The sequence below is a fragment of the Homo sapiens genome, chromosome 16, assembly GCF_000001405.40.
Source record: "Homo sapiens chromosome 16, GRCh38.p14 Primary Assembly".
Taxonomy (NCBI): Eukaryota; Metazoa; Chordata; class Mammalia; order Primates; family Hominidae; genus Homo; species Homo sapiens.
This window is the reverse complement of record NC_000016.10, coordinates 46629055-46850497: the sequence shown is the minus strand read 5'-3', so window position 1 is coordinate 46850497 and position 221443 is coordinate 46629055. Positions and strand designations below refer to the sequence as shown.

At 43.2% G+C, this 221443-nt stretch overlaps 4 protein-coding genes and 2 pseudogenes across 15 annotated transcripts, besides 25 other annotated features; 4 read left to right on the top strand and 2 right to left on the bottom strand.

Annotated features, from left to right (window-relative positions):
• Positions 5640-6163: an enhancer, noted in NCBI's record as "H3K27ac-H3K4me1 hESC enhancer chr16:46878247-46878770 (GRCh37/hg19 assembly coordinates)". NCBI's record gives its function as "activates a minimal SCP1, AML or CMV promoter by ChIP-STARR-seq in primed H9 embryonic stem cells {active_cell/tissue: H9 hESC(primed)}" and the evidence as "EXISTENCE:reporter gene assay evidence [ECO:0000049][PMID:30033119]".
• CKBP1 (creatine kinase B pseudogene 1) lies at positions 5844-6767 on the top strand (annotated as a pseudogene).
• Positions 6164-6689: an enhancer, noted in NCBI's record as "H3K27ac-H3K4me1 hESC enhancer chr16:46877721-46878246 (GRCh37/hg19 assembly coordinates)". NCBI's record gives its function as "activates a minimal SCP1, AML or CMV promoter by ChIP-STARR-seq in primed H9 embryonic stem cells {active_cell/tissue: H9 hESC(primed)}" and the evidence as "EXISTENCE:reporter gene assay evidence [ECO:0000049][PMID:30033119]".
• Positions 10415-10615: a silencer, noted in NCBI's record as "peak2574 fragment used in MPRA reporter construct". NCBI's record gives its function as "represses an SCP1 promoter by STARR-seq MPRAs in K562 erythroleukemia cells {active_cell/tissue: K562}" and the evidence as "EXISTENCE:reporter gene assay evidence [ECO:0000049][PMID:32103011]".
• Positions 18972-19621: a silencer, noted in NCBI's record as "silent region_7435". NCBI's record gives its function as "represses an Ori minimal core promoter by ATAC-STARR-seq in GM12878 lymphoblastoid cells {active_cell/tissue: GM12878}" and the evidence as "EXISTENCE:reporter gene assay evidence [ECO:0000049][PMID:35858748]".
• C16orf87 (chromosome 16 open reading frame 87) lies at positions 19318-53895 on the top strand. Of its 7 annotated transcripts, NR_145835.2 has the most exons (5): positions 19450-19509; positions 26016-26112; positions 40713-40895; positions 42364-42529; positions 47428-53895. NR_145835.2 is itself a non-coding variant. In NM_001348661.2 (4 exons), exons 1-3 carry the CDS (start codon positions 19349-19351, stop codon positions 46120-46122), a joined length of 234 nt encoding a protein of 77 aa, NP_001335590.1. In that variant the 5' UTR covers positions 19318-19348; the 3' UTR covers positions 46123-46162; positions 47428-53895. The 7 variants fall into 7 exon arrangements, 3 of the variants coding, with proteins under 3 accessions (NP_001335590.1, NP_001001436.1, NP_001335589.1); NM_001348661.2 differs by lacking the exons at positions 19450-19509; positions 40713-40895; positions 42364-42529 and adding exons at positions 19318-19414; positions 46052-46162; NM_001001436.4 differs by lacking the exons at positions 19450-19509; positions 42364-42529 and adding an exon at positions 19318-19414.
• Positions 37212-37281: an enhancer, noted in NCBI's record as "active region_10777". NCBI's record gives its function as "activates an Ori minimal core promoter by ATAC-STARR-seq in GM12878 lymphoblastoid cells {active_cell/tissue: GM12878}" and the evidence as "EXISTENCE:reporter gene assay evidence [ECO:0000049][PMID:35858748]".
• Positions 58198-61041, bottom strand: LOC100130180 (NFE2 like bZIP transcription factor 3 pseudogene; annotated as a pseudogene).
• Positions 60032-60111: an enhancer, noted in NCBI's record as "active region_10776". NCBI's record gives its function as "activates an Ori minimal core promoter by ATAC-STARR-seq in GM12878 lymphoblastoid cells {active_cell/tissue: GM12878}" and the evidence as "EXISTENCE:reporter gene assay evidence [ECO:0000049][PMID:35858748]".
• Positions 60122-60171: an enhancer, noted in NCBI's record as "active region_10775". NCBI's record gives its function as "activates an Ori minimal core promoter by ATAC-STARR-seq in GM12878 lymphoblastoid cells {active_cell/tissue: GM12878}" and the evidence as "EXISTENCE:reporter gene assay evidence [ECO:0000049][PMID:35858748]".
• Positions 60322-60371: a silencer, noted in NCBI's record as "silent region_7434". NCBI's record gives its function as "represses an Ori minimal core promoter by ATAC-STARR-seq in GM12878 lymphoblastoid cells {active_cell/tissue: GM12878}" and the evidence as "EXISTENCE:reporter gene assay evidence [ECO:0000049][PMID:35858748]".
• Positions 62324-62373: an enhancer, noted in NCBI's record as "active region_10774". NCBI's record gives its function as "activates an Ori minimal core promoter by ATAC-STARR-seq in GM12878 lymphoblastoid cells {active_cell/tissue: GM12878}" and the evidence as "EXISTENCE:reporter gene assay evidence [ECO:0000049][PMID:35858748]".
• Positions 71844-72359: an enhancer, noted in NCBI's record as "H3K27ac-H3K4me1 hESC enhancer chr16:46812051-46812566 (GRCh37/hg19 assembly coordinates)". NCBI's record gives its function as "activates a minimal SCP1, AML or CMV promoter by ChIP-STARR-seq in primed H9 embryonic stem cells {active_cell/tissue: H9 hESC(primed)}" and the evidence as "EXISTENCE:reporter gene assay evidence [ECO:0000049][PMID:30033119]".
• Positions 72360-72875: an enhancer, noted in NCBI's record as "H3K27ac-H3K4me1 hESC enhancer chr16:46811535-46812050 (GRCh37/hg19 assembly coordinates)". NCBI's record gives its function as "activates a minimal SCP1, AML or CMV promoter by ChIP-STARR-seq in primed H9 embryonic stem cells {active_cell/tissue: H9 hESC(primed)}" and the evidence as "EXISTENCE:reporter gene assay evidence [ECO:0000049][PMID:30033119]".
• Positions 81093-81628: an enhancer, noted in NCBI's record as "NANOG hESC enhancer chr16:46802782-46803317 (GRCh37/hg19 assembly coordinates)". NCBI's record gives its function as "activates a minimal SCP1, AML or CMV promoter by ChIP-STARR-seq in naive H9 embryonic stem cells {active_cell/tissue: H9 hESC(naive)}" and the evidence as "EXISTENCE:reporter gene assay evidence [ECO:0000049][PMID:30033119]".
• MYLK3 (myosin light chain kinase 3) lies at positions 87252-148216 on the top strand. Of its 2 annotated transcripts, NM_182493.3 has the most exons (13): positions 102154-102781; positions 110351-110441; positions 112355-112787; positions 117830-118290; positions 119800-119905; positions 120811-120904; positions 121365-121474; positions 123121-123262; positions 129305-129375; positions 137722-137850; positions 139709-139861; positions 140827-140959; positions 142735-148216. In NM_182493.3, the coding sequence occupies exons 1-13, from the start codon at positions 102305-102307 to the stop codon at positions 142792-142794; spliced, it is 2460 nt and encodes an 819-aa protein (NP_872299.2). In that variant the 5' UTR covers positions 102154-102304; the 3' UTR covers positions 142795-148216. The 2 variants fall into 2 exon arrangements, with proteins under 2 accessions (NP_001295230.1, NP_872299.2); NM_001308301.1 differs by lacking the exons at positions 102154-102781; positions 112355-112787 and adding an exon at positions 87252-87458.
• Positions 92984-93519: an enhancer, noted in NCBI's record as "H3K4me1 hESC enhancer chr16:46790891-46791426 (GRCh37/hg19 assembly coordinates)". NCBI's record gives its function as "activates a minimal SCP1, AML or CMV promoter by ChIP-STARR-seq in primed H9 embryonic stem cells {active_cell/tissue: H9 hESC(primed)}" and the evidence as "EXISTENCE:reporter gene assay evidence [ECO:0000049][PMID:30033119]".
• Positions 102368-103217: an enhancer, noted in NCBI's record as "H3K27ac-H3K4me1 hESC enhancer chr16:46781193-46782042 (GRCh37/hg19 assembly coordinates)". NCBI's record gives its function as "activates a minimal SCP1, AML or CMV promoter by ChIP-STARR-seq in naive H9 embryonic stem cells {active_cell/tissue: H9 hESC(naive)}" and the evidence as "EXISTENCE:reporter gene assay evidence [ECO:0000049][PMID:30033119]".
• Positions 107114-107163: an enhancer, noted in NCBI's record as "active region_10773". NCBI's record gives its function as "activates an Ori minimal core promoter by ATAC-STARR-seq in GM12878 lymphoblastoid cells {active_cell/tissue: GM12878}" and the evidence as "EXISTENCE:reporter gene assay evidence [ECO:0000049][PMID:35858748]".
• Positions 114198-114897: an enhancer, noted in NCBI's record as "H3K27ac hESC enhancer chr16:46769513-46770212 (GRCh37/hg19 assembly coordinates)". NCBI's record gives its function as "activates a minimal SCP1, AML or CMV promoter by ChIP-STARR-seq in primed H9 embryonic stem cells {active_cell/tissue: H9 hESC(primed)}" and the evidence as "EXISTENCE:reporter gene assay evidence [ECO:0000049][PMID:30033119]".
• Positions 123050-123600: an enhancer, noted in NCBI's record as "H3K27ac-H3K4me1 hESC enhancer chr16:46760810-46761360 (GRCh37/hg19 assembly coordinates)". NCBI's record gives its function as "activates a minimal SCP1, AML or CMV promoter by ChIP-STARR-seq in primed H9 embryonic stem cells {active_cell/tissue: H9 hESC(primed)}" and the evidence as "EXISTENCE:reporter gene assay evidence [ECO:0000049][PMID:30033119]".
• On the bottom strand, positions 152104-160839 carry ORC6 (origin recognition complex subunit 6). Of its 3 annotated transcripts, none has more exons than NR_037620.2 (7): positions 160669-160839; positions 159378-159507; positions 157953-158116; positions 157316-157405; positions 154824-154936; positions 154413-154481; positions 152104-153040 (listed from the first exon to the last, which is right to left on the bottom strand). NR_037620.2 is itself a non-coding variant. In NM_014321.4 (7 exons), the coding sequence occupies exons 1-7, from the start codon at positions 160790-160792 to the stop codon at positions 152913-152915; spliced, it is 759 nt and encodes a 252-aa protein (NP_055136.1). In that variant the 5' UTR covers positions 160793-160839; the 3' UTR covers positions 152104-152912. The 3 variants fall into 3 exon arrangements, 2 of the variants coding, with proteins under 2 accessions (NP_055136.1, XP_011521280.1); NM_014321.4 differs by having other exon boundaries at positions 160728-160839; XM_011522978.4 differs by lacking the exons at positions 152104-153040; positions 154413-154481 and adding an exon at positions 155414-155559 and having other exon boundaries at positions 154861-154936; positions 160728-160839.
• Positions 160016-160085: an enhancer, noted in NCBI's record as "active region_10772". NCBI's record gives its function as "activates an Ori minimal core promoter by ATAC-STARR-seq in GM12878 lymphoblastoid cells {active_cell/tissue: GM12878}" and the evidence as "EXISTENCE:reporter gene assay evidence [ECO:0000049][PMID:35858748]".
• Positions 160136-160215: an enhancer, noted in NCBI's record as "active region_10771". NCBI's record gives its function as "activates an Ori minimal core promoter by ATAC-STARR-seq in GM12878 lymphoblastoid cells {active_cell/tissue: GM12878}" and the evidence as "EXISTENCE:reporter gene assay evidence [ECO:0000049][PMID:35858748]".
• Positions 160453-161151: an enhancer, noted in NCBI's record as "H3K27ac hESC enhancer chr16:46723259-46723957 (GRCh37/hg19 assembly coordinates)". NCBI's record gives its function as "activates a minimal SCP1, AML or CMV promoter by ChIP-STARR-seq in primed H9 embryonic stem cells {active_cell/tissue: H9 hESC(primed)}" and the evidence as "EXISTENCE:reporter gene assay evidence [ECO:0000049][PMID:30033119]".
• Positions 160556-160855: a silencer, noted in NCBI's record as "silent region_7433". NCBI's record gives its function as "represses an Ori minimal core promoter by ATAC-STARR-seq in GM12878 lymphoblastoid cells {active_cell/tissue: GM12878}" and the evidence as "EXISTENCE:reporter gene assay evidence [ECO:0000049][PMID:35858748]".
• Positions 161152-161849: an enhancer, noted in NCBI's record as "H3K27ac hESC enhancer chr16:46722561-46723258 (GRCh37/hg19 assembly coordinates)". NCBI's record gives its function as "activates a minimal SCP1, AML or CMV promoter by ChIP-STARR-seq in primed H9 embryonic stem cells {active_cell/tissue: H9 hESC(primed)}" and the evidence as "EXISTENCE:reporter gene assay evidence [ECO:0000049][PMID:30033119]".
• Positions 161176-161415: a silencer, noted in NCBI's record as "silent region_7432". NCBI's record gives its function as "represses an Ori minimal core promoter by ATAC-STARR-seq in GM12878 lymphoblastoid cells {active_cell/tissue: GM12878}" and the evidence as "EXISTENCE:reporter gene assay evidence [ECO:0000049][PMID:35858748]".
• VPS35 (VPS35 retromer complex component) lies at positions 161320-194366 on the top strand. Of its 3 annotated transcripts, none has more exons than NM_018206.6 (17): positions 161320-161367; positions 166892-166990; positions 168323-168419; positions 168998-169121; positions 169645-169827; positions 171342-171555; positions 173100-173183; positions 173806-173915; positions 175838-175934; positions 176036-176184; positions 178026-178233; positions 178638-178793; positions 181446-181568; positions 187336-187515; positions 188016-188255; positions 188637-188780; positions 189847-194366. In NM_018206.6, the coding sequence occupies exons 1-17, from the start codon at positions 161365-161367 to the stop codon at positions 190024-190026; spliced, it is 2391 nt and encodes a 796-aa protein (NP_060676.2). In that variant the 5' UTR covers positions 161320-161364; the 3' UTR covers positions 190027-194366. The 3 variants fall into 3 exon arrangements, with proteins under 3 accessions (NP_060676.2, XP_011521529.1, XP_005256102.1); XM_011523227.4 differs by having other exon boundaries at positions 161320-162184; XM_005256045.4 differs by lacking the exons at positions 161320-161367; positions 168323-168419 and having other exon boundaries at positions 166917-166990; positions 168978-169121.
• Positions 161566-161615: a silencer, noted in NCBI's record as "silent region_7431". NCBI's record gives its function as "represses an Ori minimal core promoter by ATAC-STARR-seq in GM12878 lymphoblastoid cells {active_cell/tissue: GM12878}" and the evidence as "EXISTENCE:reporter gene assay evidence [ECO:0000049][PMID:35858748]".
• Positions 176842-177011: a silencer, noted in NCBI's record as "silent region_7430". NCBI's record gives its function as "represses an Ori minimal core promoter by ATAC-STARR-seq in GM12878 lymphoblastoid cells {active_cell/tissue: GM12878}" and the evidence as "EXISTENCE:reporter gene assay evidence [ECO:0000049][PMID:35858748]".

Here is a 221443-nt window from a genome sequence, read left to right as displayed (position 1 = left end):
TCAAGTGATCCTCCTGCCTCAGCCTCCCAAGTAGGTGGGATTATAGGTGTGCAACATCATGCCTGCTCATTATTTTTTTTTTTTTACAGGGATGGCATCTTGCTATGTTGTTCAGGCTCTTCTCAAACTCCTGGCATCAAGTTGTCAGAGCCGTTTGAACTGGAGCAACTCCATCTTGAATAGGGGCTCAGTAAAATAAGGCTGAAACCTACTGGGCTGCATTCCCAGATGGTAAGGCATTCTAAGTCACAGGATGGAATAGGAGGTCAGCACAAGATACAGGTCATAAGGACCTTGCTGATAAAACAGGTTGCAGTAAAGAAGCCGGCTAAAACCCACCAAAACTGAGATAGCCACCAGAGTGACCTCTGGTCATCTTCACTGCTACACTCCCACCAGTGCCATGACAGTTTACAAATGCCATGGCAACATCAGGAAGCCACCCTATATGGTCTAAAAGTGGGAGGCATGAATAATCCACTCCTTGCTTAGTATATAATCAATAAATAACCATAAAAATGGGCAACCAGCAGCCCTCGGGGCTGCTTTGCCTATGGAGTAGCCATTCTTTTATTCCTTTACTTTCCTAATAAACTTGCTTTTACCTTATAGACTTGCTCTGAATTCTTTCTTGCGTGAGATCCAAGAACCTTCTATTGGGGTCTTGATCAGGACCCCCTTCCAGTAACAAAGTGATTCTTCCTCCTCAGCCTCCCAAAGTGCTGGGATGAAAGGTGTGAGTCACCATACCAGCCTGCAAGTTATTTTTGAAAAGAAATCCAAGTGGAGCATTTTCATGGCTGCCACACTTAATGAAATGTAGTGTATTTGGCTATTCCAGCCATCCCTCCAACACCAATAAGGAAGACCCTACCTGCAAGGGGTACAGAAACAAGGGGCAGAGAGAGAAATGGGGCCCTGATGGCTCACATGAGTGCATAGATCCAGCTGTGCCTGAAGCCCATCAGATTCTTGGCTCTTTTGGTTATGTGAGCCAGGAAATACTCTTTTTGCTTAAGCCATTTTGAGTTGAGTTTTTATTTCACAAAATTTCTGATTCCTGATTTATATACTCTCTGAGTTTCATGTTCCTTAACTGTAAGATGGGGCTCATGATTCCACTTTGCAGGGTTTGAGAGAAAGAACGACAAGTAATATAAAGGACAAGCTGCAAAGTAGATGCCCAATAAATAGTAAATAGCATGAAAGGGAAAAGCAAAGGAGGCAAAGCAAGGTGTGGGACTCCTGGAGACTCCTCTGTGCCCAGGGCAGGCAGCAGGCTGAGTTCAGTGCTCAGCGAGGGTGGTGGCTGGCTTGGGCTGTCTAGAGTTACCCAGCTACAAAGGAGGCTGCCTCCTGAGCTGCTTTGAGCCTGTGGCTTTTCAACAATGAATGTGCCCACCCAGTGTGTTATTAGCTCTGTAGGAGGAGAAGAAAAGCACTCTTTCTAGCCAAAAATAAGGCTTCTCATACTCTTTATCTTCATCTGGACAGTTTTGGGGGTTTTGTTTTATTTATTTATTTATTTATTTATTTATTTATTTATTTATTTTATTTTTTTTCGAGATGAAGTCTTGCTCTGTTGCCCAGAATGGAGTGCAGTGGCATGATCATAGCTCACTGCAGCCTCGATGTGCATGCCCGACTAATTTTATTATATTTTGTAGAGACAAAGTCTCATTATGTTTCCCAGGCTGGTCTCAAATTCCTGGGCTCAAGCAATTCTCCTGCCTTGGCCTCACAAACTGTTAGGATTACAGATGTGAGCCCACTGCTCCCAGCTGGACAATTATTTGTATTCATTTTTGTTACTGTTGTTATTTAAAGATGATTCCTTTGTGCAAATATATAAAATTTGTAGAAAAAAAATTAAAAGAATAAACAAGCGATGACCACATTTGTAGCATTGTGATGATTCCCAAAGCTTCTGGTGAAAAAACAAACAAGAAAGAACACAAACCCCTCTAATTTATATAATTTATAACTCAGGATCTATTTTCTTTTTCTTTTTTTTTTTTGAGATGGAGTCTTGCTCTGTCGCCCAGGCTGGCATGCAGTGGCGCAATCTCGGCTCACTGCAACCTCTGCCTCCCAGGTTCAAGTGATTCTCCTGCCTCAGCCTCCCGAGTAGCTGGGATTACAGGCATGCACCAGCATGCCTGGCTAATTTTTGTATTTTTAGTAGAGACGGGGTTTCACCATGTTGGCCAGGCTGGTCTCAAACTCCTGACCTCAGGTGATCCACCTGCCTCGGCCTCCCAAAGTGCTGGGATTACAGGTGTGAGCCACCACACCCGGCCTAGGATCTATTTTGTAAGATAAGTGGTTATGTTTATATTTTAAAGATTGCTAAGGCTCCTACTGTTCCTCTCCTCCCACTAAAAATGTAAAAGCCTTAAAAGGCTCATTGATAGGGGCTTTGTGTCCTGAATGTTAACAGTGACAGGTGTAGAGGTGGAGGCTACATCTCATTTCTCCCAATCTCTGGGGGAAGCTCAGGTCCTAATTACAAGAGAGAACAAAAAGTGGCTTTGAATATCCATTTTGGTTCATTCATCAAGTACTTATTATTAAAGAACCTCCTGCTAGGTCTAATTGCATAGTGTGAGATTAGAAGCACCTGCAGTCACTTTAATAGCAAGCATGAAAGATCTTGAGCAAAGTTAGAAACAGGATCAAAAACCAGTGAAAAGTGGACTCTTTGGCACCCAACCTGGTTCTTTCTTTCTGTCTTCAGGTCAAGGACAGATGACCTACACAGATCCTTCTCATTTTTCTCCAGGTCAGTGGGACCCCAAAGGCCCATCTCTCTGTCACTTCCTCTATGGACCTCTCCCCAGCATGCACTGATGGAATTATTGTTTCATTTGAGTACCCATGAAAGCCGGCATCCAAGACGATCCCTACTTCCTGGGATACATGCCCTTATTTAGTCCCCTCCCACACTGACTGGGGTGACCTGTGTAACTAATAGGATATTGCAAAAATGACAGAGTGTGAGTTTTGAAGTTCAGTTATAAAAGATGTTGTGGATTCCCTCCCGTTCTCTGATGGAAAATGTGCCCTGTAGAAGAACAGTTGCTATGTTAAAAGGATACTTAAGCAGTCCTATGGGGAAGCCCACGCTCTAAGTAACTGAGGCCACCTGACCTCAGCCAGTGTAGTGGTTTTAAAAGATGTCCACACATTCTTTGACGTGTCTCCCTTTAAGAAGTGTAGTTTAAACCACGCGCCTGTAATCCCAGCACTTTGGGAGGCTTAGGCACGTGGATTGCTTGAGCTTGAGTTCGAGACCAGTCTGGGCAACATGGCGAGAGCCCATCTCTACCAAAACCCAGCCAACCAAACAAAAAACAAAAATCAGCTGGGCATGGTGTCTCGGGCCTGTGGTCTCAGCTGGAGGGATGGGGTTGGGGCGGGGGCTGAGGTGGGAGGATCACTTGAGCCTGGGAGATTAAGGCTGCAGTGAGCTGAGATCATGTCACTGCACTCCAGCCATGGCAACAGAGTGAAATCCAGTCTCAAAAAAAAAAAAAAAAAAAAAGCCGGGCATGGCGGCTCACGCCTGTAATCCCAGAGGCCGTGGGGCGGGGGCGGGGGGGGGTGTGGATCACCTGAGGTCAAGAGTTCGAGACCAGCCTGGCCAACATGGTGAAACCCCGTCTCTACTAAAAATACAATAATTATCCAGGTGTGGTGGCAGGCACCTGTAATCCCAGTTACTCAGGAGGTTGAGACAGGAGAATCACTTGAACCTGTGAGGCAGAGGTTGCAGTGAGCTGAGACCGTGCCATTGCACTCCAGCCTGGGCGAAAGAGCAAGACTCCGTCTCAAAAAAAAAAAAAAAAAAAAAAGTGGAGTTTAATTTTCTCCTTTCCTTCAATGTGGACCGAACTTGTTGACTCACTTCTAATAAATAGAATATAGCAGACATGATGGTTTGTGACTTTTGAGACTTGGTTATGAAAGTATTGCAACCTTACTCTCAGCCTTTTTGTTGTTGTTGTTTGGTTGGGGGGGCCTGCGGACTGGGACAGGCTCTTGCTCTGTCACCCAGGCTGGAGTGAGTGGCACGATCACATCTCACTGCAGCCTCAACCTCCCAGGTTCAAGTGATCCTCCTGTCTCAGCCTCGCAAGTAGCTGGGGCTACAGGCATGCCCTACCATGCCCAGCTAATTTTTCTTGTCTTTTCTTTTCTTTTTTTTTTTTTTTTTTTGCAGAGAAAGGTTTTCACTGTGTTGCCCAGGGTGGTCTTCAACTCCTGGACTGAAACGATCCACCTTCCTGGGCCTCCCAAAGTGGGCCTCTCTCTTGAATCACTTCAGTTGGCAGGGAAGTCAGCTGACATGTCACAAGGACATTATGGCATCCCTATAGATAGGTCCATGAGGCAAGGGATGAGGCCACTTGCCAATAGCCAGGGGCTGGCGCCATCTTGGAAGCACATCCCCTAGTTCCTGTCAAGCCTTCAGATGCTCAGCCCTGGCCAACAGCGCGATTACAACTCCCTTCTGAGAGACTCTGGGCCAGAACCACCGAATTAAGATGCTCCTAATAATCATTTAATTTTTTTAATTAGGCCTTTAAAATATGTGTATATGGTTTAATCTCATTAGCTAAATTAAGGAATTAAAATTTGTTTCATTTATTTTTCACCCAAGTGTGGCAAAACAAACTTTATCATTTTTGTTTTTTTTTCAGTATTTTGTTGTTGTGTTGTTTTGATTAAGACAGGGTCTCACTCTGTCATCAAGGCTGGAGTGCCGTGGCACAGTCACAGCTCACTGTAGCCTCGACCTCCCTGGCTCAGGCGATTCTCCCACTTCAGCCTCCTGAGTAGCTGGGACTACAGGTGTGTGCCATCATGCCTGGCTAATTTTTGTTGAGACGGGATTTCCTCACGTTGCTCAGGCTGGTCTTGAGCTCCTGAGCTCAATCTGCCCACCTCGGTCTCCCAAAGTGCTGGGATTACAGGCATGAGCCACCGTGCCTGGCCACATTTTTGTTTTTTCGAGAAAGCCAAAAGGTACAGCCAAGAGCTCAGGGCCGGGCGCGGTGGCTCATGTCTGTAATCCCAGCACTTTGGGAGGCCAAGGCGGGTGGATCACCTAAGGTCAGGAGTTCGAGACCAGCCTGGCTAACATGGCGAAACCCTGTCTCTACTAAAAATACAGAAATTAGCCGGGTGTGGTGGCGGGTGCCTGTAGTCCCAGCTACTCGGGAGGCTGAGGCAGGAGAATGGCTTGAACCCGGGAGGCGGAGCTTGCAGTGAGCCGGGATTGCGCCACTGCACTCCAGTCTGGGTGACAGAGCCAGACTCCGTCTCAAAAAGAAAAAAAAAACCCAAAGAAATAAATTCAAAACCAAAATAATATTTTAAAACAAAGATTGCTATAGAGAAAACAGAAACATAGGGCAGCTCCTTTGGAAAACAGGCAGTTCTTTACAAATTTAAACATAGAACCTGGGTGGCTCACGCCTGTAATCCCAGCACTTTGTTAGGCCGAGGCGGGTGGATCACTTGAGGTCAGTGACTAGCCTGACAAACATGGTAAAACTTCGTCTCTGCCAAAATAACACAAACATTAGCCGGGTGTTGTGGCGGGCTCCTGTAATCCCAGCTACTCGAGAGGCTGAGGCAGGAGAATCGCTTGAACCCGGGAGGGGTAGTTTGCAGTGAGCCGAGATAGGGCCACTGCACTCCAGTCTGGAAAAAAACAAAAACAAAAACATAGTGTTACCATATGATCCCACAATTTCAATACTAAGAATATGCTCATAAGAAAAGTGTACATATGAATGTTGATAGCAGAATTATTTATAACAGTTAAAAAGTGGCCACGCTCAGAGCTGCGGACCCACCGAGCGCCCGCACATGCCCTTCTCCGACAGCCGCGGGGCGCTGAAGCTCGCCTCCCGGCGCAGGACGAGTTTCCCGACCTGAGCGGCCACCAAGACCCAGTGGCCGAGGCGCTGCCCCAGCTGAACGCGGAGCTGCGCGCCAGGGGTGGCTTCGCGCTGGAGGCGCCATCCAGACCCGCGTGGACAGCCCGGGCCACCCGTACTCAGGGCCGTGGGCCGCGTGGCGGCCGACGAGGAGTCCTACGACGTGTTCAAGGATCTCTTCGGCCCCATCCTTGAGGACCGGCACCGCACTACAAGCCCAGCGATGAGCACAAGACCCAGCTCAACCCCGACAACCTGCTGGGAGGCGGCCACCTGGCCCCCAACTGTGTTGAGCTCGCGGTGCGCACGGCCTCCACTTCTGCCTCCCGTGGGTCCCGCGATGGACGCCCTAGAGACTGGTCGGCGACCTGGCGGGCCTGGACGACGCGCGCAGGAGCAGGACCGACGCGGAACAGCAACAGCAGCTCCTCGACAGCCACTTCCTCTTCCACGAGCCTGTACCGCCCCTGCTCCTGGCCTCGGGCATGGCCCAACGCCCGCGGCATCTGGCACAAGGACAGTATAGACCTTCCTGGTGTGGGGCGGCGACGAGGACCACCTGCGGGCCATCTCCGTGCAACAGGGGGGCAAACGAAGGAGGCATTTACTGCTTCTGCCTCGGCCTCTCCCGGTTTGAAACTCTTCAAGTCTAGGAACGACGAGTTCATGTGGAATCCTCACCTGGGCTCCATCCTCACCTGCCCTCCCAACCTGGGCACAGGGCTGCAGGGGCAAGTGTGCACATCAGGCTGCCCCACCTGGGCAAGCACGAGTTCTCGGAGGTGCTTAAGAGGCTGTGGCTTCAGGCTGGGCGCGGTGGCTCATGCCTGTAATCCCAGCACTTTGGGAGGCCAAGGCGGGCGGATCACTTGAGGTCAAGGAGTTCGAGACCAGCCTGGCCAACATGGTGAAACCACCGTCTGTACTAAAAATACAAAAATTAGCCGGGCGTGGTGGTGGATGCCTGTAATCCCAGCTACTTGGGAGGGTGAGACACGAGAATCGCTTGAACCTGGGAGGCAGAGGTTGCAGTGAGCCAAGATCACGCCACTACACTCCAGCCTGGGCGATAGTGCGAGATTCAGTCTCAAAAAAAAAAAAAAAAGAGTCTGTGGCTGGGCGCGGTGGCTCACGCCTGTAATCCCAGCACTTTGGGAGGCTGAGGCAGGCGGATCACCTGAGGTCAGGAGTTCGAGACCAACCTGACCAACGTGGAGAAACCCCTATCTCTACTAAAGATACCAAAAATTAGCTGGGCATGGTGGCACATGCCTGTAATCCCAGCTACTCGGGAGGCTGAGGCAGAAGAACGGCTTGAACCTGGGAGGTGGAGGTTGTGGTGACTGGAGATCGCGCCATTGTATTCCATCCTGGGCGACCAGAGCGTAACTCCGTCTCAAAAACAAAAAACAAAAAACAGTCAGGCGTGGTGGCTCACGCCTGTAATCTCAAAACTTTGGGAGGCCGAGGCGGGCAGATCACGAGGTTAAGAGATCAAGACGATCCTGGCCAACATGGTGAAACTCCATCTCTACTAAAAACACAAAAATTAGCTGGGCGTGGTGGCACGCGCCTGTACTCCCAGCTACACCAGAGGCTGAGGCAGAAGAATAGCTTGAACCCAGGAGGCGGAGGTTGCAGTGAGCCGAGATAGTGCCACTGCACTCCAGCCTGGCGACAGAGAGAGACTCCGTCTCAAGAAAAGGAAAAAAAAAAAGAGGCTGTGACTTCAGAAGTGAGGGACAGACGGTGTGGACGTGGCCGCGGTGGGTGGGGTCTTTGACGTCTCCAACGCTGACCTCCGGGGCTTCTCAGAGGTGGTGCTGGTGCAGATGCGGGTGGGCGTCATAAAGCTGCTCATTGAGATGGAGCAGTGGCATCACCAGGGCCAGGCCACCTATGGCCTAATGCTTGCCCAGCCCGCACCCACCACCAGCCCTTGCTGCTTCCTAACTTATCGCCCGGCCAGTGCCTGCCATGCACCCCTGATGTCGGCCACCTGGCAAGCCCTTAGCCTCGCTGTAGAGACTTCCGTCACCTTGCTAGCATTTTTTTTTTTTAATGGTAAGATATTGCTGACGCTGAAATAAACTAGAATTTTGGCCTAAAAAAAAAAAAAGTAGAAACAATCCAAATGTACATCAACTGATGAATGGATAATAAAATGTGGTATATCCATACAATGGAATATTATTCAGCCATAAAAAGGAATCAAGTACTGATAGATGCTATAACATAGTAAACCTTGAAAACATTATGCTAAATGAAAGAAACCAAACACAAAAGGAATATACTGTAGAATTCCATTTATAGGAAATGACCAAAATAGGCAGATCCAAAGAGACAGAAAGTATTAATAGATTAGTGGTTGTCAGGGGCTGAGAACAGAGAATGGGAAGTGGCTGCTATTGGGTATAAGGTTTCATTTTGTAGGGATGACAATATCTGGGAATTAAATTGTGGTGATAGTTACATAACATCTGTGAATATACTAAAAACTGAATTGCACACTTTAAGTGGTATGTGAATTATATCTCTATAAAGCTACTGTTAAAGCCAGCAGAAGCAGACATTCAATACTTCCCACATAAACATTACTGCTTTTTGGCTTCTTATAAAGGTGCACTAAAACCATAAGATAGGCTGGGCGAGGTGGCTCACACCTGTAATCCCAACACTTTGGGAGGCCGAGGCGGGTGGATCACCTGAGGTCAGAAGTTCGAGACCAGCCTGGCCAACATGGTGAAACCCCGTCTCTACTAAAAATACAACAATTAGCCAGGCGTGGTGGCAGGCACCTATAATCCCAGCTACTCAGGAGGTTGAGATAGGAGAATCGCTTGAACCCGGAGAAGGAGGTTACAGTGAGCCAAGATTGCACCACTGCACTCTAGCCTGGGCAATAAGAGTGAAACTTCATCTCAAAATAAAAAATAAAATAAAATAAAATAAAATAAATAAATAAAACCATAAGATGACAAAGATATTTACTTGGAATGTGGGCCAGACTTGAGTTACTTCTAATAAATAGAATATAGCACATATGATGGTTTGTGACTTTTGAGACTTGGTCATGAAAGTAATTGCAACCTCAGTCTCTCTTTTTTTGGTGGGGAGTGGGGCTGGGAGAGGGGGACAGGCTCTCGCTCTGTCACCCAGGCTGGAGTGCAGTGGCACAACCACAGCTCACTGCGGCCTCAACCTCCTGGGTTCAAGTGATCCTCCGGTCACACAATATTGTGTGAATCTATGGCAAGAATAATAGAACAAGGGCTGGTCGTGGTGGCTCAAGCCTGTAATCCTAGAACTTTGGGAGGCCGAGGCGGGCGGATCACTTAAAGTCAGGAGTTCGAAACCAGCCTGGCCAACATGGTGAAATCCCATCTCTACTAAAAAATCAAAAAAATTAGCCGGGCCTGGTGGTGCACGCCTGTAGTCCCAGCTACTCCAGAGGCTGAGGCAAGAGAATCGCTTGAACCCAGGAGGCAGAGGTTGTAGTGAGCCGAGATTGTGCCGCTGCACTCCAGCCTGGGTGACAGAGCAAGATTTCGTCTCAAAAAAAAAAAAAAATAATAATAATAATAGAAAAATGGAAGCTAGCAAAGTATTTTTCATTGCAACATAATACATGCTGAGATATTGCTAAGATGTGCATTTTGAACATGAAGGTGATACAAAGAAAAAAATTGTTTTCCTGCTTCTTTGGTCACAAACACAGCTAGCTCTGATATTGTCAACAAATGTGGTGTGGAGCTTTAGAACTGTGGAGAAGTACGTTGGATGGCAGAGCTGCAACAAAAAAATACCCTGGAGTAGGTAGCCAGTTTAAGGAGCAAAGATCAAAATGAGAGTGAAAACAATGATTCTTTCCTTAAGAAAGTCATGCTATGAAAAAAAAGTCAGCTGAAATAAACAGTGCAGTTAGGCATATAGTAAAAATTGTGAATTATGTAAAAGTGAATGCATTAAATTTGAGATTATTCTTTTTGTTAGGTGATAATATGGAAGGTGATCATAAACAATTGTTATTGCATGCCATAGTAGCTTGTAGCAAGTCCTGATATCTTTATTATTTATGAATCGTTATTCATGGATGCTGTATTTGCAAATTAGCCTACTCACTAAAATTTATTTGTAATCCCAAAATCAATACTTGAAGTGCTTTTGCGGTCATTCGTGGACATGTTCAGAGTAGTAAAAACATTGAGTTGACTGACACTCCCATTCCCAGCAGTGGTCAAAGTCGACGCTTTGCTTCTTGTTTTGGCTCTCATACTGTAAACAAACGTCCCATTTTGTGGTCTATTTAGTGACACTTTGGGTGGGGGGGTGTTGTTAGTGATTTTGCTGTTTAAAATGGCCTCCAAGTAATCGCGATAACCCCAGAGGCGGAGGTTGCAGTGAGCAGAGATGGCACCGTTGCACTCCAGCCTGGGGAACAAGAGCAAGACTCCATTTCAAAAACAAACAAAAAACCCCTCCAAGCACAATGCTGAAGTGCTGCCTCGTGTTCCAAAGTGCGAGAAGTCTGATGTGCTTTACAGAAAAAATACATGTGTTGGAGAAGCTTCAGGCACAAATTGTTGTGCTGCTGGCCATGAGTTCAATGTTAATGAATGAACAATATGTATTAACTATCGTGTTTTTAAACAGAAGTACACATAGACTAAGGTTCTGGATTAATCTCTTGAGAAAAACGTGACCAGAGGCTTGCAGGAAACGAATCCTGCATATTCCCTGGGAGCAATGGTCAGAATTTGCTAATTCGGTGTTTGCAGTGACTTTCTAGAACATAACTACTGCAAATAACAAGAATCAACTGCATGTCTTTGTGTAGCTCTCTTCCACCAGGCCAGTGAATATGGCCTAACCCTGTGTTACTAATAGAACTCAGTGGGAGCAATTCTCCATGACTTTTTTTTTTTTTGAGGTGGAGTTTTGCTCTTGTTGCCCAGGCTGAAGTGCAGTGGTGTGATCTTGGCTCACTGCAACCTCCACCTCCTGAGTTCAAGCAATTCTCCTGCCTCAGCCTCCCAAGTAGCTGGGATTACAGGCACGCACCACCATGCCTGGTTAATTTTTTGTATTTTTAGTAAAGACGGGGTTTTGCCATGTTGGCCAGGCTGGTCTCAGCCTCCCGGCCTCCCGAAGTGCTGGGATTACAGGTGTGAGCCACCACACCTGGCCGATTCTCCATGACTTCTGAGCCCATAAAAGCCTTGCAGCTTCCACCTTGGTCTCTGGAATACTTGTTATTAGAGCCCTAAACTGCCACATAAGAGGTTTGACTGTGTAAAAGGAGAGACCATACGGCAAGGCTCTAAGTCTATGTGGAGAGGGAGAGGAGCCCAGTTGATTCCAGTCTGCCAAGATATTGGGTATGTGAGTGAAGTCAGTCTGGCCAGGAGATCAGAGGCTGCCTTCCTCCATGCATGCGGTTTGTTTCTGGACACTCAACTCTATTCCACTGATCTGTATGTCTATCCTTCTGCTAGTATTGCACTTGCTTGTTATGTAGGTTTTTAGGTTTAAAATCTGGAAGTGTGAGTCTTTCAGGTTTGCTCTTCTTTTTCAAGATTGTTTCATTATTCTTTTTCAAGCTTGTTTGGGGAAAAAATTCAGAGTCCCTGTAATTTCTATATGAATTTTAGGATCGTTTTGTCAATTTCTGCAGAGAAACCAGCTGGATTTTTATAGGGATTGTGTTCATCAGCAGATCAATTTGGGGAATATTGCCATTTTAATATTAAGACCTCCAATCCAGGAACATGGGATATCTTATTTTTTTAATACATTAAAAAAACAAAACAAAACAAAACTAGAGACAGAGTCTAGCTATGTTGCCCAGGCTGGTCTCAACCTTCTGGGCTCAAGCAGTCTGCCCACCTTAGCCTCCCAAAGTGCTGGGATTACAGGCGTGAGCCACCACACCCAGCCAGGATATCTTTTCATGTATTTAGACCTTTAATTCCTTTCAACAGTGTCTTGTAGTTTTCAGAGTATAAGTTTTACACGTTTTTGTTTTACTCCTAAGTATTTTATTCTTTTTGATGATATTATAAATGGAATTAATTTCATTATCATATTGTTGAGTCCAAGTGTATAGAAATAGATTTGATATTTATATATTGTGTCCTACAACTTTGCTGAACTCATTTATTCATTCTAATAATAGGTTGACTTCTTAGGATTTTCTACATATAAGACAATGTCATCTGCAAATAGAGATAGTTTTGCTTCTTCCTTTTCAATCTAGATGCCTTATTTCATTTTCTTGTCTAACTGCCCTGGCCAGAACTTCCAGTACAATTTTGAGAGATCAACTTTTTTTTTTTTTTTTTCTGAAATGGGGTCTCGCTGCATTGTGCAGGCTGGTCGGAAACTCCTGGGCTCAAGCGATCCTCCTGCCTCAGCCTCCTGAGTAGCTGGAATTATGAGCATGTACCCAGCTTAGTGCCAACTTTTTTTTTTTTTTTTTTAGATGGAATCTCGCTCTGTCGCCAGGCTGGGGTGCAGGGGCGTGATCTTGGCTCACTGCAACCTCCGTCTCCCAAGTTTAAGCGATTCTCCTGCCTCAGTCTCCCAAGTAGATGGGACTACAGGCACGTGCCACCATTCCCAGCTAATTTTTGTATTTTTGGTAGAGACAGGGTTTCACCATGTTGGCCAGGCTGGTCTTGATCTCTTGACCTCATGATCCGCCTGCCTCAGCCTCCTAAAGGGCTGGGATTACAGGTGTGAGCCACCGTGCCTGGCCAAGTGCCAACTTTTAAAGACAAGGATTGGTCAATCAGATGTGCTAATTTTTCTAATATCTTCAGTATTTTAATGATCCTAATATTTTACTTTTTTTTTTTTTCCTGAGACTGAGCATTGCTCTGTCACCCAGGCTAGAGTGCAATGGTGTGATCTCGGCTCACTGCAACCTCTGTTTCCCAGGTTCAAGTGATTATCCTGCCTCAGCCTCCTGAGTAGCTGGGATTACAGGCATGTGCCACCACACCTGGCTAATTTTCGTATTTTTAGTAGAGACGGAGTTTCACCATGTTGGCTAGGCTGTTCTTGAACTCCTGCCCACCTTGGCCTCCCAAAGTGTTGGGATTATAGGCGTGAGCCACTGCACCCAGCCTACTTCTTTTCTAATTTGGATGCCTCTGATTTCTTTTTCTTGCCTAATTTCCTCTGGCTAGAACTTCTAATACTATGTGGAATAGAAGTGAAACCAGGCAACCTTGTCTTGTTCCTGATCTTAAGGGAAAAGCTTTCAGCCTTTCACTATTGAATATGATGTTGGCTGTGGGTCTTTCATATATGGCCTTTAACATGTTGAGGAAGTTTCCTTGTATTCCTAGTTGATTGAATATTTTTTCTTTTTGATTGTGATAAAATATACATAACATAAAATTTACCATTTTAGCCATTTAAAAATGTATAGTTTAGTGTCATTAAGTACGTTGGCATTGTTGTGCAATCATCACCAGCATCCATTGCCAGAACATTTTCATCATCCCATACTGAAACTCCATACCCATTAAACAATAATGTCCCCTTCCCTCCTTCCTCTAGGCCCTGACAACCACTGTTCTACTTTCAGTTTCTATGAATTTCATGACGCTAGGTCTCTCATCTAAGTAGAATCATACAATATTTGGTATTTTGTGTCTGAATTATTTCACTTAGCATCCTGTCTTTGAGGTTCATCCATGTTGTGGTGTCAGAATTTCCTTTTTATGGCTAAATAATATTTTGTTGTATGCACAGTCATGAGTCACTTAACGATGGGGAAATGTTCTGAGAAAGGTGTCATTAGGTGAGTTCATCATTGTGTGAGCATCGTAGAGTGTACTTACACAAGCCTGGATGGTATGGCCTACTATACACCTAGGCTATGTGGTGTAGCCTATTGCTCCTAGGCTACAAACCTGCATAGCATGTTACTATATTAAATATTGTAGGTGATTGTAACACAATGGTATTTGTGTATCTAAATACAGTAAAAATATGGTATTATAATCTCATGGGACCACTGTCGAATGTGTAGTCTGGAATGATGTTATATGGTGCATGACTGTACGTAACATATTTTGTTTATTCACTCATCTGTGAATGGGCATTTGGGTTGTTTCTACCTTTTGGCTATTGTGAATAATGCTGCTGCAAACATTGGCATACAAATATTTGCTTGAGTATTGGCTTTCAATGCTTTTGTGTATATGCCTAGAAGTGGAATTGCTAGATCAAATGGTAATTCTTTTTTTTTTTTTTTTTTGAGATGGAGTCTTGCTGTGTCACCCAAGCTGGAGTGCAGTGGCACGATCTTGGCTCACTGCAACCTCTGCCTCCCGGTTAAAGTGATTCTCATGCCTCAGCCTCCCAAGTAGCTGGGATTACAGGCATATGCCACCATGCCTGGCTAATTTTTGTATTTTTAGTAGAGACGGGGTTTCACCGTGTTGGCCAGGCTTCTTTTTTTTTTTTTTTTTTTTTTTTGAGACAGAGTCTCGCTCTGTCGCCCAGGCTGGAGTGCAGTGGCGGGATCTCGGCTCACTGCAAGCTCCGCCTCCCGGGTTCACGCCATTCTCCTGCCTCAGCCTCCCAAGTAGCTGGGACTACAGACGCCCGCCACTACGCCCGGCTAATTTTTTGTATTTTTAGTAGAGATGGGGTTTCACCGTTTTAGCCGGGATGGTCTCGATCTCCTGACCTCGTGATCCGCCCGCCTCAGCCTCCCAAAGTGTTGGGATTACAGGCATGAGCCACCACACCAGGCCTCAAATAGTAATTCTATGTTTACTTTTTTTAGGAACCTCCAGGCTGCATTTCCACAACAACTGCACCATTTTACATTCTCACAAGGGTTGCATTTTCTCCATATCCATATCCATATCAACACTTGTTTTCTGCTATTGAGTGTTTTTATTATGAAAGGGTGTTGAATTTTGTCAAATGCTTTTTCTGCATCAATTAAAATAGTCATGTCATTAGCTGGTCGTGGTAGTGCACAGCTGTAATCCCAGCTACTTGGGAGTCTGAGGAAGGAGGATCACTTGAGCCCGAGAGGCAGAGGTTGCAGTGAACCGAGATCGAGCCACTGCACTCCAGCATGGGTGACAGAGTGAGACCCTGTCTCAAAAAGGTCATGTCGTTTTCCCTTTCATTCTATTAATGTGGTATATTACATTGATCGATTTTTGTATGTTTAATCATTCCTGAATTACAGAAATAAATCCTCCTTGATCATGATGTATAATCCCTTTAAACTGTGCTGAAGATGGTTTGCTAGTATTCTGTGCAGGATTTTTGGATCTTAAAATTTTAGTGCAAGTAAGGAAGGCAGCATATTTTTCCCTGGTAATTATGATTGAGGGATGCAAATTTAAGTTAGAAACTTGAAAGAACAGAGATTTTACATATTATTATAATATGTTCCATGTTTTCACAGTAATTATTAAAAAGGCAATGAACCTGACATTGCACCTCTGTGAATGGTATAATTAAACATTTTACAAATGTGATAGAACAGTTGGAAGTTTATTTTCCCTGAAAAGAAAATTCCTGCATAGAAAAATCAGAGATCTGAAATCCATTTTTCCACTGAAGATAGTTTAAATTTTAACTATTACACTATGGGCTAAATAGTTAACCAAGTTATGAATGCAAAGAAAAAGTCTTGAAGGAAATTAAATGTGCCACTCCAGTGAACATGCAAATGATGAGAATGAAAAACAGCAGTACTACTGATATGAAGAAAGTTTTAGTAGTCTGGATAAAAGATCATAATAGCCACAACAATCCCTTAAGTCAAAGCCTAATCCAGATCAAGTCCCTAACTCTCTTCAATTCTACAGAAGACTACAGGAGAAAAGTTTGAAGCTAGCAGAGGTTGGTTCTTGAGGTTTAAAGAAAGAAGGCAACTCGGCCAGGTGCAGTGGCTCACACCTGTAATCCTAGCACTTTGGGAGGCCAAGGAGGGCAGATCACCTGAGGTCAGGAGTTTGAGACCAGCCTGGCCAATATGGTGAAACCCCATCTCTACTAAAAACACAAAAATTAGCCAGGCATGGTGGTGGGTGCCTGTAATCCCAGCTACTGGGGAGGCTGAGGCAGGAGAATTGCTTGAACTCGTCCGGGAGGTGGGTGGAGGTTGCAGTGAGCTGAGATCATGCCACTTCACTCCAGCCTGGGTGAAAGAGCGAGACTCCGTCATAAAGAAAAAAAAGAAAAAGAAAAAAAAGAAAGAAGCCATTTCCATAATGTAAAAGTACAAGGTGGGAAGCAAGTGCTGATGTAGAAGCTGCAGCAAGTTATCCAAAAGATCTAGCTAATTCTACATTGAAGAACAAATTTTCATTGTAGGCAAAACAGCCTTTTACTGGAAGAATATGCTACCTAAGACTTTCATAGCTAGAGAGAAGAAGGCAATCAAGGCCTGGCTTCAAACCTTCAATGGAGAGGCTCACTGTCTTGTTAGGGGGCAAGTGCAGCTGATGACTTTAAGTTGAAGTCAGTGCTCATATACCATTCCCCAAATCCTAGGGCCCTTAAGGAACATATTAAACCTACTCTCCCTATACTCTATAAATGGAATAACAAAGTCTGGATGACAGCAAATCTGTCATGGTCTACTAAATATTTCAAGCCCCCTGTTGAGACCTACTGCTTGGAAAAAAAGATTCTTTTCAAAATATTATTACTCATTGACAATGCACCTGGTTACCTAAGGGCTCTGATGGAGGTTTAAGAAATTAATGTTATTTTCATGCCTGCTAATCCATTCTGTAACCTATGGATTAAGGAGTAATTTCGACTTTCAAGTCTTATTATTTCAGAAATACATTTTGTAAGGCTATTGCTGCCATAGATAGCAATTCCTCTGATGGATCTGGGCAAAGTCAATTGAAAACCTTCTGGAAATGATTTACCATTTTAGATAGTACTAAGAACATTCATGACTCATGGAAGCAAGTCAAAATATAAACATTAACAGGAGCTTGGGAGGAGTTGATTACAATCCTCATGGATGACTTTGAGGGGTTCAAGACTTCAGTGGAGGATGTAATTGCAAATGCGGGACACACAGCAGGGTCTCACTCTGTTGTCCAGGCTGGAGTGCAGTGGCACGATTGTGGTTCACTACAGCCTCGACCTGCTGGGCTCAAGCATTCCTCCCACCTCAGCCTCCCAAGTAGCTGGAACTACAGGTGCACATCATGCCCAGCTAAGATTTGTATTTTTTTGTGAAGATGAGGTTTCACTATGTTGCCCAGGTTGGTCTTGAACTCTTGAGCTCAAGCAATCCTCCTGTCTCAGCCTCCCAAAGTGCTGGGATTAATGTTGCAATCTCATGATAAAACTTGAACAGATGAGGAGTTACTTCTTACGAAGGAGCAAAGAAAGTGGTTTTTTGAGATGGAATCTCCTGGGGAAGATTCTGTGAACATAGTGGAATGGCAACAAAGGATTTAGAATATTACATAAATATTAGTTGATAAAGCAGTGGCAGGGTTTGTGAAGATTAACTCCTTTTTTTTTTTTTTTTTTTTTTTGAGACAGGGATTTTCTCTGTCACCCAGGCTGAAGTGCAATGGCGCAATCATGGTTCACTGCAGCCTTGACCTCCTGGGCTCAGTGGATCCTCCAACTCAACCTCTTGAGTAGCTGGGACTACAGGCATACGCTGTCACCACATGGCTATTTTTTAATTTTTTGTGGAGACGGGTTTCACCATTTTGCCCAGGATTTTTAGCCCAATTTTAACATCAACGTGTGTACACTGTTTTTTAGACATAATGCTATTGTACTTTTAATATATTACAGTATAGTGGAAACATGTTTATTATATACACTGGGAAACAACAACAAAAAATTGAGTGTGGCTCTCTTTTTTGCAATGGCCTGGAACTGAACCCCCAGTCCCTCCAAGGTATGCCTGTAAATGGACCAAACAGGAAGCAATTTCGTGGGTTTCATATTAAAAGCTTTAAACATTTATATAACTGTTATTTATACAAAGTGTGCTTACAGGCATTTACTATGTAAAATTGTAACTCATAACTTTGCTTTAGTTAACAATTGTTGAATAAAAAGTTATCAGTGGAATAGCCAGTCTCTGTAATAAATGCATATTGGTAAATTTTCTCTGAGCCAAGTGTACAGTTTGTAAATTTTCTTTCTGTTATGTTTGTTCTGATTGTTTATTAAGTATAACTTTGGGTCTGTCAAATTAAATATTTAAAAGTAAGCTTACGTTTTGCATAGTTGTTTTTAAATTTCACTTTTTCTTTCTTTTTCTTTTTTTTGAGACGGAGTCTCGCTCTGTCGCCCAGGCTGGAGTGCAGTGGCCACAATCTCGGCTCACTGAAGCCTCAATCTCATAGGCTCAAGCGATCCTCCCACCTCAGCCTCTCTACTAGCTAGGACTCCAGGCATGGGCCACCACGCTCAGCTAATTTTTAAAAATCTTTTACTTTTTGTAGAGATGGGGGTCTCGCTATGTTGCCCAGGGTGGTCTGGAACTCCTGGGCTCAAGAGATCCGCCCTCCTCGGCTTCCCAAAGTGCTGGGATTACAGGCGTGAGCCATTGCGCCCAGCCTCGAATAATTTAATTTTAATGTTAATTTAGTAAGTATCAGTCACGGACAGATTGGAAAAAGAAAAACATCTGATCCCTCATCTTGATAGTGAGTAGCACTGGTTTACACAGCTAGGCTGCTCCTTGAAGGCTGACACTGCATTTTATTCAAATTTTCCTGACAGTGGGACTTAGGCAATTATATATTGAATAAATAAATGAATTTTCACTCTGCTGCTGGGTCCAGTGGTCTCATAAAATGTCTATCATAATTTCTCAATGATTAGCCTTGGTAACATCTACTTAAGTTTATTAAATGCCAGGATCCACGCTACGCCCTTCACCATTCATTCCCCAGCCTTCGCTCCCACGGTCTCTGTGGGGATGGGGCGTGCCCAGCACTACGGCCCGCCCTACCTATGCATTCGTTGGTCGAACTCGACGCCCGTTACTGCCGAGTCCCGCCCAGGCCTTGCCCCCTCGTAGTCGGCCAGGCCGAGAGGAGGCGTGGCCACTGCCGCGCCGGGGCGGTCTGGCGGAGGGGGGGGAGGTCTCCCCTCGTCTCGTGATACTCTGGGCGAGCTCGCGGGCGGGCTGTGGGTCGCGAGCCGCCGTGGGAGCGCGTGTCGCGGTCCCCAGGAGCCGCCGGCCGACGCTCCGCCCCGCCCCCTTGGCGCCCAGGTCCCGCGCGAGCTCGCGCACGCGCGCGCGCGCACCCGCCAGAGGCTTGTTTGAGGCCCGCGGGGACTGGGCGGGCGGAGGCCGGGCTGCCGAAGTGTGAGGGGAGGAGCCCGAGCCGTCGCTGCTGCCGCCGCTAAGGGAGAGGAGCATGTCTGCAACTCGAGCCAAGAAAGTGAAGATGGCCACCAAATCATGCCCCGAGTGCGACCAACAGGTGGGTGCCGGGGGCCGGGCGCGCGGGCGGGCGGCAGTGGCTTGGCGGCCGTTGTCTGTGGAGGGGGGCCTCGCCGGGCTCCCGGAGGCCGAGCGGTGGGCAGATCCTGGGGCCCGCCGGCGGCGGCGGGGATCCGGGGCCGGTCGGGCTGCACCGAGGGGTTTCCCGGGAAAAGCCCGGGGCCGTGGCCCGCCAGCGTCCACCTGGCGGCGGCCAGACGGCCAAGCCCCTTCTTGCTGTGTCCCGGCCACTGGAGGAGCGCGCCTTTGGTGGGCTCACCGGGCGGCTGTCTGGAGCCCCAGACTCTCCTCGCCGGCGGCGGTGACAGCGGTGGGAGCCTGCGGGCCGCAGCCCCGGCGAGAGTGTGCCGCACGCCCGCCTCCGAGGCCAGGCCCTAGCTCCGAGAACCCCTCCTGCGGCCGGGGCGGCTTTGTTCCCGGTTCCGACGGGTGCGGGGCTTCCCCAAAACGGCCCCTCCGCGACCGGGGCGGGCGCCTGAGTGGGACAAAGGGGGCCGCGTGTAATGATTTTGAGTTTCGGCGAATTTGGAGATTTTTTCCCCTTCCTCATCTATTTATTATATTTTTGCTGTGCAATCGCGAATCCTGCCTTTACATCGTTTTTAATGGGTCATGATTGAATAAAGCCCCTGTTTAAGCCCTTCCTCCTTTTTGGGCGCTCCTAACTTCCCCACCCCTCGCAGTATCCACTGTTACAAATTTGGCCTGTCTGCTTCCAGATCTGTATCCCTGTCTGTCTGAATGTCTCTGTGTGTCTCTCTCTCTCTCTCTCTCTCTCTCTCTCTCTCTCTCTCTGTCTGTCTCTCTCTATCTCTCTATCTCTCTATCTCGTTTCTTGAATTTGAAACGATTCCTTTCTACATTGAGTTCATGGTGTAATAGTTGTAATTTAAAACATCTCATTTCAGTGATCGCTGTGTTGAAGCGTGTCTCAATTCTTTACTGGAATAATAGACATTCCTTTAAGCCTTAACATCTAATGAGTTAAAACTACTTCAGTTAAAACCATTCGTAAGGCCCTCGTTTGTTACCAACATGTAGATCTGGGTGTGTTTTTTCCTTTTCCACTGAGTGGATTTTTTCAAAATGACTACCTTTCTCTCCTCCCCTCCCCCCACCGCCTTTTTTTTTTTTTAAATCAAGAGTAATTTGAAATGGCTGGAGACTTTTTAATAAGCTGATTTTAGTGCATTTTTCAAGGAGAATTCTTGTAGGTTTTTCAAATCTTTTAACAGAAAACATGTTACATGTTTTATTAAGTATCCTTTATGGGCTGTAGTAAAAATGCTTATCAGAAAAAGGTTGTGCAAGAAATACAGTGTAGGAGCTATACCAGTATGCAGTATAAAAACAGTTTAGTCATGTTTTCCAAAGAGTTACTTTCATTCTTACTACTGAACTAAATTTGTTAAATTTTGACAAAACTGGACTTTGCAATATGACTCTTTGCGGGAGATTATTTCAGTGTTTAAATCATTTCCAATTATTCCAGTTAATTGTGTAGAAGTGTAAGGTTTACATGGTATGCGTTATGCATTCCAATTTCTGTAAGGCACAAGTATTTGCAAATCCTGACTTTGTTCTAATTGGCATAAAGCAACCTTTTGGGAAAAATAGCCACTTTTTATGGCTATTTTTATATAAAAGAGCAAAGGATAATAAACTTATAGGAGTTTCTGAAAAACTGTTCAACAAAACAAGATCAGCGTTTTATTTGGAAAGATCACATTCATTTTGTTATACACCCCCTCCCCCATATTTATTCTTTCATATAAAATCAGCTTACCCAGCTTTGGCTGCCATAACAAAAGCATGATTATGTTCTGGTGAGGGCTCTCTTCTTGGCTTGCAGATGGCTGTCTTCTTGGTGTCCTCACATGGCAGAAAGAGGGTCAAGCTCTCTCCCTTTTCTTAAAAGGTCCCTAATCACATCATGAGGGCCCCACCCTCATGACTTAATTTAAACCTAATTCTCTCTCAAATGGCCCATCTCCAAATACCATCACATTGCGGTTAAGGCTTCAATATATGAATTTGGATGTCGAGGGGTGCATAATTCCACCCAGAGCAAACTAGTACATAATTTAATGAGTTGGTTTGTTTTGTCCTTTATTCCAAATACTTAAGTGAATGTAACATACATAAGGACTAATTAAAACTTTTGGTGATATGAACCTGATGTGAAAAAATAATGGATGAATTTTAGCTTTCTCATTATTTAAAAGTACTAGCTTCTTTTAGTTATAAGCCAGAATATGATTATAATCCAGAAAGCCATTTTCTAAACATTAGAATACTGCTATGATTCTAAGTTGCCTAAAAAAAATTAAATTCGAATTTAGGTATAGTTTATAAACATAAATGTAAAATCTTTAAATTTGAGATTTCCCAGTTGACTAGATTTACTTATGTGGGTGTGTAAGTTTGAAAAATGGGTACAGAGATCAGCAAAGAAGAAAAAGCTAGATTTTCAACTGCTTTGTAACATCTCCTTTGCAGGCTTCTATTGAACATATCATTCTAAAACATCTTAAACCACAGTCCTTTTCATTTTCAAGGGGTTTCATATCCATCAATCACTCAAAATTACTGAGCCATTTTGTGTGCATCAGTGCTCAAGATTCTTGTCAGTTTTCTGGTATCTTTTGTGTATGCTTCTGTTTTTGCCTTCATTTTTAAAAAAAATAGAGCAGCTTTTTTTTAATTTAAAGGACATTTTATGTGATGTATATAAAATATGTCTGGTATAAGTTCCTTTGGTTCTTTCAGTAGTAAAGAATATAAATGAGTTTTCTGTAATGTAATTATTTTGGAGCTTTTAAAAAATCAGTTAAATGGCTGTGTGCAGTGGCTCACACCTGTAATCCCAGTACTTTGGGAGGCCGAGGCAGGTGGATCACGAGGTCAGAAGTTCCAGACCATCCTGGCTAACACGGTGAAACCCTGTCTCTACTAAAAAATTAGCTGGGTGTGGTGGCATGCACCTCTGTAGTTCCAGCTACTCGGGAGGCTGAGGCAGGAGAAGTGATTGAACCCGGGAGGCAGAGGTTGCAGTGAGCCGAGATCGCACCACTGTACTCCAGCCTGGGCGACAGAGACTCCGTCTCAAAAAAAAAAAGTAAAAAAATCAGTGAAACACTATAGGACCAGATTTTTTTTTTTTTCAGATTTAAAAAATCCAGGCTGGGCATGGTGGCTCACACCTGTAATCCCAGCACTTTGGAAGGCCGAGGTGGGTGGATCACCTGAGGTCAGGAGTTCGAGACCAGCCTGGCCAACATGGTGAAACCCCATCTCTACTAAAAATACAAAAATTATCCGGGCGTGGTGACAGGCACCTGTAATCCCAGCTACACAGGAGGCTAAGGAAGGAGAATCACTTGAATCTGGGAGGCAGAGGTTGCAGTGAGCCAAGATCGCGCCATTGCACTCCAGCCTGGGGGACAAGAGTGAGACTTCGTCTCAAAAAAAAAAGATAAATAAATAAATAAAAAATCTGTTTTACTTGTAAAACATACAAACAACCTAAATCTTTTTTTAAAAAAGTGAATTAATGCCCAGTAAACTATCAGTAAACAATACTTTGAATATTTTCTTTTTTTTAAAATCCTGAAAGTGTAATATTAGAATTTCAGTACTGTTAGGTTTAGTATTATCAACTGAAATTTAAAGAAACTTTAGTGTGTTTGTTTAAAATCTAAATTATACTATAATTAATGAAATGAGGTTAATATTACTGAAGTTGTCCAACCTATTTGATAATTCTTTTTACAGGATCTAGGGTGGTGATGGTGGTGGTGGTGTGTTTTTTGTTTTTTGTTTTCCAGGGCAGAGGTTGTGGGGAAGGAACTTTTTATTTTAAATAGGACTATAGAATGAATTAACTCAGACTATAGAATGAATTAACTCAAACTATAGAATGAATTAACTCAGGCACATGAGGGTTTATTGAGCATAAAACACTTTCATTTGTGGATGAAAATCAACCTGTTAATTCAGTTAGTCAGTGTTTGTGCATTCTGGGTCCCAAAGCCAAATGTATACTTCTCATCTAACTGCAACACTGTTAATTCTGGAGATGGATTGATATGAAGTTCTTTTGTATAAGACTGAAACCCAAATTCAAATTTATTGAGTTTCAGTAGCTGGAAGAAAATGCTTGCTGATTAGGAAAGGAGCTGTTGAGTAAGAACATGCATTTGCGTATTTTGGATAGCATTAATTTAAAACAATTTACATTACTGTGGATGCCCTTAATAATATGTTTAGGTGTAAAGGAAATGAGTCAGTGCCTTTGAGCTTGGTTTCTATGAAGATACGAAATTTGAAAAAATGTCAGACATCTATTTTAGACAGATTTTACACTATTTAAAAAATGTAGCATTTTTTTTGTCGTGATTTGAAGGGATCTCATTACATTCTTAACAAAGCAAGCTGTTAGACAAATCTGGAGTTTGATTATTTTTATTGATTTCTTTGTTATTTTTCTTAAATACAAATTGGAGATCCTTTGTTCAATGTTTTTATACAAAGAAAAGGAATTATTCTGCCAAAATTTCAATTTAGCTCAATTAGATCAAGTGTTTAGATTCTATAACATGAGGCATTCTGTACATACATAGATAAAAAGCTTCATAATTTTAACTCAGTTTTTACATAGCAGAACAACTGCCAAATGGGGGAATTTATCTTACAAAGGGAATTGCAGTTTTCTTACTGTAATTATTCTGTAAATACTTTTTCGTTGAGATTAGTTTCAGACTTTTGGTGAACATGTCTTGATTCCAAGGATCATTAACTTTGATATGGGTGAAATGATTATGGGGAAAACTAAAAAATTTTTTCAATGATTTTCAGTAGCACTTGGCTTAAAAAACAGTTATAAGTTTGGAGTAGAGAAAGGAAATTTACGTATTTTGCAGATTTGGAAACAGAAGCTTGAAGATCTTAAATATCTTGTCCGGAGTCATTCCTGGAACTAAGATATAAGATTCTGGATCTAAATTCCTACCTTCTCCTACATTCTCTTTTTTTATGTCAGCATACTTTTGCCCCTCAAACTGGTTGTTGTTAGAAAGAATAAGACCTAATATTTGATAGCACAACAGGGGGACTATAGTTAATAATAATTTTTTTTTTTTTTTTTTTTGAGACAGAGTCTTGCTCATGTTGCCCAGGCTAGAGTGCAATAGTGCACTCTTGGCTCACTGCAACCTCTGCCTTCCAGGTTCAAGCGATTCTCCTGCCTCAGCCACCCAAGTAGCTGGGATTACAGGCATGTGCCATGACGCCTGGCTAATTTTGTATTTTTTTTAGTAGGGACGGGGTTTCACCATGTTGGTCAGGCTGGTCTCAAACTCCTGACCTCAAGTGATCCACCTGCTTCGGCCTCCCAAAGTGCTGGGATTACAGGTGTGAGCCACTGCGCCCAGTCCTATAGTCAATAATAATTTAATTGTACATTTAAAAATAACTAAAAGAGTATAGATTGTTTGTAACAAAAAGGAAGAATGCTTGAGGGGTTGAATACCCAATTTTCCATGATGTGATTGTTACGCATTGCATGTCTATATTAGTGTACCCCATAAACATGTACACCTACTATCTACCCACAACAATTTAAGAATTTAAGAAAAATCTGGTTGCTATAAACTATTCTTTATTCTTTGTCAGTGGTAGTTGATATCTTCTCCTCTCATGTTAGAATCCTGAGTTATTTTCACTTCTTCCCACTTTATCACCAGTCATCAGTTTGGGCCTTTGTCTGTTTTTCTTGCCTTGGAAACTCTGGCAGATCTACCTTTTTCCATTTCCGTTCTCACTATTCCACTTGGTCCTTCATAATCTTTTACCAGGATTACTTTAATGACTTCCTACCCACTCACCCTTTTCAAATTTGTTCTATACCGTAAAAAGCTGTCAAACTAACATTTTAGGAAATGCTACCTTTTTTTCCACATACTTCCCCTTGCTCTGACCCTATTACAGTTTTCTATTGGTCACTCACATCAGTGCATATTTAATACATATTTATTTTTTATGGTATTGGTATGGTATAGTCTTCATGGTTTTGTTAAGCAGTAGAAGAATATGAGTATCAGGCCGGGTGTGGTGGCTCACTTCTGTTATCCTAGCACTTTGAGAGGCTGAGGTGGGCGGATCACGAGGTGAGGAGTTCAAGACCAACCTGGCCAATATAGTAAAACCCCATCTCTACTAAAAATACAAAAATTAGCTGGGCATGGTAGCGTGTGCCTGTAGTCCCAGCTACTTGGGAGGCTGAGGCAGAAGAATCACTTGAACTCAGGAGGTGGAGGTTGCAGTGAGCCTAGATCATGCCACTGCACTCCAGCCTGGGTGACAGAGTGAGACTCCGTCTCAAAAAAAAAAAAAAAAGAATGTGAATATCTATGTGATATGATACTCATCTCAGATAATTTGTTGTAAGGAGTTGAGGTTTAAATAAATACATGATTCCTCCTTCAAGTAATTTATCATTCATTTGAGGAGACCACATAGACACTGAGAAATTTAACAATAGAAAAATAGTAATAATATATATTTTTCTTTTTTTCCTACAGGTTCCTGTTGCATGTAAATCATGTCCTTGTGGTTACATATTTATTAGCAGAAAACTTTTAAATGCAAAACACTCAGAGAAATCACCACCTTCTACAGGTAACTGTGAGTTTAATACATTTTTAGCTTTTTGATGTAGAAATGTAAAGTTAATTTTTGTGAAGTTTCTATTTACATTTTTTGTTGAAGTTAAAAGTTTAAATCTATTCAAGTGTTTTTGGCTTTTATTAACTATTGGAATTAGTTTACGACGTTGGTTTCATGTGCATTCCATTTAAATGTTAAGTCCCTTACAATGCTGATAACGCTTGTAACAAATTTTTTATTTTTGAAGGTGGAGAACCATTGAAAGGTTTTAGCAAGGGAGTGACCTGATCTGATATAAAAACTTTTTAAAAAAATAGCTTTAGTAATAATTGACATTGAGTAAATTGGATGTATTTGAAGTGCACAGTTTGATAAGTTTTGACATATGTATATACCAATCAATCACCACAATCAATATTATGAACATTCATCAATTTCAAAAGTGTTCTAGTTCCCTTTGTAATCCCTCCTTCCTGCTACCTCCACCCCAGGTAACCACAGATCTGCTTTCTGTTACTGTTCGTATTTATGGAATCATATAGTATGTACTCTTTTTTGCCTGGCTTCTTTCACTGAGTGTAATTATTTAGGATTCAGCCATGTTGTATGTACCAATAAGAGTTCATTCCTTTTTATTGCTTAGTAGGAGTCTTTGTATGGAGATTTGTTTATCCATTCTCCTGTTGATGGACATTTGAATTTTTTCTCTCATAATGGTGGTAAAATTTGCAGCAACTTTTAAGTTTTGTTTTTTTTTTAAACTAGTGACCGTTGAAAAATATAGCTTGGTTTTGGTATGAAAAACGTTTTTAGACATGTTGACTATGTTTTACAGTTCCCTGACTGAGGATATCCAAATAATGATTTTGTTTGAACTTGTTGCTTTTCCATTAACGTAGACAAATTGGATTTATTCAATAGACATATTTATTAATATTAAAAGATACAATTTTGTTACTTATTCTTGGCTAAAAGCAGACCTTCATATGGTGGTGACCTCGAAATAAGAGTAGGTTCATTACAAATATATACTGAGCACCTGCTATATGCTAGACACTATTCCAAGCCTTGGGCACAAAGCACTGAATTCTACTGTTAAGGCAGATTTACTGGTGTCATGGAGCTTATATTCTTGTGGGTGGGAGATAGACAGTGAACAAATATACAGAGAAAATGTAACCTTGTGATAAATGCTTTATAGTCCTATGAAGTGACTGGAAGGCTACTTTTGATTGGGTGGTTAGAGAAGGCCCCTATGAGGAGGTGACATTTAAATGGAGTCTCAGTGGATAGAAGGGGCTAGCCATGATAAGATCAGGGAAAAGAACATTCTTGACAGATGGAAATAGCAAGTGCAAAAGTTCTAAGGTTGGAAAACATTTTTTATATTTTAGGAACAAAAAAGACCATTGCGATTGCAGTGTAGACAGTATGATTAGAAGAGTGGAAGATGAGTTCACAGGGCTAGGCAGAGGCTAGATTGTATAGGGCTTTGTAAACCAGAGTAAGAAGTTTGGATTTTGTTTGTAAACTGTGAGGAGAAACTGTCCCTGAGATGGGGTGGGATGAAGAGAGGAGAAGATGGCATCCTCTGATTTGAGTTTTAGAAAGATCATTCTAGCTGCTGTGTAGAGAATAGTTTGTAGGGGTACAAATATGGAAGTGGATTATTGCAGTAGGCTAACTAAGAATACTGAGTTAGACAAAGACTGATGATAGTAGCAGATGATTCAATAATAATTTTTATTTATGTCTGAGAGGTTTATTTATCTTAGGTCTATATAGAAGTGGCAGGAAACTTGTTTAGTTCCATTTCTGTCACTGTTTCAGTTCTCTTCTCATCATGAGAATGAACATAATTCACTGGTTCTTAAAGGCGGTTGCTGGGTTGGCTGTATAGGATTCATGCAGAGAACTTGTTAAAAATGCATTTCTGGATCTTACTCTCTGAGAGTTTGGTTTAGATAAAGGAACCCTGAAATGATGATTCACTCGGTAGCTATTTTGGGGTGGCGTGTCAGCTCAGTGCTGAGTTTCTAAAAATGAATAAGACATGGTCCTTGTTCTTAGGGAGACAAAGTGCTTATTTTTTTAATTCAAGTATTTTTGAGCTCCTTTTATGTACCAGTGATTCAGATGAGAAATGAGTTAAGAAAGTCAACAAAGATAAAAGAAGGAACAGGGCCAGGCATGATGGCTTATGCCCATAATTCCAGCATTTTGGGAGGCCGAGGCAGGAGGATCGCATCAGCCTGGGAAGTTGAGGCTGCAGTGAGCTGTGATTGTACCACTGTATTCTAGCCTGGGTGACAGAGTGAGACCTTGTCTAAAATAAAATGAAAAAAAGGAGGAACAGATGATACAAGTGTTAATGAGTTGTTAAGTTTAACCAGTTAAACCAGAGGGAAGAATTTAGAAGATTCCCAGATCTCTGACTTGGATTGCTAGTTAAAAGAGAATATAAGAGGGAAAACAAGCTGTGGGGGAAAGATGAAGAATTTAATTTTGGGTATAGAAACATCATCCGTGTAGATTTTTTTTTCAGTTGGACATATAGTCTGCAGCCTCAGCTGCAGGTAAAACTTTTGAGCCATCAGTGACTAGATGGTAGTTGTCATCATGGAAAATGGATGAGCTCGCGGTGCAGAGTTTGTAAGTTAGGAAGAGGAAGGCATTCAGGGACTAAACTGTGACAGACACCAATTTTACAGACAGGTCAGATCAACTAAGAAGAAATGTCAGCTGTAGGAGAAAAACCAACAGCACAATGTTATGTAAGTCATGGCGATGAGTTTTAAGAAGCAATTCATTATTATTTTGTATTTGGAGTTTCCTGAGATTTCCTTGTTTAGTAAGAGTGGTCTTTTGACTTTGAAGTGAAGATGAAACATTGAAGCCCAGAAATCCCTGCAGGAGGAGGAAGAACCAGCAACAAAACCAAACCAGAAAGGAAGGAGAAACATCAAGGATAGGCTGTGCCATAGAAACCACAGGAGGAAAAGATTTTAGGGAGAGGATTAAGAGTATTCAAAGCCTCAAAAACAGTTTGGTAGAGTACAGACGTGGGGGTCAGAAAACCTGGCTTCAGATTCAGATTCTGTCCCTTTCTAAGCAGCCTAGTTAACCTCCATGAGCAACTGTTGTTTGTTTATAAGATAGATTTATAGTACCAGTGTTAGAGGATTGAAGTACATATGAAAATGTCTAACATTTGCAAAGCATGGTAAGTTTTAGGTACTCAGTAATTCTCGTTTTTACAATTAAATTTCTTAGAAGTAAGATTTGCCTTGGATAATCCCATGGTATGTAGGGAATTGAGAAGAGTTTAAGGTCACTACAATTTATCAAGTGCTTAATGTCGTCAGTGAGATATAGAACATTTCAGTTTTAAGGAAAGTAGTGGAGAATTAATAGAAGAAATGAAAATATACACTATATATCTGAAAGATAACCAACTTCACTAATTATCAGGGAAATGCGGTTGAAACAAAATGCCATTCTTTTTGCCCACAGTTCACATAAATGTAAAGAATTTCTAAGTACTTTCATGAGTATGGCAAAATGGATAGTCTCATACTGTTGGTGGGAGCATTAGTTGGTACAGCCATTTTGGAGACCAGTCTTACCAGTAGTTGTTAAAAGGTTTAAATACACATAACCTAGAATGCAGAGCTCTTAATCAGTAGGTAGGTAGCCTAGAGAGCCTAATTGTTTATATACACAATGAAGCATTTACTAGGGTTTTCAAGGCAACACTTTATAATAGCAGAAGGTTGTTAGTAAGCCAGATGTAATCAGTAGGGGAATGGTTAAATTAAGTAGCTAAATTATCTTTTAGTTAATAGTATGTGCTAGTTTGAAAGAATGATACAGATTTTATGTACTGAAATGGAAAGATCTCTAAAACATTGTTAATTTAAGGAAAAACTGCAAAACAATACTTGGATATGAGCTTGTTTGTTTTTAAAACCCCACAAAATGATTTCTACATGTAGTATTAATAAGTAAATACATAAATGGATAGATAGGTAACTATATAACAAGTACAGAGTCAAGGAAGACTTGTTTGCATAAGTAAACATCTTTTTAAAAAAACTATAATTAAAGCTCATTGATTTTAAAAATAAAGCTGTAAAAGATATTTTTAAAATTTCACTAGGTTGAAAGCTCTTATTCAATTATTGTACACAGTTTGTGATGTGCAGGAAGAAAAGAATCTGTTAGGCTGAATAGATTTAGCTAGATATGAATTGTTTAAAAGTCATGTTTTTCATATATGCCAATCAATTATTTATACCTTCGTAACATGCAGAGAAATAGGGAGGTGGTAGAGTAAAACTATATAGAACTTAGCGTAGCTGAAAATATGTATATATAAAATCTATTACAGGAATTAATGAAATTTTTTTTTTTTGAGATGGAGTCTCGCTCTTGTTTCCCAGGCTGGAGTGCAATGGCACAATATTGGCTCACCACAACCTCTGCAACCTCTGCCTCCTGGATTCAACCCATTCTCCTGTCTCAGCCTCCCAAGTAGCTAGGATTACAAGAATGTGTCACCACACCCGGCTAATTTTGTATTTTTAGTAGAGGTGGGGTTTCTCCATGTTGGTCAGGCTGGTCTCAAACTCCCGACCTCAGGTAATCCGCCCGCCTCGGCCTCCCAGAGTGCTAGGATTACAGGCATGAGCCACTGCGCCCGGTGGAATTGAGTTTTTTAAAGTTTAAAATTAATTTGTGTGAGAGAAAGAGATGCGTGTTAGCAGTAACACTGTGTTAAGAAATGCTCAGCCGGCACGGTGGCTCACGCCTGTAATCCCAGCACTTTAGGAGACTGAGGCGGGCGGATCATCTGAGGTCAGGAGTTTGAGACCAGCCTGGCCAACATGGTGAAATCCCGTCTCTGCTAAAAATACAAAAATTAGTTGGGCGTGGTGGTGTGCACTTGTAATCTCAAATACTCGGGAGGCTGAGGCAGGAGAATCACTTGAACCAGTGAGGCGGAGGTTACAGGCTGGGCACAAGGTCTCACACCTGTAATCCCAGTGCTTTGGGAGGCCAAGGCGAGCAGTTCACTTTGAGCTCAAGAGTTCGAGACCAGGCTGGGCAACATGGCGAAACCCTGTCTGTAAAAAAGAAAAATAACAAAAAATTAGCCAGGCATGGTGATGTTAACTGTGGAGGGTGTCCAGGTTCTTGGTGTCTTGAACAAAGAATTGGACGAAACACACAAAGCAAGGAAGGAATGAAGGGATTTATTGAAAATGAAAGTACAGCGTGGGAGTGGGCTTGGAGCATAGGGGCTCAAAGGCCCTGTTAGTTACAGAGTTTTTGTGAGTTTAAATACCCTCTTTTTGGGGCACACCCTATGTAAAAGGAGAGGATGAAGTAAGGTTACAAAGTCATTTACTTGGCCTATGCCCTATGGAGAGGATGAAGTAAAGTTACGAAGTCATTTACCTGGCCTATGCCCTATGAAGAGGATATTTCCTGTTATAGCTGAAGTGTGAGATTGCCTTAGTTCCCTGCCTCCAGACCCTATTTTTCTGCCTCAGTGGTGTGTGCCTGTTGTCTCAGCTACTTGGGAGGCTGAGGTGGGAGGATTGCTTGAGCCTGGGAAGCAGAGGTTGCAGTGAGCGGTGATCTCACTACTGCACTCCAGCCTGAGTGACAGAGTGAGACTCTATCTCAAATTTAAAAAGAAGAAAATTTTAATTATAAAAACTATAGAAGAAAAAGTAAATTTCTAAATGGACACTAGTTCATAAAATTTAGAATTTAAAATTTAATAAAATTTAAGATTTAGAATTTCCTGTAAAGGAAAGAAAAAATAGTTGAGACAGTAGGAAATTATAATTGCTTATTAGTATTTTAACTATGAAATTTTCAGTGAGTAAAAGGTTTAGAGTAAGCATAGTCAAATAAATAACCTCCTCCTTTTTTCACTGGGAGAAAGAAAAAAGGGAAAAAAACCCTCAACTTAGTTTTCAAGTTATTCTTTAATATAAGTTAATAGGCTAAGGCTGATAAGCAAAGACGTTCATAAGTGACAAGTTCACTTTTAGTTAAGGGAAAAAAATGGAGAAATGATTATCACCTGTACCTTTTATAAATCCAAAGTGATTGAGTATTAATTCAGTAGTATAAGTGGTCCTCAACTCTGAATTACTTGACTGTGGAGGTTTGGTTCTGTTATTCAGAAAGTATTGTTCTTTACTTGCTGGCCAGGGGCGGTGACTCATGCCTATAATCCCAGCACTTTGAGAGGCTGAGGCAGATGGATCACTTGAGGTCAGGAGTTCAAGATCAACCTGGCCAACATGGTAAAAACCCATCTCTACTAAAAATACAAAAATTAGAAAAAAAGAAAAGGAAGCATCTTCCCTTACATGCTAATTGCATAAAAGTGCTGTACATTCCTGTATGGAACATGGCTTTTATATAGTTGATTTTTGTGGTTTTTTTTTTTTTTTTTTTTTTTGCTTTTTGATGAAAAAAATGCATACCTTTACCTCTGAGCCTGTACTTTTAGGTTCTTAATCATATAGTCTATGATATCTATATTCATCTTTAAAACACTTTTCATAGAGTTCTTTGACTTCTAATTAAGACTGATTGTTTTTAGGTCTGCCGTACAGCTATTGTACTAGGATTTCTTTCCATTGTACTCCCAGGATAATCCCACTCTTTCTTTCTTTCTTTATTTTTTTGAGACAGAGTCTTGCTCCATCACCCAGGCTGGAGTGCAGTGGCCTGATATCGGCTTACTGCAACCTCCACCTCCCGGGTTCAAATGATTCTTCTGCCTCAGCCTCCCTAGTAGTTGGGATTACAGGTGTGTGCCACCATGCCCAGCTAATTTTTTTATTTTTAGTAGAGACAGGGTTTCTCTATGTTGGTAAGGCTGGTCTTGAACTTCTGACCTCAGGTGGAGCTGCCCGCCTCTGCCTCCCAAAGTGCTGGAATTACAGGGGTGAGCCACTGCACCTGGTACCACTCTTTCTTACATACTATGTCTTTGTTCTTTTTTACCCATATGTTTTTACTTTTGGAATAAATTTCCCAGAAATTGTTTTATTTCTGGAAAAACTTTTCCAGAAAAGACATAATGTGCATTTCCTATCTTCTGTTGTGGAGAGTGCCTTTGTTTTGCATTCACACTTTAATTTTGTTCTCATTCTTCCTTGGCATTCAGTGGGTCCTTTCCATCTGAAAGCTCAGGTCTTCAACTCAAGGTGGTTTCTATCCATTATTGCTTTTCCCTCCATTTCCTTTTCTTTTCATTCTGGCATGCCTATAGGATCATGTTAGGATTGCCTTTTACACTGTCTTGGAAACTGACACTGTATTGGAAGAAGGATAAAGATAGGCAGTACAAGGATATTGGCTCAATGATGTCATCAAAGACTTTAGTCTCTTCTCTTTCTTCCACCTTAAGAAGACGTGGCTTATCCTCATGGTTCTGAGGTAGTTCTTATTGCACATCTAAGCATCCTATACACATTTCAAGAAGGAAGAAGAGGGAAGAGCAGAGAGACAAAGGGACATGCCAGCTATGCTTCTTCCCTTGAAAAAAATCTTTCTGGAAACCTTACCCAGTTTCACTTACCTGTCATTGGCTAGAGCTAGATGCCACCTCACCTGCAGGGAGAGTCTTGAGAATGTATACCTATTTTAGGCATATTGTCCTCTTTAACAGAACAAGATTCTGTTCTTAAAGAAGATGGGGAGAAAGAATAATGGGTATATAATTAGCAGTTCTGTCATAGGGATATCTATTAGGTTTCTTGGATCTTTCCTTTATTTTTCTTTACTTTCTGTCACATTCTCTTTTTGTCTTTTTGCTTTATTCCAGGAAATTTTGTTGATTTTCCTTTCTACATCTATAATTTTGTCATCAAGCGTGTCAAATTTAGCTTATTAGCACCTACGCTTTAGCAGGGTATCTTGTTTTCTAATTTATTCTTTTTCATAGAATTTTGAAAATACTTTTATTGTGGGAAAATATAACAAAATATTCTATTTTAACCATTTATAAGTGTATAGTTTAGTGGCATTAAGTGCATTCATATTGTATTCTTAACCATCACTACCATCCAATTCCAGAACTTGTTTTTCCAAACTGAAACCGTGTACCCATTAAACAATGACAGCCACTTCCTTCTCCCCCATACCCCAGGCAACCACCATTCTGCTTTCTCTGTCTGTGAATTTCACTGCTCTAGCCATCTCATGTAAGTGGAATCATACAATATTTGTACTTTTATGTCTGGCTTATTTTACTTAACACAGTGTCCTCAAGGTTTCATTCATGTTGTAACATGCATGACAATTTCCTTTTTAAGGTTAAATAATATTCCATTGTATGTATATGCCATATTTTGTTTATGTATTCATCAGTGGACACTTGGGTTGCTTTAACCTTTTTGCTATTGTGAATAATGCTGCATGGTATACAAATATCTGTCCTGATCTCTGCTTTCATTTCTTTTGGGTATATGCCCAGAGGAATTGCTGGATCATATGTTGATTCTATTTTAATTTTTTGAGGACTGAATTTACTGTTTTCCATAGCAGCTCCATTTTACATTTCTACCAGCAGTGTACAAATGTTCCTTCCGGTTTCTCTACATCCTCACCAACACTTTATTTTTTGGTTTTGTTTTGCTTTGCTTTTTATAATAATCTGAAGAGTATGAAGTGGTATCTTGCTGTGGTTTTGATTTGCATTTTCTTATTGATGTGATATTGAACATCTTTGCATGTGCTTAGTGGCCATTTATATATCTTCTTTGGAGAAATACCTATTCAAGTCTTCTGCCCATTCTTGAATTGGGGATTTTTTTTGTTGTTGTTGTTGACTTGTAAATTCTTTATATTATTCTGAATATTAATCTCTTATAATAATTTGCATATATTTTCTCCCATTCCATGTATTGCCTTTTCAGTCTGTTGATAGTGTCCTTTGATACACAGAAGTTTAATTTTGATGAAGTCCATTTTGTCTGTTTTTTTTTTTTCTTTCATTGCTTTTGCTTTCGCTTTTGGTATCATATCCAAGAAATTATTGCCAAAATCCAATGTCATGAAGCTTTTCCATGATTTTTTAAACAGTTTTATGGTTTTAGTGGTTATATTTAGATATTTGATCCATTTTGAGTTAATTTTTGTGTATGGAGTAAGATAAGGGTCTAACTTCATTTTTTGGCTAGTGTGAATTATGCTACATTGTGTAGATACCCAGTTTTCCTGTTACAACTTGTGGAAGATACTGTACTTTACCTTGAATTGTCTCAGACTCTTATTGAAAATCCTTTGACTGTATGTGTGTGTTTATGTCTGAGGTTTATTTTTATTCCTTTGGTCTGTATATTTGTCTTTATGTCGGTACCATACTGTTTTGATTATTATAGCTTTGTAGTAAGTTTTGAAATCAAGAAGTGTGGGACCTCTAACTTTGAATTTTTTCAAGATTGTTTTGGCTACTTGGAAATCCTTGGGATTCCATGTGAATTTTAGGATGGGTTTTTCTGTTTCTGCAAAAATAATCTTATTCTTAATGATAATCTCCTTTCAGATCTCTCAAGGTATGCATTAGAATGTTTTAATTTTTTGTTTGCTTGTTTGTTGAACTATCTTTGTTCTTCCTGTTTTATTTTGGCTCTTCTCTTGACTATTATTTTCTTCTTATAGCTAGTAATGTTTAATTGACTGTTGGTGTGATACAAATGAAGGACTTGGTTTATCAGTGTAGGTAAGTTTAATGAATACCCTACACTGTTTTAAACGTCTGTTTTGACAAAAGGTCTCTTCAGTGTATAATTGGGAGTTTAGTGGCAGGAGGTGAGCAGGCAGTACACTGGTGAATTCCCTTATTGCCAAAATAAGGCAGGCTTCATTCTGGGGTGGAATGTGAAATCTCTTACAGTATTTCATTCCTGTGAGGAGCTGGCTTTTTCCTATATTATGGAGGTTTGAAGTTCTCTTGCACATTGCTCTGTTCCTGAGAGCTTCCTTATGTCAGTTGCTCTGTATACATAGGCCCAACTGTACTGCAATAGTCTCTAGTTATTTTGATGATCACCTTGGTGGCCTGCTCTCCCTTACTGTACTTTTTGTCCTGCCCTGGGATTATCCTTGAGAATCCTCCTTTGGGAGGAACAGCTCTCCGTTCTATAGCAGCTATCACTTACTCCTATTTTTGGATTGTAGTTTATTTTATTCTTGTTTCTTATCAGAACCATCAGGTTGCCAGTTTGCTGAAATTCTGTAATTTTGGGTCATTAATAGTACCTTTTTCTTGTTTCCAGCACCACAGATATATTTTCCTTTTTCTCCTTCCCCTCTTCCCATGTTTCTTCTCATTCAATGGGATTTTGAGAAGGTGGTAAGGTAAATGTGTGTCCTATCCGATTTTATTTATTCAACAGTCTGTGTAAGTAATGTTCTGGGTTCTGCAAATAAGGTAGGCCAAGGATTCCCAAGTTTCATAAAGCCTATATTTTGATGGAGGAGACGCATTGAGCATATAAGTAAATAAATAACAGATTATAGCTGTAGTAGATTACAGGAAGTAACTTGGGCTGGGAGAATCAGAGCAAGTGACCTGTATATGGATATCTGAAGAGAAAAAAAGGCTTATCTTATGAAGAGCCGTGGGAAGAGAGCTCTAGGCAGAAGGATTAGCGTATACATAGACTCAGCGGAGGAAGGAGCTCGTTTTATTAAAAGAAAGGCACGTCTGGAGTGTAGTGAACAAAGTGGTGAGCTTGAGCATCATGAGACTGGAGAAAGAGGCAAATGCCAGATCTGTTGGGGACTTGTCTTTGGTAAGGAATTTTTAGTTTAAATATGGAAAAAAGCTTATGAAAGGCTTTAGAAGGGAAGCTATGCAGTTTGATTTTTTTTTTTTTTTTTTTAAGATAATATTGGCTGGTACGTAGAGAATAGGTTTGACTGGGATGTTGCCTGTGGAGGTGGAGAGAAATGAAGAGATTATGGGTATATTTTGCAAGGAGTATCTGTGGACCTTAGCGATGGTACAGGAAGCAAGATGAGTCACAAACGACTACAAGTTATTTGACTAGTACAACCAGGTGATGCTATTTACTAATATGATGAAAGTAGTAGGAGTAACAGATTTGGGAGAGGGAGAACCAAGAGTTATTTTTTGATACAATTTGAAATGCCTTTGAGACATTCAAGTGAAGTTGTCAGGTAGGCAGTCTAGAGTTTAGGGAAGAAATCAGAGCAGAAGGTGAAAACTTTGGAGCCATCATAACAATAGTGTTTAATGCTGTGGGTTTACGAGATGATCTAGGCAAAGTCTAAGTAAGAGAAGAGGGCTCTGGACAGAATCCTGGGGCCTTGACGTTAGATTGGGAAAGCACCTAGGGGAAGGGCACACAGCAAAGGCGATTAGGAGGAGTGACTGATGAGGTGAAGAAACTGGGGGAGCCTGAGAATCAAGCAAAATAATTTCAAGGAAAGTAGTAGTCATCTTTGTTGAATTTTTGAGAGATGGTGTAAGATGGTAAGTGAGGTGTCTATTAAGATTTGGTAACAGGTTTTTGTTGTTTTTGACAGTCAGTTTCAGTGGGATAGGAACTATACTGGAATAGATTTGATGAGTGAATGGGAGATGAAAAACTGAAGGCAGAAAGTACAGGTACCTCTTTTGAGAAGTTTGGCTGTGAAGAAGTTTGCAGAGATGACTGGGTAGCTGGGGGAACAAACCCAAATTCAGTGTTAGACTTTAATAGGCATACTATTTAAAGCTTCATCTATCACTAGTTCTTTTAACCTTTATTTTTTTGAGAAATTCTAAGCATATGCAAAAGTAGAAAATGACCAACCCTGCCCCATCCACAATCCTGTCTACCTCTTCCTTTGCATCATTTTGAAGCAAATCCCATATAATTTCAGTTATAAATATTTCATTATGTTTCCAAAAGATGAACATTAAAAAATGTAAGCACAATGCCATTATAACATAAAAAATTAATGATAATTTCTTATTAATAAATATCCGACTTGTGTTCACATTTTCACTTTTCTCAAAAATTGTCTTAGAATTTTAAAAACAGATTTTAAATAAGGTCCACAAATTGCATATGGGTGCTATCTTATTTATTTATTTATTTATTTATTTATTGAGACAGAGTCTCGCTCTGTCACCCAGGCTGGAGTGCAGTGGCACGATCTCAGCTCACTGCAGCCTCTTCCTCCTGGGTTCAAACAATTCTCATGTCTTGGCCTCCTGAGTAGTTGGGACTACAGGCGCACACCACCATGCCTGGCTAATTTGTATATTTTCAGTAGAGATGGGGTTTCATCATGTTGGCTAGGCTGGTCTCGAACTCCTGAACTCAGGTGATCCGCCCCCTTTGGCCTCCCAAGGTGCTGGGATTACAGGCGTGAGCCACCACACCCTGTCATTTGTTTAAGAACAGGGTGTCGCTTTGTCACCCAGGCTGAGACAGGGTCTTGCTATGTGGCCCAGGCTGGTCTCAAACTCCTGGCCTCAAGCAATACTCTTGCCTCGGCCTCCCAAATGCCTAAAGTGCTTTTGGATTACAAGCATGAGCTACTGAGCCTGGCTAGATTATATCTTTTTTAACCCTCTTATTATCTATTATTTTCTCTTTTTCTCCTTGCAAGTTAGATGTTGAAGAAATGGCATCACCTGTCCATTTGTATGTGCTGTTTGTATCCCCATGGTGTCACTTAACATATTCCTTGAATAACCTCTTTTTCCTATTAGTTGTAAGTTAGATCTAAGGGCTGGAGAGATTGGAATTTTTTTTTTTTTACAAGACTACTTAATAGGTAGTGATGTGTACCTCTATCCAGAGGTGCTTAAAGTCTGCTTCTCTCTCTCTTTTTTTTTTTTTTTGAGATGGAGTTCATTTTTGTTGCTCATGCTGTAATACAATGGTGCTATCTCAGCTCACCACAACCTCTGCCTCCTAGGTTCTAACGATTCTCCTGTCTCAGCCTCCCAAGTAGCTGGGATTACAGACACGTGCCACCACACCCAGCTAATTTTGTATTTTTAGTAGAGACGGGGTTTTGCCATGTTGGTCAGGCTGGTCTCGAACTCCTGACCTCAGGTGATCCACCCGCCTTGGCTACCCAAAGTGCTAGGATTATGGGTGTGAGCCACCGCGCCTGGCCTGCTTCTCTCTTTTAGTGATGTTAGTACCTGCTGATGTTTAGTGCTTAGAACCTTTAGTTCATTGCAGGTTGAAAAATGTTGATACTCTGATTCTGTCATTCCTTCTTCATTTATTAGCTTTAATATGAGAAACCTCTTCATTTGCCCTTTGGTTACCCCGTGAGTAGCACAGTTTAAATAGAAAAAGCAGAAGAAATGCTTTGTTCTTGCCCTATATTTAAGTTTTCAAAGTAATGAGTTGGTTCTTTAGTATCTTCGTATGGTGGCCAAGTAGTTTTTGTTTTTAATGTTAATGTACTCATATGCTTGATATATTTCAATCTGTTACAGTTACTATTTTTATTGATGCTCAAATTGTCCTGTAATAGTGGGAGCCTCTTCATGTTAGCCCAAGTCTTAACAACACCCTGCTTGTCTTTGATAACTTTCTTGCAATCTGGGATAATTAAATATTCTTGTATTATCTGGTATATGTCTAATTTGAAACTTCAGATTAATTCTCCAAGGATATGGTGTTTGGGGATAATATTACTATTTTACTTTTAATTTTTTTACAGCAGTCTATTAAGCATACTTATTTTATAGTCTTTCACATTGTTCCCTTTAGTTCTTTGGATATGAATTTTTCTGTTTGTTTTGCCCCTTTACCACTGAGATTTTTGGCATTTGGGGAATTCTCTTTCTTGCTTTTGAGTGCAGGTATGTGTTAAAGCAAGGTATCATCTTTTTTGTTTTTGTTTTGTTTTTTTCTTTAAGTTTATTGTTTGTCTTATCCAACATTTTGATTTGTTTAGAGTGGGAGGGGTGGCTTCTTGCACTAATTAAATCACCATATTTAGTAAAGTTTCCCTATTGCTATTCCATTTATGGAACAACATGCTCTTATATCAGAAATTACCTTATCTGTGGCTAAAGTGAAAATTACTCACTTGCCTAGGGTTTTTATATTTGTTATGGATGCTTTCTGTTTGATTTTTATTGTAACCTTAATACGTTATCTCTAAGATCAGTTTTGCTTTTGCATATTTCACATATTTTAATCTTTAACTCAGGTAGAGGGCAAAAGGGCATGCAGTTTTTTTCCTTTCTTAATATTTCACTATTTTTAGCTTGGAAACAGGAAGAAAAAGGCAGAAAGGTTGCTATGGAATTGTGTGAACTTGTAGAGGCTGAAATTTAAGCTGCCAAATGAAGAAACTTGTTTTCTCTTCCAAGATTCCTCCTACTTCATGTGTTATTGTGATCTGAATTCTATTGAATTTCTTTTTTTCTTATGAGGGTGTGGGGGAGACATATATGTTATGGTTGTAGTTCTATGAAATATGCCAGGAAGCATACTCTAGTGCTATTTAGAAAGAAAAAGGAAGACAATGAGAACTTGGGCAAACAGTTCTTGCTAAGCCCTAAAATATATCACTTTTATTCATCCATACAGAAAACAAGCATGAGGCCAAGAGGAGGCGAACAGAGAGAGTTAGGAGAGAGAAGATAAATTCTACAGTAAATAAAGATTTAGAAAACAGAAAGAGGTCTCGAAGTAACAGCCATTCAGATCATATCAGACGAGGAAGAGGAAGACCTAAAAGTGCATCTGCCAAAAAACATGAGGAAGAAAGAGGTATGAACAAATCAAGCAGTTTTTTTTTCAAGTATTAAATTGATCTGGGATCTTAATTAGGTAGTAGTGAAGAAAGTGGAGGCATTGAGCTCCTGGACTTAAAAATCACAACTCATATTTTAGTTTGAAAGCATTTCCTCTGTGGTAGATGCTTATTATTTTTTTAATCACAGGAATTTAATTCTTATTGGAAACCTGAAGGCTTAGTTAGGTAAAATTTACCTTGCTATAAACTGATGATAATAGAGTTCAAAGATAATTTGTATATGACATCCTGAAGAAGCCTGTTAAAATGATTGTACTTTTTTTTTTTTTTGAGACAGCGTGTTGTTCTGTCACCCAGGCTGGAGTGCAGTGGCGCGGTCATGGCTCACTGCAGCCTTAAACTCCAGGGCTCCGGTGATTCTCCCCTGAGCCTCCTGAGTAGCTGGGACTACAGGTGTGCACCATCATGCCTAGCTAATTTTTTGTAGAGGGGGGTTTCACCATGTTGCCCAGGCTAGTCTTGAACTTCTGGGCTCAAGCAATCTGCCCTCCTTGGCCTCCCAAAGTGTTGGGACCTCTTTTTTTTTTTTTTTTTTTTGTCTTTTAAAGACATGTCTGAGTTCTGTTAAGACTACTTCAAACTATTATACTGTGAGTTTTAAAATTTTACTATTGAAAGTGTTGTTGGTGGAGTTTTTAATTGCTCATTGGGAGATTTGTGTGCTTCCTACTCTGAGGCAGCTTTTGCATAGATGAATTCTTCTTGGTCCAGAGTATATTTCTTTTTCTCCTTACAGGTCTTCTTTCTTCTGACGAATATCTACCAATAGCTTGTTTTTAGACATTAAAACTTCAGTTTCTCTTTTTCTTTGATTTATGCATCTTTTTAAAAACTTACAGAAAATTTCAACATATGCAAGAGTAGAGAAAATAGTATAATGAACCTCTCTATGTCCACAAATACCTTTTTAAAATTGAGACTTTCAAGCTGGTAGTTAATTTAAAAAAGGGATAGTTGCTCTTTATTGTTCTTTAAAAACCTCTGTCAAAATGATTTCATCTTCACTGAAATGCATTTTTAATTTCTTACACTATTTGTGAGTTATGCTTTGCTTTTCAGACGTTCTGTCTTAGATACTCAAGTGCTTTTTGTATAAATGTAAATTTCACTTATTTTAGACAATAAGACCATTCTACCAGTTTGCTATTTCTCTCTGCTTTATGTGCTTTTATTTGAATAAAGTTACTATTGCTAGAAAACAGCTTCACCAGTATAGCCATTCCTAGCTTTTATCAAAGTTAAAGGTGTCTTAGTATTGTATGGCTAAAGGAGTAAGGTTTATATCGGTTTTGACTGTATTCTAGGAAGGCTGTACTAAGGTACTCCATATTCCTTGGGTAATTTTACTGCTTTTCTCTTTCTATTATGCTCTTCCAGAGGGTTTGAGTTATTTGTTAAATTTGTATGTTTCTTTAACAATAGGGTGCAGAAAACCTATGCCGAGGACTCCTATTTTAGAAGGGAAACTAGGTAAAGAAAAGTCAGCAGAGAAAAAGGAAAAGAGAGAAATACTGCCTGGCTCAGAAAACAACATTCTTTTCAGTTGAAATAGAGGGAATGCAGCTGAAAGAAGAGAATGCTTCTGGTGGTGGGTGAGAGAAGATGAGAAAGCAGATAATGACCATCTTTAGCTGGGGAAATGAAGTCTATATACTTGTGGTAGAACTGTATATATGCAGGATTTCAGCTTTTATTTCATGATTACATGAAAAAAGAAGCATTTGTTTAGCTGTAAATATTTTTTAGGCATTTTCTGTTTATTACAGAAAAATTTTAAGAAAGCTATTTCTAGAGTAAGATATGCTTTTTTTTGTTTTTGATACAAATTGTAGGAAATTACTTAAATTAATTTTTGTAGCACAAACTGGAATCTTATGTAGACCATGAAGTCATTACACTTTTTCTGTAAAGAGCCAGATAGTAAATGTTCTAGGCTTTGTGGGCCATACTATCTCTGTCACAACTACTCAGCTCTGCCATTGTAGCTGGAAAGCAGCCATAAATCATGCATAAATGAATGGGCATGCCTGTGTTCCAGTAATACTTTATAAAGCAGGTGGTGGGCCACATTTGTTACTTGTACTATAGTTTGCCAATCTCTTTCTTTCTTTTCTTTCCTTGCTTTTTTTTTTTTCCTTCTGAGATAGCGTCTCACTCTGTTACCCAGGCTGGAGTGCAGTGGAGTGATCATGGCTTACTTCAGCCTCAAACTCCTGGGCTCAAGCGATCCTCCTGCCTCAGGTGCATGCCACCACACCAGGCTACTTTTTTTACTTTTAGTATAAATGAGGTCTCACTATGTTGCTCAGGCTGGTCTCAAACTCCTGGGCTCAAGGGATCCTTTCAGCTTGGCTTTCCAAAGTGCTGGGATTGCAGGCATGCATGAGCCACTGCACTCGGCCTAGTTTGCCAATCTTTGTTGTAAACCATTGTACTCTTAAATATAATGTGGACAAGAACTATTAGGTTGGTGCAGAAGTAATTGCGGTTTTACTTTTATACCAATCTAACATGAACTTTTGAAATGTCTGTGTTTTAGGATAGATTTCTTGGATATGCTTCTTAGTGCTAAATAGCTATTTAGTTGGTTTTTATTGATTCCTTGCTCTTAGAGCATTTGAAAATTTTGAAGCAAGCTTTAACTTTATTTTAACCATGAATTAAGGAAAACCTGACAATGTGTCTAAAAAACCTAACTTAAAAATGGACTTTTCTATCTAGTCAGATGAGAGATCCAAAGGGGGAAAAATGACTTTTCTATTTTGAAACAGAATAAGAAGGAAGAATGGAAAAGGAAAGCTTGTTAGACATCATCATAATAATATATCTTTATAAAGTCATAAAAACAAATCATTAAACAATTTTTGGTTAGTCTAATGTAAGTCTTCGTTTTATATATAAGGGTATTCTGGATATTATAATATAGAAGTGACATTTTGACTGATTAAAATATGTTAGGCAGTTCTGAACATCATATTAATGAACTTAAGAATGAATGGGTCAGGCGTGGTGGCTCACGCCTGTAATCCCAGCACTGTGGGAGGCCGAGGCTGGTGGATCATGAGGTCAAGAGATCAAGACCATCCTGGCCAACATGGTGAAACCCCGTCTCTACTAAAAATACAAAAAAAATTAGCCGGGCGTGGTGGTGCGTGCCTCTAGTCCCAGCTACTTGGGAGGCTGAGGCAGGAGAATCAGTTGAGCCCAGGAGGCGGAGGTTGCAGTGAGCTGAGATCGCGTCACTGTGCTCCAGCCTGGAGACAGAGCGAGACTCCGTCTCAAAAAAAAAAAAAAAAAAAAATGAATGTAGACTTCAAGCTGAAGATTGTGGATTGAAGAAACACATCTAGCTCTAAACTCCTTTGGGGAAATCTAAGAAAGAAACTGATTTTTATTACACAGTTACCTAAAAGTCAGGAATTTGTGTATCAGTTATGTCTGGAAGTAGAAGTGAAATTGAGGCTAAAAATGAGAGGATTGTTTGCAAGTCTTTTTATGAGTAGCCCACCAGGACTGTTTACCCTCTTATCCCCCAGGTTTATCCTTTGAAAAAGGTAAATAATACAGTCTTTGGTCTCAGGAACACCAGGTGTCTGTTGACGGCCAGGATACCATGTTAAGATCAGGAAGCCTAGGTGAAAATTGGACATAGTAAATGCTGAGTTCTTGAGTTTGGCTTATTAGCGTCCAGGTAAAAAAAGTAAAAAAGTTTGAACATATCTTCTCTAGAGAATCCGAAGGACCCAAGAGAAAAGGCCCCAAATAAAGATACTCTCATTAGAGATTCACAGAGAAGTGGCCTAATTGGATCATCCTAATCTGATGACTACAGTCAAGCTCCACGTATGTGTATGTTTCTAATCAGCTTCTTTGGTCACTCTCCTAAATATGAGCATATTGCCAAGAATTACCCAGATATCTGGAAGAAAGCATCTATTATAGTATGAAAGGCTAAGACCAAATCAACAGGAGAGAAAAAATAACTTGGAAAAAAGCAAGATTTTGCAGGGAAAAGAAAAACTATAAACTACTATTAATATCTTTAGCAAAAGAAGCAATTGTAATTGTAAAATGAACAAGGTGATATTTAAAAGGAAATTGCAGAGGTCAAAAAGCCAGTTGGAAAATGAACTTTAAAATATTCCAAAAAACCCCAAAACATAGATGATACACAGAAATGAACAACTTTAATAAAAGGCTTAAAGATAAAATTGAAGAAAGGTTCCAGAAACTATAACAATTGAAAAGAGATGGAAAAAACAGAATGGAAACCTTAAGAAATTTAGAGGACCAGTATGAGGTCTGACATCTGTAAATAATTAAAGTTTCAGATAAGGAACATGGAAGATGGAGGAGAAGGAAGTCATCAACGACTTTAACAATGACAATTATTTATTCAAGAAAATTTTTCCAACCTGAAGGACATTGAGTTTCTTTGTTAAAAGGGCCTACAAATTCCCAGTCTAAAAAGAGAAATGATGGTTAAAAAGAGAAATTATACCAGAGTTCGTCATCATATCTCATATCTTTGGTTAAATAAAATTTTTCAGGTTTTCAGAAAAAAGAAAAGCAAAATGATATTGGAACTAATACAATGCAATATTGCCCAGCAAAGAACAAACTACTGATATATGACTAGCATCAATGAATTTCAAAAACATGTTGAGCAAAATAAGCTAGGCACAAAAGAGTACATACTATATATGATGCCATTTATATGAAGTTTAGGAACAGACAGAATGATTCTGTGGTAATAGAAATCAGAACAGTGGTTGCTTGTAGGTGTAGAGAGGGATTGGCTGGAAAGAAGCATGAGGAATTTCTGGAGGAAATTTGTTATATGTTGATTGTGACATGGGTTACATGTTTGTATATGTTTGTCAGAACTCCTCCAGTTGAACACATAAAAGATCTGTGTATTCACTATATGTAAATTTATCATTGATTTTAAAAATAACTATAAAAAAGGTATTGGTTTTCTCAACAATGGCACCAGTAGTCAGAAGACAGTTTACTGCCTTCACAGTTCTAAGCGGAAACCTACAAGTCTATACTCAATCAAACTATGAATTAATGTGAAGGTAGACTAAAGATATTTTCTGACATTCAGGGTCTCAAAAAATTTGCTACCAATACTGCCTTTCTCAGGAAGCCCCTACAAGTTACCTGCTACCAAAATGAAGAAATAAACCAAGAAAGGATCTTTGGATTCAAGACAAAGGTGGGTCCACCCAACTCTAGAGATGAGAGTCTCCAGCATGATGCTGATGAAAGAGCACAAGATGATAATTTTGCAGTAGGCCTAGAGAGCAATCATTTCATACTGGAGCAGGTTGGAAGACTTGGAGCGATTTCTTCAAGAAGATAAAAATGATAAAATACCTGATACGTGTAAACATCCTGAAAAACAATTTATACAACTAGGAAAGACATTGGGTTGAGTTAGAAATGAAAACTAAGCAAGTAAAAAGAGAATCACTTCAGGGAAAACAATGTAAAGGAAAAGTGAAAAATCACTTACCATAGGCATAATAATGTAATCACTGAAAACTGATGTTACTAAAGTTGTGATTTAATTATAGTGAGAAGATGAGGGATGGGCAGAGTGTTTATTGGGGCAAGAGATGCAAAACAGTGTAACCCTTATTTTCCCTGGTGGAAAGTGAATCAGTAATGCCTAAAACCCTGAAGTAGCATCTTGTACAAATGTTACTTAGAGATTTGTTTTTGTAAAAGCAAAAAGGAACAACTGAAAAAAAAAGTCACAAAAAAAGTAGTTGCATTTGGAGAGTGGAAAATGTGTATGGGGCAAAGGACTTCTGTTTTTTTTTTTTAACAAGTTTTATAAAAATGATTTGATTGTAAATTATATGCATTTAACTTTGATTAGACTGTCAAAACAAAATAAACAAAAATAGAATCAGGGGATCCTGAAAAAGTAACTTGGAAGAATATACACCAAGATGTTAATTGTGATTTTTGCTGACTCATGAGATTACGAGTGATTTTTATTTTCTTTTTCAAATTTTCTGTGAACTTGGATTACATTTGTAATCGAGAGGGGAAAAATAAAAATAAATGTCATTTCCTGTATAAGAAGATGAAGATGAATATGTTAATGTATTCATAAAGTCACCATTGATGTTCAGAAGGGGACCATCTCTCAGAGTGAATTTCGTCTAGCAGAGAAAATTCATTTTGATTGAGACAGTGAGGAGATAGAAATGTATGAGATTCTTAGAAAAATTATGTAGCTGTTAGAGTGCCTGTGTATAGAAATAAATATTGTCTTCATTTAATCTTCATTTCAGTAACTCCTTTGTATAATTTAAAAAACTTTTTAGTTCAGTAGCATAGTAACATTTAATGTATATTGTAGTATTATATATAATACTGTCATTTAAAGAAATACTTGAAAGCTTTAAAAAATTTAAATTTACTGCATCTACTGCCTTTATATTAAACTTTCCCTTTTTCTTTTAACAGAGAAACAGGAAAAGGAAATTGACATCTATGCTAACCTGTCTGATGAAAAGGCTTTCGTGTTTTCAGTCGCCTTGGCAGAAATAAATAGAAAAATTATCAATCAAAGACTTATTCTCTGATACTTGTTTGCAAAATCTGCTGAAACTTCTGTCAGGATAACATCAGCAAATTCTCAAACAGTTATGGACTCTCAGGAGCATTCTGACTGCATCAATAAGGGCCATCGATTGTTTCTTTCTCGCCTGTCGTTTAGCCTGTGCCACACTTCGGGAGCAAAGCTGTGTAGGCTTGGACTGTTCTGGGATTTCCTTGTTTACCAAGGAGTATTGTCAGTGTTTTGTGTTTGGGATATAAGTAAGTGTATTTGCCAACAACAAAAAAAAACCAACAAAAATGCTGGATGGATGTTAAAGGATAAAAAGTGATGGGGTATGGGGTAGGTATGAAAACTAGGGTAATAAGATGCTTGATTGTTTTCAGGTTTGCCACCAGAGATGCAATATTTTAAATACTGTCAGAAAGAGTGATTTTTAAAAATATATATTTCAGATTTTCAGTGCTAACAGATTGCATATATACAGTTCATTTACTTTTATTAAATTGGCAATCGATATTTTATTGAATGGGGAATTAAGAATATAAACTGTAAATTTTGTCTTAAATTGATTTTTTTTCTTGGCCTTTATTTTTATTACTTAAGGTATGAGTTATATTTTAGGAGATACTTTCTAGACAGTTTGAAGTTTGGGTGCTATATGAAGAAAAACATTTAATGATATACTCAGATATAAACACCTTGTTTTCTTGAATGTAATTTATTTATTAGCTAAAAAAAAAAAACAAACTGCTCTCAAGATGGTGCCTGTTAACCTAAACATGAAATATATTTATTACATGCAAAATATTTCTTAGCCACTTTTAAGCAGTAATGTTTTATCTGAATGGATATTTGTTTCTATATCCTGATAATTATTTAAATTGTTACTTTCAATCTGGAAGAAAAAATAAACCTTAATATTGAAACTAAGTAGATTAAATAGTGTGATAAAAGTTTTTTGTTCTGGTGAAGTTTGTGAAATATATTTAAATTCTTAATTTTTCTAGTGTTAAGTCATAATCGTTTATAGTTGATTTATATTAAATGCTTTTGCATTTTGGCATATCAATTTAATGATTAACATATTCAAACTTGGTAATCACTCCCCTTATTTTCAGTCGCTCTTCCCCCAATCTGTTTAGAAATCCTTTTAAAGCCTTCTTACAGAAGATAGTCATCAGTTAGATTTAGCCCCCTTTTAAGAGAATCTCCCTTTCAATTTTAGCCGTAACATTATCAATTTCAGACTTCATCCTGCATCTCCCATCACCTCCTCAAAGAAAAAAGGTCAACATTTTTTCCTACTTTATTTAAATGGTAACCAGCAGAGGGAGCTTAAGAGGTACTCTAGATAGGATAAAGAATTTTCCTAAGGATTCCTTTTCCTTTAATCCCTGTATCTATCTGCAGGTACTACTGCAACTATTTTGTATGCATTTTATTTATTTATTTAGGAGACAGAGTCTTGCTCGGTCGCCCAGGCTGGAGTGCAGTGGCACTGTCTCAGCTCACTGCAACCTCTGCCTCCTGGGTTCAAGTGATTCTTATGCCTCAGCCTCCTGAGTAGCTGTGACTAGAGGCGTGCGCCACCACGCCTGGCTGTTTTTTTTTTTGTATTTTTTAGTACAGATGGGGTCTCAGCATGTTGGCCAGGCTGGTCTCAAATTCCTGGCCTTAGGTGATCTGCCCGCCTTGGCCTCCCAAAGTGCTGGGATTACAGGCATGAGCCACTGCACTCAGCCTTGTGTGCGTTTTAGAGTCTTAACTAGTAGTTTCCCCAATAATGTAATGTGATTTTATCTTTGAAACATACTGTAAGGAAACTTTTGATTTTAAGTAAAAAAGCTTAAAAATGATTAATATCTAAAAATGCTTGTATACATATATATGTCCTCAGAAAAAGCAAGAACAGCTTGTGGAATAAGCACGTCTTTAAGGAATTATCGATGTCAGAGTCTATCCATTTAAAGCTGAAGACCATTACAGGAAAGTCATGTTAAAATATTCATTGGATATGGTAAAGGAGGTACTGGTGGCTGGGCTGGAGCTTGCCGTATAGAAAAGTAATTACTTCAGATCTCATAATGTTAAATTATTGGCTTATTTAAAAATTTCCGTGGCAGAGAGGCAAATTAGGTTTCCTCTGTGACATAACCTATTTAACCAATTTTTCAAAAAATTGTACTCTATGAGCTTTCTTGTTATAAAGCTAAAAAATTTAATTTGTCTAGGCATGTTGTAATGGTCCCAGAAAATATTACTTTGTCACTGGTGTCAGAGAAACCTCTGTCATCAGCAGATGTCCTAAGAGTATAATTATAGTTCTTTACTTAATCCAAAATTTGTTCTGCTCTGATATCTATAAATGATATGATTATTCAAAATACCTTGAAATGATTCCACAATTAGATTAGGTCTGTTGAAGATAACTTATTCTTAAATATGAGTAAGATTAAATAAAAGTAGTTTGAGAGTTGTTACTCCCTGCCTCAACTCCATGGTATTCCAAAATGTTTTTGTGGGCACTTTAATACTTGTAGTTTGATTTTGTTTGTTAGTTTTAGAAATGAACATTTCTTAGATTTTCATGGGTATTTTTTGGCTGTATTTAAATGTAAATGATATAAAAGTAAGGGAAATTGTGCAAATTATTTCTTGTGTAGTAATCAGTGGAAGTGATCAAACAGCTTGAAGCAGTTTATGATGAGAAAATTTAAAATTGCAAATGACCTGAAAATTTAGCCAGTCTATTCTTATTTCTTTAAATTTCAGAAATACTTAAGAAAAAAAAAAAAAAGGTCAGTATGACCTCTGAGTTGCTTCCTAAAAGTAATCAGATAGTGTTCTCCCTCAGATAAGATTTCAAATTGAAAAGTATTTGACTTCTTTAACTCTAGTAATTGCACTTGATTCTCTAATTCTGATCATTAAAATGACTTGGCAATATTTAATTTTGGCTTGCCTTTCAATCTGCATGTTTGTCTTAAATTTAGAAAAATTAAGCTCTTTACTTACTTTTATATAAAGTATTAATTGGCCAGGCATGGTGGCTTACACCTGTAATCCCAACACTTTGGGAGGCCAAGGCAGGAGAGTTGTTTGAAGCCAGGAGTTTGAGACCAGCCTGGGCAACATGATGAGACCGCGTCTCTACAAAAAGTAAAATTAGCTGGGTGTGGTGCTTCCAGCTACTAGGCAGCTGAGGCTAAAGGATCACTTGAGCCCAGGAGTTCGAGGCTGCAGTGAGTGATGATCTTGCCACTGCACTCCAGCCTGGGAGGCAGAGCAAGAAACACCCTGTGTGAAAAAAGTATTGAATTTGTTTGATTCCACTTTCAAAATATGCTCTAGATACAGGTAGTCATTCTGCCAAATTGTGTTCTTCTCTAAAACATTTTGTCCGTCATTCTTTGAAACTCATTCTTAATTATTTCCACTTTACCTTCTAGTTTGGTTTGATGCCTTATATTCTTGCTAGTTAAAAGCATTTTTTCCCTAGTATTTTCTGTCTTTCTAGCCTTTAAGGCATATTGTTGTTAACAAATCTCTTATTTAAGTTAATTAAAGTTTTTTCTGTGCAGCTGGGTTTTTTCTTTTACTACATGACAAGCTTCATTTTTACATTTGGAAGTACATGTATATATGTTTATATATTTTTATTCTCAGGATCTATTTTCTAGGGAACTATTTTTTTAAATTATTCTTTTGTGCTGCCTTAACCCATTTATTATAGTTTGAATATTAGTAGTACTTACTACTCAAAGATTACAACTATACTAATAACTATCCTAACATACAAAGCAGACTCTCCAGGATTAAAAGTATGAGACATATAACAGAGTCTGGAATAGAATAATTCTTTTTACCCCAGTCAAGTATTTGCCTTTTGCATTATTAAGGAATCTGTTTTGTTCTTTTATTGATAATTTCTATATTTTTTTCTTTGCCTTATTGCACTGGTTGGGACTTTTTGCCTTGATCCAGTTGTAGGGGGGAAACATTCAGTCATTAAGCATTAAATAACTTTGTTGTTGTTGTGGGCTTGAAAAAATACCCTTTAGTAGATTGAGGGTAGACTCTTTTATTTCTGCTTGTTGGAAGTTTTCTGTCAGGAACAGATGTTGAATTTTGTCAGATGCTTTTTCTGCATAATTGATAGGACCTTTTTTCTCCCCTTTAGAATGTTCATATGGTGAAACATACTGATAGCTTTTCTTTTCTTTTTTTTTTGACACGGAGTCTCACTCTGTCACCCAGGCTGGAGTGCAATGGTGCGATCTTGGCTCACTGCACCCTCTGCCTCTTGGGTTCAAGCTTCCCTCACCAGCCTCCCAAGTACCTGGGTATACAGGTGTGCATCACCATGCCCGGCTAATTTTTGAATTTTTAGTAGAGATAGGTTTTTACCATGTTGGCCAGGCTGGTCTTCAACTCCTGACTCAGCCTCCCAAAGTGTTGGGATTACAGTCTCGCTCTGTCGCCCAGGCTGGAGGGCAGTGGTGTGATCTTGGCTCAATGCAACCTTGCAACCTCTGCCTCCCGAGTTCAAGCGATTCTCCTGCCTTAGCCTCCTGAGTAGCTGGAATTACAGGCGCACGCCACTACACCCAGCTTCTTTTTGTATTTTTAGTAGAGATGGAGTTTCACCATGTTGGCCAAGCTGGTCTCGAACTCCTGAGCTCCGGTGATCCACCCGCCTTTACAGGCATGAGCCACCGTGCCCGGCTGCATTTCTCTTTTGTAAGAACCTGCTCTGGTTTATTGATATTTTGCTGTTTTTCTGTTTTAAGTTTCATTAATTTCTGATCTTTAGTATTTTCTCCTTTCTTTGCTTTGGGCTTATTTGCTCCCTTTTCTAGCTTATTGTGGCGGAAGCTCAGATCATTGATTTTAAAATTTACTTATTTATTTATTTATTTATTTAATTCAACACTGATCAGAAGGCTTTTTGTGCTTTTCTAAAAAAAGCATTTAATGCTATAAATTTCCCATTTGCTTTATCTCACAAATTTTATTGTGTTGTAATTTTGTGTTCAATTTAGAATATTCTGATTTTTCTTGGTATTACTATAATTTTCAAATATTTAGAGTTTTTTTCAGTTATCTTTCTGTTACTGATTGTAATTTATTGTTTTTTAAAATTATAGTTCTTTGAATAGTTTTGCAGTATTTGCTCTAGGGATTACTATAAACATACTTCACTTTTTACAGTTCACTTAGAAGTCAATATTTTACCAGTTCAAGTGGAATGTAGAAAAATCTTACCACTGTTTACATTCCTTTACCCTCTCCCCTTTATGTTATAATTTTCTTATAAATCATAAGACTTGGCTGGGCACAGTGGCTCACCTGTAATCCCAGGACTGGGAGGCCGAGGCGAGCAGATTGCTTAAGTCCAGGAGTTCGAGACCAGCCTGGACAATGTGGTGAAACCCCAACTCTACAAAAAATACACAAAATTAGCTAGGCGTGGTAGCATGTTCCTGTAGTCCCAGCTACTCAGGAGGCTGAAGTGGGAGGATTACTTGAGCCCAGGAGGCAGAGGTTGCAGTGAGCCAAGATCACTCCACTCCACTCCAGCCTGAGTGACAGAGCTAGACACTGTGTCTCAAAAAATAAAAATAAAAAATAAGACTCATCAGATAATGTATTTTTTCCTTACAACTATCATAGATATTTTTAAGAACCCAAGAGGAAAACAGTCTATCACATTTACCACAATATTTATCATTTGTATTAATCTTCCTTAATTCTTGATGTTCCAAGTTTACATAGGTATCAGTCCTTTTCATCTGGAAAATTTCTTTTAGTGCAGGTCTGTTGACATTTAATTCTCTTATTTTTTCTTCATCTGAGAATGTCTTTATTTTGCCTTAATTCATGAAAGATATTTTTGCTGGATATAAACTACTGTGTTGACAGTTCTTTCAGCCTCCATGGTTTCTGATGAGAAATGTGCAGCCATTAAAGTAATATTTCCCCTGTATGAAACATGTTATTTTTCTCTGAGTATTTTCAGGAATCTTTGTCTTTGGTTTTTATTGGTTTGATTATGATGTGCCCGGGTGTTTGAATTTATTCTCTTTGGGATTTGTTGAGCTTAAATGTGTAAGTTTATGCCTTTCATCAGATTATGTAAAGTTTTAAACCATTCAGATATTTTCTGCTCTACTTTCTCCTCCCTCTTAGGCTCCAGTGATGCAAGTGTTAGACTCTTTGGTATTATCTCACAGATCTCAGAACCTCTGTTCATTTATTTTATTTTAATAAATCATTTCAGTTAACAAAATCATATATTGTATGCAGCATGATGTTTCAATATGTATGTTCACATTGTAGGATGTCTAAAGTAAAGATAATGAACATATGCATTATCATGTATACTTACCATTTTTTTTGTGGCTGCAACAATTCTCTTGGCAATTTTCAAGTATACAATATGTTATTAACTATAGTCGTTATGCTGTATAATTGATCTCTTGAACTTTTGCCTCCTAACTGAAAGTTTGTTTCATTTGACCAGCATCTCCCTAGCTCCCCTCCCTCACCACTGGTAACCACCATTCTACTGTCTGTTTCTATGAGTTTGACTTTTTTAGATTCCACATGTAAGTGAGGTTATACAATACTTGTTTTTTTGTGCCTGGCTTATTTCACTTAATATTCACCAGGTTATCCATATTGTCATAAATGGCAGGATTTCCTTTTTAATGGCTGAAGAGTATTCTACTGTGTGTATGTACTACATTTTCTTTTTTTTTTTTTTTTTTTTTTTTGAGATGGAGTCTCACTCTGTTGCCCAGGCTAGAATGCAGTGGCGTGATCTCGGCTCACTGCAAGGTTTGCCTCCCGGGTTCACACCATTCTCCTGCCTCAGCCTCCCGAGTAGCTGGGACTACAGGCGTCCGCCACCATGCCCGGCTAATTTTTTTGTATTTTTTAATTGAGACGGGGTTTCACCGTGTTAGCCAGTATGGTCTTGATCTCCTGACTTTGTGATCCGCCCACCTCGGCCTTCCAAAGTGCTGGGATTACAGGCGTGAGCCACTGCGCCTGGCCTATGCTACATTTTCTTTATCCATTCATCTGTTGAACACTTACATTGATTTTATATCTTGACTATTGTGAATAATGCTACAATGAAAATGGGAGTGCAGATATCTCTTCAACGTACAACGTACTGACATCATTTCCTTGGATATATACCCAAAAATGGGATTGCTGGATCATAAGGTAGTTCTATTTTTAGTTCTTTGATGAACCTCCATACCATTTTCCATAATGACTGTACCAGTTTACATTCCCACCAACAGTGTACAGGATTTTCTGTTTCTCCACATCCTGACCAACACTTGTTATTTTTTGTCTTTTTAATAATAGCCATTCTGACAGGTGTGAGCTGATATTATGGTTTTGATTTACATTTCCCTGATGATTAGTGATGCTGAGCACTTTTTCTTATATGTGTACACCATTTGTATGTCTTCTTTTTAAGAAATGTCTATTCACATCCCTTGCCCATTTTTAAATTGGGTTATTTTCTTGCTATTGAGTTGTTTGAATTACTTATGTATTTTGGATATTAACCCCTTAGATGTATGTTTTGCAAATATTTCCTCCCATTCAACAGATTATCTCTTCACTCTTGATTGTTTCCTTTGCTGTGTAGAAGCTTTTTAGTTTGATGTAGTCTCACTTGTTTGTTTCTGCTTTTGTTGCCTGTGCTTTTGGTGTAATATTCAAAAATCATAGCCAAGGCCAATATCAAGGAGTTTTTCTAGCTTGTTACCTGTTTTCTTCTAGTAATTTTATGATTTCTGGTCTTAGGTTTAGGTTTTTTAATCCATTTTGAGTTGATTTTTTGTATATGGTGTAAGGTAAGGGTCCAGTCTAGTTCTTTTGTATATGGATAGCCTGTTTTCCCAACACCATTTGTTGATGATACTATCCTTTTTCCATTGTGTCTTCTTGGTGGCCTTGTTGAAAATTAGTTGAACATATATGATTGGGTTTGTTTCTGGACTTGCTGTTCTTTTTCATTGGTGTATGTGTCTGTTTTTATGCTAGTACCATACTGTTTTGATTAGCTTTGTAATATAGTTTGAAATCATGAATTGTGATGCCTCCAACTTTGTTTTCCTTTCTCAAGATTGTTTTTGCTATTTGGGGTCTTTTGTGTTTTTTTAAGAGTTTTTTTTTTTCTGTGAAGAATGTCATTGGAATTTTGATAGGGGTTGTGTTGAATCTGTATCATTTTGGATAGTATGTGTAGTTTAAATAGTATTCTTCAAATCTATGAACATGGGATATCTTTCCTTTTTTTGTGTCTTTGGTTTCTTTCATCAATGTTTGATAGTTTTCAGGGTACAGATCTTTATTAGTTAAAATTATTTCTGGGCTGGGCGTGGTGGCTCACGCCTATAATCCCAGCACTATGAGAGTTCGAGGCAGGTGGATCACGAGGTCAGGAATTCAAGACCAGCCTGGCCAAGATGGTGAAACCCCATCTCTACTAAAAATACAAAAATTATCCGGGTATGGTGGCGGGTGCCTGTAATCCTAGCTACTCGGGAGGCTGAGGCAGAGAATTGCTTGAACCTGGCAGGTGGAGGTTGCAGTGAGCCGAGATCGCGCCACTGCACTCCAGCCTGGGCAACAGAGCGAAACTCCATCTCAAAAAAAAAAAAAAGTCTAAATATTTTATTCTTTTGATGGTATTGTAAATGTGATTTTTTTCTTGATTTTTTTTTTGGATAGATTGTTATTGGTGTAAAGAAATGCAACTGATATTTGTATGTTGATTTTGTATCTTACAACTTATTAATTCATTTATTCTAATAATTTTTCTGTGAAGTTGTTAGGGTTATTTATATTGAGGATCATGTCATCTACAAATGGATAATTGTACTTCTTTCTTTCTGATATGATGCCTTTTATTTATTTTTCTTGCCTGATTGCTCTTGCTAGTATCTTTAGTGCTATGTTCAGTGGAAGTATTGAGTGGGCATCCTTGCCTTACACAGATCTTAAAGGAAAAGCTTTCCGTTTTTTCCCCATTAATGATATTAGCTGAGAATGTAGGCTATTCATAAATTGCCTTTATTACATTGAGGAATTTGTCTTCTATATTTATTTTGTTGAGAGTTCTTTTATCATAAAAGGATGTTATGTCATTGCGATGTCTGACTTTAGTATTAGGGTGATGCTGCACTCAGAAAATGAGTTCAGAACTTGTACTTTTTGGCAGAGTTTACGAAGGATTGGTATAAATTCTTTTTTTTTTTTTTTTGAGACAGAGTTTTGCTCTTGTTGCCCAGGCTGGAATGCAATGGTGTGATCTTGGCTCATGCACCCTCCGCCTCTTGGGTTCAAGTGATTCTCCTGCCTTGGCCTCCTGAGTAGCTGTAATTACAGGCGTCTGCCACCAAGCCTGGCTAATTTTTGTATTTTTAGAAGAGATGGGGTTTCACCATGTTGGGCAGGCTGGTCTTAAACTGCTGACCTCAGGTGATCTGCCTGCCTCAGCCTCCCAAAGTGCTAGGATTACAGGCATGAGTCACTGCACCTGGTCAGTATTAATTCTTTGAATATTTGGTAGAATTCAACCATGAAGCCATCTGGTCCTGGGCTTTTCTTTGATGAAAAGTATTTTATTACAACTTTAATATTTTTATTTGTGATTGGTATGTTCAGGTTTTCTAGTCTTGATTCAATCTTTGTAGGTTCTATGTTTCTAGAAATACCCATTTTCTCTAGGTTATCCAATTTGTTGGCATATAATTGATAATAATAGTCCCTTATGGTCCTTTTTATTTCTGTGACATCAGTTGTAATGTCTCCGCTTTCATTTCTGATTTTGAGTCTTCTTTTTTTTCTTTTTTTCTTTTTCTTTTTTTTTTTTTTTTTGAGACGGAGTCTTGCTCTGTCGCTCAGGCTGGAGTGCAGTGGCGCGATCTCGGCTCACTGCAAGCTCCACCTCCCGGGCTCACGCCATTCTCCTGCCTCAGCCTCCGGAATAGCTGGGACTACAGGCGCCCACCACCACGCCCGGAGAATTTTTTTTTGTATTTTTAGTGGAGACAGCGTTTCACCATGTTAGCCAGGATGGTCTCGATCTCCTGACCTCGTGATCCACCCGCCTTGGCCTCCCAAAGTGCTGGGATTACAGGCGTGAGCCACTGCGCCCGGCCGTCTTCTTTTTTTTCTTAGTGTAGCTAAAGGTTTCTCAACTTTTATATTTTTTGAAAAACCAACTTGATTTTGTTGATTTTCTGCAGTTTTTCTATTCTCTCTTTGATTTATTTCTGTCCTGATCTTTATTATTTCCTTCCTTCTGTTAACTTTGGGTTTAGTTTGTTCTTTTTCTAGTACCTTGAGGGGTAAACTTAGGTTATTTGGGATCTTTCTTCTTTTATAATGTAGGCATTTATCACTATAAAATTCCCTTTTAGTAGTGCTTTTGCTACATCCCGTAAGTTTTGATATGTAGTATTTTTGTCTTCATTTGTGTGTATGTATGTATGTATGTATATGTATGTATATATACACACAGGGTCTTGCTATTTTACCCAGGCGGAGCTCAAACTAACAATCCTCCCATCTCAGCCTTCCAAGCGGCTGAGACTACAGGTGTGTACCACCATTCCCAGCTTGAGATATTTTTAAATTTTCTTTTTTTAAAATTCGCATATAAAATTTATTTCCATATAGAAAAATTTATAAGCTAAATATAAAGATTAAACTAAAATAGTGTTTGAAAAGCCCACTACTTCAGTGCTAACAAACTAAATGAAAATAAGGCTATTTTGCATTTTAAATCATAAAAAACTGAAATATATATTAAAATAATTAGATCCCCAGTGTTTGCTCTTTTTTTTATTTTATTTTCTTTCCTGCTACAGCTTCTTTCTTACCTGAGTGTTTGCTCTTCTTCCATCACAGCTATATTGAAGAGCATACTGGTTTGGGTTGACTGGCCTACCTTGGTCATCTCTTATTAATCTAAAAACATCACAAATGTCATGCAGTTTCTGTTTCATTATGTTAATAGCTTTATTACATTGGGCTCACTCTCAAGAGTTTCCTTCTTTGCTTGCAATTTACATACATCATCCTCTAGATTCAAAATTATGTCTAATTTGCATTTGTAACAGTTCTGAGCAGCAACTTTACTTTTCCCTCTTCATCTGATATCACAGATGAGCAAGACTTGTAGGTCTGTCAGATAGTACCTATTTAATGTGCTACTGAAAAAATCAACAGGTGGGCTGGGCACAGTGGCTCATGCCTATAATCCCAGCACTTTGGGAGGCCGAGCTGAGCAGATCACCTGAGGTCAGGAGTTCGAGACCAGCCTGGCCAACATGGTGAAAACCCGTCTCTACTAAAAATACAAAAATTAGCCAGGCGTGGTGGCGGGTGCCTGGACTCTCAGCTACTTGGGAGGCTGAGGCAGAAGAACTGCTTGAACCCAGGAGGTAAAGGTTGCAGTGAGATGACATCACACCACTGCACTCCAGCCTGGGCAAGAGAGCAAGACTCGGTCTCAAAAAAACAAAAAACAGGCATGTGGACAATTTCATCTACAGAAAAAGGGATATGCAAAGCTTTAGCATGCCATTCATCACAGCTCAAGTTTCTATCAGTCACTGAGGTACCTACTCCTTATTTTCTGTGACTTTCCAGGCCTGAAAAAGATTCCGAAGTAGATTCTGGTGCATTTGGCTGTAAGTGATAAGTGTGGTTATAAAATATGTCTTGAAATGCAAGATCCCCATGGAAACCATAATCACTACTATGATCCATGTGATAAAACATACTGGGTTCTGGGTAGCAGCCTCCTACAGCACCTTCTAAGTCATGATGGGAACGAGACTATACTAAAACCCTATAGCAGCTTCACAGAGTGAGAAGAATTAGACCTGGTGATAGAGGTGCTATTGTGACGAGTCTAAAGAAAGGCCAGAATCAGAATCTGGTTCTTCAGAAAGCCGAGAAACATCCAAAGTCCTTGTCTGTGGCTAATGACATTAAGTTTATCAAATACATTTACGGGAAGGTCATATAGTAGGTCTTGGCTTTTTAGATTCGTCATCTGATTGTCAACATGTGGAAGAGATCCTCTCAAATTAGTTCTAGGAAGGGTTTGCCCAGGATTGGTGGTATGAGAATGTAACTGTAGAAATGGTTCTTGTGCCTGTGAAGTGCTTCCTACTGGATCTCCTCGAAATGTATTGTTGGGACACAGCAACATGGCCTCATGAATATTGACATCGTGACTTACAGCCTGGGTAAAGTCTCCATTATAATGTGCTGAAGAAATTCATGCCATCATTGATACTGCCTGGAAAAGGAGGAATATCTCCCGATGAGATCCCTCCAGTGAATTTTCAGGCTATGATGAAAACAACAATCTTCCAGAGAGAAAGAAGTATCTGTCCCATTCAGATGTCTCATTTCTAGGTTCAGTGGTCTTTTCTGCCTCCCGGTCAGGTTTATCTGCTGTTTGTTTTCATCTTCATTGTTCTGCTTTGTAATGAGTTCTTCTGGGTTGACACATTTTCCTCGTGCTGGGAACTGGGAGCCCCAGCTTCATGCTCTTTTCTTAGTGCCTCATTTTTCTCGTTCTTCCCCGCCGGCCCAGGGGCTACTCCGAGCTGCTTGGGGATCCCCGCCGCCCCCACTGTGCAGCCTGGCTGGCGCCGACTCCTCTGGCCAACGTGGCGGTGGCGCCGAGCAGCCCGTGAGCCACGTCTGCATCCTCAGCTGCCACGCTGTGCACCAGCCACGAATCCACTTGGCTGCGGGGGATGCAGGGGACCCCCGAGCGCGCGCACCTCCCGGAGCGGCTGGCCCTTGGTGTGCACCTGGCCCGCTCACCCTCCCGAGGCGGGGAAGGGGCTGAGCGCGGAGGCGGAGCTGGCCGGGCCTTTCGGGAGTAGCAGCTCATCGCGGTAGCAGGGTGGGCGGAGCTGGCAGGGTGGGCGGAGCTGGCAGGGTGGGCGGAGCTGGCAGGGTGGGCGGAGCTGGCAGGGTGGGCGGAGCTGGGTGGGCGGTGGCAGGCAGAGGGTGAGGTCCATTTTCTTATTTCCTTTTTAGTCCAGTGGCTGTTTAGGAGTATGTTATTTAGTTTTCACTATTTGTGAATGTTCCTTTTTTGTGTGTGTGCTGTTACGGATTTCTAATTTCACTCCATGTAGTTGGAAAACATACTTGATATGATTTTGACCTTAAATTTGTTAAGACTTCTGTTGTGGCCTAACGTGATCAATATATCTGGGAGAATGTTTTGTGTGTGCTTAAGAATGTGTAGGCCAGGCTTGGTGGCTCACACCTGTAGTCCCAGCACTGTGAGGCTGAAGGGACAGGATCGCTTGAGGCCAGTTCAAGATTACACTGAGCTCTGATCACACCACTGCAGTCTAGCCTGGGTGGCAGATTGAAATCCTGTATCTTAAAAAAGAAGAATAAGAATAAGAATGAGGAGGAAGAGGAGGAGGAGGGGGAGGGGGAGGAGGAGGGGGAGGAGGAGGAGGAGGAAGAAAAGCAGAATGTGTATTCTGTTGAGTGAAAAGTTCTATTTATGTCTGTTAAGTCCATTTGTTATAGTGTTCAAGTTCACTCCTTACCGATTTTCTGTCTGGACGTTCTGTCTGTTACTGAAAGTGGAGTGTTGAAGTCTCCTACTACTATTGCTGTCAATTTGTACTTTTAGATCTGTCAATATTTGCTTTGTTAGGTGCTTTTAAGTTTGGTGTATATATATTTCTAATTGTTATATCTTGTTGACCCATTTTTTGTTAAATGACCTTCTTTGTGTCTAGTGACAGTTTTTGACTTAAAGTCTGCCTTCTTGGATATGAGTTATAGCAACTTCTGCCTTTTTTGGGTTAACATTTGCATGCAATATCTTTTTTCTTCCCTTCACTTTCAGCCTTTGTGTGTCCTTGAGTCTAAACGAGTTTCTTGTAGACAACATATAAATTTTAAATCTGTTCAGGTACTCTACATCTTTCTTTTGTGGAGTTTATTCCATTTACATTTTTTTGTTTTAAAAAATATTTTTATTTGACAAATTATAATTGTATACATGAATGGGGCACAATGTAATGGTTTGATGTATTATATAATGTGGAATAATTAAGCTAATTAACATACCTATCACCTCATTTTTTTTGTTGTAAGACCTTTAAAATTTATTCTTAGCTATTTTGAAATACATAATGCATTATCATTGACTATAGTTGCCCTACTGTGTGTTAGATCTTATATATTTTTCATCCTAATGGAAACTTTGTACTCTTAGATCATTTATTTGACACTCTGATTCCTTGTTCTCTCCTTCTTCTAACCCCCAGCCTCTGGTAACCACCTTTCTACTCTAGTACTATGAGTTTGACATTTTTTAGATTCCACATATAAGTAAGATCGTGTGGCATTTGTCTTTCTGTGCCTGCCTTATTTTACTTAGCCTGATGTCCTCCAGGTTCATCCACAGTATCACAAATGACAGGATTTTCTTCTTTTTAAAGGCTGAATGATATTCTATTGTTGTATATACCATATTTTCTTTATCCATTCATCTGTTGATGAATATTTAGGTTGAATTCATATCTAGCTATTGCAAATAATGTTGCAATAAACATGGGAGTGCAGATACCTCTTCAGCATGATTTTAATGCATTTATTCCATTCAAATTTAAAGTAATTTTTGGTAAGGAAGGATTTATTCTTGCCATTTTGTTGTTTTATTTGTCTTGTGGTTATTTTATTTCCTTTTTTTTTCTTGCTGTCATTTTGTTTCTTTTTTTTTTTTTTTTTTTTTTTTTGCATTGCTAGGTTTTGATTCCCTTTTTCTTTGTGGTTATCACGGGGCTTACACAGAATATAGTTCTCACAGTCTACTTTAAGCTGATAACTTCCCTCTCATGCAAGAATGCTTTTCTCTCTTCTCTTCCCACATTATGCTATTGATGTCACAATTGTCTACTATTTATATTATGTATCCATTAACATATTTTAGTATTAGTTGTTTTTAATACTTTAACCTTTTTTTTTTTTTTTTTCTGGGATAGAGTTTTCCTTGTTGCCCAGGCTGGAGTGCAATGTCGCAATTTTGGCTCACTGCAACCTCCGCCTCCCGGTTCAGGAGATTCTCCTGCCTCAGCCTCCCAAGTAGCTGGGACTAGAAGTGCCCGCCACCACGCGTGGCTAATTTTTTTGTAATTTTAGTAAAGACGGGGTTTTGCTGTGTTGACTTAAGGTGATCCGCCTGCCTCAGCTTCCCAAAGTGCTGGGATTACAGGTGTGAGCCACCAAGCCTGGCCTAATACTTCAAACTTTTTTTTTTTTTTTTTTTTTTGCTTTTTAAGAGACAGGGTCTTGCTCTGTCACCCAGGCTAGTGGCCTGATCTTGGCTCACTGCAACCTCCACCTCCTACATTCAAGTGATTCTCCTGCCTCAGCTTCCCAAGTAGCTGGGGGATTACAGGTGTGCACTACCACACTCAGCTAATTTTTGTATTCTTTTTAGTAGAGATGGGGTTTTGCCATGTCGGCCAGGCTGGTCTCGAACTCCTGACCTCAAGTGATCCACTCACCTCAGCCTCCCAAAGTGCTGGGATTATAGGTGTGAGCCACCGTGCCTGGCCTAAACTTTCATAGTAAGATTGCAGTCTATTTACTCACCACTGTTGGAATAATAAAAGATTTTTTGCCTGTGTATTTACATCTACCAATGAGTTTTATGCTTTATTTTGCTTTCCTATTGTTGTTCAGCATTCTTTCAGCTTGAAGGACTCCCCATATCATTTCTTATTTCTTGTCAGACAGGTCTAGTGGTGATAAACTCCCTCAGTTTTTGTTTGTCTGAGTAAGTCTTTATAGCCCCTCTTTTTTTTTTTTTTTGGAGTCTCACTCTTGCTGGAGTGTAATGGTGTGATCTCGGGTCACTGCAACCTCCGCCTCCCGAGTTCAAGTGATTCTCCTGCCTCAGCCTCCCAAGTAGCTGGGATTACAGGCACCTGCCACCACGCTCAGCTAATTTTTGTATTTTTAATAGAGATGGGGTTTCACCATGTTGGCTAGGCTGGTCTCGAACTCCTGACCTCAGGTGACCTGCCTGCCTCAGCCTCCCAAAGTGCTGGGATTACAGGCATGAGCCACCCCACCTGGCCCAGCCCCTTGTTTTTTAAGGATAGTTTTGATGGGCATAATATTTTTGGTTGGCAGTTTTCTTCCTTGAGTACTTTGAATGTACTGTTCCACTCCCTTCTGTCCTGCAAGGTTTCTGCTGAAAACGGTTAGTCTAATGTGGATTTCCTTGTATGTACCAAGCTGCCTTTCTCTTGCTGCTTCAAAATTCTTTGTCTTTACCTTTTGTTAGTTTGATTATAATATGTCTCTGTGTAGATCTCTTTGGATTCTTCTTATTTGGCATCCTTTGGGCTTCCTGGATCCAGATTTCTCTTTTCTTCCCCAGTCTTGGGAAGTTTTCAGCCATCTCTTTCTCTCTCTCTCCTCCTAGTACTCCAGTAATGTATAAATTGTTCTCCTTAATGCTTTCCAATAAGTCTTTTAAGTTATCTTTACTCTTTTATTCTATTTTTACTTCTCAGATTGCGTGATTGTGATTGACCTCTTTTCTAGTTCACTGATCCTGTCTTCTTGATCTAGTCTGCTGTTGAATGCTATTGAATTTTTCAGTTCAGTTATTCTTCAGCTCTGCGATTTCTGCTTGATAATTTTAAATATTTCCTATCTCTGTTGAAATTTTCAGTTCAAGAATTGCTCTCTTAATCTTGGTGAACGTCTTTATGACCTATTTCACATTCCCTATCAGGTAAATCACGTATCTTTATTTCCCTAGGTTCTGTTTCTGGAGATTTATCTTGTTCTATTTGTAACATATTTCCCTGTTTCTTCACTTTTCTTGACTTTCTGTGTTGGTTTTTGCACAGTAGGTAAGACAGCCACCTCTTCTAGTCTTGTCACACTGGCCTCATCTGGGAGATGGACCTCACCAACCAGCCCTACCAGATATTCTAATTCTAGATGCCTCTCATATCTTTTTGCTTGTCCAAATTGCTTTGTTCTTCATGGCCCTTTGGATACTAGGGTGTGCCAAGTTCTGTCAGCACCCCAAGATATGTGAGATAGAAGCCAGTCCCTTGAGATGCAGCTTGAAAAGTCGGAGTGCTAGATTTATGTTCCAATTCCTTCTACCTCAGGGAGAAGCTGGGAGCTAGAGTTTATCTCCCACTTACTCTGTCCTAAGCCTGGAAGAGGATCTGTGGCAAATGCCTGCACTTTTATGCAGTCTGCACATTCCGAGTTTCAAAGGAATCCACTGGATGTGCACCCATTTAGCAACCAGCTTTTTTTGTCTTCTGTGTTCTGGGGAGACTCCAGAATACAGAGCCCTGTCAACTCCCAGAGCTAGGTGATTTAGGAATCAGTTCCTCATATGGGAACTGTTAAAATTGGGGCACTTGATGCATACATATACTTTTTCCAGGAAATCTGCAGACCTGGATTTATCACTTAGTTGAGCTGGTGGAGAAGGTACAGGAAGTGCCCATTCTTCCCTAGAGCCTTTCAGAGGTTTATTGTTTATCTGCTCTGTTTGCTCCCAGATACAGGCTAGCCAGAAGCCCGACCCTCAGGCAGTAGCTGGAAAAGTATGCAGACAGACCTCTTTCAGAGAGATACTTGGAGCTGGGCCTCTTAGCTTATTCTCTCTGGACTGATCCTGGGTGGGCTACAGCCACTGGAAGTGCCCTTTAACTCTACAAGTTAGATGAGCTCACAAACAAACTCTTCATTCCTGAGGGAGAAGCTGGGAGTTGGGGGATGCTTCCTGTTTGTAAAGTGCTGTCCCTGTGGTGGGGTTTGTGCACAAAGGTGTCTCAGCTTTTACTACCTGTTTTGATGTGAATATTTTCTCAGTTGCTCAGTGTGTTAGAGTCTTTCAACTAGTTTTTGGCATTCTCTCAGAGGGATTTAATTTGTGCGTAGATGTTTATTTGGTGTGTCTGTGAGAGGAGATGAAGTCAGCATTCTCCTTTTCTGCCATCTTGCTAATGTTTATTGTAATTTTCTTTTTCTTTTCTTTTTTTTTTTTTTTTTTTTTTTGAGACAAGGTCTTGCTCTCTCACCCAGATTGGCATGCAGTGGCATGATCACAGCTCACTGCAGCCTCAATTTCCTGGGCTCAAGCAATTCTCTGGCCTCAGGCTTCCTGAGTAGCTGGGATTACAGGCACACACCACCACACCCAGCGGATTTTAAAAAATTTTTTGTAGAGATGAGGTCTCACTATGTTTCCCAGGCTGGTCTCAAACTCCTGAGCTCAAGTGATCCTACTGCCTTGGCCTCCCAGAGTGTTGGGATTATAGGCATGAGCCACTGTGCCCAGCTTAATTTTCTTTTCTTTTGATGTCTTTGTCTGTCTATATCAGGGTAATGCTGGCCTCATAGAATGAGTTAGTATGTGTTGCCTCCTGTTCTGTTTTGTAGAAGTATTTGATATTAAAATTCCTTAGGCTGGGTGCAGTGGCTCACGCCTCTATTCCCAGCACTTTGGGAAGCTGAGGGAGGGGGATCACCTGAGGTCAGGAGTTTGAGACCAGCCTGGCCAACATGGCAAAACCCCATCTCTACTAAAAATACAAAAATTAGTCAGGCATGGTGGTGCTCACTTGTAATCCCAACTACTTGGGAGGCTGGGGCAGGAAAATTGCTTGAACCCAGGAGGCAGAGGTTGCAGGGAGCCAAGATCATGCCACTGCACTCCAGCGTGGGCAACAGAGCGAGACTCCGTCTCAAAAAAAAAGAAAAATTCTTTAAATGTTTTATGGAATTCATCAGTGAAACCATCTGGTTCTGGACTTTCCTTTGTTGAAAGGTTTTTGATTACTGAGTCAATCTCTCGTTATGTGTCTGTTGAGATTCTCTATTTCTTCTTGAGTCATTTAGGTAGTTTGTGTGTTTCTAGGAATTTGTCTGTTTCATCTAGGTTATTTAATTTGTTGGCATACAATTGTGCATAGTCTTTTCTTATAATCCTTTGTGTTTCTGTATGGTCAGTAGTAATGTCCTCACTTTCACTTCTGACTTTACTCATTTGCCTCTTCTTTTTCCTTAGTCTAGCTAAATGTTTGTTAATTTTGTTGATCATTTCAAAGAACCAATTTATGGTTTCATTGATTCTCTCTATTGGTTTTCTATTCTCTATTATATTTATCTCCAACTGGTAATTTTAAGGAACTCAATTCCAGAACCTCAACTTCTATTTTATTATTTACTATGGCATCATATAAGTTCTTTTCTACCACCCCTTTCTCTCCAGTCCTTCCCCAACCTGGCAAAATAAAGTTGAAACCTTCACTCATCTGAATCTTACTGTGGAGCATTTTCTGGAGTGCAAAAACCTCCAGGATGCCCCCCAAAATGGCCATTTGAAATATTGTAATGTTTTATGCCCTAATCTTACTATAGGGTTTCCTTTTTGCTTTTATCTGTTGAGGGTAAAGCATTGTCAGTCAGGGTTCAACCAAGGAAAGAGGACCAGTAGGAGATAACCATTAAGAAATTTATTGCGGCTGGGCACGGTGACTCACGCTTGTAATCCCAGCACTTTGGGAGGCCTAGGTGGGTGGATCATGAGGTCAGGAGTTTGAGACCAGCCTGGCCAACACAGTGAAACTCCGTCTCTACTAAAAATACAAAAAAATTAGCTGGGCGTGGTGGTGGGCGCCTGTAATGCTAGTTACCCAGGAGGCTGAGGCAGGAGAATTGCTTGAACCCAGGAGGCAGAGGTTGCAGTGAGCTGAGATCATGCCATTGCATTCCAGCCTGAGCGACACAGCGAGACTCTGTCTCAAAAAAAAAAAAAAAAGTCTTTCTGAACAAAATATTGAACCTCATTCGATCTAAGACACCGTCAGCTGTCAAATACACTTTTGTGTCATGTAACACATATAAGGAAGCCAATTAACCTTTAACATTTTAATTTTGTACTTAAAAATTATTTTAGGCTGGGCATGGTGGCTCATGCCTGTAATCCCAGCACCTTGGGAGGCCAAGGTAGGAGGATTGCTTGTGACAAGAAGTTTGAAACCAGCCTGGGCCACATAGGGAGACAGCCTCTCTACAAAAAAAAAAAAAAAAAAATTAACCAGGCAAGATGCACACCTATAGACCCAGCTACTTAAGAAACTGAGGCAGGAGGATTCAGCCCACAAGTTTGACATTGCAGTGAGCTGTGATCACACCACTGCACTCCAGCCTGGGTGACAGAGAAAGACTCTGTCTCTAAAAAAAAAAAAAAAAAAAAAAAAAATTTATTTTAGACTTATTTAGACATAGAATTAATGATGATGAACAGCTGTGGCCAAGTTCACTCATGTGCAGACAATGATAACCATACCACAACTGCTACCTGGCTGATGGTGTCAGATACCATTGATTGTATGATGCACGTGAATTTCAGAGATGTTAAAAAGTGGGGGAAGAAAGTGCATCTTGGCCAGACATGGTGGTTCACGCCTGTAATCCCAGCCCTTTAGGAGCCTGAGGTGGGTGGATCTCCTGAGCTCAGGAGTTCAAGACCAGCCTGGGCAACATGGTGAAACCCTGTCTTTACCTAAGATAAAAAATAAAAAAAGGGTCAGCCGTGGTGGCTCACGCCTGTAATCCTAGCACTTTGGGAGGCCAAGGCAGGCGGATCACGAGGTCAGGAGATTGAGACCATCCTGGCTAACACGGTGAAACCCCGTCTCTACTAAAAATACAAAAAATTAGCCAGGGGTCGTGGCGGGCGCCTGTAGTCCCAGCTACTTGGGAGGCTGAGGCAGGAGAATGGCGTGAACCCGAGAGATGGAGCTTGCAGTGAGCCGAGATCACACCACTGCACTCCAGCCTAGGTGACAGAACGAGACTCCATCTCCAAAACAACAACAACAACAACAACAACATTTTAAAAAGCGCATCTTAAAGTCAATGAAATATGTTTTGCTTCAGCCAATCCCTAGAATATAGAGACTTTATTTTTCTTGATTCAATTACATGTCTTTGATACATGAATTTATGTAAAATAATTTTTGTGTCCCAAGACTTCAGATTTTAAAATGTTTCTAGCTTTAAGAGAAAATATTTTGGCTGAGGCAATGATTTGTTGTTGATTCTTATTTCAGGCAATAGCAGAGGCTCTGTGACTGAGTTGTCAAACATACATATTAAGAATTTGGTTTTTTTCATTTTATCAGACAGAAAAGATGATTAAAAGTTTATGACCCTCCTAGAGAGATGTATGCTGTTTGATTCTTAGCTACAATTTCATAACACTTTAAATTTCTTCTTAGTGTGGCATAAAGAACAATATTTTGGAGTCAAACAGACCGACTTGGATTTATATTCTGGCTTTGCCACTTACTAATGATGTGACTCGGTATGTCACTTCACCTTCCTAGATCTCAGTTTGCTCCTCTGTAAACTCCTCATAGATTAGACAATGTATATAAAGCATAAACTGTTTACCAGAGCAGTTGTTTAGTAAACTGCTGTATCGATGAAAATGATGGTCTATTGGAGTGCTAGGAATACACGATTGGTAGAGCTGGATGGCACGCCAGGCAGTGGGGTTGCTGGAACCTTACCTGGAGTCAGTCTGGAGAGGAAGGATAGTTTTTTAATAGGTCATTCCTCAGGAAATGAAGTGACTTTACTATTAGTCAAAAAGAATTAGTGTTACAAATTGCCGCTAGAGAGAAGGAATAAATTCTAGTGTTCCATAGCACCGTAGGATGACTATAGTTAATAATACATAGTTTCTTTCTTTTTTTTTTTTTTTTTTGAGACAGGGTCTTACTGTATTGGCCAGGCTGGAGTGCAGTGGAGTGATCCTGGCTCACTGCAGCCTAAAACTCTTGGGCTCAGGCAATCCTCCCACCTTAGCCTCCCGAGTAGCTGGGACTACAGGTGGGTGCCACCATGACTGGCTAAATTTTTTAAAAGTAGTTTGTAGAGACAGAGTCTCATAATATTGCCCAGGCTAATATATAGTTTCAAATAGTTAGAAAGAGGATATTGAATGTCCCCAACACGAAGAAACGATAACTGGTTGAAATGATGGATATGCCAGTTACCCTGATTTGATCACTCTACACTGTATTATCAGAATATCACTATGTATCTCTTAAATATGTACAATTATGTCAAATTTTTAAAAAGTGGCCCTGACTCAGATAGATAGATAGATGATAGATAGAATTAGTGCTAATAAACACCATATTGGCCTTTTTTGGGGTTTTGTTTTTGTGTTTTTTTTTTTGAGACGGACACTCACTCTGTTGCCCAGGCTGGAGTGCAGTAACACAATCTCAGCTCACTGCAACCTTTGCCTCCTGGGTTCAAGTGATTCTTCTGCCTCAGCCTCCAGAGTAGCTGGGACTATAGGTGTGCACCTCCGCACCCGGTTAATTTTTGTATTTTTAGTAGAGACAGGTTTTCACCATGTTGGTCAGGGTAGTCTCAAACCCCTTGACCTCAGATGATCCACCCATCTTGGCCTCCCAAAGTGCTGGGATTACAGGCTTGAGCCACTGCGGCTGGCCAATATTGTTGAATGATAACATTATATTAGTCTGGGAGCAGAAGGAAAGGTTGGGACTGCAAAAAGAATGGTTTTTGATCATTTGAGAGGGATTTTGAAATAGGAATTGATTCCTAAAGCTTACGAATGGAAGAGGTCATTTACTCTTCATTCATGAAGTACGTATTGAGCACCTGCTAAATGTCAGGTGTTCTGCTAGGCCCTGGGAACTCGGTGGTGAGGATGCAGACAAGGTCCCTGTCCTTGCGGAGCTTACTTTAGGGTGGGGGTAAGGATACGCAATAAAAAAGGAAACCACTTTAAAGACAAGTTAATGATATAATGATTCTTAGGGTTTTCTGGTAAGGGAAGGTCTCTCTGGGAAGATGACATTTAACTGAGGCCTGATGACAGAGTGATGTTTCTTGTGCTTGAGGTTCATTGAGCTTCTTCTTTTTATCTGTGGATTTATAGTTGGCTCTCTCTCTCTCTGTCTCTCTGTCTCTCTCTCCTTTCTTTCTTCTTTCATTTTATTTTCTTTGTTTTTATAGGGTCTGGCTCTGTTGTCCAGACTGGAGTGCAGTGGTGCGATCTTGGCTCACTGCATGCTGCTTCCTGGGCTCAAGCGATTCTCCTGCTTCAGGCTCCCAAGTAGCTGGGACTACAAGTTCATGCCACCAGGCCTAGCTAATTTTTTAAATTTTTTGTAGAGATGAGGTTTCACTATGTTGCTCAGGCTTGTCTTAAACTCCTGGGCTCAAGTGATCCTCCAGCCTCAGCCTCCCAGAGTGCTAGGATTACAGATGTGAGCCAACGCACCTGGCTGGGTTTATAGTTTTCATCAAATTTGGAAATGACGTGGCCATTATTTTCTCCCCTCTCCTTTGGACATTCCAATTACACATATATTAGGCCACTTAAAGTCCTACAGCTTACTGCTCTTTTTTTTCCTCTTTTTTTTTGGATAGTTCTATTGTTATGACTGTGTCTTAATCTTCACTAATCTTTGTCCTTTGTAGTGTTTAACCTGCCTTTAGTCCCATCCAGTGTATTTTTCATCTAAAATGTTTTAGGTTTCATCTCTAGAATTTCAACTTCGGACTTCAACAAATGTTTTCCAGGCAGGCCCAGTGGGCGGCTCACACCTGTAATCTAGCACTTTGGGAGGCAGAGGTAGGCAGATCACCTGAGGGCAGGAGTTTGAGAACAGCCTGGTCAACATCTACTAAAGCATGGCCGGGATCTTTGGGATGTCAGTTTTCTTCCCAGAAACCTCTGCAGGCCATGGCACCTTTGCCTGAGTTCTTGTCCTGTCTGTGTCCAGGAAGAGCAGACAAGTGAAGGGTGACCAATTGTCTGAGTTCTTGTCCAGCGTTCAGCAAAGTGAAGGGTGAACATGAAGATGAGCTTTATCAAGTATTACAACAACTCAGCAAATGAAAATGAGCTTTATTAAGTGTTACAGTAGCTCAGAGGAGACCTGCAGGGGGTAGCTCCTCTCTATAGGCAGGTCATCCACCAAGTGTTCAGTTCTCAGCAGAGAGGAGGCCCTGGAGAGGGTAGCTCCTCTGTGCAACTGGTTGTCCCAGATATCTGCAGTTCTCAGTGGAGAGGAGGCCCTGGAAAGGGTGCCTCTTCTGTGCGGTCAGGTAGTCACTAAAGCTCTCAGCAGAGAGGGTAGCTCCTCTCTGCAGGTGGTTGTCCCATCCTCTCCAGCTCTCAGCAGACAGGGTACTCCTCTCTGCAGCTGATCATCCTGTTGTCTCTCTGCCCCCTTCATCCTCTGGCTGTCTGCTGCCCTGCTCTGGCTGAGCCCAGGGCCTTTATGGACCTCAGAGGGGAGGAAGTGTGTGCCCATTGGTCCATGGGTGTCATGGGCCGCCATAGGCCAGCAGGAAAAGGCAGCAAAAGTCCCCACTCCAGTCCATTGGACTGGCAGCCCAGTCCCCAGCCTTCTGGCCCTCCCTGGTTGAAGATGGGGACTTCCTGGGGACCTGCCTCTTCTGCCCAGGACTCTGTCTGTCTCCTGCTGCCATTCATGGCCCTGGGGCTGGGCCCCAACCCCACTCTGAGATGAGAGCAGGCGCCAGGAGCCAAGAGAGGCCAGGCAGTGGGAGCGGAAACCTCTGAGCCTGCAGAGATGGGCGGAGGGTCCTTCCTGGGGCCTTGGAGGGTGCAGGCTGCAGAGATGTCCGGTCCTGCACCTGGGAGGGCAGCCACAGCTGCACCCTGGAGCTCCCATCCCGCCAACTCGGAAGGCTCACGCTTGTCCCCCAGCTCCTGCCTCCTCTGTAGAGTGGGAGGCCCAGGTCTGCAGCCACAGGTCCGCTGCACCTGGGAGGGTAGATCTTGCCTGTTCCTGCGCTCCCCCCACACCCCGCCCCCACAAGAGCACAGGTAGGCTCGGATCCACAGCTGTAGTTTGGGAGGGCAGGGCTCCTGGCCTGCTCCGTAGGTCAGGACGTCTGGGTCTGCAGCTGGGGTTTGGCTGGCTGCAGTTGCACCCGGGGAGCTCCTGGCTCCAACTTAGCAGGGGCGGGGCTCCCTCAGGCTCCATGGAGTGTGTAGCCCCTGCTGCAGCCTGCGTGATTACAGCAGCCACTACCTTTAGCGGTGCAGGCCTGTAGTCCCAGCCACTTGGGAGACTGAGGCAGGAAAATTGCTTGAACCTGGGAGGTGGAGGTTGCAGTGAGCCGAGATTGCACCACCACACTCCAGACTGGGCGACAGAATGAGACTGTATCTCAAAAAAATAAAAATAAATAAAAAATTTAAAAGTAAAAATGTGTTCCATGTCTCTGCTTAACATCTACTTTTTCTCTAGTTATCTGGATGCTGGGGCCATCAGAGGGTTCACCTCATTTTCTCGTCACTTCTCATGCCTCACTGTCCGCATCACCCATGTCCAGTGTCTTGAGCAGTGATCTTTCCTATATCCTGTCCAGATCCTTGGTTGTTACCTTAGGAGGGTAAATCTAGTCCTGCTTTATCTTGGCTGAATGTAGGAGTACCCCACCTTTATTATTTAGCTCATATTTATATTTACTGTAAGGTTTTAAAATGTGCAAGTAGGCTACATATTGATTTTAATGAGTTGCTGTTAATAAAAAAACTCTTGAGATTCTAACTAATTTTCCTGCTGCATGGTAAAGCCCATGCCTTCACTTTGATCTCCGTACTAATCTTCATTCACTGTGTATTTATTAACAACATAGCTCTCAAAAAGCTCTGGCTTTGCTTTGCCTTTCCTTTCCTTTCCTTCCTTTTCCCTTTCCTTCTTCTCTTTCTTTTTTTTTTTTTTTTTTTTTTTTTGACAGTCTTGCTTCATCACCCAGGCTGGAGTGCAGTGGCCCGATCTCGGCTCACTGCAATCTCCACCTCCCGGATTCAAGTGGTTCTCGTGCCTCAGTCTCCTGAGTAGCTGGGATTACAGGTGTGCGCAAACATACCCGGCTAATTTTTGTATTTTTAGTAGAGATGGGGTTTCACCATGTTGGCCAGGCTGGTCTCAAACTCCTGGCCTCAAGTGATCCACCCACCTCAGCCTCCCAAAGTGTTGGGATTACAGGCGTGAGCCACTGCACCTGGCCTCTTTCTTGTCAATTAAAAAAGGCACTTCTGGCCAGGCACGGTGGCTCATGCCGCCTGTAATCCCAGCACTTTGGGAGGCCGAGGTGGGCGGATCACTTGAGGTCAGGAGCTGGAGACTTGGCCAACACAGGGAAACCCTGTCTCTACTAAAAACACAAAAAATTAGCTGGGTGTGGTGGTGGGCGCCTGTAATCCCAGCTACTCAGGAGGCTGAGGCATGAGAATCGCTTGAACCCAGGAGGTGGAAGTTGCTGTGAGCCGAGATCAGGCCACTGCATTCCAGCCTGGGTGACAGAATGAGACTCTGTCTCCAAAAAAAAAAAAAAAGTCACTTCTGACCTTACCAGTAAGAGAAATCTACTTCAGATCCTTTTATTATTTATTATCTATTATGGTATCACATTCCTAGGCTGAGCTGTTTCCCAGATGTACTTATCAAACATTTTTATGCATTATATATGGCCCAAGAACTTTAGAATGTGGGTTGAGGTGGAGTTACATTTTTTTTAGTTGTGGTAAAATCTATATAACAACATTTACCATTTTTTCTTTTCTTTTTTTTTTTTTTTTTTTCCAAGACAGGGATTACAGGCGTGAGCCACAGCACCTGGCCTCTTTCTTTTTTGTCAATTAAAAAAGTCACTTCTGGCCAGGCACGGTGGCTCATGCCGCCTGTAATCCCAGCACTTTGGGAGGCCAAGGTGGGCGGATCACTTGAGGTCAGGAGCTGGAGACTTGGCCAACATGGGGAAACGCTGTCTCTACTAAAAATACAAAAAATTAGCTGGGCTTGGTGGTGGGCACATTACAGGAGCTGATTTTGCTCCGTCACCCAGGCTGGAGTGCAGTGGCACGATCACAGCTCACTGCAGCCTCAACTTCCTGGGCTCAGGCAATTCTCCTTCCTCAACCTCCCAAGTAGCTGGGACAACAGGCACTTGCCACCCCACCTGGCTAATTTTTGTGTTTTTTGTACAGACAGGGCTTTTCTGTATTGTCCAGGCTGGTCTCGAACTCCTGGGCTCAAGCCATCTGCCCGCCTCGGCCTCCCAAAGTGCTGCGATTAAAAGCATGAAGCACCGTATCTGGCTTTAATCATTTTTAACTGTCCATTTCAGTGACATTAAGGGCATTCACAATGCTGTGTATCAGTGACTACTATCTAATTCTAGAACTTTTTCATCATCCCGTACTAAAACTCTGTACCCCTTACACAGTAACTCCTCATTCCCTCCTTCCCCAGCCCCTGGCAACCTCTATTCTACTGTTCGTCTCTATGAATTTGCCTATTCTAGGTACCTCATATAAGTGGGATCATAACAACATTTGCCTTTCAGTATCTGGCTTATTTCACTTAGCATAATGGTTTCAAGCTTCATCCATGTTGTATCAGGTATCAGAATTTCATTCCTTCTGAATGAGTAATAATAAGGCTGAATAATTTTCCGTCGTGTATATATTCCACATTTTGCTTACCCATTCATCTGTTGAACATTTGGGTTGTTTCCACCTCTGAGCTACTGTGAATAATACTGCTGTGACCATAGGTGTACCAGTATTTGTTTGAGTTCCAGTTTTCCATTCTTTCGGTTATGTACCTAGGAGTGGAACTGCTGGATCATGTGGTAATCCTATGTTTCACTTTTTGAGAAATCACCAAACTGTTTTCCATAGTGGTTGCATCATTTTTGCATTCCCATCAGCGATGCACAGTGTCCCAGTTTCTCCACCTCCTCACCAATACTTGTTATTTTCTATTTTTGTAAGTAATAGCCATTCTAATGGGTGTAAAGTGGTATTTCATTGTGGTTTTAACTTACATTTCCCTAATGACTAGTGATACTGAGAAGCTTGTCATGTGCTTATTGGCTATTTCTGTGTCCTTTTTATAGAAATGTCTATTTAAATCACTTGACCATTTTTGAGAACAACCGTTGAATGGGGTTGTTTCAGTGGGGATTGTGGTTTTTTTGTTTTTTGTTTTTTTTTGAGACAGGGTCTTGCTCTGTCACTCAGGCTGGAGTGCAATGGTACGATCTTGGCTCACTGCAACCTCCGCCTGCCAGATTCCAGTGATTCTTCTGCCTCAGCCTCTCAATTAGCTGGGACTACAGGTGCACACCACCATGCCCATTTAGTTTTTTGTATTTTCATTAGAGATGGGGTTTCACCATGTTGGCCAGTCTGGTCTCAAACTCCTGACCTCAAGTGATCCACCTGCCTTGAACGCTCAAAGTGCTGGGATTACAGGCGTGAGCCACCGCACTTGGCCTGGGAGGGGTTATGTCTTAATGCCCAAATCTATCTGCTCTCCAAGTGATCTTTGGAGTTTTGGTATTCTTTCTGATGTTTCATATCTAACATATCTAGAAAGTACTCCATAGAAAATTGCTTCATGTTTCCATGATAATTGCCCATATGTGACAGATTTTTCTTTGCAATAGATGAAGCAGATGGTGATTTCAAGTTGCTTCCCATGTATCCGAGCTGTTTCCAGAGTCTGCCCTTTCTGTTTCTATGCAGCTATAGAGTGGCTGACCAGGAGGCGGGAGTGGAGGCCCACACCTGTAATCCCAGAACTTTGGGAGGCCGAGACGAGTGGATCACTTGAAGTCAGGAATTCAACTGACCAGCCTGGCCAACATGGTAAAACCCTGTCTTTACTAGAAATACAAAAATTAGCCAGGTGGTAGTGGCACACGCCTGTAATCCCAGATATGTGGGAGGCTGAGGCAGGAGAATTTCTTGAACCCAGGAGGCAGAGATTGCAGTGAGCCAAGAGTGCACCCTCCAGCTTGAGCGACAGAGCAAGACTGTCTCCATAAAAAAAAAAAAAAAAAAAAAAAAAAAAAAAAAAGGGCTGGGCGCGGTGGCTCACGCCTGTAATCCCAGCATTTTGGGAGGCCGAGGTGGGCAGATCATGAGGTCAGGAGATCAAGACCATCCTGGCCAAGACCATCCTGGCTAACACGGTGAAACTCCATCTCTACTAAAAATACAAAAACAAAATTAGCCAGGCGTGGTAGTGGGCACCTGTAGTCCCAGCTACTCGTGAGGCTGAGGTGGGAGATTGTGTGAACCCGGGAGGCGGAGCTTGCAGTGAGCAGAGATCATGCCACTGCACTCCAGCCTGGGAGACAGAGCGAGGCTCCATCTCAAAAAAAAAACAAACCAGTGGCTGATCAGGGATGTGATCTGGGAATGAGACTCCCAAGGCTCCCGTGATAGACCTGTTAAGCTTCACTTTTCTTTTGCTTGGAAAATTTTATCTCTTTAGTAAAATAAGAATACAACAAAACAAACCGCTCACTTATTGGCCTCTGGTTGCTGTCATTTCACGTCACCAGCAACAGCAATGCCTCTGCCAGAAGCTTGCCAGGTGCCCCATTTCGGTTGGGAGACACATGCCCTTGCCGTTAGGGATACGGATAAATATCACCCCTGCTCTTCATCAGGAAACCTGGGGTCCAAAGTTTTAAGTGGGATTTTGAGATTGTAAGAATATAAAACACCTAAAAAAAAGTAGAACTCATGTTTGTTACAAGTTAAAAGAATCATTTGAAGCTGGGCGTGGTGGCTCACACCTGTAATCTCAGTACTTTGGGAGGCCAAGGCAGGCAGATCACTTGAGGTCAGGAGTTCAAGACCAGCCTGGCCAACATGGCAAAACCCTGTCTCTACTGAAAATAAAAAAAACTAGCCAGGCATGATAGCATGCGCCTGTAATCCCAGCTACTGGGGAGGCTGAGGCTGAGGCACTGAACTCGGGAGGCAGAAGTTGCAGTGAGCCAAGATTGTGCCACTGCACTCCAGCCTGGGCGACAGAGCCAGACTCTGTCTCAAAAAAAAAAAAAAATCACTTGAACACATGTGAGCAGTTATGAATTCTTTTATGGTGTGCCAACATTTGAGTGTGGTTACAAGAAACAATAGTAAAAACAGTAGTAAAGAGTGACCATTTCTGGAGTAGTCACTGCTGTGGACACAGTACCAAATACTTTCCATGTATGATTGTGTTCGATCACTACAAATCAGGAAAACAAAGCTCAAAGAGCTAAGAAAGTTGCTCCAGGTCACATACTTCATACGTGACAGAGCCTGGATACAAACCTAGGTCAGTGTGACTCCTGTTTTGGAGCGGAAGTACTGACAGCTTGTTGGGTGGAGGAGAAACAGGAAAACACATTTCAAATAGCTTAGCATTATTGCAACTGACTAGGAAAGCAACATAGGTATTATTTAGAAAATAGAGGATTTCAGTGGATATAAAGACCTTTTTGTCCTTAAGCTGTGTTGGTAATGTTACTTCCAAGCGCAGAAGGCCAAGTGCTCATTGTAACCTTTCTGGTTGATGCAGGTGTTCTCGCTACATATGTTGTAGGTTTTCTTTTCAGATTCAAATTTTGGGGGATTTTGGGGTCTATTTTTATTTTTATTTTTTTAAGACAGGGTCTCACTCTGTCACCCAGGCTGAAGTGCAGTGGTATGATCACAGCCCGCTGCAGCCTCAGACTCCTGAGCTCAAGCGATCCTCCCACATTGGCTTCCCAAAATGCTGAGATCACAGGCATGAGCCACTGCACCTGGCCCAGATTCAAATGGTGGATTCAAGTATTTTGTTTATATTTTGTTTTGGATTTTGAGATAGGGTCTCAGTCTGTTGCCCAGGCTGACTGCAGTGGTGTGATCATGGCTTACTGCAGTCTCAAACTCCTGAGCTTAAGCAGTCCTCCTACATCAGCCTCCTAAATAGCTAGGACTACAGGTGCACCACCACACCCGGCTAATTTTTGTATTTTTGTAGAGACAGGGGTCTCGCTGTGTTGTCCAGGCTGATCTTGAACTCCTGGACTCAAGCAATCCACCCGCCTGAACCTCCCAAAGTGCTGGGATTACAGGCATGAGCCACTATGCCTGCCCTTGTTCATATTTTGATTGGCTTTTATTTCAGTTACTGTGTTCTCTCTTCATTGGTGTCACCACTTCTTCCTGAACAAAATATTATTTCAAAAGTCTCCTTTCCTAAGAATTCTTACCATGTTCTCATCTTTCTGCCTCTAACCTTAATGACTTCCCTAAACCTGTCTTTAATGGATTCTGCTCCTTCATTTGAGGTTTGAAAGTCTCCAGGTCTCCAGTTAATCTGCTACTTCTTTTTTTTTGAGACAGGGTCTTGCTCTGTTGTCCAGGCTGGAGTGCAGTGGTGCAACCATGGCTCACTGCAGCCTTGGGCTCTGGGGCTCAAGCGATCCTCTCGACTCAGCCCCCTAAGTAGCTGGGACCACAGGCACATGCCACCATGCCCAGCTAATTTTTGTATTTTTTGTAAAGGTGGGGTTTTTGCCATGTTGCCCAAGCTGGTCTTGAACTCCTGAGCTCAAGCAATCCACCCACCTCAGCCTCCCAAAGTTCTGGGATTACAGGCAGAGTAATCCACCATCCCTGCTTAGTTAATCTACTTCTATCTACATCACAGCCCTACTCTTACCCCACAACCCCCATTGTTGACAAAGATACTTTCTTTGTTATCTGAGCCTTTTGTCTTGTACATCCTCATTTGTGTTTTTTTTTTTTCACCCTGTCCTTTCTGATTTATGGGCGTTGATGGCCTCTCTAGGCTGAAACCTAAAGACTGTCTCTAGAATCTGTGTCTTACCAGACCAATTTTTAACTTCCTAGGATGGAAAATCCAGTTGTTTCAAATTGATAGAAATCTACCATCAATGTAGACTGGGTTTAGCCAGGCACTCATGCAAGACAATGCCTGCTCTATGCTGTAGACCAAGGGATTGCAAAAGTTGTGATGTTCTTGTCCAAACATGGAGAAACATGAGCTGGGGACTTGTGTGCGATTGTAAGCAATTGAACAACCACACCCAAAGAGGGTGAACTGATGTCACCCTGGAGACAAGTCGTCAGTGATGAGCTGAAGGGCTCTGCTCACTCTGCTCTGATTTTAGCATTTCTTTTAATGACTCAAATGAGTTATCCCTAGACAGCAAGCGTCCACACACAGGCTATGGCCCTGGCTTCCTTGGTGCAAGCAGGCCACATTAAAAAAGTCGTGCACATTTCTCATTTTTTTGACCACCCTCTGTCAATGCCCCTTCCTCAAAATACCATCCCGCAGTCTTTGTGGGACAGTAAATCCAGGAGCTAAGCTCCACAGTGGCCGCCAAACAGGTTCCCATCAGATGCCCTGGGAGTGAAAGATGCAAAGGTGGGGAAATGGCTGGAGCGCAGTCTTTGATTGCAGTGAATGGCAGACTGCAGTTCACCCCAGTCTTTATTCTCTTTTCCTGGGACTCCATTAGTGAATTGTGGAGTTTTGAATTGTCCTTTTGTTTCTCATCTGTTCTTTCACAGTTTATTTTTTCCCCTAGGTTCTGGGAAATTTCCTCTTTTATGATTCCTTGAACATCTTATTTCAGCTATCATTTTTTTTTTTCTAAGATGGAGTCTCGCTCTGTCCCCCAGGCCAGAGTGCAGAGGTGTGATCTTGGCTCACTGCAACCTCTGCCTCCTTGGTTCAAGAAATTCTCCTATCTCAGCCTCCCAGGTAGCTGGGATTACAGGTGCCCGCCACCACGCCCAGCTAATTTTTTTTTTTTTTTTTTTTTGTAGAAACAGGGTTTCACCATATTGGTCAGGCTGGTATCGAATTCCTGACCTCAGGTGATCCACCTGCCTAGGCCTCCCAAAGTGCTAGGATTACAGGTGTGAGTCACTGTGCCCGGCCAGCTATCATATTTTTAATCTATCTAATTGCTTCCCCTTGTTTTCTGATTATTCTTTTTTCAGATCAACCTGTTCTGGTTTTATAAACTTTTTCTTAAACCTCTTCTAGTCGGCTGGGCACAGTGGCTCATGTCTGTAGTCCTAGCACTTTGCAAAGCTTGCTTGAGCCCGGGAGATTGCAGCTGCAGTGAACTATGACTGCACCACTGCACTCCAGTCTGGGTGAGAGAGCGAGACCTTGTCTCGAAACAAACAAACAAAAAACAAAAAACCTCTTTGAGCCAAGTTTTCTTCTATTCCCTGACGATCTTTCCACCAGAGTTCATTTTTCACCTATATATCTTGCTCTTTCTTTTTCAGGCTGCTGGTTCTGGGAATGTCTTGGTGATCTTTGGTTGTCTGGTCATATCTTAAAAAGAAGGTCTATGTGACTCGGTGGCTTCTCCCCAGTGAGAATTCTGACTGGGTGCTCTGGGTATGGGGTCGAGGAGGATGAGGTCACTTGATTGCCCAGAATGAGGACTTTAGTGTACCAAGGTGATGAATAAAAGCCTTTGATTCTCCAATATGGATTGCTTAATTTCTTTTTTCTTTTTCTTTCCCTTTTTTTTTTTTTTTGAGACCGAGTCTTGCTCTGTCGCCCAGGCTGGAGTGCAGTGGCGAGATCTCGGCTCACTGCAAGCTCCACCTCCAGGTTCACGCCATTCTTCTGCCTCAGCCTCCCAAGTAGCTGGGACTACAGGCGCCCGACACCACGCCCAGGTAATTTTTTTTTGTATTTTTAGTAGAGTAACATGGTTTCACCATGTTAGCCAGGATGGTCTCCATCTCTTGACCTCGTGATCCGCCCGTCTCGGCCTCCCAAAGTGCTGGGATTACAGGCGTTAGCCACCGCCCGACCAATACTTAATTGCTTTAAAGAGCTGTCAAGGACTTGTTTGTTTACTTTTGCCTGAGGGTAGATGCCAGCTGCTTGGACTGAGGGCCTGGGGATGGGGGAAGGTGGGGGAGGAGAGAGAGAAGCAGGTGGGTACAGTTGATCCACCCTAGAGCTTTCCCGGCTCACAGGCCTCCTGGCAGCACTTCCCTGCCGCCTGCTGTTTGTCTGTTAACCCTCTCCCAACTGACCTCAGCTTCCAGGGTGTAGGGACTCTCATCCCTGTGTGGTACCCACTTACCCTGTCCTCAGGGTATGAGCTTATTCCTTATTGGACTTCTTGTCCATCAATCTGAAGAGTCAAGGCAGAGACATCCTGTCTGGTTTATTAATGAAAAATGAAAAAAAAATCCCACATGCACGTTTAGTATTTGTTATCCCATGGGTAGTATCTCTAGTAAAAGAACTGTAAATTAACATATTATTTCCATTGAAGTAAATAATGTATTGCTTTAAAAGATATATATGTAATATACAAAAACATGCTTCTTAGGCCGAGCACAGTGGCTCACGCCTGTAATCCCACTTTGGGAGGCTGAGGCAGGGGGATCACGAGGTCAAGAGATCGAGACCATCCTGGCCAGCATGGTGAAACCCCATCTCTACTAAAAATACAAAAATTTACTGGGCATGGTGGCGCGCGCCTGTGGTCCCAGCTATTTGGGAGGCTGAGGCAGGAGAATCGCTTGAACCTGGGAGGTGGAGGTTGCAGTGAGGTGAGATCGCGCCACTGCACTCCAGTCTGGCAACAGAGTGAGACACTGTCTTAAAAAAAAAGAAGGGAAGAAAAAAAAAACTAAAAAACACATGTTTCTTGTAAAAATGCAGATACAAGATGGCTTTTCCCTTTATTTCCCCACCCCAGTTCTGCTCTTTTCCCAGGAAGTGGCTGCTGTTAATAATTGGGTGTATATCTTTGCCAACCATTATTAATGGATTTACGTATCCATGTTCATCTGTCTGATTATCAGTCTCTTCTCAATTTAGACAGGATTAAATTGTATATGTTATTTTGTGATTTTTTTTTAACTCGGTCATATGCCTTGGGTGGCTTTCCATGTCGGTACATGTAGAGCTATCATTCTTTCCCCTACTGGTTGACATTTAAGTAGTTTACAGTTTTTCTAAAAAGGCAGAATCTGTTGCTTTCTTGTTTCATTGACTCTTAGCATGTTTCTCACTGAAATTAAGAAATCCTGGTCATATCTGTAAAGAAGCCCGGTGTGTTGAATGGAAAAACCTAATTGGATGAAATACAACAAGTCGAGCAGATCATACATAAATATGGTAAAACTTAGAAGTGCAGTTTCAACATCAGCCAAATAAAATACTAAAACTTCTTTAATAAAGCGTGTTATTCTATCCCAGTTCGTGAATGAAGCAGAATCAAATCAAATTTATTTTGCTCCGAGTTAAGGAGACAAGCCAGTTTGCTTTTCTTCTGTCAAATATATTTATAACAAGTGCCCAAGTTTAAAATGTCCTTGTTTCTCCCCTACTGTTTGTTTCCTACTATTTTATGCCTATTTTTCTTATTCTCCACACTCTTAAGTTCTTGATTTATCAGTTGTTCTTTTTGTTATAGGTCTTGAAACTGGAATCAGTTTAACCTCAAAGGGACTATCACAATGTAAATTTCCAGTCAAATCCCATTTAAAGCAATGAGAACATGGGCCTGGCACGATGGCTCATTCCTGTAATGCCAGCATTTTGGGAGGCTGAGGTGGGAGGATTCCTTGAGCCCAGGAGTTTGAGTCCAGCCCTGGTAACAAAGCGAGATCCCATCTCTACAAAAATTTTAAAAATAAAAATATTAGCTGGGCATGGTGGCGCACACTTGTAGTTCTAGCTACTCAGGAGGCTAAGGTGGGAGGATTCCTTGAGCTTGGGCAGTTGAGGCTGCAGTAAGCTGTGGTTGTGCCACTGCACTCCAGCCTGGGTAACAGAGTGAGACCCTGTCTCAAAAAAACCACCAACACCAACAACAGAAAACAACAAAAACAGAAACAAAAAAACAAACTGAAGAGAACATCTATAGACAAAACCACACATTTTCAGGATCTAGATCCACACCTTCCCTGGAGAAAGGGAGAAGTCTCCTCTCTCTTTTTATTTATTTTTTTGAGGCAGGGTCTTGCTCTGTTGCCCAGGCTGGAGTGTAGTGGTGTGATCACAAGTCATTGCAGCCTCGACCTCCTGGGCTCAAGTGATCCTGTCACCTCAGCCTCCTGAGTAGTTGGGACCATAGGCACGGGACATGCCACCATGCCTGCCTAACTTTTTTTTTATTTTTTGTAGCAATGGGGTCTCACCATGTCTCCCAGACTGGTCTTGAAATCCTGGGCTGAAGTAATCCTCCTGCCTCAGCCTTCCAAAGTGCTTGGTATTACAGGCATGAGCCACTGCGCCTGGCCGAGGTCTTCACTTTTGAAAGAGCACAAATCCTTTACATGGCCAGTTCTGGCAGGTCTTTTCTACCATTCCACACCAAAAGATTTTCAGAGTTCTGCTATGCTGAGATTAGCATTGAATTTCACTGGCTGTGTGGCAGAATGACTTTACTTCCCATTTTCACATTTTTTTAATCTGCAGAAACTTGGTACTCACCAGGTGTCCCTTTGCAAGGCTGGGTCAGAACTCCAGCTTATATCCTGCTCTTAACAAGAGCAGCTACCACTAAGGGGGCACCTGACTATGTGCAGGCACTGTTGTATGAGTTTCACATTCATTTTCTCACTTAATCCTCAAAATATTCCCATGCAGTAGGCCTTGATGGGGAAACTGAGGCCCAGAGCAGTTGGGTCACTTGCTTAAGTCACACAGTGCTTCAGATTCCTGAGAGAGCTGGGCTTCAGACCCAGTCTGCCTGGTGCCAAAGCCTGGACTTTTAGCCTCTGTGCTACACGTTCACCACTAACCAACTCTCTCTCTCTTTCTTTCTTCCTTCCTTCCTTCCTTCCTTTCTTTCTTCTTTCTTTCTTTCTTTCTTTCCTTCCTTCCTTCCTTCTTTCTTTCTTTTTTCCTTTCTTTCTTTCTTTCTTTCTTTCTTTCTTTCTTTCTTTCTTTCTTTCTTTCTTTCTTTCTCTTTCCTTCTCTTTCTTTCTCTCTCTCTCTCTCTCTCCCTCCCTCCCTCCCTCACTCCCTCTCTCCCTCCCTCCCTCCCTCCCTCCCTCCCTCTCTCCCTCCCTCCCTCCCTCCCTCTCTCTCTCTCTCTCTCTCTCCTTCCTTCCTTTCATTCTTTGGTTCTTTCATTCTTTCAACAGAGTCTCACTCTGTTGCCCAGGTTGGAGTGCAGTGGTGCAATCATAGCTCATGGCATCCTCAAACTCGTGGGCCCAAGTGATCCTCCTGCTTCAGCCTCCAGAGTAACTAGCTCCGGGCATGCACCACTATACCCAGCTAATTTTAAAATTTTGTGTAGAGACAGGGTCTCCCTGTGGTGCCCAGACTGGCTCTGAACTCCTGGCCTCAAACGATCCTCCTGCCTCAGCCTCCCAGAGTGCTGGGATTACAGGCGTGAGCCACCCCATCTGGCTTAATGAGCCCTCTTGAGCACGTGAGAAGGGAGACCTGCAGCCACCACCTGATAGTAACAGGATGGGTGACTGTGGTAGACTAGATAATGGCCCCCCCAAAAAAGATGTTCCTATGTTAATCCCTGGAACCTGTGAATGTCACTTTACAAATCAAAAAAAGGACCTTGCAGATGTGATTAAGTTCAGGATCTTGAGATTGGGAGACTGTCCTGGATTAGCCAGGGGGGCCTCGATGCAATCACGTGTATTAATATGAAAGGGAGGCACAGGGAGGTGTGACATACACAGAGGAGGATGTGTGGTCCTGGAGGCAGAGACCGGAACGATGCAGCCACAAACCACGAAAGCCAGTGGCTGCCAGCAACTGGAAGATACAAGGAATGGGCTCTCCTCCGAGGCCTCTAGAGCACGCATTAGTCAGCATAGTTCCTGAACTATGAAGGAATAAATTTCTTTTGAGCCACTAAGTTTGTGGTAATTAGAGCAGGCATAAGAAACTAATACAGTGACTGTGTGGTCTCTCTAGGCCTCAGTTTCCTTATCTGTAAAACAAGGATATTAATGATACATACCTAGTTTTTTTTTTTTTCAGGGTCTCTCTCTGTCACCCAGGCTGGAGTACAATGGCACAATCTTGGTTCACTGCTTCCTCTACCTCCCGGGTTCAAGCGATTCTCAGCCTTGCCTCAGCCTCCTGACTAGCTAGGATTACAGGCATGCGCCACCACGCCCGGCCAATTTTTGTATTTTTAGTAGAGACAGGGTTTTGCCATGTTGGCCAGGCTGGTCTCGAACTCCTGACTTTAAGTGATCCGCCCACTGCGGCCTCCCAAAGTGCTGGGATTACAAGCATGAGCCACCACATCCAGCCTAGTATTTTTTAAAACTAAGGAATTTAAAATGCTTGGCAGGAGGCCTGGCATGAATATATGCTCAACCGAGATGAGGTATTGTGATCACTAATTGGCTCTGATAGGAGCACACATGGGTTTTTGGGGAGCACATGGGCCACTCAGCAAACCCAACTTTAGTTCATGTGATGTGCTTGGTTATCCAGTAAGGTCCACAGGGCACTTTAGAGGCAAAGAAGTTGAAATTAGTTAAAAGTGACAATACATGGTATTTACTGACCAACTGGCAGGAAATTCACCCAAAAATCTTCACCTCCAATTTCCTTTTTTTTTTTTTTTTTTTGTTTGAGACAGGGTCTCATGCTATTACCCAGGCTGGAGTGCAGTGGCGTGATCATAGAGCACTGCAGCCTCAACTCCTGGGCTCAAATGATCCTCCTGCCTCACCCTTCCAAGTAGCTGGGACTACAGGCACCCACCACCACACCTGGCTAATTATTGATTTTTTTTTTTTTTTTTAGATACAGGATCTTGCCATGTTGCCCTAGCTTGGAATCCAACTCCTGGCCTCAAGTGATTCTCCCATCATGACCTCTCAAGTAGGTGGGACTATGGGTGCCTGCCACCATGCCTGGCTAATGTTTTTTATCTTTATTTTTTGTAGAGACAGGGGTCTCTATGTAGAGACAGGGGCCACTATGTTACCTAGGCTGGTTTCAAACTCCTGGCCTTAAGCACTATTTTCACCTTGGCCTTTCAGAAGGCTGGGATTACAGGTGTGAGCAACCAGCCCAGCCTCCCCTTCCAATTTCTAGTGTGACTGTAGCCATCAGAGAAACACTTTTCAGGTAGTAATTTTTATTACCTGGTGGATGCCCCAGTAACTTCTTATTTTCTGGATCTAATTCTGAGTGGTCATTCCAGGACACTTAATTAATAAACATAAAAGTAAACATGGCAGCTGGGAATTATAAGTGCAAATTCAGTTGCCCATCAGGAATGTAACAAGTGACCTGCACGCTTTGCTACAGCAAAGCATGGATGCTCATTTCATCCACGGAAATGAGCAGAGGGAGGGCTGTTTTGATCTAGGCACCCGGGTCCCAGATGCCTGAGAGCTATTTCTCCCCAAGGGCCAGACTGCAGCAGAGCCAATGAGTTTGCCTTTGAGATGTTCCCATTTGTTCGCCCAGCTCCAAGAGAAGTCATCGCCTTCATTGTGGGTTGTTTTGGGCAAATGATGGAGGAATTAGCAGCATGGCCTGGAGCGGCTCTGAGCAGGCCTGGGCCAGCTGACACACGCCACTTAGGTTTCCAGGGAGCCAAGCTGTCCCCACTCACGCACGGCTGATGCACTTGTGGCTAAATGCGGTGCAGTCAGGGCCCCGGGCCAGATTCAGGGCAGGAAATAGAATACCACCTCCATTGCCAGGGAAACAATGGTCTACGGACATGATTTAAACTGGAGCCAACGAGAACGCTCAGAGGGCCGACCAGCAGAGGAAGGGAGACCAGAGGGCAGCTTGCACAGATCTTGTCTTGGGTTATAACTGTTGACAAGCCACTTAACTGCCTCCAGGTTTAAGTTTGTCTGTGTATAAGATGGAGGTAACAATATTTATACATCTCACTGGAGACTTATGAAAACAAGATTTTGGACAGATCCCTTGGGACCCATGGATGGAAAGTGGTATGTAAGTGCAGTGATAAACCTACTGTGTGTGTGTGGGGGGGTGTTTTCAGCAGTGTATTAGGGACTTGTAGACCCACCAGAAAACACTTTTGGAGTCTGATCAAAAACGACAAGAAAAATGAGCAGCTCTTGGTTGCAAGTGCATGGGTTTGCTTTGGTTTTGTACAGGTCTGGGAGAATTGCATGTGTAACTCAGACTTCAGAATTGTTTTCCACCTGTCGCTGTGATGAGTCATACAGGTGCTCAGATCATCTGAGAATGCTGTAGTGATTGTTCCCAAATATTTGCCAACTTTGCTTTACAAAACTTCCCAATTCTACTGTGTGGTTTATGAGTTGTACATGGAGTCTGGAACATTTCTTCCCAAGGTGGGTGGGGAATCTATTTAAAAACAAAGCACACAGGAGGATAATTGTTCCTTCCCCGTGACATGTGTGATTTCTGAGGAGTCTTCCTGCGGCTGCTAAATAGACATGTTTCTGTTCATTTAAGCCTAAGCAATTGACCTCAGACCTCCCAATAACGTTTGTAAATGTTTTCCGTCAGCTGGGGTCCTGCGGGAGTCTATTGCTCCGTGTTCTTGGTTAGTTAAACCTGTCTCTTAGGCGTATCATCTGTCTAGAATAATTCCTCTGGCTCTAGGTGAATGATGACTATTATAGAAAAAAATTGTTGAGTAATAAACTACACACTTAATTTTTTATTAGAAAAATATAAATGAAATATAGAAAATAGAGATTATCTGTAATTCTCACAGGCGGAATGAACCATACTGGCATACATACATGTATATTTTCAACAAAAATGGGATTCTATGTATACGCTTGAGGTGAAGTCTTTACCTAGTAAACCTGGAAGAGCATTGCATATCCTTAGAGATTTTTGCCTTTTTGCCTGCAGCAGGGAGGGGTCCTGCTTCTGTTGCCCGCCTGCGGGGTGGCAGAATGAGAGGCCTTGGAAGAACTTTCAAAGACTCGTTCCTTGAGATGTTGCTCCACTTAGCGCCCCTGTGTTTTGGCAACAACATGCTTCCCAGAAGTGGTAAACACTTGCTGATTTGAGCTTCTATGTGGATGCTGGTCCCTACCACTCCCCTCTATCCTCCTTCCTTTTTTTTTTTTTTTCATGCTAGCAGAACTGATTAAGGCATGACTTACATGCAGTGCAATACACACACATTACAGCCTGTGGAATTTGTTTTTTGTTTTGTTTTGTTTTGAAATGGAGTCTCGCTCTGTTGCCCAGGCTGGAGTGCAGTGGTGCAATCTCAGCTCACTGCAACCCCCACCCCCCAGGTTCAAGTGATTCTCCTGCCTCAGCCTCCTGAGTAGCTGGGATTACAGGTGTGTGCTACCACACCTGGCTATTTTTTGTATTTTTTAGTAGAGACCGGGTTTCGCCATGTTGGCCAGGCTGGTCTCGAACTCCTGACCTCAGGTGATCCACCTGCCTCAGCCTCCCAAAGTGCTGGGATTACAGGCGTGAGCCACTGTGCCCTGCTCAGCCTATGGAATTTGAACATACACATACACTCTTGTGACACCACCCAAGACATAAAACACTTACCTCCAGCATCCCAGAATTCACTTTGTATCCTCTCTGCACCAATCCCCCCACCCCAGGTAATCACTTCCATTCATTCCTAAATGCTAACTTTATCATGTTACTGCCCACCCCAAAATGTTCCATAGCATCACTGTCCCTCTGTCTTGCTGCTTCAGGTCTGTATGTCTCGGCCTAATTTTCCTGGTCCACTGTCTTAAGGGTCCCACCTGCTGGGCCTCCATTGATGTCGTGTGGCTGGAGGGTGGTCCTTGCATCCTCACCCCCACCTGCCAGGCTCCACCTGAGCTTTGCTCCCTCTGTGACCTCACTAGAACCGTCTTTTCTTAGCCTTCCAAGTCTTGCCCATCATTCAAGGCTCAGCTCAAGTCCCATTTCCTCCAAGAAGTCCTCCCTAATTTTTTTGCCTCCCTCTTACATGCTGAGTTCGCTGGCACCATGTGGCTGAGTTTCTGCAGATGTGGGGCCCCAGAAGCCTGCCCTGGCCACTGTGTCATTCCAACTTTTGATCCCCAACAACCATTTATATCTTGGAGCAGACATTTTTCCAAACCCTCCTCTGCCCTTACCCATTCTCTCTCACATCCTGCGGCTGCCTGAGGGTCTGTCCCTCCCCAGACCTCAGACCCTGCTCGGTGTCTGTGTCACCTTTTTCCTGCCCCAGTGTTGGGACTTTGCTACCCAGATCAACCAAGTCCTCTCCTATGGACCCTCAGGTCCCGCCTCTGCTACCAGTTCTTCAGATTTGATACCAAGACATCTTGGGACTGGGCTCAGCTCAGAGGGTAGGGGTAGACTGAGGGGAGAGAGTTCACAGGTGAAGAGAAAGTTCTTTTGATGGGATGTGGGGTGGGGCTGGGAGCACTGGTGAGTTACATAGTCATCCCATCTCACTCATGTCCCCTGCACCTTGCAGTTAGCGACTGTCCCACTTTCTCTGTTGTTCCTATGTGTTAACCTCACTCCTGTCCAGACTTTTGGGGTTTCCCATGGCACAAGCAGAGCTCAGAGCCCACAAGAATGGGCACAGTGAAGGGGATTAAATAAGACAGTGCAGCTAAGGTGCTGAGCACAGGGCCTGCCCACGGTAGGGCTGAGAGAAGTGAGTTAACTTCAAGACCCTGCAGTCCCTTCTCTGATTCTTGTCAGCCGGGGAGGTGAGGTGGGGTCCCAAAGCTGCGCGTGTGTTTGTAGGAGTCGAAGGGACTTCCAGAAACCCTCTCGTCCACAGTGAACACAGGCCCCAGAGCAGCAGAGCCAGGTCTGAGGCCCAGCTTCGTGCGGACTCTCCCTGTGACCTCAGTCTCTCCACGAGTGAAATGGGGCAGTGGTCCCTCCCCCTTGGATGAGCAGAGATCACGAGCACTGGTGCTCAAGGACTTTGCAGATGGAACCCTGCATGAGGCGGGTTGTCCTGGTTCCAACTTAAGCATAATTGAGTCTTCTGAATTGGCAGCTGGAAGATGTAGCCCCTCATAGAAAAAGTTGGGTTCTAGACAGAAAGCAGAAAGTTTCAGTGAGATTAGAGCATGTGGAAAAGGGGCTGGGCGTGGTGGCTAACGCCTGTAATCCCGCACTTTGGGATGCCAAGGAGGGTGGATCACCTGAGGTCAGGGATTCGAGACCAGCCTGGCCAACATGATGAAACCCCATCTCTACTAAAAATACAAAAAATTAGCCAGGTGTGGTGGTGCCCGCCTGCCTGTCATCCCAGCTACTAGGGAGGCTGAGGCAGGAGAACTGCTTGAGCCCGGGAGGCAGAGGTTGCAGTGAGCAGAGATCGCGCCTCTTCACTCCAGCCTGGGTGACAGAGCAAAAATAAAAAAAATTAAAAAAAAAAAAAGTGGAGAAAAGGGCAGAAAAAATAGGAAAGAAAAGAAAGCTGCAGTGACACTACCCTCAGTTGTAGGCAAACTCGAGTCTGACTTTGGAACATGCCTTCGTCACCCTGTGCCTCAGTTTACTTGCCTGTGAAATGGGGATAACAGTTTTTTCCTCCTAGAATTGTTGTGAGGGGCAAGTACAGTAATTGATGTAAGGATGTAGCACAGTGCCTGGCTCAATCAACACTAGTGTTATTATTTCCTAATAAGTGTTTGTTGTTGCTCAGTGAATGAATGGATGGATGGATGAATGGCCGTTGGTCTGGATTTAGCTTCAGGGGGTGCTTTTTTGTTATTCTCTAGCATTTTCAGGCTGATTCCATTTGACTTTGCTTAGGCAGGGAACAGTTTGACTTGCATGTGGAGAAGGAAGAGAGTAAATGAGAAGTCTTCGCCCAGGGGTGCAGGACTGCACACAGAAGGCAGTAAGATCCTGGGAGCAAACCCAGTGGCACCGGAGAGCCAGTGGGGACACCCCCTCACCAGGCCAGGTTTCCCTGAGGCTGCCATTTCCCTCTCCACTTCTGTAAAGTCAGACTTGCACTTTGGTTTTACTCCCAAGCTCAGCTCCTTGATTCATCCTGGCAGGGCTGTGGCTGTTGCTTTATCATCTTTCTGTATGGCCAGGATGAGACAGGTCATAGACATTTTACTATGGAAGAATAAGCAACCAATATTGAATATCTCGGAGTCCCTGCCCCTCGGCCCTCTCCCCATCTTCTCAGACAACCGTCAGAGCCGAGCCTATATCCAGTCTCACCCCGCACCCCGCACACACCTCTCAACCCACAGAGCCAGGGAGTTCCAGGTCATTACAAGGGCAATGGTTTTACCATCTGGCCCTGTCTTTGCTACTTACGTGCTGTGTGACCTTCAGAAAGCCCCTTCCCATCTCTGGGCGTCAGAATCTCCATCTACAAAATAAGGGAAATGACCCTTCTCGTGTCTGAGATCCCTCCTGTCTGTGAAAGTGGCAGAGGGTGTGAGTGATGAGCATGGTGTTGGAACGCTGTCCCCATGCCTTTCTGGGGGACTGGCCCTGGGCAGCTGTTAAAGTTCCCCAGGTTGCTCCTCCTCTGTGAAATGGGGATGACAAACAATGACCCACCCCACAGGGCTGCAGTGTGTCTCAAATAAGGAGAGGCAGCCAAAGCGCTCAGCGCAGGGGCTGTGAGTGCGTACAGAAGCCGACAGCCCTGTCTCTCCTTCCCGTCAGCCAAGCTAGTTAATTTGTGGTCCCAAAGTTGAGAGAGAGAGAGAGAGAGAGAGAGAGAGAGAGAGAGAGTGTGTGTGTGTGTGTGTGTGTGTGTGTGTGTGTGTGTGGAGAGAGAGAGGCAGTGTGTGTGTGTATGGCAGTGTGTGTGTGTATAGCTTGGTCTCTCCCAGGCGCTTTGGGAAGATCTGGCCAGGGAGCCCTCCCTGGCATGTCCCTGACAGAGCCACGTGTCCTTGTCTCCTTGTCTTCTCCTGCACTGCAGCCCCAGGCTTTGGGGACTCTGTGCCTCTTTGCTGCCTCCTGAGTAGTTTTATTTGGAGGGCCAATAGCAGGACCCTCCCAGCACAGAAGTGACTGACCAGGTCCGGCCAGGGTACAAGCAGCCCCACTGAAGACCTGCAGGGCCGCCACCTCTCTGCTGCAGACCCGGCCTCTCCTCTGTCCTCAGGGCTCCCTGAATGCAAGGAGTCCCTGCACATCCCCAGGGCCCCTGCACCCGGATGTGGGGTTTTGAACTCAGGTCAGTTCTGCCCGAGGACTCCCTCCCTTCATTCCTCCCTCCTTGGACCACACGGTGTTTGTTTCACAGCTGGACACTTTGCTAAGTGATGCAGGAAGTAGGCCCCCGGGGAGGCAGATAGAGCCCAGCAAGGCAGATAACCAAGTGAAGCCTCTGGATGCCGCTGGGGCCTGGACAGGGTCAGAGATAAGCGGAAATGCCAGGCTTATCGCTCCTGCCTGAGTTCTTCCAGAGAAATCATCCTGGCCAGCCAGCCCACCTCATTCCCAGCGCTCCGGGCGTTTGGGCAGCATCCATCTCTAGGCAGAGTAAACACGGAGTTGGCACAGTCACAGTGGCTGATGGATGGGGACTCTGTGCCCCACTCCAGCACTGCGCGGTCCCAGCACCAGAGGCCAGCAGCGGGCGTCGGGTTACACCCAGATATTTGCGGTAAGGGCAGCTCTGGGCAAGTGTGCTTTGAAGTAAGAGCCTGAGGAACAATTGGTAGGGCACGGGACTAAGGGAGACCTGGTGACAGTTGTTCCCCGGTCCTGGGTTCTCTTGCGCCAAGAAAGTCAGCAGAAAGCTTTGGTTTAGGGGGACAGTTTGGGGATGGTCAGCTTGGGCCTTCTGCAACAAATGCATCGTGTGGTGGACAGACAATGTGGATGGCAGCTACCCCTGAAGTTGTCCGCATTAAACTCTGCGTGGCTTTCTGGAGTTCTTCTTCATCTCTGCTTTCCTTTCTTAAGTGAGCTTGGTGCCATGGAGGAGATGTGTGTACTTCCTCAGTGCATTCCAGCAATGGTGTGGTGCGGGCGGGGAGGTGGCCTGGGCTGGGAGGAGGTCCACTGGCTTAGGACTGGGAAGCTGTCCCCCTTCCTCCTCCTGCCCCTCACCCCACAATGAAGTGACTGAGCAAGCACATTGCTGCCTTGCTGGGCTGACCGTCTGCGGTCAGACGGGGAGAAGGTGTGGCTGGTCTTAAGGATGGCCGTTCCAATCGCTGCCATTTTCGTGGACTTACCACGTGCCAGGTGCTGTGCTAGACATTTTGCTTACGTTAATGTCCAACAGCCCTGTGGTTATTGCAGTTAATGGGCCCCCAGTGCAGATGAGGAAACCTGTGTTCACAGAGGCTAAGTGCCAGGTGCACCGTGAGCCCCTATGGCATTTTGTGTGAATTAGAAAACTTTCCTCTCAACATGTGGCTTCCTTCCCTCGGAAAATCGTCATCATATATGATTTTGTTAGAACAAGACCTTTCACTGCTACACGCTGCAACACGACTGTTATAAATAAATACACAAATCAACAAAGGGCACTGTGTGTTTCTCCCCTAAGAGGCTGTCCTTAGGTTCTGGATAACCCGTCTCCTGTCCTGGTCCCCAGAAGCAAACACGTTGAAGCTGTTTCTTTGTTTCTTTTGATATTTGCCTCCATATTTCTTCATTCTCTGTTTTGTGCATGATATATGGAGTTGCCGGTAAGATAAATGAGGACTTAGCTTTCTCACACTCCCCACTTTCCCTCCCTCACCCTCACAAGACAGATGTCACTGCTTTTACTTAATAAAGGGTTTACTTTACTATGACTGTAAATATTCTTCAATGCAAAATCAATGATTGTATTTTAATCTCATTCTTTCTTGTAAGAACTCTGGGCTGGGCGAGGTGGCTCACACTTGTAATCCTAGCACTTTGGGAGACCAAGGCGGGTGGATTGCCTGAGCTTAGGAGTTCGAGACCAGCCTGGGCAACACGGTGAAAGCCCATCTCTACTGAAATACAAAAAATTAGCCGGGTGTGGTGGCATGTACCTGTAGTCCCAGCTACTCTCAGGAGGCTGAGGCAGGAGAATTGCTTGAACCCGGGAGGCGGAGGTTGCAGTGAGCCAAGATCGCGCCACTGCACTCCAGCCTGGGCAACAGAGCAAGACTCCATCTCAAAAAAAAAAAAAAAAAAAGAAAGAAAAAAGAAAAAAGAACTCTAGTTGTCCTGGCATCTCTAATTCCTTTTGTTCCCCTTTTGCCATATCTGCCATCATCATGCTGATGGCTAATGTTTGAGCACTTGCTGGGTGCCTCTCAGGCATTCTCATGGCACCTCCCGACCACTCCATGAGGGTATGTGTTATTATTATTCTCCTGTTACAAACAAGGAAGTATAGACTCAGAGAGGTTAAGTGAACAATGGCCCATGGCTCTGGCTAATAACTGGCAGAGGCAGAAGTTAAATCCAGGCAGTCTGACTCCAGGTCCCATGCTCTCCACATTTTGCTGCATGTGTTTAATTGCATTCTATTGTACACTCTTTTTCCCCCGGGAGGGTTCCTGTTGAACACTCTTGATTTTCTTGCTTCAACTTTGGGCCTAGGTTGAAGCTATTGTTTCTTGGAGCTTTTTTTTTTTTTTGAGACAGAGTTTCACTCTTGTCACCCAGGCTGGAGTGCAATGGCGCAATCTCGGCTCACTCCAACCTCCACCTCCCAAGTTCAAGCAATTCTCCTGCCTCAGCCTCCTGAGTAGCTGGGATTACAGGCACCCACCACCATGCCCAGTTAATTTTTTTGTATTTTTAGTAGAGACGGGGTTTCACCTTGTTGGCCAGGCTGTTTACCCCCTCATTTTGCTGGAGTATATCGTCAAAGCAGCTTCCTTAGAAAGCGTGCGTGGGTCAGGTGTGGTGGCTCAAGCCTATAATCCCAGCACTTTGGTAGGCTGAGGCAGGTGGATTGTTTGAGCCCAGGAGTTCAAAAGCAGCCTGGGCAACATGGCAAAACCCCATCTCTAAAAAAAACCCCACAAAAATTAGCCAAGCGTAGTGGCACACGCCCATAGTCCTGGCTACTTGGGAGGCTGAGGTGGAAGACTGCTTGAGTCCAGGAGGTTGAGGCAGCAGTGAGCCGAGATCACACCACAGCACTCCAGCCTGGGTGACAGAGTGAGACCATGTCTCAAAAAAAAAAAAAGCACGAATTGTTTGCATTTTTGCAAATCACAAAACCCTTCATTTTGTTCTCTGATGGTGGTGTAATGTCTTCAAAATTCTAAGGGGAAGTGCTTTCCTATCTAGACTTTGACATCCAGCCTCTCTTCCAGCATCCAGTTGTTTTTAGGATGAGAAGTTTCATGTCATTCTGATTCTAGTTGTTTGGTATGTGTAGTAGTCTATTTTCAGAAATACCTGAAACTGGATAATTTATAAAGAAAAGAAATGTGTTTCTTTAGTTATGGAGGCTGAGAAGTCCAAGGTTGAGGGGCTGCATCTGGTGAGGACCTTCTTGCTGGTGGGCCCTCTCTGTAGAGTCCAGAGGTGGCCCAGGGTATCCCATGGCGAAGGGGCTGAGTGTGCTCCCTCAGATCTCTGTTCCTCCTCTTATGAAATCACCAGGCCCACTCCCATGATAACCTATTCATCCATTAACCCATAAGGTCAGGGACCTCGTGATCCAGTTGCTTCTTAAAGGCCTTACCTCTCAATACTGCCACACTGGGATTAAATTTTGACATGAATTTTGAAGGGGACAAATTCTCACAAGTATGTGTTTTTTTTTTTTCTTTTAAATTTCAGGGAGTTTTTAAATCTTCTCTTTATCCCTGTGTTCTAAAATTGCATAATGACTGTAGTATTTCTTTTATAAATTCTTTCCTTCTTTCATTTCTCTTTCTGAAACTCCAGTTAATTAGATATAAGGCTAGCTGGACTCATTGTCAAACAGCTTTCTCTCCTGCACATGTCTTTATCTTTTAGTTTTATTTTCTGGGACATTATCTTAGCTTCATCTTCGAATCCCTATATTGAATTTTTAAATTTTACTATTCATATTTTTAAATTCCAAGGCCTCTCTTTTATTCTACAGTTGTCTTTTTCCATAGCATCCTCTCCTTTTTTAAAGAATGGAATAGCCTTTCACGCTTTTCTGTGGCCACAAATGACAGCTTTGTCTGTTTGTTTTTTGAGACAGGGTCTCGTCCTGTCACCCTGGTTGGAGTGCAGTGGCACAAACACAGTTCGCTGCAACCTCTGCCTCTTGGGCTTAAACAATCCTGCCACCTCAGCTTCCCAAATATCTGGGAGTACAGGTGCATGCCACCACACCCAGCTAATTAAAATTTTTTTTTTGTAGAGACAGGGTCTCCCTATATTGCCCAGGCTGGTCTTGAATTCTTGTGCTCAATCGAGCCCCCCACCCTGGCCTCCCAAAGTGCTAGGTTTACAGGCGTGAGCCACCTCACCCCGCAAAATGACAGCCTTTTTGAAACTTTCTGTTTCTCATTTTCTCTGTTTCTTCTATGATCGTGTTTCTGTTTATTTGCTTTAGTCTTCCCTTTTCATCTTGAAGGCTTTCTTTGAACATCCAGTGATCCTTTTTGTCTGTGCATATTTCTGAAGAAGGTACTAACAGCTGGGTGGGTGGTTGAGGCTTGTTAACTGCATGGTTTTGTTGAGGATGATCAGGTGGGACGCTCCTGAGGAACCCCAAAAGCCAGCCCCTGGAACTATTGTGGTGTGGACCATTACATTTCTCCAGAAGCAGGCTCTGATCTCTAGGGAGGGTGGGCCTGGTCAGGCCCTTCTGTGCTGAGGTGTGGGGCAGGAGGAGGGATGGACTTTTCAGTCTTGCATTCCTGCTCCCCATTTACCCTACCGGGGGTATCGGGGTCCGAAGCCTCTCTGGGGTCCTACAGGGAAAGCTGGCTCCATGCCAGCTTTTGTATTCGCCTGTATCTGTATTCACCTTTGTGGCCAGTGAGGCTGCAGTTTTTCTTGTTTCTCCAGTTACCTCTCCTCCACCAGTTTTCTATCTCCTAGAAATTCATTGATAACACTCATTCACCAATGGCCCCTTCCATTCTGTTCATCGTTGCGGGTGGGTATTTATTTTCTTCCTTTACCGTGAAGTCTCTGGAGGGGAAGGAGAGAAATATGAGAGGTCAGTCTTTCAACTTGAGTCAGAGCCTTGATATCATTTTATTTTATTTTATTTTTTGAGTCAGGGTCTTTTTCTGTTGTCCAGGTTGGAGTACAGTGTCTCCATTGCTGCTCACTGTTGCCTCAACCTCCCAGGCTCAAGAGATCCTTCTGCCTCAGCCTCCTGATAACTGGGATGACAGGCACATGCCACCATGCTTGGCTAATATATACATATATGTTCTTTTGTAGAGACAGGGTCTTGCTATGTTGCCCAGGCTGGTCTTGAACTCCTGGGCTCAAGCAATCCTCCTGCCTCAGCCTCCCAAAGTGTGGGGTTACAGGTGTGAGCCACCACTGTCCTGGGTTAATAAAGCCTGGAAAGTTATTGAAAGACCCCATCTCTACAAAAAAGTTTTTTTTTTAACTTTTAAGTTCAGTGATACATGTGCAAGTTTGTTACATAAGTAAACTTGTGTCATGGGGGCTTGTTGTATAGATTAACTAGTGGGTACTAGGCTTAATACCTGGGTGACGACATTTAAAAAAATTAAAAATTAGCTGGGTGTGGGGGCATGCACCTGTAATCCCAGTTATGCAGGAGGCTGATGCTGGAGGATCGCTTGAGCCTAGGAGTTCCAGTTGCAGTGAGCTGTGGTTGTGCCATTGCACTCCAGCCTGGGCAACAGATCGAGACCATATCTTAGAAAAAAACAAAGTAAAATAAAATGAGGGTGTTGAAATCTCTCTCACCCCATGATCCCCGAGACTGTTAGGTCACCAGAAGGCCAGGGAAGGGTCTTGGGGCCTGGTGCGTGCTGGCCCCACCCTAGGGTGAATAGAGGTCAGCCTGTCTTTTTCCGCGAGAGGATCCGCTGCCCTGTCCTTACCCAGGAAAGACAAGGGGTTATTGTATTTGCTGCTCTGTCAATCCAGTTCAGCTACCTCTTCTCTGGTCTTCTTTCTCTTGGCTTGGGGGGTCAATGCCTCCCCATCCTCTGGGCAAGCACCATCACCCAAAAACTGGCCAAGCCCCCTGCTGTGTCCTGTGCATCAGGGAGAGTTAGAGAGAAGCATCCCCGCAGGAAATCCATGTGCTCCAAACTCATTTCTCCTAAAGTGAGAATGAAAGAGGTTAAAGCTGGTCCTTCTGGCTACTCCTTTCCACCACAGAGGCCCCAGGAACTGCCTGCAATATGTTCTAGGCTTTCTCCCAGAGGGCCCCGGAGCTCCCTGGAGCTCCCTTCCCGGATTGTCAGGGTTTCCTGCCCTGTGCTCACTTTGAGGCCTCCTCCTTCCACAGAAGTCTCAGGACGGTCTGCTCAGCCGCCTGCTGCCTCCTCCTTAGCTCATTCCTCCATGTTGAACACCTGCCATGTACCAGGCGGCTGGTGCCTCCGGGAATCCAGGCCAAGCCCAAGAGGCTTGGTCTGCCCTCAGGGAGCTTCCAGCCGCAGCCACCTTCTTAGCAAATGAGCTACCTTGTAAACTTGTTGCTTAATGAAGACATGACAAATCCTTTTGTAATTTAATTCTTTTTTTTTTCTTTTTTGAGACAGAGTCTTGCTCTGTCACCCAGGCTGGAGTGCAGTGGCACCATCTCAGTTCACTGCAACCTCTGTCTCCCAGGTTCAAGTGATTCTCCTCAGCCTCCTGAGTAACTGGGATCACAGGTGCTCACCATCATGTCCTGCTAATTTTTGTATTTTTAGTAGAGATGGGGTTTCATCATGTTGACCAGGCTGGTCTCAAACTCCTGGCCTCAAGTGATTCGCCTGCCTTGGCCTCCCAAAGTGCTGGGATTACAGGTATGAGCCACCACGCCCGGCCTCAGATAATTCATGTTTGTTATAGATACATGGCTGGGGTATTTGGTGTTTTCCTCTGGATTCATTTAGACTTTGAAGTTATCTTTCTGGCTTTATTTATTTATTTGTTTTATTTATTATTATTTTTATTATTTTTGAGACAGAGTTTCACTCTTGTTGCCCAGGCTGGAGTGCAATGGCGTGATCTCAGCTCACTGCAATCTCCGTCTCCTGGGTTCAAGAGATTCTCCTGCCTCAGCCTCCCAAGTAGCTGGGATTACAGGCATGCACTACCACACCCGGCTAATTTTTTGTGTTTTTTTAGTAGAGATGGGATTTCACCATGTTAGCCAGGCTGGTCTCGAAATCCTGACCTCAGGTGATCCACCTGCCTCGGCCTCCCAAAGTGCTGGGATTACAGGCATGAGCCACCACAACCGGCCTATATATTTATTTTTGAGACACAGTCTTGCTCTGTCACCAGGCTGGAGGGCAGTGGCGCAATCTTGGCTCACTGCAACCTCTGCCTTACCAGTTCAAGCAATTCTCCTGCCTCAGCCTCCCAAGTAGCTGGGATTATAGGTGCACGCCATCATGCCCAGCAAATTTTTGTATTTTCAGTAGAGACGGTGTTTCACCATGTTGGCCAGGATGGTCTCAATCTCTTGACCTCGTGATCCATTTGCTTTGGCCTCCCAAAGTGCTGGGATTATAGGCGTGAGCCACTGCACCCGGCCCTTTCCGGCTTTATTAACCCAGGACTTGCCTGGTTGCTGGTTCTCCAGAGATCTCCACAGCAGTGGCAATAATAAAGTCTCTCCTCCAGAGACCAGGGTCTGCCTCTCTTGTCTGGTGGGAATTTTATTCCACAAAAATTATGGGCACCAGCTGGGGAGAGGCACAGGGGCTGGGTGTGTTAGACTTCTGAGACTTCTCTAAGCAGCCATTTCCCAAAGGTTGGCCCAGGGAGCCCCGATCTGCAGGGAAGTGCTAAGTGTGAAGTGTCAGGAGAGCCCCCTGCCCTGGTCGGGTGGGGGAGTCTTCTGTGGCAGATGAGGTCCTCCTGAGGTGCACGGTGAATCCCCAGAGGGACTGGAACACAGGGTTACCCCTCAAATTTCCTTTTCCAGGGAGACTTTGTTTATTTGTGTGTTTGTTTTCAGTGGCGGTGAATATAACAGACCCTGCTCTTTCTAGCATGTTCTGGGTCATTCCACCAATGACACCCAGGGCTGTGCTCTCAGGAATGGGTTTGGATTTCTCTGTGGGCTGCCCAGGGGCAACTATCGGGATAGAAGGGTAGGTAGAGAAGGTTGTGGTCAAGCTGCATTTGCATAGCAAGCTCACTGCATTGATAGGTTAATGGTCTAACATAGCAAAACCTCTAATGGTGCTTTCGTGTATTTATTTATTTTGAAGACAGGGTCTCGTTCTGTTGGCCAGGCTGGAGTGTAGTGGCAGGATCAGAGCTCGCTGCAGCCTCAAGCAATCCTCCCGCCTTAGCCTCCTGAGTAGCTAGGTCCACAGGTGCGTGCCACCACGCCTGGCTTATTTTTTGTAGAGACCAGGTCTCGCCATGTTGCCCAGGCTGGTTTCGAACACCTGGACACAAGCAATCCGCCTGCCAAAGTGCTGGGATTACAGATGTGAGCCACTGCATCCGGCCCTAATAGTGCTTTTAGATTCCAAATGTCCAGGTCAGTTTTTATCATAATTGCTTTTATTCAGAAGGGGGAAGCTTGAGGGGGACACTAAAGCCCCCTCCCTTGGGGGCAGCCCTGCCCATGGCTGGACCATCCTCAGGAGGCCGTGTGCCTGCCTGGGCCACCTTGGGCAAATGCCCCTCTCTGGGCTTTGCCCTCTGCCCACGGGGAGCTGGATGGAAATGGTGTAGGTCAGACTGCTCCGTGGCGTCCTTGGGACTTTAAGGGGCTCCCTGTGCCCCACCTCGGGGGTAACCTTAGCATCTCTGCTTGTGTCTGCTTTATTGACTGATACTTCTGTAAAACGTTTTATTTGAACCAAGGGCTTATAAGGCAAAAACGTTTGTAAACCACAGGAAACACAGGCCTGTTGTGCTCTGGGTCCCTGCTAGTCTGTTTCAGTATGGAAATTGCATGTCTGATACCTGCATAGTTGTTATTGGGGGAGCAGGTGTCTCTGGTGAGTGTCCCCCTGAGGGCCCTGTGAAGAACATGGCCCTCGGGACAGCGCTTGGCAGGTGGCCAGGGCCATTGCCCTCAGTTCTATTTTTAGGTACAAGGGACTAGTCACTGAGGGCTCCGGTGGGGAGGGACCTGCCGGCCACCCCACAGACAGTCTAAACACATGTTCTGAACGCTGGTGTAGTAGGGGCACCTGAAGTTTGTTTTAAATTTGCAGAAGCATCAAAATTTTCATCATGGCAGAAGTCACAACTTTGCTGAGTGGTCTCACATTCCTTTCTGTCTTGGTCTTGCTTTTTATTGTGACTCTGATGTGTGTGGCCTCAGGGCTCTGGGCCTCTAAGGACCTTCCTCCGCCCTGGGATCCCTCCTGGAGCCCAGCTGGCAGGTGCCGTTCTCCAAAGGACCCTTTCCTTTCCTCCGAACCATTAGTTGCATGAACCCTGCTGGCTCTGGGCAGATTCTTAACATATTTGCCCATCAGCAGCCTCTCAGAGAGGAATGTTAAATGCTGCCGTGATGTCAAAGGGGCCCCAAGGAGAAGGGCCTGGGCTGACCTCGGCCTGTCACTCACAGGCCCGTGTAGGGTGGGAGATAAGCAAAGCAAAGGCACAGGAAGAACCTGGGCCTCTGCGCTCCTCACACAGCCCAGGCCATCGTGGAGGTTGGTGCTGCCAGGAGTCTGTCAGCTACGGAGGACAATGACCTTGCAGACACCACCGCCTGAGTGAGAACCAGGGGTCTGTGCCTCTCCTCATTCCCCGCTCTTGCCCTTGTCAAGCCTGCACCAGCATGTCAGGAACCTCCAAGGAGAGTCTGGGGCATGGGGGGCTGCCAGGGTTGGGCAAGACCTGCTTAACAACCATGGACACAAAGCTGAACATGCTGAACGAGAAGGTGGACCAGCTCCTGCACTTCCAAGAAGATGTCACAGAGAAGTTGCAGAGCATGTGCCGAGACATGGGCCACCTGGAGCGGGGCCTGCACAGGCTGGAGGCCTCCCGGGCACCGGGCCCGGGCGGGGCTGATGGGGTTCCCCACATTGACACCCAGGCTGGGTGGCCCGAGGTCCTGGAGCTGGTGAGGGCCATGCAGCAGGATGCGGCCCAGCACGGTGCCAGGCTGGAGGCCCTCTTCAGGATGGTGGCTGCGGTGGACAGGGCCATCGCTTTGGTGGGGGCCACGTTCCAGAAATCAAAGGTGGCGGATTTCCTCATGCAGGGGCGTGTGCCCTGGAGGAGAGGCAGCCCAGGTGACAGCCCTGAGGAGGTTGGTTCCTGCTTCCCTGCCCTGGCTGGATGGGAGGCCCCGGCCCTGGTGGGAGACTGGCCAGGCAGCCAGTGTTTGGAGAGCTGGAGGCATGGTGTCCCCTTCCTGTGTGACCTGTTGATGGGGAAAAGGAGAGCTGGAAACTTACAGGTCATAGGTGGATTTCCAGTCCGGACACTGCCTGCCATTCTCCCCAGGGAAGGGAAGAAGCGGGGCTCTGGCCAGGACTGCAGGGTCTTGGCAGCTCCAGGGAACCTAGCTGTGGGGGACACGCTGGCGGTTTGGGAGGGAGGACCACCACACTTCTCTGACACCCCCGTGACTGCCCTTCTGCTCCTTCACACATGGGGTGGGACAGGCAGGAGTGGCCAGTTTGTCCTGATGGAGCCCTGCTCAGAAACCCACCCGCCACCTCCTGTCCCCAACCTTGAGCTTAGCTCCAGAGGGAGTGGAGAGTGCAGCTGCCTGTGGGGAGACGAGTGTTGACAGTGACCCAGGGGGACAGCAGGCAGGAGCCGGAGCCTGGGGGTGGAGGGTGGCATTCCTGGGAGCGGCTGTTCCTAAGAGTTGCATAATCAATCCTGCAGGCTAATGGAAGCTTGGCTGCTGGGAGAAGGATATGGGGGGTGAGGTCTGTAGAGGGAACACCCTGTTTGGGGACAGCTAGGGGTCAGCCACTTAGCAACACTCAGACAACCTGGAGCCACCATTTCAGACCCCTGCAGTGACTCACCAGCCTCTGGCAAGAGATGAGCTGGGGTCAGAGGGGTCCGTGCTTGACTCTGTGTCGGCTGCCTGCCGAGGACAGGAGCATGCCTCCCCTCCCCGCACCAGGCCAGAGCTCCCCTGCTGCCCCTTCCCCTCCCTGCCCTGCAGCTCCTTCAGAGCTGCCCCTCTCCCTAGCCCCCGCTGTCTGCACCGTGCCTTTTCTGAGGACTTGGCCTGCAGGGCAGTGTGACCCTAACAAAGCCCGGCTTTAAAAAATAAAATTATGCTGGGTGCAGTGGCTGATGCCTGTAATCCTAGTGCTTTGGGAGGCCGAGGTGGGAGGATTGCTTGAGGCCAAGAGTTTGAGACCAGCCTAGGCAACATAGGAAGACCCCGTCTCTACAAAAAATAAATAAATAAATTTACCAGGCATTGTGGCACAAACCTGTAGTCCTAGCTACTCGGGAGGCTAAGGTGGGAGAATTGTTTGAGTCCTGGAAATGGAGGCTTCGGTGAGCTATGTTTGTGCCAGTGCACTCCAGCCTGGGCCACAGAGTGAGGCCCTGTCTCTTAAAAAAAATAAAGAAATTTAATTTAATTATAGTCAGCCCTCCATATTTGTGGGTTCTACATCTGCAGATTCAATCAAATCTCGGATCAAAATGTACTTAGTCCTATGATGGTGTGTCCGTACTGAGCATGTACAGGTTTTTCTTTCTTGTCATTATTCTCTAAATAATAATACAGTTGTTATACAATAGTATAACAACTTCTCATATAGCATCTACATTTTATTAGGTATTATAAGTAATCTAGAGGTGATTTAAAGTGTATGGGAGGGTGTGTGTAGGTTACATGCAAATACCATGACATTTTATATCAGGGACTTGAGCAGCCATAGATTTTGCTGTGGAGGGGGCCCGGGAACCAATCCCTGGCACATACAGAGTCACGACTGTAAATAATAAAATAGATCTAATCAATAGCTTTAACAAAATTAATATGCACATAGTAAAAAAAATCATGTAGAGTAAAGAGCATACATCTCCTTCCTATTCCATCCCCCAGGCCCCAGAACACCAATACCCTGGCCCCCTAGGCAAGCGTGGATTCTGAGTTCCTTTGAATCCTTCCAGATAGAGGCTGTGTCTACAAGCCTCTATCTGGAGCACCCTTTTGTTTGGTATCCACAGCACCCTTTTGTTTTGTTTTGTTTTTCCCACAATCTGTAGCACCAGAACTGCTTTGTTGTTTTTGTTTGTTTTTGAGACGGAGCTTCACTCTGTCACCCCTGGAGTTCAATGGCGCGATCTCGACTGACTGCAATCTCCACCTCCTGGGTTCAAGCGATTCTCCTGTCTCAGCCTCCTGAATAGCTGGGATTACAGACGCCCTCCACCATGCCCGGCTAATTTTTTTGTATTTTTAGTAGAGATGGGGTTTCACCATGTTGGCCAGGCTGGTCTTGAGCTCCTGACCTCAAGTGATCTGCCTGCTTTGGCCTCCCAAAGTGCTGGGATTACAGGTGTGAGTTACCGCTCCTGGCAGAATTGTTTTATTTTAATTCAAATGTTATTCACATTGTCCTGGCCCCGATTTCTAATTTTTTACTTAATATATTTTGGGCATTGATTGATGTTCATATCGTTATGAATATATCTGGGTACTCCCTTTGGGGGCTGTGTCTTCAGTTGTTAACCAGCCCAGATCCTCGTTTGTTTCTGTTGTTTCTTATTTTTAGCAACTATAAATAAAGATGCAGTGAATATCCATAGATGTATGTCACTGAACACAAGTGTGAGTTTATCTGCATGTTACACTCCTGGCAGTGGAAATACCAAGCCAAATGGTAAATTTATACAGATAAAGGCAAGTCAGCCTTCAAAGAAGTTACTCCAAATCAGTCTCCTACCATCAAGGTGTGGGAATGCTTTTGATTCTTTGCCTTTCTGGTGAATGAAAACGGGAAATTATTGTGCATGTTTTTTTTTTTCTCTTTTCCCCACCCACTTCCCCCTTCAGATTATTTTAAGGAAATCTGAGATGTTGGATCATTTCTTTCATAAATGTTTTAGCATTTATAGCAAAAAGATAAGGGCTCTTTTAAAAAACATAATCTTGATACTATCATCACACCTAAAAAAGTGAATAACTTTGTTTATTTATTTTTATTTAGAGACAGGGTCTTACTACATTGCCCAGGCTGGTCTTGAACTCCTGGGCTCAAGCAATCCTCCTGCCTCAGCCTCCCGAAGTGTTGGGATTATAGGCACGAGCCACTGCACTGGGCCAAATGATAACTTTTTAGTGTTACTGAAGTTCAGTGTTCAAATTTCCCTGATTATCTTATACTTTAAAAATATTTTAGGCTGGGCGAGGTGGCTCAAGCCTGTAATCCCAGCACTTTGGGAGGCCGAGGTGGGGGGATCACCTGAGGTCAGGAGTTCGAGACCAGCCTGGCCAACATGCTGAAACCCTGTCTTTAATAGAAATACAAAAATTAGCTGGGCATGGTGGCGCATACCTGTAATGCCAGCTACTTGGGAGGCTGAGGCAGGAGAATTGCTTGAACCCAGGAGGTTGGAGGTTGCAGTGAGCCAAGATTGCACCACCATACTGCAGCCTGGGCAATAAGAGCAAAAACACCATCTTAAAAAAAAAAAAAAAAAAAAAAAAAAGCTGGGTGTGGTGGCTCACGCCTGTAATTCCAGCATTTTGGGAGGCCAAGGTGGGCAGATCACGAGGTCAGGAGTTCGAGACTAGTCTGGCCAATATGGTGAAACCCCCGTCTCTACTAAAAATACAAAAATTAGCCGGGCATGGTGGCGTGCACTTGTAGTCCTAGCTACCCGGGAGGCTGAGGCAGAAGAATCACTTGAACCCGGGAGGCGGAGGTTGCAGTGAGCCAAGACTGCACCACTGCACTCCAGCCTGGGTGACAGCGAGACTCCATCTCACAAAAATAAAATAAAATAAAATTTACAGTTTATTTGTATCAGACCCAGATAAGACAATTATTTATATGTCTCTTAAAGCTAACCTTTTGAACTTATGAAAAAATTTTAGGTTTTTATTATGGAAAATTTCAAATATAACCAAAGCTAGTTTTGGTTTATGTCTCATAGTTTTGATTTATATTTATTTTACTAGAGGACTGAACATCACTCACAGGTTTGAAACCTTTTGTATTTTCTGTGAACTGCCTGCTCATATCTTTTCCCCCTCTTTCCTATTTTGTTTTTTTGCCTTTTTCTTATTGATTTGTAAGAGCACTTCATGTATTAATGAAATTAGCTGTTATACGTGTTGCATGAAGGCATTTCTGGGTAAGGGAAGTCATAGAGCTTCCTCTTTTCTGAGTTCTTGTGCCATTTCCCGTCTGTCCTGCCCCACTGGAACTTGCTAGATTTCTCCTCTGGTCCTGGCGTTTAATAAACATGTTAGGAATGTCTTTAGGTTTGGTCCAGGCTCCCCATCAGGCTGTCGGCTGCTGATTGGCCCATTGACAGGAAGCCTCTGCTTCCCTCCGTGTTCTGAGGCCAGGGCAGGTCTTGCAGGAAGGGCTCAGAGAATGAGCGGTGAACTGAGACACAGCCACAGCTGCTAAACACATCGTCAGTGCTGAACGCCGTGCATTATGGAGGCTTCTTGGGGACTGTGTTTCCTGGGAGAGTGGGGCATGGCAACCATCTGTGGAATGGAATTAAATCCTAGCAACTGGCGGTTAAATTTGAAAATTGTGCCAGGACTTTTTGAAGGTCCTCCTGAGATCTTCAGAAGTCCCCAGCAGCACTTCATTTGGTTCCAGCAGTGAATTCGATGATCCCTGGAAGCCAGGTGCGGTCTCCTGGAAAACAGCCCCAGGCATATGTGTTCAGAGGCACCAGTCTTCTAGAATGGTGTGTGAGGAAGCACAGAAACGGCAGGGACTAGAAGGCTGAGCCCTGAAGACAGCACCCAGCTGGGGGTGGGGGGTGCGTACGCATGCGCCTGCCTACCCTAAAGATAAGGGAAGGAGAGGACAGTTTGAGCCCAACAAGGTCTGCCAAAGGACAGTCTGTCCAAGTCCCTTTCTGCCAGTGGGTAAAAGAGGAGGAGGTCTGTTTCATGCCTCCAGTTCCCCCAGCTCCGGGGGCAGCAGGACAGAGCCTGCAGAAGGATAAGGGGGAGCTGTCTGCCGAGCAGGGGATCTGGGCCACATTGATGACGCTGGTGATCATGGTGACAGCGGCAGTGAGCAGTTTTGATGAAGTGCCTCCCCCACGCCGGTGCTGGGCTGTGTGTTCTCCATGTGCTATGTCCTTACTGTTCAGAGGTCAAAGCTTGGTGTCCTGGAATCGCAAAATAATGAGCAGGTAGTAACTGAGAGGAGGGGCATGATGTAGACAAACAGTGGAACCACCACCTTAGGGTTGGGGAGACATTTGGGACAGCTGTGGTGCCCTGCTTAGAGGGGACTGCCCTAGCCGAGTTTTGCCATCTTGGCCTAGAGTTGCCAGATCTTCAGGTTTTTTTCTGTGTGTGTGTGTGTGTGTGTGTGTGTGTGTGTGTGTGTGTGTGTTTTTGCTGGGATTACAGGTGCCTGTCACCACGCCTGGCTAATTTTTGTATTTTTGTAGAGACAGGGTTTCACCCTGTTGGCCAGGCTGGTCTTGAACTCCTGACCTCATGTGATACACCCTCCTCGGCCTCCCAAAGTGCTGGGATTACAGGCGTGAGCTACCACGCCCCGCCATCCTCAGATTTTTAAAGAAAAGCTGGGAACTTAGATTTTTTTTTTTCTAGTGAGTTTATTAAGGTATAGTAATTACATAATAATTATGATGGTATAATTTACATATAATAAACTGCACATACACACAAACTATGCACATTTCAAATATATAGCTCCACAAATGTTTCCATCCATGTCACCATCACCACAATAAAAATGGGAAACAATTCTGTCACCCCAAAATGGATCCTGACTGTAAAAATCTCATAGATTTTAAAAGTTGGGAATAAATTGAAAAATTTAAACCTGGGTAACAAAGTGAGTACCTTGTCTCTATAAAACAACATCAACCAACAATTAGCTGGAGGTGGTGGCACGTGCCTGTAGTCCCAGCTACTCGTGAGGCTGAGGTGAGAGGATCACTTAATCCTGGAAGGTCGAGGCTGCAGTGAGCTGGGATCCAACCACTGCACTCCAGGCTGGACAACAGAGCGAGACTCTGTCTCAAAAAAAAAAAAAAAAAATTGCAAGCCCAACAAAATATGTCCTGAGCTGTTTTTGGCCTCTGGGCTTCTAATTAAGGGCTTCTGTGGCAAGGCAGGGGAAGGCCCTGGCTGGGCCCCCAGGTGTAAGGCACTCACTGATACAGCGGCCTCTCTTGCCTTGGCCACAGAAGCCCGGAGACTGGTGAGTGCCTTATGCCTGGGGGCCCAGCAAGGCTCTGGGCTGTGGCTGGCACTGCTGCTGTAACATGTGCCAGGATTCATCTTAGGGACTTCACGGAAGGGTCCAAACCCCAGAAGCACCATGCTCTTGCAAGAGGTCAGACCATCTGGAAATATTTGCTTGAGTGTGGACTAACTAAGCATACTGATGGCTCTGGGCTGTTTTATGGGTGAAAGCATGGGCAGGCCAGGCACTGGTCTGGTGTGGACCCTTTGGATTTAAGGAAAAGCTTCTGAGAGCTTCTCTGGGCCAGTTCCTTACACTGGGCTCATTTAACACTGATAGCTCTTGGTTCCTGGCAGGACAAAATTAGCAGAGCTATTGAGCACCCACTATGTGCTGGGCACACTTCTAGGACATTTGCACATTACTCCCAAATCCTCCTACTGACTCTACAAGGCTGATAACATGATTATCCCCATTTTACAGATGAGGAAAGTGAGATGCAGAGAATTTAAGGATCTTGGCCAAGTGGTGAAGGTGGGGTTCAAACCCAGCATGGCTGGCTCCAGAGTCCATGCCCCTGGCTACACTGCTACACTGTAAAGAGGTGACCATGGGATCCCCCAACCCAGCTCCCAGGCACACATTACTAATTGACCTTGGCACTGTTTCCCCCTAAGCATGGATTTGACTTCAGAATTCAACCGAAACCAATGCTGTAGTAGCCATGACCAGTTGATCTGGGTTGGCATATTGAGATTATTTTCCATCTCTGGCCGGGCGTGGTAGCTCACATCTGTAATCCCAGCACTTTGGGAGGCTGAGGAGGGAGAGTAGCTTGAGTCCAGGAGCTTGAGACCAGCCTGGCCAACATGGTGAAACCCTGTCTCTACTAAAAATACAAAAATTAGCCGGGCATGTTGGCCCATGCCTGTAGTCCCAGCTACTCGGGAGGCTGAACTGGGAGGGTCGTTTGAACCTGGGAGGCAGCGGTTGCAGTGAGCCGAGATTGTGCCACTGCACTGCAGCCTGGATGACAGAGCAAGACCTTGTCTCAAAAAAAAAAAAAAAAAATATATATATATATATGTATGTATATATATATATTTATGTATATATTTTTAAATGATTATTTTGCATCTGTAGTCTAAGTCCTTTGGGGTCCAGCCTATTTTGAACCCTGTATCGGGGGCTGGGTTCATCCCTTATGGGGAATATGGTGAAGCCCTGGAAAAGGAGGTGGTTCTGGGTGTGAAGCTGGGCGCCTCCTCTTTTAAATTTTATGACGTTGGGAAGGCCTCAGTGTCCTTCTCTCTAAAGTGATAATTGCAGTATCTACTCTCCAATGTTACTGTGAGACTGTGTGAAGTAATCTAAATGCCCTTATCTTAAACAAGGGGGAGGTGCTAAACAAATGTCTGTGGCCTGAATGGCAATGTTGATGATAATGATGACATTTTTTATGGTTGTTATTTTAGAATAAAGAGCGAGTGGAAGAAGAGGGAGGAAAACCAAAGCATGTGCTGAGCACCAGTGGGGTGCAGTCTGATGCCAGGGAGCCTGGGGAAGGTGAGTGGGACCCCATTTGCTTTATCTAACATTGCAGACACAACAGCTTCAGAATAAAGGCCCCAACAACACGGCCCACAGTATGATTCCTGGGCAACTGTCAAAGCTTCTTTTTTTCTTGTTTTTGCAGGGTTTTTTGTCATATATATCCCACCAGAGACACATAGTCAATTGCTGCATTTCAAAACCACCTGGAATACAGTTGACCCTTGAACACCTCGGGGTTGGGGAACTGACTTCCTGCACAGTTGAAAATTCAAGTATAATTTTTGAATCTTCCAAAATTTAACTACTAATAGCCTACTGTTGACTGGAAGTCTTGCTGATAACATAAATAAGCAATTAACACATGCTTGTTAAATATGGTATTCTTAGAGTAAGCTAAAGAAAAGAAAATGTTATTACGGTGATCACAAGGAAGATAAAATATATTCCCTATTCATTCAGTGGAAGTGGGTCTTCATTCTTGTCATTTTCACATTGAGTAGGCTGAGGAGGATGAGGAAGGTGAGGGGTTGGTCTTGTTGTCTTGGTGGCAGAGGAGGAAGAAAATCTACGTCTAAGTGAACCCGTGCAGTTCAAACCTGTGTTGCTCAAGGGCCAACTGTAGTACCTTTCTGTGCAGGCTATGCCACCAACTTGTTACTCAAATGCTTTAAATGTTTATGGATTACTTTCTTAACCTTTAATTTTCTTGTATAATTTTGCATGATATTTATGTGGTTCCAAAGTCAAATAGACAAAACAATGCGTATTAAGAGAAGTCTAGAGGCCAGGTGCAATGGTCCATTCCTGTAATCCTAGCAATTTGGGAGGCCAAGGCAGGAGTATCATTTGAGCCCAGGAGTTTGAGACCAGCCTGGGCAACATAGTGAGACTCCATCACTATGAAATTTTTTTTTACTTCAAAATAAGAGGCCGGGCACGGTGGCTCACACCTGTAATCCCAGCACTTTGGGAGGCTGAGGTGGGCAGATCAGCTGAGGTTAGGAGTTCGAGACCAGCCTGGCCAACATGGTGAAATACTGTCTCTACTAAAAATACAAAAATTAACTGGGCATGGTGGCATGTGCCTGTAATCCCAGCTACTCAGGAGGCTGAGGCAGGAGAATCGCTTGGACCAGGGAGGTGGAGGTTGCAGTGAGCCGAGATCACGCCACTGTACTCCAGCCTGGGTGACAAGAGCAAGACTCTGTCTCAAAAATAAAAAACAAATAAAAGAGAAGTCTATCTTCTACCTTTGTTCTCTGCACCCTGCTTCCTCCCCTGATATGTAAGTAACCATTTAAAAAACTTTTGTCTTTTCTTTCCCTTGAGGTCCAGTCTAACTAGACAACATGATCAGTGGTTATGTGCACATGTGCACACATGCACACTCACACATGCTCCCTTCTTAGAGAAACAGGATGCCAGACACACCATTCTCCACCTTGCTTTCTTTCACTTACAGTATATTCAGAGATCACTCCTTAGCTGTGCTTAGAGATTGTTTTTTTGAGATGGGGTCTCACTCTGTTGCCCAGGCTGGAGTGCAAGTGGCGTGAATATGGCTCACTGCAGCCTCTATCTACTGTGCTCAATCCTCCTGCCTCAGCCTCCCAAGTAGCTGGGATTGCAGGCACATGTGACCATGCCCAACTCATTTAAAAATGTTTATTTTTAGTAGAGGCAAGCTTTCATTGTGTTGCCCAGGCTTCCATAGAGATATTAATTTCTCCTTTTTCACGGCTGTGCCGCACTCCTTGTTGGATGCATCATGGTTTAGTCAACCAGCCCCTTTCATTTGGGTTGCTTCCAGTCTTTGGCTATTATAAACCTGAGCACTGAATGGCCTTGTGCAGATTCCTTGCAGTATCTTTGTGGCAGACTCCTCCACATGGGAGTGCATTTTTGTCCTGCCTGTTTTCCTGTAGAGAGCCAGAAGGCGGACGTGCTGGAGGGGACAGCGGAGAGGCTGCCCCCCATCAGAGCGTCAGGGCTGGGAGCTGACCCCGCCCAGGCAGTGGTCTCACCGGGCCAGGGAGATGGTGTTCCTGGCCCAGCCCAGGCATTCCCTGGCCACCTGCCCCTGCCCACAAAGGTGGAAGCCAAGGCTCCTGAGACACCCAGCGAGAACCTCAGGACTGGCCTGGAATTGGCTCCAGCACCCGGCAGGGTCAATGTGGTCTCCCCGAGCCTGGAGGTTGCACCAGGTGCAGGACAAGGAGCATCGTCCAGCAGGCCTGACCCTGAGCCCTTAGAGGAAGGCACGAGGCTGACTCCAGGGCCTGGCCCTCAGTGCCCAGGGCCTCCAGGGCTGCCAGCCCAGGCCAGGGCAACCCACAGTGGTGGAGAAACACCTCCAAGGTAAGGGGAGCTCTTCCAGGCTGGGTGAGGGAGGGGATGGACTGTGGCCCCTCGCTGGAGCTCGGCCGTGGGCAGCATCCACTGCATACATGTTCCTGGGCTGTTCTTGCGAGGGGAATGGGGAGGAGGCCTGGGCCCTGCCTCTGGGAGCTTAGAGTACCAGTGCTCACCGGCTGCCCACTAGAAATAACTGGGGGGAGTTTGGAAAATAAAGATGCCTGGAGATGTTGATTGAATTGGTCTGGAGTGAGTCTCAGGAATTAGATTTTTCTTTTTTACATGCTTCCCAGGTGGTCCTAATGGGGAACAGGGTTGAGAATCACTAGCTCTTAGATCAGTACTAACAGTAGCTAAAAGATGGGGCTCACGGAGCACCTGCCCCTGAGCTGGCCATTGGCTGGGCATTTCACCGGGTTCACCTTCTATTCTCAAGCCATCCACAGAAGGTGAATGTGGTTGTTATCCCCATTTCATTGATGAGAATACTTAGGCTCCCAGTGCCCAGGGCCCCACAGCTAGGAATTCATAGAGTTGGGATCTGAATCCGGGTTACCGGATTCCGGAACCTGTGCCCCAATCACTGCACCATCCTGCTTCCTCAAGTCGGCATTTAATTAAGTTCTAAATAATATGGTGGGGAGAGAAGGACAGGGCCCTCAGGAATGTGAGAGGAGTGCAGGCTGAGTCAGCCCCAGGAGCTTTCAGCAGGCTCACGCAGAAGTCCTGGAGGTGGAGTCGTGGCAGCTGCCCTGCCCCTAGAACGCAGCCTGAGGACCTGCTCTCGGCAGGCAGATGTCTGTAGCAGAGTAAAGAACCCGCAGACTCTCATGCCCTCCCCAGCACGTCCCGGTCCCCAGGGCAGCCCTGCTGAAGGGCGCTGTGGCCCCGGGCTTCTCTCGGAGGGACCTGGTGTTTCCTAGCATCTTCTGCGCCTGCCTAGGGTGGCCCTGACCTGTCACGGAGAACCCAAGCCTGGCTCAGGGAGTGGATCTGGTGTCTGTGTTTGCTGTGGTGACAGGCAGAGAAGCCCAGATCATTTGTCAGACTTGGTTCTAGGAGGAAATGGGAGCCTCCCAGGAGGCCTCGCAGGATGGAGGAAGGGGTTCCTGGCAGGCATCCCGGGATCGGAACCAGGACACTAAATGTGGAATCTGGGGCTGGGGGTGAACTGTCTATGAAGTTGTTAGGGGCCTCAAAAGATTCTGACAGAGAAGAAAAGTTCTCTATCTCAGTTTCAACCCTTGGCTGAATTCAGGCCCAGCAGACCTGCAGCGGCCTCAGGAAGAGAGGAGATCACTACCTGCCCTTCCTCACCTCAGACATGGGTGTATTTTGAGGAAAATAGGTTGGAAGTCAAGTATCAGCTCTGACGGGCCATGGCTGCCTGTGCAGAGGATCCTGCCGGGCACTGTGGCTCATGCCTTGATCCCAGCACTGTGAGAGGCCGAGGCGGGAGGATCGCTTGAGCCTAGGAGCTTGAGGCCAGCCTGGGCAACAAAGCAAGACCCTATCTCTACAAAAATTAGCTGGGCTACCGTGGGCATGGTGGCGTGCACCTGTAATCCATGCATGCTACTGGGGAGGCTGAGGTGGGAGGATCACTTGAGCCCAGGAGGTTGAGGCTGTAGTGAGTTATGATCACACCATTGCACTCCAGCCTGGGAGACAAAGTGAGACCCTATTTGAAACAAACAACAACAACAACAAACAAACCCAGAGGATCCTGAGGCCATGACTACTGAGGCATTGAGCTGGACCTGGTCAGCACTGCCTGCCGTGAGTCTGCCACATGGCGGGTAGACAGCTTTGGGTACTGAAGGTGGCAGGAGCTGCTTGTAAGTGCCTTTAGGGGCTTCACTTCATGCCCCTGGAAGTGAAGACCCAAAGGGAAGTCATGACTGCTGGCCTTCTCAGCTGACCGTTGACTGGCAGCAGTTTCCTGTGTCCCTTGGTCTGGCAGGAGGCCTGAGTTAGATTTGGAGTGCCTTGCTATGGATGCCACACTTCCCTTCCTACCTGTCATTACCGAACCATGCCCAGTCCCAAGGCACAGTGTTGGAAGGATTTCTACCTCCCACCCAGTGAGTCACACGCACCTAGGGACAGGTGTGTCAGAGAGGTCCAGCAGCTCAGACACGGGGACGGGGCCTTCAGCTGCTGGAGAAAGGCGTCACTGTTTTCTTTTAAAAAATTGGGATAAAAACTGTCCAGGCACAGTGGCTCATGCTTGTAATCCCAGCACTTTGGGAGGCCGAGGCGGGCGGATCAGCTGAGGTCAAGAGTTCAAGACCAGCCTGGCCAAAATGGTGAAACCCTGTCTCTACTAAAAATACAAAAATTAGCTGGGCATGGTGGCGGGTGCCTGTAATCCCAGCTACTCAGGAGACTGAGGCAGGAGAATCTCTTGAACCTGGGAGGCGGAGGTTGCGGTGAGCCAAGATTGTGCCATTGCACTCCAGCCTAGGGGACAAGACCGAGACTTTGTTGCAAATAAATAAATAAATAAATAGGGGTAAAAACCACATAATGTAAAATTTAACATCTTAGCGCCCCCCTCCTTTTTTTTTTTTGAGACAGGGTCTCACTCTGTCACCGAGGCTGGAGTGCAGTGGTGCCATCTCGGCTCACTTCAGCCTCCACTTCTCGGGCTCAAGTGAGCCTCCTGCCTCAGCCTGCAGTGTAGCTGGGATTACAAGCATGTGCCACCATGCCTGGTTAATTTTTTATGTTTTTGTAGAGACAGGTCCCACTATGTTGCTCAGGCTGGTCTCGAACTCCTGGCCTCAAGTGATCCTCCTGCCTCAGCCTCCCAAAGTGCTGGGATTACAAGTGTGAGCCACAGTGCCCAGCCCCATCTTAACCTTTTAAAAGTGTACACTCAGTAGTGTTAAGTATATTCACGTTGTTGTGAGACAGATCTCCAGGACGTTTCCATCTAGCAAAACTGAGATTCATCATCCACTAAATAACACCTCCTGCCCCTCAGCCCTTGACAGCCACCATTGTACTTTCTGTCTCCATGAATCTGAGTATTTGAGGGTCCTAATATCAGTGGAATCATACAGGATTTGTCTTTTTGTGTGTGTGTGTGTGATGGAGTCTCACTGTGTCACCCAGGCTGGAGTGCAGTGGCATGATCTCAACTCACTGCAAACTCCACCTCCTGGGTTCAAGCGATTAGCTATTCTCCTCCCTCAGCCTCCCAAGTAGCTGGGACTACAAGCACGTGCCACCACACTCAGCTAATTTTTGTATTTTTAGTAGAGATGGACTTTCTCCATGTTGGCCAGTCTGGTATCAAACTCCTGATCTCAGGTGATCCATTCTCCTTGGCCTCCCAAAGCGCTGGGATTACAGATGTGAGCCACTGCACCTGGCCACAGGATTTGTCTTTTTGTGCCTGGCTCATTTCACTGAGCACAGTGTCCTCAGGGTCCATCGATGCTGTAGTGTGTGTCAGAACGTCCCTCCTCTTTAAGGCTGAATAGTATTCTGTGCTATATAATGCGTAGACACCACCTTCTGTCTATGTATTATCCATCACTGGGCATTTGGGTTGCTTCCACCTTTTGGCTTTTGTGAGTAATGCTGCTACAGTTATGAGTGTACAGATGTCTCTTGGAGACCCTGCTTTGGATTCTCTGGGATATATACCCAGAAGTGGAGTTGCTGAAACATGCGGTAATCCTACTTTTAATTTCTGAAGAGCCTCCAGTTTTCCACAGCAGTTGTGCCATTTTAGCCCTTTTGAACCCCTGCATTTGTGCCTTCCTCTCTTGGTTGACTCTTGGTGCATCTGTAAGGTATCACCGTCCCTGAAGAGAAAAGAGAGAACTGAGGCCAGACTTATCCAAAGCTGTCCAGCAACCTGCTGGCAGAGCTAAGCCCAGAATCGAGGCCACCTGCCTCCCTGCTGAGACTCAGTCCCCGCCAGACACTGTCACCCTCACCCCCTAACACACATAGACCCCGTGCTGTGGGATTGTGGCCCAGCAAAAAGAAGCCCCACCAAGAGGCAGCCAGAGGTGGGGAGACTCGGAGAGAGAGGGTTTGGATTCCCGGGTGACTTGACTGCCAGGATCAGGGTCCTTCCTTCTAGAGGTCGGGGCTCAGAGGGCCTTTCCCACCTCCATCTGGGCTCACAAACCCTAGTATTGCAGAGTCTGGGCAGTGAAAATGAGTGAAGTGAGCTGGGGCATTGCCAGGGTGCGCAGGGCCTGTGCTGAAGTGGAGAGCTGTTCCTCAACCATGTGGGCACGTGGGCCCAGCACAGCCAGCTCTTCTGTTTGTTCAAGATGAACAGAAAGTCTAGTCTTTTATGAGAATTGCCTGATTTTATTTTATTTTAGTTTTTGAGACAGGGTCTCTCACTCTGTCGCCCAGGCTGGAGTGCAGTGGTATGATCATAGCTCACTGTAGCCTCCATCTCCTGGGTTTAAGCAGTCCTCTTGCCTCAGCCTCCTGAGTATCTGGGACCACCACTCCTGGCTAAGTTTTTTAAAATTATTTTTTGTAGAGGTGGGGTCTTGCTATGTTGCCCAGGCTGGTCTCAAACTCCTGGCCTCAAGGGATCCTCCCACCTTGGCCTCCCAAAGCACTGGGATTACAGGTGTGAGCCACTGTGCCCAGCTGGAATTGACTGATTTTAAACAAATACTTCTGATCTGGGGCTTCCAGTGTGACGTTTGAGTTGGTTTCTCCTTATCTTCATTTAAGTGAAAGGGAAACTGGGCCCAGGGGAAGGTAGAGGGACCCGGGCCTCCCGCCTACAGGCCTCAGTTCTCCTGGGACAGAAGCAGGTTCTCAGGGGTGTATGGTCCTCACCCCTGTCCATTCTCAAGCTTCCCAGGACCCTCATCCGGTGGGATCCTGGGAGCTGATGGCACCAACTGTCACTGAAGTCAGCTCCTGCCCTGGTGTCCTGTCTAGCAGGGCCCCAGGGCCATTGTCAATGATGGCAGCAGTGGGCATTGGAACCCACGTCTGTTCTGACTCCAGAGTCCTTGCCTCTAACCTCAGCACCATGTTTCTCTCCACCCCAGGATCTCCATCCACATACAAGAGATGGATACTCCTGGGGAGATGCTGATGACAGGCAGGGGCAGCCTTGGACCCACCCTCACCACAGAGGCTCCAGCAGCTGCCCAGCCAGGCAAGCAGGGCCCACCTGGGACCGGGCGCTGCCTCCAAGCCCCTGGGACTGAGCCCGGAGAACAGACCCCTGAAGGAGCCAGAGAGCTCTCCCCGCTGCAGGAGAGCAGCAGCCCCGGGGGAGTGAAGGCAGAGGAGGAGCAAAGGGCTGGGGCCGAGCCTGGCACGAGACCAAGCTTGGCCAGGAGTGACGACAATGACCACGAGGTTGGGGCCCTGGGCCTGCAGCAGGGCAAAAGCCCAGGGGCGGGAAACCCTGAGCCTGAGCAGGACTGTGCAGCCAGGGCTCCGGTGAGAGCTGAAGCAGTAAGGAGGATGCCCCCAGGCGCCGAGGCTGGCAGCGTGGTTCTGGGTAAGTGGGGCTGTTGCCTGGCTAGACACGAGCCCTGAGGGGAGGGAGTTTGGAGCCCCTACTCCTGGGGAGTCTTCCTGTAGCTTCCAGGGGTAGATCATATGAGTCTGGGGGCGTCCAAGAGTCGGGAACATCTCCAGGTACATCCTGGGGCTGGAGACCAAGGCGCAGAGATGTGGGGCCTGAACTTGGGCTGGCTGCAGGGGTAAGGGAGAGGGGACACGTGTGGCCCACCTGGGTACATTTCCTTTTTTGGAGACAGGGTCTTGCTCTGTTGCCCAGGCTGGAGTCCAGTGGCATGATCATAGTCCCCTGCAGGCTTGACCCAGGTTCAAGTGATCCTCCAGCCTCGGCCTCCCAGAGCTTTGGGATTGCAGGCATAAGCCGCTGTGCCTGGCCACTGGGGAGATTTCTTACCGCCACCTGCCCACCTGAGCTTGCCACCATGAGTCTCATTTTGGATTGAGAGAGAGAAGGCTCTGTTAAAAAGCGAAGACATGAATTGGTGTCTGTGACCACTGTCAGCCATTCCCACCCACCCGGGCTAGTGACCCAGGGTGTGTTCTTATGATCTAAAAGCCCTCAACCCCTCCAGCCCTAGGGTCACACCCTCCTTGGTCTGAGAATTGTCCACGGACCACTGTCGGTGTTCCCGGTAGTTGGAGAGCAGGCAAAGTGCTCCCATGGCGAGCACTGAACAAACGCTAGCCCGAGCCAACTTCCTTCCAGCCCTTGGTGCACAACCGGTTCATACCACTGCACTTGCTGTGTGTTCTAGATTCTGTTTTATTCATTTAGTCTATTTCCTGTAACATTTCTAGGTATTCATATCACCTCTGAAGGACAAGATTAAAATAAAACAACCCTAAACCATTAAAAAACAAACAAACAAGCAAACCTTTCCAAGTGCTGGCCGTCCTCTATTTCCCTTGCCGACAGATCCCCTGTCCACCCCCTCCCCAATCCTGTGCCCCGGGGCCTGCCCCTCTGGCTCCATCACGGGCTGTCATGCTGAGCTTCTGGTTGGGCTCAGCTGGCAGGAGATGGAGGGTGAGAGGAGAGAGGGTGGATGTTTATTTCTCCAGCTGCCTCCCTCTCATAACACCCTCATGAGTTTCCACAGCCCTGACTTTACAGTCCCTTTAAAAATAGTGGCGTCACTAACTGCCCCATCACCTTGTCCACATGGGCCCTCTGTTTCCTGTGGGCCACACAGATCCACTAGGATCACCTTCTAGATGTCATGAACAGACTGGATAGAACTTCTCGGCCTTGCCAAGGGCACTGTCCTGGGTGCCGGGAGACCTGGGTTTGAGTGCTGTCTGTCACGGGCTCCCTTCTCTGCCGAATGGATGGCTCTACTGAGATGGTTTGGAGAAAAGGTTTCAAATACCAGGGCTGTACATAGGGCCTGGTGGACCAAGAGAAGCTAAGTGGGTCTGGCACAGGTGACCGAGAGGTGTGGGCTGCACAGAGGAGGCTCACAGGTCCTTATTGCCTCCTGAGCAGATGACAGTCCGGCCCCACCAGCTCCTTTTGAACACCGGGTAGTGAGCGTCAAGGAGACCTCCATCTCTGCGGGTTACGAGGTGTGCCAGCACGAAGTCTTGGGAGGGTAGGTGGGCATCTGCCTTGGTTGGGGGGCTTAGAGCAGGAGTCACGGGGCAGGGTCGGGACCACCTGGAGAACTGGGGTGGGTGCTGCAGGATGACTCTCTCTCGAGCTGATGGAGCCAAGGCTGGGGTGGGACATCCTGTACAGCATGGGGTGCATGGTGGCCCACAGAGTAGGGGAAAGAGAATAGCTTGAGAGGACACGAGAGCCCACGTGGCATCGGGGAGGGGAGGCTCAGGAGGGCGGGCACCCTGTGGGTATGGGAGGAGGCACAGCCTGGAGGTGGCCGGAAAGCCGACATGAGGTGGGGTGAGGAGAAGCTTCTTTAGGGTGGATAGCCCAGGTGGTGTGGGGTGAGGGGATGTTCCCTGGGATGCAAGATGGCCCAGGTGGTGTGGGGTGAGGGGATGTTCCCTGGGGTGCAGGATGGCCCAGGTGGTGTGCGGTGAGGGGGATGTTCCTTCAGGTGCAGGATGGCCTCAGTGGTGTGGGGTGAGGAGATGTTCCCTGGGGTGCAGGATGGCCTGGGTGGTGTGGGGTGAGGGGATGTTCCCTGGGGTGCAGGATGGCCTGGGTGGTGTGGGGTGAGGGGATGTTCCCTGGGGTGCAGGATGGCCTGGGTGGTGTGGGGTGAAGGGGATGTTCCTTCGGGTGCAGGATGGCCTCAGTGGTGAGGGATGAGGGGATGTTCCCTGGGATGTGGAATGGCCTGGGTGGTGTGGGGTGAAGAGTTGCTTTGCAGGTTTCGGGATAGCCAGCAGGGTTTTGGGGTGATGACAGGCTGCACTCTGGGATGTAGGATGGTCCACATGGCCTGTGTGTGGATGAGTTGGACCCAGAAGTCCAGGGATGGGTGTGGGATGAGCCTCTGGGCTCTCAGCCTGCCGTGTGGCTATGTCTCTGCAGGGGTCGGTTTGGCCAGGTCCACAGGTGCACAGAGAAGTCCACAGGCCTCCCACTGGCTGCCAAGATCATCAAAGTGAAGAGCGCCAAGGACCGGGTGAGGCATCTGGCTGGGCCAGGTCCCTGTGGCCAGCCTCAGGATTCCTTTCCTTCCCTCAGGGCCCCCAGGCTCCCATGCTGAGCTGGAAATGCTACTTATTCCTGCTCTTTTCCAGAATTCCCACCCTCCAGTCAGGCAGTCCCCTTCACAGCCCTGGGTCCAGACCCACCCTCCATGCGCAGGTGTCCAGGCACAGCTCTGTAGAGCTGCCTGTGGGGCCTGGGGCAAGAAGGTCCTGTCCTTGTTGGGCCTTAGGTTTCCTGTCTGTGAGATGAGTGGGTCACACTCAGGCCCTTTGTGTTGTAGAATCTGGTTTGGGTGTTGAGTCAGGGAGACCTGGTGTGAGAATAGGAAACTAAGGAAGAATGAGGAGTTCTGTGTCTGTCTTGGGAGGTCAGCTGGCTCCTCTTCTTGACTCATTCGCTTGGAAATCCTTCTGTCCTCTGGTTCCCCCAAGGAGGACGTGAAGAACGAGATCAACATCATGAACCAGCTCAGCCACGTGAACCTGATCCAGCTCTATGACGCCTTCGAGAGCAAGCACAGCTGCACCCTTGTCATGGAGTAGTGAGTATCAGAGGCGGGGCGGCCGCCTCGGCTCAAGCCAGGGCTCAGTGCTGGGGCTTAGAGCCTTCATTCGAGGCAAAGCCCTCTCTCTCCTTTCCCCTTCCTGGCACGTCCAGGGTCGTGTCATCCTGTCTTCTCTGGCTTGGCTATTTGACCTCCAATACGGAATGTGGAGGACAAAGCAACTTTGTCACAAACCAGTGGCCAGTGAGCCTGATTTGACCTGCAGGTGTATGTATGTCAATTGACCTATACTACTTTCAGTGATTTTTTGAAAATTAAATTAAATTGAAACTTTTTTTAGAGACAAGGTCTTACTCTGTCACCCAGGCTGGAGTGCAGTGGTGTGATCACAGCTCACTGCAGCCTTGAACTCCCAGACTCCAGTGATCCTCCCACTGTAGCCTCCCATGAAGCTGTGACCACAGGCGTGTGCCACAATGCCCAGCTAATTTTTAAATTTTTTGTAGAGATGAGGTCTTGCTATGTCGCCCAGGCTGGTCTTGAACTCCTGAACTCAAGTGATACTTCTGCCTCAGCTTCCCAAAGTGCTGGGATTACAGGTGTGAGCCACCACACTCTGCCTATTTTTAGTAATGTGGGATTTGTTGTTAACCATTGGAAATTAGGAAGCTTCACATTAAAACCTAGATATCTGGCTTTTCTTGAAAACATAAAAGATGTAGTAAATGCCGGGCCTGCCTTTCCAAGTGGAAGTGATGTGTGGGAGCTCCCAGGGGTTGCTGTTTGTATACAGGGTGACCAGGCTTCCTTTGCCACAATCCCCACCACTCCCAACCGCCCCAGTGCTGGGGCCAAGGGCTCAGAGGCCGTTCATATTTGTGCTTGTGTTGCTGTTTTCCTTATGGGCAGAGCTGAAGAGAGTAAAACATTTGTCATGTCATGTCCTTATTGAAAGTGGAAAAAGAAAAGATAAGCGAAAGACTATGTGTCTTCAGAACATGTTTGCTTCATGTATGGCCTTATTGGCCCATTTAGGCTTATGCCACAAAGGTCTGAGTTGGCCTCCATAGGTGAATGAGTTCACAGCCCTGGTCAGAATCATCCAGAGTGTGCCTGGATCATCAACACTGATGGCCATCCCCTCTTCCCTTTGACCTGTCACTTCCTTTTTACCACGCCTAATCTTTGCTGGGAGCAGACTGGAGCAAAGGTCCCAATAAAACCCCAATGGCAGGCCCGGCGGGGTGGCTCACGCCTATAATCTCAGCACTTCGGGAGGCCGAGGTGGGTGGATCACATGAGGTCAGGAGTTCGAGACAAGGCTGACCGACATGGTGAAACCCTGTCTCTATTAAAAATACAAAAATTAGCCGGGTGTGGTGGTGAGCACCTATAATCCCAGCTACTTGGAAAGCTGAGGCAGGAGAATCACTTGAACCCAGGAGACGGAGGTTGCAGTGAGCAGAGATCGCGCCACTGCACTCCAGCCTGGGCGACAGGGTGAGACTCTGTCTAAAAACAAAACACACAAAAAACCCAAGGGCAGTGGCAGCAGCCCTGTGACCCATGGGGTGTGATGGTGGGCCTACCCGGGCTGGCCTCTTTTGGCCCTATAATGACAGTGGACAAGCCCTGAAGAGCCTTGCTTAGGCTGGTGCCTGCCTCTCCCTTTGCTCTGGCAGCGTGGACGGGGGTGAGCTCTTCGACCGGATCACAGATGAGAAGTACCACCTGACTGAGCTGGATGTGGTCCTGTTCACCAGGCAGATCTGTGAGGGTGTGCATTACCTGCACCAGCACTACATCCTGCACCTGGACCTCAAGGTGGGTTCTGCCCTGGGCATGCGGTAGGGGCCCCTGGTGTCCTAGCTCCTGGCGTGCTCTCACCATTGAGAGCTCTATCCACAGACAGTCCCAGCTTCCATTCCTGGCTCTCTGTCATTTTGTAGTTCTGGAGTCTGGGACAGGCCACTCTTGCTGCCTCTTGGGGCTGTAGTTCTTCCATCTGGATAATGGTACCTCTTTAAGTATTATTTGAAGATTAAGTGAAACAATGAGCTTTTCTTCTTTAAAAATATCTTTAAGATTACTTTTTTTAAAAGTTCAAAAGGGAACATAGGCTTTTGGTAACAACTATAGACAACAGAGTAGTGTGTAAAATACACAGTGAAAGTTCCTCCCGCCAGCCCTCCGTGCGGAAGGGACTTCTCTGTGAGCAAGCTGGCATGACTCACAGACACACAAAAGGAGATCCTACGATGCATTCTTCCCTCCCTCCCTCCCCCTCTCTCTCTTTCTTTTCTTTCTTTCTCTCTCTCTTTCTTTTCTTTCTTTCTTTCTTTCTTTCTTTCTTTCTTTCTTTCTTTCTTTCTTTCTTTCTTTCTCTTTCTTTCTTTTTCTTTCTTCTTTCTTTCTTTCTCTCACTTTCTTTTTCTTTCTCTTTCTCTTTTCTCTCTCTCTCTCTCTTCTCTCCTCTCTCCTCTCTTTCTTTTTTGGAGACAGGGCCTCTCTCTGTTGCCCAGGCTGGAGTGCAGTGGTGCCATCATATCTCACTGCAGCCTGGACCTCCCAGGCTTAAGTGATCCTCAGTCTCCCAAGTAGCTAGGACTACAGGCACGTGCCACCACACTTGGCTAATTTTTGTATTTTGTATAGAGACAAGGTTTCACCATGTTGCCCAGGCTGGTCTTGAACTCCTGGACTCAAGCAATCCTGCCTCAGCCTCCCAAAGTGCTGGGATTACAGGCATGAGCCACCACACCTAGCCCAGATGGCTGCAAATGCCATTAATTCATTCCTTTTTATGGCTGAGTAGTATATGGTACTGGCATAATAATAGGCGCTGAGTGGTATATGGTACTGGCATAAAAATAGGCACATAGACCAATGGAACATAATCGAGAACCCAGAAATAAACCCTAATACTTACAGCCAACTGACTGACAAAGCAAACAAAAACAAGTGAAGAAATGACACCCTATTCAACAAATGGTGCTGGGATAATTGGCAAGCCACATGTAAGAGAATGAAACTGGATCCTCATCTCTCACCTTATACAAAAATCAACTCAAGATGGATCAAGGACTTAAATCTAAGGCCTGAAACTAAAAATTGTAGAAGATAACATTGGAAAAAATCCTTCTAGACATTGGCTTAGGCAAGGATTTCATGAGCAAGAACCCAAAAGCAAATGCAATAAAAACCAAATGTTTGAAGAAGAATTAACACCTTTACAAATTCTTCCAAAAATAGAAGAGGAGAGAACACTTGCTTCTCATTTTATGAGGCTAATCTTATCCTGATACCAAAATCAAAGACATCACAAGGAAAGAGGGCTACAGACCAAAATCCCTTATGGATATAGATGCAAAAATTCTCAATAAAGTATTAGCAAACTGAATAAAACATATAAAAAGGATTATATTCATGACAAAGTGGAATTTATCCCAAGAATGCAAGGTTGGTTTAACATATGAAAATCAACCAACGTAATGGGCCATATTAATAGAATAAAGGATGAAATCATGTAATCATTTTAATAGATGAGAAAAAATAATTGACAAAATCCAAAAACTTTTCATGATGAAAATAATAAACAAATGAGGAACAGAACTTCCTCAACCTGATAACGGCCATTTGTGAAAAACCCACAGCTGACACTATAGTTTGTAGTAGGAGACTGAATGTTTTCTCCTTAAAATCAGGAATAAGACAAGGATATCTGTTCTTGCAACTTGTATTAAACATTTTACTGGAGGCTATCACTAGGGCAATTAGGCAAGAAAATAAAAGGCATTCAGATTGGGAAGGAAGTAAAACTGTCTCTATTTGCAAATGACACGCTCTTGTATATAAAAACTCTTAAAGAGAGGAGACTATTAGGATTAATAAATTCATCAAGGTTGCAGTATACAAGACAAATATACAAAAATCAATTGTATTTCTAAATACTGGGACTGAACAATCTGTAAATAAAATCAAGAAAATAATTTCATTTATGACAATATCAAAAGAAAAAATACACTTAGAAATATACTTAGAAAAAAATTAACAAAATAAGTGCAAGACATTCTCTGAAAACTACAACAAAATGTTAAGATAATTCAAAGACCTAAATAAATGGAAAGGCATGCCATGGTCATGGATTGGAAAATTTAATATTGTTAAGGTGACAATACTCCCCCATTGATCTATAGATTCAACATAATCCTTATCAAAGTCATAGCTGGCTTCTTTCCAGATATTAATGAAATCCTAAAATTCAGATGGGAATTCAAGGGACCTAGAATAACAAAAACAATCTTGAAAAAGAACGAATTTGGAGGACTAACTTTTCCCAATTTTGAAACTTTCTACAATGCTACAGAAACCAAAACAACGTATTACTAATGTAAGGTTAGATATGTGCATCAAATTAATACACTTGAGAGTCTAGACATAAACCATTACATTTATGGTCAATTGATTTGTGACAATGGTGCTATGACAATTCAGTAGAAAATTATAGTCTTTTCAACAATTGTGCTGGGACCCCATGCTAGGGAGCTACATGTGAAAGAACGAAGTTGGACCCTTACCTCACACCATATACAAAAATTAATTCAAAATGGATTGTAGACGTAAATGTAAGAGCTAAAACTATAAAATTGTTAGAAGAAAACATAGTAATAAATCCTTATGACCTTGGATTAGGCAATGGTTTCTTAGATATGACACTAAAAATATAATTAAAAAAAGATAAATTAGACTTCATCAAAATGAAAAAAATCTCATACTTCAAAGGATACCATGAGAAAAGTAAAATAATAGCTCACAGAATGGGAGAAAATATTTCCAAATCATATATCAGATAAAGGATTTGTATCTACAACATATAACAAACTCTTATAACTCAACAATAGAAAGAAATAACCCAATTTAAAAATGGTCAAAGGATTTGAATAGATATTTATCCAATGAAAACATACAATTGCCACTAAGCACATGAAGTGATTCTCAGCATCATTAGTCACTAGGGAATTGTAAATCAAAATCAGAATGAGATACTATTTCATATCCACTAGACTGACTACAATAAAAAGTAAAAATGACAGACAATAAAAAGTGTTAAAGTCTGGGCACGGTGGCTCACGCCTGTAATCCCAGCACTTTGGGAGGCCGAGGCAGGCGGATCACCTGAGCTCTGGAATTTGAGCCCAGCCTGACCAACATGGAGAAGCCCCATATCTACTAAAAATACAAAATTATCTGGGTGTCGTGGCACATGCCTGTAATCCCAGCTACTCGGGAGGCTGAGGCAGGAGAATCACTTGAACCTGGGAGGTGGAGGTTGCGGTGAGCGGAATCAGGGCACTGCACTCCAGCCTGGGTGACAAGAGTGAAACCCCATCTCAAAAAAAAAAAAAAAAAGCATCAGCTAGGATATGGGAAAATTGGAACCCTCATACATTGCTGGTGGGGTTGTAAAATGTGCATTCGCTTTTTAAAAAGTTTGGCAGTTCCTAAAAATGCTAAACATAGAATTACCATATAACCCAGCAATTTTACTCCTAGCTATACCCCTAAGAGAATTAAAACATAAGTTGACACAAAAACTTGCACACAAATGTTTTTAGCAGCATTACTTATAATAGCCAAAAGTGTAAACAACCCAGATATTCATTAATTTTATTAGTTAACGGATAAACAAAATATGGTCTAATCCATACAATGGAATATTATTTAGCCATGAAAAGGAATGAAGTGCTGATACCTGCTACACAACACGGATAAACCTTGAAAACATTCTGGTAAGTGAAAGAAATCAGACATGAAAGGCCATATCTTTTATGATTCCATTTATATGAAATGTCCAGAATAGGCAAATCCACAGAGAAAGAGAATACATTAATGATTGCCATGGGGTGGGAAGTGAGGAAAGAATGGACAGGAACTGATGATGGGTATGGTTTTGTTTTTTTTTTGAGGTGATGAAAATGTTCCAAAATTAGATAGTGATATCATTACACAACTCTGTGAATATACTAAAAATAATTGAATCGCACACTTTAAAATGGTGAGGGGCTCATGCCTGTGATCCCAGTACTTTGGGAGGTTGAGGCAGGCAGATCACCTGAGGTCGGGAGTTTGAGACCAGCCTGGCCAACATGGTGAAACCCCGTCTCAACTAAAAATACAAACAAATTTGCTGGGTGTGGTGGCCCACACCTGTAATCCCAGCTACTCGGGAGGCTGAGGCAGGAGAATCACTTGAACCTGGGAGGCGGAGGTTGCAGTGAGCCGAGATCGTGTCACTGCCCTCCAGCCTGGGCAACAAGAGTGAAACTCTGTCCCCACCCCCACCCCAAAAAAGGTGAGTTTTATGGTAAAAATCAGTATTATTTGTATTACTTATAATGTTATAAAATTTAAGTTCACCTGTTTCTTTTGACCTTTTTAAATGTACATTCTAGTAAACTTTAAATTACTATATATGTGGCTCACATTATATTTTTATTGGACAGTGTTATTCTAGATCTTATATAGAAGACAGAGATTTTTAAACACCATTCTCTCACACCTATCTGAGGAATTGTACAACCCCATTGTAACATAAATAACAATGAAAACTTCTGTTGGGAGAAACAGTAGCTGACATTTGCTTTGGAAGCTGTAAAGTGTTTCATGCATGTTATGTCATTTTATCCTCACACCCTCTGGGGGGACAGACAGGAAGAGGTTATTACTCCCGTTTTACGTATGGAGACATTGAGTCTTCAGGAATGGGGAGGGACTCATCTCGGGCTACAGAACCAGGTAATGAGCCCCTGGGCCTCAGGCACTGGACCCTGGGTCTGCAAGTCCTGTCTATCATAAGCCCTACATCTTCACTCAGCTTCTCTCCCCAAGCCCCCAACACACATACCCCCAAATTTGTCATGCATGAGCAGCGAGCATCCTTCCAGACTCCCTCAGGGCCTCAGAGCTGATCCAAATGCCCTAAGAGGAGAGGCGTGCCAAGGCTGCCACCCTCATGCCATGGGCCACAGCTGTCACTGCAGAATGGCAGGTGGACATTCAGCAGCTCTGCTCTCCTTAACCAACCAGTGATGCTTTGGTCTCACCCCAGAGGTTCTGATGTAATTGGTCAGGATTGAGGCCTCGGCACTGGGACTTTTTCTTTTTCTTCTTTTTTTAATTCTCTTAGCATTCCAGTATAACATTGGGATTTTAAAAGCTCCCCTGATGATTCCAATGTACAGCCAGGGTTGGGAACCCAGCCCCATACAAGCAGCTCATGGGCCAATTATATATCACAGAGGTATTCTGTTGGGTTCTGAGACGTGAGTTTAGATTTCGTTTAGTTGTTAACATTTAAAAGCATGGAATTTTCACATAAAAACCTGAATTCCTAGCTGGACATGGTGGCTCACGCCTGTAAGCCCAGCATTTTGGGAGGCTGAGGCTGGAGGATCTCTTGAGCCCAGCAATTCGAGACAGGCCTGGGCAACATGGCGAGACCCCATCTCTGTTTTTTAAATTAAAAACAAAACTGACCAAACAAAACACCCCTGAATTCCCGGCTTCTCTTGAGGACTGAAAAACTCTGGCATTGTGTCTGCACTCCTACATAGTGACCAGTGTCTGGTACTGGGTAGTGCTGTCCCTTTACACAGGCTGGGAGCCTCCAGTTCCCCACACTCTACACCAATCCTTATTGTCTCACCAGCCCCTTCATGTATTTCCATTATCTATCCAGCCCTTGCAGGGCTGCCCTGAGCCATTCATGTCCCTTGAAGGCTGGAAAACAGAGGCCTATAGACAAGTGTGGCAGCTGCAGACCTCCTCAGCTATTGCTTGGGCTAAGCAGACTTCTTTCTTTCCCAGCCGGAGAACATATTGTGCGTCAATCAGACAGGACATCAAATTAAGATCATTGACTTTGGGCTGGCCAGAAGGTAAGGGGGTTTTATTTAGATACCTTAACAAAATTCCTTGGGACTCTTTGTGGCTCTCTGGGCATGGTTACTCCTGACCCAGCTAATGCTTGAGTTTTGGAACTGATGCAAGAAAGCTCTTGTGTGCAGAAGCTGGTGGCCTTTGACTTGCAGACAGGCCTTGTTGCTCTTGCATGGGCTGGCTTTGTGCTGTGGGCTCTGCTTCTTCCTAAAAGGCTATGGAATTAACTGAACTTCACTCCACCTGTCAGAAGAGAGGAGAGTGATGGTGAAGGGGGCTGCTGAGCGAGGTGCTGGGCTGCTTAGTTCTATGGGTTCCCCAGGCATCCTGGGGCCAGGAGGTGCTGGGCTATGTGATGCATCTGTCACCATCCCTGCCCTCCAGGAAATGACCAGATTAAATACAAAAAGTGAGTATGTGACAGTGTTGGGTGGCGCCATGGGTAGGTGTTTCTGTAACCACTCAGGACTGGTTTACATCTTGGTGAAATGGTGATATAATACATTACCTGCTGGCATGGGGTGGTTATGAGGGTTAAATGAGAAAATACACAGACAGTGTGGACCCATCCTATCCAGGAGGTTAGGTTCTCAAGTTTCAGGGCATAAAGTAAACATTGTAGGCCCAGCACAGTGGCTAATGCTTATAATCCCAACACTTTTGGAAGGCCAAGGAGGGAGGATCTCTTGACCCCAGGAGTTCGAGACCAGCCTGGGCAACACAGCAAGACCTCATCTCTACAAAAAATACAAAAATTAGCCCAGCATGGTGATGAGCACCTGTAGTCTCAGCTACTTGGGAGGCTGAGGTGGGAGGATCACTTGAGCCTGCAGTGAGCCAAAATCACACTATTACACTCCAGTCTGGGCAGTAGAGCTAGACCCTGTCTAAAAATAAATAAATAATAAATAAAGTAAACATTGTATATTATTTATTATTATTTTGAGATGGAGTCTTGCTCTGTTGCCCAGACTGGAGTGCAGTGGTGCAATCTCTGTTCACTACAACCTCTGCCTCCCGGATTCTAGCAATTCACCTGCCTTAGCCTCCCAAGTAGTTGGGATTACAGGCGCCTGCCACCACACGTGGCTAATTTTTGTATTTTTAGTAGAAATGGGGTTTCACTAAGTGGGTCAGACTGGTCTCAAACTCCTGACCTCAAGTGATCCTCCTGCCTCAGACTCCCAAAGTACTGGGATTACAGGCGTGAGCCACCACATCAGGCCCATTGTATATGATGTTAAAAATCTCATAGTCTCTTAAAATGCCTGAAGCCTAGTGCAGTGTGGCTAATGTTGCTGTGTAGCCCAGGGGTGCCACACTACCCATGGCGCCACCCAACACTGTCACATACTCACTTTTTGTATTTAAACTGGTCATTTCCTGGAGGGCAGGGGTGGTGACAGATGCATCGCATAGCCCAGCATGTCCTAGCCCCAGGAGGCCTGCGGAACCCACAGAACTGAGCAGCCCAGCACCCCACTCAGTGGCTCCCTTCACCATCACCCTACTCTCTTCACAGATAGGTGCTGTGAAGTCCAGTCACATGTGTGCTGAATACTGTGCGCCTGGAGAGCTCCTGCCCACGGCATGCATGCCCAGTGGTGTGGGTTCTTGGCAGTGGTAGTAGCAGACCCTTGGCATTTGGGAAGGCTTCCCCTAAACCTTCAGGCATCCTCAGTTCGTAAACATGGCAGTAGTTGTATGCCCAGCTTCTAGGATTCCTCCAGGATTCTGTTTCCTCCGAGAATGACATTTCTCTGGGAATCACATATCTTCTTTTTTTTTTTTTTTTGAGACCGAGTCTCATGCTGTCACCCAGGCTGGAGTGCAGTGGCACGATCTCGGCTCACTGCAACCTCCGTCTCCTGGATTCAAGCAATTCTCCTGCCTCCGCTTCCCAAGTAGCTGGGATTACAGGTGGCCGCCACCATGCCCAGCTAATTTTTGTATTTTTAGTAGAGACGGGGTTTCACCATGTTGGCCAGGATGGTCTTGATCTCTTGACGTCGTGATCCGCCTGCCTGGCCTCCCAAAGTGCTGGGATTATAGGTATGAGCCACCACGGCAGGCCGAATCACATATCTTCCAGGTAGGTCTTTCAGCTGCAGCTGAATTTTCAACTCTTCTGGAAGCTCCTTCTCTCTCCTAATGGCTGGCTGTTTTCTTCTTCCTCTTTTTTTTTCAGACAGAGTCTTGCTCTGTCAGGCTCACTGCAACCTCTGCCTCCTGGGTTCAAACAATTTTCCTGCCTCAGCCTCCCGAGTAGCTGGAACTGCAGGCGCCTGCCACCACGCCTGGCTAATTTTTATATTTTTAGTAGAGACAGGGTTTCACCATGTTGGCCAGGCTGGTCTTGAACTCCTGACTTCAAGTGATCTGCCCGCCTCAGCCTCCCAAAGTGCTGGGATTACAGGCGTGAGCCACCACGCCTGGCCCTGATGGCTGTTTTCCATGCAGAAGTAGTTTTGTTATTTCATGGCCACGCGGTACCCTCTATCACATCCACGAGTGGAAGGAAACACAGCATCGCCCCTGGATGCAGAGCCGCGCGCCTGAGCTCAGCTCTGCCTTCCAGCACCTGCCTCCCAAGCAGCACCTACACCCTCAGTGCTGGTCTTCCTGGTCACTCCTCCACTGGTTGAAGTGTAAACATTACCCATTTGCAGTGTGATGATGCATTTTCAGTGCCCCATGTGCTGCTAGTGTAACCGCAGGAGGAATTTCACATCATCCCACGAGACAGGGTCTCTATCACACAGTGTATTGTAGTTCATGAACAGAAAAAAAATCACATTCAATCTATCATGTTAGCAAATTGCTTAGTATTTTCCCTGGTAATGTGCTATAAAATTCAGATGCCTCCCACATGCTTGCACGTTGTATACACTAGGGCAGTGTTTCTCAACCTATTTCATTATCGCTGCCTGCCCTGTAGTGAGCCCTTTTTGACTTTATTTCCCCAATTGCCTAGTCCCCCTATGCCATGAAATTTAATACCACTGATGTACTGTGTATCTGTTTATGTGCTGTGGCCCTTTGGAGAGCCACAAACCATTGCAATAGCTAAGGTTGTTTTGTCCCCCAAGAACCAATGTTTGTCCCCCATGGGGCAATATTGTCTTCACTGAGAATGCACATGCTGGTGTATGCAGTACACTCTCAAATACCTGATGGCCCGCTGCCAAATGAGCATTTGCAGGGACACATTGTGAACACCAAGAAAGAAGCAATTATTGGACACCCCTGAAATCTGGGAAGGCTTTTCTGAGCGGTTGGCAGGGACTGGTGGACAGGATTTGCTGTCTGCAGGCAATGCTGCTATGCTGGCAAATGCTTCAGCACCAGCCTGGGGGAGTGGGGAGTGAGAGGGGATGGGTTTGATTTGTAATCTTTGCCAGGGTTTGCTAATTACACACTACCAAGATGATATCACTGAAGGTGGAGTTGGAAGGAGAGGCACTCAGGACTCCCGTGCACCTGAGAGCCGGCTCTAGTGCAGCACTGCCTGGAGGGGAGGTGGGGGGGGCGCCCTGTGAGTTATGGGCTGAGAACAGGGTGCATGCCGTGTATGTGCGGGCTGGTTGGGGGAACATACAGTGGAAGATGAGGGCACTAATGGGGAATCCTGAATGCGAGGCTCACACGTCTGAACATTATCCTATAGGCCACAGAGTCTTACCTGGTGGGGATGTGAAAAGGGCTATAGGTCAATTTACCAAAAATTAGTCAAGCCAAAAGCCTCCATGCTGAGTGGCTGTTTGGGGAAAAACTCTCAAATTGTATTTCCTCTGCTCTCACACCACAGCAAACAACACTGAAGACTTCTGTGATCAAAAGCGGGCAGCTGGGTTCCCTACCAGTGAGCAGTGGATGCCAGCTGGGTGTCCTGCAGTTCAGTTCCGACATCCCCTACCGGGAGATAGCGTCAGATCCCACAGGTTGAGGGCTCAGTCCTCAAGGATACCCTCTCTTCCCCCAGACAGTGGTCACAAGTGCAGGCCTCTGGAGCTTCTGATGGAATGTCTTCATGTTGGGGTTCCCAAGACCCCCTCTTTGGGTTTGCTTAATTTGCTGGAATGGCTCAAATAACTCAAGGAAATACTTACTTACATTTACTTGTTTATATTACAAAGAATACAGGTGAAGAGGGGCACAGGGCAAGGTATGGGGGAAGGGGCATGGAGCTTCCATGCCTTCCCTGGGTGCCCCCTCTCTCCAGGAATCTCCCCATGTTCAGCCATCGGGAAGCTCTCCAACCCTGTCCTCTTGGGGTTTTATGGAGGCATCAATACATAGGCATGATTGACAATGGCATAGAAAGGTGATTGGACAAAAAGCCCATGATCTAAACCCAGCAAGGCCTGTCTTTTTCTTAGCCTTTCTGTGTTGCATTCCTTCCTTTAGGGTAGGGGGCAGGACCCTCTCTAGAATGAGAGTCTTTTGATCCACAGTCAGAGTAGAGTCCTGCCTTGGGCAGGTGAAAGAAGGACTGGAGAAGGACAGAGAGAGAGATTCTCTCCTGAGGCCTAAAGTGTCCCAACATTATAACAAGGACTATGCAAGTTAGAAGCCAGGAATAAACATACACACACACACACACACACACACACACACACACACATATATATACACATACACACACACATATATATATACACACATATATATACACATACATACATATATGCGGGCTATATATATATATACACATACATATATATGTGGGCTATATATATATACATATACATATATATATATGCGGGCTATATATATCTCTCATAACATCTATCTGTCTATCTATCTATCCATCTATCTATCCCATAACACTACAGTGCCCAATCCATTCAAAAGTGTCAGACAAATTCCTTAACCTGGTCAAGGGCAAGAATTTGCTGGCGGGACCAGAAGCAGAGGGCAAGTTCCAGAAAATAAACATGGTGCCACATGTAAGAGCAGGCCACTCATGGAAAACAGCTGGGCTCTGGTGACGGGCAGGCACCCAAAACCCATGATAATGCAGGAAACCGCACTCCGTGGGGCCGGGCTGGCAGAGACACAGGTTCTGGCTGTGAGGTGGACTGAAAACGTCAAAAACAACCTCCATCATCTGGCACACAGGTCATTCAGCAGTTTTATTTAGCAAATTGTTTTTTGCCAAACTGGCCTGCTTCTTGGGCACAGTGTCTTTCCAAGAGGATCTGTGGGGGTTTTGCAGGTTAAGGAAGCATATTCCATGCTGCAGAATAAATAAATGTTTGTAAAGACAAAGGGAATGCTAATTTCCCCCCAATACAAACTATAGAAAATAAAGTTGGTTTTCAGCAGGGACATGGCTCCTGGTGCAGTGGAGGCACATATTTGTACAATTCTCTGATATCAGGATCTCCAGCAAGAGGGACCAGGTTTATCCCAGGCCAGGCAGTGAGAGCCATCAGTGCATCTAAATAGTGACATGTCCAGGGTTAAGGCTGGAGACACAATGGAAATTATCTTAAACATTTTGGGAGTCCCCTGACTCCCAGTCCAGTGCTCAGACTAGAGTCAGAGCACAAAAGATCCCATTTCATCAGATCCTTTGGCAGAGTAAGAGGATGCCTTCCCCGAGCCCTGTGAGGATACGGTCTCCTATTTGACCTTATGGCCATAGACAGACTTGAGCTAAGAATATGAAGAGAGCGTTTTGATGGATATTTTGACAGCTTTGGGGTGAATGTCTCAGTTAGCTATTGCTGCAATACTGCTGTGTAACAAACCACCCCAAAACCAGAGGCTTAACATGACAGTAATTTATTCCCATCCACACATTTGTGATTTAGCTGGGGGAGTGGTATGCTGGATGCAACTTTAACTAGTACTTACTGTATTAGCTCATGATAAGGAGTTTTGTAATCCAGTTGTTAAACACAGCCATTAGTAAGAATTAAATTCTGTAAGTTTACAAATAAAGAAATTATATTAAAATAGAAGATACTAAATATTCAGACTCCATTGCTTCCTAACTATGCTGCTGTGCTCTGTGCTTGAGGTTGCTTCTGCCCATCGTGTCTCTATGGTGGAAATACTTGAGGGGGGTGCCACTGTGCAGCTCTTCCCACCTTCGTTCAGTGACGTCATGATAATACCTTGACATTGACCATGGTGAAATTGGTATCTACACCACAGAAATTGCAAATGCTACAAATCAGGGCTTTAAAACAACAACAAAAACAAATAGATGATTGTGAAGCATTTACCCACATACCCCTGACTGGGAGTCGCTGATCTAGACTGGGCACAGTTGGGCTTGAATCCAGGGTGCAGGTCAGTGAGGGTGGGTCTGCTCCGTGTGCCCTCATTCTCATGGTGATGGTGAAGGAGAGGACAAGCTCTGATGGCCTAGGTTGGCATGGGCCCACTGTCAGTGGGGGTGATATATTACACCTCTTGTGGAGGGAACTACAAAGTCACATGACACGAGGTGTGGCTGTGGGGCACGAAGAGGCACTGGGAACAGTAATGCAACTGGGGAGAGTGGCTTTGGGGGCTTCTCCTTGAGGGGAAGGCTCTTCCCTTAGTTGGAGTTCGGCTCCTGATCCTTGAGTCCTGGGTCAGCTGCTGGGCAGGGGAGGGACAGGTGCCAGAGGAGCGCTTGCCCCCCGAGGCCCAGTCCTTCAACCCCCGTCACCTTGCTGCTCTTTCACTGGATGGGCTCAGCTGTGTTGGCGCTGAGTCTTTGTCTGCCTGGCTCTCAGCAAATTTGGAGGAGAGGAGACTGCTCTCTGAAAGCTGATTTAAAGGAAGCAGGGCATATTGGCAGAATGTTCATTTTATTTATTTTATTATTGTTATTCTCAATTGCCTCATCTATAAAATGGGGACAATAATCCTACCTATTTCATAGGGCTATTGGGAGGAGGGAAAGAGATGCTATACATGTATAAAACTTTTAGCATAGTATCTGGCAAATAAAGTGCCCATGAAATTTTAGCTAGAGACTCTTTTTCTTCAAGAGTGATTCTAAAACACACTGTTTGCCCCCCTTTCCCACTCAACCGTTGACTCTCTTCCTAGCCTTAAACTTCATGTCCAGAACTTTTTCTAATTTTTTATTTTTGGAATTGTGGTTAAAAAAATACATAACATAAAAGTTACCACCTAGTGTCCATCAGTGGATAAAAAATCTGGGGTGTATATATGCAGATGAATACTGTTCAGCTTCAAAAGATAAGGGAATCCTGTCATTTGCAGCAACATGGATGACCCTGTAGGGCATTATGTTAGGTGAAATAAGCCAGGCTCAGAAAGACAAGTACCACGTGATCTCACTTAGGTGTGGAATCTAAAAAAGACAAACTCTTACAGGCAGAGAGTTGGATGGTGGTTACCGAAGACAGGGCAGGTGGCACTGGGGAGACGTCTGCCAAAGGATACAATATTTCACTTAGAAAGGAGGAATAAATTCAAGAGAGCCATTGTACAACATGGTGATTATAGTTAATGTATTGTATACTTCAGAATTGCCAAGAGAATAGATTTTAAGTGTTCTCACCACAAAAAATAAGTATGTGAGGTAATACTTATGTTAATTAGCTTGACTTAGCCATCCTACAATGTACACATGTATCAAAGCATCATATATACCGGCTGGGTGTAGTGGCTCATGCATGTAATCCAGCACTTTGGGAGGCTGAGACAGGCAGATTGTTTGAGCTCAGGAGTTTGAGGCCAGCCTGGGCAACATGGTGAAACCTCATCTCTACAAAAAATACAAAAAATTAGTCAGATGTAGTGGCGTGTGCCTGTAGCCCCAGATACTCAGGAGGCTGAGGTGAGAGAATTGCTTGAGCCTGGGAGGCAGAGGTTGCAGTGAGCCGAGATCTTATCACTGCACTCCAGCTTGGGTGACAGAGTGAGACCCTGTTTCAAAAAAAAAAAAAAAAGGCATCATATATACCATAAATATATACAATTAGTACATTCTCGTTGTTGTGCAACCAATCTCCAGAACTTTTTCATCTTGCAAAACTGAAATTCTATACCCATTAAATAATAACTTCCCATTTTCTGCCTGCCCCTAACCCCTTCCTAATTTCTGTTTCATAAATTTGACTACTGAAAGAAGCAAATGCCTGGAGGAGGAAGACTGTGGTTTTCTGATTCTATCGCTGACTTAGAAAAGCCAGAAGTTTGGGGCCTGGGATCTGATTATTCCCCAGTAATTCACAGGTGTAATGTGGGTGTGGAGTCCAGGCCATATGGCTGATGGGAAGTGGGGAATGTCTGCATCCCACCAGAAATGAGCCCCAGCACCACATCTCCCAGGCCTCACCCCATGCTTCTTTGTACCCTCCCCTTCTCCCCAGGTACAAGCCTCGAGAGAAGCTGAAGGTGAACTTCGGCACTCCTGAGTTCCTGGCCCCAGAAGTCGTCAATTATGAGTTTGTCTCATTCCCCACAGACATGTGGAGTGTGGGAGTCATCACCTACATGCTGTGAGTGCTTAGCACCCTGGCTCTGAAGTGGGGACAGGGGTCATTTGTCTTCCTTTGGGTAATCTTAGAAGCAAAATTTTGAGCACAAGTAGTCTATTTGGGAGGTAACCCCAGGAAACCCCAATAGAGGAATAGGGTAGTGAGATGGGGAAGGAAAGGAGCCAGGGAAGGGTATGTTATCAAGCCAGTTACCATATTTACAAGGCAGTCGTATTTCCAAGTTATAATTTTAGTAGGTTAATATTGAAAAAATTGAGATGTGCCGATATTATTCCCTGGAACAAAGGTCTAAAGGCCTGTTTCTCGGTGAGGAAGGCCTACTTGGGCTTCAGCAGCTGTATCAAAGTTATGGGTTGAGCTGGGCATGGTGGCTCATGCCTGTAATCGCAGCACTTTGGGAGGCCAAGGTGGGAGGATTGCTTGAGCCAAAGAGTTCAAGACCAACCTGGGCAACATAGGGAGACCCTGTCTCTACCAAAACCAAAAAAAATTAGTTGGGCATTGTGGTGCGTGCCTATCGTCCCAGTTACTAGGGAGACTGAGGTGGGAGGATTGCTTGAGCCTGGGAAGTTGAGGCTGCAGTGAGCCATGATCATGCCATTGCATTCCAGCCTGAGTGACAGAGCAAGACCATGTCTCAAAAAAAAAAAAAAAAAAATTATGGCTTGAGCCATTGAATTTTTTGGTACTGAGACATAAAAGTAATAACTGAAAATAACAAAGGTATTCATCGAGAGTAAGGCCCGATTGTGGGCAACTGGAGTTTCATTCTGCTGGGGAACTCCAGAATGCATCATGGAATACCCCCTGAGAGTTATTTCATCTAGGGGGTATTTATACACTAATTCTTACCAGTTATTCCTTGTGGACTAATGGAGATGGGGTGGAATTGATTTCCTGATACTTCTGGGTGGGTAAAGCAAGCTTCAGCTGGAGAGAAAGCCCTCCAGCAAAGACATGCAGGTGCTTTGGTACAAATGGAGCTGGATCATGCCTATAATCCCAGCACTTTGGGAAGCTGTGGCGGGAGGATTGCCTGAGCCCAGGAGTTTGAGGCTGCGGTGAGCTATGATTGCACCATAGCACTCCAGCCTGGGTGACAGAATGAGGCACTGTTTAAAGACAAAACAAAATAAAAACCCAAATGAGGCTGGAGTGCACCGAAGGGGTAAGGGGGTGGGGGGCAGGGCAGGATACCCTTTGTGGCATCATTGAACCCCTGTGCTCCCTGTTTTCTTCTCTGTCTGGCTGTGGACTTCCCGTGGCTGCTTCCTCAGAGGTAAAGTCATGTTTTACTTCTGGTCTCCTGATTATTGTGTAACTGCTGCGCACTGTCCCTGCACTCAGATATGGGAGCTGCGCCAGGCTGGGGAAGTTCAGATCCCTGAGGCTGGCCGTCAGGGTGTCCTGATTCTCTATCCTCCCTCAGGCGGGAACCTAATAAAGCCCATTTTCCTTTGGCTTGGGGCCTGGGTAGCATCTAAATAAGCCTGGCTGTCTCAAGGACATGGAAGGCTATTTCTATTTCTAAAATTAAATCAATGTGTACTTGATAACTGGGCATACCAAGTTGGGCCCTAATTTTACTCTTTACTTCAGGAATGAGGTGGAAAGAGGTGAGCACAAGAGGGGACTTATTCCAAAAATTCTTCTTGCCTCCAAATTTTAAATCCTTCCGCTTCCTCCCTTTAATGAACACACTGGACTCCATCCTGTGGAGAAGTAGTGGAGGTGCTTTTATTTTGAACCCTCTTGGTTCTGGCTAGGTCCACTTGAACTCTGTAAGCTTCTCTATTCTGCCAATGCATGTTGGCAAATGTGGCCTCCACCTACTGATGGTCCTTTCTCTCTTCTATAGACTCAGTGGCTTGTCCCCATTTCTAGGGGAAACAGATGCAGAGACCATGAATTTCATTGTAAACTGTAGCTGGGATTTTGATGCTGACACCTTTGAAGGGCTCTCGGAGGAGGCCAAGGACTTTGTTTCCCGGTTGCTGGTCAAAGAGAAGAGGTACCTTTCATTGCTTGTCACTCATGGGCCCTTCTGATGGGGACCCCAGGTCTGGGAGCTGGGCAGGACTGCTGACCGTGAAGGTCCTTCTTCCTGTGGACAAATTCCATTCAAGATTTCTTAGTTTGCTACTTCTTTGGAAAAATAAAGGGAACAGAGAAAGGGACAAAGGAAATCAATGAAACAACAAACAAGTAGGGGCATAAAATATAGTTTTAGAAAGAAGCATATGTAGATTGGTCCTATCTGCAAGTTATCAGTTGTCATAGGCTAAGGTTGAAGAAAAGAACTGAGATATGCAGATGTTATTTCCAGAATAAAGATCTGAATACCTTGTTTCTTGGTGAAGAAGATCTATTTAGGCTTCAGCGTCTATATCAAAGTCATGGGTCAAGCCATTTGAGTTTTTTGATACTCAGAATAAGGTAATAACTGGACATAACCAAAGGTATTAACCACCCAAGGCTAAGGCCCAGGAGTCTGGGCTCTAAGACAGCTTGTATTTCCCTGACTTTTACAATTTTGTTTCTTTCTGACTGTGAAAAGTTATGTGAGAGGAAAAAAAATTCTAAGTCAGATGAACAAGTTGGCTTTATACTCTGGAAGGAGAAATGAGCTTCCTTCAAATTTCCTGTTCTTTTGCTTCTTTAAGAGCAATTCCAGGCATAGCTAGCCTTCCTACTGCCCTGCCTCAACTTCTCAGCCCCCTCTGGGAAGTGGTTCCTCCCAGAATCACTGGAATATGTTCCCCCTATAGAGGTCAGAGAACATTTTGCTGACGACCTTCTGGCACTTTGAAGGAAGGGAATTTTAGACACAAGGAGTTCCCTTTTTGGTACATGGCATGAATCTGCCTAAATGATTAATCTGTTCCACTGACTCAGGCTTCCTACTCAAGTGAACAGATTTTTGGATGAGAAAAGGCAACTCCAACTAAAAGTCTTAACTGCTCTTTGATTTCACAGCTGCAGAATGAGTGCCACACAGTGCCTGAAACACGAGTGGCTGAATAATTTGCCTGCCAAAGCTTCAAGATCCAAAACTCGTCTCAAATCCCAACTACTGCTGCAGAAATACATAGCTCAAAGAAAATGGAAGGTATTTGGTTTTTCTCTTAGTAAAGGTGGAATTTGTCATCCTAATCTGTCCTTGGAAAAAACTGTAGCTAAGTTTCCTTTTCTTTTTTTTTTTTTCTTCTTTTTGGGTTTGTTTTTATAGACAGGGTCTTGCTCTGTTGCCCAGGCTGGAGTATAGTGGCATGATCATGGTTCACTGTAACCTTAAATTCCTGGGTTCAAGCAATCCTCCCACCTCAGCCTCCTAAGTAGTTGGGACTACAGGCATGTACCACCATGCCTTGCTAACTTTCATATTTTTTGCACAGACAGGGTCTTGTTAAGTTGCCTAGGATGGTCTTGAACTCCTGGCTTCAAGCACTCCTCCTGCCTCAGCCTCCCAAATTGCTGGCATTACAGGCATGAGCCACTGCACCCAGCCTGTAGCCAGGGTTTTACTTACATTTTGATTCTAAACAGAAAGATTATTTAGGGGGAAAAATCTCTCTCATGTCAAAAGCTGCTAGCTTGATTTAAAAATGTCACAGAGCAAAAATAACTGGCATAAAACTTACATTTGGTTTGTGCTTATATGGACACTTGAAGTGACAGAATGAAGCTTAAGCATATGTTCTCAGTGGCAATCATCGTGAAGCTCCTGAACTAACTGCTTAGAGCTTGAGGCCTGATTCTTCCACATTTCAGAAATGGGAGATAAGAAAGGCCTGTTAAACTTTTAAAACTTTATAATTTTGTTTACAACAGAATTCTTTAGTCCCATGGACATAAAACCTATCTTAAAAGCAATTGTGATCCAGGGAAGTGGCTTCCAACAATTTAATATGGACTTAGATCCTCACTGGGGATCCAAAAGCACAAACAAAACCCTTTATGTATGGAGCCAGTACACAAGAATACCTATACATGTACACACTTACCGGGAAACACACAACAAAAATTTGACTCAGGCGTGGTGGCCTGCACCTATAGTTCCAGCTATTTGGGAGGCTGAATGGGGAGGATCACTTGAGTTCAGGAGTTTGAGGCTGCAGTGAGCCGTGATCACGCCAGTGTACTCTAGCCTGGGTGACAGAGGGAGACTCCCATCTCTGTTTAAAAAAAAAATCACAACATTTTCTCTAACAGAATATGATGTATTCTGATATTTTCTATTCTGTGCCACTTGGTTTTATTTTTTAAATGCTGTTCACAACCCACCAATTTGATTTCATGACCCATTGCTCGGTTGTGAATCACAATTTGAAAAACACTGTTCTATCAAAGCATGATGTAGGCTGATGAAAAATAAAAATAAGACACTGTTCTAGGGTGCTCCATTTTTCATGTGAAAAGGGCAGGATAAACCTGGGTAACCTAGTGAGACTGTATCTTTACAAACAAGACAAAAGTTAGCTGGTCGTGGTGGTGGTTGCCTGTAGTCCCAGCTACTTGGGAGGCTGAGGTGGGAGGATTGCTTGAGCCCAGGAGGTAGAGGTTGCAGTGAGCCAAGATCACGCCACTGCACTCCAGCCTGGACAACAGAGCCAGACCCCATCCTGACCCCCCTACCCCCTCCCCAAAAAAAGAAAAAAAAGAGGGCAGGATGATGTATCTTCCCACTTCATATTTACTCCCAACATGCCCCTGAAAGTCATGTGACTATTCTATAATTATTTTAGAAACTTGTTTCCCTTTAGGTATCAGATTTAAACCAACCCCAGTGGCTGGACTCACTTAAATCCTTTTATTGTTTCTTCATAAGGCAACTGGTCTAAAATACATGCTTTTTCTTTTCTTTTATTCTCTCCTTGCCTCAAGAAACATTTCTATGTGGTGACTGCTGCCAACAGGTTAAGGAAATTTCCAACTTCTCCCTAATCTTCAACTCTGCTGCTCCAATGGGTCCAGAAATTACTGAGGCCAGTGGTGAAGTGAAGAGATGACTCAAACATTTAAATAATTTGGCTTTTTGGTATTATTGATTCCACTTATTTTGTAAAAATGGTTATGGCTGCTGCCTTCCTTGTGGATGAAAAGTGGCTGTAAAGAAGCTTCCTAAGAACGTTTTTTTCTGCCTTGTAAGATCACTACGTGTGAAATGCTCTGAGTACCTTTCAAATATACCTACTTTTGGTGGTAAGTGTAGGGATGCTTTAGGTAGGTACTTTGCATCTGTCGAATTTAAATTCTAAACTCACACTGATTAAGGAACTCAGTAGACTACTTTGCAGGGGCCATGTTATTCAGTGTTATCTCCTCCAGTACAAAGAATTCCTAGAATTTTGATTTGCTCAGGTGTGAGCTGACATTTTATTGTACTACCCCATTCTTGTGTTAAGCCATGTGGATTTAGGACAGTGATCTTCAAACTTGCTTTAACTTATGCTCCCTTTTGAGAATCAGCATCACTTGAAATGTCAAAATATGTCAACTCTCATAGCCAAATCAAAGAAGTGATCATTTTGACTGTGCTTTTTAAATCTCCACACACCTCCACCTCTCTCCTAATTCTGCCTGTCTTAACCCCTCTGTCTTAGTTATAAATTTCTGGTCTTGTAAGTCTGGAAGCTGATAGGCAATTTATGAAAGAGATAAGAATGTAATGAGGTTCCGCTTTCTGAGAAACACAGAAATGATACATCCTGAGACATAAAGGAAAGCTGCTCTTCTGCTGCCTCAGGCTGTAGCACTCTCAATGTTGTCACTCTACACATACACTTTCTATATACATGTACAGTTGACCCTTGAACAGGGTTTGAATTGCAGTCAACTTAAATGTGGATTTTCTTTCACCTTTGTCACCCCTGAGACAGCAACACCATGCTCTCCTCTTCATCCCACTCTGCAGCCTACTCAACAGGAAGATGATGAAGATGAACACCTTTATGATGATCCACTTTCACTTAATGAATAGTAAACATATGTTTTCCTCCTTATGATTTTAGTAACTTTTCTCTAGCTTACTTTATTGTAAGAATACAGTATATAAGCTGGGTGTGGTGGCTCATGCCCATAATCCCAGCACTTTGGGAGGCTGAGGCAGGCAGATCACTTGAGGTCAGGAGTTCAAGACCAGCCTGGCCAACACAGTGAAACCCCATCTCTACTAAAAATACAAAAATTAGTGGGGCGTGGTGGCGGATGCCTGTAATGTCAGCTACTCTGGAGGCTGAGGCAGGAGAACTGCTTGAACCTGGGAGGTGGAGTTTGCAGTGAGCCAAGATTGCACCACTGCACTCCAGCCTAGGCAACAGAGCAAGACTCCGTCTCAAAAAAAAAAAAAAAAAAGAATACAGTATATGTATATATACACACACACAAACACACACACACACGAACACATATGTGTGTATGGGTATTAACTGACTGTTTATATTATTGATAGGGCTTCCAGTCAACATTAGGCTATTAGTAGTTAAGTTTTTGGGGAGACAAAAGTTATACTCAGATTTTCTACTGCAAGGGGGTAGGCACTCCTAACCCTCACATTGTTCAAGGGTCCACTGTACATTTAAACACTTTTCTATATGCATTAGAGTAGCCCTGTCATCCCTTCACTGAAATCATACTGTTCTCAACATGGCAAGCAACTAACACTTTTTTTTTTTTTTGAGACAGGGTCTCACTCTGTTGCCCAGGCTGCAGTGCAGTGGTGTGATCTTGGCTCACTGTAGCCTCCGCCTCCTGGGCTCAGGCGATCATGAGTACCTGGGACCATAGGTGCCCGCTACTACACCCAGCTAATTTTTGTATTTTTAGTGGAGATAGGGTTTTGCCATGTTGCCCAACCTGGTCTTGAGCTCAAGCGATCCACCTGCCCCAGCCTCCCAAAGTGCTGGGATTATAGGTGTGAGCCACCACACCCAGCTTCAACTAACACATTTACGAACTTGTATACATGTATATTTAGATACTTTACCAACTTGTAAAATGGTTAAAGGAGTACTTTATTATGAAAAAATATACAATCTTTAAAATTTCCTTACTTCTACATGATTTTTGTGCTATTCCCATTTTTTTCCTCAGGTGAGCAGCTTTAGTTTTTTATTTTTTTTGAGAGAGTCTTCCTCTGTCACCCAGGCTGGAGTGCACTGGTGTGTTCTTGGCTCACTGCAACCTCTGCCTCCCGGGTTCAAGTGATCTTGTGCCTCAGCCTCCCAGGTAGCTGGGATTACAGGCGTGTGCTGCCACGCCCAGCTAATTTTTGTATTTTTGGTAGAGATGGGGTTTTGCCATGTTGGCCAGGCTGGTCTCGAACTCCTGACCTCAGATGATCCACCTGTCTTGGCCTCCCAAAGAGCTGGGAATATAGGCATGAGCCACTGTGCTTGGCCTCAGGTGAGCAGCTTTAGTCAATGTTGTGAATTTTAGATTTTAATTAGACATGCAACAGTTTCACTACCTTTCAGGATTTTTGTCCTGTAACAGAGGCTCTTGCTTTTTGACAGAGAGGTAGGCAGGTGGAGAGGTTATCCTGCTGCTGCAGTTCTCAAGTTGTTAAGTTTCCTCTGGAAGGCTAACCCTTGTTGGGAACTAACAGTTTCAATACCAGCAAGTCTAGGCCTGCTCCAAGTTGGTCAGCTGAAGAATGAACATCAGAAGACACAGCTGCTGAAAGTTGTCCTTTGATGAGACAGTGATAGTGATTTGGTAAAATGTCTTATTTTTTAAATGTCAGTTATCTTTCTTTAAAAGGTTTTTTGAGGGCAGCCTCCAGAAGGAGCTAGAGAGTATATTTTATAGTTCTATTGTGGTTCATACCCTGTTTTCGACTTAAGATTCTGGAGAATGCTATGAAACATCTCCCCAGAAAAAGACAGTTAATTACCATATCTAGAGCAGCACTGCCCAACAAAAATATAGTACAGGCTATACACATAATTAAAACATTTCTAGTAGCTTCTCTAACAAAACCCATTGAAAGCCAATTTTAATAATTTATATAACTTAGTGTATCAAAAATATTTCAATATGTAATCAACATAAAATTGAGATACTTTACCAGCTACTAGGGAGGCTGAGGCCAGAGAATCACTTGAACCCAGGGGGTGGAGGTTGCAGTGAGCCAAGATCACACCATTGAACTCCAGCCTGGGCAACAAGAGCAAAACTCCGTCTCAAAAAAAAAGAGATATTTTATATTCTTTTTCTCATACTAAGTCTCAAAAATCTGGTATATTTTACACTTAAAAACACATGTCAAGGCTAGGCATGGTGGCTCACATCTGTAATCCCAGCACTTTGGGAGGCCAAGGTGGGCAGATTGCTGGCCAACATGGTAAAACCCCATCTCTAAAAATATAAAAATTAGCTGGGCGTGGTGGCGCATACCTGTAATCCCAGCTACTTGGGAGGCTAAGGCACAAGAATCACTTAAACAGGAGGCAGGGGTTGCAGTGAGCTGAGATCACACCACTGCACTCCAGCCTGGGTGGCAGAGCAAAACTTTGTCCCCACCCCTGACAAAAAACAAACAAACAAACAAAACAAAAAAAAACCTGTCAATTCAGATGCTAGGTTTTCATCAGACGTACTTAATCTGTATTTAGATTTCTTAAAACTTACTGTGGAAAATGTATTTACATACTCAAGTTGTTTGAAACATAACTCACTGTTTTCCAATAACTGAAGTATCCACTTTTACATGTATTAAAATTAAATAAAATTAGAAATTCAGTTCTGCAGTTGCACTAGCCACATTTTAAGTGTTTAATAGCCACACGTGGTTAGTGGCATCTATATTGGACAGGGCAGATCTAGAGAGAATCCTGTATCTAACAATTTTAATTTTTTTCCCTTTATGCTGTTATTCCTTACCTAGAGAAACAATTTCCCTCCAAAGTTCCTTTGAGGGGTCTGTTTAGGCCAGGCCAACACAAGTGACCTATGTGGATTTTAGCATCCTTTTTTTGAAATTTGAGGTTTTATGAAGCTTGAGTTTTTCTGGATATTTTTAGTAATTTGCTGGTGTGTACTTAGCTCAAATACTTGATTGCAACTGTGTTGGGTCAACTATTTCTAATGGGACTTTTCCATTTGCATGTACAGTCACTGGAAACTGCTGGGCAGAGAAACTCTAAAAGGTAGTTGGGGCACACTTTTTCCACCTGTCAGATTGGTGAAGAATTGGTGAGGCTGTGGGGAAAATGGCATTCTCCCACTTTTGATGGATATGTATCCAAATAAAAGTCATTCCCATGCTTTCTTTCATCCAGAAATTTTATTTCTAGAAATTTATCCCTCCGTACTTGAACAATTGTATAGAGATTTATTCAAAATGATGTTTACTATAGCACTGTTGCTAATGGCCCAGTAAAAACAACCAACACATGCCTATTAGTTTGGTTTTAGTTAAATGAATTTTGCCACATCCATGTAGTGGAATACCTCACAGCTGTTATAGATAGATCTAGATATACTGAAAGCCATTTTTTCTTAAATTATAGAATGTATATATGGTATCATCCCATTTGTGAAGAGACATATGCTTATATGTGCATTAAAAAACCGTAGGATATGCAAGAAACTTAACAGTGGAGTGTGAAAAGTGGGTGATTGGGAGAGGGGGAATTCCACTTTTCATTTATCTTTCTGAACCTTTTGAATCTTTTTTTTTTTTTTTTTTACAATGAGCATGTATTCCTTTTTTTTTTTTTCTTTCCAAGATGGAGTCTCACTCTGTTGCCAGGCTGGAGTGCAGTGGCGCAATCTTGGCTTACTGCAACATCCACCTCCCGAGTTCAAGTGATTTCTCCTGCCTCAGCCTCCCAAGTAGCTGGGACTACAGGCATGCGCCACCACGCCCAGCTAATTTTTGTGTTTTTAGTAGAGATGGGCTTTCACCATGCTGGCCAGGATGGTCTCGATCTCTTGACCTCGTGATCTGCCCACCTCGGCCTCCCAAAGTGCTGGGATTACAGGTGTGAGCCACTGCGCCTGGCCCGCATGTATTACATTTATAATTAAAAATTCACAACTCAATGTCAAGTGTGAACCTTGTGTTGACCCTGATTTGAGCAAGCAATAAAAAGATATTTTTGAGACATTTAGATTATGAATTTCACATTTGATGATAGTTACTATTAATTTTGTGAGGTGTGATATTGGCAATGTGGTTAGATGACTTCAGAGAAAAAGGAAGGTATAGTTAAGCAAGTATGGCAACATCTAATAACTTGGGTCTAGGTGATGTGTATGGGTTTCATTATACTGTCCTCTTTACTGTTGTATGTATTTGAAAACATTCATGACAAAAAAACTTTTTAATCAGTTAAATAAACCATGAAGAACGGTTAAAGAAGTGAGCTTCCAAGAAGTGTTTATAATAACAGTACTGAAACACACGAATTCACTAACTAGTAAGCATCTGTATTAGTCAGGGTTCTCTAGATGGACAGAATAGGATATATATAGATATATGTAATATGTATATAGGTAATATGTATATATATGTAATATGTGTATATATATGTATATAAAGGGGAGTTTATTAAGTATTAACTTACATGATCACAAGGTCCCACAATAGGCTGTCTGCAAGCTGAAGAGCAAGGAGAGCGAGTCCGAGTTCCAAAACTGAAGAACCTGAAGTCCGACGTTCGAAGGCAGGAAGCATCCAGCACAGGACAAAGATGTAGGCTGGGAGGCTAGGCCAGTGTCTCCTTTTCACATTTTACTGCCTGCTTTATATTTGCTGGCAGCTGATTAGATTGTGTCCACCAGAATAAGGGTGGATATTTCCCAGCCCAGACTCATATGTTAATCTCTTTTGGCAGCACCCTCACAAACACACCCAGGATCAAACTTTGTATCCTTCAATCCAATCAAGTTGACACTCAGTATTAACCATCACGGCATTCATCACTGGGATTGTAATTGTGTTAGAAAACTGTAGAAAGGCTTCCTAGGAGGGCATTTGGACAAGACTGCTTTAAGGTAATTCCTCCACTCCCCAACTAATTTAAAAAATAACTAAGTACATATTATATTGCAAATAATAAAAATAATTACCATTACTTGCTTTCATGGCATAAAGAAAAAACAGACAATACTACTTATATTTATTCTCATATGCTATTTAAACAAGGCTCAGAAATTTTAGATTTATCAGAATCACATCTTAACAGGGTAATTTAAAAGTGAATGTGCCTGATTAACTCAAAATGGATTAAAGACCTAAATGTAAGAGCTTAAACCATTTAACTCTTAGAAGAAAACAAGGGAAAAGCTTCATGACATTGGATTTGGCAATGATTTCTTGGATATGATAGCAAGAGTACAGACCACAGAAGTAAACATAAATTGGACTATATCAAAATTAAAAGCTTCTGTGCATCAAAGGCCATAATCAACAGAGTGAAAAGGCAACCTAAGGAATGGGAGAAAATATTTACCTATCATATCTGATAAGGGTGAATATCTAGAATATATAAAGAGCTCCTACAACTCAACAACAAAAACCAAACAACCTGATTCAAAAAGGGGCATATTCGCTGTTTGTATATTTTCTTTAAAAAATGTCTATTCAAGTCCATGAAGAGATGCCCAACATCTTTCCCCTCATCATTAGGGAAAAGCAAATTAAAACCATAATGACATTAACACCTCACATCCATTAGGATGGCTACTATTAAAAAAAAAAAAACTAGAAAATAACTAGTGTTGGCAAAGATGTAGAGAAATTGGAATCCTTATGAACTGTGGGTGGAATGTAATATGGTATACCCTCTATGGCAGTTCCTCAAAAATTTAAAAGTAGAGGCTGGGTGTGGTGGCTCACGCCTGTAATCCCAACACTTTGGAAGGCTGAGGAGGGTGGATCACCTGAGGTGAGTTTGAGACCAGCCTGGCCAACATGGCAAAACCCTGTCTCTACTAAGTAAACTACAAAAATTAGCCAGGCGTGGTGGTGGGCACCTGTAATCCCATCTACTTGGGAGGCTGAGGCAGGAGAACTGCTTGAACCTGGGAGGCAGAGTTTGCAGTGGGCTGAGATCACGCCACTGCACTCCAGCCTGGGCGACAGAGTGAGACTCCATCTCAATCAGTCAATCAATAGAATTACCATATGATCTAGCAATCCCATTTCTGGGTGTATACCCAAAAGAATTGAAAGCAGGGTCCTCAAGAGGTATTTGTACACACATGTTCATAGCAGCATTACTCAACCCGTGTCACACTGATGGATGAACAAAATGTGGTATATACAACTGAATATTCAGCTTTAAAAAGTAACTTCTGACACGTTACAACATGGACAATCTTGAGAACATTATACTAAGTGAAAAAAGCCAGTCACAAATACTGTGATTCCACTTATATGAATCCTTAGTCAAATTCAGAGAGAGTGAGTACAATGGTGGTTGTCAGGGGATGTGGGGAGGAATGGGGAGTTGTTTAATGGTTAAGTCAGTTTTGCAAGATGAAAAAATTCTGGAGATTGGTTGCAAAACAAAGTGACTACATAATACTTAACCATAAACACTTTAAAAAGATTAAGATAGCGTATTTTGTTACATATATTTTACTACAATTTTAAAGTAGGTGAATGTGCTTAACTTTACAGGGTGATAAGTACATTGCTTTTGACTCAAAGCTAGAAATCTGTATCTTGGCACCAAATAACAAATTACATAGCTTCTATTTTTTTGAGATAGTCTCGTCTGTCGCCCAGGCTGGAGTGCTGTGGCATGATCTCGGCTCACGGCAACCTCCACCTTCTGGGTTCCAGCAATTCTCGTGCCTCAGCCTCCTGCGTAGCTAGGACTACAGGCGCCTGCCATCATGCCTGGCTAATTTTTTGTATTTTTAGTAGAGACAGGGTTTTGCCATATTGCCCAGGCTGGTCTCGAACTCCTGAGCTCAGGCAATCTGCCTGCCTCAGCCTCCCAAAGTGCTAGGACTACAGGCCTGAGCCATTGTGCTGGGTCTCAAATTACATACCTTCTTAATAAATGAGGAAGATTTATCAATTTTGGATCAAAGCCATAACAAGAGCTATTTAATGAATGCCTTCTAAATGCCGTGCACTTCACAAATACAATAGTACCTTTAAACCTCACAAGGCAGGTATTTCTATTTTAGCTACTGTTATTATTATTTTTTTAAGAGATGGGGTCTCCCTGTATTGCCCAGGCTGGAGTACAATGGCTATTCACAGGTGTGATCATAGCATACTACAGACTTAAACTCTTTGGCTCAAGTGATCCTCCTGCCTTGGCTCCTGAATAGCTGTGACTGTAGGTGCACACCACTGTGCCCATCTTTTCTATTTTATAAATAGGAAAACTTAGGCTCAGTAAGATTTTGGGCTTTTGTTAGGGGAGAAGTGGCAGAGCCAGAATTTAAACCCAAGTGTGTGTGGCTCCAAAGCTCATGTTCATTCCCCAATACCACAGGCCTTGCCAGACATGCTTATGTTGGGACCATTTGATTGTGGTATTTCTTTAGCCTTAGTCTGCTAAAGTTCTAAAACTAAAAAGGTAGGGGGAAAAAAGAGACATCACCTTTAGTCATTCTAGATCTATGTAGCAGGTATTATTCATTACCTGTAGCAGATAAAAGGCAACCATTATTATTACTGATGTCATTCTAAGTAGATTTTAAACATTTGGATGCAATCCTTTTATCATGGAAATATTTAATTATATCATATATTCTTAATTTTAGTTAAAATCATGTCTGGCATGATGCCTTTAGCAACTTCTTACCATCCAAGAAAAGGTCCTTTTCCATAGTCTTAAAATAAGTAGTATTTACTAAGTTTACACTTTTCAATATGTAGATACTAAAAAAAAAGCTTGATTTTATAAAAAGGTGGTAATGTTTAATTCATTATGAGACCTCCATATGTGAGATTCTTTCTCTCTTCTAATATTTTCTAAATACTTACTCATAGCAGGTACTGTCCTAAATGCTTTATATGTATTGGCTCAGAAACTCCTCCATATTATCTACGAGGTGGTACCATTTCTACTCCTACTTTATAGATGAGGCATAAAAAAGTTAATTAATTTGCTAAAGGTTTCACAGGTGATAAGTGGCTGAGCAGGGTTTTAAAGTCTGATTTGAGTTTGTGGTCTGGTGGGCAGTGTGGCTCAGTGGACAGGAACCTGGGCTTTTTCCTGTAGAGAAGACATAGCTTTTAGCATAAGGATTCCCCCAAACTGATGACAAGTACAACTTGAATGCATATATAAATAACATTTATTAACTTAGGCTGTACAATATATTGATTTAGTCAAATAAAAAATACCGTACACAAAAATTGAAGTAAAATCTGTAAGATGCCATTCAGACTGAATTTTATATTCTGAATAAGACAAGGGACTGCCATTCACTTAAAGCAAAATGGCTCCAATTCCGTTTATCTATCTATCTATCTATCTATCTATCTATCCATCTATCTATCTATCTATCTATAAGTCTCGCTCTGTCACCCAGGCTGGAGTATCTATCTATTTATTTATGAGATAAGTCTCGCTCTGTCACCCAGGCTGGAGTGCGGTGGTGCAATCTCGGCTCACTGCAACCTCTGCCTCCCACGTTCAAGTGATGCTCCTGTCTCAGCCTACTGAGGAGCTGGGATTACAGGCATGCACCATCACACCTGGCTAATTTTTGTATTTTTAGTAGAGATGGGGTTTCACCATGTTGGCCAGGCTGGTCTCGAGCTCCTGACCTCAGGTGATCCACCCACCTTGGCCTCCCAAAGTGCTGGGATTACAGGCGTGAGCCACTGCGCCCGGCCTCCAATTCCATTTTGTAGGAAAGCACATAAGGCTATACCAATCAGGCACTGTGGCTGGTCTAATGCTCACACCAGGGGCCAGCCCACTGCCCAGACTTAGCCTCCAGGTAGGCTGCTTTGCTATTTAAAGGCAACAGTCTTAGGATCCTTATTATAAAAGTTTAAACAAAATCCCAAAGCCGTCAAGTCTTCCTGGAGATGGCAATGTACTATCAGTTTGGAATGTATACCAGTTTGGAAGCTGAAATCACTCTGCTGTAGCCTTTTGAGCACTGGCAGCATTTTCCAAAATTTTTCTTTTCCATTCTTCATAATCCTGTGTCAGATCTTCATCTTTCTGTGGTTTATGTGGCATCTCCTCTACCTTCTCCATTTCTGACAGAAAATTATCAAAAGCAATTTCAAAATTCTTAGCTTAGAAATGAAATTTAAAAAAAGGTAAACTTGTTTAAATTGTCTAAAATAGAAAAGATACTGAAATGACATGGAGAAACAGCAGTTATCACTTTTTTTTGAGATGGGGTCTTGTAATGTTGCTCAGGCTGCACTCAAATTCCTAGGTTCAAATGATCCTCCCACCTCCACCTCTTGAGTAGCTGGGACCGTGGCTGGGACTATAGGCTCACACTATCACACCTAGCTTAGCTATCACTTTTTTCCCTCCCTTACACTCCAAGCATTCCAAGACATCTAATAATAGCTAACGTCTATCAAGCACTTAACTGGTGCTTGATAGGCACTGAACCAAGTACTTTAAATAGCATTATTTCATTTAACCCCTACTACACTCCGTAATAGGTGATAATATTAATCACATTTTATAGGTCAGGAAATTGAGGCTCACAGAAATTATACTTTCTTAGAATCCCATAGCCAGTGGTTGGGCATAGTGGCTCATGCCTGTAATCCCAGCACTTTGGGAGGTGAAGGGGGCGGGTCACTTGAGCCCAGGAGTTCAAGACCAGCCTGGGTAACATAGTGAGGTCCCATCTCTATCAAAAATACAAAAATTAGCCAGGTGTGGTAGCACATGCCTGTAGTCCCAGCTACTCGGGAGGCTGAGGTGGGAGGATGGTTTGAGCTCAGGAGGCGGAGGCTGCAGTGAGCCGAGACCGTGCCACTGCACTCTAGCATGGGTGAGAGAACCAGGCCATGTCTCAGAAAAAGAGAAACCAAAAAACCAAAATCAAACAAACAAACAAAAAAACCAAAAAATCACATAGCCAGTAGGTGGTATTAAAACAATAATGCAGCCATTTGCCTGAGATTGTCTTTGTAGCTAAAGCTCTTATAAGCAAACTGGAACCTAACTTGGAAACATTTCTTTTGTCGGGGGAAAAGAACCTCCGAAAGACAAAAATAATCCCCAGCCAATCACAAACAGCCAACCAGCTGACTTGTTATACAACTAGGGACTTCCCATCAGACCATGCCCAGGTTTAAGACAAATACCTAGCTGTAGCTGCCCAGGCTGGTCTCGCACTCATGGGCTCAAGCAATCCTCCCGCCTCAGCCTCCCAAAGTGCTGGGATTACAGGAATAAGCCACTGTGCCAGACCAGCCATATTCTTAATTACCCAATAACGATGTTACTTCCATTACTGATTGCTTGGAAAACTGGTCTTATCAAATGATTCACAGTCAGAATGTACTTAAAACTGGACTCCTGTCAGGCAAGCTGCTAGAGCAGCACTGGGCTGTTCACTGCATAAAATGTCAACGTCAGTACCGTGTTAGTAAAACTTACCCTTTGCTGGGGCTTCAACCACTATCTTCTTTCTCTTCCGTGGTGGAGTAGCTACATCTCCAGGTTCTCCTTTAAGAAGTGTTATCAAGGTTAATTTTTCTCCTGTTCTCAATTTCAGTATTTGGGCATGTTTTGGATCACAAATAAAATTAGACATCTTAACTGATCAAATATGAGGAGAAGAGAAATGATCTTAGACCTCTCTTTTGGGCCTCTTGTCAGACTTGAGAATCATTTTCCAGGCATAGATTCATGGAATCATAGGTTAGAAACATCAATAAAAACATACCTGGTCCACATGTAATACGGAATTTAGGAAGCAGCCAGTTTACATATTTGAAAATATTTGACTTTTACAAGCAAAAGGACTACATTTTCAAATGACGCATTCTTGAACTACAGAATACTTACTGTCGACCTGCTGTCCAATCTTCTCTAGTTGTTTACACAGTCGATCAAATATAGCTTTTTTTACACCGGATGTGGCTACCATTTTGTTTTTATCCACTTTCAGCTTTAGAATCCTACAAAACAATTTCATAAGTTGCTTTTCTCAAGACCTGTACAGTTTTCTTCTCTGGGCAACCAGATAATCAACTTATTTTCTTTTTGACCATGCTTCCAGAGCCTCTGTCTAGTTTTTTTCCTTCATTCCAAACATGTTATTATCTATGCTAAGTTGTTTAGTTGTTTATTGGACTGAGAGTTAAAATGCACATGGGATCTATTTTATAACAAAAGGGGCACATAAAAGACATTTGCTGTAGTGCTTCATGACTTTTAGAACTCTTTAGTAAATCTCAGATTAATTTAATGAATGACAATCATAGGACTTTTTTGTTCCACTCATTTTAACTCACAGGATATTTATATTACAGGAATGTAACAACCCCACCCCACCCTGAAAATAAACTTTCCTAATAAGACTCCACAGCAACCACTAATTACAAACACAAAATAAACTTTTTCTTCAGAATAGACCTGTCAAGACCTTTTCTTACTCAGCGTAATATGGTTTCAAAAGTAGAGTTGACTATTCTCACTGTTTTCTACAATATCAGCTGCACTCCCTCCGTATATGCACATACTTTTGTTGAATTGAAGAGATGTTTTCCATAAATGCCAATTAATACTCCTAGGTATGTACCTAATAGAGCCAAGCATACCAAAATTAGTGGGTAGGTAGTGAGAAATCCATTCTTTAAGGGCCAACTACATTTTGTTTTCTAAGGAGTTTTCTGGCAAGATAAAAATAAGATAACTTTAGACAAAGATTATCAACAATTACTAATATTTCCAAGGTAACATTTCAGCATACACATAGATAACCCACAATTGTAAGATTCAGATGTGATAATTTATCACTAAAATGTTATAAATTCCTTGAAGAACAGTTGTAGCCAGTGTTTTGTTTTTTTTTTAAGAGACAGTGTTGTGGGGGGGTCAGCCCCCCGCCCGGCCAGCCGCCCCGGCCGCCCCTACTGGGAAGTGAGGAGCCCCTCTGCCCGGCCAGCTGCCCCGTCCGGGAGGGAGGTGGGGGGGTCAGCCCCCCGCCCGGCCAGCCGCCCCGTCCAGGAAGGAGGTGGGGGGGGTCAGCCCCCCCGCCCGGCCAGCCGCCCCGTCCGGGAGGTGAGGGGCGCCTCTGCCCGGCCGCCCCTACTGGGAAGTGAGGAGCCCCTCTGCCCGGCCACCACCCCGTCTGGGAGGTATGCCCGACAGCTCATTGAGAACGGGCCAGGATGACAATGGCAGCTTTGTGGAATAGAAAGGCGGGAAAGGTGGGGAAAAGATTGAGAAATCGGATGGTTGCCGTGTCTGTGTAGAAAGAAGTAGACATGGGAGACTTTTCATTTTGTTCTGCACTAAGAAAAATTCTTCTGCCTTGGGATCCTGTTGATCTGTGACCTTACCCCCAACCCTGTGCTCTCTGAAACATGTGCTGTGTCCACTCAGGGTTAAATGGATTAAGGGCGGTGCAAGATGTGCTTTGTTAAACAGATGCTTGAAGGCAGCATGCTCGTTAAGAGTCATCACCAATCCCTAATCTCAAGTAATCAGGGACACAAACACTGCGGAAGGCCGCAGGGTCCTCTGCCTAGGAAAACCAGAGACCTTTGTTCACTTGTTTATCTGCTGACCTTCCCTCCACTATTGTCCCATGACCCTGCCAAATCCCCCTCTGTGAGAAACACCCAAGAATTATCAAAAAAAAAATAAATTAAAAAAAAAAAAATAAAAATAAAAATAAAAAAAATGTAAAAAAAAAAAAAAAAAAAAAAGAGACAGTGTTGCTGTGTTGCCTAGGCTGCAGTGTAGTAGCGTGACCATAGCTCACTATAACCAAGAACTCCTAGGCTCCAGTGAGCCTTCAGCTTCAGCCTCCCGAGTAGCTGAGAAGCCAGGACTGGAGGCATGTGCTGACACCCAGCTAATTTTTTTTTTTTTTCTTAAGAGATTGGGGTCTTATTATGCTGTCTAGGCTAGTCTTGAACTCCTTGCCTCAAGCAGTCCTCCTGCCTCTGCCTCCCAGTGTTGGGATTACAGGCGGGAGCCACCACGCCTGGCCCAACCAGTACTTTTTAAAAAATATGAGCAGAAAAATCACATGTGAAGACTGTTTTAATGACAGATATCATCTCTTACAAAAGGCAGACTGAAATCAGAATTCCCAGCATATATATACAGCTGCTATTTGCTAGTGGAATTCTGGCAACACTAGTTCCAAGTTGTTAGCTACATTATGGGATAAACTGGGAATATAGTCACTTGGCCAATATTCCTAATATTATTTCTAGGGGAAAATATGCTCTGAATTGATATCAACTAAGTTAGAAGTATTCCTTGGGGATGAAAAACCCACTTGTAAATTGGTAACTTTTCTGAATGTTTAATGAAATACCTACTTGCATGCTGAAAGCAGTGCAGCAGAAGTGAAAAGTGGCCTGGATAAGTCAAGATCCACTTGCTGTGTCTGGGGAAGACTGGACTCATAGCTAAAGGAGAAGTTATTGCAGAATTATCTGTTAGAAAATATTATTTGAAAAGAGACTGAAAGTATCAACCAGAACTTACAAGCTTTTAAAATGGATATGTGTGCTGTCACTTAACACGAGTCATTTTTTTTAAGACTGAAAATTAACCAGAACAGGACAATGGATAATTTGTATCTATCAGTATAAATTTTCTGGTCCCCCCCACCGCCACCGCCGCCCCGCCCCAAGACGGAGTCTTGCTCTGTCATCCAGGCTGGAGTGCAGTGGTGCAATCTCGGCTTACTGCAACCTCCACCTCCTGGGTTCAAGCAATTCTCCTGCCACAGCCTCCCGAGTAGCTGGGATTACAGGTGCATGACGCCTCGCCCAGCTAATTTTTGTATTTTTAGTAGAAATGGGGTTTCACCATGTTGGCCAGGCTGGTCTTGAACTCCTGACCACATGATCCACCCAACTTGGCCTCCCAAAGTGCTGGGATTACAGGCGTGAGCCACCACGCCCGGCCTATTGGTATACATTTTCAATTAAGGTTCTCTATGCCCCATACCTTTTTAGTATCTTTGAAGCCATGTTCACTGCTTCTATACAGCTAAACTGTACAGCTAGGTCTCTTATTCCAATATTTGAATTCAGGCCCAGTAAACACTCAAAAGATTTAAGACAGCTCTGATATGTCTCCTTGTTCAAACCAGAAAGTTTAATTAAATAAGCCTGTGAAAGGAAAAACACATACACAAATCATAAAAACCTTAAGTTCTATATATTAGTACCCTTAAACACTTGTTTAATAAGCAGTATAACTTTTCAAAATTAATTTTGTGGCAAGTCACTCTACCTAAAGGTTTAGCTTCATTTAGTCAAAAAACTGGTAATCATGTCAGGCTGAGGAAGTACTGCTTTCAAAGAGTTCAAACTATGCAAAGGCAGGCAGTCATGCATATGCACAGATGATTTAAAATTATAACACAATATTAATATAGTCAAAATAGGCAGTAAAAAACCACAGGAAACACACAGATGGTTACTTGTGTTTATACAAAGGTGCTAACGTGTAATTTATTGGGAAAAGGAAGGAGAGAAGTAGCGGGAGTGGAGTAGGGGGCGGGGTGGTGAGAGAGAGAGAGAGAGAGAGAGTGTGTGTGTGTGTGTGTGTGTGTGTGCAGGAGAGAAAGAGGAAAAGGAAACTAGGAAAAGAAACAGGAGGATCCACTGTGGGAAACCAGCTCTGTCTGGGAGACTTAAGGAAAGTTTCAATGTAACAATAAGGCAAGGTCATGTAAGACAAATAGGAGTTTGCCAGAAGAGCATTGCAGGAAAAAAACAAGGTATTGCATTTTCAAAGCCACAAATCATTGACGTGCAGAGTCTGTTAAGAGAATACTGCAGCTTGAGGCCAGGATTCAAGAGAGGCTGGAGAGTTTGATGGTCATCAACAAAGCTTTGTTTTTAGTATTACCATTTAATGAGTGTATCGTTATGACACAGGTGCTGTGTTAATGGTGTTATGTACATTTAATCCTCATAATAATCCAGCGAAATTGGATATTTTATCTTCACTTTATGGATGAGGACACTGGAGGCTAACAGAGGTAGCTAGTGTGGAGATTTGATCTCAACATGAAACTCCTCCTGACTGACCCCAAAGCTTGTTCTCTCAAACACTGTGACATTGGAAGAAAAGCATAGGGGTTTGGAAATACGTGCTTTAAAAGGAGGGTAATGCTAGCAGCAATGTGGAAGATGGCCTCTAGCCGAGAAAGAGGTGGTCAGGGAAAACAGTGAAGAGTAAAGAAAACATGGCAAAAAAATATTTTCCAATGCAAAATGATTCTACAGTATTTCCAGAATAACACACAAGAATACCCAGGACAATTCTAAAACAAGAGTTTTTACTAGGGTTTAGTTCAACCAAAAGTTAAAAGAGCTTCAATGTTGCACTGGATTATTCAGACATTCGGTGGGACCTACTTACCCTGTCCAAGGGGCACTTCATCCAGGAAGCTGCAAGGTCCAGGCACATGACTGCACTGCTGGTCTCCGTGGTGCGTGCGGAGAGGCCGACACACTTCACCCGGGACAGGCGCAAGTACTCCTCTGCTTTCCTGGTTAAAAGGGCAGTGTGTTCGCTACAACTTATTCAGAAGTTTGCTCAACACGTTGGTAAACAATGAATACAGCCTGGTTAGCTTCACACTAAGCCTAACTCCTGTGGCTCGTTTATCTGGGGCTGGGAATGAAGGTCATATCCTCTGGTGAGAGGAAGACAGAACCAGCACTGACTCCAAACATCACTGTGCTCAAATGCTTTCAGGCAAAAGGAAGTTAAATTTTGACAAAAAAATTACCCTTCTTTCCTCCTTCCATTACTGGAACAAGCACGAACTATCAGAGACAGGCAGGTTAGACCAGGGTTCCTCCTTTCCTCCTATTTCCTTTAAATCAGTAGTTCTTAAACTTGATGGTAGGCGAAAATCACCTTGGGGACTTGCAAATTACTGGGTCCCAGGCCGAGTTACTGATCAGCAGGCTTGAGGTGGGACCCAAGAATTTGTATTTCTAACAAGTGACAAGATGATATGGCTGTTGCTGGTCCAGGAACCACATTTTGAGAACCACTGTTCTAAATGACTACCGAGTCCTGCAGGTTTGTCTTCAAATCTTTTAAGTGCTGTTTTCCTTGCCTTCCCTCGCCTGACTGCTCCACGTTTTAGCTACAATGGCTTTATTTCGAACCCCGGATCCCGCTTCCCATCTCAACGCTTTTACAGGAGCTGTCGCCCCTGCCTGGGCTGCTCTTGCCATATCTTTCCTCGCCTAGCATCTGCCATCAATCCGGCCTCAGCGGGAACGGCGCCTGCTTTTCCGAGTTTTGTTTGTTTCTTTGTGTTAAAGGCAGCCGCTAGGCCGCGCTCCACCCCAAGCCCAGTGGCTCAGGAGCATTGCCCGGTTAAGGTCTACACAGTCCTCGCCCTTACAGACAGCGGGGTCTGCGCCTCGTTGTCGGGTTCCCCGCTATAAACCCGACTGCAGTAGGCGTTGGCGGAATGAACGGAAAGTTCTCCCTGGCTCATTTTTCTACCCACGGACAGGGCTGGCTGTTCCCAGGGACGTGTGCCATCGCCGTTTGCTATCGCCCTTCTTGCCATCTCATTCAAGCTCACGGCCGAGAAGTTTTTCTTGAAGTAGGCCCTAAACCCCGCCCGGCCCCAGCGCTCCCCGTCACTCCCCCGCCGCCCGTCGCCTGGGAAGGGCGCGGGCCTCACCTGAGGGCCCAGGGCCGCGAGGCGGAAGCCCAGCCCTGGTCTTGCGCGGCCGAACTCACCTCAGCATGTCGGGCTCGGCGAGGCCCAGGCGCGGGGCTAGGCGCCCGATCAGCTCCGACCCCATGGCGCCGGCACTAAAGCGAACAATTCCCGTGAACGCCGCGGGTCAACGAAACCCGCGCGCAAAGGCTGCACCGGCCAGTGAGAGCCAGGCCCCACCCCCGGCGCATCTGGATTGGTTAGGACAGGACGTTGAGACCGTCCCACAAACCAATCAGGGTCTTCCTTTTGCGCATGCGCATCAATAGCGCAATCGCCAACGCAGATGCGGTGAACGTGGACTTGTCGGCTCCCCCTCCTTCCATTCCTTCTTGACAAACTCATCACACACTGCCTTTCCCTCCTGTTGTCTCCTGCCTGCCGCCGGGCGATCCCCACTGCCCTGCACTGCTCCGCCCACTCTCGCACGCTGTGGTGAGATTGGCTGGCGCTCAGGTCCGTCCATCTAGCGTTAAGTGACAGGGCCAATAAGCACGCGAGACTCGGGTTCCTAGAAGTAGGCCAATCAATGAGCCGCCTGTAGGGCCCGGGGGCGGGGCTAGAGAGGGCGGGGCTTGGAGGGGCCGCAGCGTCACATGACCGCGGGAGGCTACGCGCGGGGCGGGTGCTGCTTGCTGCAGGCTCTGGGGAGTCGCCATGGTGAGTGCTGAGGGGGCAGTGGCACCTGGGTCGACCCTCCTTGTAGCCCCTGCTCTCTCCCACCGCCCCGCACTCCAGCGAGTGGAGAAGGGGCCCCACAGACCGTTCGGGATTAAGACCAGCCCGATTTGGCCTGCGGGATAGGGGACAGCAGGAGGAAGGCCGCGGGCAGGCTGATCCGGGCCGGGGTGGGCGGCGGCTCTTGGCTGCGGCCGTTGCTGAGAGACGGGGCGGCCTCTCTGTGGGGTTGACTTGGCATGTAGGCTTTGGGGTCCATGAAGGCCTGCGGCCTCCTTTAAGTGGAATCGGTCACCTGCCTACCACGAGGGGACCGGTAGTCCTAGGTCTGAGCGTCTGGCCCCCGGGGCGCGTGGAGGCCCTGAGACTCGGAGGTGGCGCCGGGACCCGCCCAGATGTTGCGTTTCTACCTTTGTGCCTAGTTGTGCTCGGCCGTCCCCACGCCCTCCTGGAGGGGTCGCAGTGATTCCTTGGCCTTTCTTGGCCTCATACCCGCCTTCGGCTGCAGTGTTTGTCAGCGAGTTCTGGGGACCTGCTTACATGAATTTCCTGGAAGGACTCAGGCTGTCTTCTAATCCTGACGGTCGCAAAGGAGACTGATTGTTTACTTTAGCATTTGTGCATTGGGCGCACCTTGCCTCTTTTGTCTCGCCATTGATAAAATCCAAGTATTTGACTTGCTGGAAGCAGTACTTCTCCTTAGGGCCCGTCTATGACGGCAGCAAATCGTGGTGTGGCTGTTGGCCGGTAAACTTGAACTTCCTCAAAATGTGAATCTTTGTGTCTGGTTCCCACAAAGGCAAGTTGTCACTTGCATTTTATTAGCGTTTAACATAGCCTGCACTGTGTAAATAAATTTTTTGAGTATATACTGTATGTCCGCTTTAATTACCTTACTCACTCTGTGTAGATAGGCTTCTGTAAATCTGTAAGCCTGGAAACAGATTTCACTTTAAATGTCTTAATGCCAGAAAGGATTAAGTGTTTTACAAATACTATTTTCATATAACGTGTTGCCGTACAAGGTGATTTTGCCTGTTTCTCAGGATTTTTATAATTGGGAATTGATACAAGACCGGCGCAAAATTTAACTTTAGGATTTGTGTGTTTCCAGCGTTTATGGATTGACATTTATATTGTTTTGTAATGGAAAACACTTAATTGAGGATGTATTACACACTCCGATTCTTTGTTGGGTGAACCAGTTGGGAGCAATCAGCCAGACACACAGTCTTGTCCTCATGAATTTTATTGGGAAAGGAAACTTGAGTATTCGTTCTTTCACAGTCACTGTCTATAATTTAGGCAGCTCGCTTAGTCTTCTTGGTGTCGCACTTTTGCATCCGAAAGCAAGTGTTGGCGGCCCCTTTGGCCCTTCCCAGCCCTAAAATTCCAGAATCCACTTCAATTCATCAAACATCTTGTGTGCCTTCAGTGTCACGGACTGTGGCCCTGGGTACCAATGTCGAACTTAAGAGGCTACTGGGGGAGACACGCTTGTAGAACTTAACTGTAATACAGTGTGTGGATTGCTTTACTAACATTGTCAACTCAGTGCTTTGGGGTCATGGAGGGATAGTTTTGCCTGGGGATTTTGGGAAGGACTACAGGAAGTAACGTGAACTGAGACTATAAAGAGGGTGGAAAGAAATTCTCCAGGTGGAAAGAAAAGGTATTGCTAATAGATGAAGCCAAAACGTTCAGTGTGCTCCATCAGAGGATTCTTGGGGATATGTATTGGAAATGAAGTTAGAGCCGTTTGGTGTTCAAATTATATTTTGAAGTTGTCATGCCCTCATCATCCTTATTTCTCTCTACTTCAGTTGTCAATGTATGCCATGTCATCATTTTTAAAATAGTTCTTTCATTAACGTGATATTCTGTACCTTTGTTTGAAGAAATGAGCGTTACATTTGGTTTACATTGTACTGTCAGATTACATCTACAGCATATAAGCAGGGAGGTTGAACCACAATAGGTTTCTAACATAAGTGGAGATAATTATTTGTATCTAAACTGAATAATAATTATAGCACTTATTAAGTGCTTATTGCTAAGTAGTAGGCACGTTTTGAGCTTTGGTTTCATTTGTTCTTCATAACAGTGGTGTACTCTCATCTCTGTTTCATAGAAGAGGAAAGAAAAGCACATTGTTTCAGTGGAGAGTAGTTTTCCAAGTGATCAGTTCATGATCTTTGCTTTGCTCTGCACATTAGAACTGTAGACTTGAGAGGGCTGTTTGTGGGTCTCAAGCTAAAATGGGACTAATCACAAATGTTAATTTGATTCCCATTCTGTAGGGTTTCCATTTTCTTCTGATTCATGTAGCTGTGAAGTACGGTCATTTACAAATGGAAAACCACTTTCATGATTGAGGAAACATTGGTTAATTGGCTTGTGTTTAATGATAGCGTGCTCATATTATAACTGTTAAGGCTCTATGTGACACTTCATAGTAAGGCATCAAGAATAGCCCTTATAATAGCTGTTGCTAGCATAACTACACTGTTTTATGAGTAATATATAAAAATAGATTGCTTTACTATAGCTTTATGTCTTCACTTGTAGCTTACTTTGTAATAAGTCATATTCTGTAATCTTCAACATTTTGTATTTACATTTCTATTTTAAGCTGAGTTGAGACAAAATAGAAGAATTTTCCTAAAATTGCATTCTTTTGTTTACACATCTCTAAATCTTTCTAGTCATTCTATACAAATGTTTTTGGAACTGATTGTATCCTCTTTGTAGCCACAGTTTCATTTGCTATATAATAAAAATTATCATACACAACAGCCAAAAGGTGGAAACAACCCATATGTCCATGGATAAACAAAATGTAGTGTGTGTGTATATATATAGATATATAATGAAATACTTCGTTTTTAAAAGGAGGGAAATTCTGGCACATACTGCAACATGGATGAACATTGAAGATATTATGGTCAGTGAAATAAGCGAGACATAAAAGTAAAAATATTGTATGATTTCACTTAAATGAAGTATATAGAGTAGTCAAACTCAGAGAAAAGAAGGTAGAATTGCCTGGGGGTTCGGAATGGGAGTTTAATGGCTACAGTTTCTATTTGCATTTGTAAAGATAAAAAGTTTTAGAGATAGATGGTGGTAATTGTATTAATGTGAATGTACCTAATGCCACTGAACTGTACATTTAAATGTTAAAATGGTAAATTTTAGGTACATTTTACCACAACAAGAAGTCATTTTTAATTAAAAATATCCAGATGTATCATAAAGAAAAATAAAAAAAATTCAGATGTATCACTGTTTATCTCTAAATGGATCAATTGAACTTAATGAAATCCATTGATTCAAATTATTATTAAATCTATTGCGTCCAGAGGTAAGGAGCCAAAAAATTCCAAATGATGGCCTGGTTTCACTAAAGTTCAGAGAAGACTAGCCCATGATGAATAGTAAATTTCATTAAGTCAGAGTCTTTAAATGCTGGTGTCATCCTTGCCTCTGAAACCAGCATTTTATGGTAATAGTTCCACTGGGTTAAATTCATGTTCCCTTTAAGTGAAGTTTAAAAGATACCTAACTTCTTCTTTGAAATTTGTTTGTGCTTCTGAGGAAGAGTGCTTGCAGCAGAGCTCAGTTTACTAGAGTTTTTCATAGGGAAAAAAAGGGAGATGCATGGTGTTGTTCATTATTCAGTTAATATTTTTCTCTTTCCAAAGTTAGAACAAGAGAAAGTTTTCAATTTTTATAAGCTATGCTAGTTCAGAAGTGGGTTTTATGTTATCAAGTTTCTTTGTTAATCTCAAAATGAAATGTTGTTTTGCTTTTCTTAGATAATGAAACAGACCAGATTTTACTTGCAGGTTGATGTGTAAGTCCTTGCCTTCCACCTCTTCAACTCATTGTGTGAGAGGCATTTTGTCTTTAGTCATTGTTTTAAAAAATAAAAGTGAAATGACATAACAAAAAATTAACCATTTTAAAGTGAACAATTTATAAAGTGGCATTTAGTATGCTCACAATACTGTACAATCACCACCTTTGGTTTCAAAACATTTTCCCTACCCCTAAAAGAAAGCCAGTGCCCATTAAGTGATTATTCCCCTCAGCCTCTCTCCTGGTAATCATCAGTCTACTTTCTGTTCCTATACAGAATATTTCATATTAGAGGAATCATACAATATGTGGCTTTTTATGTCTAGCTTCTTTCATTTAGCATGATGTTTTCTAGGTTTGTTTATGTAGCAATACTTCATTCCTTTTCATGGTTGAATAATATTCTGTAATTGTATGTATATACCACAACTTGTTTATTCATCCATTAATTATTCAGTCTTTTTTTGTTAAATATCTAAACATTCTAAAACCAGTGTATTCATTTATGCAGTGAACATTTGTGGAGCATATTATGTATCAAGCAGTGTGTTGGATCCCAAGGATGTAAAAATGACCGTCATTTATAATAATAATGTGATACATGCTGTGGTGGAGATGTAAACAGTGTTTATATGACTTGAAGAAGTGGTTAATTCTTTTTGGCATGGAGATTGAATTCATTTTGCAAGCAGATTTTTGCTGATGGCAAAGAGAAGAGTGTCTAGATATATTTTGTCCACTGTAGCTGTAGATCAGTATATCTGAAATGGTGTAAGCTATTTGAGGACAGTGCTCTTTATTGTTTTCTACTGTAAGTCACTAACAATTTTGGCTGTTTTATTTCTAGACTGTTTAGTCTTTTGTTAAATATTGCCAAGGAGGGGCTGGTCACTGTTCTCGTAAACTAGTTCCTTAGTCTGTCTTAAGAATAGACTGAAATGCAGATGATAAGTAGTCTAGAGGAAAAGAGAGGCTTTAGAGATTGGTTTCGGCTATACCTATCACAAGATTTCGATTGGTCAGATGGCTATGTCTGGGTTGGATTCAGAGTGTGTTAGCAGAACACAGCCATGAACTACCACTGCAAGTTTCTTTGAGGCCAGCCTACTTTCTGAGAGAGAGGCAATTCTTTGTACACATACTATTCTCCTTTGTCAGTCTTATTCTGTTAACTTCAGCGATAAGGCATGACTCTGTGTGCAGCAGCTGTTAATAATTGGTAAATGGGCTGGGTGCGGTGGCTCATGCCTATAATCCAAGCACTTTGGGAGGTCGAGGCAGGCGAATCACGAGGTCAGGAGATGGAGACTATCCTGGCTAACATGGTGAAACCCCGTCTCTACTAAAAATAGAAAAAAAATTAGCCGGGTGTGGTGATGGGCGCTTGTAGTCCCAGCTACTTAGGAGGCTGAGGCAGGAGAATGGCTTGAACCCGGGAGGCGGAGCTTGCCATGAGCCGAGATGGCACCACTGCACTCCAGCCTGGGCGACAGAGCTAGACTCCGTCTCAAAAAAAAAATTTGGTAAATGGGTTTGAGGTATAGAGCTGGACATTGTTGGAGAAGGACTATGGCTAGAACTATAGAAATAACGTACTTGCTAGAAGAATGTGCTTGAGACATCAGTGGAATTTTTTATTTTTCAGCCTACAACACAGCAGTCCCCTCAGGATGAGCAGGAAAAGCTCTTGGATGAAGCCATACAGGCTGTGAAGGTCCAGTCATTCCAAATGAAGAGATGCCTGGTAAGAATGGAGATGTGGGAGGCACAGTTGCAGTTCGTGTGTTCCTAAGGAAGCATGTGCAGTGTCTTCTAGAGTCAGGTGTTTCTGGTAAATCTAATCTTCACCGTTTACCAGCATCTATCTTCAGTCTCATCTCCCTCAAGCACTTTGTGGAGCAATTTCAACAAAGAGCCCTGTTTACTCACATGTATATTTATGGTTTGGGATTGTCTGTCTTCCCTACTAGAATACAAGCTCATAAGAATAAGAGACCCTTCCTTTTATTTACACATTACTGTATTATTACCACACCAGTGTCTGACCAGAATTACTAGCCTCCTTGGTTCTATACCTCAGACCTGAGGAATATTTAACATATAATAGGTACTCAGTAAATATTTGTTGAATGAATGGATTTAAATGCTTTGCATTTGAATTATTCAGCTTTTTTTCTAAATATCTTGAAAACTTTAATTTCTTTGCTGAATAGATATATTTATTGTAGAAGCTAGCTTAAAAATTATACTTAACACTTATTTACATATTTTTATATTCTAAAAGATAAAGTAAGAGATAATCTGTGTAGATACTTTTGATTCTCTGGATTAAAATGTAAGGAATTGAGCCAAATTGGTTAGTACTTTAAACTATAAATTACTGTGATGAAGATGATGCTATTTTACCTTTGTAAAATGTCTTACTGTGCTTTCTAAAGCATAGTAATATGCTCTTGTGTCTTTTATTGGTTTAATTCCTAACAAATTGGGAATGAAAAATAAATGTCTTGGAATGGAGAAGCTGGGTTTGCTATTGCTTGCTTCTTTCTCTTCCTGTGTATGGATAGTGTTTCCTCTATCTCAAGGAATTGCTTGCATTTCTGAGTTAAGTGGAACATATGGGCATTGTGAGGGCTTGAAGAATGCAAGAGGAAAGCAAACTTACATGGATAGTCATTTCAGACAGCTCTGAAGAGTCTTTAACCCATGACAAAGCCATGTCAGGATAGTATCTTCCTTCACCTGAATCAGTATGCCAGTTCTCTTGATTGCAGGTAAAATGTGATGAATGGAGCTAGTTTCCTAGTCTCTATAGATTGAAAAGATTAGCATTCTATCAAGAAGCTTGCAGTCTTAGCTATGTTAAGTCTTACTAAGAATCATGTATCTTTTTCTTTTTCAGTAGAGACGGCAAGGTGAACCGATCTAAGTTGTTTTTTTAATGTGGTTAAAATCATTTAAGTGCGGTATTCTTTTAAAACTATGTAACAAGTCCTTGATGTAAAGAATTTGTACAACCAAGATAAATGTTTATTTAAATTAAGCATTCTCATCTATTCTCTTGGTATTTCTGTAGGACAAAAACAAGCTTATGGATGCTCTAAAACATGCTTCTAATATGCTTGGTGAACTCCGGACTTCTATGTTATCACCAAAGAGTTACTATGAACTTTGTATCTTTTGAATGTTGAAGACTAAACATTTGGACCATACCTTTTTCTTGATAAGGCCTATTTTGTTTGTTCTTTATGAAGTTTTTCTGGAGTTATCTTATTCTTCGTTATCTGAGTCACATGGCACTCCTTCTCCATGCAGATGTGCTAAGTGAGAAAAACACTTTGAGAGTACTCCTTTCCTATGCTTAAACATCTTTAAATGTGTTGTCGGTGCATCTCAATTTTCAGACCCTTCATGAGGATATTTAGGCTATGACACAGTTGGTTCTTTAATACTTAGATTTTGTTATGCAGCAGTCTCAAATGGACAGGAATTTAATCATTTGCCATTTCAAAACCCATTAGCAGTCTGACAGGTAACCATTGTATTTACTGCTTTGCTTGACCACACATGCTTTAAAACCCTTATTTTAAAGTAAGAAAAGTCCGGCTAAAATTCATCCTTCGCTTGAACACTTTCTTAAAGGACTAAAACTTAAGATGTCTGCCCAGTAGTTAGTAATGACTCCAACAAGTTTCAAAGTTTTGTTTAGGTTGGCTTATTTTTATTTTTAGTCCTTAATCATAATTAAAAGATATGGCCATTTCTGATGAACTGCACTACTTGGAGGTCTACCTGACAGATGAGTTTGCTAAAGGAAGGAAAGTGGCAGATCTCTACGAACTTGTACAGTATGCTGGAAACATTATCCCAAGGCTGTAAGTAATTACAAATCAGAGAACTTTTGTGTCTGTATTTCTCACTATATGTTACGTCTTTTATGATTATCAGCTTAAGAAAAAGTTTTAAGGGTAACTTCTTAACAAATTGAGATGAACATTTTGGTAGATATTCTCTTACTTGTTTTAGAGTAACTAGATTTACGTTTTATGTAGATATTTGAGGAATTTTGGAAATAGAAAAAATGGACATGCTTGCTATTTTTTTTAATGTCTTGACTATTAGAAAAATTAATATAATTGTTCTCTTCCTAATATGTTTAAAGGTAATATCTATGTTGTATATATACAGTGTGTGTGTGTGTGTGTGTGTGTGTGTGTGTATAGTTTTTTTAGAGGTCAGTCAGTGGTTATATTTTAAATGAGATATTTTCCTTGTCATGCGGGAGAAAACAACATGGTTCCTGTCTTGTTTATTTAATGTTTTGTTCAGTGTGTTTGGAAATAAATTCTTGATTTGAATATTTTATTTCTAATCAGCATTTCTTCATAATTTTCCTAGTTACCTTTTGATCACAGTTGGAGTTGTATATGTCAAGTCATTTCCTCAGTCCAGGAAGGATATTTTGAAAGATTTGGTAGAAATGTGCCGTGGTGTGCAACATCCCTTGAGGGGTCTGTTTCTTCGAAATTACCTTCTTCAGTGTACCAGAAATATCTTACCTGATGAAGGAGAGCCAACAGAGTAAGTGATTTTCTTTCTTAATTTTGTTGCAATATTTCTTTCATTGTAGAATGTATAAAAGTGTGGAAACATATACAGAAACAAAGTGTGAATAATTCTTCCACCCAGTCAGCCATTTAGGTAGCATTTGTATATAGATTTCCTTTGTAATATAGAACTCCTCAGTATATGTGGTATCATCTAAAATGTACTCTTATGCAAATTTTATCTTTGGATTGTTAGGACCTGCTTTTTTCATTTAATGTAATTTTTTCTACTACATTAAATCTTCTTTGAAAATAAAACTTTTTTAAGAGAGTTGTATTTGGAAATTGAATTTGTAATGAAATAATAAAGTGTGAGCCAGCTGGATTTCATAATTGTTCCTTTAGTGTCTATCAGTTTTTATAATTTATAGACTGCTAGTTACCTTGGAATATAAGTGATTTGAATTATCTGTTACGAGTTAGCTATTAACTCCAGAGAAGGAAAAATAAAAGCCATTCAGAGACACTCCTGTCTCTTGTGTTATCAGTATTCTAGCATCAAAGTCTACTGTACTTTTATCCCACAGCAGGGGCAGATGGTCAGCCAACTGTGGTCTTCAGTGGGGTGAGCTGTTCACATGACAGGTCCCCAGATTAAAGAACTTCATTCCTTTTTTAAAAAGTTTATTCATTTATTTTCTTTCTTTTTTTAATTTTTAATCTTTTTTCAGTTTGCCCCAACAGATTTTGTTTTTTTCTTTTTAATATTTTCATTTATTTCTAAGGTTTTTAATATATCATTTATTTCTAATGTTTTTTAATATATCTGCATCAATTTCTTTTAAAACAGTACAGAAAAGATAAAACATTTAACAATGTAGAGAAATTGATGAAGTTACTTGCTTTATTATGTTTTGAGTGTCCGTTTTGAGCATTTAATTAGGCAATCAATAACAATTTTTGAAAGGTACTGAGGTCTCCATCCTAGGAGACGTAGAAAAATAAAGCAGGAAATCCATGGTCTCTTCCCTCACAAAGCTTACATTCCAATTAAAAACAAAATATTCAACAGTAAAATGATGTAGTTAGCAGTACACCATAAGTGTTACATTTTTTAGCCTTTTGTTTTTGTTTTTGGTTTGTGGGGATGGGGTCTCATTATGTTGCCCAGGCCAGTTTTAAACTCCTGGCCTAAAGCGATCTTCCTGCCTTGGCCTCCCAAAGCACTGGATTACGGACATGAGCCACCATGCCCATCCTTCTAGCCTTTTTCAATTAAGGAAGTTGCCATAAGAGCAAGTCCAGTTGGCCCAGGATGAGGAGTTGGGGAAAGTAATTTGCCCTTTAAATTTATACTGTCCTCTCCATGGTACTTTTTACCCTAGAGTCTGTTCCCTTTGAAATTTAACACTAAGCCAATGAAGTTGAAAGTGATTTTTTATAAAGCATTGGTGTACTATAGAGATAAGTAGGAAATACACAAAGGAGAAGGATAGTAGTAAGTTGGTCCTGTAAATACTGTGTAAAGACTTTTCTGTTTCTTTGCAGTGAAGAAACAACTGGTGACATCAGTGATTCCATGGATTTTGTACTGCTCAACTTTGCAGAAATGAACAAGCTCTGGGTGCGAATGCAGCATCAGGGACATAGCCGAGATAGAGAAAAAAGAGAACGAGAAAGACAAGAACTGAGAATTTTAGTGGGAACAAATTTGGTGCGCCTCAGTCAGTTGGAAGGTGTAAATGTGGAACGTTACAAACAGGTTTATATATTTTTGTTACCTCTTCTTATGTTCAGAGATAAACTGAAATCTGATTTTTAAAATCAGAATATTTTTGTTATACAATAGTACATTGAAAAACATCTTAAAATGGCTGTTATTGAAGAAGACTTAAACGGAAAGATATATATGCAGTGTTTGTGGATTGGAAGACTTAATATTGTCAAAATAGCATTTAAAAAGAATTGATTTATAGATCCAATGTAATCTCAGTCAAAATCCCAGCAGACTTTTGTAGAAATTAAGAAGCTGATTCTAAAGTTTATATGAAGAAACAAAGAACCTGGAACAGCTACAACGAATTTGAAAAGGAAGAACAAGTTGAAAGACCCAAGCAACCTGAATTAATGATTTACTCTAAAGCTGCAGTGAGATCCTGTGTGGTATTGGTGAAAAGGATAGACACACAAATCAATGGAGGGGAATAAAACAGGGAATGGCAAACTTTACCTGTGAGGGACCAGATAATAAATGGTTTTTGGCTTTGTAAGACATGTGCTGTACAACAAGCTTGTCCAACCTGCAGCCCAGGACAGCCTTGAATATGGCCCAACATAAGTTTGTAAACTTTAAAACATGAGATTTTTTGCTTTTTTTTTTTTTTTTTTTTTTTTTTTTTAAAGCTCATCAGCTAAGTGTATTTTATGTATGGCCCAAGACAATTCTAATTCTTCTTCAAGCCAAAAGATTGGACACCCTAGTCTACAACTAATAACAGTGCAGATATGGTGCAAAAGCACCCACAGGCAATATGGAAGTGAATGGGCATGGCTGTGTTCTAGTAAAACTTTATTTGTAAAAACAAGCAGCAGCTCAGTTTACCGATCTCTGACTGGACAATCCATAATAGACCCAGATATTTATGATCAGTTATTTTTGATAAAAGTACAAAGGCAACCTTTTCAGCAAGTGATTCTGGAACAATTGGATGTTTATATGCAAACAAAAAACCCTGAACCTTGACCCATCCCTCATACCATATAGAAAAAACACAGAAATCAATCAGAGACCTAAATATAGAACCTAATAATGTTAGAAGAAAACACAGAGGAAATCTTTATGACCTAGGATTAGACAAAGATTTCTGAGGATATACAAGCACAAGCCATGAAGAAAAAAGCTCACTTTTGAGAGGCCAAGGCAGATGGATCACTTGAGTCCAGGAGTTTGAGACAGGCCTGGGCAACATAGGGAGACCCCATCTCTACAAAAATTACCAAAATTAGCTGGGCATGGTGGAACGTACCTGTAGTCCCAGCACTCAGGAGGCTTGAGGTGGGAGGATGACTTGAGCCTAGGAGGTGGATGTTGCATTGAGTGGAGATTGTGCCACTTCACTCCAGCCTGGGCAACCGAACAAGACCTTGTCTCAAAAAGAAAAAAGCTTTTAAAGTTTAGAAGTGAAGTCTTGGTGAGAAAAATCTCAAATACGATTTTCAAGTTAGTAGTTCAAATGCGTTACTAGAGGAATAGCTTAAGATTTTGAAAACAGATTTTAACCCTTATGTGTGTTTTTTCTCTTTTAGATTGTTTTGACTGGCATATTGGAGCAAGTTGTAAACTGTAGGGATGCTTTGGCTCAAGAATATCTCATGGAGTGTATTATTCAGGTAGCTGGGAACATTTCATTTTTTTTTAAACGACCTATTTTATCTTTCATTAAATTTAATTGTTTTGAAAAAATTTTGATGGAATAGGAAATAAGCTTTCCTGAATAAAGAGTTTTCCTTGCGGGGTGTGGTGACTCACACCTGTAATCTCAGCAGTTTGGGAGTTCAAGGTGGGAGGATCTCTTGAGGCCAGGAGTTCAAAACCAGCCTGGGCAACATAGCACGATGCCGTTTCTATAAAAAATTAAAAAAATTTTTTTAGTGTTTCTTTTTTTTTTCATGTAATCTTGCTTCTTCTAAAAATAATTTAAAAATAGGAATTTTCTGTTTCTAACTTATACCTTGGTCTTTGTATCAATGTGGTTTGTTTTCCTCCAAAATGTAGGAATGAGTAATCTGAGTTTTCTAGGTCTCTGTAGCTTTAGTTTAATTGTAGGTGCACTTTGTTTATTGGAATATTTCTGTCTGAGCTTATGTTTAGTAGAGAGGTTCAAAAGTAATGTGTTTGAATTTAGTTGTATAAGAATACAGTGTTTTTTTCCCACAAATGTGAACTTTACCATATGTGAGTCCAGAATATTACGTGAAATACTTTTATTTGTATTGATCATTTGATTTTCAGGTTTTCCCTGATGAATTTCACCTCCAGACTTTGAATCCTTTTCTTCGGGCCTGTGCTGAGTTACACCAGAATGTAAATGTGAAGAACATAATCATTGCTTTAATTGATAGGTAAGACCTTCCAACACTGGCGGATAAATGCTCTGACTTGGGAATAATGAATTTTAAACATTTTTTTGAATTATTTGTTTCTGTTACATCTTTATCATACCAATGATCTTAATTTAATTATACTATAAATAATTTAGCTTTGTGAGTATGAGTACTAGGTACTTGTCTAGGTTAGACATGAAAGAGGCTTAACTTAAATGTGCAGGAGACGTGAAGATAATGAATATCTTTATTCTGTGTGCTTAATTGACATTTAAAGATGTTGTACAGACTTATTTTTTAAATCATACAAATCCAAAGATCATATTGAAGAACAAAATTTGTTTTTTACCATGATGTAAGTATCTTGCAGTGGGAACTCATTTGATTTAGAGTAGCCGTAAGATACTGATGATTGAAAATGTTCAAGTAATCACTCTATCATCACATTTTCTTAAAGAAAAAATTTTAAGTATCAAATATGTTTAGTACATCCACTTTTTTATTTTCTTAGGTTTTTTTTTTTTTTTTTTTTTTTGAGACAGATCCTCACTCTTGTCACCCAAGCTAGAGTGCAGTGACGCTGTCTCGGCTCACTGCAACCTCTGACTCCTAGGTTCAAGTGATTCTAGTGTCTCAGCCTCCGGAGTAGCTGGGATTACAGACATGCACCAACAAGCCCAGCTAATTTTTGTATTTTTAGTAGAGACAGGGTTTTGCCAGGTTGGCTAGGCTAGTCTCAAACTCCTGAGCTCAAATGATCTGCCTGCCTCAGCTTCCCAAAGTGCTGGGATTACAGACATGAGCCACTGCGCTTGGCCAATGGGTGGCTTTTTTGCAGCCATGTTATGTAGTAGTATATGATGTCTGTCCTACACTTGTAAGCATTGTCATGAAACCAGAAACCTAAGAGAAGATTTATTTCTGCAGATACCTTTTGTATGTTTTTTAAAAAACTAAGTTATTAGTTTTAAAGTCTGAGAATTTAGATAACAAATTTTTCCAAATTGTCAGCTCAATCCTGGGCAGCAAAAATTCCATACTTATTGGGCCCACTCTTAAAGGAAGCTAGTAACTGGATTTTCCTGAGTTGCCTGTAATGTCACTTACACATCTCTGTCAGTAGTGATGCTTCTGGGCATAGCAAAATGTGGATGTAGTTGTGACTGACAAACAGATAATGATAATGAAACATACTATTTTGAGTAATTTAAGATGTGGGAAATAAAAGTTAATTTTATGAATTTTAGACTTAGTTGTATTTCAAGCTTTAGTAAAAATGCAGTATCTTAAAATAGTCTATGTACTTTTATTTTTTAAAGGTTATTTATTTAAATCATGGTTGTTGAATACATTTGTCACTTTAATGCATTTCTGTCCATATCTGCTTAATTATGCTTCAAAGAGTTGAGAGAATTATCTTGTTGAAAATCTACTTAATATGGTGTGAAATAAGAATGCTGATGAAAAAGGTTTCATTGGCAAAACTGTTTAGTTAAAAATGAATTGAGGAGGCCGGGTGCAGTGGCTCACATCTGTATTCCCAGCACTTTGGGAGGCCAAGGAGGGAGGCTTGCTTGAGTCCAGGTCAGTACCACCCTGGGCAACATGGTGAAACCCCATCACTACAGAAAACACAAAAATTAGCTGGGTATGGTGGCACATGCTGTTAGCCCCAGCTACTCAGGAGGCTGAGGTGGAAGGAGGATAGCCTGAGCTCAGCAGGTGGAGGTTTCATTGAGTGGAGAGTGCGTGACTGCACTCCAGCCTGGGCGACAGAGCGAGACTCTGTCTCAAAACAAAACAAAACAAAACAAAAAAAACAAAAACCTTTTGGGCTCATACAAAATATAGAAAAGCAATAAAGAATAAGATGTCATCCATGATCTCACTACCCAAACCCTGTATCTTTTAAAATAAAGGGGTGTTTTTTTTTTTTTTAGATTAGCTTTATTTGCTCACCGTGAAGATGGACCTGGAATCCCAGCGGATATTAAACTTTTTGATATATTTTCACAGCAGGTGGCTACAGTGATACAGGTTTGTGTAGCATTTCTCCTAAGTTCTCAAAACTTTGAAACTTCTCTGCCTTCCTTTTACAATTGTTTAAAATAAATTGTGTGGTTTTCTAAACATTCCAGTCTAGACAAGACATGCCTTCAGAGGATGTTGTATCTTTACAAGTCTCTCTGATTAATCTTGCCATGAAATGTTACCCTGATCGTGTGGACTATGTTGATAAAGTTCTAGAAACAACAGTGGAGATATTCAATAAGCTCAACCTTGAACAGTAAGTCAGTTACATTTTTGTAAAAATCCTCAAAGATATTTTTGTCCTAGATTTGCTTTTCTTTCTCAATTGTTTTTTGAACTGCTGGCATTTGTCTTGTTTTAATCATGCATTAAGATTGTCATGCTTAGCACTACTAGGGGCAGAAAGTAGTGACCAATTACTTGTTTTTTTATATTAAGGAAATTGTGGTACCTATGGACCATAGGCAGTCTTCAGGGACCAGTGTCTCCAATTTGGATCCCTTTCTGTGTGTCAGGGGCATCCAATCTTTTGGCTTCCCTGGGCTGCACTGGAAGAAGCATTTTCTTGGGCCACACATAAAATACACTAACACTAACAATAGCTGATGAGCTTAAAAAAAAAATCCCAAAAAAACTCATAATGTTTTAAGAAAGTTTACGAATTTGTGTTGGGCCGCATTCAAAGCCATCCTGGGCTGCATGCGGCCTGTGGGCTTTGGGTTGGACAAGCTTGCATGTGACTGAGTTTGTTCTTAAACTGGTAAGGAAACTTTGTCAGGCAGTATTTATTTCCATAAGTGGTGTTTTCCTACGAATCAGCACATGGTGAAAAATGAGGGGCTATGTATATTTAAGGTGCAGAATTAAATTGGTTTAAATATCTTTTCTATTTTGAGCTTTGATTTTGATACCTTAAAGGAAATATCAACAGTACTATTTCCAACCTGAAGCCTCCTCAGCTGTTCTGTCCTAGACTTATGGCGTCCTCTAGTGGCCACTATGGGCAGCTATGATCCTGTTACCTTCCCCAGCAGTTCCCTTCCTGCCCTGTTCCCCACTGCTCTGGCTTGGGTCAAGCCAGGCCTGCCTCCCGCCAACATATTCTTCAGAATTTTACCTCATGTAATCTTCCTCCTTTCTATCTCCCTTCCAGTGGTTTACCTGCATCAAGAAAATTTCTTCTTTTTTTCCTCCCTTTGTGTTACCCTTGTTCTTTTGGTCATTTTTGGTTTTGTGTGTGTGCAAACTGAAAACAAGTCCAGATGTGGAATGATAAGTGTGAGAGAAAATTAAATGATGTGCCAGGTGTGGTGGCTTGCACCTGTAATCCCAGCTATTCAGGAGGCTGAATTGGGAGAATCACTTGAGTCCATGAGTTTGAGAACAGCCTGGGCAACATAGCGAGACCCCGTCTCTAATAAAAAATAAAATTAAAAATAAAAAAAATTTAAATTAAAAAAACTAAATGATGTATCTGTGTCTTTCTCCCCAAGTGAATTTTAAAGTAAAAATAGACAAAGTAATTAGAAATAACAACCTCTAAAGAGGTTGTAATAAATGCCCCAATATGCCTCAATATCTACAGAATGATTTTACTAACAACTACGTAAAAGTCAGTCAGCCTGCTTTTCCTTAATCACCAACATCTGATGCAGAAGAAATAGTTTATGTGTTTTTCTGTTGTGTCAAATTGCTGGTTTTGCATGGAGTTTTTTTCCTATTTATTTTCATCATGAATATACAATACTTGTTGGCTGGCCCCTGGGAACCAAACTACCACTTAAAATACTTCCCTTAGAAATGTCATCAAATTCTAGACAGTCATCTTAACTCCAGCTATACCATCTGTTCATGAGTTGGAAACTGTATCTAGTTTTGTATCAACAGAAAAATAATAGATGAATATATATTTGTGTTTAGATAAGCATTTTTATCCTCCTGAAAGGAGGTTGTTATAGTCTTCTGTGGTGGTATGATTCACTTGACCCATTTCCTTTAATGTGTAATGAAAAATTTCAAATTCTTATGGAACAAATGCTATTTGTGTATATAGAAAGTTAATTTTATTCATTAAGACTTCTGTTTTTCTTTTTGTAGTATTGCTACCAGTAGTGCAGTTTCAAAGGAACTCACCAGACTTTTGAAAATACCAGTTGACACTTACAACAATATTTTAACAGTCTTGAAATTAAAACATTTTCACCCACTCTTTGAGTACTTTGACTACGAGTCCAGAAAGAGCATGAGTTGTTATGTGCTTAGTAATGTTCTGGATTATAACACAGAAATTGTCTCTCAAGACCAGGTAAGAGAATACCTACGTGCTATTTTAGGGAAACAGTGTTACAATTTTAGACTTTGGACCTAGATACCTGAGATGGGAGGGGAGGGTAATTCAATACTAAATAAAATTTACAAGTAACTTTTTCATTATATAAATTAAAAATTGGAGATGTATAAAGAATTATAAAACATTTATAATTCCACCAGATAGAGAATAACCACTGTTAATTAACATTTGGTGCATATCTTTCCAGACTTTTGTCTGTATATGTGTGTATGACATACATGTGTATCGACTTTCTCACCAAAAAAAGGAATATCTTGTTGATACTGTATTGTAATTTTATAACTGGAAACACTTTTGATAATGGCTTTGTATGCCAATGGTTTCACCTCAGTGGGTTTCTTGTGCCTCGCATGTTACAGGTGGATTCCATAATGAATTTGGTATCCACGTTGATTCAAGATCAGCCAGATCAACCTGTAGAAGACCCTGATCCAGAAGATTTTGCTGATGAGCAGAGCCTTGTGGGCCGCTTCATTCATCTGCTGCGCTCTGAGGACCCTGACCAGCAGTACTTGGTATGAGTTTACCCTTAGTATATCCCTGTATCAGCTCCTAGTGAAATCACATGTTCAAGTGCTTAAAATGGTTTAATTCACTTTCTGGTCTTAGATGGTTTTGAAGGAATTGCAACTGAATTAAAGATTCACTTGAACCTGGGAGGCGGAGGTTGTAGTGAGCCGAGATTGTGCCACTGCACTCCAGCCTGGGCAACACAGCGAGACTCCATCTCGAAAAAAAAAAAGATTCATGGCATCCATGGGCTTTTACTTTATATATAAACACATAATTGTTTGTAAACTTCTGGAGCATGTGAGTAACAATTCAGTTGCTCTGATTTCTTTTGAAGACTCTCTGAGAATTACAAAAAAGTCTGTCTTCTTTTGCTTGAGTGCCGATAATTATTCCATGTTCATTTTTTCTGAACTATGTATTGCTTATAATAAACTTTATAAGAAATACAATTCTTATATTTAATTTTACTTTTCCAAATTTGCAAGTATAAATTATATTTGTCATATTGAAAATGTGAGTTTTTGTTTTTTGATGAAAGATTTAAAAATTCATTTTGCCTTTTTCTTAACTTTTTTTTTTCTGATAAAGAACAATCACATGAGGTTCTCTCTTTATTATTAGTCCACAGGGAATCATTGTGAAATGGATAAAACATGTTGCCTGAGTAGGTGTATCAGTGACCGATACTAGATAGATAGTTTATTTTAGTGAAGGGTTAGCACAGTTGGCTGCTTAATTATTGTTTGGGCAAAGTAGTTTAACCATTCTTGGATGCATAAGGCTATTAGGCTGCTATGATGAAAAAGACATTTGCTTGAGGATGTCCTGACTGTCTCATCCCTTTCTGTTGACTTTCTTCATTGTAGTTGACACACCTGTACTTCATAATCAGTGTGAAATAAGAGGCTGACTTCTGTTGATAGTGTGATGGTCTTTGTCTTGGTTTAGTGACAAACATTCCAGGACTGTGGTATTGTGCTCTGTGAGCTATGTGATCTGTACAGAGTGACTGTCTTAAGTATTTTAACTGATTGCCTTATGTTTCTGTGTGAGATTGTTTGTATCTGTGTGTTTTCATTTTCTATTGCCTACCAAATATAGTAGTTAGAAACTATTCCTTCCGGCGGGGCATGGTGGCTCGCATCTATAATCCTGGCACTTTGAGAGGCTGAGGTGGATGGATCACCTGAGGTCAGGAGTTCAGGATCAGCATGGCCAACATGGTGAAACCCCATCTCTACTAAAAATGCAAAAAATTAGCTGGGCGTGGTGGTGGGCGCCTGTAATCCTAGCTGCTCAGGAGACTGAGGCAGGAGAATCACTTGAACCTGGGAGGTGGAGGTTGCAGTGAGTGGATATCATGCCATTGCACTCCAGCCTGGGCAACAAGAGTGAAACTCCGTCTCAAAAAAAATTATGCCTTCTGCATGTGGCTGATTGGTTATTCCCATGTATGGAGATCTTTAATGATAGGGTCATTAGCTCTGACTGCCCCTAGGGGAAATGCATTCTCTTATTCATCTACCATATCAGGAATTTCACAAAACCTGAATGCCATTGTGTCACATATACTAAAAATATTTTATAAACTCTGTGTTTTTCTTGTAATTTTTCTGAATTGGCTATATGTTGTGCCATTTCAGAAAAAAAAATCCAAGAAAAACACAGAATTCATGGAATATTTCACAAGTAGCTCTTTTAAAGTATGTTAGCATTTTCCTTGACTTAAATGGTCTTAAAATTTTTTTGAATGAGGAGGTATGATGTACCAGTAATATGCATATAGTTGTTGTGTATCATAGTAATAGTTAATATTACTGAGCTTATGCCTTGTGCTAAGTAGTGGTAAGCCTTCACATGTGTCACTTGATCTTCCCAACAACCCTAGGAGTTTATAGAAACTTGTGGCTAAGAGAAGGTAAATAATTTGCCCAAGGCCACACATGTAATAAGTATTAGCATCTGCTTTTAAATGTGAGTCTCTGAGTATCTTCACAGCCTTCTTTTTTTCTCTTTTCTTTTTTCTTTTTTTTTTTTTTTGAGATGGAATCTTGCTCTGTCACCCAGGCTGGAGTGCAGTGGCATGATCCCAGCTTACTGCAACCTCCATCTCCTGGGTTCAAGCAATTCTCCTGCCTCAGCCTCCTCAGTAGCTGAGATTACGGGTGTGCGCCACCATGCCCAGCTAATTTTTGTATTTTTAGTAGATACAGGGTTTCCCTATGTTGGCCAGGCTGGTCTCGAACTCCTGACCTCAACTGATCTGTCCACCTTCGGCCTCCCAAAGTGCTGGGATTACAGACATGAGTCACCACACCTGGCCAGAGCCTACATTCTTTATCAGTGCAGCATACTTTGCACATGTGTGTATGAAAATATATTTAAATATATCTTTGCTTCTAACTCGCTACCTTGGGCAGGTTATACAACCTCTCTGAAACTCAGGCTTCCCCATTTGTGAAATGGAATAGTATCTGTCTCTGGGTTGTTGTGACAACTTGAGGAGATAAGAAATATGTAAATTGCCTACCATAAAGTATGGTACATTGTATATATTCACAAAATGTTAGCAATGATGATTAGAGCCCACATTTATTTCACAAATGATTAATCAGAGTTTGGAAATTTTTTTTTCTTTAATGCTTTTGGGTCAGATTTTGAACACAGCACGAAAACATTTTGGAGCTGGTGGAAATCAGCGGATTCGCTTCACACTGCCACCTTTGGTATTTGCAGCTTACCAGCTGGCTTTTCGATATAAAGAGAATTCTAAAGTGGTGAGTTTACTTTTAAGTATTTAGGTACTTTTTTTCCTCTTTCATCACTCTGAGTGTGTGTGTGTTTGTTTTATATTATAAAAAATTTCAAACGTACAAAAATAGACAGTGGTATAATAAAATCCCATTTTCGCCAACTCTCTATTTGTTACTTATCCTGTGCTAAGTGTTCCTAACGGTGATGGTGGTGGATCACATACTGAGGGATCACGTAAAAAGCACTTAGAAATGCAAGATTAAAGCAGTGTGAATTTATGCTGAAACTCTTTCCTAAGTTCTAATTCAGGTTAGCTTTAAAACCTAAGGAGAGGGCCTAGCATTGCAGTCGTTTCTCTCTAAAGGCATATCATTGAATAATATGAGTTGTGGGCAACTTTTTATGAGCTTTTTTCTTCCTCAAAATGGAACCATGGCTTGAGTCTTCACAGTGTAGTTTTGAAGAAAATACCTCAAGCTCACGTACCTGAAAGTTGGACATTCAGGTTAATGTTAAGGAACAACCTCAGTAACTTAATTTTGTTTGTTTGTTTGTTTTGAGATAGGGTCTCATTCTGTCGCCCGGGCTGGAGTACAGTGGCGCAGTCTTAGCTCACTGCAACCTCCAACTCCTGGGTTCAAGCGATTCTTGTGTGTCAGCCTCCTAAGTAGCTGGGATTACAGGTGTGCACCACCATGCCCAGCTAATTTTTGTATTTTTAGTAGAGACAGGGTCTTGCCATGTTGACCAGTTGGTCTCGAACTTGTGGCCTCAGGTGATCCTGCTGCCTCAGCCTCTCAAAGTGCTAGGATTGTAGGTGTGAACCACTGCATCTGGCCTCAGTATGGACTTGATTTTCTCGTAATAGAGAAAAAAGATGTATGCAGTAGACCTACCAGCATGAAACAGCAGCTTTTGGCCAATTTTTATTAGGCCAGCTTATCATTCACTCTTTACCAGCGTTTATGGATAGGAATTTGTGAATATAACAATAAAAATAGCAACCAGCCTACATTACAAAGCCATAGTAATTAAAGCAGTATGGTAATATGGTACTGGCATAAAAACAGACACATAGACCAATGGAACAGAATAGAGAGTCTAGAAATAAACCCACACATATGCAATAAACTAATCTTTGATAAGGACACCAAGAATACACAAAGGGGAAAAGAATGGTCTCTTCAATAAATAGTATTGGGAAAGTTGGATATCCACATGCAAAAGAACGCATTTGGACTCTCATCTTATGCCATATATAATAATGAACTCAAAATGGATTAAAGACCTGAAACCATAAAGCTCCTAGAAGAAAACATAGGGAAAAACCTCCTTGTCATTGGTCAATGATTTTTTGGATATGAAACCAAAAACCTATGCAACTAAAGCAAAAATAAGTTTAAAAATAAGCAAAAAATAAGTTTAAAATAAGCTTAAAATAAGCAAAAATAAGTTTAAAATAAGCAAAAAATAAGCAAAAATAAGTTTAATAAACTAAAAACCTTCTGTACAACAAAGGAAACAATCAGCAGAGTGAAGAGACAGGCAATGGAATGGGGGAGAATATTTGCAAACTATACATCTGAAAAGTGGTCAATATCTAAAATATATATGGAATGCAACTCAATAGCAAGCAAATGAATAACTTGATTTAAAAATGAGCAAAGGATCTGAATAGACATTTTTCCAAAGAAGACATACAGGTGGCCAACTGGTATATGAACAGATGTTCAACATCATTTATCAGGAAAATGTAAATCAAAACCACTATGAGATGTCACCTCACATCTGTCAGAATAACTGTTATCAAAAAAACAGAAAATCAAGTGTTGGCAAGGATGTAGAGAAATGGGAACCCTGTTTATTATTGGTGGGAATATAAATTAGTATAGCCATTATGGAAAACAGTATGGAGGTTCCTCAAAAAACTGAAACTAGAACTACCATGTGACCCTGCAGTCCCACATCTAGTTATGCATTCAAAGGAAAGGAAATCAGTATCTCAAAGAGATATCTGCACTCCCATGTTTATTGCAGCATTATTCACAATGGCTGAGATATGGAAACAACCTTAGTGTCCATCGATAGATGAGTAAAGAAATTGTGTTGTGTATATATGTGTGTGTATATACGTATATATGTGTGTATATGTATGTACGCACATATTCTCTACATAGTAGAATAATACTCAGCTATAGAAATGAAGAAAATCTTGCCATTTATGACAACAGGGATTAATCTGGAGGACATTGTTCTAAGTGAAATAAGCCAAACACAGAAAGGCAAATACTATATGACTTCATTTATATGTAGAATTGTTTTTTAAGTTGAATTCATCCAGCCTGGGTAATATAGCAAGACCCAATCTCTATTAAAAAATAAAAAGGCCAGGTGTGGGGGCTCACGCCTGTAATCGCAGCACTTTGGGAGGCCGAAGCAGGCGGTTCACCTGAGGTCGGGAGTTTGAGAACAGCCTGACCAACATGGAGAAACCCCGTCTCTACTGAAAATACAAAATTAGCTGGGCGTGGTGGCGCATGCCTGTAGTCCCAGCTACTCGGGAGTCTGAGGCAGGAGAATCACTTGAACCCGGGACGCAGAGGTTGTGGTGAGCCGAGATCGTGCCATTGCACTTCAGCCTGGGCAACAAGAGTGAAACTCCGTCTAAAAAAAAAAAAAAAAAATTAAAAAATTAGCCAGGCGTGGTGGTACATGCCTATAGTCCTAGCTACTCAAGAGGCTAGGGCAGGGCTGGGTGTGGTGGCTCACACCTGTCATCCTAGCACTTTGGGAGGCCAAGGTGGGTGGATCATTTGGGATCAGGAGTTTGAGACCAGCCTGGCCAACATGGTGAAACCCTGTCTCTACTAAAAATACAAAAATTAGCCAGGTGTGAGGGCACATGCCTGTAATCCCAGCTACTTGGGAAGCTGAGGCAGGAGAATCACTTGAACCCGGGAGGCAGAGGTTGCAGTAAGCTGAGATCGCGCCACTGCACTCCAGCCTGGGTGACAAAGTGAGACTCTGTCTCAAAAAAAAGAGGCTAGGGCAGGAGGACAGCTTGAGCCCAGGAGTTGGAGGCTGCAGTGAGTTATGATTGTGCTTTTGCGCTCCAGCCTGGGTGACAGAGGGAGACCCAGTCACTAAAAAATGGTTGAACTTGTGTAAGCAAAGACTAGAACAGTAGTTGCCAAAGAATACAAACTTTCAGTTATAAGATAAAAAAATTCTGGGGATCAAAACGATTTAGGGCAAATAAATAAAAGTAACTAGCCTTTACTTATTTACTAGCATTTCTTACTGTGTTGTCACCCACTGTGCCAAGGTCTATGACTGCCACTGTCACTTTTTTTTTTTTTTTTGAGTCAAGGTCTTTGTTGCCCAGACTGGGATACAGTGGTATGATTACGGCTCACTGCAGCTTCGAACTCTTAGGCTCAAGCGATCCTTCCATTTCAGCCTCCTGAGTAGCTGGGACTGCAAGCATGTGCCACCACACTGGCTAATTTTTTATTTTTTGTAGAGACAGAGTCTCACCATGTTGCCTAGGCTGGTCTGAAACTCTTGGGCTCAAGCGATCCTCCTGCCTCCTTGGCCTCCCTAAGTGTTGGGATTACAGGCATGAGCCACCATGCCCAGCCTGTCGCCATCTTTTAAAAATGAAAAGAACTGATTGCTTTAACAAGAAGAAATTTGGATAGTCAATCATGATAAAATATTTAACCTCGCTTGTAATTACAACAGCGAACCTTTTAAGAAATCAAATTGGCAAAGAGAAATGAAAAATAAGGTTCAGCAATGGCGATGGTGTGATGAAAATTCATTCTCATCTAATGTTGGCAGTGTGAATTACTATAATACTTCTAGGAAGTTGGCGGTGTGTAAGTAGGGTGTTAAAATATTCAATAATTTTACTTCCAAGTGGAATTCCAAGAATTTATACTAAGGGAATAATTAGGGTCTCAATAAAGCTTAGTGTATATAGAACATTCATTGTAATATTACAGATTATGTCTAAAAGGGAATAGTTCAATAAATTATGCCATAGCCAGTCTCCATAATATTTTCTAGTCATTAAAATGATTTCGAATTAGTATCGGGAAGATTGTTAGGACAAAATAGGAAAAATTAGAGCTGGGTGCAGTGGCTCACGCCTGTAATCCTAGCACTTTGGGAGGCTGAGGCAGGCGGATCACCTGAGGTCGGGAGTTTGAGACCAGCCTGACCAATATGGAGAAACCCCGTCTCTACTAAAAATACAAAATTAGCTGGGTGTGGTGGCGCATGCCTGTAATCCCAGCTATTCGGTAGGCTGAGGCAGGAGAATCACTTGAACCTGGGAGGCGGAGGTTGTGGCGAGCTGAGATCATGCCATTGCACTCCAGCCTGGGCAACAAGAGGGAAACTACTTCTCAAAAAAAAAAAAAGAAAAGAAAAGAAAAATTAGATACAAATTACTTGAAGTGTGAATCGATTTTAACTCTCAAGAAAATAAGGTCTAGATGCAGTGGCTCACGCCAGTAATCCTAGCACTTTGGGAGGCTGAGATGGGTGGATCACTTGAGGTCAGCAGTTCAAGACTAGCCTGGCCGATAAGGTGAAACCCCTTCTCTACTAAAAATACAAAAAATAGCAGGGCGTGGTGGCGCGCTTGTAATCCCAGCTACTCAGGAGGCTGAGGCAGAAGAATGGTTTGAACCCAAGAGGCAGAGGTGGCAGTGAGCCGAGATCGCACCAAAGAGAAAAAAGAAAACCACACACAAAAATGCCAGTTATATTACAGTTACATAGAAAAAAAGAAAGGAAGACATTTAGCATCCGAATGTTACCAGTGATTATCCGTGGGTGGTAGATTTAGGGATGATGTGTGGATGATTTTGTGTATTTTTCTAATTTTCTCCAATTTGGGAATGTAACTTACAAATCAGAAAAAACAATTATCAGCCAGGTGTGATGGCTCATGCCTGTAATCCCAACACTTTGGGAGGCTGAGGCGGGAGGTTTGCTCGGGGCCAGTAGTTCAAGATCAGCCTGGGCAACAGAATGAGACCCTGTCTCTACAAAAAAAAAAAAAAAAAAAAAAAAAAAAATTAGCCAGGTGTGGTGATGCAAGCCTGTAGTCCTAGCTATTCGGGAGTCTGAGGTGGGAGCATCACTTGAACCCAGGAGTTCAAGGCTGCAATGAGCTGTGATCACACCACTGCACTCCAGCTGGGTAACAGAGCTGTTGAAAAAAAAAAAAGGAAAGAAAAAACAGGTTGAGTGCAGTGGCTCACGCCTGTGATCCCAGCACTTTGGGAGGCTGAGGCGGGCAGATCACTTGAGGTCAGGAGTTACCAGCCTGGCCAACTTGGTGAAACCCCGCCCCACTTGGTGAAACCCCGCCCCTACTAAAAATACAAAATTAGCTGGGTGTGGTGGTGGGCACCTGTAATCCCAGCTACTCGGGAGGCTGAGGCAGGAGAATCACTTGAATCCAGGAGACGGAGGTTGCAGTGAGCCAAGATTGTGCCACTGCACTCCAGCCTGGGCAACAAGAGCAAAACTCTGTCTCAAAAAGAAAAAACAAATACCAAATACATTAACATTGCAAAGGCAATTTAACCTCAAATGATGTTTTGAGAAGACATCCTGCTTGATTTACTTGTTTGCCCTATAACTGAAACAGAGAAGGAAAATGACAGGAAAACTGTGCACACAACTTACAGTATTTTGTTCTATTAAAATGGATATCCTGGAACAAGTTAATTTTGAATTTAAGGTAACTTAAAATGTTTTTTCTTGTTTTAGGATGACAAATGGGAAAAGAAATGCCAGAAGATTTTTTCATTTGCCCACCAGACTATCAGTGCTTTGATCAAAGCAGAGCTGGCAGAATTGCCCTTAAGACTTTTTCTTCAAGGAGCACTAGCTGCTGGGGAAATTGGTTTTGAAAATCATGAGACAGTCGCATATGAATTCATGTCCCAGGTGATGATCTGTTCTTTCTGCGTTGTCATGTCAGCTCTGCTGGGTTCAGTTGCTTGTTTGCAGGCATGGTGGTAATGCACATGAATTTACTCTTCTTTTACTGAATGTGTAACTACCACCTTCCCACCATCATGGAACCTGTTAATATTATTGTTGTAATTGACTGGTGTTGATCATTTGCTGATGAAATCTAAGATTTCCAAGTGGGTCATGGTAAAAATGTTTCATGGAACATAAAATTCGGGAAATGCACTCAATTCCCAAAATCCAGTTTGGGAACCCTGGGTTAAACAAAGTTGAAAGAAGTTTCTTTATTGCAACTTTTTAGCGTTTTTACCATCTCAGTTGTGTCCTGTGGCTCTCAAGAGAGGGTGCAGCATGTTCTGATATGAAGGCTGCAGAAGTCTCACAGGATGGAGGTTTGGTGACAAGTACTTTGGAAAATGCTCAACTAGAGGATGGTTGGTCCTTGAAAGTCCTTTCTGCTTTATGTTCACTAGGCATTTTCTCTGTATGAAGATGAAATCAGCGATTCCAAAGCACAGCTAGCTGCCATCACCTTGATCATTGGCACTTTTGAAAGGATGAAGTGCTTCAGTGAAGAGAATCACGAACCTCTGAGGACTCAGTGTGCCCTTGCTGCATCCAAACTTCTAAAGAAACCTGATCAGGGCCGAGCTGTGAGCACCTGTGCACATCTCTTCTGGTCTGGCAGAAACACGGACAAAAATGGGGAGGAGGTAAGGTCATTCCTGACTGCATGATAGCAGACAGGATCCATAACAGGGATCAGTTGTCATGGCCTTGTGTTCTGGAGGTGAAACATTTGGGGTGCTTGGAAATCTGATGAACAAAATTGCTTTGTTTTGTTAAAAAAGAGAGTCTCATCCTGTAGTGAAGCCTCTGCTTTGAGGATATTGTAACATAGCAAGTTCAAACCACTACCTGTTTTTAAAAAAATACAGCTGTATACTTCAAAACAAGAAGAAGGAGAATGAAAAGGATTTAAATTTGTTATGTCCCTTTAAAACACGAAAGAGCCACGGTAGTGTTGTGTTTCTTTGTATGAAAACGAGATGTTTCATTAATCTCTTCACTGTCCCCCTGCCCTTTTATTTTAGCTTCACGGAGGCAAGAGGGTAATGGAGTGCCTAAAAAAAGCTCTAAAAATAGCAAATCAGTGCATGGACCCCTCTCTACAAGTGCAGCTTTTTATAGAAATTCTGAACAGATATATCTATTTTTATGAAAAGGAAAATGATGCGGTAAGTGAATTAGTAAAGTGTTGTTAATAAACTAATATTTTCCCTTCCTACTCTTAGGAGATTTGATATGTACAAAAGTTTATCATTCTGATACTTTAATCACTGTTCATTTGAAAAATGTAAAATAATTTACAGATGTCAAATAATAGGCTAATTTGTCATAATGTTCTAGTTTAAGATAATTCCTAGGCTGGGCGTGGTGGCTCATGCCTGTAATCCCAGCACTTTGGGAGGCTGAGGCAGGCAGATCACCTGAGGTCAGGAGTTTGAAACCAGCCTGGCCAACATTGTGAAACCCCATCTCTACTAAAAATACAAAAATTAGCTAGGCGTGGTGGCAGGCGCCTGTAATCCCAGCTACTTGGAAGCCTAAGGCAGGAGAATCGCTTGAACCTGGGAGGTGGAGGCTGCAGTGAGCCAAGACTGTGCCATTGCACTCCTGCCTGGGCAACAAGAGTGAAACTCCGTCTCAAAAATAATAATAATAATAATTCCTAAACGCAGTATCCTTTTAGCAATACAGTTTTGGTCAAGATTTGTAAGTTAAATAAAATTTTGCTTGTTTTTCTTTTTTTGACAGAGTCTGGCTCTGTCACCCAGGCTGGAGTGCAGTGGCAATCTCAGCTCATTGCAACCTCTGCCTCCCAGGTTCAAGCAATTCTCATGCCTCAGCCTCCTGAATAGCTGGTATTATAGGCGCCCGGCACCACGCCCAGCTAATTTTTGTATTATTACTAGAGATGGGGTTCCACCATGTTGGCCAGGCTGGTCTCAAAACTCCTGACTTCAAGTGATCTGCCCACCTCAGCCTCCCAAAGTGCTGGGAGTACAGGGATGAGCCACTGAGCCGAGCCAATTTTGCTTGTTTTAAAGGGTTGTTTTTTTTTTTTTTTTTTTGATAGTCAGTAATTGTTCAAACTAGGAATTGTATCCCCATCTTTCTTTTTTCATAATTACTCAGGTAATTGATGAGTGTAACAGAAGCTCCTCAAAACAGTTTTATTAAATTGCCTTTCATTTTTTGTGGTACGTGCTTGATCATGAATTTGTACATATTCTTTTGTAGGTAACAATTCAGGTTTTAAACCAGCTTATCCAAAAGATTCGAGAAGACCTCCCGAATCTTGAATCCAGTGAAGAAACAGAGCAGATTAACAAACATTTTCATAACACACTGGAGCATTTGCGCTTGCGGCGGGAATCACCAGAATCCGAGGGGCCAATTTATGAAGGTCTCATCCTTTAAAAAGGAAATAGCTCACCATACTCCTTTCCATGTACATCCAGTGAGGGTTTTATTACGCTAGGTTTCCCTTCCATAGATTGTGCCTTTCAGAAATGCTGAGGTAGGTTTCCCATTTCTTACCTGTGATGTGTTTTACCCAGCACCTCCGGACACTCACCTTCAGGACCTTAATAAAATTATTCACTTGGTAAGTGTTCAAGTCTTTCTGATCACCCCAAGTAGCATGACTGATCTGCAATTTAAAATTCCTGTGATCTGTAAAAAAAAAAAAAAAAAAAAACACAAAACCCACAAGCACTTATCTTGGCTACTAATGAAGCTCTCCTTTTTTTTGTTTGTTTGTTTGCTTCATTGTTGATTGTGTATTTTCTTCATTCCTGGGGAGTACTAACCCAAAAGCGTCTGTCTCTTGTTTTCTAGTCCAGTTTGAGATTAATTTAGAAGAAAGGAATACTGTATGTGAAATTCATCTTGGGCTTTCCCCTAAATTGCAAGATAAGGCCATGTGTAAGATTTTCCCTAAAACTAGAATATATTAATGCATGTTTGAGAATTTTAAAGCACCATGGTCAAAACCAGAAGCTATATTTTGCATATTTGGACTCAGCCATCCATTAAGAACCCATGTTGTCCTCTGGACATATTTATCAATATAATTGGGTTTTAAATAGTATAAAAGAAAACTTGTGATCTATATAATTTATGTATCACCTTCATTGTAAATTTAGCAGGAAATGCATCACAATTATGATTTTTTTTTTTGCACCAGTGAAACAATAAAGATGCTATTAACAATTTTGGAGCTTTTTTTCCCCTTTCATACTATCTTTAATTGATAAAAAGTACTAGTAGTATGGCTATAGAGTTTAATAGTCATTCTCATATATTCACAGAGCTCACTTAACTCTAGTTTTAAGCACTTGTTGAACAAGGCAGCATCTACTCTTTTAGTCATTTATACCCCTTTTCTTTCCTCAACTTTACCCTGCTTTTCCCAAGGCATGATGAATTCACATAAACCCCCCAAAGGCTCACCACCGATACTAGTTACCTACTATATAATAAACCATCCCAAAACTTACTGTCTTAAAACAGCAAACATTTATCTCACAGGTCTCTGGATCAGGAATTTGGGAGCAGCTTAGCTGGTGGTTCTGGCAAAGAGTGTGGTGTAAGGTTGCAAACAAGATACTGGTTGGGGCTGCAGTCATCTGATGCTTTGACTGGGGCTGACTTTTCTGCTCACTGACCTGGCTGTTAGGCAGAGGCCCCAGTTCCTCTTCTTGAGGGCAGAGGCCCCAGTTCCTCTCCTTGAGGGCAGAGGCCTAAGTTCCTTTCCTTGAGGGCAGAGGCCCCAGTTCCTCTCCTTGACGGCCCTTCCATAGAGTGTCCTCACAGCATGGTGGCTGGCTTTCCCCTGAGTATGAAAGCAAGAAGGAAACCACAGTGCCTTTCAGTGGCCTCCCTGTGGAAGTGACATGCTCATTTTTGCCTTATTCTGTAAGTGGGGAGTCACTAAGTCTAGCCTATATTCAAGGGTAAGGAGAATTAAGCTCCACCTCTTAAAGGGAAAATTTATAGACATTTTCAAATGACTACATCACTTAACCCCTCACCATCTGCCCTCCCATTGCTAGCACTTGATGACTAGCCCTTGCTGGGCTTTACATGAACAGATGTTTCCCAAAGTTATAAAATTAGTACCACTAAAATGTATCAAATGTTAAGCCATTCTGTGGTATGTCATAGTCCAGCAAACCCTTTCTGTTCTTTGTAGGTGTTAGTTTACCCCGTATAAACCTGATTATGGCTTGACATGTCCATATTATTTACATGTTTTGTGAAATACAACTGGAATAGTAGAAAAGACATGAGTCAAGAACACTTGAGTTGGAGAGCTTGGTTTGCAAGTAAGGTAATGTCAGTACAGTGTGTAAATTATCTCTTATTTTCTGGGTTGAGGTAAACCCAATTTTAAAAATAATAAACCAACAAAAGTAAATAAAAGTGAAACAAAAGCACTGCTAGTATCCTTAACTTACAGATTTTTTTTGTTGAACAAAAACTGGGTACCAGATATAGTTAGGCACTGAATCTAAAGGTGAAGAAGATCATAGCCTCTAGCTTCAAGAACGTTAGTCTGCTGTGAAGACAGACCTGTAGTTACAGAAGATGGTAAGGGTTTGTGCAGGAGAGCAGTGAAGAAGAGCTTTGAGGGATTGGGGATGGGGAAGTTCTGCAGAGGGTTGTATGAATTCTCATGGAACATCAAGTCCAATAGTTTATTTAGCCTTCTGAGGCCAGTGCTTTGGCCTGCAGTCCCAGGCTCCTCAGACCCATGGGCTGAAGCAAGTTATACTCTTGGCTGCCTGTAGTGAAATAGATATTTAGAAATTGACTTAGCATTTAAAACCCTTTATAGCAATTTGACAGAGTAATTTTATGTCTATTGGATGTAATAAATATTTGGCTTTGTGCTTTGTGTGTCTGCTATTCCCTGTTCTCCTTTTTTAGTAATTTTTATTGTGTCTTACAAAAAAGTACCTGTCCTTAATTGGGGTGTGGTGGGGAATCCCTCACAGGTGGATGGAAACGCTGAACCAGGGCAGGCTTGGTGCTGAATGGCATTAAATTCCAAGACTAGGGGATAGTTTGGGGGGACACATCTAGGAAGATGCTGTGACTGGATGAGAGATGCCTGCCGTGTTAGACTTTCCTACCCTCCCTTTCCTGCCTCTACCCAGGAAACCAGTGATTCTTAGAGTCCAGATGATCCCTTCTTTGCCTAGAAATTCATGTTTCTGACTCATCCTCAAGCCTGAAATTGGTGGTCATCAGGTTAATGAACTGCAAAAACAGCCCCTGCTGATAGACACTGCTCAAAGAGAGAGGCGTTTGAGTTGATCAGGCACCAGAGCACCTAGAAGGAGAATGATGAGCACTTGTGTACAGTTCGTGTGCAGCTCTCAAAGGCATTGAGAAATGTGACAGACCTCAAGGAATAAATGCACCACCACAGGCACTGAGGGGATTTAAACACAAAGTCTAGGTTCCAGAGGGGTCTTCTGTTAACATTTGCTCTCTCATTCAGAGACCTCAAGGTAATAAGCTCAAGCAGAAAGGATTTCCCAACAGAATTGTCTTTGACAATGGGAATTCCAGACTGCATATTGTAAATGAAAGGTAGAGAAATCTGTGCAGGAGACCTTCCTGTTTGCTGGGGTTTGTCCTATGGGGATGCTGTAGGCATGGACAACAGACACTGATTCAGGTGCCAGTATCTACACATTTACCATACACTTGAATTCCCAAGAGTAGTGACTTGCCTTAGGTTTGATTAAAGACAAATGTTTCCTGGCTTGTGGTCTTGTATTGCTGATTACTCCAGTAGGGCACCCTGCATTGTCCAACAAAATGGTCCATGCTTCCAAAATCTCTGGAGAGGGACTGTATATTTTATTTTTTTGAGACGGAGTCTTGCTCTGTCACCCAAGCAGGAGTGCAGTGGTGCGATCTTGGCTCACTGCAACCTCCGCCTCCCCAGTTCAAGCAATTCTCCTGCCTCAGCCTCCCGAGTAGCTGGGATTACAGGCGTGCACCACCATGCCTGGCTAATTTTTGTATTTTTAGTACAGATGGGGGTTTCACCATGTTGGCCAGGCTGGTCACGAACTTCTGACCTTGTGATCCACCTGGCTCAGCCTCCCAAAGTGCTGGAATTACAGGCATGAGCCACCTTGCCCAGCCAGATTGTATATTGTACCACTCATTGCTGTGTTCAGGCTTGCATCAGTAGTGTCTTCAAATAAGTAAAATCTTAGGCTGTGACTTAAATCCATTTTCACTTAGAGAAATAGAAACACAAGGAAACCTTTGGACGCTTCATAACTGCTGGGAAAGGGGTATTATCAATTGTGTTTGAGAGTCAAACTATAAATTACTTCCCAAGGTTAGTTCTACCTATGCCCAGGAATGAACAAGGACAGCTTAAAGGTTAGAAGCAAGATGGAGTCATTTGGGTCTGATCTCTTTCACTGTCATAATTTCCTCAGTTACAATTTTTGTAAAGGTGGTTTCAAATGCTTTGCTGACCTCCCATAAACAAGGATGTGCCAATTGTAACTTCAGTTCTGCAATTCAAGTCTGCTCCCAAAACTAAAGTCCATTGAATTGCATACTGATTGATAATGTTCATTACGAGTTTATCTTCCCATGTGCAGAGCAAAGACAAGAGGAGATCAGCCATTCCTCCACCTACCCAGAGACGTTGCATTGGAAAGGAGCCGTATCTTCTAGTATGGTTTTGCAAATGTAAAATGTAAAATCTATGCACGCTCACAGGAAGGGAGAAAGAAAAAAAATAAAAGAGGAAGGGTAAGAAAAAAAGTAAAATGTAAAATCCGCCTGATCTATTTTTAGAAATCAGGTTCTATCATTGTTTTTTCAAGCCTTGTCTTTAATTACATACACAAAGGTGATGGAATACTTTCATATACTAGTACTGTCAATTAAAAATAAAACCTTAAGCCCCCCAGCTGACTGAATGGACTCCCTTTTGGCCAAGGAGACCCCCGTGAAACCTGAAAAACCAAGTTCTTGGCCATGATGAGAAGGGAGATTGGACTCGCCCTATTGTACCGCCTTGCTTTTGGAGTTTAGGCACAACTGACCAGTATTAAAGTTAAAATATAGATCATTGGCTGGGCGTGGTGGCTCATGCCTGTAATCCCAGCACTTTGTGGGGCCGAGGCAAGTGGATCACTTGAGCCAGGAGTTCAAGACCAGCTGGCCAACATGGTGAAACCCTGTCTCTACTAAAAATACAAAAATTAGCCAGGCATGGTGGTGCACGCCTGTAATCCCAGCTACTCATGAGACTGAGACAGGACAATTGTTTGAACTCGGGAGGCTGAGGCAGGACAATCATTTCAGCTGAGATTGTGCCACTGTACTCCAGCCTGGGTAACAGTAAGACTCCATCTAAAAAAAAAAATCATTACTGACACTTGTTTGAATTTGGGGGGGAAAGGAAAGAAAAAAATGTAAGACTGACAAAACACTGTGGCAGTAAGATACTAAATTATAAACAAGGCCTAAGTCCATTGCAAGGTAGGGGTTAAGTCACACCTTACAAACCATGAAACCTTCATTTAAATGGGTTTTTTATTAACTCGGGATAATGTGGCTTACTTTCCAACCTGACTCTCATAAGGCATCGCATGACTGACAGCAGACCACCTCCCACCTTATCAGAACTTAAGCATTCCTTTCTACTAACTTCAAGTCTTTAGACGAAGCTTAACTCTTTCAAGCAACTACCAACTAAAGCATCCCTAAAACCCACCTATGACTTGTAAGCCGCAGCTCTGAAACGTCCCGCCTTTTCAGGCCAAACCAATGTATACCTTCCATGTATTGATGTGATTTTATCTGCAATTCTTGCCTCCCTAAAACATATAAAAACCAAACTGTGGGCCAGGCATGGTGGTTCATCCCAGCACTTTGGGAGGCCAAGGTGGGCAGATCGCTTGAGCCCAGGAGTTCAAGACCAGCCTGGGCAACATGGTGAAATTGCATCTCTACAAAAATACAAAAGCTAGCCGGGCATGGTGGTGCACATCTACAGTCCCAGCTACTTGAGAGGCTGAGATGGGAGGATCACCTGAGCCTGGGAAGTCGAGGCTGCAGTGAGCCGTGGTCACATCACTGCACTCCAGCCTGAGCTACAGAGTGAGACCCTGTCTCAAAACAAAAAACAAGAAAAGTTGTAACTCAACTGCCCTAGGCGCACTTTCTCAGGGCCTCTTGAGACTGTGTTTCCCAGGCCGTGCTCACTCATATTGGCTCAGAATAAACCTTTAACAAATATTGTACAGTTTTTTTTTTCCATTAACAGTACAAACAGGCCAGGCATGGTGGCTCACACCTGTAATCCCAGCACTTGGGGAGGCCGAGGTAGGTGGATCAATTTGAAACCAGGAGTTTGAGACTAGCCTGGTCAACATGGTGAAACCCCATCTCTACTAAAAATACAAAAAATTAGCTGAGTGTGGTGGCACATGCCTGAATCCCAGCTACTCCAGAGGCTGAGGCACAAGAATTGCTTGAGCCTAGGAGGCTGAGGTTGCAGTGAGCTGAGATCTCCCCACTGCATTACAGCCTGGGCAATAGAGCAAGACTGTCTCAAAAACAAACAAAAAAAACCCCACAACAGTACAAACAAAAGGGTTGAATATATTTAAACAGCGAGCCTTATCAAGGAATAAAATGGATTGATTAGGATATTGTCCCTCTCCCTCTCCCCCTCTCCCTTCCTCTCCCTCTCCCTCTCCCCACGGTCTCCCTCTCCCTCTCTTTCCACGGTGTCCCTCTGATGCCGAGCCGAAGCTGGACTGTACTGCTGCCAACTCGGCTCACTGCAACCTCCCTGCCTGATTCTCCTGCCTCAGCCTGCCGAGTGCCTGCGATTGCAGGCGCGCGCTGCCACGCCTGACTGGTTTTCGTATTTTTTTGGTGGAGACGGGGTTTCGCTGTGTTGGCCGGCCTGGTCTCCAGCTCCTAACCGCGAGTGATCCGCCAGCCTCGGCCTCCCGAGGTGCCGGGATTGCAGACGGAGTCTCGTTCACTCAGTGCTCAATGGTGCCCAGGCTGGAGTGCAGTGGCGTGATCTCGGCTCGCTACAACCTCCACCTCCCAGCAGCCTGCCTTGGCCTCCCAAAGTGCCGAGATTGCAGCCTCTGCCCGGCTGCCACCCCGTCTGGGAAGTGAGGAGCGTCTCTGCCTGGCCGCCCATCGTCTGGGATGTGAGGAGCCCCTCTGCCTGGCTGCCCAGTCTGGGAAGTGAGGAGCGCCTCTTCCCGGCCGCCATCCCATCTAGGAAGTGAGGAGCGTCTCTGCCCGGCCGCCCATCGTCTGAGATGTGGGGAGCGCCTCTGCCCGGCTGCGACCCCGTCTGGGAGGTGAGGAGCGTCTCTGCCCGGCCGCCCCGTCTGAGAAGTGAGGAGCCCCTCCGCCCGGCAGCCGCCCCGTCTGGGAAGTGAGGAGCGTCTCCGCCCGGCAGCCACCCCATCCGGGAAGGAGGTAGGGGTCAGCCCCCACCCGGCCAGCCGCCCCGTCCAGGAGGGAGGTGGGGGGTCAGCCCCCGCCCGGCCAGCCGCCCCGTCCGGGAGGGAGGTGGGGGGCGCCTCCGCCCGGCCAGCCGCCCCATCCGGGAGGTGGGGGGCGCCTCTGCCCAGCCGCCCCTTCTGGGAAGTGAGGAGCCCCTCTGCCCAGCCACCACCCCATCTGGGAGGTGTACCCAACAGCTCATTGAGAACGGGCCATGATGACAATGGCGGTTTTGTGGAATAGAAAAGGGGGAAAGGTGGGGAAAAGATTGAGAAATCGGATGGTTGCTGTGTCTGTGTAGAAAGAAGTAGACATGGGAGACTTTTCATTTTGTTCTGTACTAAGAAAAATTCTTCTGCCTTGGGATCCTGTTGATCTATGACCTTAACCCCAACCCTGTGCTCTCTGAAACATGTGCTGTGTCCACTCAGGGTTAAATGGATTAAGGGCGGTGCAAGATGTGCTTTGTTAACAGATGCTTGAAGGCAGCATGCTCGTTAAGAGTCATCACCACTTCCTAATCTCAAGTACCCAGGGACACAAACACTGCGGAAGGCCGCAGGGTCCTCTGCCTAGGAAAACCAGAGACCTTTGTTCACTTGTTTATCTGCTGACCTTCCCTCCACTATTGTCCTATGACCCTGCCAAATCCCCCTCTGCGAGAAACACCCAAGAATGATCAATAAAAAAAAAAGAAAAAAAAAAAGGATATTGTGTGGAAATTTGGTAAAATAACATAAACTTGAGCTGCAGTGATTTTAAGCCTTCAATAGGATGTCTCCACAGGAGATGGGGTAGTACAGAATGATTTTTCTCAGCCATTTTATCTTCCTACGGATCCCTGGGAACAATGCTTCTTTTTCTTTTTCTTTTTAGGGGTGTGGGGTGGCGGGGGTGTTGCTATATTGCCCAGGCTGGTCTCAAACTGGCCTCAAACTATCCACCCACCTCGGGCTCCTGAAGTGCTGGGATTACAGGTGTGAGCCACCCTGCCCGGCCCCACTGCTTTTTCAACTTTTTTAAACATACAAATCACCTGGGAATCTTGTTAAAATGCAGATTCTGGAATTCAAGTCTGGAGTGGGGTCTGAGAGCCCGCATTTCTGATAAGCCTAAACTCCATGCTGTTGACTACTCTGAGTACAAAGCCCTGGAGGGCAATTGCATATACCACATTTTAAAGGAGCTTGTAGGGGCCCCTTTCTTATATGGGTTCCATGTTTCCTTGTGGCAAAGACTAAAGTGAAATTGGTGGCAGGGCCTAGGGAAGTGTTTGTGACCCTTTCCTCCGTGGATCATAGCGGGTGACAGCTGAAATGAGTGACCGAGGCCAGGGGCTCAATCAATTGAGGGTTATTCAGCCAGCTTTGGGGCGTGTCTAGGAAAACTGTGAACCACAGGCCTATCTGTGGCTGTTTTTCCAAAGATGTTTTCAGGAGGTTTTATTATTTATACATTTTCTTCAAAGGAGGACAGGGAAGGCATGTAGGAAGAAGGGCAGGTAGGCAATAAAGCGAATGGTTATAGTCCTGGGAGACTTTAGTGTCCAGTAATTCTGTATTTTACATAGATAAGGTGAGTGTTTGAAGGAAAAAGAGAATTAAAGGAAGAATCAATGACACAGATGTCTCTGGGTAAGTGGAGGAATGGCTGATCTTATCTTTGTTCTGCATCTGGGGAGATACACTCGTAATGGAAATTATCAATCAGTGTGCAATCCAACGGACTTTAGTTTTAGGAGCTAGACTTGGATTGCAGACCTGAAGTTACGATTGACTTGTCCTTGTTTATGGGAGTCCAGTAAAGAATGTGAAACCACCTTTCCAAAAATTATAACAGGAAATTATGACAGTGAAAGAGATCAGACCTAACTGACTCCATCTTGCTTCTAACCTATAAGCTGTCCTTGTTCATTCCTGGGCAGAGGCCAAACTAACTTTGGAAGGAATTCAGTTCATGGTTTGACTCTGAAACAAAATTGATAACAGCCCTTTCCCAAAAAGACCCCCTTATTGCCTGGGGACCAGTCTGCTTTTGTAGGCCTAACAAATTAGCTATAATATTAGACATTGCAGTTTAGGGGTCATGCAGCCTCTGACTCCAAGAGTCTGAACCTCCCCAAATTGCTCCTGGGGGATAACATCACTATTGTAAAACCTAAGATCAGTGCTTGAGATATTTTGTAGACCCTGCACTCGATGGATCAGCTGGCACCACCCAGACCCGTAATCTGGCTCACCCAGTTCTGCCATCCCACCCAGGAACAGAAGACAGCAAGAAAACCTCACTTTGACCCCCTGTGATTCCATCTCCAACCTGAACCATCAGCACTCCCCACTTTCCAAGCCCCTACCTGCCAAATTATCTTTAAAAACTCTGATCCCCAAATGCTTGGGGAGACTGATTTGAGTAATAATAAAACTCCAGGCTGGGCACAGTGGCTCATGCCTGTAATCCCAGCACTTTGGGAGGCCATGGCGGGTGGATGTCTGAGGTCAGGAGTTCAAGACCAGCCTGGTCAACATAGTGAAACCCCGTCTCTACTAAAAATACAAAAAATTAGCTGAGCGTGGTGGTGGGTGCCAGTAATCCCAGCTACTCAGGAGGCTGAGGCAGGAGAATCACTCGAACCCGGGAGGTGGAGGTTGCAGTGACCTGAGATCGCGCCACTGCACTCCAGCCTGGGTGACAAGAGCAAAACTCCGTCTCAAAACAAAACAAAACAGAACAAAAAGCAAACAAACAAAACTCCAGTCTCCCGCGCAGCTGGCTCTGTGTGAATTACTCTTTCTCAACTGCGATTCCCCTGTCTTGATAAACCAGCTCTGTCTAGACAGTGGGCAAGGTGAACCCATTGGGCGGTTACAGATATATTGAAGAATGATCTGTGGAAGCATCTGGAGATGCCTGAGGCCTTTGACCTTTCCCTGGGGATCTGGCTGATGTGTAACGCTGGTAACAGCTGTTCATTTGGAAGAGGGTGTTGCATGACTCAGCCAGAGGCTTAACTTTCCATTTGGCATAGGGAGTTTGAGTGTCCTGAGATTTTTAAAAATTTCCTTTATGAGGGTTTAGGTGATCTGGTACTGAGGCAGGAAAATAGGGTATGGAGGCAGGGAACATAAGGCCAATTCACACTTCAGCTATGACATCCATAGGCCGTCCTCCGTAAATGACTTTGTAACTTTGCTTCAGACTCTTCATTTACATAGGGCGTACCCCAAGTAAAGGGTATTGAAACTCACAAAAACTCTGTAACAGGGCCTTTGAGCCCCTATGCTCAGGCCCGCTCCCACGCTGTGTAGTGTACTTTCATTTTCAATAAATCACTTCATTCCTTCCTTGCTTTGTTTGTGCGTTTTGTCCAATTCTTTGTTCAAGACGCCAAGAACCTGGACAGCCTCCACCATTAAGAATACAAGAGCAGTTTCTGTCACATGTACATATGGGGGTGGGTGGATCTCGCTCAGCCTTTCCAGGACACAGCGGTTTGATGGAATGCTTTTCTGAAACTCGTGGCAGAATGAGTACGGAAGAGGGCTGATAGCCGAATTCAGCCAGTGGAGCCAGAAGCGTGTCTCATAGAGAAAGTGCTGGACATGTGACCCGTGGCAGGCAGCTCCGATGATCACGAGCAGTGTAGGGAGCCCAGCACAGGACAAATGCACACACCATGACGTCAAGCGACGTGGACGCTCATTTGTCCCGGGAGACGCCGTGCTGGGGAGGCTCGGCTGTCTGCTGCCATTGCAGGCGTTCTCGCTGCCCTGTAGCGGTTCTTCTGCGTAGGATTATCAGGTCCACCTGCAGAGGTGAGAAATCTTGAGTCTCAGGACATCCAAGGAAAGCCCCGGTGCCTGGGAGAGGGGCTCTGGTCTCTTCTCCTCCTGCTCCTCCTCTCTCACGGTTTAAGAAAAACTGTGACATGTGTTTCTTTTTTCTCCCCTGAAGTTCATCTCTGCGCAGTCTCGGCTGGAGGCAATGTTGTCATTCTTCAGGGAGGTGCGCTTCTGAATCTTACATGGATGCTCAAGTTGAAGTAAATGACACTGATGAGAGGGTGAAGGATTCAATGCTGGAGGCTGTCATCAGGAAGCACCAGTTGTACCATTCTTCCCCTCAGGGCAGAATGCTTCTTCTGGCTATGTAGTCCCAGCTGATGATGGCAGGCCCTTAGAGGAGGCACACTATCACCCACGCCATTGCCATCTTGAATATGGCATTCCTGGTCATGCCCTCTGCACCCTGTAAATCCCCTGGAGGGAAGCAGCAGGGGCTGGCAAGAGGGGACGTTGAGGTCACCTTACCCCCTCAGGCTGGCACAGCAAGGTCAACCATGAGGCCAAATAGTAGGTGTTAATATGGCAGCATTCGGCGGGGGAAGGGGGGTTCTATTTCCATATCAGCCAACTCTTCCTCAGCTATACTTAACATTGCCTAAGTCCTCCAGATAGTCTCTTTGTGATACATAAAGAGCTTTCCTCCCTGGGAGGCAGTGGCTCAAGGTCGGCCCCTTTGGACGTTAGCGGTATTCCTTCTTGCAGGAAAGCATTCATTGTCTTCAGCACCCTCCATAACATTTACGCATTCATCCATCCAGCACCCGCATGTGCACTGTATTGCATTGCACTTCCTATTACAAAGTTTAAGAACATCCGGTAACTATATGCTCATTCAATATTTTTACTCTAGACTAGTGGTCCCCAACATTTTTGGCACCAGGGATCGGTTTCATGGAAGAAACCACACACAGGGCATGAGGGGGATGGTTTCAGGATGATGCAAGTGCATTACGTTTATTGTGCACTTCATTTCTATTATTATTACATTGCAAATATATAATGAAATAGTTATACAACTCACCATAATGTAGAATCAATGGGAGCCCTGAGCTTGTTTTCCTGAAACTAGACAGTCCCATCTGGGGGTGATGAGAGAATGTGACAGGTCATCAGGCATTAGATTCTCATAAGGAGTGTGCAACCTAGATCCCTCGCCCGCTCAGTTCACAATAGAGTTCCCGCTCCTGTGAGAAGCTAGTGCCACTGGGGATCTGACAGGGGGTAATGCAGTTGATGGGGAGCAGATACAAATACAAATGAAGCTTGACTTGTTCACTTGCCACTCATCTCCTGCTGTGCGGCCCAGTTCCCAACAGGCCAGGGACTGGTATTGGTCTGTGGCCCAGGGACAGGGGACCCCTCCTCTAAGCCAATTCATTCCCCACTAGTGTTCCTGTAAGTGGCACTAGATCACAGTGGCTAAGAGCAGAGGCTCTCTCTGGAGTCAAGTGGCTTGGATTCAAATGCTCACTATCACTGGCTAGCTATTTGTTCCAGGCAACTTAGCCTCTGTGTGCCTCAGTTTCTTTTATCTCTTTTCTTTTTTTTTTGAGACAGGGTCTCCCTGTGTTGTCCAAGCTGGAGTAACAGTGGGGTGAATATGGCTCACTGCAGCCTCAGCCTGCTGGGCTGAAGTGATCCTTCAGCCTCAGCCTCCTGTATAGATGGGACCATGAGTGCATACCACCACACCTGGGGTCTCACTATGTTGCCCAGGCTGGTCTCAAACTCCTGGCCTCAAGTGATCCTCCCACCTCAGCCTCCCAAAGTGCTGGGATTACAGGCGAGAGCCACCGCACCCAGCTTCAGTTTCTTCATGTGTAAAATGGGACACTATTTTGACCAGACCATTGTGTTGTCATGAATCTTAGAACAGTGTCTATCTTAAAATATTTTACATATTTATACCCTGGAACATTAGTTGCCACTGTTCCTGGGCATAAAAAATATCTGTAAAGGCAGAAGCATGAAATAAAATTCTTGATTTTTTTCCCTCCTGTATCTTTTGTTTTAGAAAAAGTTCTGAGAGAGTTAGAGGTAACTAGGGGAAATAAAAGGCCCTCTGAATTTGGGTGATGGAAGTTTCCCCCCAACTGGTCTGCCATGCTGCAAACCCTTTCCAAGTAGATATCGCTGGGTCAGAACATCCATCTGTCTGCATGGGTCACTGCTGAGCACTTAATTCTGGTCTTTAGGCAGTTTCATTGTGTGTGCCCACAATGTACACAAAACCTTGGAAACCTAATCAAGTCAGGATCTCAGGAGACAGCACACAAGCAATGGGTTCTCTGAGCTGCTGGAAAGAGAAAGTGCCACTTTAGACAATGTTTGTACTTAAGAAACAATTCTGGTCAAATTCAACAGGAATGTAAGAAACAGTAATGGATGGCAGACAAGGAAGGGGCAGGCGGGTGCGATGATGGAAGGCAGTGGTTTTCATTCTCAGCTGTACCTTGGAATTTCTGGAAGTCATTTTTTTCTCTTTGTATCTTTATTTTATTTTATTTGTGTTATTGTTTTTTTTTTTTTATTCTTTTCTTTATTATACTTTAAGTTCTGGGATACATGTGCAGAACATGCAGGTTTGTTATATAGGTATACATGTGCCATGTATCTATGCTGCACCTATCAACCCGTCATCTATATTAGGTATTTCTCCTAATGCTATCCCTCCCCTAACCCCCCACCCCCCGACAGGCCTGGGTATGTGATGTTCCCCTCCCTGTGTCCATGTGTTCTCATTGTTCAACTCCCACTTGTGAGTGAAAACATGCGGTGTTTGGTTTTCTGTTCCTGTGTTAGTTTGCTGAGAATGATGGTTTCCAGCTTCATCCATGTCCCTGCAAAGAACAGGAACTCATCCTTTTTTATGGCTGCATAATATTCCATGGTGTATATGTGCCACATTTTCTTAATCCAGTCTACCATTGATGGGCATTTGGATTGGTTCCAAGTCTTTGCTATTGTGAATAGTGCTGCAATAAACATACGTGTGCATGTGTCTCTATAGTAGAATGATTTATAATCCTTTGGATATATACCCAGTAATGGGATTGCTGGGTGAAATGGTATTTCTGGTTCTAGATACTTGAGGAATCACCACACTGTCCTCCACAATGGTTGAACTAACTTACACTCCCACCAACAGTGTAAAAGTGTTCCTATTTCTCCACATCCTCTCCAGCATCTGTTGTTTCTTGACTTTTTAATGATCACTGTTCTAACTAGCATGAGATGGTATCTCATTGCGGTTTTGATTTGCATTTTCTCTAATGACCAGTGATGATGAGCTTTTTATTCACATGTTTGTTGGCTGCATAAGTGTCTTCTTTTGAGAAGTGTCTGTTCATATCTCCACTCCCCACCCCCCCACTGCCTTTTTCTGTGGTTGTTTGTTTTTCTTGTAAATTTGTTTAAGTTCCTTGTAGATTCTGGATATTAGCCCTTCATCAGATGGATAGATTGCAAACATTTTCCCCATTCTCTAGGTTGCCTTTTCACTCTGATGATAGTTTCTTTTGCTGTGCAGAAACTTCAGTTTAATTAGATCCCATTTGTCAATTTTGGCTCTTGTTGCAATTGCTTTTGATATTTTAGTCATGAAGTCTTTGCCCATGCCTATGTCTTGAATGGTATTGCTTAGGTTTTCTTCTAGGGTTTTTATGGTTTTAGTTACATTTAAGTCTTTAATCCATTTTGAGTTAATTTTTGTATAAGGTGTAAGGAAGGGTTCCAGTTTGTTTTCTGCATATGGCTAGCCAGTTTTCCCATGACCATTTATTAAACAGGGAATCCTTTCCCCATTGCCTGTTGTCAGGTTTGTCAAAGATCAGATGGTTGTAGATATGTGGCATTATTTCTGAGGCCTCTGTTTTGTTCCATTGGTTTATATATCTGTTTTGGTACCAGTACCATGCTGTTGTGGGTACTGTAGCCTTGTAGTATACTATGAAGTCAGGTAGCGTGATGCCTCCAGCTTTGTACTTTTTGCTTAGGATTGTCTTGGCTATATGAGCTCCTTTTGGTTCCATATGAAATTTAAAGTAGTTTTTTTTTTTTAATTCTGTGAAGAAAGCCACTGGTAGCTTGATGGGGATAGCATTGAATCTATACATTAATTTGGGCAGTATGGCCATTTTCACGATATTGATTCTTCCTATCCATGAGCATGAAATGTTTTTCCATTTGTTTGTGTCCTCTCTTATTTCCTTGAGCAGTGATTTTAGTTCTCCTTGAAGAGGTCCTTCACATCCCTTGTAGGTTATATTCCAGGGTGTTTTATTCTCTTTGTAGCAATTGTGAATGGGAGTTCACTCATGATTTGGCTCTCTGTTTGTTTATTATTGGTGTATAGGAATGCTTGTGATTTTTGAATGTTTATTTTGTATCCTGAGACTTTGCTGAAGTTGTTTATCAGCTTAAGGAGATTTGAGGCTGAGAACGATGGGGTTTTCTAAATATACAATCATGTTATCTGAAAACAGAGACAATTTTACTTCCTCTCTTCCTATTTGAATACCTTTATTTCTTTTTCTTGCCTGATTGCAGTGGCCAGAACTTCCAATACTATAGGAGTGGTGAGAGAGGGCATCCTTGTCTTGTGCCAGTTTTCAAAGGGAATGCTTCCAGCTTTTGCCCATTCAGTTTGATATTGACTGTGGATTTGTCATAAATAGCTCTACTATTTTGAGATACATTCCATCAGTACCTAGTTTATTGAGAATTTTTAGCATGAAGGAGTGTTAAATTTTATCGAAGGCCTTTTCTGCATCTATTGAGATAATCATATGGTTTTTGTCACTGGTTCTGTTTATGTGATGGATTACATTTATTGATTTGCATATGTTGAAGCAGCCCTGCATCCCAGGGATGAAGCCAACTTGATAGTGGTGGGTAAGCTTTTTGATGGCCTGCTGGATTCGGTTTGCCAGTATTTTATTGAGGATTTTCACATCGATGTTCATCAGGGATATTGGCCTGAAATTTTCTTTTTTTGTTGTGTCTCTGCCAGGTTTTGGTATCAGGATGATGCTCGCCTCATAAAATGAGTTAGGAAGGAGTCCCTCTTTTTCTATTGTTTGGAATAGTTTCAGAAGGAATGGTACCAGCTCCTCTTTGTAACTCTGGTAGAATTCGGCTGTGAATCAGTCTGGTCCTGGGCTTTTTTTGGTTGGTAGGCTATTAATTACTGCCTCAATTTCAGAACTTGTTATCGATCTATTCAAGGATTCAACTTCTTCCTGGTTTAGTCTTGGGAGGGTGTATGTGTCTAGGAATTTATCCATTTCTTCTAGATTTTCTAGTTTATTTGCGTAGAGGTGTTTGTAGTATTTTCTGATGGTAGTTTGTATTTCTGTGGGATCAGTGGTGATATCCCCTTTATCATTTCTTATTGTGACTGTTTGATTCTTCTCTCTTTTTTTCTTTATTACTCTGACTAGTGGTCTATTTTGTTAATCTTTTCAAAAAACCAGCTCCTGGATTCACTGATTTTTTGAAGGGTTTTTCCTGTCTCTATCTCCTTCAGTTCTGCTCTGATCTTAGTTATTTCTTGTCTTCTGCTAGCTTTTGAATTTGTTTGCTCTTGCTTCTCTAGTTCTTTTAATTGTGATGTTAGTGTGTTGATTTTAGATCGTTCCTGATTCATCCTGTGGGCATTTAGTGCTATAAATTTCCCTCTAAACACTGCTTTAGCTGTGTCCCAGAGATTCTGGTACGTTGTGTCTTTGTTCTTATTGGTTTCAAAGAGCTTATTTATTTCTGCCTTAATTTCATTATTTACCCAGTAGTCATTCAGAAGGAGGTTCTTCAGTTTCCAGGTAGTTGTGTGGTCTTGGGTGAGTTTCTTAATCCTGAGTTCTAATTTGATTGCACTGTGGTCTGAGAGACTGTTATGATTTCCATTCTTTTGCATTTGCTGAGGAGTGTTTTACTTCCAATTATGTGGTCAACTTTAGAGTAAGTGTGATGTGGTGCTGAGAAGAATGTATGTTCTGTTTATTTGGGGTGGAGGGTTCTGTAGATGTCCATTAGGTCTGCTTGGTCCAGAGCTGAGTTCAAGTCCTGAATATCCTTGCTAATTTTCTGTCTCATTGATCTGTCTAATATTGACAGTGAGGTGTTAAAGTCTGTCACTATTATTGTGTGGGAGTCTAAGTCTCTTTGTAGGTCTCTAAGAACTTGCTTTATGAATCTGGGTGCTCCTATGTTGGGTGCATATATATTCAGGATAGTTAGCTCTTCTTGTTGCATTGATCCCTTTACCATTATGTAATGCCCTCCTTTGTCTTTTTTGATCTTTGTTGGCCTTTTTTTTTTTTTTTTTTTTTGAGATGGAGTCTTGCTCTGTTGCCCAGGCTGGAGTGCAGTGGTGTGATCTCGGCTCATTGCAAGCTCCGCCTCCTGGGTTGATGCCATTCTCCTGCCTCACCCTCCTGAGTAGCTGGGACTACAAATGCCTGCCACTACACCCGGCTAATTTTTTGTATGTTTAGTAGAGACGGGGTTTTACCATGTTAGCCAGGATGGTCTTGATCTCCTGACCTCGTGATCCACCCGCCTTGGCCTCCCAAAGTGCTGGGATTACAGGTGTGAGCCACCGCACCCGGCCTGCTGGTTTAAAGTCTGTTTTATCAGAGACTAGGATTGCAACCCTTGCTTTTTTTTTCTTTTTTTTTTTTTTTTTTCTTTCCATTTGCTTGGTAAATATTCCACCATCCCTTTATTTTGAGCCTATGTGTGTCTTTGCATGTGAGATGGGTCTCCTGAATACAGCACACCAATGCGTCTTGATTCTATTCAATTTGCCAGTCTGTGTCTTTTAATTGGGGCATTTAGCCCATGTACTTTCAAAGGTAATATTGTTATGTGTGAATTTGATCCTGTCTCTATGACACTGGCTGGTTATTTTGTCTTTTAGTTGATGCAGTTTCTTCACAGTATTGATGGTTTTTACAGTGTGATATGTTTTTGCAGTAGCTGGTATCAGTTTTTCCTTTTCATATTTAGTGATTCCTTCAAGAGCTCTTGTAAGGCAGGCCTGGTGGTGACAAAATCTCTCAGCATTTGCTTTTCTATAAAGGATTCTATTTCTCCTTCGCTTATGAAGCTTAATTTGGCTGGATGTGAAATTCTGGGTTGAAAATTCTTTTCTTTAAGAATGTTGAATATTGGCCCCTACTCTCTTCTGGCTTATAGGGTTTCTGCAGAGAGATCCAGCGTTAGTCTGATGGGCTTCCCTTTGTGGGTAACCCAGCCTTTCTCTGGCTGCCCTTAACATTTTTTCCTTCATTTCAACCTTGGTGAATCTGACAATTATGTGTCTTGGGGTTGCTCTTCTCGAGGAGTATCTTTCTGATGTTTTCTTTATTTCCTGAATTTGAATGTTGGCCTGTCTTGCTAGGTTGGGGAAGTTCTCCTGGATAATGTCCTGAAGAGTGTTTTCCAACTTGGTTCCATTCTCCCTGTCACTTTCAGGTACACCAATCAAACATATGTTTGGTCTTTTGCATAGTCCCATACTTCTTGGAGGCTTTGTTCATTCCTTTTCATTCTTTTTTCTCTAATCTTGTCTTCACAGTTTATTTCATTAAGTTGATCTTCAATCTCTGATATCCTTTCTTCTGCTTGATTGATTTGGCTATTGATACTTGTGTATGCTTCATGAAGTTCTCATGCTGTGTTTTTCAGCTCCATCAGGTCATTTTTATTCTTCTCTAAACTGGTTATTCTAGTTAGCAATTCGTTTAACCTTTTTTCAAGGTTCTTAGCTTCCTTGCATTGGGTTAGAATTAGAACATGCTCCTTTAGCTCAGAGGAGTTTGTTATTACCCACCTTCTGAAGCCTACTTCTGTCAATTCATCAAACTTATTCTCTGTCCAGTTTTGTTCCCTTGCTGGAGAGGAGTTGTGATCCTCTGGAGAAGAAGAGGTGTTCTGGTTTTTGGAATATTCAGCTTTTTTTGCGAGGGTTTTTCCTCATCTTTGTGGATTTATCTACCTTTGGTCTTTGATGTTGGTGACCTTCAAATGTGGTTTATGTGTGGACATCCTTTTGTTGATGTTGATGCTATTCTTTTTCTGTTTGTTAGTTTTCCTTTTAACAGGCAGGCCCCTCTGCTGCAGGTCTGCTGCAGGTCTGCTGGAGTTTGCTGGAGGTCCACTCCAGACCCTGTTTGCCTGGATATCACCAGCAAAGGCCACAGAACAGCAAGGATTGCTGCCTGTTCCTTCCTTTGGGAAGCTTCATCCCAGAAGGGCACCTGCCAGATTCAAGCCGGAGCTCTCCTGTATGAGTTGTCTGTTGACCCCTGCTGAGAGGTGTCTCCCAGTCAGGAGGCACAGGCATCAGGGACCCACTTGAGGAAGCACTCTGTCCCTTAGCAGAGCTCGAACGCTGTGCTGGGAGATCCACTGCTCTCTTCAGAGCCGGCAGGCAGGAATGTTTAAGTCTGCTGAAGCTGCACCCACAGCTGCCCCTTTCCCCAGGTGCTCTGTCCCAGGGAGATGGGAGTTTTATCTATAAGCCCCTAACTGGGGCTGCTGGGAAGGCAGTTTTTTTTTTTTTAAGAGATGGAGTCTTACTCTATTTTCCAGGCTGAAGTGTGTGGTACAATCATAGCTCATTGTAGCCTTGAACTCCTGGGCTCAAGTGATCCTCCCACCTCAGCCTCCTGAGTAGTTGGGACTGCAGGTGCGCAGCACTACATTCGGCTGATTTTTAAATTTTTATTTTTGTAGAGACAAAGCTCTTGCTTTCTTGCCCAGGCTGGCCTCAAACTCCTGGACTCAAGCCATCTTCCTACCTCTGCCTCCCAAAGTGCTGGGATTACAGGCATGGGCCACCATACCTAGGCTAAAGGCATTTTTTAAAAATGTGAATACCTGGGCCCCACTCCAAGCCAATTAAATCCTAAGTGGGTGGAGAACTGCAGCTATAAGCAAAGCAAATTGTGTGGGTGCCACAGAGTAGATTTAGCCTCTGAGATGGGTGGAAGGGAATGGGCTTTCTCAGACCATGATGAGGTCTTGTGAGTGATGAGATGCCCAAAGCTTGTTCTTATTTTCTAATTTTCTATAGTGAACATGGATTACTTATACAAAAGATATATGGGATATTAATTAATTAATTAGAGACAGGGTCTCCCTCTGTCACCCAGGCTGGAGTGCTGTGGCGCAATCTCGGCTCACTGCAGCCTCAGTCTTCTGGGTTCAAGCAATCCTCCCACATCATCCTGCCCAGTAGCTTGGACCACAGGCATGCACTACCATGCCCAGCTAATTTTATTTTTTGTAGAGACAGGGTCTGCCTATGTTGTCCAGGCTGGTCTTGAACTACTGGGCTCAAGCGATCCTCCTGCCTCGGTCTCCCAAAGTGCTGGGATAACAGGCACGAGCCACTGCACCCAGCCCTAAAGATACTTCCATAATATAGTATGTTCTCAGAAAACATATCTATTGGTGGTGTGTGTGTGTGTGTGTCTGTGTGTACGTGTGCATGCATGTGTGGATGTATCACTCAGGAAGGGGCAGGCTTTGGTGTGGTAACAAATAATTCCAAAATTTCAGTGGCTCAGCAAATATTTACTTCTCACTCCAACACATGGTTGACAAGTGTCTACAACAGGGATCTGTTCATTGGAGCCACTAAGAGACTCAGGCCGAGAGGCTGAGAAAGGGAAGAAGAAAAAAAGAGTGGATTGTCCCTTAAAGCTTCCATCCAGAAGTGATTCATGTTGCTTCTCATATTTCCATGACCAGGGCGAGTCATGTGGAATTGTTACCCAGAGAGGCAAGGGAGTCCTCCGGTTCTTGGTCTTCTTGAAGGAAAGAATTCACACTAGAGACATGCAAAAAGAAAGCTGCCCCTGCCTGGCTACCTGCCTGCTGTAACAGAATCACCTAACTCTAAGGAAAGGGAAAGTTTGTGCCTGCGGGAACTGGAAATATTTGGTAGACAGCGCTAGTGGTCACTCCTGTAGGTCCAGCATGCCATTTGCCTCTTCTCGTTATTCAGCAATGCTTTGGGATGTATCCAAGTTGATACACATGGATGGAGTTCATTATGATAAAGTCAGTAAGCTGGACACAAGAGGGGACTGTGTTGGAATGCTGTATAACTCCAACATCCCTCAGACATTTTTTTTTTTTTTAGAGACTGTCTTGCTATGTTGACCAGGCTGGCCTCAAACTCCTGGGCTCAAGGTTCCCTCCAGTCTCCGAAGTAGTGGAGACTACAGGTGTGCACAATCATGCCCTGGCCCTGAGGCTTTTTATCACTTGTTATGCTCTCCTTACAACTCTTCTTGGCCTCCAATTCAGCAATTGAGCAACTAATCAGACCATGAAGAATGAGTTATTCAGTCAGTGCCTAAGGAGTGCCTTGTGCCAGAAGATATCATGGCCCAGAGGGTTGGGGAGGAGCACGCCTAGAGAGCAGGAACTAAGAGTTTGGTTTGGACATGTTGGGTTTCAGATCCCTGATGGGCTTCCAGGCCGAGATGTGACATTAGCAGCTGCAGAGTGGCTGGGACAGATGTCAGGACAGGAGGTAACTTGGGAGTCATCAGGCATGGAGGAACACACTGTCGTGTGCTGTGAGTCACCTGGGGATCTGTTAAAATGCAGATGCTGATTTAGTAGGACCAGGCAGTGCCTGGGAATCTGCATTTCGAACACTCTCTCAGGTGCTGCGGCTGGTCCACAGGGCAGGCTTTGAGGAGTGAAGATGTAGACAGAGCTTAAAGTCATGGGACTGTGTGGGATGAACCAAGGCTCAGGTATGGGTTGAGAAGAGAAGAAACCCTTAGTCCCGAAGAGACAATGCCTCCTGGCTCTGCTTCTGAGCTCAGGGCTATACGGAATGATGCCTTTCCCAGGGCACATCACCCAAGCTGTTCAAGAGTGTCCTCTGAGGAAGAATAAAATGTGAGGCTCCCTCAGACAAAAGGGCTGGGAGGCTTCCCGAGGGAGAGGTTGTTCCATTCTAGGGGACTTTCCTTAGGAGGACAGGAGGAAGGTCTGGGTGAGAGCAGTGATGGGGGTGGTGGAGGAGGGGAGAACAGGCCTCCTTGCATCATGAACCCGCCAGCCCAGCTGTGCTGTGTGCAAATGTTCACTGGGCTAGCTGGAATTCTTAACAGACATTCCAAGAATCCAGGAGGTTTCTGGGCAGGTTAGTGAGAATTGAAGCAGAAAAATCACATTCATTCCAATTTCTGAGAAAGTGTCCATTTTTTGGAACTGGTTGTTTAATTAGGGCCAAGAGGACTTTCCGTGCACCCTTTCATCCACTCAAGAAATATTTATTAGGCTCCAACCAGGTTCCAGGCTCTGTACTGGGTACTGAGGAGATATTAGTGGACAGAACATCGTTCTCATAGTCCTCATCCTCAGTGGGAGACAGAGAACAAACAAGTAGAGAAAGAAATTCATAATTACAGATTGTGAAAACGCACTGCAGGAAACTAACCGGGTGTGGTGCTGGAGGATGATGGGATGATGAGGTGAGATCTAGTTTAGATTGGCGGTCATGAAAGGCCTTTCTGAGAAGGGACATGAATCAAAGACCAAAGAGAATTCCACTGCATGCAGAGGCACATGTGTGATCCTGAGAAGAAGTTGCTGGTAAGTTAAACACTTGTAAACAAAACCACATGGGAAGTGCAACGGGGGCAGCCCCTCTGTTGAAAGGAGCCTACTGGAAAGGTGGCTATGGGCCTGGTCCTCGGCAGTATGCATGCCATGTCCTGATTTCCTTACTGATGAGTTCTATGAACATTTAGTGTGCCAGCTAGTGTGCAGGCCACTGGGACAAGATGATAAGAAAGCAGACCTGACTCTTGTCCTCATGGAGCTCACGGTCGTTTTTTTTTTTTTTTTTTTTTTTTTTTTTTTTTTTTTTTTTTTTTTTTTTAAAGAGATGAGCGTCTCACTCTGTCACCCAGGCTGGAGTGCAATGGTGCAATCATAACTGGCTGCGGACTCGAACTCCTGGGCTCCAAGGAATCCTCTCACCTCAGCCTCCCAAGTAGCTGGGACTAGAGGTGCGGGTCACTGTGCCTGGCTAATTTTTAAATTTTTAGTAGAGATGGGGTTTCGCTATGTTGCCCAGGTTGGTCTTAAACTCCGGGCCTTAAGTGATCCTCCTACTTTGGCCTCCCAAAAACACTGGGATTCCAAGGGGAAGCTGTCAGGCTGGCCAGTGCTGTCTGTTAAAGGGGAGGCAGGAAAACCAGAAAAGTGTAAATTGTGATAAGAGCTGCATAGGAAGAATGCAGGGGGCTATAAGAATAGCAGATCATTTACTCTAGGCTGGGGAGGCAGAGACCAATTAAGAAGTAATTGCAGTTGCCCAGACAAGGGATGATCATGTTTTGGAATAGGGTGATGACTGCAGAGAAGGAGTGAGAAGTGTTAAGAATTTGGTATATGCTTTGGAAGTTGGATTACAAGACTTGCTGATGGATTGGATGTAGAGAGGTGACTCCTCTATTTTCTCTTGAGAAACTGGATAGATAATGGTATCACGTACGTAAGTGGAGAATCCTGGATGGAGGTCGAGTTTGAGGGGGCTGATAAAGAGTTTAGGTTTGGACCTGCTGATTTTAAATATGTAGTAGACAATGGGATATGGAGAGCTAGTGCTAAGAAAAATGGTCCATACATATTAGAGTTGTAGTTGTAGTAAGACTGGATGAAATTGCCCAGTGAAAGAACAGAGACATGAAGGATAGGTGGATCCAGCCCTGAAGACTCTACAATTTATAGGTCTGGTAGGCGCTGAGCTGTTTTCTCTTCCTTCCTTCCTTCCTTCCTTCCTTCCTTCCCTCCCTCCTTCCTTCCTTCTTTCCTTCCTTTCTTTCTCTCTCTCTCTCTGCCTCTCCCTCTCCCTCCCTCCTTCCCTTCCTCCCTTCCTTTTCTTTCCTCTCTCTCTTTCTTTCCTCTTTTAAAATCTCACTATGGAGGCCAGGCTGGTCTCCAACTCCTGGGCTCAAGCAATCCTCCCGCCATGGCCTCCCAAAGTGCTGGAATTATAGGTGTGAGCCACCACACCCAGCCTTTTTTTTTAATTAAAAAAAGTTAAAAAGAATGTATCAAATGCGTTTAAGATTTGTGAGCTGTTCTTACTTTTTTCTTTTTAAAAAATCTTTATTTTTTAAACAGCAGTTTTAGGTTCATAGCAAAATTAAGTGAAAAGTACAGAGAGTTCCCATATACCCTACCCCAGCCTCCCCCATTATCAACAGCCCCCACCAGAGTGATACATTTGTTAGAACTGATGAACCTGCATTGACAACACATCATTATCAACCTAAAGTCCATAATTTGCATTAGGGTTCACTCTTGGTGTTGTGCATTCTATAGGTTTTGACAAATGTATACTGTAATATGTATGCATGATTATAGTATTATACAGAAAAGACTCGCTGCCCTAAAAATCCTGTGTTCTGCCTGTTCATCCCACTCTCTCTCCTCCAACCCTTGGCAACCACTGATCTTTTTAGTTTCCATAGTTTTGCCTTCCCTAGAATGTCATGTAATTGCAATCATACAGTATTCACACTCTATGATTCTATTTATATGAAACCTAGAAAAGACACATCTATAGTGACAGTAGATCAAGGTTACCAGGGTCTAGAAGTAGGGGTTTTGTGGGGAGGATGTTTGACTGGGAAGAGACATAAGGAATCTTTTGGGATGATGAAAATATTCTACATTTTTTTTTTGTGGCGGTGATTACACAATTGTATACATTTGTCAAAACATAGAAGTGTACCCTTAAAATGGGTGCATTATGTTGATGTAAATTATAAGTTAATAAAATTGATTTAAAAAAAATGACACAGAGGATGGCCACTCACTTTGTCCTGTTTCCTCCAATGGTAACATTTGAACATATAGTGTAATAGTATCCCTTATATGTGGAAATATAGAATGACATAGTATCTATTATATGAGGGTATTGGCATTGATGCAATCCACTAACCTCAATCAGATTTCCCTAATTTCACTTGTGCTCATTGTATGTGTGTATATGTATGTATAGGCATGTGTGTGTGTGAGTGTAGTGTTACACAAGTTATCCCCTGTGTAGGTTCATTGTCCAACACCACAGTTAAGAAACTGATCAGTTCCAGCATCACAAGGATCCTCATGTTGCAGTTTTATGACCACACCTTCCTCCTTCCTGTTCCCAACCACCCCCACCCCTCTCTCTATCTCTGGCTACCACTAATTCCTCCTCCAGTTCTAAAAATTTATCATTTCAAAAATATTATATAAATGGAATTATACAGTATGTAACCTTTTGGGATTGGCTTTTTTTTTCAGCAAAGTTCTCTGGAGAGTCATCCAGTTTGTTATGGATAGTAGTAGTTTCCTCCTTTTAATTGCTAAGTATGGTATAATGGTTAGTTTTAAGTGTCAATGTGGCTAGGCTATAGTACCTAGTCATTTAATTAAACGAGAATATAGGTATTGCTGTGAAGATATTTTGTAGATGTGGTTACCATCTACAATCAATGGTTTTAAGTAAAGGAGACTGATAATATGGGTGGACCTCATACAATCAGTTGAAGTTCTTAAGAGCAAAAACCAAGGTTTCCCTTGAGGAAGGAGAGGAAGAAACTGCTGCAAAACTACAGCATCAACTCCTACCTGAGTCTCCAGCCTGCCTGTTTGTGAACTTGCCAGACTCCACAATTGCATGACCTATCTCCTTAAAGTTCTCTCTCTCTCGTGCGTGTGTGTGTGTGTGTGTGTAAAATCTATTGATTCTGTTTCTCTGGAGGACTCTGACTGATACACATGTTGTGGAGATATCAGTTTCACCATTCACCTATTGAAGGCTTTTTTTTTTTCCTGTTCTGGGCTATTAGGAATAAAGTTGCTATAAATATTAGTGTACAGGTGATTGCATGAACACAATTTTCATTTCTCAGGGATCAATGCCCAGGAGTATGGTCGTGGGTCATATAGTAGTTGTTTGTTTCTTTTAAGAAAGTGCCAAACTGTTTTCCAGAGTAGCTGTTATCATTTTACATTCCCGCCAGCAACGTTTGAGCGATCCAGTTCCTCTGTATCCTCACCAGCATTTTGACATTTTCCTTAATTTTTATTTTATTTTATTTTATTTTATTTTATTTTATTTTATTTTATTTTATTTTTTGAGACAGAGTCTTGCTCTGTTACTGAGGCTGGAGTGCAGTGGTGCAATCTTGGCTCACTGCAACCTCTGCCTCCTGGGTTCAAGCGATTTTCCTGCCTCAGCCTCCCGAGTAGCTGGGACCTACAGGCACACACCACCATGCCCGACTAATTTTTGTATTTTTGTAGAGATGGGGTCTTGCCATGTTGGCCAGGATGGTCTCAAACTCCTGGCCTCAAGTGAGCCAACACACCCTGCCTGTTTTTCTGATTTTTTATTCTAGCCATTCTGATAGGCATGCAGTGATATCTCATTGTGGTTTTGATGGCAGTGGCTGCTGCCATCACCGCTGGCTGCAGCAGGGAGGCGTGGCTGGGGCTGCACACTCCATGGAGCTGGTGGGAGCCACTGCATCTGCCCAAACCAGGGCTGCAGACCCAGGCCTCCTGCTCTACGGAGCAGGCAGGAGCCTGCCCTCCTGGGCGGGGCAACAGCCACCCAAACTAGGGCTGTGGATCCGAGCCTCCCTGTGCTTTTGGAGGGGGACAGGAGCAGGGAAGATCTGCCCTCCTGGGTGCACCTGCAGCCTCTGGACTGGCTATAGACTTGGTCCTCCCGCTCCACGGAGCAGGCAGGAGACAGGGACAAGCAGGAACCCCACCCCTTCTGAGTTGTTGGGGTGGGAGTTCCCCGGGTGCAACTGCAGCACCCTCCCAGGTGCAGAACCCGGGCATCTCTGCAGCCACACCCTCCGGCCCAGGACAGGTACACCCCACCCTCATCCCTGCAGGCTGGGGGCATCTGCTTCCGCTGCCTGTCCCCTCTCCTCTCCTGCACCTGCTCCGATCTCAGAGCGGGGTTGGGGCCGAATCCTAGGGCCATGAATGGCAGCAGGAGGCCTGGGCGGAAGGGGACGGGTCCCGGAAAGGCCTCACCTTTAGGCCAGGGAGGGCCTGAAGGCTGGGAGCCGCGCTACCAATCCAGCGGACTGGAGTGGGGACCTGTGGTGTCTCTTTTGGGCCCACCCATGGCCACTCATGGACCAATCAGCAGGCACTTCCTCCCCTCTGAGGTCTGTAAAAGCCCTGGGCTCAGCCAGAGTAGGGCAGAAAACGGTCAGACAACGAAGAGGGTAGAAGTCATCTGATATCAGCTGCAGAGAGGCGTGTTCTCTCTGCCGACAGGTGGAGCGAATGGGATGACCAGCTGCAGAGAGGACCTATCATCTCTGCTGAGAGCTGCAGAATCGAACTGCCAGCAGAGAGGAGCCATTCTCCAGGGCCGCCTCTCCACTGAGAGCTGCGGAGAAAGTCCTCTCCCGCTGAGGAGTTACGGAGAGGACCCTTACCCTCTCCCGCCGAGGAGCTGCGGAGAGGGACCCTTACCCTCTCCCGCTGAGGAGCTGCGGAGAGGACCTGCCAGCAGCGAGGAGCCACTCTCCAGAGCTGCCTCTCTTCTGAGAGCTGCAGACCTTACTGTCTCCCGCTGAAGAGCTGGGTAGAGGACTTACCCTGTCTTGCTGAAGAGCTGCGGGGAGGACCTGCAGGCAACGAGGAGCCACTGTCTTCAGGGATTCTCCTCTGCTGAGAACTGAACACTTAATGGATGACCTGCCTACAGAGTTTCCTGAGTGCTACCGTTTCCTGAGTGCTGTTCTAACATTTAATCAAGCTCGTCCTCATCTCGTTCACCTTTACTGAGTATCTCATTCATACCTCATTCTTCCTGGACACAGACCAAGACAAGAACTCGATGCGGGGCCACAGAGGTTTCTGACCCAGCCAGAAAATAGACACCTAAAGTCCCATAGCAGTTTCAATTTGCATTTCCGTAGTGGTTAGTGATGTTGAGCATTTTTCTCATGTTAGTTGCCATCTTTATATCCTCTTCAGTGAAAATATCTGCTCACATTTTTGCCCATTTTTTAGTTGGTTTGTTTCCCTCACTGTGTAGAGTTTTGTGAGTGTTTGTATTCTAGATAACTAGTCCTTTCAGGAGTCGCCACTCTGCCTGGTCTGAACTCAAATGTCTCTCATCCCTGTGTGAGTTGTGGTAATGGTTTAACTGGGCTCTTTGCCCAGCCTCATGGAGTTTCACCCTATTCACATGCGGCTTAGTATTCAGAAAGAGACTAGAGGCGAACCCTCTGCAGATTTCTGGCATTCTTTTTGTGATTTTTTTTTTTTTGAGACAGTCTTGCTCTATCACCCAGGCTGGAGTGCAGTGACACAATCATAGCTTACTGCAACCTCGAATACCTGAGGTTAAGTGACCTTCCCACCTCAACCTCCCAGATTGCTGGTACTACAGGTGTGCACCACCACACCCAGGTAATTTTTTTTAGAGATGGGGTCTAGCTATTTTGCCCAGGCTTGTCTCAAACTCCTGGACTGAAGTGATCTGCCCTCCTTGGCCTCCCAAAGTGCTGGGATTACAGGTGTGAGCCACCGTGCCTGACCTGTGGTCAAGTCTCTTGGTACTTTTTTTTCAAAATTCCAGCTACCTCTCTCTCTTTCTCTCCAAACTCTGGTCTCTGTTTCCTCAGCTCAGTGAGATGCTGTGCTGTGCCAAAATTTCCCTTTCCTGGCTGCAGTCTGGAAGGTGCCTCAGGCAGAAAGTCAGGGTAATGACGGGACTCGCATAATTTGTTTCCCTTCTTTCAGGGATCATTGTCCTGCCATGTCCATTGCTTGAAAACTATCGTTTCATATATTTTGTCCAGTTTTCTAGTTGTTTGTTGACGGAAAAGTAAATTTAGTCCCAGTTACTCTTTTTTTTTTTTTTTTGAGATGGAGTCTTGCTCTGTCACCCAGGCTGGAGTGCAGTGGCAAGATCTCGGCTCATTGCAACCTCTCACTCCTGGGTTCAAGCAATTCTCCTGTCTCAGCCTCCTGAGAAGCTGGGACTACAGGCACCCACCATCGCACCCAGCTAATTTTTGTATTTTTAGTAGAGACGGGGTTTCACCATATTGGTCAGGCTGGTCTCGAATTCCTGACCTTAGGTGATCCACCCACCTCAGCCTCCCAAAGTGCTGGGATTACATGCATGAGTGCCTGGCCCCAATTACTTTTCACATCCAGAAGCAAGCACATCGATCTGTTCTTTCAGTAGGTGTGATATACGCACAAACACTGGCCTGCGCAGGGGTAGAGGTGTTCGTGGCTTGGAGGGAGAGGGCAGATCATTGGACACTGGCTCCCCTTTCCTCTTCTTACTTTCTGAAGAATTTTCACTTGTGTCCTGGACTGGTTTCCCAGACTACATACATCCAGACACATAGAGCATATAGAGTTAAATGCCTGACCTGCTTCTGCAGGGTTTCAAAGACCAGGATATGAGCATCCATTTTACATGATGTGTGCTAATATATATATATATATACACACACATATATATACACTTATCTGTTTATATATAAATTATAAAATAGGAATACACATATATACAAATATATACACATTTTGGTATATATTTTACATATAAATATATACACATTTTTGTATATATTTTACATATAAATATATACACATTTTGGTATATATTTTACATATAAATATATACACATTTTTGTATATATTTTACATATAAATATATACACATTTTGGTATATATTTTACATATAAATATATACACATTTTTGTATATATTTTACATATAAATATATACACATTTTTGTATATATTTTATATATTATATTTATATACATATAAACATATAAAAAATTTGCACACATTATGTGTGTGTGTGTTTGTGTGTATGTGTGTGTGTGTGTGTGTGTGTGTGTGTGTGTATGTATATATATATATATATATATATTTGGGCCATAGAGCCAAGGCCATAATTAAAAGAGCCCTCAGCTGGAAGTCAGGTCAACCTTGGTTTGAATCCAGTCTCCTCCGTATATTGATCCCTCTGACTCTGGGCACCTCGTAAGAACTCACTAAACAAATTTCCTCTAGTATAAATTGAGGCTAAAAACATCTCATAGTAAAGTTGGGGAAGGGGAAGGAGGGGGGCTGGGCATCCAATGAAACCCCTTTTGTAAACGAGAGAGCACTGTGCAATGTGCGGTGTTCCTGTTTGTTTTACACAATGTTGTGGCTAGGAAGCAGATGTTCCCAAACGCTAAGTCCTGCAGTGTGTCCTCCACACAACAGCCAGATAGCTCTTGCCAGAGCAGCAGTCAAGTCACCTCTTTTCTTCTTTGAAGCTAATCAATGGCACCCCATTACATGTAGATTAAAATCTGAACTTTTTCAAAGGCCTTTGAGGCTTTGTTACCCCAGAACGTCATCTCTGGCCACTCCCCCTCTCACACTCTATGCTGAGCCCTCAAGGATGCCGTTCTGTTTCTGGAACCCCACCCTCTCTCATGTCTCAGGGCTTCTCGAGCTGGGGCTCCCCTCTTCCTGGATCCCCACTCTCCCTCCTTAATTCCCACCTCTGTTCTTCCAGAATCTGTCCCACTCCACCTCTGGCCAGCAGCTGCCTGCATCTTATCCTGAAACTCCTAGTCAACGCCCTCTTCTCAGGGAGATCTTCCCAAGACCTCCATGCAGAGGCCCTGCCTGAGATTCTGTCTCCTGACAGCAGCTTTCTCCTTGATGGCAACTCTTCTAGGTTCTGACTGCCCCCTCGCTGGGTGTCTGCTTTTTCATTTGCTGCTTCCCCACCCGACTGCCAGCTCCATGAGGCAAGGGCTAAGTTCATTCCCTTCTCATCCCCAGGGGCCTCATGCAGGGCCTGGTCGCTCAAGAGAAAACTGAAAGGACTCCTCAATGCTTCACGAAGTGGACAAGATTTATTTTCTTTGGAAAATTTAAGCTGCCCTCTAGTGGAAAACGCAAGCCAAATTTCCAGCCTGGCTCTTCTTTGTTTTTGTTTTCGTCATGGGGGGAGCCCCAGACTCTCCAATCAGAGTGGCAGATTGGAGATCTGGAGAGTCTGTCCTCTCCCTGCAGCCTTTGGCAAGGTAGGCCACCTTTTTCTCCTACAGAAGACACTCAGGCCCACCCAGGCTCTGTACAACTGCAGATGGAGAGACAAGCCTCACCCCGATGGGACCCCTCCTAGGACTGGGGCTCCCTCCCTCCCTTTCTCTGCTGTTTAGAATATGCACTGTCTGTCCTGGTCCATATCTGCTCTCAAAGCATTCACATGAAGATCCAGTAACAACTTATAGAGGGACCCTCGTCTCCCAGGGGATCAAAAGCCCATAGCAAATTCTGTTCTGTTCTTGGGGAAGCTGACAGTCTGATTTGGAGGCAGAGGACCCCAAATACAGGCAGCCTTCACCAACCCTGACTCAGGCAGTGAT

Coding starts and splice junctions, on each gene's coding strand:
- C16orf87 (NM_001001436.4), top strand. CDS start 19,349: ATGTCTGCAACTCGAGCCAAGAAAGTGAAGATGGCCACCAAATCATGC. Junction 26,113..40,712: donor GAAATCACCACCTTCTACAG/GTAACTGTGAGT, acceptor TCATCCATACAG/AAAACAAGCATGAGGCCAAG. Junction 40,896..47,427: donor AAAACATGAGGAAGAAAGAG/GTATGAACAAAT, acceptor TTCTTTTAACAG/AGAAACAGGAAAAGGAAATT.
- VPS35 (NM_018206.6), top strand. Junction 171,556..173,099: donor ATGTGGAACGTTACAAACAG/GTTTATATATTT, acceptor TTTCTCTTTTAG/ATTGTTTTGACTGGCATATT. Junction 181,569..187,335: donor ATAAAGAGAATTCTAAAGTG/GTGAGTTTACTT, acceptor TTCTTGTTTTAG/GATGACAAATGGGAAAAGAA.
- ORC6 (NM_014321.4), bottom strand. CDS start 160,792: ATGGGGTCGGAGCTGATCGGGCGCCTAGCCCCGCGCCTGGGCCTCGCC. Junction 158,117..159,377: donor TGAAGTGCCCCTTGGACAGG/GTAAGTAGGTCC, acceptor TTCCTTTCACAG/GCTTATTTAATTAAACTTTC. Junction 154,482..154,823: donor GATTGGACAGCAGGTCGACA/GTAAGTATTCTG, acceptor CACTTCTTAAAG/GAGAACCTGGAGATGTAGCT.
- MYLK3 (NM_182493.3), top strand. CDS start 102,305: ATGTCAGGAACCTCCAAGGAGAGTCTGGGGCATGGGGGGCTGCCAGGG. Junction 118,291..119,799: donor GGCTGGCAGCGTGGTTCTGG/GTAAGTGGGGCT, acceptor CCTCCTGAGCAG/ATGACAGTCCGGCCCCACCA. Junction 139,862..140,826: donor TTGCTGGTCAAAGAGAAGAG/GTACCTTTCATT, acceptor TTGATTTCACAG/CTGCAGAATGAGTGCCACAC.